Source organism: Conger conger, chromosome 7 (genome assembly GCF_963514075.1).
Source record: "Conger conger chromosome 7, fConCon1.1, whole genome shotgun sequence".
Lineage (NCBI taxonomy): Eukaryota > Metazoa > Chordata > Actinopteri > Anguilliformes > Congridae > Conger > Conger conger.
Genome location: NC_083766.1, coordinates 11,029,131 through 11,283,333, shown reverse-complemented (window position 1 = coordinate 11,283,333; position 254,203 = coordinate 11,029,131). Strand labels below are relative to the sequence as shown.

Genomic DNA, 254,203 nt, shown 5'->3' with positions numbered 1-254,203 from the left:
ACATGATCCTAATCAGAGAAGGCTTGATTTGGTTTGGCTGAATGCATATGCCTTTAATGAGGCGGAATTCATTGCTTAATCTTGTCACAACGTCACTGGGAATAAAAAAAGTGGGGAAAGCAATCGTTTCTGCATCTACTTGCGAATTTTAACTTTCGGCGTGATAAAATAAGTTTAACCACATTAGCAGGATTACAGAATTCTCATACACTCACTAATTATTTTTCACTTTATTAGGAACACCTGTACACCTACTTATCCATGCAATTATCTAATCAGCCAATCGTGTGGCAGCAGTGTAATGCATAAAATGTTGCAGATAAAGATCAAGAGTTTCAGTTAATATTCAACCATCAGGATGGGGAAAAATTCTTCTCATTGATTTCGTCCATGGCATGATTGTTGGTGCTAGACGGGCTGGTTTGCATATTTGTGTAACTGCTGATCTCCTGACATTTTCACGCACACCTCTCTAGTACTCAGAATGGTCGGAAAAATAAAAAACATCCATTCTGTGGACAGAAATGTCTTGTTGATGAGAGAGGTCAATGGAGAGTGGCCTGACTGTTTCGAGCTGACAGAAAGGCAATGGTAACACAGATAACCACTCTGCACAATTGTGGTGAGCAGAAAAGCGTCTCAGAATGTACAACATATCAAACCTTGAGATGGATGGGTTACAACAACAGAAAACCATGTTGAGTTCCACTTCTGTCAGTCAAGAATAGAAAGCTGAGGCTTCAGTGGGCACAGGCTCACCCAAACTGGACAGTTGAAGACAGGAAAAACATAGCCTGGTCTGATGAATCTCAATTTCTGTTGAGGTATACAGATGGTAGGATCAGAATTTGACTGATTTCATGAACATGACAATGATTTTAATGTTCTTCAGTGGCCTTCCCAGTCACCAGAGTCCAATAGAACACCTTTAGGGTGTGGTAGAACGGGAGATTCACAGCATGAATGTGCAGCTGACAAATCTGCAGAAATTGCATGATGCAATCATGTCAACATGGAACAGAATCTCAAAGGAATGTTTTCAACATCTTGCGGAATCCATCGCATGAAGAATTGAGGCTGTTTTTAGAGCAAAGGGAGGCCCTACCCAGTATTAGTATAGTGTTCCTAATAAAGTGCTTAGTGAGTGTATAATTTTCATATATGGTACAGTATTTATTCCATCAGTTTGGCATTCTATTGTAGCATTCATACAACCATTGAGGCTCTGTGGTATCTTACAGTTGTCATTGGAACAAAGAAACATTCAGCAGGGCTGTACCTTTATCCATAACTTGGTTTTATTATGGAATCAGAAACTAAAGTCATCTGAAGAGCAGGCAGAAAATGTTTTAAATGCATCCACCACTTTTATTTTATTGTCAGCAGCTAATACACAACCCATGCAATTGGGTGCGGTTTGAGCGTCACATGCAGCCTGTCAATATAAATCAATATAACACTTCTCAACAGACCAAGTGGTATTTGAAAGTAGTGTGCAAAATAAATGTTTGCTGGATTTTAGTTAAAAAAAATATTGAAATAGGAAAGGGCAGAACTTTACATTAACTTGATTTAGCACCTTCTGTAGAATTCACTTCTGTACAGCAAACGTGGTGAAAGATGGACAAACGGCATGTTTTAGATATAAACTGCTAGTACAGGTTGTTAGGGTGTTACATGTGTGTTACCAAACACCCGCACGAGGGGGAGCCCCACTTAACATACCTTTACACTCGATTCTGGTCTCTGCTGAACTACTGTCATGGTCATAGGCAAAAACAATAATGAGCTTTGGACAAAAATAGAGAGGTTTTTGCTTTACTGTTTCCTTCTCATGATCCTCACTATAGAGCATATCACACATGCAGTCTGGCTGTGGATACTTAATTTCCATTCCTGCCCACACTATTCTTCTAGTCTTCCTTCACCACAAAATCATCTGTATCTTTTCAGGAGAAAACAGATTTTCTTCCCATACAGTACACGCATTCTTCACAATAAGGGGAGAGGAACATTGGAACTAATACAAGTTGTCCTCACATATCACCCAAACATTTGTTCAACTTTAAACATGTTACTCTCATGAGTACCGGTATAAAAAGCTTATTTGCATTGGTTCAGTTTTTATTTCATGTGTTCTATGATATCTCTACATAATGTCTGATCCACCAAAGGCACAATGCCGGAATAAAAACAATGACTGCTAAAATATATATACTCCAATACTCCGAACAACAACAACAAACCTAAAAAGGACAAAGCATTGGAAAAATAAGCATTTTACATTTTGACAATAAACCAATAAGAGACAATGTCCTTTGAATCTTTGAGGAGTTTCACAGAGACGGCTCAGAATCCCACTCCAGAGCAATAGCATGTGTTGGAGTCAGGCAGAGGTTGCAATGCAGTGTCAAAGCAATAAAGAATAGGAGCTATGTTCAACTCTTAGCGTCCTCTTCAAAACAAGGACAATTTAAATACATTAGGAGCCCTTGTGGAAAATAAAGGCAGCTTGCAGTTTGCATTTGCAGAGGATTTTAGCAGTGAAGGAGAGGCGAGTTTCATGGTGCTCCTAAATGATCCTCCTTGGACTGGGCCTCAGTGGTGGGAGCCAGGGAGGACACAGAACGCAATCCTAACGTGTAGTCATGCTCTTCCTTCCCATAAACCTCATAACTGCAAAGTTATAGGTGGTGGCAATCACATAGACAAACTACAGAAAGACAAAGAGAGGGAGAGATGGACATCAGAAATTCCTGAGAAATTCCCACCAAAAATCTGATAAGGATTTGATTCAATAAATTCCTGTGAAGAAGGAATGTCTTTAATATCAATTGGACCATTTACTAAACAGAAAAAGTATTCATGTTCATCTTTAGCAAATATTTTGAGGCTAGAAACTAGTAGTCTCTGCAACCAAGGACAGTATTTTCAAAGGGCATCATTATCGTTAAATAGTTCACTTTCTGGATTTTTCTTTTCTTTTTTGTTATGCATTATTTCTGTTGTAGTGTATGTTTTCGATTGGCCTCTGACAGTTCTTACATCCAATAAAGGATATTGTATATAGAACTGTTTTGGAAGACCAGCCAGACTTACGATGGCTGGTATTTGGGCATTCAGGGGTGGTGGCCATCTGAAACCTTTGTATCTAAAATATTATTCTTTGCACATAAAACTGCCAGTCAAAAACATACATAAAAAAACAATATCAGAAAACTAAAGAAGGTGAACTATGCTTTTAAAAACCCAGAAAGTGAATAGCTAAAGTGTTTAGTTTGCCGAAAAGCTAAATAATACCTAACACCATATCAATCCTGGTTTGAAAACCCCCAGTGTTGCTGCTTCCACTACATGTCCACACAGTGGCCACTTTATGTGTGAAAAAATACTTCCTAATATCTGTGCGGAATTTATGCTTTGCCAATTTTCATTTATGCTAAGCTTAAAGAGATTACACTTCTTTACTCATAACTTTTATCTTGTGGAATCAATCTGGTTGCCCTTCTCTGAACCTTTTCCAGTGCCTCTTTATATATTGACATTAATAAGGTGATATTTCACACACAACCTCATCAGTCCTCTTGGTTTGCACCATTACTTACCAGAGCCAGGAGTGTGATCCCGGCACCAGCAAAAGCAGCTATGTAGAGGTCATATGTCAGGAAGAACTGCAAAAGGCACAAAGATACAGACACAAAGTCTTACTGAGTAACACTAATTTATATAGGTACATTCATAACTTGCAGTAGTGAGTGTTTGGGGTCCTCACCTGCTTAGTTTTGCAAATGGCCACCAGGGTCATTCCACACACTTTCCCTGGTGTTGCATTCCAGGGTAGCAGGCCTGAAAATAGAGAATTATACAAACCATATAGGTGCCTGTTATACTATTCCTGCCCTTATTACAGACTGAATATTTGACATGCAAGCTAATTATATATATATTTTTGCCAGACAGGCAAAACAGCTGTGCGACAAAAAGGGTAACTCACCATACTGTCTGGCATCAATACACACCCAACCATGTTGGGTGAGACTTGATGAAGTCTCAGCCAGCAGGTTTATTGTGTGGCAGGTGAATGACATATTGTAGAGGAAGTAGACTGGGACTGCTGTGAAGGCAAACACCACCAGCCAGATGAGAGTCAGGATGAATGTGGCCACCACAAACTGCAGAGGAAAACAATACAATGATTTACACCAAGTCACCATTTACAGAGATGCTTCATGGGCCTCAGATAAGAACTGCAACTGGAACTACACCAGAAACACATTTTTTATAAGGCCAGTGGAAAAAAGGTGCTCATGTAACAAGTTAGATAGTCCAAGGTGGGATTTGAACCCCAGCCTCTCTCTCATCCGAAGAAGTGCCAGATGAACACGTTACCAGTCAGCTAAAGGCAAACTCAGCCATTGACAAGGGCAACAATGCTCTTTTGAGAGTTACATCATCGGGGCGTTGTTGTGGTAACCTGCTCCTGGCCTTTGCCACACATCACACAGTGCCTACGGGCAAACTAGCCAAGCTAACCCTGTTACACTCACTGGGCCAAAACAATTACGGGAGTTAGCAATTAAAATTCCCTTCATTTTTAATTAGTGTAAAGATTCATTTTACATACGCAGTGTTGTAAAGAATGTTCTAATATACACTCAGTGAGCACTTTATTAGGTATGTATTTAGACTTAGTAAATCTCCTGCTGCTATAGCCTATCCACTTAGAGGTTTGACGCGGTGTATGTTCAAAGATGCTCTTCTGCAATACCACTGTTGTAATGTGTGATTATTTACTTTTCTGTCATCTACCGGTCAGCTTCGACCAGGCTGGTCCTTCTTCTCTGACATCTCTCATTAACAAAGTGTTTCTGCCCATCGAACTGCTGCTCACTGGATGTTTTTTTCGTTTTTTGCACCATTTTCTGCAATCTCTAGGGACTGTTGCACGTGAAAATCCCAAGAGATCAGCAGTTACAGAAATACTCAAACTAGCCTGTCTCTCACCAACAATCATTCCACGGTGAAAGTCTCTTAGATCACATTTGTTCCCCATTTAACTGAAGCTCCTAACCCGTATCTGCATGATTTTATGCAGTGCACAGTTGCCACATGATTGGCTGTTTAGATAATTGCACAAATAAGTAGGTGTACATGTTTTCCTAATGAAATGCTCAGTGAGTGTACGTTCTAAAGAAGCAGAAGAAACAACATAAATTTAGAGACTTCATAAACTTTACAAACGATACATTTGGAAGTTTCCATGATTCTATTCTTTGCCCCCTCTCACCGTCGTGCTGACACAGCGGCCACATCCAGTGCTCCTGAACTCCCCATAGGTCTGCTTCACTGCGCTAGTGGTGTAGAATCCCTCAGCCAGCAGCAAGATACAGTACAGGAAGAAGAAAGAGGCCAGGCCATAGATGACGTACTGGAAATACTGTACACTGGGATTAGAAGGATAGACAGTGATGCATTATCTGTAATGAATTACATACAGTACATACATACATATACACTGGCATTATGGCTTGATTGGCTCATTTGTTGTCTGTTTTTGACCCGCTTTTAAAGAGAAAGCCACTCACAAATCAGCCAGGGTGACGTAATCTTGATGATTGTGGGCAAAGTACATTTCCACAAGCTTCTCTGTCTCGGAGAGTGCCACATGCCCACAGCCGCAGAACAGTGCCACTCCCGTGAAGCACAGCAGAGTCGCCACCAGGGAGACATAAGGAATCCCCCCAAGGCAGCGGACACAGCAATCGTAACAACCTGGGACAGCGCAACAAACCAGAACAAATACTGCACATACCACTAAAAAACACATGCCACAACCTCAGCCCACGACATCTGTCTTCAAAGTTACAAAAAACAGAGCCTAAATAGATGTTCAACATCTAAAGAAAATATCCCTGCAAAACCAACCAAAGCTGCACTTTTAAGAAGCAAGATTGGCTGATGAAGCAGGGAGAACACATCTGTCAATAATTGCAAAAACAGGAGAACCAGCACCTGATGATCCGAGAAGCCAAGGCTGTTTGCTTGGAATCATTTCATAAACCTCTTGCGCCCCAAAAAAGACCACAGGCAACACAGGCTGGACTCGTATGGGTTCCCAATTAGATACCGCAGCGCTGGACTATGGATAAAACTGTGTCCTCGTGCTCATCGTGTCCCCTCAAGAACTCTCTGAGATGTTGAGACCGCCTCAGTGCCCATGCCCCGCCTCAACATCAGGCTCCGCGGTCCATTTGAGAAGGAGCCGCGGCTGGCCCATGCCAAGTCGAGAGCCAGCACAACAAGGGAGAGCGTGAAAGAAGAGGGGGTGGTGGGGGTTTACAGGGTCATAGAGAGAGGCTTTTTGTGACCTGAAAGACAATGGCCTTTTGTCTTCTTGCTGCGCAGTTAGTGCAGGGGAATGAAACAAAGGCCAGTGATGTCAGGTAAACAAAGGCCAGAGTCTCCTCCTATCCTCACTACGGATAACAAACTGCCTTTTGAGAACTGATGTAGGACCGATGTGGGTGGGGTAGCTCTGGCACTGTGAGCCGTGCCATAGGTCCCAACTATGCCCAGGGTGCAGACAGGCTCAGACTGGTACCACTTTATCTGGCAAGTAATGCCAAAAAGGGTGGAGTTCAGACTAAGGCTCTGCAAAGACAGACTGAAAAGAGAGATGGGTATATTGTACACATTTTAAAATTCAGGAGAGAACATAAAACTGTGAGCTAAGCATATGCTTTTGAAGTTTTAATGTTGAATAAGCTGTACTTAATATTCTTTGACACTTAAATTAAATCGATATGGTCTGGTGAGGTTCGATTAACCTTGTCTCTTGGTAAGTGAACACCTGCAGACCACAGTATCAGATTTATACATCATTATTTGTACAACAGTTATATCACTATATTTGCAGAATTATCATAATAATTCAAAGAATGAGTTTCCCAGTAAAATGGATTTTAAAAAATTGGGTTGACTTGGCATAAGAATTTAAATTTTTATGAGCATTCCCATGGTAAATCAACAATAAAAAATGTAAAGATTAAAATATATTCACGTAATCTAAAGTATATCTTAATGACGTACAGATGAAATGCCAATAAAAAAATCTTTGGTTTGCAGAATCTCAAATGACTTTTAATTCACTGCCTCCAATTTCAATTTTATTTTTAAAAATTGTTGTTTAAAAATATATTATTTATGATTTGCTCCATATTTCTTTCATTATTTTACATACACATATTCCAGTCTCCAGCAGAAGCAGAGTTTACCACAATGTTTAAAAATGAATGTGCATAAGTATATAAAAAGCATTTTATTAAAGGTAAGCAAATGATTGGGAATCCCACCCTGTTCCCTGCTTACTTGAAATTGACCAAAATAAAGATCAATATTCCAATAATGTTATAAATCAGTATAACTAACTTACACTTTTCCCGTGATGCCCAAAATAGTGGGCCCCAGGAAAATAGTAACTTAATTCAAAATACTGTCTCTGAGTCTACAAGCAATTAGTAGCAAAGGAATGTCACATTGATTACACTTGTAATTTGTATCAAACAGATGCATTCAAAAGAGTCTGGCAATATCATAAATGATCTGAATGCACAATCCACTTGTTAGAGGAAGTGATTACTTACCCATTCTAAGAAGAGGGATGCTATTCTAGTTTTTCTTGCTGCTCAGTCTCTGATACTATGATATGCGCAGTTTGTCGGCAACTCTTTTATTAATCTGACTCCCACTTCTGTTCCGCCAACAATGAACAGACCCTTTGCTCACAGAGAGATTAATCTTAAAGATACAATGTCTCTTTTCAAAAGAGAACAGTTATGGATTCAGGACAGTGAACAATGCAAGATCAAGGCCTTTAATACTTCAAAAAGCTTATTTAATGCTTTAGAAGTTACCTGCAGTGGAAGTGCATATCTAACTAGTTAAAACTTAATATCTGGAAATATTCATTTGAAAGAGTCATGGAATTCATAATAGTTAACCATTTTATTTTGCAATGCTCTGTGACCTTGCCATCATATTGAGGTCAAAATATTTGTATAGGTTGTACAATCACAAGTGAAATTCCACTGACAAGCAATAACAAATGTAATCCACCAATAATAAAATCAGATGCCAATATAGCATATGAGATATATACAAAAATAAGTGAGATTTGCATGCTTGTCGATGCAGGTAATATCGACAAGCATGTACAGGGAGGGAGGTACTTTAAAAATGAACGAGTTGAGCATAGTGTTGACCAAGAAATTGGGTTCCGGTTTTGGTTGAACTGTCTTGCTAAGCAACTTGCTAAGTAAATATTACAATTTGTTACACTCCTAGTGTTGTTCGCATTAAAAGATTACAATTTCCTCATGCTGAGTAGTCTTTTCTATGATTCACTGTGCAGTGTCAGTTTTTACATTCCAGATTTGTGGTCATTGGTTGGTCATTATATACTATAATAATTGAATTTAATATGAAAGTCATTCATTAAAAATCAGTGTTGCCACAGTGGTCTTTGTTCTAAAGTCAAGCATCATCTCGTTTCTGTAGTATTGAGAGACCATTGTTAGTGCTCCAGTGTGGTGTCAAAGAAAACAATAGAATTTAGACTCCTTCTAAATGCAGAACTGATCCTCCTCATGTAGTTTTTTCTCACCTATTTTTTGAGCAGATACAGATGCTTGTGGGTGGCCTTGGGGAAATTAAATTTCAGTAAAATGTTTTATTTATGTGCACACCACATTCTAGGGTTGGAGAACCACAGAATGCATTCAAGTAATGTGTACGGACAGGTCAAGGTAGCAAAAACCTCTCAATTAAAACCAAACACTTTAAAACGAAAACCGCTAGTGTGTACACATGGCAAGTCTAAAGACAGAGGTCAACTACCTTAAACAAAGAACATTACTGTTACGACCCGGTCTAGGGTCAGGCCGTGACAGGGTAAAGGATAGGGAGATGGAGTATAGAATGGGGAGGGGGAACGAGTCAAATACTGCAGACCGGCAAGTAACTCCGGTTCTGTCTGCCTAAACAAGCCTAAATAAACTTTGGCTAGTCTTCAAAAGCTTACCGGGCTTGAAGTGGCGTGTAGCCAACACCTAATGGAGATCAAGTCTCGTCCCAGGATCACCTTCAAAAATAATAAAGGAAAAATAACAAAGAAAAGTAACAAACAGTGTCCCGTTGGAAGGATGCAATCCAGCTGGAGACACTCTACCTTTACCGGAGTCACTGTACGGAGAGCAAAGGCACAGTCAGGGTGGGTGAACAGGGTTGAGCACGAGTGAGGCACTGGGGCAAACAGATCAAAAGGGGCTGGACAGGACTCTGGTCGTAAGGGAAGCATGGGTCAAAATCCAATCAGCAAACAAATCAAAACAGACTAGGCGAAAACAAACAAGGTAATGGTCATACACAGAATCCAACAGCAAAGCAAAAGGGCTAGGCAAGAGTCGCAAGTCGCAAGTCAAATACAAAAATGGTCATACACAAGTCAACAAAGTCAAATGATCCACAGTAACGAACGCAAATTGGTCGCAGAGCTAGTCTACCCCCATTAGTAGGATTGGCAGCCTTTCTTCAAAGAGATGAACCGGCAGCGGAATTTGCCAATCTGTGGCAAACTGGAAGTAAAATGAAGATAGCTGTGCATCCAGCAAAGATGCACAATCGCAAATACAAAAGCGTACGAGGTCATAACAGTTACAGACATGGACAGGTAACAGTCACAAAATAAATGAATGAAAGCAAATACTAAACCACAGCTCCCAAAATCATCCAAAGAAATCCAGGATCAAAAGCCAGAAGACACCCGAATATTCCAAAAAGTGCCAGGCCTAGATGCAAGACTATAAGTGCCAGTATACTCAAAACAGAACTTTTTGTTTGTTTTTTTAACAAGAGACAAACAGAAAGATGCAACATTTTGAGTTTGTGAGGACCCAGCACAAAATGTTTGCAAGCAGTTTGATAATTCGCAGACGTCCCGCTATCAACTAGTCCATCCAAATACAGTGGGCTCCAGGATTATAGGCATCCTTGACAAATATGCACAGGAAATACTGTCAATTAAAACATAATACAGTTATTGTCATAGAAGTAATGTGCCTCATTAATTGAGTCCTACCTGTCCAGTAGCTGGGCTAGTACAGTATCAGCCCCTCATCCCCTTATCGCAGGAGTTCCCCAGGGCTCAGTCCTCGGTCCCCTCCACTTCTCCATCTACACTAGATCCCTTGGCTCTGTTATTTCCACTCATGGTATACTATATCACTGTTTTCCTGATGACTCCCAACTCTTTCTCTCCTTTCCCCCTTCTGACACATAGTTCTCTGTCTGTATCTCCGCTTGCCTGAGAGACTTCCAGAGCTGGATAGACAACCTAATTCTAAAGCTCAACTCAGCAGGTAAAACGGAGCTCATCATTGTCCCTGCTCTAACCTCTCACTTCTCAGATTTTTCTCAGCATCTACTCGACCCAGCTCCTTGTCCAACCCAGCTCCACTGTCCTGCCTGGAATACTGCAACTCTCGGCTGGCTGGCCTTCTGGCATCTGCTGTCAGACCCCGACACCTCTAGAACCCCAGAGCTCGTCTGGTGTCACCAGACACTCTCACGTCAGCCCTCTGCTCATTGACCTCCACTGGCTGCCTGTTATAGCTTGCATCAAATGTAAAACATTGGTGCTTGCATACAAGGCAGTTAAGGGATCAGCCCCAGCATCCAAAAGCTCATCAGATCCTACACACTTGCCAGACCTCTCCATTCTGCAAACCTCTGGATGCCTGGCGCAAAGATAAATGGAGTTCATATTGATTATAGGCTACTGACAACAGTGTTCCATCTCACATTCATATGTGGTTTGTTTTCAAAAAGTTTGCACGTTGTTTTAAGTATACTGCAGATGCCAACTTCCAACTTTCTCACTTTCAACTTATAAAACTAAAAGAAGGCATCTCATTGCGGGCAGCTATTACTGACCACCCTGGAGACTGGCGGCTCTGAATTAGATACTGCCATTGATAGCAAGGAGGAGGAGGCTGGTTTATTGATTGATCGGGGGGGTCACCTCCACCATCTGAGGGGGGAAAGGAGAGTTTGACCTGGGAACCTCTGGTGGATGATTGGTCCGGCAAGGAGTTCTCCAACTGAGACCTTTTTGGGGAGATCACGCCCCTAGCTCCATCAGGTAGGGGGAGGAGAGAGTGATGGGAGTGCTTACCTTCCCGTTGCCGGCAAATGTTCCCCACGAGTACGCTGATTTAGTGTTCAGGAAACAGTTTTACTACCCCATCAGCCCTTGAACTTGGCATTCAAACGCCTTCAGGGGGCATCCATGTTCTCCAAACTAGACCTCTGCACTGCTTACAACCTGGTGCGCATCCGGGAGGGGTACAAGTGGAAGATGGCTTTTAACACCCACAGCCGTCACTACGAGTACCTTGTGATGCCAATTGGGCTCACTGACTCCCCTTCTGTCTTCCAGGCACTTGTAAATGATGTGCTCAGGGAGATGTTGGAAAAGTTTATCTTTGTATATCTCGACGATATACTGATCTTCTCCAAATCTCACACTGAGCACGTCAATCACGTCAGACAAGTCCTCAAGTGCCTGCTGGATGTGCACCTATTTGTGAAGGAGTAGAAGTGTATGTTCCACACTACTTGGTGGCACCCAGTTTACAACGTGGTTTTGGCATGCTTTTTGCTCCCTCCTTGGGGCTACGGCGAGCCTTTCCTCTCAGTTCCATGTCTCAGAGACCAATGGCCAGACTGAACGCACCAACCAGTCCTTTGAGAGCATGCTTCGGTGCTTGGCCTCTGCCCTCCTCCTGGAGTTGACAACTCACCTGGGCGGAGTATGTGCACAACACCTTGCGCAACGCATCCTCAGGTCCCTTGGTGCTCGTGGCCCAGTTTGGGTATCAACCGCCATTGTTCCCCAAACACAATGGAGACGCAGGGGTGTCATCTGCCATGTATTTCGTCCGGTGTTGTAGGGCCACCTGGAGGAGTGCACGAGCGGCTCTTCTGCATTCGTCTGCCCACCAGTAGACACTCGCTGATCGGCATCGCCACCTAGCGCCTTCCTACCGGGTTGGGCAACAGGTGTGGCTAGCAACCAGGGACTTGCTGTTGCGGGTACAGTCCCGGTAGCTCGCCCCCCGGTATATTGGGCCCTTTAAAATCACCCACTGGATCAACCCGGTCATGGTTCACCTTCAGCTACCACGCACCATGAAGGTGCACCCTACCTTCCATGTGTCCCGACTCAAGCGTTGGAAGGTGAAGGTGCTCACCAGTCTTTTGGCGTGGGTGCAGACACCACCACTGCCTCCTCGGATCGTGGAGGGCCAGCCAGCAAACACTGTGTGCCGCATTCTGGCCAGTCGTCAAGTCGGCAGGGGGGTTCAGTACCTCGTCGACTGGGAGGGGCATGGACCGGAAGAGCACTGTTGGGTTCCGTCCAGGAACATTATGGACCCAGAGCTCATAGAGAATTTCCATAGGCAGGGTTCTGAAGGATCTTCTGGGGCCGTTTCTTAAGGGGGGGTCATATCATGGTTTCTCCAGCCTACATATGGAAATTCCGGGTTTTACCTCCCTACACCTTGAGAGGGCAAATTACCTTCCACATGCAGAATGCGGGTGTAATCATTGCTGATTGCAGTCAGCTGCATAAGTCCCTTTCTGGCACTGCTCTGGGCTTTGGTGTTTCATTCTGACACGTACACTGAGCTGGTAAAGATGTAGTTGGAGGAGTGAATTGCTTTTAGTCAGGAAAGGCAGTCAGTAACCTCTTTAGAATTCATTAGAAGCTTAGGGACTAGTAGTTCCGCTTTGCTTTGGTTGGGTGATTCCCCTGGACCTTCCCTATTTTGGTTTCTTAAGCCCCCTTCAGTTTAGAGGAGCGAGCGGCGGAGTTCACCTCTGGGGTTTAGCCTTTTCAAGACTCCTCCATTGAGGAAACTCGTTTTTCCCTGACTGTTATCTCTCAGGTCATTTTCTGTTGGTGAAACGGCGGGGAGTTTTAGTTCCCTTTTCCAAACTTTCAAACTCCACCCTTGAACGCAGAGACTGGTTTATGGATGGCCACCCATCCAGGCGATCACGACACGCCCAGGAAATACGGTAAGATTAGCATACAACTACCACGGAACCTACCTTGGCGAGCCTGAGTGACAGCCCATCCATTTTACCTGAATACAAATAATTTTGCGATCTCAACAAATACATGCAGATACATACAATTAGTCACTTCTCAGAAGACCCCTATTTATCCTACCAAACTGTAAATACCAAATCTCTTTCTTTTATATGTTCTGCTCAGTGACACATTCCTCTACTGTTTTTGTTTTTTTACTTTAAAAAAATCTTCTTGCCAATGTCCAAAATAGAACAACTCACCACACTCAAAATGTATCGATTTCTGTACTCTTTTATTATAAAAGGTATTAAAAGACTTTGTATGTCACCTCACTAAAGAGGTGTGGTATTTTTCCCACATGCAGATACTATTATTTTGTTCTTGTCTCTTTTTTGCAATTTGCAAGCACAGTTAAATTAGTAAAGCAGAAAAAGACACAAAAACAGATAAAATAAATGCTGAGTTTAGCAGGGTTGATTTAGCAATAAACAATGTTACATGTGGTTTTAAAAAACTGAAAACATTTGCGAAAACTTCACACAAACAATTGACCAAAACATGCATATTTCTTTACTTGCAAAAAAAAAATATTAATTGTAAAATGAATAATTATGCTGCCTATCTTCAAGAATAAATAAGTTTGCTAATCGGAGCTGAAGGAAGTAAAACAGCACACATGAAAATTCAGGTGTCGCGTATTGTGACCTATTGTTGGAAAATACCAGGCCATTGAAACCATTCGTATTACTTACTGAATGGATTACAAAAACCTTGAACTATCTATTCATTTCCATAGTGACAGTTCATTATTCGATGAACTAACCTGCAATGTATTTGTGTAAGCATATAAACCCAGGATATAACAGTAAACAAACATCTGCTACTGTCACCTTTGGGGCAACTGAAGAGCCATGTAGCCTGTGCACAGTCATTATTTTACAGGTAGCAATATGCCACCACATCATAAATGCGGACTGACCAACTTTTTATAAATAATGTATCTATCTCAAAATGTGTCTTTGGCACTAGTTTATGTCAGATGTGGTTTTTATAATTTATTGAATTAATGCACTCCATATATTCCAGACACATCCTGCAACAAGCACTGCCATATGAAAACAAATAGTAACAAGAAAAAATAACTACAAAGTTAACGACATTGTTTGAATCAAGTCATTAAACTATAGTTGAAAATATCTTCTTTTATCAGATTAATTACTATTCATACATATGAGTAGCACATTGAATGGTTGGTACTTCAGTAGTGAAATTTCACCAATACACTGGCTGTAAAATTTCACCAATTACACTGGCTGTAAAATAAAATGTATTATTATTATTATTATTATACTGTTATTTGCTAATCAACTCTTTTAGTGTAGGACACATTTGCCTATATCCATTCGAGTTTGGGACTGATAATTGTTGTGGGATAGTTTCAGGTTGACTGCATTCAGCAATTTTTCTTTCCCGTTTGTCACAATGATCTTAACATTTCAATTTCTTATGTATTCTCAGCAAAGCAATAACACAATAATGCAGACAAAAAGGCACAAAAAGAAACAAATTCAGTTCACTAAACATGTCCTTTCCAGCACCACAAGGTCCAGACCAGCAGCCAAGTTCATTGCCTCAAGGTTGGCAGCAGAAGACTTGTTTCTACAGCAACAAGCTGTGGCTCCTTTCAATTATGCCAAGAAAAATGAAAATACCCTACAAATGAAAATGACAAGATGTCCATTTTAATAGACATTCATCTCATTTCATTTACACAATATCTGATATATTTCAGAATGATAAACTGGCCTCTCCAAAAATGTTCTGTTAACTATTTTTGATATATTTCCTGTACATTTTGACATTAGCTACCAGTACTGGAAAAACAAACACACATGACTACACGTGACAGTAAACAACATATTGATACAACACTTTCAGACTGTTACATTGAAAAAGAAAGATCTGCACACGTTAAGATAATGAACACAACACGCAAAAAAATTCCAACAACACACTCACCAGTAAAATGACTGTTGGTAAGATGTACCCCTAGATTTTAACACTCTCTGTTCCATACACGTTGTAGCCTTCTCGGTATGTGGCGAAGTTCTGGGTATTTGCAGGAGGGGTTGGTTTAAAGTTTTGTAAATGATTACAAAGTTTCACTCTCTTGGCTTCTGCTCGTGACTTGTAACAGAATTCTATCAAAGCCACTGTCATTGCCAGCCCCAGGCCGCCAACGAGAATATAGAAGACTCCGGCAACATTGCTCAGGCTGAGTGCGCTTGTCTTGTCCTAAAAAAGTGAAGAACACAGTCAGGGTGAAGCACAAGGTGGAGAAACAGGAAAGTCAAAACTTGTATATGTTTTCAGAGGTTCTGGTTGAAATCCTATCTCTGGCACACAAATGTATAGGCCTATTCTGTGCTTCTGTTAGAAGGCCTACTCAATAAGCTCAGAACCTCCTTGAAAAAATGGGCTGAAGCTACCAAGGGCATATTATAGTACATAAGGTGTAGGCACAATACTTGTCTATTGATATGCCATGCATTACATAAGCATTAACATGGTCTTGACTAGCCCTGAAAAATGACAGGTAGAGAATTCTAGTCCTGCTTGATTACATGAAAATGAAAGTTGAAATAAATACTGTATATCTTTAACTTAATTAGTGAAAAGGTATTTGGAAGGACTTTACTGTCTACACTACATTTTAAATGAATACAGAGATCAAGAATATATGCATATTTAATTGGAGGAAGAGACATGGAACACATACTAAATAACATATAAGGTCTGCTTTATACTATTCAAGCTGCTCTGTACATAAAGAAGGTAGAAATAATGTAGTTACTACCTTTGACAACTGGAGAGGAAAACAACTATGAAATATTTACCTTGAAAATATTTTGAAAAACAATGAATGAATACAAAGGATGTATTCATCTTTCATCTTTTAGCACAAATGTTGATGCATCCATAAAACATGATCATATAGTTATAGGAAATATAAATGAGGGGATATAAATAGGAGAATATCAGACTCTTGTTCCCTGATACCTTCAGTCAGTAATGTCTTATTCCTCCATCAGCCAAATAAGTGTTCCTGCTTTGATCTCACTTGCTCAACACAAGACAGAAAGGTTATACAGGGCCACACACAGGCCGGGACATGCAAACCTATGACAATAGCCTTGCCGATTACCCAGCACTATGGGACCGGTGATATCGAGGCTGACCTTGGAGTCGCCTCCCCCGCTGCCGCACTCTCCCTTGTCGTACCACCATTTGTTTTTCAATTTGTCCAGGAGACCCTGCTCATTCAGTTTTAAGACTGCCAGGTTAACTGCATTTCTTGAAATGATAAAAACATAACTTGTAAGAAAATGCACAGATCTGCGAGAAATCAAATGTAATCATAGCAATGATAAAAGTAATTATCAATCAATATCATATAATTAAAATTATCATTAAAAGGAGCAGGAAAGGACAAAATGGATAAGAACTTCACAGATGCAGAGAGAAGAAGCAATAAAATGCTAAATATTGGAAAAGTGGTGTCGAGTTTTACATAGCTGAGAATGCAGGTAAAACACCATGCAAATAATGTTCATCACAAGTGCCAGCAGAGCTTTTAAAGGGGCAGTTGACCCAAAATGAGGTATGTTTGCAATTACCCAGAGTAGTGTCTGTCCATCCAGATAGTTTCACTGAAATGTGACAAGTTAGTTTTCTACATGCTGCCTCTGAACTGGATAAAACAGACCTTGCGGGTACATAAAAGAAATTCATCCGCATCAATTACGCATGAAAATCCACAGAATTTATTATCTGCAAGGTTCCAGCAAATTTGTTTACTTCTACTGAGCTACTACTGTGTAGCTGGCAGGCAATTTATTATGACACTTCAGTGGTGGTGACAGGATGTGGCAGTATGCGACGTATTTTTTTCAGTATTGACGCAACTTTTTTGCATCTTATTTCATTAAAGCACACGGCAGCTTCAAAATTCATGGTTGAGACAGTAACAGGTGTAATGTCTATTACATAAATTGCCCCCATTAATATCTCAACCGTTAATTTCAAAGCTGCTCTATGTGTTTTAATGAAGTAAGTTGCTACTGCATATTGAAACTACGACACAGCATTCCACCATGGTCAGTCACCACCATTGAAGTTTCATACTAGTCCACCTGCCAGCTAGACAGTTGCTGTACTTTAATGGATCCTTGCATAAAATAAACTGAGGATATTCATGCGTAATCACAGGATTATATTTGGGAAGAGAAGTGACTATTAAACTTTTGGTGACTTGAAACCACAGGCCGATTGACTCGCAAGGTCCTTTTTATGTGCTGCAGCAAATATGTAGAAAACACACATCACATTTCAGCAAAAATATCTGGATGCTCCTGGTAAGTGGAAACATACCTTAATTTCATTTTTTGGTGAACTGCACCTTTAACAATGAAACAAAAATCCTTATCTATTCAATTCAATGGGGTGACAGTCAGGATGTATGACAAAGAGAGTATGAAATAGATGGATGGATTTTAAATGGATGGATTTAATTTAACAGAAAGTTATAATCTCATATTGTCTAAAAAGTACATGTATTAGTAAATATAACACATAAAAATGTAGAAGCCACATGAATAATTCAATTAGTCCATTTGTACAGTCGTAACAACTTGGGCACTCCTGGTCAAAAAGCCTTTTACAATCTTGAACAGAAACAAACCTGAACTGTAAATTCAATGTTCAATGTTATACGAATTAAACATTAAACTTTATTATTAAAATTAAACGAGACCTTTCTGCAAATTTTAAAGCAAGATTGCTTTTAATTTCTACTGTTTATGAATTCTAAAAAGTAAAAGGGCCCTGTGCAAAAGTTTGGGAACCCTTTTGGATAATTTTTTGTTTGTCTTTTGCCAGGAAGAATGGGGAAAAAATCCAAAAGCGAGAATTGGCTCCAGGAAGCGTTTGCAAGCTGTTACAGTTGTCTGAGGGACAGTTACAAAATACTAACTGAAAGGGATCCCAAACTTGCAAATAAAAAAGGGATGTAAAATTGAATTAAAATAAATATGAAATGCGAAGAAATGTCTCATGTTTAACTTTGCACCATTTAGAGGTCAGGTTCGCTTCTGTTCACCAAGATAGTAAAAGCCTTTTTGAACAGTGGTGCTAAAATTATTTGCATATGACTGCATAATGATAGCAAAACACACAAGACTGTTACCTTGTGATGGCCACCCAAAAAAGAGACGGAAGAGTAATTACAGATGGGACGTAACGCTAGGCGGAGTACCATCACAACATAGAGAACATTATTATGTTATTCCACCCACCCTAATGCTGAGCCCTTGGGGGTAGCCACACCATAGCCCTTTGAGTCCAGATTTCCGCCCACTTTCATCGTATCACACGGCTTCCGCTGCTCAATGTATTCATTCATGGTGGACTCAAGAAGAAAGGCGAACTTGCCCTTCGACTTGCGTACCCGAGCAACCCCTTCCGGCGTTGTCTTGGCAAACACAGAGGGTTCTGCAGATTTCATGTAAGACCACATTTTTTCATATACTGCAATTTTTGAACGCTGAAAAAAAAGAAACAAAAAAACAAGTTTAAAAATGGATATTAATAGGATCCTATGATTCACAATCACGTTATACTAGGATTGAGTCAGGGCCCTGAATAATATGAAGTATTATGAATTAACTATGAATAATATACCTTGAATTACTTTTAATTTTTTGAAAGGTCCACATTTACTGTCATCTGGAGCCTATATACCATATAAGCCTCCAACTTTGGAGTCCGTACATTTCTTAGCGAGTGAACTATAGCAACTGGCACATTTAATTGAGCTCGCCAGCTAGGTAATCACAAATTAGCAACATGATATGTTTCCACTTGATTAACTGCATACTTGTTCTATAATTTTTCCTATCCTTCGTTCTGTGACCTGTATTACTTTATGTCATTTTTATGTGTGGAGAGCACGTTGTAACATTTAGAATAGTTCTATACAAATAAAGTTTATTATTATTATTATTATTATTATTATTATTATTATTATTATTATCACAACAAAACAATGTTTTAAGTGGAGTGAAATGAAAGAAAATTAAATTGATCATTAAATTGCCAACATAAGCCTGCTCTCTATGTATTAAGAGTGACGGCAGAAGATCAAGACTGGCTGAGAATCCATGTAATCTTGTGAGGGCATTTGCATCATTAATTTCTCATAGCTATCAGAGTTGTATGTGACACATTTAATATGAGAGATCTTTATCACCATACTAGTATGAGTCAAGGGTACAAATTTTAATGTGACCCAATTGGCTCAAGAAAAATGTTCAATGATTCCAGGTCATATTACATTACATTATATTACATGGCATTTAGCAGACGCTCTTATCCAGAGCCACGTACAACGAAGTGCAGATCAAACACAAGTACAAGTGCGAAGAGGACCTGAGAGGACAGTACAGTTCTAGTCCTAGTGTAAATATACAGATAATCAGAACCCTTGAAGAATACAATCAACTTCCAAACTAGCATACCACAGTTGGCAGTTAGAATACCCTGAGTACAACAAAACAATATCGATACAAGTAACAATATCTATACAATCTATACATAAGTGCCATTACAGTCTATGGCATATATAAGGCTAATCATGGTGGTGAGTTAGGGAGGGAAAGGTGTAGCCTGAAGAGATGAGTCTTCAGTCTGCGCTTGAAGGAGGTCAGGTACTCTGCCGTTCTCACATCCACCGGGAGGTCATTCCACCACCATGGGACCAGGACAGACAGCAGTCGTGAGAGTGAAGTGCAGGTGTGGCGAGGGGGAGGGGCCAGACGGCACAAAGTGGCAGAACGGAGGGGTCTTGTTGGTGTATAGGTCTTGATAAGTGATTGAATATATACAGGGGCTGATCCCTTAACTGCCTGGTATGCAAGCACCAAAGTTTTAAATTTGATGCGAACCATAACAGGCAGCCAGTGGAGGTTGCTGAGCAGGGGGGTGACATGTGAATGTCTGGGAACATTGAATACCAGACGGGCTGCAGCATTCTGGGTCAGTTGTAGGGGTCTGATGGCAGATGCTGGAAGGCCATAAAGCAGAGAATTGCAATAGTCCAGGCGGGACAGGACCATTACTTGAACAAGGATTATATTAGACTCAGTTGGATTGAATCATGCCTCCAGTATCCTTGCTGCACCGCCAGAGCTGTTTATGATTCTTCTATATACACAGGGATGAGCTACATGAAAAAATCCCAGAAAGGAACTCACTCTAAAGAACTCTTTGGTGGAGCCAGAATCCAAGGTCCCGTAGGCGATTTCAGTTTGTTTTGCGAGATCTTCTGCACTTTCAATAGGAGAAACCATCCTTTCTACTGTGAGGAAGGCAGCCAGGTTGGCTGTGTAGGACGAGATAATGATGAGCGTGAAGAACCACCAGACGCCTCCCACTATTCTTCCCGACAAGGACCTGAAAAAGACAGACAAAGACAAAGAAGAGAGAGAGAGAGAGAGAGAGAGAGAGAGAGAGAGAGAGAGAGAGAGAGAGAGAGACAGAGAGAGAGAAAGAGAAAGAGTGACACAATAACAGAAGAGAGACAGTGAGAATGTGATAGCAAGACAGACAAAGGTGATGAGTGACAGAAGGCAGAAAAGAAAAAGAACAGGCAAGAGAAAATGGAAAAAAAGACAAAACAGTGCAAGGGAAAGATATGAGAGATATGGGAAAGAGAGAGGAACTGTGGTTACAGTTAATGATGCAAATATGATTTCATGCTGTCTTAATCCTGTAAAGTCAATTCTTTATGATGTCTTAACAGTGAGAACTCCTTTCACTGAGACATTTCTATTACTTTGAACTGCAGCCATCCTCTTCTACACTATGATAAACACCGCTAGCAGTCCAAGGCTAAAAATCTTTTCAGAATTCATTACATATTTTTATCAATATGATTACAAATATGAATGTTTTTTTTCATACTGGTATTCTAAGCAATGTTCTTATCAATGTAACTTTGGCCATTGCTCTGTTCAGGCCACCCTGTCTCAAAATGAACTAAACTACTGCATGATGCTTTTCCTTATGATTTTATGGATCAACACTTTTGGTTCATTCCTCAGTTCATAAGGACAAAATGATGTCCTTATGAAAGTCTTGATGAACATGCTCATGAGACTACAGCACCTGTGAATGGAATGCATCAAATATGCCAAAAAGATGACACCATGAATTAGTGAAATATGCATGAAACATGGATTACATCACATAGAAAATATTCTGAAAACCTCTAAGAAAACATGGTGGCTTGTCACTGCGGAAGCCATTGTGACATCCAGGTAAAGTGTTCCACAACTGCCATAAACGGGAAGGTGGAGGAAAACTGGGGAGGGAATAAAACCAGAACTCACTCGCACAAGTTAATTACACAATACAACCAGAGACAGCAGAGCTAGTAAAGGGCCCCACATTATGAATTATTAGCATGCTTCCCTGGTCCAGAATTGCAGCTTCCATAAATTGAATTTTACACTTGAACATTTGTTTAAAATAAAATGCTGCAAGATGTTGCCCAAGAATTTAAATGACCTTTCACAAAGAACCGATGGAATTAAATAATTGAACCCTTAATTCTGGAAAGTGGTACATTTTGTTGTTGTTTTCGCTCTGTACTCCAGCACATTGGATTTGAAATGACACAATAAAAATGAGGTTAAAGTACAGATTGTGAGGTTTAATATTGGGTGAATTATCAACCTTTTTATACATAGCCCCCCATTTGTAAGTTGTGCAAAAGTAATTGAAATACTGTTTCTTGGCCAGCTGTACATATTTGCATAATTAGTTAATGATCAAGAAAGATAACAAAAGGTCTATATTTTAGATGTGGAGGACCATGTTGTTTTCTGGCATTGACAGTTAGTGTTAATGGCCTGGTATGGCTGCCACTGCCTCACTTGTCTTCATTCATGATGTGACAGCAGCAGCATGAATTCGGATGTGTACAGAAATCAGATCTGCTCAGATCCAACCAAATTCCTCAAAGCTCAATTGACAGTGATTCACCTTGCAGCTGGACAATGACCCCAAATGTTCTTTACTTCAAGACGCAAGTACTATGATTCACTTATTTCAGATTGTGTTAATTTGTCTAATTGCATTTGCTCCCCAAAAATGGGGCAACTATATGTAAAAAGGGCTGCAATTCCTACACAGATCACTCAATATGAATGTAAATAATGTAAAGCTGCTATTTTAACTCATATTAATTGTTTTACTTCAAATCCAATGTACCGGAGTACATGAAAGATCAGAAGCATGCATTCACAGAACAATCCACTGAGGGGCAGTAGAGATCTCATTTTAACAAGACAGAGTTCTGATGAAACTGAATTAAAGACAGACATTAGTGTGGAAGATGAAGTGGAAGAGTGACCTATTTTCCAGTGATCTGTAAGTTATACAGCATAAAAGAACTTCACTGTCAGATGAAAATGAAAAAAGGGACCAAAGCACGAAGGAGGAAAACAGACAGAAGCGATCAGAGGAAAGAGTTACTATCAAACGGCTGTTTCTAAGGTGCTTCATTCGAGAGCTGCAACCAAAATGAGGCCTTTTAACAATGTTCCACTCTAAATATATTATATGCACCAAGCTGATGACCGTAAAATGGAATATGCAGCAAGAACACGGTAGCCCTCCAAGTGTTGTCAAGAAGGGAAAAAATCAAAATAAAATTACCTGTGCATTTTACAGTCCCCGGCATGGTGGATATAAGTTATTTTTTTGTGGAAGTGAGGAGTGACTGCAAGCACAGGGAAGGATAGAGGTGGAGGTGGTCAAAGCAAATATGATGTTGTTGAAGGAACTATAATAACATATATGCACCATGGCATCCGCTTTTCGACCATAAAATGCAAAGAGGTGATGATGAATGTTTATGAATTAACCAACCTTGGCGAAATATCGCATCCTTGCTGCATAAAGGCCCCCAGGGAAAACCAGAGACTATTAAAAATACCAAAGTCATTGGGTGGATCCGGAGGGGTCTGGGGGTCTTTGGCTTCATCCATGTCCTCCAGATGCCATTCATAGGGGCTAAAGCGACTGACCAGGAAGAGGACCACACTGACTCCGATATAGGCAAACACTATACACATCCAAATCTCATAGGCCAAGGGGTCCAGGAAGGAAAACACTCCGGGTTTGGACTTTTGAGGTTTCTTAATCATAATGGAGATTCCCAAACTCATAAATGGTTTAGAAAAGTCAATGACTTCTTCTCGCACCAGTGTTATAGTTAGAGGGGCAACCGCTATGTCAGCTCGCTGGAAATAAGAACACGTACAGCATATGTTAGTCAATAAAGGTTTGTTTTAAAACAAAACAAAACAGCTTAATTAAGTGATCTACAAGCTTATGAAATCTTTTTTTTTAATTGCTTGTACTGTTGTATAAACTGTTAGCAATAATATGGATATTGCTACACTTTCTGAAATATAAATATGGACCCTTTAAGAACAATGTTTTTGTAACCACTACACTTCTCTCATTTGAAGTCATTTAGGCTGACAAAACATAGAATGAATGATGACATAAATGATTAGTTATATATATACTTACTACTGAAACTGATTAATTGTTCATTTTGCTATTATTTTACTGATCTTCCCAAACTCCCCAATAGTTTTGTCTAAGTGATGACCAGATTTTTTATAAAATACAAAACATAGAACTGCCGTGACTGCCATTGCTTAATTAACAAAAAATACATTTTCCAGAAGTGACTGAATTGAAATAGAATTGACACCCACATTGCTAACAACAAGCAATACAAAACCCACAATCCAATTCATGATTGGAAAATAATTCAAATAATACCATGCATGTGTCCCCCACGTTCTGTTATAAAGCAAAAAGCACCTCTACTACTGTCTATACTGATCTCAAGACCCAATGTTGACAAACCCAGTTGACAAATGTTTCCTAGTTTCCCTTAATATCTCAGTTTCATTCAATCCTCAGTCCTTGTGCTTATACTTGGAGAAAACTACCTGAATGCAAAAAGAAAAAAGTACTTACCCCATACACAAGTTCACCCACCATCCCGTTCCATGTCTTGGTCTCAGGATCCCTGGCACCATATTTTCCATCCGATACAATGGAGAGTTTGTATTTTATCCCCACATGTTTTGAGATTTCAGAAGCTAAATCAACACAGTAGCCTTCATATTTCTCATTCCCCTCCAGATGCATGTAGTTTTTCTTGTACATCACATATGGTGCTTCCTGTTAATTAAACACACACTTGTTTATAGTTACACATGCCAAACCACAGCAGGCAGCAGCCCAGTAATAACTCTGAGGAATGGGGTAGCAGGTAGTCTCATAGGATCCCTCATGCTAACACGGTTCTATCTCTGAGGAATGGGGTAGCAGGTAGCCTCATATGATCCCTCATGCTAACACTGTTTTATCTCTGAAGAATGGGGTAGCAGGTAGCCTCATATGATCCCTCATGCTAACACTGTTTTATCTCTGAAGAATGGGGTAGCAGGTAGCCTCATAGTCATAGTCATAGTCAGCCACATGCTGACACTGTCACAACTGAGGAATGGAGGGAGGGATGGAGAAAACATTTGAATTGGCTCAGAAGACACTTTCTCAATTGATAAAGTAAATGGCAATGACTGGAGAATGATAAATCAGTGCTAGCAGTGTTTTGATAATCAAACCAATTAATATGCAAAATCCGAATACATCATATCCAAGATGCATCATAAGAAATTCACTTTTCTTTACACACACTTTGGTCGCCTTTGTGCACATTATCATGACCGAAAAAAAGGAATTGCTCATAGACAACATCCCAGTTGGAACCAGCAACAATAGGATGCCAGTGGATAAGAAATGGCTGCTTTCTTCTGCTCTGAATGTATCATTTGACCTCTTTGTTCAAGTGAAAGGGATCTCTCATGTGTAAACCAATGCTTTCCAAAAATAACATATTTTATCATCAAATGTATAAACTGGTTTTCAGAGACTTTCAGAGGGACACTGAACATAATAAACAGCATTACAGTCCCAGCTGTTGGTCTTCCCATTTCAGAAGTGTTCAGTGAATGTTACCAGAAGACCTAGGCTGACATTATTCTGTGTTTAAATCAAGCGAAAAAGGGGGCATTATCTATGCACTTGGGCAATGGTTCAAATGTAAAAAACAGCATTCCAATATGTCCAATTCAAAATGATAATAACTTCACAATTTGAACTATTAGCCCTATATATCATATACTTTAAAGCCAATATGGACATATACTGTAGGTCATACTTCAATGCAGAACTCCTCATAGACAATAGAAAATAGATTTGAGTAAGAGGATAAAAACTAAAAGCTATAGTACGTCAAATACTGGTTGTTTTACATAGCCAGGCAAAAAGCCAACTTTTTTAGTATTGGACTGCTTGTTTATCCATCCAATATGTCATCGACAATTTACTTGATGAGGAAGATACCGGTTTACTTACCTGTGCATGGTAAGTATGTTAAATGCCATGGTTACCATTACCCAAAGTTGTTATTGTGATGTCACTGCTAAAACAGGCCACTGAATTATGAAAATGTCAATGCTTTGTCACCCACACGGGTACAGCTGAAACACTCAGTTGACTGTTTCAGCATGTAGTGAGTGGATGGAAAGCAACACTAAAATATTTTCTACCCACCCAGGACAGAATGTATCAATCTTTGAATCAACACCTTGACCTTGAGTGGCAGAACTAGTGGAACATTAAAAACTGCATGGAAAGTGTACCATAATAGTAGTGACCACAATTGTTCGGTTGTCCGCAGAAGACGACTCGTTGGTGACCTGCTGATCCATAATATACACAAATCTTTCATATTCGTTCCAGTACCCGATCTGAAAGTGACACAAACATCATCATCATCAGTATTATCAGAAACATCACTGACCCCTGCCCACGCTCGCCGAACATAGAGACAGGTAGAAAGGGATTATTCAGGACTCTTCCATGGGGCTCAGTATTCACTTAAACAGCTTTCACATTCCATATGAAAAAAGGAAGAAAAATCAAAGTGCCAGTAAGTCATTTCACTGTTGTGAATGGGATAATTGCCATTGTCATAATGTTTCATGTTTCATAAAATTTCAAGATACTGTTGTCAGTATTTCTTCATTTTAGCATAGCATATTTGACCTGCTTAGCTACACGTTTAATGGGAAATGGGAAAATGATAACCAAGACTTTAATGGGAAAAACTTGGCTATAATAAAGATTTTATTCAATTTCTAATAGAAGAAAATGTGAACAAATTTGAACGGATTTAGCTTATGAGATTCATATTTTAGAGAAAAGTGACAGCCCAAGTCGGGCAAAAGAACATTTTGGTAGAAGCATCTGATTACGAGGCCTGCATCCATTTCCTCATCTACCACTGCAGTCATAGACTCGGTTGTTTTTACTATGCCCTGCGTAATGTGCATGGCTCTAAAGGGGAATAAAAAGAGGTAAATTGATTTGCTGTGAATTCATTCAGCTTGGAAACAGTATATATGATAATATACTCTGTTACATATTCATTGTAACTGATAATATATTCTGCATAATCCAGCTCATCTTCCATGTGCGCAGCACACTTTGAGCCATGCAGTTCTCGCCTCCGGTCATGAAAATAGCAACATTAAGTAGCCACGCCCCGTGCCCCGATACCCTATAACACTGACTGCGCCTATACACCATGTGACATTGATTCCGGAAAATAGAGCCCTAAGTAGGAACATTGATCATCATGCGAGCAACACTAACCTCAAATAGCCTGTTCTGTGCTTAGCACTTTCACTGTAATGATCCGTTAACAAATGTATGTTCTCAGATTCCACTAATAGGCTTTCAGATTTGGAGGTGTAAGAACCTTAAAGTGTGTGATTACTACTCATGCAGTTCCTGTTTCCCAGAAGGCCAAATCTGGGCTTGAGATGCAATTTCCATGCAAATGAAGCATTTTTACCTCACTTCCTGACATTCAAAATATCACGGAGGAAATGGCAATACAAAAATAACAATAACACTACAAAAACCTTTCTACAGAATTGTTTATGGTGGAAGAATAGGTTAGTAAATTGTTCTTTGTTTGCCAATAGCATTAAGGAACTTCAATTACAAGCAAGCACATCAAACTAGTCTGTAGCAGTTTGCATCTCCTTTCAAACAGTCTCAATAATCAAGGTAAGAATTGAATGAATAATGTTTTGCAGAAGAGCGAGCAGAGCAATTCAAAACAGGCTCCTCCTACTTACTTTTCGTGCCCCACCTGGTTTCATTTCATACACATCAATGGTGTAGTTAGATCTTCGACCAAAGGTGTCAAATTGGATATTTCCAGTCATACCTTGTACTTGCACCTGCCATAGAGTAACATAGACAAACCAACAAAAATCACCAGTTTTCCTTGATTTTTTAATTGTATCAAACTTAAAACCAGTAGTTCAAACGTCATTTTCATATTTAATATGATTTCCTCTATTATTGTATATTTGTCACCAGGGCTTGACATTAACACCCGCCCCTCACCAAATGCGAGTAGAATTTGGCAGTGGCGTGCAGCTTGTTCTCCCGGAAAATTGTCTTTTATTATTTTAAACTTTTGTACTAAACGGCGTTGCCGTCATACTAGCATGCCACCAACTGTAGTGTAGGCAATTTAGAGATTAAAACTAATTTTCCTACACACACACAGACACACACACACACCTAATTCAGGTCAGATAGCAGAGTTACATTCAGTTACATTGTCCAATTGCCTATATTTCTTTGATTGTTTATTTATTTCTTTGAGGTGGAATTTGGCTGGTGGAAATGCTCAGTGGCTTCTGACTTTGGAAAGCCACTAGCCACAGTGGTAGGTGAGGAAGAATCGGAATGTCAAAACCTGTTTGTCAGACTGGATATTTACAGATTTTTAGACAAATTGTAGTAGTAGACTGGCGAAAACTGAGTTAAACACAGTTAAACACAGAGTACATAACATTACTTTTTGTCTGAAGATGGCTGCCATGAAAACTGCAATCACTCCTACCATTTTGAGCGCTCTCTCAATGTCAATGCCTTGACTCCATGGTACAGCGGGGTTGGCTAAGCAGTCCCCAGCCCTGCCCCTCCGAGACACGTCCACCCTCTGCCTTCGCAGGTACCGGAAGGCCTCCGCAATAACCAAGACTGCATCGTGGGTCAGTGCAGAAGTATACTGAAATACAGAGCAGAGCAGGGTCGGTAGGGTCACACCTGCAGCAGCAGTTGGCATGATGTTGGCTGCACATTGAGTCATCACAAACATGCAGTCAGAATGCGTGCAGAATGCAAGGCGAGCTATCTGCACAGTGAGCCACAGTTAGTATGGAGCTACACTGAGGAAACTGTACGTAGTTATAGAATGTAATGTGATGTTGCAGTTGTCGTAGTGATGTTAGTAGCAAGTCTCCAGTTTTGAGACATAAGATCTTCGGGGTGTACCCTGCCAGATCCCACTACTTCTGTTAACCTCCCTCAGGTCCATCGTCTCCCGCATCACATGTGATTGTAATGACAGTAAACATGAGACACAGCTATTAGCAGAAACACATAACAATAGAGCCTGAGAGAACCAAACACATCGAGAATGAAAGTCGGGAATGAAAGTCTTCTGGAACACTGGGAGTGACATTGAAATACAGCAATTTTATTTGATTAAATATTTGCTTCAGTTATGTTTAAGCTGGATATACACTCAGTGACCAATAAGTCTAAAAAATAAGTCCAATAAATACATAATAAAGTTCTCACTGAGTGTACACTGTGCACCATTGGCTGTCTTGGCAAGTAATACATAAATTCCACCCCCTACCTCACCGCCACCAGTGCCCCCAAAACATTACCTGCCTTACAAGTGTCTGTCCCCAGCCTCCTATTCTTCCTGCTCTTCCTGCTTGCCCAAAAATAAAATAAAAAGAATCTGACCCCCTGTACCTTGCCCCCCTATGTACATCTGCCTAGAGAACTGAGTTTACAGCCCTGTGCACCAATCTCTTCCTAGCCCCAACAGGCCCCTGCCACCTACCACATTCAAAAACTAATTCCCAACAGAACACACCATGCACGTGTCCTCTGCAGTAACCCTGTGAAGGAGACAGGATGTGCAGCACAAATGCTGCATCAATCTGGACAATCGCATGCCAACCACCCCAGCCAGTCTCACTCACTGACCTCCATCCTCCTCCACTCCACAAGGTCACCCAATTCAGACCGCTGCACCGAACACAGCAGTCTGCACACTGACTGACGGCAGCAGCCTTATCGGCAGAAGAGGGTTGTCAAGAAGAGGCTCCTGCAGCACCCGCCCTCTGGGCAGGTGATGCTCCACTTGACAGTGAAAGTCAACACCCTCAAAACTAAATCATAAAACATGAATTATCTCTTCTGGGCTCAACAGAAACAGCTGGCAACCGTAGCTGACACTGCAGCCCTCATCAGGACAGCCCAGGCCAACAATATTGGTAAAATTCAGTCACAAGAAGTGCTCCATCGAAGACCAAACCTAGCAATTGACAGCATGTAGTATGCCAAAACAAACTTTAAAGAAATTAAAACGAACATACGGTAACTTTTTTTTTTTTGAACATGCTCTATTTTTAACCCTCCTATTATGTTAAGATTTTATGACCGCTTTTATGTTTGGGGTCTAATTGAGCGACACATTGTAATAGAAATATTTTGACACTTTGGTTGTTGCCTTCTTATTTCCAAAATGACTTGCCTTTTATCCATAAATATGAAAAATCTGTGAGAAACATCTCATTTTAGAGCCTAAGGTAAAGTAAGTGAGAGTTTAGCACCTGTAAGGGAAAGTGCCACCAGAATCATCCACAAAGAAATCTGAGAAAAATGGATGTATATTTTCTTAGATTTTATACAGTAACAGAGGGTCAAAAGAACCCCACACAACACATTTGTATGCAAAGTTGGTACAGGATTTAGCAGTATGTTTATTCCATGTTTCCATTTAATCCCACAGATCTCAAACACTAAATGGAGTGAAACTGACGACAAACATAATAGGGTGGTTAAACAGCGTTCTGCTGAATTAACAGCACGCAAAATGCTCTTTTTCCTATGATGGAACAAATGAATCCATTAAACGCACCAGCCTATCACTGCATTTTACTCATGGGCTATTTGTTTCTAGCAAATAGCCAAACAGTACAGCTGACTCGAAATGGGGCAGCCCTGCCTAATGCCCTTCCCAATAGGATAGACCTGCCAGGGATGCTGTATGATTGATCCCAGTGGTTCAGTGTCATGAATGCGGGAAAGAGGAACCAAGCCCAGACTCCATGCAGAACTTTTCAGAATCAGTAATATTCTCAGGAGACCCCCCTCTTCATTTCAGACCACAGGTTTTTCATGAGATTTAAGTCTGGAGACTGAGATGGTTATTGCTGGACAATCTACCTATGACCAAGTCTCAGCTTCTTGGCAGAGGCTACCAGATTTTCTGCCAAGAATTGGTGGTACATTTTTGAATTCATTGTGCCATCTTAAATAGAGCCCCTGGACCACTGGCAGCAAAACATCTCCAAAACATCAATGACCCACCGCCATATTTGACAGTCTGAGGTGCTTCTCCTTGTATGCATTCCATTTTGCCACCAAACATGTTGATGCTGTGTATGGCCAAAACATTCAATTTTGGTCACATCTGACCATAGCAATCTCTTCCAGTCATAATTACAATGTGGTATGGCAAACTCAACATGCTTGGTTTTGTTTATTGTGCTCAATATGGGCTGTCTTCGTGCTACCCTTCCAAAGAGTTTGTTGGTATGGAGGTGCCTGTCATGGGCAGGCAATCTGAAACCAAGCACAGACTCGCAAGACAGTCTTCGGGAATGTTGGATCATAGTTAATCATAGTTCGATTTAGTGTTGTCAACCGGAAAATATGGAATCATCACGATTCCTGTCATTTGAAAGTAAAATATATTCTATGTAACTAGCCTTTTAATTCACACAGACACGGTTGGTTCCGTAGCTTATCTTGAATGATTAGCTAGGTTTATAGTTCAGCCCCTGTTTTGAATATAATTAAATAATTCAGTTGTTGGCTAGACAGCTATCTGTAATAACAAACATGCTGTGAGACCATGCTATGTATTACATCAATCTAAATGTTAGTCACATGAATTATAGAAAATAGAATATCAGGTTGCTTATGCTAGGTTCACTACCTAGCATAAACAACCTGATATTCTGTATCAGAGACTCAGATGATCACACCTACATGGTCCGAGCTGTCCAGGCCTTAGTCCACATGCTAGCCTACCCAAGCTAAACATAATAAATAAATACAGGAACTAAAATTGTATTAAAAAAAAACAACAAGTTCCCCATCATGACAGCTTGCAACATGCCATGTGCTGGCTGGAAAATAGAGCCCATAGTGCTGGCTAAAGATGGTGAAAATACTCAAACTATGGCAGATGTTTGCATACTCTAGTGCTTACCTTCAGTGGAGTGTTTCTTACTTCTGGGAATTCTCTCTCATCCAACCGGTCCCAGCGTTGGAGAAACTGCTGCACAACGGGGTTTTCAGGGTTGATAATCTGAAAACCAGTGATGTTCGCTCCACCGAGGATAACCTTGTCTAGACTCACATTCGAGAAGCCCTGGAACAAAAAATGACCAGGGACCACATTATAATGTTCCGCTACTTTCTATTTCGCTTGCCATATTGGAGTGTATCAAAATGCAATACGCCAAATTAAATATTCCATTTTGCCAAAATGAAAAGACTTTCAAGAACAAAGGAATACTTTTTCCTGAAGATTTTGAATCTAGTAACACAATGAATTTTGATCCCACCAGGAAATCTCTTTTAGACATTTGTCCACATCATCACATCAGTCCACGCCATTTCCATAGGAAAGTTCTCCTCACTCACCAGATTGACCAGGATGTAGTGGTAGCCTCGGCTATTCTTCCCAAGTGTTACAACCTGCAGGAAAAAAAACATCTTCAGGAGAAAGGTTCATGCAGTTCTCAGAATAACAGCTCACACACTTCATATACCTTATTGAGAAAGATGTCAATCAATGGACCTTAATTAATATATTTGTATACAAGATGTTATTATTGTGATTTTTGTACTTATTTTTCTTCTTGACCTGTTGCTATCTGAGGAGATCACAAGAGGAGGGTGACAGGCTGGGGAAATCAAACACTTTTTTTTAAGGATAAAAAGTGTAGTATACAGTACTGTGCAAAAGTTTTAGAGGCAGGTGTGAAAAAATGCTGTAAAATAAGAATCCTTAAAATACAGTATTTTACACATAAGACCCATAATATCATTTAGTTTCCATTTGGAGTCTCTAAATGTCATTTTTGGAAAACTGCCAAGACATAGCTTAGACAAAACAATGCAGAATTCTCATTTTTGGTGATATCAAATTTCATAGGGGTTTTTCCAGTGTTTTGGCTATGGCTTCGGTGTGTTTCTGAACACAACATGCACTGCTACAATAATCTGTATCCACTCAAAAACAGAAAGTCTTTTCAGTGAGAAAAACATCTTCCACTTCCACTGTGTTTGAGCTTCTGTAACTTTAATTTTCTCTGTGAAGCACTTTGTAACGTTTGTTTGGATATGTGCTATATACATTTATTTATATATAATCATAAATTGTACTGAGGTGAAAAACGTTACTGGTCCAGAGGCATGGTAAAAAGACAATAATGAGCACATGGACTGTACCTGTTCCAGAAAGCCATTTATCCTCTCCACTTCACAATCTATCAGGAATCGTTTCTCCTGCCTCCTGTCCATCTCCTCAATGATGTGCCTGTAATCCCGAGTATCTGTGATGCTTCCCACTGACCGAACAGTCACCTGCCAGTTATTAGCTACTGCTGACTCCATGACGGCTTGCAGTATTGAGAATCCTGGTAGAAGAGCGAACAGGTAAAAACTGAGTGGTAACATGGTGGTGAAGTGATGAGAGATGGAATCAACACTTACACTCTCTTACTTTGCCTGGATACAAAGCTGAATTTTGTGATTGGACAAACATAGATGTTCAATAAAACACATTCTGTTTCTTCAGTTCTTCAGTTCAGTACTGGTTCTGAGTGGAGGGACTAAACAGAGAGAACCCCGCCCCCAATTCAAACAGGTTACATGAGGCACTGTTTACCTCTCTCTGTATCATAGAGATAGACAAACTTCTCCCACTTGTAATGAGACAGGACGCTCAGGATGCTGTCCCGCAGTTCTGGTCGCATCTGAATGACAAACTGCACGTCGCCATCTGCAGGGTAGCTGGGTGTAACAAAGGAGGTATGGAGGGCCCCACAGAAGGAGGTTAGGGTGTTCATGGACTTCATGTCGTAGAATCCAAAGACGGCATAAACTCCTCTGGAGAACTGGGAACAGACTGAAGGCACCATAGAGCTGACATTAGGATACTTATCTCACAAGCAGACAAAGAGCCAATCAAAGAGAATTGAAAAAACACACACGCAAACAAACACCACATACTGCCAGCAGGTATAGCTGGGAATTGTATAGCCCATATTGGTAAAAATACAAATGGTCCTGGTTTTCATGTAGTTTAATCCTGCATTTTCGTCCCCAAGCATCTGACATTATCAGTAAGTGATCATTCAAGTCCTGCCAGAGCATCTTTATCATCCTTTGATCCTTTCAGATGTGGATTTGCTTTTGTGTTTTAGATAATTGTATTGCTGCAAAACCTAATTACTCTTCACATTAACATTTTGAAGCGAGTGAAAAGCATCAATTCCATGAATAGAAAAACACACATGTAGAGCAGTTATAACCAAAAACAACAGTCAGCTTAAGTGCAATTATTTTTCAGGTGTACAAGAGGAGTATTGGGGTGGGGGGTGATCAGGAGGGAGGACTAAGGTACAGTCTGAAAAGCTATGTTTTCAAAACCTATGTTTTCAGTCTGTGTCTAAATATGGGGAGGGAGTTGATTCTGGGGCCATTCCACCACAGAGGAACAATAACAGAGAACAGGTGTGAACGTGCAGCTCTACCACCTGGGGACCACAAGCCGACTAGAGCTGTCAGACAGCCATGAGCTCACAGATAGATGATTGAACATTCTCCTAAATTATTTTCTGTTATTTGGCTCATTATGGCTTCCTTGAATTTCATGAGCACAACTCTGGCCCTCATGTTGACAAATGCCAATAACTGGCTCCAATGGAAATCAAGAGCCTAGAATCAGGACTAGATACTGAAAGCTTTCTTCTATCTGCACTAAGAAACTGATTGACTGTCCTCCATTTTTGGTCATCTAAATAACTGGGATGCAATTCTGAAACGGATCACCCAATTTGAATGTAAATACCCTAAAATGGATGAGAAGTTGAAATGTTTAGAGCAGACCTTGATGGTGAAATTCATATAAGATTACGACCAAGTAAGCCATTCAAATTGAATTCACTAAAACAGTTTAGTTGCTAGTTTGTTTCCAAATTCTAGATAGTTAGCAGGTGTGGCTGTATTATGTGAAGCTGTTATATCCTTTCAAATTTTCACAGTATTTTGATGACAGACTTATGACTCTTGTGGAAAGTGATGAAAGGGCACCCCTCAGTCACTTTATGTCCTTTGATAGGAGCGACATTCTGAACTACAACAGCCTAAATTATGGGGTATCAAGCTGCTATGCTCAAACTTGAATGAACCTGCTGCTTGAATAAATACAACACACCAACCAAACACATTAGTAAATCCTCAGATACCTGCTGTGACAGTGTCAAATTGCATTTTCATAATTTGTTTAAAAAGGTTTTGCCAGCTATTATGAATCATATTCAAATCAACTATTTATATTGATCAGGGGCAAGTGATTCATTTCAGATAGGTTTGACAGTGTGTACCCTTCACCTATCCTTGAACTACATTCATCTACTTGGTTCATCGACCATTTCTAATGCAAAAATAAGAGCATGCCCAACCCTGCTCTTGATGCACAAAATCCCCTCAAACCATGTATTGATGTACAGTCCAATGACCTGGATATCTTTTACACATAAATGTTAAACTCTAGGTTTTAGACAAGTCTGGAGTCTTCTAGTGGTTTAATTTGCAGGGTTCTCCCCATGAATATAACAGTGGTGGCACACCAGTGTGTGCCCTCACTTGTGCCACTATGTAACGAAAGTAATAGCCTGTTTCACCTGTATGTCATTACCGCTCAACCCACACGCAATCAGGGGAGAGATGCAGCTTCTGTGAAACAGCGGAAGCGGCCATGCACATCTAATGAGAAAAGCATCACCGCCTACTTTGTCAAGGCTGGGGAAAAAAATCCTCTTTCCTTCAGTCAGTCCCGAACTCTCAGTTCAGCACACTCTGCAAACTGATCAATTACAGTTAATAATAAATGAAAAGAAGATTTTATTTCACTTTTCTTTTCTGCTGCACTGAAAATGTACCGAACCGTGAAGTCAAAGTGGAAGAACATACTGAACAAAGGTTTTTGTGTACTATTACACTGCGACCAGTTACCCATTAAGAGTTTTTTTTAAGTCTCCCCCTTGAGGACAACCCCATTTTGGCATAAGCTAAGAATTTACCTGACCGTTGTTGTATTTGCAAGTTATAGTTCTCCAAACTGTAAATACTTCTCTTTCAGTACAGTGTACTCTACATTCAAATAATACTTTTTAATACATTTGCTGTCTACATGCACACTGAATTAAATAATGACAAGCAATGGGGGTGTGTGTCCCCACACATTGCATACTTGAAACTGCTGCCAAAGTGACCTCCCAGCTGCTCACCCATGCGATTCATTTTTGGGAATATGTATTGAAATCTGAGATGATATAATCATAACAGATAGAAACATAATAGTTTCAAAGGGTGTACTACAATGGAGTTGTGGTAGTGTGACCTTTTTTTATTTATTTCAAAATGATTTGTACATGCAAAACTGTTCATTCAGCACAATCACAAAGATACAATTCAGAAACATCATCCACACCAGTACCATCCATACTCAAATTGTGTTAAAAGTGTTAAATCTCAGAAACAGACACTTTTGGCCAAAGGAGAAGAGCTGACAGTAGGCTAAACTGCTATAGCGCTTGGAGCCAACACCCCCATGTTTACCATGAATGGTATACTAGATAAGCCTGAAAATCATGCCTTTTTATCCGAAAACCATCTTGTCCTCCAACAGTAATGACCATCAACTCCAGGTAGTTGTTAATTCCAGCACAGACTAGATCTATATCCCACTTTCGGATAAGCCATGCTATTGACATGTAGTGAGGAAAGGGAGTGGGGCTGCCTGTGTGGCCGACTCTTTTGACGGATATCCTTCGGGGCTGACAGAGGGCATTGTGTCTCTGTCTGAGTTAACAATGTCATGGCGCCAGCTCCACCACTCTGCTGGATTCTGCATGAGACATAGACAGGATAGCTGAGCTCTCTGCTGCCCAGCGAGCTACACTGATACCACTCTGCGACTGTCAACTTATTGATTGCTCCAGCTTTAGAACAGCCATAGCCAGAGGGGATGCAAGGATCATTAAATCCTGACCCACCCAGAGAAGGGCAAAATCACCCAACAAAACACCGGTCTTCACAGAAAAGCATTTTACGTTTATTCTACGACAGATTTGCCATTTAGATACATTTCAGTTGCATTTAAAAAACTGCTGGAATCTGACAAACTCTGTAATATAGCACCTCCTCCCCACTTCACTGACAATCTCATGTCAGGTGCATATCACAAGGTTTCTGTTATTGCTTTACAGGTAAACTTCTGTATATAAACACGCAATTAAAATAAAAGAAATGATATAAACATCACACTAGCCTAGATAGGCTATATTGGCTAAAACATCTGCCCATTGTTAAATATCCAACATGACATAACATGACTAAAGAAGTTAATACTCACATGCATGAGTGACAGAGAAGCTACTGGACGATTCGAGGTTATCAACATTGTAGTTCAGATGAAAAGGTTTCTCCGTTACGTTTTGATTGGTATTGTACAGCTGTAATGCGAATCTGAAGGCGCTGTGTTCCTGCACCGTAGAACGCATGAAAAGTCCCCCTGGAAGAGAAGGCGACTAATCTGATCCATCACATAGGTAAACTGACGTTTCACAAACTGAGCAGATGTCCGAAGAACAAAAATGCAGCATATCCATTAAAAATACCGAATGACAGCCATGGAAAATTGTCTCGGGTTAGCACTAGCGTAGTTAAACAACCCCTCTCATCCAAATTAGAATTTCAATGAACTGGAGTTCACTGAATGAAGCCAGCTTTACGCTTATGGCAATGTAGGCTATGCGGTAAGAAATAAAAAACTAATTCACTCGCCAAGCCTAAAGAGGGATATGAAGATATTTCTCAAATATGAAACTCATTTTACAATATTTCCATTATATGTCTTCTTTGTAAACGCCATTTTGGAAACACATGAATTTATTTTTCCCAAAACATTTACATTTATACATCGGCGCGACGATTTTGTTAAACTATTGAAGTAGTTGCGTAGGCCTATGGACTACAACTTGCTAGTGTGAATTTAATTGCATGCAAAAACTGTAAAACTTTAAAACAGAGAAAATAAAACAAAGTCATACTTATACTGTATGTCCTTTAGTAATCTGTATAATAAGTAACAGCTTCTTCCGTTTTAAAATCGACGCTTTCTTACTATACGCCTAGCCTATGTGCTGAAACAACACTAGACATTTTACATCATAGACCACATCGCAGAATGACTTCAATTTAAACTGATAATTTAGGCTACTTACCTATATTTATCTGGTTGGGAAAACCTGCGTGGCATTTATCAAGAAGCCATAATAAAAACACACAACGTACAACGCGATGTCCCATTTTCCGCAACCTTTAAATTCTGCTCATAAAACAAATCTGGAGAAGGAGAAGCATGAACGCAGTCGAAGACGCGGAGGACACCTGCTTCATAGGCAGGATACTCGAACGGTGCACAAAGCGAACTCATTGATTTGAAGGCGTTGTTGCAGAACACATTTTATGACACTGGAGGAAAAAAATGACTTATTCCAAATATGGTGGTGGAGAGCTTAAATTTTGAATAAGGTTCTTCCAAAAAGGCCAGCAGGGGTTTATTGATCTAATTTCATGTGACGTTGAATTATATTAGCATCACTTTACTACCCGCTACTGCAGAGTGCAGACCCATAGTGCAAAGCCCAAGTAGCCTGCCAACGATAACACAGCAGAGTAGGATAATCGATAAAATAGCACGCTAGCATCTATCACGCAGACGTCGATTTTGAATAGCCATTGATCGTTTTATTGCTAGAGACCTAATGTTTTACACCGCTCAGATGGCCTATTTGTAAGTCATGTCATACTGAACTTTAAAATTACCGTTCTGTAATCGCCTCCCCGTCTGTGCTAGTCAGAGGATGGTCCAATCTGACAATATGCTGACAGATGGTAAACACCAGAGGGACATAAATGCAAAAATACTGTGTAATGTGTAAATACTTTTTAAGTTTGTCCTATACAGTGCCGGCTCCACTCATATGCAAAAGTTTTGTAAATAAAATAATATATTGACTTGTACTATGTTTAGCGAAATTAAACATATAGGCTAGAAAACATTTATTTTTACGTGAGTATGGCTCCTTTTATATATAGTAGGGAGGACAACCGAAAATTTTATTTCCGGAAATCAACATGAATATTATGATTAATACCTCAGTTTAACCGTAAATGAACGTGTTGTGGACAATATATTATATATAATATAGTGACCTATTCGAAAGTAATGGGAATATCATTGTTATACCCATTTAGGTTCAGGATTATTGGCACCCTTAATACTGGAAACTAAAATGTAATACCGTTATTGATTCAAATTTCATTTTATTTTATTTATTTTCCAACAAGTGTAAAGTACTGTGCTTTATTAATGCGTCAATGGAATCAACAAAAGTCTTAAATATTTCAAATTAAAAAATATATTTCAACCAAGAACAGGTTTCAAAATTATTGGCATTTATTCAACTACTCTTGGTAAAGATGGCAGCCATGAATCTGGACCCCCCTCTTCAGGGATTTAAGACTGGAGATGGGATGGTCATTGCAGTGCATGGATGTTGTTTTTTATTTCGGTGTGGATTTTCATGTATGCTTGTAGTCATACAGCTATAGCAGAGGCAAACCTAGCAATGGCAAACAGATTTTCAGCCACAGTTTCCTGGTTCCTTGTCGAATTCATAATGCTATTGATCTGAAATAGTGGCCATGGACCACTAGCAGTAAACCAACCCCAAAACATCAATGACCCACATCCATATTTGACAGTATGAAGTGCTTCTCCTAGTATCCATTACACCTTGCCACCAGTAAATGGAGTATATGGCCAAGAAGTTGAATTTTGGTCTCATTTCACCATAGCACTTTCTCCCATTCATAATTCTAATAATATTTGGCAAACTCCAGATGCTTCAATTTGTTTTTTTTTTTTGTGCTCAGAAAGGGCTTTCTTCATGCCAACCTCAACAAAGAGTTTATTGGTGTAGAGATGGTGTCTTATGGTTGTTTTTTTCGATTTTGTGACCCTAAGATGCAACCAAATTTACAACCACTCCATATGTTAAATATATATATATTTTTATAATTTTTGATGGTTTTTTAAAAATTATTATTATTTATTATTGTCCTTACAGTGCTGAGTGGTATTTTTAACCTTTATGTTCTTTTTTTGTACACACCTGATATGTGATGGTCAATTACCGTCTCTGTCTTCTGAATTGACAGTTATTCTGCTTATCCCATGCTAATGGTTCACAAAGGGATTTTACATGCTTGTTACATAATTTTTATACTGTAGTGAAACAGGAAGTGATGTAATGACACAATATAGTTCTTGTAGACTGAGATTAACTAAAATAAGTAAAATAGTATTCCTATTATTATTCCTATAGCCAATTTCACTTTGTTTGATTTTATTTACAATAATTGTTAGGGGTGTCAATAATGTTACTCCTGTGGTTTTCAGAACAAAAACATTTGATTACTAAATAAAAAATATTGACACTTGAGAGTAAATGTATTGAAATAAAAGTATATAGTTTTCCCATATGTTTGAAGATAAAATGTTCATCCATGTTGTTTATTATATGCAGCCTTTTTTTCTATTTTTATTAATCATTCTGGAGCCCACAGTGTATGCACTCACCGAGAACTTTATTAGGTATTTATTAGACAGATTTTTTAGTCTTCTACTGCTGTAGCCTATCCACTTAGAGTTATGATGTGTTGTGTGTTCAGAGATGCTCTTCTGCATACCACTGTAATGTGTGGTTATTTGCGTTACTGTCACCTTACTGTCAGCTTTGACCAGTCTAGCCATTCTCTTCTGACGTCTCATTAACAAGGCGTTTCTGTCTGCAGAACTGCTTACAGTGACTTACTTTTCTGTGTCAAAACTTTAGGCCCACCGACTGGGTTTGACGGGTGATGTTGACAGAGTTAATCATTTCACGGTGGGACAATGAATTAATTAAATAGTGTAATAACATGATTTGTTGAATCTTGTTTTTATATTATGGATTTAATGAATTAATTGTGGTTTTAATTCATTTATTGTAATTTTAATGTATTATTTATTTGGCTATTTATTTATTTAATATTGGCAGTCCTTACCCTCCATAGGAGAGAAGGGAGTGTTGGTCATTTATTTTTTGTGGCATGTTATTGTAATCTCTGATCCACACTCCAGAGTAGAAGGCGGCTGTAATGCACCATAAAGTTGTATGGTGTAAAACAGCAAAAAAGAACTGTGATCATGGCAGAGACCCTCCACTAGGGGCTACAGTTTACGAAAGTGGAGAGACAGAGAATGAAGTAATATAACCGCCGTTAAACTAAAGAAGAAGAACGAAGTAACTCTCTAGAGTCCGAAAATATATCGCCATAAAACAATTAAATAAATAAAACACCGAAAGACTAGACGCATACCTCCCCCAGCGGTATACTGTTTGGCAGGCCGAGCGGATCGGAATTGTGACAGTGCAGTTGTGGCAGAACATACCATCAGGTTAATGGGGATGTTTCTCTAGCTAACTTCCGCCTAAAAGACGCAAAGACAAAATGGCGTGTGGTCTATGAGAAGGCCTTTGCTTTAGTCATAAGTACAATTATAATACGGATGCTTTAGCTAGAAGGTACGTAATTACATTTTCCTTCTAAGTCATATTTTCTGTTATTGATGGACCAGAATTACAAAATGATCTCTGCACTCTAACGAAATTAAAATCCACATTCGCGTCTGTAACCAGCTAACTGAGCAGTAGCAAGCAAGCGACGAAATGTTGACTAACTTAAGTGATTAAAGCATTATGGTTTTGCTGGAAAAAAACAGTAATTGCAAGATTGTAGAACTATTATGGATTTTCGCAGAGCAAGATAATCTGCTTTAATTCCCCATGCTCTTTCGCCTTGACAATTTGCAGCACACGCGATACAGTTGGCTTGCATCTTGGCTAACTTAGCTAAGTTTCAATAATATTATTTGGTTCACTGTCTGGAATTAAGCATTAATTATTCATTTTAATTGCACTGAGCGATGACGTTTCAAATTCAAGATCTGAAGAAACGGTGTTCTTTTAAATATTCAAGATAAGATTGTATGTATTGTATGTTAGGGATGCTGAGGTAAGTGATGTTTGTGGGAGGGGAACAGAATTTGTGGCACCTGGAAGCGTCAGTTACATTGTTTATTAATTATATGGCGGTAATGATAGGCCTGTGGACAAACCACAGCTGGTGAGGAGCAATAATTCATAAAATAATCTCTTCAGGGAAAACTGAAGCATACCGCAAACTATAAGTCCACTGTTCTGCAGTCTCCATGTTCATGAGTCCTGAGTTATAGCTGTAATTGTCCCAAGTCCTGCCTATGATTCAACTGGAAGTTGTACAGTTACAGCAAGACTGAAATGGAGCAAAATACAACCAAATTGCAAAAATCAACTGCAGTTCACATAGTGTATTAAGTCCTCAGAAGCCTAGACCTTTGGTTTAAAATACCAATTCCATGCTGGTTGTACAGTCTCATTGACCACAAATAAAGTCAGAGAGATTGTCACCGATATGTGGGTGACACCTTGTACCCAGTAACATATCATGTCTGAACTGAAATATTGGATTTGCTGCATAAAATAACTTGCGACTGTTCTTAAGGTTTGTTACAGTCATTGACAAGTTGTTTAAACAATATCTGGACATCTCTCCTTGGATAGTGCTGACGAAGTTCACAACTGGATTCAACATCCCTGTGCCGGCAGTGTTGGAATCGGCATGGAATCTGCAGATAAAAACGATGAGCAAATGAACAATGAGCAACCTGGGCCCTCCCAAAGCTCTCTGCCTTTAGAGACTGTTGATGATGCTTCACTCTCCCAGGATACTTCACTCTCCCAGGACTCTGGTGACAAACCGTCAAGTACATTGAATCTGTACGCTGCTCTTGGGCTGTCTCCTGAGGATGTGGTCGCTCTGGCACAGATCCCAGAAAGTGAGATAAGCATAGAAACCTTACCACACCTTATTATGCAGCTGAAGGCCAAGCAGGCTCAGTGTGGTGGGCAGACAGTGACCTCTCCACCAAAAGAGGAATTGCCCAATGACCAAGAGGCTGACAGCACTGATGGTCTACCGCAGAAATCAACAAGCAAAAATGAGAGCCCGGAGCAGTTGGGGCATGTACGGAGCAGGAGGGAGCCTCGTCATTACAAGTCTTCCAATGAGGGCAGTCCGCCAAAGTTTCCCATGTCCTATCAGACAGATGATTTTCGTGGAGTTCTGCCAAGATCTTTTCCACACACATGTTCTCTGTGCCATTGCATATTGTATTCTGCTGCAGTAAGTACTTTTAAAATTTGTTTCTTATTTGCAGTACTCCCTCTTAAAATATACATTGAATTTGTGCTTATAAGAGTCATTGTGTGCCACATATTCAAGGTTGGGGGTGGGGGTGTTTCAAATAATTTATTTTGTTGTGAAAGTGAACTTGTTGAACAAAATCATGCTTGTTGAACAAGATTCAGAATTGTGTCTGAAGAATTCTGTTTGTACCAAATTTTCTTTTTGCAAATTAGTCTGAATGAAAAGCCACTGAATACCAGGTTTCATGTAAACTTGATCTATGCTTCAAAAGATTAATGGCAAAAATCACTGCATTTAGAACACATTGTTCTTGCTTCGGTTTAATATGTACGCATAATGTCAGTATAATATGAGTATAATGCTTTATTGTCATGCTTGGCAACACCGGATGGCAATTATACAATTTCTGTGAAGCATTTTACCAACATCTAGACATCATCGTCAGACTGCAATGAACTATGGCAGCTAGATATTTTTTGCCAAAATAGCCGACTTGTACTGCAGTGCTGTCTGTCCGGCAGATAATGCTTGATCCATTGAGTCCCCTAACCCCTGCCACCTTCTGAGCTGTGCCCCGTTTTATGTCTGGTACGATCTTAGATTTTTCACTGTCTGAATAGAAAGAAAGAGGCTGGATTGTACACTAAATAAATATAAATGAAATTTAAAAAAAAAAGACATTAATTAATTAATTAATTAATAATATTAAAATAAATGTTAAAAGTTTGGAATTTGATATTGACATGTACATTGCTTAACAATGTCAGGTCTCGAGTGCAAATTGTAAAGATAATGACAAGTAGCTCAGAGCATGAATGCAGATGGGCATGTACTTTGCTCTAAAACAGGAGTGGTCTTTGTCATCATGAATTATCGGGAGTAATTTGTCCAAATTGTTTATTACTTAATTTATAAACTTTAGCAAGTACTTGAATAAATCTTTTGAAATATGTGAAGAGTCCAGACTGGGCTTAATGGGTAACCTGTAGGGATGTAACACAACTTTTGTTAATGTAAAGCTGCTTTTCATTTCTTATGAAACTAATCTTTTATAATTACTTGCTGAACAAAATGAACATTAACATCCACTCATCAGAGGGGGAACTTGCCGTTTTCAATTCCGTACCAAAAAAAGAAATGTGCAAACGTGCATTAAAACAAGACTAATTGATCACTTTGCAGACTGTGCCAAACCGAAATCCAGTACAGAAGGAAGGGATTTAGTTATTTCCGCTGTTCCACAGAAGCCAAGTCTCTTTCCCTGATTGCATCTAGGTGGAGCAGCAATGACATACAGAAAACACAGGCTACTGTTTTCATTACGCAGTGGTGCAGCCCCAATGTTACAATTTATTTAGCCTCACAGAATCCTAACCTCCCGGGGCACAACAACTGTCTACCATTTATAAAATCGAAGTACCAATTCCACTGGAGAATTACAGCGCTAAATGAGTGGCGTTTGCAGATGCGTGCTGTGTGCTTGATGGGTGTATTATCTTCCGGTAGAAAATATTTCTTTTGGTTTTATTTCTTGTTACTGTATGGCCTTCAATCTTTTCACAAATAATTTGAGTGTAAATTTCAGGTGTCCATTTTTACTTCATTCACATTAGAAAATGAATGCAAAATGCACTCCAAATGTCTTTCTCCACCTGTAGCAACTTGAAGCTGTATGCTTTTTGGTTTTGTCTGACATCTTGCACACTGATCAGATGAAAGCTATGAAGTAAATGGAAATGGTTGTTTTCTTTTTCTTTCCACACTTTAATGAAGCAGTATTCATCCCAAATGATTTGATATGTTGGCAAATGTGCAGTGTTTCTTGTTATCTGCTTCTAAAACTTTGTTTCTCATATTCAGACGTGGAATGACCACCTCAATGGATCACGCCATGAGGAAAGCCGCCGCAAACTCTTGCGAACGTGAGTCTAAATCTAAAACAGTGCCTGTAATTTAACTTTTGTCTACTGCCCTGGATTCATGCATATTCTTTTTAGAACTCAAGCCAGTAAAATACATTTCTAAGTTTCATTGAATGAGTAAAAGCAAGCTTTTTGGAGACCGCTATTTATAGCAGCTCTGCCTCAGCCGTTTTTTTGCTTTGCCTTGCAAACATATTCAATGCAAATAAAAAAGATATATACATTTCTGTTTTTGTGTTATTGTGTGATTGTGTAGCAACAGACTACTGTTATTTGAAAACCAACTTTCGAAAGCAACCGCACTAATGTAAACCGAAAGTTTTATTTTGGGGGGTTTTTTTGGTTGGGGGGGGGGGGGGGGGGGGGGTTGGGCGGTTGCGCTTGACGATGTATAAACGATTCTGTAATTTATGCATGGTGAAGTCAAAATGTATCAAAATGGCCTTTATTAAAAACTGACGATGTGCAATTTAACCACATTTAGGCAAATAAATTAATGATGGGTCATTGTACCAAATGTTACATACATTTCTGTAGCATCAACACACATCGGCATATTTTTACACTTTGTTGAATTTCTTGTTGATTTTTAACATTTTAAACAGACATCCAGACTGGCACCCACATGATACTCCTGGTAGAGGGTAAGTACAATTGTGTAGGTTATACTCTATTCTGATTGGATGCTGGGTGGTGATTAAATTTGTTTAATCCTTTCAGTTTTTGGCAGGTAGTCTAATCACAGCTCTAAATTCATACACTGCCTGAGGTTTGTCTTCGAATACAGATATTTGCATTTAAAAATTGTGAAATAGCATTTGATATAACTGACTGGTTTTGTGAAGTATAGTAACGTTACATTGAGATATCAATAGCCGTAAGCTCTCCGTTTTGCTAGTTTGCTAACGTTCATTTTTCACATCCTGAAACGGTTGTCTGTAAATGGACATTTCTGAATGAGCTAAAATCTTTTTCTTCAGTGGCTATCTGTCACCAACACAAAATGGGGAAGCTGGCTATGTTGGCTAAATTGGTGGTGTCATCATCTGTGGCCCAAGATGATTTCAGCCTTTAAATTCTTTTCTTTGAAATGGCAGTTGCAAAACCAGTGTACATTTTTTTAAGATGGACCGGAATTATGAATAAGAAATCAATTTAAGTCTTGTTTAAAACCTTGAAATTAGCCAAGATGAAAAATAATCTAAACGTAAAAAAATAATCTTCCCAGTATGCATGTCCTGATGCCAAAAGCCCCATGGTCAAACATGGCCGCTGCCGCCGCCTCCATGAATTGGCTTTTCGCAGCATTGAGCAACTCCCATAGGAGTCCATGAGACCGTAAAGTGAATGCTGTCTCCAGTTCTATATATATCTTCATGCTTAAAACCCTTTAAAGACCACCTCGTTGTGCATTATTCCTTACATATAGCCTTTTATTTTCAATATAGTGCCAAAAATATTACTTTTGTTTGAGCGTAGTTCACCAATAACATTATTTTAACAGACTGGACTCCCATTCCGGTGGGGATGCCCTTCCTGTCAGAAGGGACTCCAGATCATCCTCATCGCGTAGGAGACCATACCCCACAGATAGTGGCCCAGGTAATTAATTAATTACTTAATATTGTTTTATTAATTGAATGCACACACAGACTCTTGTGTCAGTGGCTATAGAGTCTTATGAGCTGGGTGTTGTCAATGGCACAATGCATGATTTTTGCGACGATGTTGTAGTGTTGCTTATATTTTCTTTTAGTTTAAAAATGACACTGGCCAGTCTTTTCAATATTTTAGTGGGTCTGCCACATTTATAAGATATGTATTGCTCCTGCAGCCAAACTACGAGGAGACGGAACAAACTAGGTTTCATTTGCACATTCAAACATGACTAAATCAAATACAGGGTTTGTAATTGTCACCATTCTTACATAGTTCAGCCTGTTAACAAGCACCCCCTGTCCATACTTAACATATAAAATGCTTACAAGAGTGAATGTTTACATGTTTAGGTATGTGTACCAGTGTCACATTTATTTGACATTATTTTTCAATGTGATATCAATGTTTCATCTTAAACCACCATAAGTTTTGTTTTTAGTTTTTAGGGCCCTTACTAAAGAGCTTTGTATCTGTACTGTTTATTTGTCTTTTTAGGCGAGCAGCACTTCCCTCCATCAGACAGAATCCTCCATCTTAAGCCCAAGGTAAACCACGGTTTATTTCTAGCCAATAACTGAGTAACCGAGTAGTATGTGTCTAATATGTGGGTCATTTTTCTCTGAACATTAACTCCTTTAGTTTCAGCTGCCCATTTCTGTAAGCAATTGGACACTCCAGTAGTTAATGACCCTAGAAATCAATGAAGTTATATGATCAGTTATTCATATAAGGTTTCTCATTATATCGTATTTCCTGTATTATATTGGCCAGGGTAATTATTTGTGCTATTAAGACTATACTTGTTGGATAACCTACCAATGTGTCTGAATGAAAGTTGCTAGTAGTTTGGCGAGGAAGAGTGGGCTAAAATTCCTTCACAGTGATTTGAAAGATTGATCTCAAATTATAGGAAGCATTGCTTGCAATTATTGCTGTCAAAGGTAGTTTAAGGGGCAATTACTTTTTCACATGGGTAATATGCATGTTTACATGTTCATAAAATAAATGAAATGGTGCTTTAAAAAATGTGTGTTGTTTACTCGGGATCCCTCAGTAATCTAATATTACATTTTGTCTGCAGATGTGAAACTGTTACACACTCTAGAGGGCACCGCACTAAGTTGTAGGTGTTTGGTTCTCTGCATCAGTTGTATGCTGTGTTGTTTTGAGTATAAGCAGGGTTTTTAAAGTAGCCTTATACACTAGTGTAATGCTAGCTAAGTTGCTTGCTGAAATGTTCATAGCCTTTGTATGAATTGAAAAATGACAGTTGGGTGATTGGTGTTTCCTTGTTTATTTTGCCTTTAGGCTGGTACAAAAGTGGTCGTGACCAAGTTTCCTCAAGGAACTGTTGGTGTACAGGATTTGCTCAGTCTGGCAAAGCCATTTGGCACGGTCGTTAAACATCTGATTTTCCCATGCAAGGTATGGCACAACGTGCTACTGAAGTGTACAAGCCATATTTTATTAAAACTTACCTATTTTTCTAATATAGGAACATATTTCAATGGCTTTTATTAATGCGATATAGAGGAGACTTTGTTTTATGTTACAACCAAACGGCAGTTACAGAAAACTGCTCCTATTGTCATATATATTCATAAAAGCGCTTTGGAAATCTTATTCTTATTGTTTCTCATGTAGTCCAAACGCTGTTCATATCTGAATGAATGTGTTGACACACAGCATACTGTGCACAGCAATACAGCTCCAACATCACAAGTATTTTGGGAAACATCTCAACTTGTCTTTGATTTTTAAAACATTACTGCACTAAAAGTTGTAACCCCGATTAGTGTAATAACCAGCAGTTATTAAGTTAAAGAGGACAAAGTTATCACATTAACTGTTTCATTACTTTATCTGTTGTAACACAGCCTGAAAACCAAAATGCTGCTCCATTTAGGGTGGTTACTCTCATCATCTTGTAAGAGCTCACCCTTACCAACTGCACATTGGCCAACCACGCAACACTAAAAACTCCACAAAACAAGAGCTCCATACGACACAAACTCCACAGAACACAAGACTCCTTCAGAGTCAGCTTGCAGACTCCTTTACCCAGTTATAGTTCTTTAATCTATGCAGGCAGCCCACTTTACCCCAGGACCATATCTTAAGGGTGCAAAACAAATACTCACTCCTGCCTGGCTACATTAGTTTCCACATTCCCAAACCATAGGAGCAGAGATGCGTTCCACTGTTTCTGGTAACATTGATAAGAAAACAAGATCTACCCCTGCAGCAGAATGTATGGTATTGGGAACCACAAGCCGACCAATGCCAGTTGACCTAGGTAATACGTAGGACTATAGGAAAGAGGAATGTACAGAGGTATGAAGGTGCAGGACCATGAGGAACTTTGATTGTTATGGCAGTAATGTATGAGTAGGTTTGGCATTATGCGAGTAGGTTTTCTGGCGTCCAAATAAGAGTTCAAGATCTTTTCATGGTAACGTGTGATATCAGCCCCATTTTTCAACTCTCCGCAGAATTTAATTTGCTTTTTATGGCTCTCACAATATCTGTCAACATTTTATCTTTCAGGGTTTCCTGGAATTTAGCTCAAACAAAGAAGCAGTCAATATGGTGTCTCATTATGCTACTAAACCGCCTTATGTGAAGGATAACAAGTTGGCCCTGTACTTGTCTCCAATGGTTGCGAGTATCCATGTAAGTTATTTCACCAGGTGTGCAAAGTGGTGTTTTTCTGTTATCATTTAAATGTATCCACTTGCACACATTTAAATTTTGTGGTTTTTCCTCAGACACCAAGGTTGGATAAAGCCGAGAAGCGTCCAAAACGGTCCAGTCATGGAGCCGTGTGTTTCTCACACCTTCCCTCTGATAAAGAAAGTGAGCCGGAACTCCTTGAAGTTGCCAAGATGTTTGGGGAAGTGCGATACTCTAAAGTTTATAAAAATGAGGTGAGCTATGCGGAAGCAAAGTGAAGTCATACATGTTTTCATTTTAAGCATTTTTCCACATTTAGCATTCAACTTATCATGGTTGACTTGTTACATTCTTGTTCAAGCAATCCATTTTTAAATAATAATTTAATATTTATTCTATATTTAATGGCAGATTTTGACAGTTGAATGACGTAAGATTACCAGAATTCCTCTTGTTTATTTTGCTATTCACTCTGCAGCATTTTCACCCTTGTTGTGGAATACCTTGGGACTATTTTTGACTATCTTGTTGCTATTGTGTAATGCATTTTTTTTGGTTATGAAGTGTTCATATTCATCTTTGACTTCATGCCCCCAGATAGAAGCTATTGTCCAATGGGTCACACTTGTTGAAAATGAGACTGGGAAGAGGGAGCTTGTTGTCATGGTAGCAACTAGTAATTGAACTGGAATACATTTGTTTCAATACATTTTCTTGCTCAATGTGTTACGCAGGTTGTTATTGAAATGGAAGATTGGTATGATGCTGAAGTCATGGTGAAGTACTATCATACCAATCCACTCAAGATTTTTGGGAAGAACATCAGGGTCAGCTTGTCACCCTTTCACAAGAAGTTGAGGTAAAATACAATTTCCTCACCTTGGTGAATGCTGCCTTTATAAAATCTCTACTTACGAAAGAAACAACTGGGACCCCTATGTTCTTGGCAATTACAGACAAATCACTAATCTCTTTTGTAAGTTGGATAAAGTGTGAAAAAAACAAAAAAACATCAGATAAAGTAGCTTTTAAACTGCTATATAGCTCCTAAACAACATTGCTTTCATGGTAATTGTTGTACTGAAACCACTTTAATTAAGGATATAAATTAAGTAATTGTGTGTTCATGCCAGCTATATCCCTGTTTCTGTCCTTTGAGATCTCGTCGATTAAATTTTTCCAGTTAAGCGAAAATACTTAAAATACCCATCCCTATTGATTTTTTATATTGTATGAATTTAATTTGTCAGCTTTGACAATTTTGTTTAAATTGCCATGGGCTAAAGTTAGAATTGTTTTTGTTTATTAGTTTCATTTGGCATGCCTGTACTGTGTTGATCCTATTTTAAATTAAGGTTTTTAAAGTTTACATGTAGAGATTTGGTTGTATTCCAATTGGAAAATGACAAACCTCAAAATCTTGAAGTGATTTCTTGCTTATGCTAATTGGGGAACTTGTTTTAATAGGTTAGGCTGTTTGTAAATATGTTCATAGTTTTATACATTTCATTCAGAATCACCTGTATTTTAGTATTAAAATGATTTATTTTTGCAAATGATGGACCATATTAATGATGTTGTTTCACAGCTATGACTAGATGACACAATCAGTGCATTAACAGGATGAAAGCAGTCTGCTCCCTGAGAAGCTCTCAGCCCATAACAATGTTTCCATTTTGCTTGTAACAATTTACTTGTAACAATTCATTTTAATTTTGTAGATTAAGTCCTGACCCATCCAGAAAAGGGGATTCAAGCAGAAGTTCCAGCAGTTTGCCCAAGAGCAAGGAAGCCTCCAGAAGCTCACATGTCAAAAGCAAAGAAGAATCGTCCTTGCAGAAAGATTTGACTGAGGAAAAATATGATGATGTGGGAGATGAGAGGGCCGTGGAGGAACATGAGCACATGGACGTGAGTTTAGACAGTGGTGCCGAAGATGAACAAGGCATGAAGGTAGAAGATGACCAGGTCAATTCAGAAGAGGATTTGGGGCAAGGTGATGCAGTAGATGAACAGATTCTCAAAGAGCCCTTAGTGGAGACTAACGCTAATGCTAATGCTAAAGGCTCGGAGGGCTTGGATGTGGAAATGGATCAGAACTTGGAGGAGATCACAGTTGAAGAAAAACCACCAATGAATTCACAAGAAAATCCAGATGAGGCCTCAACTTCTCCAGGTCCCGCTGAAGAACCAAAATCAGTTGACAATCCTGAGGAAATGGAGGAAATGGAGGAAAAAAAGGATGTAACCGAAGACAACGAAAATGATGAAGTAAGAATGTTTTGTTCTCACTTTACCATAAAACCGACACTGTTGTATTGTAAATGGATTATAAGTGAAGGTACAGTTTCAGTTTGAACTCTAGCAGTGTAATTGATTCTAACAGGTCATTTTTTCTACATAATTGATGCTTAATCCATTTTTTCCTCCTCAACAGGATGATATGGATTTCCCGGATAACATGGATGATTTTGTTACTTTGGATGAGCTTGATGATGATGCTGATGCTGGAGAGAAAGAAGGTGTGTGGGCCAGAATATATAGTTAAATGCAACAGTATTGGGACTGTGGCACATTTTTTGTTGTTTTGGGTCCATTTACTCCAGCACATTGAAATAAAACCGCAAATATGAGGTTGCAGACTGTCCGATTTACTTTGAGGTGCTATACATCCATTCCACTTTTTAGCCCTGGAAAAATTATTGATTTCTTTAGCAGTATGTTTGGCGTCATTGTCCAACTTGCCCCATCAGCCTATATTTACCTTGATTCAATATCAATGAAAAATAGCTGAGATAGGCTCTTTACGTGATGACATCAACTGAGAACTGTAGAATATTGTAGGCATGAGTCTTAATGTACATACATTTTCATTGGTATAGGTAGGCTTTAATCAATTAATACATTTAAAGACTGTGTCATATACCATTGGATTGCATTACTTTCTGTGAATTTTTAAAGCTATTAAGACTGGTAGGTGTTCCCCCCGCCTTGGTAGTTTTTAACCCGCCCACGGGGAAGGGAGATGAGAGAAAATATTTGAAACGATTGTAGACTTCATCGAAGAGTTATTGTGTGAATAAATTATGAAATTGTAATTTTGATATATTGAGGGTCACTTTGATCATCCAGCTCCGCAGACAGTCACACAAAATGGTTATTCCATCTTTGTGGTAGTGCCTCTTGTTTTGGCGAAATTAACCGTGTGACAACTTACCCATTTGACAACCTTTACTGCTCTCCCCTATGTCTATCTCATTTTGTAGCATTTTTGTTATAGCTTGTGCAAATGTGTCCATATCATTTTTTCTTTTGTGTGTGTTTTTGTTTCTTTTTGTGTGTGTTGCAGATTCAGAGGAGACATCCAAGGTTAGTATGTGTTAATGTGTCTTTTTTTTTTTAGATACACTTCTGTGTTCTTTTTCCGGTTTTAGGTAACTTACTCGTAATAGACCACACCTTCAAGGACTAACATTGTGGTTGAATGTGGCATAAAAGTTCACCCAAACTGTCTTGGCGTAGTACTGAGAACTGTCTATTAGCTATGATGTGCCCCCATTTTCTTATAGGCCAGCAGCGCAAACTGTGGGTCACGAGTTATAGGGGAGGGGTAAGGGGATGTGATGTACTTCTAGGACAACATTCTCAACTGGTTGAAAATACGACGATAAATTTAAAACACTTACTTCTCCAAAACTAAAGAATGGACATATTTAATACTTTCATCATATTCCTTCAATGCCCTCTTGTACGAATTGCATATAAAAACCTAGAAAGTGTGACCAACCACCATGTTACTCCTTTAATGCGAAGTCTGGATTTTTTTTCAGAAAGCCTTTTGGTTTAGAGCAGGACTGATCCAGCTGAAACATTCCACAAGTGTATTCTAAAAATATGTTTTACACTAATAAGAAATTCCTGTTCAAACTTACAAGGTAGAGACTGATATGTTAGTCAGTCCATGCCCAATCCTGTCTACAAAGGGAGGAAAGGTTGTTGCAGTGTGGCGTATCAGAAAGGGATACGGATTGGAGGACGCGCTTGTCAAACTTGCAGAACCTTTTGGGAGAGTCACAAACCATGCAATATCTTTTTACAGACAAGAGGTAAGCCTTGCCGCACATCATTTTCTTGTTTGTCGCATTTTGAAGTGATAAATGCACACTGTTTTGTTGCAGAGGGGTAACAAATTAAAGGAAAAACCTGAATAAACAAGTAATTGGTAGACCTGTTGTCCCCCATCCCCTTGCACTGTTGCCACTTCTGATTTATTTTGTGGAGGACAATTGGCCTAGTGACTTCTACTTAAACAATGAGTGCTGATGTACATTGTACATTCCTAACTGGGGAGAAAAGGGAAGTATGAAAAGCCATACCTCATTATAATGTCTGAAAATGTCACATTTCTGCTTTGGAATGAACTTTCATCAGATTGTGAGGGAAGCAGAAAAGTCTATTCAATTACCACTAATGGTTAGCTAAAGTAACTTCTCTGCATATGTTTTTTACAATTGGATATGTCAATCGAGCATTTTGGTAGAGCTATACTTACGACACGATTGCAGTAACTGCTAACTACAACTACTAACTATAACTAAATACAAACACAAGTAATGTCAGTTAAAGAGCTTGATAAATGGCTTGTGTGGAAAGTGACTACTAAATTCGATTTTTTACAAAACATTAGACCGCTGTTTTGTAAGTTTGTTGCAATCGCAGTGGCAGTTTGCAAATCTGTGAGACAAAGCTACCAACAGATTAATCTTTGGGTGTAAGTGGGGTTGAGAATGGGGACGTAGATGTGGGTAAACACTGGAGGGATGCAAGGAAATAAATCCTGCATAGTATGCCTTGAAGAAATCTTGAAGAAAATGTTATAATCTTAAAAGAAACCTGACTGATTCCTTTATATGGATTGCCAATGAAGTATTACAGTAAAATTATATCATTGTTTTTGGCTCTGCACCCCAGCACATTGGATTTTAGCGGGGTCGTCTTTAATTTGAGGGTGTTTACATCCATATTGGATAATCCATTTAGGAATGAAAGCCCTTTTTATACATCGTACCCCCCATTTCAGGGGAGCAAAAGTAATTGGCCAAATTAACATAATCTGAAATTGTCATATTTAGTACTTGGTTGCGAGTCATTTGTGTTCAATGGCTGCCTGATGTCTACAACCCATAGACATCACCAGACTCTTGGCATCACCCCCTGGTGATGCTCTGCCAGGCCTGAACTGCAGCCATCTTCAGTTCTGGTTCATTTCTAACGTTTTTAGCCTTCAGTGTTGTCTTAAGTGAATCATGTTAAGTTGGATTCAGGATGGGTGATTGACTTGGCCAGTATAGTACATTCCACTTCTGCTCCCTGAAAAGGTTTTGTATGTTTTTTGTGATTTTAGGCTTTGTTGGAGCTGGAAAGTAATGAAGCAGCAGATAGAATGGTTAAATTCTATCGAGGAAGCAAAAAAGCCACGATCTTTGGAAGACATGTATCTGTTAGTATGTGTCTCACATTGCAACAATTAGAGGTAAATTTGGAGTAACCTGGAATTAAGGAGTTTAAAATTCAATGTATCATTTATTTGTTAGAACTGGTATTAATTTTTCATTGGCTATTATGCATTTGTTGATTGATTTAAGAAGACACAATATGCTGCCAAAAGTTGTTTAATATAAAGAAATAATTAGATTTGTGTTGGTGATTTGTGGTTGGTCAGAGTGAGTTATTCCTTCAAGCTAGATTATTAAAATCCATGTTTCCGTTTGCTGACGTTGACAATTGGCAATTTTTACATTGGCTTTTTGGCCTGCAGCTTAATCCCCTTAAATTCCGTAGTAACTGACAGACCTTTTGACTGTGGACAGGTTTTTAGAAATAAATAATGCAATGGTGATGAAGTAGCTGAATGATGTGGTTGTAATAGTTTGCATTCTGCGCAAAAGTTTGAAAGTTGAGAAGTTGAAAAGTTGCTAGGTGTTTTCTTACATTTTCTTACAATTGAAATTGACCAGTGCTTATTACTCATAACAGGTTTAACAATATACCTGTACAGGGAGGGAGAAACTTTAAAAGTATATAAATGTTGTTGTTTTTTTTGCTGGCATGCTTTAGTCTTTGGTGTGATCAGATGAATTATTTGACTGTGGTGTTGTCCGTGTAGGGTCCAAGTGGAAGATCAATCTATATCGGCATGCTTCCACTGCAGAAGTACTCTGATATCTCCCTCTTGAGGCTTGCTCAACCTTTTGGAAAAATCAGTGCCTATCACTTAAACTGGCGTCATAGAAAGGTATGTTGTACAGACTGCATATTATAATTAAAAGTGCTGAATTGTTGTGAATCTGCAAAATGCAGAATACTTTCCCTCTCAGTGCTGCCATTTCCTTATTATAGACTGCATTTTCTAATTCAGGCTTTAAAAAATGCAACAATTTGCTGTTGTACAAGCCAGGTCCAGGCAACTACTTATTTAATTTTGCCTGGTTTTGCCATCTTTATTGGTTTTTATTCTTATTTTTTTATATGGCTTAATTGGAGTGCTTACCATTACAAGAGTGCTGCTTTTACCTATCCATATTTAAGAACTGATTAGAAATCCTAAGAATGTGTGCCAGACCACAGGCACAAGCAAGCATGACTGGTTACCAATATTTTTACCCTCAACAGTAGGTGGCAGACTTGTCAAAAGGGTAATCTTGCGTCTGCATGTTTGCTAATCAATCAGGGAAGAATACATTTTTTTAAAGCGAGCAGCCTCATATACTGAGGCTGGCTCCCAGCACATTTGGTGTTGTGGCGAGTGCAGTTGTCTCTCAGGCAGGAGACAAGGATTCAGGACTCACCTGTTCCTTTTTTCCCTCTTTTGTTTTGCTCACTTTACAAAAAAAAAATAGTCGTGAAATAAAAGAAAGGCTACAATAACAAATTATATTTTTCAACTCCATCCAGGGGGTTTGGGGAAAGGCAATCTTAACTGAAATAGGTCCATTGGAGGAGTTTAGAGGGTAGTTCAGTAGTAACATGGCCGTCTGCCCTCAGGGTGCTGTTCAGGGCCAAAAATGTGCACCACCTGAGCAGAAGTGGACCGATCGGTGTGAATGTGAGAAACCAGTATTGGGAATATGTGAGGGCCCTGTGAGTAAAAAGGGCATCAAGACGGTAGTTTAGTTTAATATTTCACATGCTTTATATTTGTGAAGATGAGGATGAATTTGTACAAATGATCATAGCTCTTCAATATTTTCAGTGTTTTATCCAAATGGAGAGTGCGGAAGCAGCAGAGAAAATGGTTGAGAAGTACTTGGAGCAGCCTCCTAAGTTTTATGGCTCCGTGTTACGGATTTGTTTGTGCAGGAAAGGAGATTCCCAGATACCTTGGTGAGTAATTGGGATGCATTACCTTGCTTCCTGGTGGTGTTCTGTGAACTATTATACAATGCTCTCTTTCTCCTTAAAATGCATGTATTTGACTTCTGCTGAATCAGTGGAGCGATGAACAAGAATGTTTGTTGCTTTAATTGGTTAACTGAAAAATGACAATGAACATGGGACAAATCAGGGTGGGAGTGTGATGTTTGGTGCAGTTCATATGGAGCCCAACTTTTGGGCTATATGAGAGTGCCCCTGTTGCCAGTGGGCGTTCAATACTAGAACTTTTAGGTGCCGGCCAAAGTATCAATTTGTTTCAGTTTGCAGGACCAATCTAAAAACTGGCAGCCATATATTTCTCATGCATATTTTGCTCATCAAACGCTCATCAAACACGTATGCTTGTATAGATCAATGATGACAAATGGGTTATATTGAAATGCGCCAAATGGCCTGACATGCCTTTATGAAACCAGCAGACTTTTTCCATCAAGTCTATAATGGCCTTCTTCAGCAAATGACTGCATTTGCACAAGCAAGGCCGACACTAATTCATATTTTGGCTTTGAAATATGCATTGCAATAAAATCGCAATTTACAACGGAAACCTGGATGAATGACCCATCACATTAAAACGTCACAACTTGTTTGGTTACTGGTGCAATTACACACAAAAAGAAAAAGATTGACCTCATTCACTCTTTCACATCGAAGCAAAGCAATTGGTTCCTTGCAGTCGAGTATGAAGCAGCACATTTTGTATTTTCTTTGGCGGAACCCCATTCATCACACATCAGTCAAACTATTTGGTACTGTCTATTTCATGTTTGCCAGAACATTTTAGGGTCAAAATGCATGGGGGCTATCGACTATTGAGCTGAGTATACTGCACTGTTCTGTGGTTTTGAAACCTCTTTGCCTGTTGTTCCTTTGATTAAACATTTGCAATGTTCTATCAATACAGGCAATTGCCTGTCAAGTATGAGCTGTGGTGTGAGCAGCAGAAGACGAGAAAAACCCTGAAGGACAAAGCGAAGGTGGAGGCGGAGGCACAGGCAGAGAACGGCCAATCCGCAGAAAGCCCTGCTGCAAAGAAGAGCGCCACTGACGATGTAGGAGTGATTTTGATCAGATTTGATAATATTTGATAATAATGTCTGTTTGATAACTCTTTAATCACTATAAAGGCATCAGTGTCAATGTTTGTAATTTGTAACATTATTCAGTGATAATACTTAGGAGACCAGTCATGACCATGCAGCCATTTTAATGATGCTAGCAGCTTTGATCTTATGTGTGTCACTTCCTCCCATTTTTACGCTGATAGTGGTCTGGTTGTATTTATTTGACTTTTGTTACGTCTCAGGTAGAATTGAATAAGCTTGTGCTTCTCTTGAAGGGTGCCCAGAGTACTGTCTCAGACAGTGAGGGAGCTGTCAGTGGCTCTGACAGAACAGATGGGCAGAACAAAGAGGAGGAAGTGGAACAAAGATCTGATGAGGTCCCAGTCCCTCTGGGGCCATACAAACCCAACAATCCAGTAGGTAAGAAATGGCCTGCTGTACCAACCCAACAATCCAGTAGATAAGAAAGGGCCTGCTATACCAACCCAACAATCCAGTGGGTAAGAAAGGGACTGCTATACCAACCCAACAATCCAGTAGATAAAAAAGGGCCTGTTGTACCAACCCAACAATCCAGTAGATAATAAAGGGCCTGTTGTACCAACCCAACAATCCAGTAGTTAGGAAAGGGACTGCTGTGAATTAAAAAACACATCATAAAAAACTTTTTTGAGCTGCGGATTCTTGCTCAAGCTGAGTGAGGTGTAACATAAAATGATTCTTCACCATAACAACCAGAAATGTATCTTTTCTTTCAGGGATAGACTACATTGTCCAAAGAACTGGTTTCTTCTGCAAGCTCTGTAAGGTCTTCTACACCAATGAAAAAACAGCTAAATCTCTCCACTGCAGCAGCCTGGCGCATTATCAGAAACTAAAGGTGACTGCGACCTGTCTAACATTATGAACAATTTACATTATTGACATTATTGAAGTGTTTATATGGCACTGTAGCAAACTCCCTAGTTTTCCCAGATGGTGCTCTGCTGACCTGAATTACTTCAGTAAATATCCAGGCAAAAATATGGAGTATATGAAACGGAATTTAAATTTATTTAGTTTATTTGTAAGAAACCAATTTTTTTAGCCAGCACAAATCGTGTCCTGGTTAAATTTCCAACCTGGCTCTTTTAACCTGACACCTGATCATCCCCTGATTCAATTGGCAAAAACATTGTTCTCTCCCTTTCCACCTCACCTGTGTGGTGAGCGTTCTAGCACAAAATGACAGCCATGCCTACACATTGGTGGCAGTTGAGGCGAGTTTTCCCCTCATCACTGTAAGAGTGTTTAGAAAAGTGCTATATAAAAGTCTATCTATTATGTGAAATTATCTATCTATCCTGCATATCAAAAACATGCCATTAACTTTTTTTTTCATTATTATCAAAATCACATTGAGTTTTGATTTGGATTGTGACTCATGTCACTTCTTGCCATAAGGGATTATGGAAAGAATTTGTTAATTTGAAGGATGATTTGATTAGATCAGGGATGCCGGTCCTGGAGGGCCAATCTGCAAGCTGGTTTTTGTTCCAACCAATGACCTTCATTTATTTTTCTGGCAGCTCTAGAAATAATGTTGGTTCACTCCTGTACTTGAGCGCAGTACAATCTTTAGGATACACTAGCCATCTGCAGCTGTAACTGGTGCATACACAAATGTCAGATCAATACATTATTTATCTATTGAAATTATTAAGAGCAGAAGTTGGCACAAAATCCTGAAGCGGATCGGTCTTTGCTGTGCACCCCTGGTTTAGATTCATATTAATGTGCTTTTATATCTTTGATTTTCAGATGACGCTGGCAGAAGATCATCCAAATGAATGAGTTTTGCATTTGTGCAGCTGGAGGATCTCTTTGTCAAATGAGTTTCTGTTCTGTTTAAAATTTAAACATTCCAGTCTTTATCTCGTTCACAGTGATTTCATTTAATAGGAAATATGCTTTGTTGTAGGTTTTCTGTTTACGGCAGTACATGTGTGAGTTCACACATTGCAGCTGCTTGTCAAATAAACATTTATCTGAAGACATGTTTGAATTTAATTTCAATGATCAGCCAACCCCAGAAATGATTTTTTTTGACTTGGGTATGTAAAATCACCATACCTATAGGTCAGCACACTCTGTGAATTTAGTCTCCATTTAACTGTTTAAATTGCAATGCTGATTTCTGCCTAGATTATTTTGTAAACCAGGCATGTGCACATTGAAATTGGCATACAGTTTAAATCTTTGTATGTTCGGTCATAACCTCCCAAGCGCTGTTTATTACCACTAATTTCCTTTCCACTGATGCATATTTGAATATATTTTAACCATGTGTGTGTATTTCAGTGTATTCAGAGCTTTATTCAGATAATTATCTGTGTACCTTGTTTTGATTATGGTATATGGGAGGGAGATTGTGTATGTGGGGTTATTTCTTCATGGCCTTCACAATATTATATCTTTACAAAATGGCCTGGTCTACAAACTAAAACTCTGCATTTGAATGGATCTCTGGGGATTGGGGGTTGGGACTAGATTCAGCTGTAAATTATGCGGATGCAGTATGGAACACATTTGTTGGCTAAATGGTTTTAAGTCATCAAGGTATCAAAGGGGCCTATCAAAGGGTCTGAAGTATCAAATGAGCCTCAAAGCACTGTGCTGCTGTCAGATATGCAGTAGATACTACAAGAATGGTTTCTCCTGAATATTTTTTCCATTGAGTTCAACAGGAAAATTCTTGTAGTATCTACTACATATCTGGCAGCAGCATGATGGTTTGAGGCTCATTTGATACTTCAGACCCTTTGATAGGCCCCTTGGACCCTTGATGACTTAAAGCCATTTAGCCAACAAATGTGTTCCATACTGTATTAGCATAACCACTATAGAGTATAGGACAACCTGAAAATAAGATATCCAGACTCTGATGTTGATGGGTCACAGACATCAGGAAGTCATGGCATGCAAAGGACATGCAAACAAATACAAAACATGACTTACATTGGACATTGTTAATTTGTCTCAAACATTGAAATGGGGGATATAAAAGAGTGCTGTAATAACTACACAAAAACTACACCACAATGTATAAAAAATAAAAAATAAACCTTTAATAAAAGCTCTGAGTATGCACTTTGACCATGTATGAATTGTTTGATTACAGAGAAATTAAAATATTAAATCAGAAAAAGTAGAAAAAGACAAGGTGACCCCAAACTCTTAACGGTAGTATAGATTTATTTTGTCTCCTTCAAAAGAAGCTTTAGCAATGACCCATTTGATAATGGTGCTTAGTTGGTTTTTCAGCAATTTAGTGCTCCCTTTTATGCAAAGTAGCTATACCTTAACCATACCTTAGAGCACTGATGGGGTCAGATTTGCATATTGTGGAAAATGACATTTCCCTTGCAATGTTGATTATGAAGGAGTTAACAATGGAGTTTATTGTTGCAATGAATTGCAATAACTTTAATCCTTAAAAAAACTGTCTTAAATTCTGTAAGTAAATTCTTTGTAGAAGTATTTTCCTTCTTTCCCAAGCATACCTTGCAGAAGGGCAACCTGCAGTAAGGGGATAATTAATTGGCAATGGCTGATTCACAGATTCAGTATGTACCAGGCTTCAGGGAAAGCATGGTGTTCATTTCTCCCTTTGCAGCTATCCAACTGTGCTAAATTCCTCTAAAGGAGCTCAATCTTATCGATAAATGTCTTTTGAAATGGCATGAGAATTAAAATACTCTCAATTTTTAGTTTTATTTTATTTATCACTGCATACAGAATGCCAGATTGATTAACAAAATACTGCAGACCACATGACAAGTTCAGTAGTTATAGATTGTTTGACATTTGCGCTCTATGAGGATAATGAAAAGTTTGTCATGCACTAGTAATAAAGCAATGGATGGACCACTGGCTTTTTTTTGGTTGGCGTTTATATAGCACCTTTATCCAAAGCACTGTACAATTGATGCTTCTCATTCACCCATTCATACACACACTCACCAACAGCAATTGGCTGCCAAGGCACCAACCAGCTCATCAGGAGCATTTGGGGGGTTAGGTGTCTTGCTCAGGGACACTTCGACACAACCCGGGCGGGGGATCAAACCAGCAACCCTCCGACTGCCAGACGACTGCTCTTACTGCCTGAGCCATTTCACCCCGTACAACAATCTTTTCCATAATTTAGGCCTCCTCATGCAGATGTCATGTTTTGGGTGCAAAAACCCTTTGAACTTTTAACTGATGTAATAAATTAGCAGTTTTTTTATAAGATTAAATGCTGCTGTTTTTTATTGTATTTATTGATGCAGTAATCATCAGAGGTGGGTAGTACAATACGGATGGGCCTGTTAAAAATCTGGGTTTGCAATTATGTTTGGAACCAGCTCACACGGGGGGCTCCCAGGAAACGAATTTGAAAACCACTGTTCTTGGTAGTAGAAATAGCTTCACCCACACTCCAGTTCAGAAGGTGGCGGTAATGCACTATAATAGTGTTAAGAAACCGCCACAAAACACAAGAAGAACACTAAAAGCGGTTCAGCTACATAAACATTTAGCTACGTTTCTGTGGACGAGTGGAATTATTTGTGTCCAAAATGGCAGAAGAAGAAGACGATGCTGGGGTATGTTTAAGCATCCGATACAGTTCTTCCAAACGGTAGCTACAGCTAGTGGGTAGTTTAATTCAAGGAAAAGTGACGTTAGCAAGCAACATGGCTAGCTAGCTACGCTAAACAAAATGTTTGGAAACGTTAAGCTGAGAGTTTAGCCGTACGCCCTGTATTTACCAGCTAACGGCAACATATAGAAAGTTAATTTACTAACGTTACAATAAGAACGTGCTGCATGTGTGATACAATTCACGTTTTATTACCATTGGCATTAGCAACACATAATGAATTGTCGTGAACATGTATCAAGCCTACTTGGGGATATACCGTACGTGGGGATATACGTAGGCATGCTACTGTCTTCAGGGCCAGGAGAAAAACAAATGTTATAGCCTATCGTATATTGATTGTGGATGAGTATCAGTATAATTTGGCTAAAAGCAACCCACACTGAACCTACAATGCATTGCGCCGATGTCATCATTTCCTCCATATGCTTCGGACTTTTTAGAAATAGTTTTCACTCCAAAAAGATCCGTACCAGGGTCCGAATGAAGAGGACCAAGAACACAGATTCTTTTTATTATTATTTGTATAGACCTTTTGCTTTTTTTTTGGTCCACAGTCCACATGTGTTCACACTAGCGAATAGTTGGTGTGAAAGCGCCGTCAATCAACCAATTACTACAATTTAATTGGAGCAAATCTGGAAGGGTGTTGAGCTGTGGCTCCGCATTGTGCTTTCATAGGCTTATAGTACACTGCTGTGGCCAGTGGCTCGTAGTGTTGTTGCATGAACCTGTTCGAATGCCACAGAAAGGTTATACTGGCTGTTTGGACATTGCACCTACGTTTTGAGTTGAAATTACTATAATTGTAAAATTTCATCTGTTTAAACATTTGTTGATGCATGTTTACCCCCCTAGTTTGAAGATGATGTTGACGATGGTGGAAATGGAGCAGATGGAGGCCATGGAAAAAGAAAGAGGCTTTTTTCCAAAGAGCGTGAGTCCCTTAAAACACAAAGCTACCTTTTGCTCAGCAGAAGACACCTTTTGGAATGTATATCCAAAATCATTAGTGTCCAAATCTTTGATTGTTGATGCACACTAGGCCAGATAGCCAAAGGTACACATTTGCCTGATGGCTAGCTAGCAAACATTCTGTTTGAAGATCTGATTTCAGATTACATGGCAATCCACTTATCTCAGTGTTATGTATTCAAACTACTCATGTAGCAATGTGGGTGAGGACAAACACCCACTCCAGGTTCAGTTGAGGAGGAATAAGAACTCAATGACAATTTAGTAAGGAAAATTTGGAAATTGCTGGCATTTATTTTCAACAAAGCACATTCCCTTTTTCTTTAAAGCAGGTAAAGAGGTAAATATAACTGCCAGAAATAACCAAAAATAATTCCAAACAAAGGTTGGTTTGCTTAGAAAATGTAAGTGCTCTCTTTCTTGTTCTTACATAATTAAGCAGACGGGCAAGCACGCCTTCAGCTAACTTAAGCTTGTAAAGTTCCGGAAGTAAGCTTGTTGAGTGCAAAACATTTGAGGTCCCTTTGAAGTAAATGGGGAATATCACACTTTAAGACAAAATAAAACTTCCCTGATGGTATTTTGAAATTTAGGATTAAATCTAAGGATTGTTACGTTTCATATGAATAGCAGATTGTGAAAATATGTAATGTTTTACAAAATATGTAAATTAAGGGATAGTCCAGCTTTTTTGGAGATAATTATGGGATAAGATCCATACCAATTTCATCCCTTTACATCCAATACAAAAAATATTAGATTGTCTATGGAATGCGTGCTAACTGTGCTTCATCTATGAATGGCTGCAGACAGAAGATGTGTAAGAAGTGAAGTTGAAAACCAGCATGGTTTACACGTTTACTATTATTTCCACGTAGTACATTTATGAAAACGTGTATAGCAACAGACAACGATAAACACATTTATTGTTAATTGACACACTTTGAGACAAGTTTATTATTGATGGGATGATCTAGACTAGGAAACCCTTTTGACTGGATACACAAATCAACTGCTTGTGTTTTATTCATATAAACATTAATCTGACGCTGTTGTCCACAAAGCAGACTATATTGTAAGATACAAGGTTTTTGTGGGGTTTATTCTGCTTTGGGCAGGACAACATTGTAGCCATTAAGAAATTGTAACATAAGATGAATTGATCCATAAGGCTGAAGTGAAATATAAGGATGAGAAAAACATAGTGATAGGAAAAAATACTAGATCACACTAAAAATGAAATGAATTCATAAAGGTTGATTACACATTTATTAACAATCCAAATGTGTATTCAGCATTGCCTTTTGCAAATGGCTCTATGCCATTATAATTATAACATACATGTTTGAAATTGATAAGATCCACATTTATATTAGCTAAATAATATCAAATGCATAAAACACATGTTTCTAAGGCCAATCATTGAAACCTTTTGTGCTGCTGATAAATGTTGAATTTAGATTTGCCTGACTGATGAATACGTTTTTGATTCGACTTTGAATAATCTTTCTTTTTGCATTCACTCCCACAACAGTTCGATGCATGATGTATGGATTTGGTGATGATCAAAACCCATACACTGAATCTGTGGATATTTTGGAGGACCTTGTGATTGAATTTATCACAGAAATGGTATGACTTAATTTTGTAACACATTTTATCTGTTTGTATATTCAGAACATTTAACAAATCTGTTGTCGATTTACAATCTTAAAATACAACAAATTTTTCAGAAAGACCTGCATATTTGGACCCTTTAAATGGCAATAAAAGTGGTATATGTTATTTATGAACAATTATTATTACACTGTTTTTAACAGGAGATTTTGGTACATTTTATCTCAAAGCTGAAACTTGAATTATCACTGGTTCAGCTTTACCATTTGAGCAGTTATTCTCTAGTGGTTGTTCTTTAGAAAGTTATTCTTACTAATTGTTCTTTAGCATGTATTGTCCTCCAGATTAGGGATCTTAATTAGCAAGTTTAATATCTTCTGCTTACCCTTTAAATAGTAATTGTTCCCATACTACAAACGTTAGCCATCTAGTTGCATTTGCACTAATGTTACATAAATAAACCCATTGAACATTCGTGTTAGCTATCTTCTTACTGCAACAAAGTGCATTATGCGGGGACTCGGCAGAAGAGATAAGTGACTGATTAAAAACTATTTGCCTGTTGAATGAAATGCATTCTTGCCTTCCCTTTATAAAACTGGGATACTGAAAAATCACTAGTAGGCTACACTCTGGCCATATCTTAAAGTACTGTGGCTGGCAATTATTCTGAATAACTGCATTTCTTCATCCACTGCTATATTGCTACTGCTCTGATATTAAACCCTTGCAGTCACTCTAGGTATGATATTGTTTAGTGAAAGAAAATTAACAAATGGTGTAGGTGCTGCAATTAATTTGAAATTTCCTTTTTACAGACGCACAAGGCTATGTCAATTGGACGACAGGGTCGTGTTCAAGTGGAAGACATTGTTTTTCTAATCCGTAAAGACCCCAGGAAGTTTGCCAGAGTAAAGGATCTTCTAACAATGAACGAAGAACTAAAGCGAGCCCGCAAAGCATTTGATGAAGCGAATTATGGATCGTAGTACAGTTGTCTTCATTCGTGTTTTTTTATTATGTTAGGTATTTCTTATGCTTATACTTATTAAAGTGTTCTGACAATGTACTGCTGTTTGTGTATCATATACCCTGTACCCTGTTGTTTGTAGAGGTTTAATGCAGGCTTTCCATGTTGTCTTTCACCATGCTGTCATATCATCCCTTGTTTCCGAGTCCCCTGTCCTATATACTATAGCTCCCACAAGTCACTTGTAATGGTCCTGGTAATACCTTTACACAACCAAATGAAGTCTGTGGACGCAATGTGTTGCTGAGGGTTTATATACTGGGTTTGCGCTCTCTTCTTTTTCTGAGATTTTCTTGCTATTTGAGCACCTTTCTTACCACTCCCTGTGATCTTGATCCTTCATTCTATATACTTCCTCAAGTATATAGAAAGCATATGGAACCATATGTCCTCCTAGAGTCCAGAATGGATGGCAATATTTAACATGGCAATTACAAAAATCCATACCTTTTTCATTTTTTAAAATATATTTACTTCCAATTATTTCAAATAAAATATTACAAGGCTTTCCTTACTGTACGTTTAACAACAAATTCCGCCTAAGTGTACAGCATGACAAGAAATATCAGGCAATTTAGGGGTGGTCACGATGTCAGTTGAGAAATGCAAACCAAATAAATGAGCCATTGATTGTTTGTGACACAAGCCCTGTAAAACACATGGTATGCATGTCTTGCCTAATACATGTTGGTTGCCTAGCTATTTTGTATGGTGGACCCCTTCTCTGCCAATTGTTAAGCAATCTGCGCCTCCACCATTTTTTATGAAGAAATGAAGTTGTCTGAAATCAGCCCCACTCAAATCAGAACTATACATAATCAAATTTTAAAAAAGAAATAATTTCCAAGACAATGCACAATTTTTATTTCTAGACTGACAGATTTTATGGTAATGTCAAAACTGATCTTTTATACGTTATGTGGGAGACCTTCTACAGTTTTAGAAGGCCCAGTGGTCTCTCCATCGTCATCTTCCTCACTGGAGATCTCTGTGCTGTTGACCACAGTGGCACTTAGAGCTTGCAGGTCATGCAGAACAGACATCATTTCTGGAGGGAGAAAGGAAAGCAGGAATACAGTCCCATAAATGCATTAGGTCATGATTAGAAGGGAAATATCACAAACTGCAATCCTGGTTTAAAAAATAAAATCTCATTATTCACCTCGATTGAGTGGCTTAGCTTTGGATTGGAACTGCATGACCTTTCCTGAGGGTGTTCTCTGGTGCTGCGTATCCAGGTCTCTGGAGGTGGAAAGTGCTGCGGTCCTTGCTCTTTTCCATTGGTCCAAGAATCCATTTTCATGTACGATTGCCTAAGGTTATGAGCAGTCAGTTAAGCCAAGTACACAATTCATTATACTGGTGTACGTACAGAGTGGAGACAAATTAAAGGAAAAACCAACATGAACAGCTTCAATGTGCCTTGGCATATATTCTGCAAGTCTCTCATTTGGTTTTGCTGAGCATGGTGGAGAGCACCATCTAAAATCTCCCATAGGTGTTCTATTGAGCTGGTGAAGGTGAAGGCCATAGCATATTCTTCACATCGTTTTAGTGGTTTTTTATTTTTTATTTAGAAAAATCTGAATACAAAGACACCCTCTGGGCTATGGAACATAATTAAGAAAATATACAAATCAAATGAAATTATAATAAAAACTTAACTTTAGCTGCTGCTGACAACCAAGCATCACATTATTTAGTTAGTTCTATGATTCCGAGCAATTGTTTTTGTGTAAATAATTTGGAGAAAACCATTTACCTAATGAAACCTGGACAATGGCTGTCATCTTTGTGCAGGCAATCTTTTTAGATGCAGGAATTCATTTGAATTTCATCATTACTAGTGGATATATTTTTATCCAAAATTGATGATAAAAATCATCATTGATTGGCAAAGTGAAGATGGGTACTTCTGAGAGGGGAAATGAATACACGGCAAAAACATTTTCACAGATAATTTTTAACGATTCACGTGGGTCATTGATTTGAGTCTGAATATAAGGATTTCCATCTTCAGACTGAAGAATCACACCCATGATATTTTTACAACAGATCCCAGTTTGTGTTTCATGGGTCAAGGGGCCACTTGCACCTCGACAGCGAGACTTACTAAAAGAATGTTTCTGTCCTTATCCATTTCCTGGAGCTGCTTCTGTAATTCCTGCATTTCCCTCTGGATCTGTTCATCCTGTAGGAGATGTACCTCCCTCAATCGCTCCCGGTCTCTCTCCATCTGCCTCTCTGACTGCCTTAGAGTCAACACTGCAAGGACGACAAAGTCAAAAGAACAAATATCTGGAGATTTCCAGCATTTACATAATGCATACCAAGTCACCATGACCTGTTAAATCTAATCAAAATTTTTTTTTTTCTTCCTATGAAACAACACAAAAGCATACTTCATTTAATTTTAGTGACTGCTAAATTGTAATTCCATGCAAAGAAATATGGAATGAACACAAAATTACTGTATAAGGCAAAATTCACTCAAAAACATAAAAATATATTTTTACTATCAGCATATGATAATGCAAACAATTTAGGGTTTCATACATGCAATACACTAATGAAAAGATGCCATTATCCCAAAAGTGGCCATTGGCCATAACTGTGATTGTCTAATTTGGATCAATATTATTATCAACCATTATTTTTTATATTTTTTTATAAGAAATATGCAATAATATTATAGTAGAACCTCAGAGATCCGAAACTCAAAAAACAGCCGGTCAACAGAACAGGGTATGTATTCGTAAGTATAACATTAATTCGAAATGACTGCAAAATGCTAATGAGGAACACAAACAAAATTTCATCAAAATTAGGAAGTGAGCTTAAGGTCGGTGACTAAAAAGTAGCCTACGAGGAAATACCGTAGCCTTTTGTCATCAAAAAGGACCAGGACAAATGTTGCTATTTGATGGAAGTGAAGTCTATCAAACAGCGTCAAATAAAGAAACTAGCAAATGCCAAGATGGAGCTCTCAGATGTTGATGAAATACTTGATGCAAATTCTATTAGAATGCTACATTAAAAATGAAATGAAAAATCTGGTTTTGCTGAGCATGACAGAATTGCCAAAAATAAAAATATTTTTTTACTTCTGAAAAGTAATGAACCAACATTTGGACTCCAACCGTCACAAACATGAATAACAATAATCAGACTGAATGAAGTGAAATTCATTATTTTTTCATAGCACATCTGCGGGCATAGTCTGTCCCTTTGAAACATACCTGCCTTAGTGTGCTCTCGTCTTGCCGTGTTCAGCAGAAACTCCAGTTCCGTCCGCTGTTGCGCAAAGCGAGTTTCTGTCTCGGACACCTTCTCTCGTAGTGCTGGTGAAAAACAAACAGAAATAAGAAAGATATTCCAATTGGTGCATCCATTGACCCCTGTTTGCACATATTTTTTGCAGTGTTCCACTATATAACTTGTAAGGGTCATTTTCTTAATTGATTCTTAATTGACAATGTGTGTTAGCATAAAGACAATCGCATGATTAAAAATAAGCTTTTATTTTTAATCCTTATTACCATTAGACAACTTTCTGAATTAAATGCTTACTGGGAGTCTTTCTCTGTCTCTCTCCCAGCAGAGACAGCCTTTGACCTTAATGTCTCTGCTTCTCCTGGAAGGGGGTAGCTAGCACATTCCGTCTTACAGTAAGGTCAACAAGGGCTAATCAGAAGACAAAATACTGATAAATGTTAGTGGCCAGCTTCATATCTTTTTGTTTTGGTAAAGCCCCCCCTTCTGGGTCAGAGTACTGAAAAATGTATATTAGTCTTACTATGTCTGATTGAAATCAGAGAGCTCTCTCACTTTCTGTTATTTATTCGCAAATCCGAAAGTTAAACTGAAGTATAGCTATCATTGTTTTACTGGGCTTCGTTTCATCAGACGATGCTCACCTGTAAAATGTTAAAAAGGGAATTTTTCCCCTCACATACTACACAAGAATTCCTCTTGTATTTCTTTTTGCTTTATCTTGTTGCTATGACAAAATAAATTGTTGGTGGTGAAATGTTTGTATGGATCCTTGAGTTGATGCTCCTAGATAAACGCTATTGTCCAATGTGTCACGCAAGTTGCAGATGAGACTGGGCTGAGGGTACTTCTTAACTGGCCAAACTCCACAGCAACGGTGGCACTTCGAAAATCCATATATGATTTAGTTGTCATGTTTCGCTTACTAATGAAATGGAACACAGACTTTGTTTCTTCCTCTGATAGATTAGTTGTAGGAGCACTGACTTTACTCTTTACTCCTTACCTCTCTCACTCTGCTCCTGCTGGTTGACCAGCTCATCCTGAAGCTGCTTGAGAGTCTTTGTTTGCTCCTCCAGATCTGTGTGGGCTTCCTGCAGCTTCTGTTGTGTCTGAGTGTGGCCTGCCTCAGCCATAAGGGCCTTCTCTGTACTCTGCAGCAGGGCCTGCTTCAACTCCTTCAGTTCAGACTCAACTGCGTGGGTTAAAAGATGATTTAGTGAGTTATTAGCCCCGCTGAAAAGTTTGGAATCAAACAATTCACATATAGTCAAAGCTCAGATTCAGAGCTTTTATTTAAGGGTTATTTTAAACATTTTTGTTTCACCATGTAGTAATTACAGCACTTTTGTTGTTTGAGACAATTTAGCAATGCCAAATATAATAGTCATGTTTTGTATTTGGTTGCATATCCTGATGTCTGTGACCTATCCACATCATCAGAGTCTAGATATCTGCTTTTAGGTTGTCCTACAAGCGATACTAAAACTCTTTGGGAGGCAGCCTGTTGCTTAGTGGCTAAGACTGGGACCTGGAAGGTGGGTGGTTCAAGCCCCTGTGTAGCCAAGATGAGATACACACAGCTGTTGGGCCACTGAGCAAGGCCCTTAACCCCATATTGCTCCTGGGCGGATTGTCCCCAACTAAGCTTAATCAACTATAAGTAACCTTGGATAAAAGCTACTTAAAAATAAAAAATAAAAAAAATAACAAATTATTATTATAAATTTATTTATTATCTTTGTATTTGAATAGATCTCTACGGGTGGTGGGTGGGACTGGATTCAGCTGTAAATTATGCAGATACAGTATAGATTGCATTTGTTGGCTAAATAGCTTCAAGTCATCAAGTGTCCAAGGTATCAAATGAGCCTCAAACCATCACGCTGCTGCCAAATATGTAGTAGATACTACAAGAATCGTTTCTTCGCACTAACTCTCCTAGTTAACTCAATGGACAAAATATTCAGGAGAAACAACTACCTGTACTGCATATCTGGCAGCAGCATCATGACTTGATGACTTAAAGCCATTTAGCCAACCAATGTTGGTACAAAAGCCAATGATACAAGCAGAAAATCATAATTTTTTTAAAACAAGAACTAATAAACAACACATAATATAGATAACGTGTACTAAAGAAATGAGGAGGAACATACACCGCTGCTGTGCCTCTGAGAGAGCCTTCGCTATGAGATCTGGGGTACGCTTCAGTTCTTGCACAAGGTGGTCCCTTTCCTCACACACTAGTGCCAACTCCTTGTGATGGCTAGGAAAGAGAGGGGGTGAGACGAACTGCGAATTAATAACCGACAGACTCAGAGGGAGGGAGTGATGGAGTGAGATGGAAATAACAAACCAAAAATCAAGTTTGCTTCATTATCACTAGTCTTCAAAGAGAACAGGAAAAGCCACATTTTGCTGATACTTTCACAACAGTGTGAAAGCTGCCTTTTCCTAAGCCTGGATAGAGGAATACTGCAGTTTCTGAGGTGGGATTTGTGCAGCAGGAGAACAGTAAAGGTAGACTCAGCTGCAGCACTGTGATACACAGTGAAGGTGGCTGGCTACTAAACCAAACCACAAAAATTATTATTTGTAATATTATCCAGTAGGCTTATTGTGATTATGCATTATTTGCTCATTCATTGTGCAAATTAAAGAAGTGTTGATAAGACAAATGTGATGTCATTCAATGCAGCACATTCCTGTCTTTAATAAAATTGCAGATAAAAAAATAAATGAAAAAGTATTTTTATTGTGAACTGCAAGTTAAACAGTAACAAGACGGACCCTGATGTAGCTAAGGGGGAGTATGTGTGGCAGAATCCATATGGTTGACCCCGACCTGAAGAGGAACTGGACCCTCTCTTACTTTTTTATTAATAATAAAAATATATAACATTATATAGGTGATACAACTCTCCCATGAAACCAGAAACAATGTCAACTACTCCCATTTTTCTCATAGGCTACATTTACTTCCTTCACTGAGGCACTTCCATCTCTAGGCTACTTATATTACTACACAATGCGTTTTGTGGCTTTAAGAGCTTTTGGTTGTCGAGTAGCTTTGGGATTGCCACTACATCACTTTGAATGTATTGACTCCATTAGCTAAATTGGGAATACCGTGAAAACAAATGAGCCAGCAAATAAATGCCATCTGCTTTATGAAATCAACACTGTTTGTCTCTTCATTCACTTAATTCCGCTGCATTAATAACTTCACATTTTATTTGTGAAGTTACCTCAGAATTTGGCTAGGCATCTCTGAACCTTGAGTTTTTAAGTCAGTTGAAACTTCCCCGAAGCTGACTACAATCAAAAAAAGGTAACACGATATAGGGACATTTGTAGGCTACTGAATATACAATCAGTGAGCATTATTAGTCTTCTGCTGCTGTAGCCTATCCACTAAGAGGTTTGATGCATTATGTGATCCGAGATGCTTGAGTGCATACCACTGATCTACTTAGTTCAACTCAGTCCTGCACCAGAATGAATGTGTTCTTTGTAATTAACTGTACAATTTTAACATGCGAGGCGCTTAAGAAAGGAGTGGCATGGAGACTGCATTCAGTTACTGTACCATTCAGAGGCAGGGTCTGGCTGTTTGGAAGCTTGTTGCACTTTCCATAGGGCTTCTTTTCTCATCACTAGTCCTGTAAGACAAGAGACGACATCGCTAAGGTCAAATGGCACTGAATGATTAGCTACTGTAAAAGCACATAAACAGCAGCAATGACTGCAGTGTAACCCCGATGTGAACTTTGATAAAGTGAAGGAAAATGACCAATTCTCACCTTGGATTGTGTCAACTCTTCCCTTAGCGAAAGTAAGCCTCTGGCTCAATCCATGAAGATGTCTTTGAGCTGCTTGTACCGCAGTAAGCTTATCCTCAAACATCAGAGCGAATCTGCGGAGGAAGTTATGGTTTGCATGCTTAGGAACGTCAACAGAAAACTGACAGATGCACCCTGCATTATTCCTTCATTCTGTTCTGATTTCATAGGAGCAAGGGTTGAGAAAACTGATGATTCGATCAAATCAGAACCTGCACCACGCTGTAAGATCCAATCAGCTGTAATGTTCAATATAAAATGCACATAATAGCGTCATCTGCTTATACTGATACTGATTCTGTTATATACAGTGAAGTTTATAGCTATTTGGACAGTGGCACAATTTTCTTTGTTAAAATCTTTGTCTCTGTACTCCAGCACATTGGAGTTAAAGTGCAGACTGTCAGCATTTCCGGAATTAACATACTTATCGGTTGAACCATGATGGAGCAGCAACCCATAGTAAGGACCAAGATACTCATTAGACTGGACTCCATCAGTCTTGTGTTTTCTTTTTATTGCAGAACCAAGCCGTCTAGAACTTGCAGCATTTCAGCAGCAGTTCTAGCTAGGTAGCAGAGTGCCTAATATTACTGCCTAACCTAGGCAGTAGCTGACTATGCTACCCCATTTAACTGATAAAGCTAGCTATAGCCTACCCAGGTAACATGGAATCCAAACTAGCGAACTACAGCTAGTAGATAAAGATCAGGTTAAATTAAATGTTTTCTCACATAAAACCTAATAAGCAAACTAGCTTGCTAAGGTTTGCAACAGCAAACTCAATGGATTTCCTTTAGTAGGATTTCAGATTGAGCAGAAATTATCCAATGTAAGGCAACTTACCTTTGTACTGCCTCAGACATGGTCTTCATGGCAGAGCCTGTCATCTGGCTCAATCCTTTCAGCTTCTCATTTCCAGCCAGGGCCTGAGCCAGCTCCCGCTCAGCGGTCTGAAACAGTAAACACTGTTACCGCCATGGCTGCCCAGTTCTCCCTACATTACTCAGCAAGACGATCAATGACTAACTATTAAGGCCAAAAAAAAAAAAAAAAAACTATTAAGGCCAGTTTTTCGTAATGTTTACATTATCTGATTGCAAAAATACAAACAAAAAACCGAATAAGCGTTAGATTGAATGTCTGGTTCTACTATTGTACTTAAAAAAAAAAGAAGAAAAATACATACAAGCCCACACATTCAGTGAATGTGGCACACAATGAGGGGAACCAGCAGAATCTGACTCACTGGGGTAACTAACACACCATACAAATTATCAAATGGACTGTCATCTGCTTGTGAGATCATGATACTGATTCTGTTGTATAAAGTGCAGTTTATAGGTATTTGGAAACAATTTGGGCTTTTTCCCTCTGTAGTCAAAAAGGTAAAAGTGCAGACTGTCAGTTTTAATTTCCAGGAATGTTCAAACATATCAGTTGAACCATATTGGAATTGCAAGGTCAATGATATTTATTGGACTCCATCAGTCTTGTGTTTTCTTCTGTTTGCCGAGCCAAGCTGTGTAGAACTAGCAGCTACCTGTTTTAGCAGCAGTTCTAGCTTGGTAGTGGAGTGCCTAATATTACGACCTAAGCTAGGTAGTAGCCAACTATGCTACCCAGTTTAAATTTAGCTAGCTATAGCACACCCAGGTAACATGGAATCCAAACTAACAAACTATAGCTAGAAGATAAAGATCAGGTTATATTAAATAATTTCTCACATAAAACCTAAGAAGCAAGCTAAGCTTGTTAAGGTTTGCAACAACAAACTCAAATAACAGCAAGGAAATATTTCCACATCTGTTCCACACTGGGGTAACACACCATACAATTTTCAAATGTAGTGTCATCTGTTTGTAAGACCATGATACTAATTTTGTTATATAATGTGCAGTTTATAGGCATTTGGACACAATTTGGGGATTTACTCCAGTGCATTGAAGTTGAAATGAAACCATGAACCAGAGGTTAAAGTGCAGATTGTCAGCTTTAATTTTTGGGAATGTTCATCCATATCGGTGTAAGGCGGAAATTATAAATCTGGTGTCGTCACTCATTGCACTGGTCAGCTTGCTGACATCCTCTGATATGGTGGCAATATGGGGCTGTAAAGTAATTTAACTCTCCCCCCAGGAGCATACATCTTTAGCCCCCACTTTCGCGGCACCCATACAGGCGGGAGCCTGTGGGGGGAAAAACTCCATTGTTCCCAAAACAGATGTCTTCCTGAACCCCCTGTAAATCACCCCTTCCTCTCATATTCCTTTCGGGGTTTGAGCGCTGAAATGGTGCATATGGCATAAAGATGTTTCATGACAATCCCAGATCAGAACATAGTAATGTTTGGTATTATTCTGATTGTTTCAGAGCAACTGGTGCAATGGTCTGATTTCCACAACAGTATACCTCGGACATCATAACCATCCAGGAACCTAGGGAATACTGTGCAGAAATCTGTCCCTGTGAAAGCCATTGGCCTCACCCCCTGACCTGGCCTGGCTCTAAATTCCAAATGGTTATGAACGCCAGATGGTTCATTGTGGACCCAGTTAAGATCAAAGGCCTAATTTTGGATTTAAAGAGACTCAACCAAGCAATCTGGGAAGATCGTAACCAACTTCTCACACCGTGAATATTCTGTGTCTGTGTGTAGCTGAAGCAGGCTGGGTAAGTTTATTTACTCTGAATTTATATTCTCTACTCTATTTCTGTATGTTGTAATTGACTGTTGAATTCTAAGCTAATGACCTACCTGCCTGTTAATAAATTCTTCTGATTTGAATTTGCGTGATCTCTATGACTCTAATCCATTTTATACCATCTTCAGCCTAAATTATGACTGAATACTCAGGGGAACAATTTTGACCAAGAACCGTGAACCGTGACCAAGAACTGAACAGTGGCTTGGTACTTTAGTGGAGTCCCCAAGTTGGGAAAGGCAGTCAAGTTCGGCCAGCAAAATGGGATTGGTGGTGCATGGTTCTGGTGATTTCATGTAAAGAGAACACATGGACGTTCTATGTCGGTTCTTGTCAAATTAGCCTCAAGGAGCCCTCTGAATGCACGCTGACCTGGGCTCACAACCATCTATGTAAAATATAATGCATGTATTGTGTTGACTAGACCCCCAACCTCTATGTTCTCCAATGAACTGAGATTCAGCAATAGTGCTAATCCCGGGAGCATACATTGAGTAATGGTGGCACACAAGGTAGAGTCGGGTGTAACCACACACTACGACAGATCGGATATATCCATGATGACAACATGGCCCCGTTTGCGAATGGAAAATATTAAGAATCTTACTGATCCGTTTCAGACCTGCCTTAAGCAGCATATGGAGCAGCGTAATTCATATCTGACTCGTTTGCATCAACAACCAATAAGAAAAACACGTTTCTCCTTCCCCTCCAGCTATTCCCTCATTGGTCTAGCTGTGCGGGTTCTACGTCGGTTTAGCCATGTCAGAATGGCAACCCATAGTACCCCCATTATACTACATGAATGGCATTTACTACATGAAAAACCCATTCAATTGTCAAACAGAATGCTATCCAGGACATAGGCATAGATGTGTCAAAGACTACCATAAAGAGAAGACTATACCAGCATAACCTTTAATGCATCCACTTGACTCACTGAAAGATGCAAACCACTGGTTAGCCCCAAGAACAGAACAGCCAGGTTAGAGTAGCTGTTCTGTAGTGTTTCTGGAGCAAATTCTCATGGACAGATGAGATGAGTATTAACCAGTACCTGTAGGAACTGCTCATGCTGCAAACCCCCCTCATCTTTGAAACATGTTGTAGGTAGTGTTATGACTTTGGGGATACATGCCTGCTGCTAGAACTGGCTCACTTGTCTTTATTGAGGGCAGCAGCAGGATGAGTAGAGACAAAAGAACAGAAATCATACCACTGTCCAAAAACCTACTCACTGCACTGTATGTAGATTAATCACAACTCTGAGAAGGAAACTGAATGCAAGAGAATAATAGAATATTCAAGAAGTGCTTATAATGCAAATATAATTCAGATCCACAGAGAAATATTCAGTGTCATTAAAACAGTCAAGGAAGTCCCTCGGTTCCCCAGTAACTCACCTCTCTTTTCACCCTCTCCAGGTCAAGCTCAGCAATCCTGTCTTGTAAGCTGTGCTGGGACATGCGGGCCTGATTCATCAGCCCTTTCACCTCCTGTTCCATTGCGGAAATCTGAACACACAAAATGCATGTTTTAAAATATCTGATATGAGCATGCAACCGTGACCGCTTATCAGCTGAAACTGGAGGGGATAGAATTCTTACCTTTAGACCAACTATTTTTGTGCTGACTTAAAGTCAGGTATACAGTACATTCTGAAAATGGGGGACAACAGCAGAATCACTGTGGCCCACTACATTCACTGCACAACTTCGGAATTGTGAAAAGCAATATTTAGAATATACACATATAGTATATGCCATATATCTGGCATAAACACAACCGCAAACAGAAAATATAATGTTTCAACAAAACTGAAGGTACAGTATCCATCAGCAATCAAACCCACCTCTTCCCTTATTTGGATGTAAAAAAATAAATAAATAAAAAAAAGTCTGTTTAAATGTTTTCTAGCGATTTCAAATATGGAATGTAGCAGAACACTGTTGGCACCATCAACTCTGCTGTAACTCTATGGACTGGTCCAGTTGAAAGGCCTGCAAAATGCTGATATCACAGTATGCTGATATAAAAATCTTAAATCCATGGCAGGCACCCTCTTTGGATTGCTTATACACACCTTATCCTGGTCTATGCTAATCCTAACCAGAAGGAAGAGTGCCCAGGTAACTGAACCAGGTGAATTATTTGTATGAAAGTACCAGATAATGCTAAATCTGTTATTCTACACAAATAATGCATGGCATATGGAATGTATAGTGCAGAGTACCCAGCTGCATAAACTGTTTGTAAAGACAGCAATCTGCATAAGTGGGTCTGGATAATAGCATCGGCCAAATGCCTAAAATGTAAATGTAATTAATATCCCAACATTAGCCACCACTAATGTACTGTATATAGAATTCAGGAATTAACTGACATTTCCTTTCAGTGTTAATTTGCCTTGTTATTCTGCATTAACATCTCAGAAACAGTTAATAACAAAATAAAAACAAAATGGTTCAATTTCTGCTGCAAGTACATTTGGTGCAATAGATCTTTATGTATATTTGTTTAGGAGATGCATCATGCATTTTGCAGAGGGAATTCAAATTAAAAATGTTAAAAACAGCCCAGCTGTGCCATAAAACCTACAACGCCCTTTCGGCTCTGTGTTCTATACTGTATGTCACACGTTTCATCATACCTCAGAGATTAATTGCATTGCATTTGAATTTTGTTTCAACAACTTACTGTAGAGAGAAGTTTAACTCTCTCTCCTCGTTGCTCAATGTCCTTTGAGCGAAGCTGCACCAGAAGGACAAACACTTTCTCCCTCCAGCACCGGAGCACTCGACTGGCTTTTGAACCAACTTTCAGAAGTGGATCTGATAGAACCTGAAGCAGAAAGGGATATTAATCGACAACTGACAAGTGGCAAGTTGCATCTGGGGTGGTCGTGTGAAAAATAAACAAGGAATGTGTTGACTGGATGTATCAAACTGCATCTTCCTGGTTAATCCAGGATAAATTATGATATAAATTTCAGAGAATCAGACTGGTATCCTTGTTTCAACTAGCATTTTAAAAACAGCATGTAAAAAAAAAAAAAAAAAAACAGAACAAAAAAAAAAAGGTGAATATCATCAAAGTTCATATCATCAAACCTTGTCTCCCATTTCCTTCTCCTGTATGGCCAGTATATCAACCAGAGAGTTCAGTCTTATCGTCAAAAGCTCTGCGGTCACTTGCAAAGCCTCTTTCTCCTTCTCCAGTTTCTATTAAAAGGAACAAGTTGTACGTGAGTCAGGGATATGTGCATGTGTATGGTAATTCTGGATTATTTTATTAGAAAGCAGGTATCTACCTGAATCATGTCACTCTGTTTAGCTTCTTCCTGTCTCTCTGGAACAAGCTGTCCAACATAATTCCTTAGTCTCTGCAGTGTAGTTGACTGAGTCTCATATGCTTTTCCTACTTGACTGCAAAGGATGATTGAAAACATCACACATTGACTTGATTGAGAACACATTTCTAGAATGGGAAAACCAAGAATAGATACACACAAACTGCCTGAAGCAATAACGTGCAAATTTCATACTTTGCAAAAAGAGGGATTTTTTTTTTTTTTCTGGATGGCCAGAATTTCCAAATGTTTAAACATTCAAAAATAAATATGCACAATAATGGAAATATGGACAGCAAGGAACAAAAACTACTGAATATTTAAATATTTTTATGGTATTTGGAAGTAAAATGCCATATGAAAGACAGGTACAATCAAACCTCAATGTTAAGAATAAGAATACTTTGGGAATGGGGGCTTTATGAATCTAGTAAAATGTGGTAAATCATGGTAACTGCTTGTGCTGCAAATCCAGCACATAATCATATCCTGAGGATCCGAGGGGCGACATGGCTCAGGCAGTAAGAGCAGTCGTCTGGCAGTCGGAGGGTTGCCAGTTCGATCCCCCGCCCGGGCTGTGTCGAAGTGTCCCTGAGCAAGACACCTAACCCCCAAATGCTCCTGACGAGCATGGCAGCCAATCGCCGTCGGTGTGTGAGTGTGTGTGTATGAATGGGTGAATGAGAAGCATCAATTGTACAGTGCTTTGGATAAAGGCGCTATATAAATGCCAACCATTTACCATCCATCCCTGTTTCCCAAAACCAAACAGCACATTTCTCTCGAAAAACAAGACAAAATTTTTACCATAAGATGGCATCCATATTTCATGAAATCAGTTAAAAGTATACTGCAATTGGAATAATTGATACAAGTATAGAGTATTTAATTTTTTTCTTTTCCCAGAGTTGTTAGCAAGCCCACTGTACTCTAGTACAGAAAACTATCAACAGATATTCTATTATGAAATCATATTCAATAAATAGTAGAAATGTACCTTAATTCTTCTGTGAGTTGGTCTCTCTCTTCAGACACTTGCTGAAGACGCCTCTCTAGATTGGAAATCTCTTCTGTGGCATAGTGCAATCTGTCCTGCACGTCAGCGCTGGTTTGTCCAAGAGCTGCCACTTCTGCATGGTGCTTTATGGAAAGCTGCTGCAACTGCGGACACAGATGCTTTAAAATACATTTCTAAACACTCAATGATTATGAAACGTAAAGGAACATACATTTGGTGGCCACCTATTCAGTGCACCTCCTTGAAACGCAAATGGTCTGCTCTTCCAAACAGCAAACCATGGCTGCAATTTGGTATATGTTTAGCCTACCTAAGATTTATTACTGAGGTGAGCTGTCAATCACAACAGCATTAATCTCTCATTTAATTTGCTTTTGGACCAAAGTGTTTTTTCTATTAATTAAAACCGGATGGCTCTACAGGGGGTGATCAATTTATTTAGTGCATTAAACATGGCAATTCCTAAACAGGAACAATCACAACTTGATTTACCAGAATGTAACTTCAATCAAACTATATTTTTAGGTGTGCCAAATACTACTTTGACATACGCTCTGCAATCCAAATGCAGAGAACATTCTGATCAAAGGGTTCACCACACCTCGGCCTGATGTTTCATTTGAGTCTCCATAAGCTCCTCCTTGAGTTTCAGGATTTCCACCTTGCAAGACTCCTCAAATGTCTCCTTTCGGCAAAGCTCAGACTCTGTCCTCTGAGCCTCCAGCCTGTCTCTCTCCACCCCCATCTTCTTCAATTTCTCGAGCTACAGATTCAAAATATACGTACATACCTAGATGAAAACTGTGAAATGGATAAACTCAACATAAAACCATTTCCAGAAGGGTGGATTTCTTTGCTGACCTCAACACAAAGCTGCTCTTGCTCAGCTCTATTCCGCCCCAACTCTGATCTGGTGTCTCCGAGGTCCGTCTTGGTTTGACACAATTCAGCCCGCAACTCTTCCAGTTCTTCACTCTTCCTACCATGATGGGTCAGAGACAAGTCTTCCTGAATACATTTTTAATTAGTTATTGCTTTGCCTAGAATTATTATATGGCAGTTAGTTCCGGTCAAGAAAATGGATTGGACATTAAGAGGCATTATAATGTATGACTGCTCATTTACAACAGCACTGTTCACTTACTGCAACATATCACTCTGCTTTATTCGTATTGATTGTTGGGGGGAAAAAAACTGTATTTTTTAAAAAGGAATCCTAAAGGAACTATATTGGTTGGTGGAGCCAAATCATAATCCACCAACAAAAAAAGCCAAATAATAAATCAGTTGATTAACAAATCATAATCTGTTGTTGCAATGTCATACTAGGTCATACTGTATATCAGTACAGCTGTGAGGCAGTTACAGGCACGAGACCGACTGAATCACAGCCGTGCTTATACACAAAGCACAGCTGCACTCCCTCTCTTGTGATATTGCTTAATTATTAAATGATTCAAAAACATGCCCAGCACAGTGTACCTGTTAAGGGAATGGTCTCTCTTTTTAATATCATCCCTCTGTCTACCTATGGCTTCCTTTAATGCATCCACTTGGCCTCTTAATTTCTCCACTTCAGCCCTCAGTCTCTCTGCTTCCAGCTTCCGCTCTGCATCAATCCAGCAGTTGCCTGGCGGGTCACTTCTCTCTGCAGGACTGTGAATGTAGTGAAAACACTGGCAATTTTTTCTTATTCATTTTCAATAATACTGTTACATATGATTTCACAAAATTAATTAGATTAAAAACATCGGTCATTGCGATTCCCCGAAATCAGGAAGTGAATTCCAAGTATCTTCCAAAACAACTAATGGAAAATGTTATAGACATGCACAGGTCAGCACAGTGAATATCTTTAAACATGACCAGGTAAATCAATAGGAACCTGGTAGGTGTAACATATGATCCAGGGTCCAGACACTGCTGAGATTAGGCTGTGCCTGAAAAATGAGAAGCTAGGTAAGGACTAATGTGGTTTGCCAACAGCGGGTTTGATACAAACACCACTAGAGCTTGAGGAAGGCAAAGTTACATCTCTATCATTCTTCGTTTGAATATAAGACTGCTTATCTCTCAAAGATCTCATATCTCTTAAATAATATTCAATTCAGATCATATTTATGCTACACTACATAGCTAGCCATTGTAAATATTGGTGTCAGATGGTTATCAGCGTCTGATATACACATTTCTCCTACACCCGATTATTCACAGAACAATAATAAAGGTTTTATTTCTTAACAGCCCTCAACTTATCCATGAACGCGCAAAATGATACGCCAGCCCAGGCAAAATGGTATGGTATAATAAACATCCATGAAATGTGAAAAAAAGAAATATGAAAATGCATATAACCACGAAGTAGGGAGGCAACCTGAAGCAGCTTTCTTCAGCTGAAAATTGCTGTCAGTTAATGAAACATATGACATATGACACCAACCTCAATTTCAATAAAAATATTATAACTGGTCAAAAGTCATTATTGTGCGAAAAAGGTGAGATATGAGCCACAATGCAGTCACAGGTTATCACTCAATTAATCAATTAAATAATACCTCATCTCGGAAGTGATCTCTTGGTGTGGACCAAGTGTCCGCACTCTTGAACTATTCCCATGCAGCTCCATCAGTCTCTGGTTTGTTTTACGTAGTTCCACAATTTCTTGTTGTGCTTGAGCAACAGCTAACCATGGGTTACCATTCTCAATGCCCAAAGGAGCTGCTTGTACAGGCATACGCCAAGTCATTGGAGATCCCCTTCCAATTGCTGGTCCTGGCATTGCCACCGTTGTGGAAGGTTGGAGGCAGGAAGTGAAATGGGATGGTGGTATTAAGTTGGTGTGGGCTGCCTCTGCAAATGGAAAGATGCAACAATGTGAACAACAGCAGTGAGCTAACCAACTTGCAAGATACTAATGTACGTTTTCATTATCGACCAATATACTATTACTATCACGAACATTGTAGCTTGGTTAGCGAGTCAACTGAATGGCTAACGGTATAACCAGTGATAGAGAACACAGGACAACAAACCGTAACCACCTATCGACGTACCCATTTCTCGCTTATTTCTCAAATCTGATGCTACAAAATCAGCAGGGGCGCTCAACTTTTCGTCCACATTCCGCCTTTCCATACTGGCTACTTAACGTTAAATACAGGCAAAGGGTTCCCTTCATTGATCGTCAAACTCTACAAACATTTGATAGCATAATGCCCTAGTTGAAAAATAATTCTGTCGCGCTTTATATTTTGGACGGTTGATCCTACGGGTAGTCATGTATTTCCGCTTCGGGTATCCAATCAAAACTGGGCCTGAACCACAGAAGTGGTCACACTATTTGTTTTTGCCTTTGATGAGTGTACAGCTGTGACTGGTAGCCAATCAAAATGATACTGGAGTGCCGTTTGTCATTTTTCAGCCAATTAAAACTACTATGGGGCGGGGCTTACAGTGTTACTCCGGTGTAGCCCCGCCCCATGCTCTAGGCTTCAGCGAAGGGGACTTGGACGAAAGCAGTCACAGAAAATGAAGTAACCATCAAGACCCCGAAAATACACAAGACAAAAAATTACTATAAAAAACACCGAAAGACTAGACGCACATCTTCCCTCAGCGGTATACTGTTTGGCAGGCCAAGCGGATCGGAATTGTGAAAGTGTGTAAACACATCACCAGGTAAATGAGGATGTTTCTCTAACTTCCGCCTAAAAGACGCAAAAAAGAAAATGGCGTGTGTTCAATGAGAAGGCCTTTGCATTTGGCTAAAGTAACAATTATAATACGGATGCTTTAGCTAGAATGCAGTTACTTAATTAGATTGTTGTTCAGCTCAGCAATAGTTTAACGTTAAGTCATTGATTAACCAGAATAAATAAATAGTCTGCACCATAAAGATATCTCCAGAGTCGCATTTGTTTGTAACCGGTGTTGATCAGCTAACATTTAACTTAGTTTACCACCAGAAAGCAACGAAATATTGAAAAGCTAGCGAACTTAAATGATCTTGCATTATGGCTTTGCTGATAACCTTACTAGTGGGGGAAAAAAACAACCCGAATTTATTTTCTAGAAGCAAAATAATAATAGCCCGATCCTTATCGAGAATGACTGAAAGAAGTATTGTGGAGCTCTTGTGGATTTTTGCAGAGCAAGAGAATCTGCTGTGATTTCCCCATGCTCTTTCACTGATGCACACGCGATAGAGTTGGCATGCGTGTTCCTTCGTTCATTCCTCATCTGATTGGAAACATTTTGTCTGAAGAGAGGGGATGAAATAATTTATGCTGAATCCTCGTTATTTCATTATAAGGTATGACAACAAATTTAGGGTTGATTATTTGATTTGCGGTCTGAACCACAGACCGCCTAAAATTCGGATCGCTCCTCATTGGCCAACCTGCAAAACCAACAGCCAAAATAAGAGTTCGCCGTATAAGGACTCCTGGCTGATTAATATAATTTATTATAATTATTTTCTGGTGTATTGTAGGTGTCAAATAATCCAAAACTATGTTTAGGTGCAGTTGTTGCTGTTTATTTCAGCTTAGGCTATTCAGTTAGCCCAGATGATACAGGTGTTAAACTAGGCATGTATAACGTTCATAAATGAAATGAGTTAATAACAGTCCAATACATGCCTTGATTGTCTAAACAAAGCTGTATAAGCTTATAGCTTATAGCTTATATATATATTCTCATAATTCACTTTGCTAATGCAATCAAATATTGGTTGCCTGTAGCTTCGGATTAAGATGGCTAGTTAGTGATATAGGCTAGTATATTATTTTAACGTTAGCTGCGTGCGTTAATTAGCCTAATGTGTATTGTGGAACGTATTACCGATAAACTTGTTCCCAACCCTAAGTGGCCAGCAAGACGTCCCCACGCACCAGTTGGGGATACCAGAGTTATGGCCTACTTGGGGATACTCAATTACAACGCAACAGGGGGATTTAGGATTTAATCCACTAAACCGTGGTTGTGTAGATGATGAAATATAAATGTTTTTTTTGTTTTTTTAAATATAGGCTATGTTTATTGCATCAACACCACTGGAAAATGTGTTTTTAAGTAACGTTTTATTTAGCATTACATTTTCAGGGCTTGGGTATCTAGACCAGCAATTTGTAATGAAAGTTTCAACGTTAGACATTTTCGTTGATGGAATGGAGAGCTATGTTCTGTACTAGGGTTCAACTTCGAAAAGTTTACCCATACTTTCTGAATGCTCTGTATACCGTATACTAATAAGGGTGTTTTGTGGCCTCTGGTTGCCTTCCTTGGCAACTGCTTTTTCATATCATTTATGTATAACAATATATAGTCTTCTCCAAAAGTATTGGAACAACAAGGTCAATTCCTTTGTTTTTGCTGTACACTGAAGACAGTTGAGTTTGAGGTCAAAAGATGCACATGAGATAACGGATCCAAATTTCAGCCTTATTACCGTAGAACTCATCTCCTTTTGTATCAGACCACACAGTTTTTAGGTGAACAAAAGTATTGGAACATGTGACTGACAGGTGTTTCTTGTTGCCCAGATGTGTCCTGCTAGATTAATTGGTTAAACAATACATAGTTCTCAATGTCTACTCATTGGATTTTGTCTGTGAAGACTGTTACAAAACATGAAGACTAGAGAGCTGTCTTTTGGAGAAAAGCAAGCCATTTTGAAGACAGGAAATCGATCAGAGCCATTGCGCAGGAATTGGGGATAGCTTGTACAACAACTTGGAATGTCATAAAAAAGAAAGAAACCACTGGCATACTAAGCAACAGACATTGAACAGGTCGACCAAGGAAAACAACAGCAGTTCATGACAAACAGTGCGAGAGCTGTGAAGAAAACCCCCAAAACATCAGTCCGTGACATCAATCTCCTCAGGGTTTCTCTTCCTAACGGTACCTTAATCAACCATTTGAAAAAGACTTGGAGAGCAGCAATATAGAGGCTATACCAGAAGATGCAAATCACTCATCAGTATTAAAGGTACAATAGGTAATTTCGGACTTCTAACGGTCAAGAGAGGAATAGCAGCAACAAACGCCTTCAAACCACAACACTGTTTATCCCTCCCCCTTCTCTGTGAACGTGCTGAAGTTGAAACGCCATTGGCTGTAGCAGTTAGAACTAATTTTCAACCAATGAGCTTGAATTATTGTACAGTTATACAATGTTTTGGTACAGTGTGTCAGGCCGTCAACTATATTTTGAAACACGAATTTAAGGACTATGAATACAGCCAGAGAGTGAGTCAATATGTCTGGCAACTTATGGAGAAATGCATCCAAACTATTTTGGAGAAACATCTTGCAGCAAGACAATGACCCAAAACATGCTGCCAACACAACAAAGCACTTCATTAGGGAGAAAAAGTGGAAGGTTTTAGACTGGCCATGTCAATCACCAGACCTTAACCCAATTCAGCATGCATTTCACTTCCCAAAGAGGAGCGTGAAGGGGAAAAACCCCCTGAAACAACAACTGAAAGAGGCTGCAGTAAAAGCCTAGAAAAGCATCACAAAAGAAGAATGCAACAATTTGGTGATGACAATGGGTTTAATTTAATTATACTCTTTGTCACAATACTTCTGCTCTCCTAAAAATAGGTTGATCTGATACCAAAGGTGTGCTATGTTCTAAGTAATTTAACACATCTAGGTGTAAATGCCAGGAAATAAAAGCTGAAATTCTGGACTCTTGTTTCGTGTTCCTTTTTGATATCTCAAGTCCAAATGTAGTCAGTGTATTGCAAAAACAAAGGAATTGGCCTTGCTGTTCAAATAACTTCTGGAGGGGACTATATAAAACATGCCATACTGGAAAATCCTACTTTAAACCGTCAGCATCACAAAATGATCCAGGAGATGTGTAATGTGTTTTGTAGCAATAGCCTTTAGGTGCACTGATGTATGAATTGTGCTGTATTCTAGCAAAGAGATGCGCACATCTGAATTATTCTAGAATTATTAGTAATAAATAGTCTGTGTGCCTTTGCTGTGTTGTTCATTAGCCAATAAACGTTAGCCACAGGACCTCTTAAATGGTTGACTAGAATGTGCTCCTATTTAGTTATAACACGAACCTTGTCTGGGGTCTCGGGAAACAGGGGTCGATCCCCCGAAAGCATTGTTGTTTAACGTCACCTGAAATACACCTGGAATTTATTTTTTTTAGGAATTTGAAAACAGTGGGGAACTCTTATTTTGGCTGACGGGTTGGCAGGTTGGCCAATGAGGAGCGATCAGCATTTTAGGCCCGCCCAGACCGCAAATCAAATAATCAACTGTACATTTGGTTTTATGCCTAAGAATTAAATATCGAGAATTCAGGCTGAATTCTTTCATCCCCTCTCTTGGACAAAAAGTTCTCGTTTCTGCATTTTTCCTCAATCAATCAGATGAGGAATGGACAAATGATATATGGACTGTGCATGTTAGCCACAGTGCAATTATTTCGTTCACTGTCTGGAATGGATCATCACTTATTTTATTAATTTTAAAATGGGTGATGTTTAAAATACAAGACCTGAAGAAACTATATTCTTTGAAATATTCAATATCTGATCTGATTTGTATTTGGCTAGAAATGCTGAGGTAAGTAATGTTTGTGAGGGAAAGAGTGAGTTGCATGGTTTATTAATTCTGTGTAGGCAAAGATAGGCCTGTTGACAAACCACAGCTGGTAAGGAGCAGGAATTCATAAAGTAATCTTCAGGGAAAACTGAAGCATACCGCAAACTATAAGTCCACTGTTCTGCAGTCTCCAGTATGTTCCTGCTTCCTGAGTTATATCATTAATTGTCCCAAGTCCTGCCTGTGATTCAACTGGAGGTTGTACAGTTACAGCAAGACTGAAATGGAGCAAAATACAACCAAATTGCAAAACAAAAAAAATGCAATACACATAGTGTGTTAAGTCCACAGAAGCCTAGACCTTTGGTTTGAAATACCAATTCCATGCTGGTAGTACAGTCTCATTGGCTACAAATTAAGTCAGAGAGATTGTCACCGATACGTATGTGGCACCTTGAACCAAGTAACACAACATGTCTGAACTGAAATATTGGATTTGGCGCATAAAATAACTTGCGACTGTTCTTGAGGTTTGTTACAGTCAATGACAAGTTGTTTAAACAATATCTGGGCATCTCTCCTTGGATAGTGCTGACGAAGTTCACAACTGGATTCAACATCCCTGTGCCGGCAGTGTTGGAATCGGCATGGAATCTGCAGATAAAAACGATGAGCAAATGAACAATGAGCAACCTGGGCCCTCCCAAAGCTCTCTGCCTTTAGAGACTGTTGATGAAAGCCAGGATGCTTCACTCTCCCAGGACTCTGGTGACAAACCGTCAAGTACACTGAATCTGTACGCTGCTCTTGGGCTGTCTCCTGAGGATGTGGTCGCTCTGGCACAGATCCCAGAAAGTGAGATAAGCATAGAAACCTTACCACACCTTATTATGCAGCTGAAGGCCAAGCAGGCTCAGTGTGGTGGGCCGACAGTGACCTCTCCACCAAAAGAGGAATTGCCCAATGACCAAGAGGCTGACAGCACTGATGGTCTACCCCAGAAATCAACAAGCAAAAATGAGAGCCCGGAGCGGTTGGGGCATGTACGGAGCAGGAGGGAGCCTCGTCATTACAAGTCTTCCAATGAGGGCAGTCCGCCAAAGTTTCCCATGTCTTATATGACGGGTGATTTTCACGGAGTTCTGCCAAGAATTTTTCCACACACATGTTCTCTGTGCCATTGCATATTGTACTCTCCTGCGGTAAGTATTTTAAAAAAATTGTTTCTTACTTCGTGTTTGCAATACTCTCAATCCTCTTGAATTATATATATCTTGAATTCTGTGCCACGCATTCAAGGTTGGGGTGTTTCCAATAATTTTAGGGGTGTGAAAGCCTACTCGTTGGAACACAATCTTGTTTGTTGAACAAAATATTTTTCTCAAGTGTTTGAGTGATTCTGCGTGTAGCAAAACTAGTATGAATGATGAGGTGCTGGATACCAGGTTTCATGTAAACTTGAGCTATGCTTCAAAAGTTAAGGGAAAGATTCACTGCGTTTAGTTAAACATTGTTGCTGGGCCATTCCATGCCAACTTCTGGAGGTTGCGCCACAGCACTCTTTTTCTGTGTGTAGGAGATATTTGGCCCTAAACGGTGACTTATTTACAAATAAAATGACGCTAACAGTATGTTGACTTTTGGAGATAATACTGCCCCAAATTGGAATTCTACTTACAAAATTATCTCTGGATACAATTTTACAAGATTTAGGGCTTGTCTTTACTCTTTACCATTAAATTTCACATTTTGTGCCACAATGCGTTTTTCATTGTGACACCTGGCAAACTTTAATGGCTCTCGCGGGATATTGAATATGGAGTATGAAGCTCTAGTTTTCAGGAATTCTATATCTCTTAATTGTCTACCAACACACTGTTTAATATATAAGCATGTCAGTATAATATGAGTATAATGTTCGATTGTCATACTAGGCAAAATTGGTCTTCTGTTTGGCAATTGGCATTAAGCATCTTACCAACATCTAGGCATAATCAGACTGCAATGAACTGGATTCTGTATTCAAAGGAAGTGCGCTGATGGCTTTTTGTATTTGCTTTCAAAATAGTTTTAAAGAAAAAATTATTTCTATACTGTGGTGCAGTCCGTCGGGCAGCTGACTCTCAATCCATAATATATGAGTCTTCAAACACATGGCACCATCTGAGCTGTGCCCTGTTTTCTATCTGGTACCGTCTTAGATTTCTCCCTGTCTGAATACAGCAAAAAAGAAAAAAAAAAAGAGGCCAGTGATCAAAGTAATCTGAAATTAATTACAAACAGCTATGTTTTAAATGAAATGTTTGCATTTGCTGATCATCCCTAACCCAAACATCAGCTTGCTGATGACACATCAAAGTGTATCAGCACTGATCTCTGACCACTGCTACAGCCATGTATCATGGCTACTGTACATCAAACAACATGTGCTCACCACTGTGCAGATTGGTTAAGATTCAAACCTCTCAAAGAATTCATAATCTTCTTTCAACATAGCTTGCCCAGTATGTGTGTGTCAGTATGTGGCATGCAATATTTAAACAAGTGTGGTTAATTGATACATCCTCCATTAAAGTCTATATTGCTATGATCTCAATCATATAGACCTACTGTATATCCTTCTGGATCAAAGTGTAGATGTGGATATATAGGCTACAGTATGTACGTTTTGGGCCTATACGTAATTATTAATATTTGTCCAAAAGTAATTGACCAGTTAAACAAAGTCATGGCTAACTACTGTGCATTCACAGTCACTCAATGCTTGTATTGTCCACAAATCCCTGATTCTCACTGTGGCAATACATATTATAATGTTGTATGTAATATTCAAAATGTATTTTGAATAAAAATGTTGCCGTGTTAATGCTATGCAAGTAATTGGGTATAAATGAGTCTTGTTCTGCACAGACCAAATATAAACTACAGGTCTGTAGCATGTTGTCAAAGATCTGTGCTGATACACCTTGATGGAGAGCAGGTTGTTGTTAGGGTTGATCAATTTCATTTCCTGTCTTTTGAGGCTTTCAGCAAATGCAAACATCTCACTTAAAACACAGTATTTAGTGATTCATTTCCTTGGTTTTTACTCCAAGAGGTTCATTCAATACTTAATGGGTCATTATGAATATGCATTAAAAATAAAACCTTTGGCTGAGAACTTTGCTTACATTAAATAATCTATCTACTTAATAGTGCAACCACTTGCCTACATTTTCCAAGATCGTCTAGTTTAGCTATTTCTGAAATAAAGTAGAACTGTTCGCATAGGCTTAAAGAAAAATCCATAGTTGGCTAGTGTCATTATCTATTGAATATTGAAAGCGAAAATTCCCTTAAATTGACCACTTTAATCGTGTCACCACAATGATTGCCCTGCGACATATAGCCTATGCTAGAATCAAATGCATTGGCAAAGTTTAGCTGTTACATAGATTTTACACTTTAATTTGCCAATTAGACTTTTATTGGACTTACAATGTTGAAACTTGAATAGAACTATTTAAGACGGACCAAAATAAAGTTAGAAAAAAATTTTTTTTAGGGGTATCCATAACTCAGAAATGGTGTAAAGAAATAAAAATAAAAAAGTTGCTATCGCAAAATCAGTAGTTGCTGTTCAAATTTTACTATTTTCAATGGAAGAACCAACCAATGCAAATGTAAGTGCTACCATGCTCACTATAATGTAATTGTCTCTGAACTGGTAAGATAAAGGACAAAGCAAAGGAAACAAGCCTATATTAATAAATAAAAAATACTGTATGAAATCATTTTAAATATTGTGTGAAGATTCCAGACTGGGCTTAATGGGTAGCCAGAACAAAAATCTTTGTTCATTACGTACCTTCGTTTTAACTTCACAGTTTGGTAAATTCTCTTTAGAGCAGAAAAAATAAAAAACTATTTTTTTGCTTTTGATGAAAATGCAATATGTGGCCAACTGCCCATAGTTTCTTGCTGAGCAAAATTAGGCGCTTTACGGGCAAGTCATCAATTTCAGTTCCGTACCCAAAAAGAAAAAATGTACAGACGCACATTAGAACAAGACTGTAATTGTTCAGTTTGCAGCATATGCTGAACAGAAAGTCCAGTACTGAAGGAAAGGATTCTTTCCTTCAGTACAAACATCTCTCCTCTGATTGTATGTAGGTAGAGCGGCAAAACGGGCTACTATTTTACACAGTGACGCCATAGACCCCATTATTACATTCAGAAATGGTTATTTTCTTGCTCTTTTCACACTTAAATGATACAATGTCCACCCCAGATACTTTGATGTGTTGGCAAACATACAGCATTTCATGTTATCTGCTTCAAAGACTTTGTTTTTCTCATTCAGACATGGAAAGACCATCTCAATGGATCCCGCCATGAGAAAAGCAGACGCGAATTCTTGCGAACGTGAGTCTAAATCCCAGCAATGCCTGTAATTTAACTTTCGTGTTTTGTGTGGCTGACTAACTGAAACTGAGTGAAAAGTGCGCAGCCTTTGGCTCGTGCACTTGGGTCACTGAAGGAATGCCTTCTGTGTAAGGCAGCCATTTAATAGCAGCCATGCCTCTGCCTCAGCAAATTCTCTTGTTTTACCTTAGCTGCAGGCATTTTCAATAGTAGTAGTCGAGAGATTTATTTTGGCAGATGTGATTGAAGTAGATTTAATTTATCATTGAATTTTTTAAATAAATGTTTTTTTGTAAAATTAGGATAATTTTGTTTATTTTCCGTAGTGTCGCATACATTTCTATTTAGCATCAACACGCATCAGCATATGTTTACTGTTTGTGAAATTTGATTTTGACATTTTCTATTTTAAACAGACATCCAGACTGGGACCCAAATGATGCTCCTTGTAGAACGTAAGTACATTTGTAACATATAACATTTTATTTTCAATATAGTGGCTAAATATTACTTTGTTTGAGCATAGTTCACCAATAAAATTATTTTAACAGGCTAGACTCCCATTCCGGTGGAGGGAAGGACTTCAGATCATCCTCATCGCGTAGGAGACCATACCCCACAGATGGTGGCCCAGGTAACAGGGCCATGCACATTAATTCAGTGTCCACAGTGTCTGTGGCTATGGAGTCTTATGCAAAATGTGTCAAGTCCAAAAACTAAATGTAGCAATCATGTTACCGGGTAGCTTTGATAGCATGTTCTTGTTAGTTTAAAAAAAGGCAAGGGCCTTTTTTTCCGATATTTGTGTGATTCTGCCACATTTTTAAGAACATAATTGAGATGTTGGCTGGATTATTGCTCTTCAGCAGTCCTACAGACTGCATTTATTCCTTTGAAATGTTCTATATTTTAGTGGGTCTGTCACATTTATAAGCTTTATAAGAAATGTGTTGTTAATGAGAGAGGTCTGAGGAGAAGGGCTGGCAGGAAGGTGACGCAAATAACCTTGCATTACAACAGTGGTATGCAGAATAACATCTGTGAGGATAGGATACAGCAGCAGGAAACTTGAGGCTAATAATTGTCTAATACCTAATAAGGTGTGCTCACTGAGTGTATATTATATATATTTTTATGCTTAGTGCTTTTAATTTGCCCTTACTCTGCTTTACTGAGCCTGCCTTTGATAAAGTCTGGAGCTAATGGAAGAAGTTACTACCTGTCGATTAAAATGTCATTAACCATTTTAGATGTACCAGAGGCAGGTTCTGTTGGAAACAGTTTTTAGTTCCATTATTGAAAAGCTTTGTTTATGTACTGTTTTTCTTTGTTTGTCTTTTTAGGAGAGCGGCACTTCCCTCCATCTGACAGACACCTCCATCTTAAGCCCAAGGTAAACCACCACTTGTTTCTAGCCAATACCTGAGTGAGAGAGTGTGTGTCTGTGTCTTTAACATGCAGAATCTCCTTCAGTTTCAACAGCCCATTTATGTAAGACATTGGAGACTCCAATGTTTAGCTTGAAAATATTATAAAACAACCATGCTCAGTCATTACTATGATGCACTGGCAACCTGTGTGTGTTCACTTTGCTTCGCTATGTACATTTCTTATTCTAAAAATAATTTAGGATTAGGGTTGTCACAATTCACCGATTCAAATCGATGCACTGGGCTGAATGTTTATGATACGGCTACATCATTGTGTCACTCAATATGGATTACATTTGAGTCAAATTAATTATTAAAAGAAATGTATGTTTTAGTACAAGCCCTTACAAATTTGTGACAAACTAATCAAACGTACAAAAGCAAGTTTAGGTAGCAAATGGCAATGCTGAAGCAATTTACATAGCAATTTACATTCATATTACACTGCCTCACTGACAGGGGGTGAGATAAATGAATAACGATTCTGAAAAAATATGACTTAAGGATTTAGATCGGCCCTATAGTGGGACCATTTATGGATGGTGCAACAAACATTTTTGGTGCCGTTGGCCGTAACCTAATACTTTCATTTTTATTATTTGACTGACCAAGTACTGTTCAACCGCAAATGGGTTAGTGCTTTTGGTTTGTGTTAGTGACATCATGCTAATCTCAAACGGGGATTCTTCTTGTCTTCTGTTTTATCTCCACTGCTGTGAAGTTAAAAAATGTGAATGAGAAATGTATATGAACTTATCTCGGTATTTAGCAATTCATTTTCCTCAAGAAAAATAGCAGGTTAGAGCACATTAGTTAACTTGGGAAGGAGCCGTGCTGCAATGCTGCACGGTTAAGGCATTAGACTTTGGTTGATGCAGGTGCCCACCCAGGACTGGGATTTATGGGTTTGAGGACCCAATTGGCAACTGAATTGGGAGAAAAATGGTTGCCAAGCCTGCTACCCCAATCTGCTGAAGGGGAATGGCAGGCCCCCGTGTAGCTAGCTATCTATGCTGTCGAGGAGACATTTGCTGCAATAGACACAAAGTTAGACTATGTAAAGCCGCAAAAAAATATTTAAAAATAAAAGCAATAATTAATTTGGTGTTTCTCAGTGCCTTTCTTACATAATTACATAATTAATAATATTTAGTTTTTAAGTGAGCTTCGTCATCTTGGGTGTAGGAATGGGAGCGTAGACGTTTTTTAAATTATAAACGTAGGAGGTGTTCCTTCTCTGCATCAGATGTGCTGGGTGTGTTTTGAGTATGAGTATTTAAAACTGCCTTATACACTACTAATGCTAGCCAAGTAGCTTGCTGTAATGTTAATATGTTATTAGCCTATGTATGATTTGAAAATTACCCTTCTCACCGTAGCTCTTGTTTAAAATATTTTCTGTTATATTATTGCAGTGTTCAGTTTTGTTTTTGGAACAATCCTACCGATTCATTCTGCATCAACTGCATGTATATGGGCTGTATGAGTGTTGAGTGCTTGATGAAATTTTAGAATTCACTCCAAAATGCACTCCTGTATTTGTACAACACAATTGTAGAGCATATATGCATGTCTGTGTGTTGAAGGTTAAGTGATTGTTTTTCCCTTGATTATTTGCCTAGGCTGGTACAAAAGTGGTCGTGACCAAGTTTCATCGAGGTGTTGGTCTGGAGGATTTGCTTGAGCTGGCCAAGCCATTTGGCACAGTGGTTAAACATCTGGTTTTCCCCTGCAAGGTATGGCTGATGCACAGATGTGCTGCTGAAGCATGCAAGTCATATTCTATTAATACTCCCCTGTTTTAAACAATTTTTATTCTACATTTGTATAGTGTAGGAGCATATTTCCTTAGAGTTTATTAATGCTATATAAAGGAGTTATTTTTCTTTCTACTTCTCAGCAGATATACAAAACTCTTTAAACTATTTATCATGGCCAGTATCCACTGTCCGCTTAATTCACTTTTCTTTTTTTTTCTTCTTTTTTTGGCTCTCACAATGCCTATCAACATTTTACCTTTCAGGGTTTCCTGGAATTTAGCTCAAACAAAGAAGCAGTCAATATGGTGTCTCATTATGCTACTAAACCGCCTTATGTGAAGGATAACAAGTTGGCCCTGTACTTGTCTCCAATGGTTGCGAGTATCCATGTAAGTTATTTCACCAGGTGTTCAAAGTGGTGTTTTTCCGTTATCATTTAAATTTATCCACTTGCACACATTTAAATTTGGTGGTTTTTCCTCAGACACCAAGGTTGGATAAAGCCGAGAAGCGCCCAAAATGGTCCAGTCATGGAGCCGTGTGTTTCTCACACCTTCCCCCTGATAAAGAAAGTGAGCCGGAACTCCTTGAGGTTGCCAAGATGTTTGGGGAAGTGCGATGCTCTAAAGTTTATAACAATGAGGTGAGCTATCCGGAAGCAAAGTGAACCCATTATATTTAGCATTCAACTTATCAAGGTTGACATGTACAGCTTATATTCTCAGTACATGCGAGGTCTCTCCAAATGCTTTGGCTACCAGTTACAACTCTGTGAATGAGGTTCTCACACGGAGAATTGACTACAGTGTGACTGTATATTCCCAAATGGAAATGTCGTTTTGAATATGCAAAGGTGCCAAGGTGGACCCTATTTTGAAATGTGTTACGTTAGATTCGCAGAAAACTAACTTCATAGTTGAAGAAGGTGTGAAGTCCAGTGCTGCATATACTATTTACTGTGAGAATGTTTTATGTCTGAAACCATCGTATGCTTGCTTGTCAACATGTCTGAGCAAACATACATCTTTGGTCTGTGGCCATCCTCAACATGCAAAGTTCTGAAAAGAAGTGGAGTGTTTCTATGACGACGTAGCATGTCTGAAAAGCCGTCATCATTCTTACTCACTAGTTTTACGCATATTAGTTCATGCAAAGAAAGGGTAGGAAAAGGTCTTCTAGATAAAAGTTTTTTATTTTTATTTTTCCACTACAGTGGTCTTACATGGTCTGCTATAATTTGCTATGGGGGGGGGGGGGTAATACTGAATTCTGGTATACTGCTAAATGCTATGCTAGCATCATCGATGGCATCATTGTCTTGCTTGCTTTTGTTTCCCAGGTCTTTATTGAAATGGAAGATTGGAATGATGCTGAAATCATGGTGAAGTACTATCATACCAATCCGCTCAAGATTTTTGGGAAGAACATCAGGGTCAGCATGTCATCCTCTTACAAGCATCTAAGGTAAAAAATCAATTTCCACTCCTAGTTGAAAACTGCCATTGTAAAACCTCTACTTACCATGAACCATGTTGTAATGGTATCATTCTGCTACTAAATACATTGAATCTGAAGTGATTTTTAATGTTTTGTATTTAATTTGTGAAATAGAATTGATTGTACTTGATGTATCAACTTGTTTAAATTGCCATTGCTGAAGTTAAACTAACAAACTAAGAATTTTTGCATGCGATTCATCATTCGATGCCTGTGCCATGTTGATACCATTTTAAAATGTAGCCTATAAATGGGAGCTGTATTTAACATTGTGTCTCATTCAGTTAAGAACTTGGGGCAGGTTTCATGGGAGAGCAGTTTTATCATCGATAATATAATAATAATAATAATAATAATAATAATAATAATAGTATGTCATATACAGGTCCACGTTGTTTTGTTGCCACATCAAAAACAAACTTAACTGGCCATGAGGGGGAGCCAGTGAGTCAGTCACTCGTCACACCGAAGTAACGTTGTCTGCAACCAAAATAATGAGAGCAGGTCCAGTTCTAATTCTATGTAGTGCGTCCTGTAAACAGTTTCACAGCAGTGCTGATGACACTCCGCTGTAAATCAGTGCATTAACAGGATGAAAGCAGTCTGCTCACTAAGAAGCTCTCAGCCCATAACAATGTTTCCATTTTGCTTGGAACAAAAGTTTTCATTTTCATTTTGTAGATTAAGTCCTGACTCATCCAGAAAAGGAGATTCAAGCAGAAGTTCCAGCAGTTTGCCCAAGAGCAAGGGAGCCTCCAGAAGCTCACATGTCAAAAGCAAAGAAGAAACGTCCTTGCAGAAAGAATTGACTGAGGAAAAAAATGATGATGTGAGAGATGAGAGGGCCCTGGAGGAACATGAGCACATGGACGTGAGTTTAGACAGTGGTGCCGAAGATGAACAAGGCATGAAGGTAGAAGATGACCAGGTCAATTCGGAAGAGGATTTGGGGCAAGGTGATGCAGTAGATGAACAGATTCTCAAAGAGCCCTTAGTGGAGACTAGTGCTAGTGCTAATGCTAAAGGCTCGGAGGGCTTGGATGTGGAAATTGATCAGAACTTGGAGATCATCACACTTGAAGAAAAAACACCAATGAATGCAGAAGAAAACACAGATGAGGTCTCAACTTCTCCAGTTCCAGCCGAAGAACAAAATCCTGAGGTTAAAATGGAGGAAACAAAGGACATAACGGAAGAAGAAAATGATGAAGTAAGAACGTTTTGCTGTTCTCACTTTGCCCTAAAACGGCTGCTGTTGTACTGTAAATGGATGATAAGTGACAGTACAGTTTCTCCCTAGAGATCAGTTGGAACTTTTGCTGGGTAGTTCAGGTCAAACTGTTTCTTCATATTTCATACATGTCATACTAGGCCGTAGCAGTACTAATAACAATGTTTCCAATTTACTTTAAAATGCAGGAGATGAATCACTCCTTTAAAGCATTTATTTTGTATTATTTCTTTTGTGACAAAATAAACAGATCCATTTTTTCCTCCTCAACAGGATGATATGGATTTCCCAGATAACATGGACGATTTTGTTACTTTGGATGAGCTTGATGATGCTGGAGAGAAATGTGGTAAGTTCTGAAAGAAGGTGTGTGGGCCAAAATATACAGTGAAATGCAACCGTATTGGGACAGTGACACTCTTTGTTGTTTTGGTTTGGCTTACCCCCTACACATTTTGTGCATTTCACCCTCACAGTATAATTACAAGATTCAAGGAATCTGTTCAAATCTAGATGATAGATAGATAAATAGATACTTTATTAATCCCAAGGGAATTTTTAATCTAGGTGTGGAAAGTGCAAGGCCGAAAACCACTTCTGATTGTGTGTGATCTCCGATCGTTCAGACGTCACCGTCTTAAAAATTGTCATGCATCTGTAATGGATATCATGACATTGACACGGGCTCTGAATACTTCAATAAACTTTAGTCAACACCATTGGCCGCTGCATCTACAGATGCAAGTTAAGGCTTTACTATGCAAAGCAGAAGCCATACATCAACACTGTCCAGAAGCTCCGCTGACCTCTCTGAGCTCAATCTGCTCTTAGATGGACAGTAGCAATGTGGAATCATGTTTTGTGGTCCAACGAGTCAACATTTCAAATAGTTTTTGGACAAAAGCCAGCGTCCGTCATGGTATGGGTGTTCTGTCAGTGCCAGTGGCATTGCTGACTTGCACATCTGTGTGGACACCATTAATGCAAAAAGATATGTACAAATCTTGGAGCAACATATGCTGTTATAAAGACGTCGTCTTCTCCAGGGACATCCCTGCATTTTCCAGGATGACAACGGCAAACCACATTCTGCCCAGATTTCAAGTGCATGGCTGCGTCAGCAAAGAGTGCGGGTGCTAGATAGCCTGCCTGCAGTCTTGATTGAGAATGTGTGGTCCATTATGAAGTGCAAAATGAAGGCCCTTTTTGCGCAGCTGAAGAACTGCATAATAGAAGAATGGGGGGGAAATCCTGCTTGCTAAAATTCACCAACTAGTGTCTTCACCGCCCAAACTCTGAATAAGTGTTATTAAAAGAAATGGTGATGTTACACAGTGGTAAACACTCTACTGTCCCAACATTTAGCGTGTTGCAGTTGTCAGATTAGAAGTGTGTTGTTTTTTGTTCTTGTTTTTTTAAACTTGAGATAATGTGTTATTGTAGTGTTTTCAATATGGTGAATAGAATTTACAAATCACTCATTTTTGTTTTCATTATCATTTTCCTTACTTTCCTTCATTTTTTGGAATTGGGCTTGTAGTATGGACCAGGAGATGGAGATGTTTTATGTATGTATGTTACATCTCCATTTGTGGCATTTTTGTTATAGCTTGTGCAAGTATGTGTTCATTTGATTTTTTATTTGATTTTTTGTGTGTTGCAGATTCAGAGGAGTCTTCCAAGGTTAGTATGTGTTAATGTTATAATTTTATAATAAGTTATAAATGTACTTTTGGTGTACTTTTATCCGTTTTAGGTATTTGGGTTTTTTAAATGTTTTTGGATCCTGATCCTGATTTGGATCCAAGAGAAACATTCAACAAGTGCATTATAAAGTATGTTTTCAACTGAATGAATAAGAAATTCCCGTTCAAACTTACGAGGTTGACTCTGAGCAATTCCTTTTTTTTTCTTCTCTACAAAGGGAGGAAAAGTCGTTGCAGTGTGGCCCATCAGAAAGGGATACGGATTGGAAGATGCGCTTGTCAAACTTGCAGAACCTTTTGGGAGAGTCAAAGATCATGCAATATCTTTTATAAAACAAGAGGTAAGCATAGTCTTGTTTGTAGCATTTTGATTAACTAGTGCCACAGTTTTAGGAGATTTAATTCATATATACATTACATTTATCAGACTCTTTTATCCAAAGCAACATACAAAAAGGTGCATAACAAGGTCATATAGCAAACTGCAGAACATGTTGGATAAGGTAAAATTCACAAGTTCTGTTGAAAACATTGACAATAGATTTGGGGACTCCTGCAGACGAGTCAAGGTACCGCGTGAAGAGATGAGTCTTCTCACTGCGGTGAAAAATGGGCAGCAACCACTGGGGAGCTGGGGTGGAGAAGCAGTCGGGACAAGCGAGAGCCATTCACGCGACTAGCAGGATGTGCAAGTTGGCCTGTGGCAGCAGAGCAGAGTGTTGCATAGGGTACAGATTTACAGATTGGCGACAAATAAACCTGAATAAATGAGTGGAGAAACATGACAAATGGCCGTGCTTCTATACAGGTGTACTGCATGATACAATTAAGAAATTGACATATCATGCTCTGTGGCATGTATAATCAGGCACATGTGCAGATAGGGCCCAAGGGGGGCCTGAGCCCCTGCCCTTTTCAAAAAGTGCCCTTTTTTGGCTGATGTTGGTGAATTGGCCTTACTGTTCCAATACAGGCCCAATTGATCTCGGTTTTTGATCAAGATGGCAAGAGGAAGTGACCTAAGTGACTTTGGCAGACCGCAGTCACAAAGACTTCTCAACTGGCTAGTATTTCAAAAGGAACAGTGACGTGACATTTGCATTTAAATCTATTGGAAAAATAGGGCTAGAAATTTTTGTTGAAAGCGCACATTTGATGACTGTGATGCATTAGTGCAGTTTGTAAGGAAAAACAGAACAACTCTTCCTCAGGTGACTGAAAATGTGAAGTGAACAAGAACATTATGTCGACAACAATATAGAGAGTGATATTGTCGTCGAGTTGCAGTGCATAAATGCAAGTTAATCTTTCATTACCAAGATTTTTGAACAATGTTCAAAAGCAATAGCGAAGTCTAGAATCAAGACGAGATGTCAGCAATTCTTTTTTTTTTTTTTTTTGAAAGTCTTATCAGTATTTTAATTGATATGGAACCATTTAGATTTAATTACATTTCATTTGTCTCTGAGCATGCATGTGATAGTGATTGATGTCTTTTTTTCATTTAGTATGATTGGCTAAATGGCTAAATATTTTCAGTATGTGCAAACACACTTAAAAGCATACTTGAGGGCTGCTGAGCGGCTCATCCTGTTAAGGCACTGCCAGAGCAGACCGGCCGGTAGCCCTCCAGGGCAACATGCAATTGAGAGGGTATCGGTGTGCTCTCCTGAATTATACTTAAACGATGAGTGCTGACGTACATGATTGTGCATGCCAAACTGGGGAGAATAAGGAAGCGTGACATGGCATACCTCATTATACTGTATCATGAATTATGATTATGAATTCCATTTGTTCCCTCAGATGTACCATCTGTTCTCTGTAGCCTTGTAACCATGATGCACTAAAAGCTGCATATTCTAGTAGTGTCAACTGTGGTCACCAAGCTGATCGAGAGGCACCCAACCCTGAACACAACGTCATGTTGTGTGAAATAGATTTAGAACTTTATTTCGTCTGGTAACATAATGTGTTTGAATATGGAAATAAATGTTGTCTTAAAAGAAGCCTGTCTGATTCATGTATATGGAATGCCAATGAGGTTATGCAGTTAAGTGACATTTCTTTGGCTCTGTGCTCCAGCACATCAGATGTTAAATAAAACCATGAATATGAATGAGGTTTAAATGCAGCTATCAGCTTTAATTTGAGGTCATTCACATTCAAATTGGGTAATCTGTGTTGGAATTAACTCCCTAACCTCCTTTTCTCCCCTCTCTGACGCCGACACACTGAAACTCCTTACTTCCCACCGCCCAACCACCTGTCCTCTTGACCCCATCCCCTCTCCCCTCCTACAATCTATATCTGATGACATTCTCCCTTTTCTCTCCTCTCTAATCAACACCTCCCTCTCTTCCGGCACCATGCCCTCTTCCCTGAAGAGGGCCAGAGTCACTCCCCTCCTCAAAAAACCTACTCTTGACCCCTCTGCCCTGAACAACTACCGGCCTGTCTCTCTTCTTCCCTTTCTCGCTAAAACTCTGGAACGGGCGGTCTGCTCCCAACTGTCCACTTATCTTCTCCAGAACAATCTCCATGACCCCAACCAGTCTGGCTTCAAGAGTGGCCACTCCACTGAAACCGCCCTGCTCGCGGTCACTGAGGCACTCCACTCTGCTAAAGCAAAATCCCTCTCCTCTGTCCTCATCTTCCTCGACCTGTCAGCCGCCTTCGATACAGTCAACCATGAGATTCTGTTCTCATCGCTGTCTGGGATGGGTGTCGCAGGTTCTGCACTCGCTTGGTTTTCCTCCTACCTCTCTGGTCGCTCCTACCAGGTGACTTGGAGGGGCGCAGTCTCCGACCCTCAACCCCTACGAACTGGAGTCCCGCAGGGCTCGGTTCTTGGGCCTCTCCTCTTCTCGCTATACACCATGTCTCTTGGTTCTGTTATCTCTTCCCACGGCTTTTCTTATCATTCCTACGCTGATGACACCCAACTCTTCATTTCCTTCCCCCCCGACACCCAAATCACCACACAGATCTCTGCCTGCTTGGCTGATATCTCTGCGTGGATGACTTCCCATCACCTGAAGCTCAGCCTTGCCAAAACTGAGCTTCTCTACATCCCTGCTAAGTCCTCTCCGTCAATCGACCTCTCATTGACTGTTGAGGACTTTGTAGTTTCCTCCTCCCGTACGGCAAAGAATCTTGGGGTGACTCTTGATAACTGCCTCACCCTGGCTCCACAAATATCCTCCACTGCCAGAACCTGCAGGTTCTTTCTGTATAATATACGCTGTATCCGTCATCTCCTGACTGAGAAAGCCACCCAGCTCCTAGTCCAGGCGCTCGTCATTTCCCGCCTGGATTACTGCAACTCCCTCCTAGCCGGTCTCCCAGCGTGTGCCATCAAGCTCCTCCAGCTGGTCCAGAATGCTGCAGCCCGCCTGATCACCAGTCAGCCCAGGTCGGCTCATGTCACCCCGCTTCTCATTGGCCTCCACTGGCTTCCCATTGCCGCACGCATCCGTTTCAAGGCCCTAGTGTTGGCATTTCAGGCTGCTAAGGGGACTGCCCCACCTTACATACAATCCCTGATCACTCCCTACTCCCCAGCTAGACCACTCCGGTCTGCCAGCTCTGGTCGCCTTACGGTTCCCTCTCTACGTGCACCTGGCGGTCGAGCTGCACGTTCACGCGTGTTTTCCGTTCTGGTTCCTCAGTGGTGGAATGACTTGCCTACCACTGTCAGAACAGCAGAATCCCTCCCCCTATTTCGACGCAGACTCAAAACCCACCTTTTCAAACTCTACCTTAGTCCTCCCTCCTGATTTCCCCTGCCTCCTTTCTGATATCCCTATCCTTGTCTAACCCCCCCCCCCCCCCCCAAAAAAAAAAAAATGCACTTCTGATGACAACTATGTTTAGAACAGCATTTCCTGTGTATTTTGCTAGTTTCTGGATGTGATGCTCTGACTTATGGTAGAACCTATGCACTTGTAAGTCGCTTTGGATTAAAAGCGTCTGCCAAATGACTAAAATGTAAAATGTAAATGTAAAGCCCTTTTATACAGCGTCTCAGGGGGGCTTCTTCAGTTCTGGTTTGTTTCTGGTGTTTTTTGCCTTCAGTCTCGTCTTCAGCGACTAACTTACATGTTAGTTGAACTTTTTTAAAATGTTTTTTGTGATTTTAGGCATTGTTGGAGCTGGAAAGTCATGAAGCAGCAGATAGAATGGCTAAATTCTATCGAGGAAGCAAAAAAGCACAGCTCTTTGGAAGACATGTGTCTGTTAGTATGTGTCTCACGTTGCAACAGTTAGAGGTAAGTCGGGAGTTTAAAAAGGAATGTGTCATTCATTTGTTGGAATAACAACTCCCCTGGAGTAAATCTTTCATTGGCTGTTATGCATTTCTTTGTTGTTTTAAGAAAACGCCATACTCTGCCTAAAGCTGTTTAACCCTTCTGTATACTCCCATTGTCCTAAGGGTAAAAAATGACCCGCCTTCACTAAATTCCTAAAATAGCAGCTTAATTAAATTTTAAACCCCAAATCTATTTTGCATGAAGAAACAACCTGTCACTCATCGCAAACTTTGTCATCAAATTTCAAGTTGAAAAGAGATCATTTCGGGGGTTTTCTCTGCTGTTAAAAATAGTGGCGGGTCATTTTTTACCCTCAAGACAACACGAGGGTTAATATAAAGCATCATATTTGTGGCAGGTGGTTGTCTTGGTGAGACTTTTATCCCCCTCTTCCCACTCATTGGGGAATTTCAGGTTAACGTATTTCATAAACGGTCACTGAGTTCCATATGTATGGGGAGGATGGTAATCTATGCATGGCGGGCACAGCCGGTGTGTCTTAAAGATTATCCATGTGAAAGGACTGGGGAATCCTCCCCATACATATGGAATATGTAGGGTGCAGAGATGGTCTCTTCACTCTTCACCATGGTTATACCCATAACCACAACATTCTTCCTTAAAGCTAGATTATTAAAATCCATAGTAACTGACAGTCAGCTTGTTTTATTGACTGTTTACAGGTTCTAAGAAATAAATAATGCGATGGTGATTCAGCTGTCGTTATTCTAGTTTGGTTTGCATTATCCCAAAGGTGAAAAGGTGGAACAACCTTGATGGGTGTAAAGTTTTATTGGAGTCTAAATTGAGCAGTCTGAACTGCTCATTACACACCCCAATATACCAATATACCAGCAATATACCTGTACATGGAGGAGGGAAATAATTTCATTCAAGTTTATGAAATTATTATTATAATATAGATTTTTGGAGTGATGCTTTAGTCTTTGGTGTGATCAGATGAAGTATTTGACTGTGGTGTTGTCCGTGTAGGGTCCAAGTGGAAGATCAATCTATATCGGCATGCTTCCACTGCAGAAGTACTCTGATATCTCCCTCTTGAGGCTTGCTCAACCTTTTGGAAAAATTAGTGCCTATCACTTAAACTGGCGTCATAGAAAGGTATGTTGTACAGACTACACATTTTAATTCACTTAGAAACTCAGTGCTGCCATTACCTTATTATAATGGATTCCATTGAGACTGAATTTTTATTTTCAGTTCTTACTTGATCATTCAAAGAAAACAAACAATTTTGCAGTTGTTCAAGCTAGGTCATACTACTTTAGCTAAATACCATTGGCAGTATTTTCATTTTTATTAGTTTTTTTTCTTATTGTTCAGATGGCTTTTGAACAACTCATTAGAATGGTTACCATTACAAGAGTACTGCTTATTCCTTTACTTATCCATATTTAAGAACTGGTTAGGAATCCTAAGACCACAGGCACACACAGACTTGACCGGGTGATGCTTGTGCACCACCTGAGCAGAAGTGGACCGATCGGTGTAAATGTGAGAAATCAGTATTGGGAATATGTGAGGGCCCTGTGAGTAAAAAGGGCATCAAGACGGTAGTTTAATTTAATATTTCACATGCTTTATATTTGTGATGTTGAGGAAGAATTTATGTACAACTTACCGTAGCTCTTCAATCTTTTCAGTGTTATCTCCAAATGGAGAGTGTGGAAGCAGCAGAGAAAATGCTTGAGACTTACATGCAGAGGCCTCCTAAGTTTTATGGCTCAATTTTACGGATTAGTTTGTGCAGGAAAGGAGATTCCCAGATACCTTGGTGAGTAATTTGGATGCATTACCTTGCTTCCTGGTGGTGTTCTGTGAACTATTATACAATGATGTCATTCTCCTTATATTTATATGGAAAATTCACCAATAGGCTTACATGCCTCTATGAAACCAGCAGGCTTAATATGGGCCATTCCATGCCAACTCCAGGAGGTTGCAGTGTGTTGTTAGATAATGATGAGATATAGAATGCCTGAAAATTAGGTCCATAACTTTGTAAGGAAAAGCCATAAATCTTTGATCATTTGTATCTAGAGGTAATTCTGTATGTAGAATTCATATCTTTGTCAGAAAACTGATCTGATCTGCCTTCGTTTAGGGTATATTTACACTTTTTTTTTACAGTCATTTTATTTGTAAATGAGTCATCTGACAGAACATTCTCACTGGGTAAAGATAAATGCATTACTAATAACATTAGCTGCGATGCGACCCATGGAAAAATCTAGTTGAGCACATGTAGACACGTCTGGAAACCAGTGTCACAAATTTCACCCAACCTACAAAACTCACAACTGTCTAAGCACCATATATCTTGATATACCTGTAACAGCCCTGTAATCCTATGGAATCTGTTAATTGGGTTTTATTGTTTTGGCATCACTCCAACTGCTTCTTCACACACATTACAAAATTACCAATTATTCTATAGGTCATGTAACTTTGTCAATTAAATTAATTTCAATGGATGATTAGAAATGACATTTGTGCACACATCAATCCATTAAATTATAATTATATAAGGTATTATAATTTGTATCTATATATATGTTATAAATGTATTTAGAAATGTGTAATGAAGAAAATAAGTGCAGGAAGTGCAGTTGTGAAGAGGGGGAGGTGCTAGGGCGTTCTGGAGGAGTTGTAGTGGTCTAATGGCAGATGCCAGAAGGCCAACCACAAGAGAATTGCAGTAGATCTGACTGGACAGTACCATTGCTTGGGCCAGGAGCTGCCTTGAGTAGGTGATGAGGAATGTACAGGAAAAATCTACATGGACGGGTTGCCCCTGCTATGTTCTCTGAGAGGGACTGCCTGTTGTCCATCACCACTCCAAGGTTCCTTATTCTGGGGGATGAGGTCACCGGGGTGTTGCCTAGCGAATTTGAGTAACCAGAGAAGGGGAGAGGTTTGAGCTGGAATGAAGATTAGCTCCGTCCTGAAGATCCTTTGATTAACCGTATTTGTCTGAAATGTATCCGTCCAGGAAAGTGCCTGTTAAGTATGAGCTGTGGTGTGCGCAGCAGAAGATGAGAAAAGACCGAAAGGACAAACTGGAGGCGGAGGCGGAGGCACAGGCAGTGGATGACCAGGCGGCAGAAAGCCCTGCTGTAAAGAAGAGCACCAGCGAGGAAGTAAGAGTGATTGTTTTTCTTGGTAGTACCCCAGATGCATACTGCACAGGTGTAATGCACCTTTGGCGAGCAGGAAGTGAGGCTGCCTTCAGGCGCATTCTCCTACAAAATACAATATGTCAATCAACCGTCCATTATCTAATTTGCATCTTTTCAATCAAGGTCGTGGGAGTTGCTGAAGCACACATTCCACTCACTCACAGTTGCACCTAGGGGCAATTTAGACTCCCCAGTTAACCTTGACATTCAAACTGGTTACATCTTATTACAAGATCGGGGATACCAAAATATTGTATTGTATACATACATTTACTGCTGCAGAACCTATATTAATTTAAAACAATTTGTTCATCTGTATGTAGATTAGTTTACACACAGATGTGTTTTATGACAGCAGGATTTACTTTGTCCTGTCCTTGCAGTGTTTAGTCTGCAGCTTCAGAACCAAAGCTTTGAACTCCAATCATTCTGAAGGCATCAGTGTCAATCTCCTCCATTGGTAATATGATTCAGTCATTATACATATGACACTAGTCATGACCATGCAACCATCTTCTGGTTTGGCACCTGAGCAATGATGCTAGCAGCTTTGATCTTATGTGTGTCGCTTCCTCCCCTTTTTGTTTCCGACAGTGTTCCAGTTGTATTTATTTGACTTTTGTTACGTCTCAGGTAGAATTGAATAAGCTTGTGTTTCTCTTGCAGGGTGCCCAGAGTACTGTCTCAGACAGTGAGGGAGCTGTCAGTGGCTCTGACAGAACAGATGGGCAGAACAAAGAGGAGGAAGTGGAACAAAGATCTGATGAGGTCCCAGTCCCTCTGGGGCCATACAAACCCAACAATCCAGTAGGTAAGAAATGGCCTGCTGTACCAACCCAACAATCCAGTAGATAAGAAAGGGCCTGCTATACCAACCCAACAATCCAGTAGGTAAGAAAGGGACTGCTATACCAACCCAACAATCCAGTAGATAAAAAAGGGCCTGTTGTACCAACCCAACAATCCAGTAGATAATAAAGGGCCTGTTGTACCAACCCAACAATCCAGTAGTTAGGAAAGGGACTGCTGTGAATTAAAAAACACATCATAAAAAACTTTTTTGAGCTGCGGATTCTTGCTCAAGCTGAGTGAGGTGTAACATAAAATGATTCTTCACCATAACAACCAGAAATGTATCTTTTCTTTCAGGGATAGACTACATTGTCCAAAGAACTGGTTTCTTCTGCAAGCTCTGTAAGGTCTTCTACACCAATGAAAAAACAGCTAAATCTCTCCACTGCAGCAGCCTGGCGCATTATCAGAAACTAAAGGTGACTGCATCCTGTCTAATATTATAAACAATTAACATCTGAAAGTTTCATCCTTGAATGAATAAAATTGACATTATTGAAGGATTTATATGGCACTGTAGCAAACTGAGCTAGCACATCCAAGGTTATAGGTTTGATTCCCAGGTGGGGCACAGCTGATGTAGCTACCAGGGTACTTGACCTGAATTTACTTCAGTAAATATCCTGCCTAAAGTATAGATGGTATGCAACTGAATGTATTCATGAATTTATTGAATATATTTGTAAGAATGCACATTACCAAAACTCCTTTCACAACAAAGGGACAGGTCGTGAAAATTATTTTTTGATAGGAATCACATTTGAGGTTTGATTTTGATTGTGACTCATGTCATAGCTTGCCACAAGGGATTATGGAAATCATTTGTTCATTTGAAGGATGATTTGATTAATATTAATGTGCTTTTATATCTTTGATTTTCAGATGACGCTGGCAGAAGATCATCCAAATGAATGAGTTTTCCCATTTGTGCAGCTGGAGGATCTCTTTGTCAAATGAAATGAGTCTCTGTTCTGTTTAAAATTTAAACATTCCAGTCTTTATCTTGTTCACAGTGATTTCACTTAATAGGAAATATGCTTTGTAGGTTTTTTGTTTACGGCAGTACTCGAGTGTGCGTGTGCGCACATACGTATGTGAGTTCATACATTGCAGCTGCTTGTCAAATAAACATTTATCTGAAGACATGTTTGAATTTAATTTGAATGATAATCCAACCCCAAACATGATGTTTCATAAGGTAAATGACTGGGACCCGCAAGGTCGGTGGTTCGATCCCCGGTGTAGCCACAATAAGATCCACACAGCTGTTGGGCCCTTGAGCAAGGCCCTTAACCCTGCATTGCTCCAGGGGAGGATTGTATCCTGCTTAGTCTAAATCAACTGTAAGTCGCTTTGGATGAACGCATCACCCAAATGACATGTAATCTAAATGGTTGGAATTTATATAGCGTCTTTATCCAAAGCGGTGTACAATTGATGCTTCTCATTCACCCATTCAGACACACACTCGCATACAAATGGTGATTGGCTGCCATGCAAGGCAGCAACCAGCTTGTCAGGAGCATTTAGGGATTAGGTGTCTTGCTTGGGGACACTTCGACACAACTAATGCGGGATCGAACCGGCAACCCTCCGACTGCCAGACAACTACTCTTACCTGAGCCAATGTCGCCAAAATAACCATACTTATAATATGTGGTACACACTGCATGATTTTAGTCTCCGTTTTTCTGTTTTAATTGGCCAGCAGATTTCTTCCCAGATTTTGTAAACAAGGCGTCCACACTTAAATTAGCATACAGTTTAATGTTACTTTGTATGCTTTGTCATAACCTCCAAGCGCTGTGATTACCTTTCCACTGATTAATTAAATGTTTAAATTGAGTTTAAACCATGTGTCTGTATATTTCAGTGTATTCAGAGCTTTTGAAGCTTTTTAATTATTTGTGATATGCCTAGTTTTTGATTACGCGATATGGGAGAGGTACAGCGTTTTTTTATGGCCTTGACAATATTCCATCTTTACAAAATGGTGTGATTTCCTAAGCCTGGTCAACACCAACATTTTTGGTATCTCTTATCCTAGTTTATTTATTCTCTGAAGGAACACAAGAGTACTTCAATGCCGCAGGCCCAAGTTGGCATGACCCACCTCGCCACCCCTCTCCATAGCACATCACAGGGGTGGACTTGACCCTTTAATTGTGTCGAAACATCTGTTGTTAAAAGCAGCAATACATTCACCATTTTGTGAGAGGTATTCAATCAGTAACTTGAAGTGGAGTGAGTTAATGGGGTGAGGCAGCTGAAAAGCCTAAGGGTAGGAAAGATAGTTCAGTGGTAGTAGAGCTTAATGGTGAGCTGCCATGTTGAATGTTTCACTGGAGAAAATCATAAAGTGGGCACAAAGGAGTGTGAAATAAGATGGAAAGTGAGAGTTCAGAGCACAGGGTCATGTGTGTCATGCGGAGGCAACAAAAGAAAGTGAGGAAAGAACAACTGGGACAGTGGAAAAAGGAAATGGGGGACAAGGCCTATGGACAGAAGAAGGCTGATAGCATGTAATGCAATAATGGTCATAGTGAGATTGTAACGAGATCGAAGAGGATCAGGATGGTGGTGGACTCAGCTAGAGAAATTTGGGGTATAAATCATATGAAGGGAGACAGACGCCAGGGACAGAATGCGCGTTTAGTGACGGGAGGATTTTTAAAAATAAATAAATGACGTAGTAATTCAGTAGGTGGCAGTAATCCCGTAAACCCTGCCCGAACAGTAAAGGAAGAAGAAGAGCACACCGGATATGAGTTTGAACGATTGCGCTATGGAAGGTAGTGTGTCGGACTTGGAAGTGTGCAATTTAGCATTTACTGGCCAATTTGACCAGCTAAAAAAATGCATTTTAGCTGATAAATCATTGGCCTCCAAAACAGACCAGGTAAGAGGAATGCATATATCCTGAAGGGACTTAGATTGGTAGCAAGCCAGTCACTGTCGGTGCTTACTGGTTTTATATGCCCGACCGCTTATGCAACAGCATCAGTTATGTCTGTAACGCTATTTGATTATCTGCACACTGTTTCTTCGCTAGAAAAGTATCCAGTTTGGCTGATGTGATGGCCGCGTTTTCAGTTCAAACTCGTTCAAATTAATGTATGTGCTTTTTATTTTACAGGTTCACAGAACTGCTCTGCATTGGGCATGTTCGGCCGGTCACAGTGACATAGTAGAATTTCTGCTGGACCTTGGAGTTGAGGTTAACCTTAAAGATGATGTGAGTGTAAATGTGGACATCAAGCTAATAGGGAGGTAAAGCGGATGTTTTGGGAACGATACTTCCGGTATACCGCTCCCTATTATAGAGCGGCGAAAGATAAATATGGGCGAACTACGTAGCGCTGAAGTCTTGAGTTCAAAGTATGTGTTTTATTATTTAAATACGTAGCTATATGTTGAATACTATGGGATTACCATTGGTAAAAAGTCCTGTTTTGCGTATTTACATCGCCGAGATAAACTAAAACTCAGTCTCCCATATTTATTTCCCCTTCACTGTGACAAAATTTACGCCATCCCAATGCCCGTGAGACTGGCCAGCAGAGAATAGATAACTTAATCTTTGTTGTTGTGTTTGGTACAGTCAATCAAATTATACCAGTAACAGTATACGGTATATTAAATATAAAATGCAAGTGATGACTTCATTCATAACAGTAACTGTACAATAATGATAAATACCAGTGCTAGTTCAGTTGTTTTGCTGTACAAATCAATAACTTAGACAGAGATAACCATAAATGAGTTATTTCAAAGATAGTTTGGTCCCCCGACAATTTTTAAAAATATATACAGGTCCTTAACTTTATAAGGAAAAGCCTACACCTGTGCAAATGTTTATTTATAGGTCATTTTTCCTATAGACTTCCTATTCAGCCTCAGAAAACATGCATTTACTTTCGTTTATGAGATGTTATAAAAATTCATTTTTTAAATTTTTATGTTTTACGGGACACCAATTTGAGTAGTTATATCTCCAAAAGTAAGTATTTTTAGTGTCATTTTATTTCTAAATAAGAGTGACTGATAGAACTTCCTTATTGGGTAAACAAACATGATACTGATAACATTAGCTGAGATATAATTTACATTACATTACATTACATTATTGGCATTTGGCAGATGCTCTTATCCAGAGCGACGTACAGTCGATTAGACTAAGCAGGAGACAATCCCCCCCTTCCCAGCTCAGCCCTAAATGACTTTGGCTGAGCCCCAAATGTATTTAAACCTTGGTGACACCTCTGATGGTTATACAAATATGTCTTTCAATCCAATTTACTATCATCAGGCTCTTTGTTTATTACAATTATACAAATACTGATGAACATTATAGCAGTTTAACCTGTAAGGGTAGAATGCGTGGAATGCCCCTTCCCAGCTCAGCCCCAAAGGTATTTAAACCTTGGTGATACCCCTGCATTATAAAACATTCATATGTTGCAAGTATAAACATCAATCATTCATCATTTATTTATTTATAACTCATTTTATAAATATGTTAGTTAGGGTAGTTTAAATGTTATATGAACAAAACCCACTGAGTACCAAAGCTAATTCTTAATTCTAGAAAAGTTGATTAAGGATGTCATTTGCATAACAACCTTAATCAACTCGATCAACATATCCGAAATAGAGAGTAGGGTGAAATTTCTGACTCTGATTTCCAGGCAGGTCTAAATGTGCCTGTTTTGATCAGTTCAAACAGGACCTCGATTTTTGGCACGATTCTGCAGAAAATGTCCAAATCGTATAAGAGCCCAAATCACCTTGGATCTCTGTGTGACATATTCACAAAATCATGCAATATGTCTGCTGCTACAACCACAGTCAATGGATGTCTAATAACAAACCAGGAGCATCATAATATAATAATGAATGAATGTACACAATACACATAGCACTCTAACCACAATGAATACATTGTTATTTCAAGTGTCACTAAAATATGACTTGCATGTGGATACAGTTACCTTGGCTAATTAAGTGCACTGTTAAAATGGTATGACTTTTGCTACTCTCAAACAGTTTTGCATGCTGAATAAATAGCCAAAGTTGAGACCCTTCAGTAATAATGTAGCTAACATCCAAAAGGAAGACAAGAAAAGAAACCGTGTTTCGAGTGACTTTTTCTGGGCAAAAAAAATGGAGGGAAGTAGGGTGAAACTGAAGTACAATTAGATGCCATGCATTTTTAAATATGGCGGGTGGACTTTATTTTTTTTCCAATATAAAAAATTCTACAGGTCCTGGAGTCCTGTTAAGAGGGATGTGATCATGAACACCAGTATGTACCAGCAATATATAAATAACAAAACAATGCACCCCCCTCCCTCCCAATAAACTTACAAGATTTCCAAACTTTTGAATGCAATTCACTTATGATTATCTGCTTATATAAGTACACATATCATATTATGAAATATGAAGTGTTTATAGACAAGTTCATACAGTTTAAAGCATTTTAATCATGAAGAAACTGGTTTAAGCAGGTGGTTAAGCATTATGCTTTATCATTTAGTTGTGAAGGCAAGCAAAATGATTTGGCCTTCTTCTGGACAAGCAGGTAGTCCAGCCATTTCATGGCAGCTAATCTAAATAAATGAATATTTAAACATGTAATGGATGACTTACCATTACATGCTAGGCCTGTGCGTTTATACACCTGGGCTCTCAGTATTGTGTGACTTAAATGTTTTGTTTAATTGTGAGTAATTTCCTTCACTTTCTGTTTTTCTTTGTTACAAAAGGCACGCTGGAGGCCCATACACATTGCAGCTTCTGCTGGCAGAGATGATATAGTCAAAGCCTTGATTACCAAGGGGGCCAAACTTAATTCTGTCAACCACAACGGCTGTACTCCTCTGCACTATGCTGCTTCCAAAGACCGATATGAGGTACTACAATCTACAATCTAACATGTGACTGAATAATGTGACTGTAAAGTGGCTGGTAGTGGAAATAACCATTAATCTTCACAGAGGGATGTTTCCACTACAAATCCACCAAATGTCTATTCAAATGTAAATAAATGTAAATAACTGTAATAACACATTTCAAGTCCGACATAAAATCTGTATTGAGAACAATGTCAGGGCCTGGTCTGTACTGTCTCACCATCCACCTCCCTCCTCAACCCCCTCCAAAATGTACCACCCACATGTAAATTGTATTGGAGAAGGAAGAAGACTGGGAGAGGGATATGGTTGGTACAGTGATAAAGCTGAAAAATAGCAAAATTAAAACTTTTCGATTTGAACCCTGGATGTTCTCTACTGCACATCTACATAGCTCATCACAAATCTCTTGATGAAAATCTCTACATACAAATCTCATGAAACTATGGGAGGAGATATGCAATGAGACTAAAACATTTATTGGCCATTAGGTCAGGTTGATGACATTTCTTGATGTCAGGTAATAAATTGAACTCCATCCATTTTATCCCCACATAGGAATAGATGGAAATATTTAGACTGAAATAAATCGATATTGTAGTGGATTTGATTTCCTAATTTTGCTGATGCTTAATACATGCCATAATAACCACGTACAATGTAATCTGAATCCATTAATGGATTTACCTTTCCAGTCACTTTAAATATTTTTCATGGTAGTGCGTGTAGACACTACAATTTAACTGCATTATACACTCACTGAGAACTTTATTAGGAACACCTGTACACCTACTTATTCATTATTTGATCAGCTAATTGTGTGGCAGCAGTGCAATACATACGGTCATGCAGTTACGGGTCAGGAGCTTTTGTTAATGTCTGAGAATGGCCAGACTGGTCAAAGCTGACAGGAAGGTGACTGTAACACAAATAACCACACATTACAACAGTGGTATGCAGAAGAGCATCTCTGAACACACAACGCGTCAAACCTCCAAACCAAGTGGATAGGCTGCAGCAGCTGAAGACTTAAACTAAAAACATTTTTATTTTATTTTTTTAAGTCTAGTAAACACCTAATAAAGTGTTCAGTGAGTGTATATTTTACATGACACACTTTAGCATTTTTTCCCCCTGAAAAAAGGTGAATAATATGTAAAATAAGTCCAATGTTGTAACCGGTAACTAAGCTCTTGTTCTTTCCCCAACAGATAGCTCTAATGTTGTTGGAAAATGGAGCAGATCCCAACATTACAGATAAATTAGAGTCCACTCCTTTACACAGAGCTTCTGCAAAGGGTAACTACCGATTGATTCAACTTCTCCTGAGCCAGAGTGCTTCCACTAACATCCAGGATTCAGAAGGAAACACTGCCCTGTAAGTTCCCATGAAGCAACTATTACAAATTATTTTGCAAGTGGTTCTTTTTGAAATAAGTTATCTTTGAAAGGTCATCCCCTTTAGTGCAGTATAGTTTAGTGAGTCTCTATGAATTTGCAAAGGTTTTGAATGTCCTCCCTCAGTCCTCTTTGGTGGAAATAATTTTTAAAGTTGATAGTACTATTGTGCGCACTTCTGCACTTTTTTTTTTTTTTACTATTAGTAAACTAATTTATTTGATTTTAATGGATATGGAAGAGGACCAGTATGTGCCATTTGCAGTTTCTGAATTGAACATTGGCTCTTAAGCATGCTTATCCCTTTTAATAACAATAAAGAATGTGTAAAGATATGAAAATGATTTAAAAACGAATTCTGGCCACTTTTATATTTCTTGACCTCTAATGTTGTGCAAGCGAATAACAAGACCCTGGAACATTTTACTGTGTAATACAAAAAATAATTTTACCCCAGAGAAGAACATGGGATGAAATGGACTCATAATAGACCAGGACAGAAAGCTTTTGACTTTTTAATTTTCTGCAGTCTGTGTAATACTTTGCCATACTGTCAATGCTCCCATAGTCACCTGGCGTGTGATGAAGAGCGTGTGGAGGCAGCAAAGCTTCTAGTGGAGCATGGTGCCAGCATCTACATAGAGAACAAAGAGAAGAAGACACCCCTACAGATTGCTAAAGCGGGCCTTGGGTCTTTATTGAGGAGAATAGTAGAAGGCTGAACTGTACGTTGTATGAAGAATATGGCTGGAGTACTGTAACAAACATAGCAGTAATGGCTTCATGAAGGCTTAGCTAGTATGTTTTGTAATGTAGTTCTACAGAAATTCTCCTTCGGAATTGTTGTGAATGTTTGAATGTTCAGTTTAAATGGGATGAAAAGGAATGGAAATTTTCATTCTTTCAAGAAATGTCTTTTGACCATTTTCCACAGTATTTTGTTTTTGTGTATCAAAATGGCTTCTGAAGAGTGGTGTCAAAATGAATGGAATATTAGTGTAAGGTTCTGCTTTAAAATGCAGATAAATACAGAAAGTTAAAATATGAAACCCATTTTTTGCATGAATTAATTGAGGCTGTAGGTGCAGTTGTAACCATATCCAAAATAAGATTTCGAATTCTTGTTTAAAACCAGAGAACAACAGTGGATTGTGTTCCTCACACTGAGATGACATGCAAATAATATGAAAGTTAGTACGTGACTGATTATCCTGCACGCTGTATATATTGTATATAGTTGAAGGTTGCAGAACTAGATTCGCCAAAATCTAAACCCTTTAATGTATACCCGATTATGCAAATACAGATAGATATCCACACAATCTTGTAACCAGTAATTATAACAAAATGTGACTGCAGTAGTCATATTCTTTATTAATAAATGTCACATCAGTAATGATGCTGCAACAAGGCATTTGCACAAATTAAAAATTAAAACTTGTTAAAATAAAAAGGAATAAAAAAAATTTAATCTCTATGTCAGTGATATTGGCAATGCACCACAGGCAGAACTGTCAAGGCAAATGATCAAACACAAAAGTAAAAAGTCATTTTCCTACATGGCATTTAAGTATTTACACTTGATAGTTTAAGTACAATTATTGCCAAAAATACATTCATTCATGAAATACAGGTGTAGTTTAGGTGTACGTTTTTCTGAAAGAAAAACTAAACTGGCTTCCTTGACCAATGAAAATGTTTATCAGCTCAGATGGATTTTTGGATGTAGTAACACTTTAAAGTGTGAATTTAACAAATCTACCCCTTCCCCAGATAAGCACTTTAAAAGCTTGAGTTCTCCATTTCCATTGAGAAATACTTTTGACATGATGGTCACTTCAGGGCTGGAACTACGGTTTGCCAATGTCTGCAGTGACATTTATGTATAGTTTTGGCTTTTCCAAAGAGAGCATTTTGTAGGAGCAGGAATTCAGCCCATCCGTCTTCCATACTTTTGGTGCCTGTCGCAGCAAGCGCATCCTGGAAATTCAGAAATCCAAAAATCAGCTTGAAATGTGTCAAAGTAGAAAGTTGCACCACATGCATCATCATACAATGACCTGTACACAAATATACCTAGACAAAATACTGAAAGTACAAGACGTACTTGGCCCTCATAATACCACCTTGCCGATTCCATCGGAACTCTAGTACTTAGTGTGACAACGCATTGGCCGGTTCATACAGATTAATTACCATGATAGTAGTGCAAAAGCAACCTATTGGCACATTTTTAAATGTTTATTTATTACAATCAAACTCAGCTGTTTCACCCATTAAAACTAACAACCAAACCAAAGTTTATATGCTTTCATGGATTAGCATGTTGTTTTTATATTTTTGACCAGAACTGTTAATAGTTCATTGCAGTGGAGTGTACATTGCCAGCAAGAACAGACTATTGTGGGACAGACATGTATACACGTGAGTTTTTACAAGAGTAAATAGGTCTACGTCGGCTCTTCAGCTTTTCTCAGTGGGCTGTCTAGGTCCCCCGGCTCTGTAATTTGAACACGGTATATATACTGCATTGTACTTGCTCCATTGACAGGGCACTTTGTAATAACATCCAAAAATGGTGTAGAACAGGCCTTTTCAATTATTTCCTCTTAACTTATGTTTTCCTTAACATGAAACCTGTTTTAATATCACTTCACACCTCAATTAGACTATCAAAATTAATTTAAGGCTCCAAATAAAAATATTGAAATTACACTTTCATTACGAGTAATGAAATGTCATCACTTGCGAGTAATGAAACCGTGTACACGAAAGCAACCATTTGAATATTTTGATTCATCCCTAATCCTGAACACAACATACGTCATACATTTTGAAGACAATTCAAATACTATACAATTCATTACCTGTCTTTGTTGATTTCATTGCCACTGTCTCTGTTATGGAAGACCATGGTGTAACGGGCCACGTCAGGGGGAGGTCGCAAAATTTTCATTTTTTGAAGCTCGACCCTAATACGCAACAGAGCAATTTCAATGACAATAGATCAATATTTTGATTATAGCATCAGCAGTAGCTAGCACAAGTAGTATCTCTAATTTCAGAATGTCAATTTTTTTTTTTTTATGTGTGTCAGTTACATGCTCAGTTTTCTACTCTGAATGATAAAATACTTCATTCCTGCCCCTGTAGTGTTGACTGATGGCATGCATACATTCAATGAAGTTGAAAGGAAGTTCAATAATAAGTATAACAGGAACATCTCGATTCCCAAAATAGTTCATATTTTGTGGTCAAACTATTAAACAACCAAATTCTAACACTTTAGGAGGTTCTCACCGGACACGAAGATCATCATCTTCTCCACCCCATCCCCAGTAAGTGTTGGAAAAGCCATTCACTTTTGAAAACTGCTCCTTTGTCATGGCTGTTACTCCCCCGAAGTAGCCTTTGTATCGCAACCTGGAAGAATACAAATTCAATACATAGTTAATTCTGCTTTACCAGTACTCCAGTCTCTTCATCAAGAAAGGAAGAAAATATATTTTCCTGGTTAAGAATACAAAAGCCATTTCAATTCTATGTTGAAGAATTAAATGTATTGCTGCACTTCTGTATTTCTGTAAAAAATTTAAATGAACGGGTAAATATAAATGTAAATGAGAACTATTCAGATGGCATCTTGGTTCCCTCCTATCCCCACCCCTTACTACTTTCACCTTTAGCATTCACTCAAGTTATGATAAGTTTCTTCTCATTTTATTTAATTTTTAAGATATTTTTTAGGCCTTTTTCAGCTTTATTGGACAGTATATAGAGACGGAAGAATGAGGGCGAGAGAGAGGGAAAGACATGCGACAAATTGTCAGACGGTCGGATTCGAACCGTTGACGTCGCGGCTCACAATGAGCATGCGGTCAGTGCTCTGCAGGCTGCGCCACCGAGACACCCGTTTCTTCTCATTTTAAATCGTGTAAACCACGCACTGTCAAATTAAATGTGACAGTCTACTCTGCACTTTAATCACATTCATTCTTTCATTTCCAATGTGCTGGAGTATAAAGGAAAAATAACTGTCCAAATAGCACATACAGAGAGGTATGTACATATTTGAGTAATTAACCTTGAACAATATCTACTCGGATCATTAGAAGCGTCTACACTCAGTGAGCACTTTATTAGGTAGACCTGCACACCAGCTTGTTCATGCAAATATTTAATCAGGTAATCATGTGGTAGCAATTAAATGCATAGAATTTAATGCAAACATGGTCAAGAGGTTCAGCTATTTCAGAACAAATGGAAGAAAAGTGACTTTGACCGTGAAATGATTGTTGGTGCCAGACAGGGTGGTTTTATTATCTCAGAAACTGCTGATCTCCTGGGATTTCACAAACAACAGTCTCTAGTGTTTGCAGAGAATGGTGTGAAAAACAAAAAAACATCCAGTGATCAGCAGTTCTGCGGGCGAAAAATGCTTTGTTAATGAGAGAGGTCAGAGGAGAAGGGCCAGACTGATCAAAGCTGATAGGAAGGTGACAGGAACGCAAATAACCACACGTTACAACAGTGGTATGCTGAACAGCATCTCTGAACACACAACACATCAAAACTCTAAGTGGATAGGCTACAGTAGTAAAAGACCAGTAAGTCTAAAACATAAGTCTAATTAACACCTAACAAAATGCTCAGCGAGTGATAATTGGCAGGGTGCTCAAAATAGTGCTGCTAGATTTAAGTTAGACTAAGCACAATTATAAGAATAAAAACATAATAAAAATAAGGAGAGAATAATAAAAGCAGTGTTGCTAGATAGAAGCAAGATTAAAAATGTAGGTTTTAGGGGCATAATAATTAAAAGCGGCATCCTTAATTTTATTTTGTGAACCATGGGGAACAATGAATAAGCCAGCTACATATGACCTGAGGGCTCGTGAAGGGACATAAAACAACAGAGTCTGAAATGTGAGGAGGAGCTAAACCATTCTAAAAGATACAGGGAGCCAAATGCAGTGCAGCTAAAACAGGATTAATATGCTCGCTTCCTTGTTTTTCTTAAGTCTCACAGCACAGTTCTGAATTAATTGTAATCTTTCTATTTACTTTTTTGGAAAAACAGCATTGCAAAAGTCCAGCCTACTTGAAATAAAAGCATGGACTAACTTTTCAGAATCCTGTCTTGATAAAAAATGGCTGTACCATGGTAATATTTCTCAGGTGGAAGAAAGCAGTCTTGGTCACCTTCTTCATGTGTGGTTTAAAACCTTTATCAGAGTCTAAAATTATATCCAGGCTTGTTACTTTGATTTAACCTGGGGAGCCATATTCCCTACCTGTTAAAAGGTGTCTCTCTTTTGGCTTTGGAGCCAACTAAAAGTTTCTCTGTCTTATCTTCGTTTAACTTTAAAATAATTGTTGCTCATCCACTGATTAATTCCAGGCAGACAGGTAGTCAGGGAACATACTGTATTAGGATCATTTGGCTCAACTGCAATGCTTAGTTATCAGCATAGCTATGGAAATGAACATTGTGTTCTCTGATGACATGACCTAAGGGAAGCATATATAATGAAAAAATTAGGGGACCAAGGCAGTTCCCTTGTGTAACACCAAAAGATGTCCTATTTTTCTGATGTGATCTCCAAGATTAATATGAAATTGTCTCCCTGTCATATATGTTTAGAACCAGTTATGAGCGCATCCAGAGAAACCAACCCAGTTTTCAAGACGATTAATTAGAATATAGTGGTCAATTGTGTCAAAAGCTGCACTCAAATCTAAAAGCAGTCTCTGTACTGTGATTAGGTCTAAAATGTGACTGGAACTTCTCTAAAGTACTATTTTCATTCAGAAAGATGGTAAGTTGATTAAAAACTACCCTTTAAAGTATCTTGCGCATGAACGGTAATTAATTGATATATGTCTGTAGTTGCTTAGGACACTAGAATCAAAATTTGATTTCTAAAAAAAAAAGTTTTAAAAGCCTTGGAAAAATTCTAGTCTCCAGAAATGTGTTGACTATCTTTAGAGCAGTTGTGGAGACACTCTTAAAAATATTCCCCTTGACTGGGATGACAATGACTGTGCAAATATGTAATTACACAACCAACCAATAAATAATAAGACAAGACAAACAGGTTGGGACCTTTCCCCTGTGCCTCCCTCGAGTGGGGTGACACTGATTGTTCAGAATGACAAGACAAGACCAACACTTTGGGGCCCTTCGCCTCTGCCTTGCCATCAAACAAAGGTTATCATGTTTCTCTGGCACGAATCCAAGACGAATGTAAAATCTCATTCCTGTAATACATGTTCAAAACCAGTTTAGAACGAAGAGAGTCCAACCCAGCTCTCAAGACCATTTAATAGGCTTAGTGTTAAACGCCGCTATTAAATCCAGAAGAGCCAGAATTAAAACTTCATTTGCATCAGTACAGATCAACGCCTTTTTCAAGCCGCATCGTCGTACTGGGTGCCTTGTTGGTATGTGGCGGCAGCCCAATTATGCCACTCCCTCGCACGTAGGCCATACTCGGCTTTGGCAACCGGGGCGTGAATCCCCATTCCTCGGTGTGCAACTGCAACGAACTGATATCTGCGAGGTCGTGATGCCATAGCCGTGTGACACGACCATAACAATTTCATCTTTTGAGCAGCTCATATCACATGGATCAAAAGAACTTACAATCTCAGGCAACTCACTTTCTGCAGCAGCATTTACGAACCAATTTTGAACCGTAAACTAGTTTCGGTTTCAACTTCAAAGAACACAATGATCAGAAATAAGAATGAGACACAACAGTGAACCCCTTTGACACTACCGGGTCAAGGCTGTTCCCATGCTGATGGATGGCCTCAGTGACAGAGTAACAGAGTTTGAAGTACATTCATGAATTCCATAGGCTTAGTCTGCATTGTTAATATGGATGTGCAAATCCCCAATTAAAATGATTCTGTCATATTTGGTGATTAATATAATGATGTGTACAATAAGGATGAAGTAATAAGACAAGACAAACAGGGCCCTTTCCCCGAGCCTCCCTCGAGTGGGATGCAAATATGAAAATACACAACCTAATAAATAGTCTAGTAAATACCTATTAAAGTGCTCGCTGAGGATATTAACGAAATGTAGAACAGTTCTTTTAATTATTTGTTGGGACACATATATTGAAACAGGCAGGTGTGAAAGCTATCCAAGACTTTTATACATGTGCTGCACTATCGGCACAAGATATTTTAAGATACTCACTGATATCCTGTGACATTCCTTCCCACCACAAGGTGTTTTGGATCTTGTTCACACATATAGAGATTGTAGTCATTCTCCGGAACCAGGTCCACGTCGTGAAAAATGAAGCAGTTCCAGTTGTAGTCCTTCAGAGCCTCCAGGAACCCCACGTTCAGCAGCTTGGCTCGGTTGAATGTTGCATTTCCAGTCTTTCACAGAGAAAAAACACCATCAAACAGTAGTTTGGAACATAGTCATGTGCTCCTGGTGAGTTTTGTCAAATGGGTGCCCTTTCTTCAGCTCATTCTCACACAGGTACAAGTCGTGATGGAAACAAGAGGCACACAAACCAATTCTAATTTTAAATATTAACAAATAAGAGTTCAGATAAAATAAATCCAAGTTGGAACCAACTAAACAAGGCTACCACTGCAACCCACCAAAAATGCATGGAATCTATCATTCAAATTTCCAACACATTATGTGACACATCACATCAGCAATAAAACATTGCATTGACAGCTTGTCTTGATTGGAATGTACTGGAGCCATTTTGACTGTATCTGCAAGACATTTAAAAGTCATTAGCACGCTCAGAGCTATTTGTGCGTCTATTTTCAGAAATACAGCCCATCGACAAAACACAGCATGAAACTACTGCAGTCCACAAAATTATCAGAACGTGTGGAAGCGAGGCAAGAGGAACAATTCCACTTACACTCTGACTGTAAACACCTTCATTTGAAAGAAATGTGGTGCACTCGACTCCATATTGTTTTCTACAACTTCCGTTCCTCTGAATAACAGTTTCCTACTTCACAGTCCAGAGCAACTGTATTTCTTCAGCCTACACCACTCATTTTTACAACAAAACACATATAATAGATTTATTTCCTTTAATATACGTGTGGTGTTAATCATTGATTAGACTTAGGATGTCATAACTTGAAAGCAGACTCAAGTTATGACATTCTTTAAAATGATTCATAAGACAATCATCTTTATACCCTGAAGGTGTACCGCTCAAATAAAATTTAAATTAAAAAAAAATATTTAACATTTTCTATTGGGATGGTCACTCAAAGAGTCATCAAATGTCATGCAGGGAGTTTTCACTGCCATTTACCTCAGGTATTTTTGACCCTGAGGACAACAAAGGTTAAACACAGCTCGCTAACCATTGCATTACATAGAAAAACCAAGCAGGTAGTGTTGCAAAAGAATGGTACCTGGTGAATTACGTAGATACCATAATGTAATTGCTGTCTCTGCAGGAAAGGATGCAAGTGATGTAGGAGATAGAGAAGATGTTTCTCCCGGTTGCGATGGGGAATGAGAATGGCCACGCTCTGCTGGGCTATGCACTCCGCGGGTTGGTACTGACCTTCCACCACTTTGCTATTCTCCCCCTCCACCTCCTTGAGTGTTAAGGAGGAGTCGAAGGAGAGCTTCAGGGCACCCTCTGCATAAAAACATTTCATAAATTAAGGGATTGAATGAGCCCACTGATCACCCTTAGTGGAGGAGCCACACTCACTGCACTACTGTGCAACATGGCAGTGCCCGTAAACTTGATTTCTGTGGCTTCAAAACGTTTTTCACTAGCCCGTGGACAGTCAGTGGAACTCGGTCCACAACACCTTCCCTGAAGACACTACCACAACCGAATGTTTCTCCGCTAGAAATTAATCTCAGCAAATACAGATACAAAATTGCCTCTCTGAGCACCCATAACAGGAGTGAACTTTTTGCACTATATTGTTATTTTTCAGAATTAGTTGTTAGAAAGATAGTTGTTAAAAGAATACAAAGAAACATTTGTTAACTAAAGCTAGAGAACTCCCTGGCTTGAGTCAAGATACTGCACTCCATGGCACATCCTTTGCAGACCGCTACTTAGACAATCTCTTCCCAAAGTGCACATAATAGGAGTTGACAGGAGTTGAATGATAAATCAGATTTATCTGCGGTCATCAATCATCATTCCAATGTGACTGGCCCATCAGATGACAGTAAATGTATTAGAGATTACATAGAATACTTACGAAGTAATCTGGATGGCAATGGACAGTGCCGTCGAGGTGAAGAGAAAGTGACAGGATGGGAGCTACCATGAGATGTAGCTGCCTTGGAGGTCTTTTCTTTGAGGACAATATGCTGGACATTTGACTGGGTCTCAGATGGCCATAGTGCATCCTGCACCGTTTCACTGCCAGAAATAGCAATCCATGCCAAAACAGACAATCCCAGCAGTACAAGCAGCAAGTATTTAGCCTTTCTGAAGAACTTACACAATGTCACGCACATCTTCATTGCCAGGTCTTTTCAAGAATATTAATAAAAGGGTAACAAGGAGCACATAACCTCAGCTGGTGGCATGTGAATATTATCCAAACAATAAATAAATAAAGGTCCAAACAAGACATGCAGAGCAAGATCACTGTTGTGGGCTTATTAATCAGTCACCCAGTAATCCATACAAATGACGTGAATAAAAGTCTGTTTTCTTGATGCACTGACAGGTTTGCCAGCAAACATAGTACAGGACGAATTTTGCTTTGGGTAGACTTCTGTGAAAAGGATGAATAAGCCTCTGGAATGTAAAACGCCACAATCTGCAAAAAATTAAAGCAACGAATTAACTCACCTCACATATGATTATATAGATAATTACACCACTACCTTACCACCTGCTCGCTCATAACAACGACCTTATATACATAGTGTCAACATATCAATGCAGAAATAACAAAACCAAGAAACGTGACACCATGCCCCTGCTGTGACAATGTAGAATGTGCCGGGAGGTTCCTTACATTTCCTCACTCGGTATATTCTTCAATTTCAGGCTGACACGTCATACAAAGAATCGTGTTACATCTTCCAAAGAAAGCTCCGATTCAGTAATAAATACCTGGACATTTATAAAGAATATTTAGATTTAATTTTTCAAATCACATAACTTCTTATTGACCCATCGGCGTATAACGTTAAACAGAAAATGTTTCCAAGAGCACCACTCGCTTTCATGACCAATAAATAAGAAATTACTTCCAAATGAGCTTTGGTTTTCGTGTATATGTTAAGTAAGATTCTTTCATTAAAAAAAAAACTTGGTACGAGTCACATACGCAATCCATTTCAGCATACAGTGACATGGTAATGGTGCTCCCCTGTGACAGTATGATGGGGAAGCTGTTGCTAACGAGAAACCGTTATCTAATCTAATGTTAGATTAGATAAGAGTTTTGCCTGCATCACAGAGTGCAAAACTGTAACATCAGTAGTTGTGGATTGGGTGCTGTTCGGAACATCGTGAACTAATGTACAGGCAAGTTGTGTGGTTATTTGTAGTTCTCTGTAAATATTGGTCCAATTCACATGAATCCAAGTGTTTTAGTAAATGGTAGCCAATAAGCAATCATAAACCACATTCCTCAACAGAAAACTACAATTGAACGGATGTTAAGTTATGGTGGAGGCGACGCTTCCCCGTGTTCTGTTCGGAATAGTGAGTTTACGTTACGCCAAAGATTTTCAACTTTTCGACTAAGTTAGCTTGAATATTATACAACACAGTACTAGACTAATTCACAGATAGACTACGCTTTATCGAAGCTAGCTAGCTAGTTAGCTAGCTTGCTAACTTGCCCATCTGCATAAAAATGATCAAGATAACCATGTGAAATAACAGTTAAGTAATCATGCAATACCTGCAGATATCTTACCTTTCGATCATACACAATTTCGCTGTAGCCTAGGTCTAGATAGCATAACATTTTCAGCATGTGTTTTGCCTATATAGGCGGCTGAAACAGCTAGTTAAATTTCAATTGCCCATAGCTAGCGAGGTTCGGTAAAAACAAACGTTAATTTGCTAAATAATGATATAATGATACATTCATACTTTACTTTAGCAATTCCTGCCAAATAACAATGGTAAGAAAATGTTACGACACATGCTAAATTGTGACAAGAAAAATAAGGACGCTAGACTTAACTATAAATAAAATATTAACGGTGGACACATCACCTACTGTTTTACCTTGCAATAAACCGGTCCTTGGAGACCGTCTCCCGTGAGAGGCGATGTGGAGTTTTCTGTATTCTTTTCTTTCTCTTTGGTTTTGTTGACCTAAACGACTACAGCGGATACGCCCACAAAAACGTCATAATCTCTCCAGGCTCAACCACCGAGGGGGGAAAGTCGGCAGAAACTATTGGAAATGACAGAAGCGGTCGGCTACACGTCTTTAATAAGCACAGAATGTGGTAATATATTAATATCGATTTTCTAAATACCAGAAAGTTGCCATGTGGCTTACCGCGCAGAAAGCGTGTTTAAAACGCGGATTTGCACTTTTATTTAACTGATCATTTAAATAAGCCCGTGGCTAACTAAATAATGCTAGGCTAAAACGATTAGCCTAGAAAATGAAATCGTTTATATACAACTTAACGCAAAACCTACTATGATCAACTGAGTAGTCTGGGTAGTTAGTCTACTATTCATTGCTATTATGTATCATACATGTAATTGATGTGGGATTTAATAAAACAGAAAGACAAGATGCCCCTCATGATTGAGTTGGATCAACTGCCTACTATGTAACAGCATAAGGACAGCACCAGAGTGCTTTCCGTTATTTTTTCTTTCTTTCTTTTTTTTTCCCAAAATACCTCTGCTGGTATTTAAAGATAACGTTTGAATGCAATTTGCTGAGATTATTATTTATTAAAATAGTAAAATGGCAATTATCTACGATATCTACCTATTCAGACGCAAGTTTGCTTTCTCCCTCAGAAGAGGAGTCATACATGCCTATGAAGCGTTGCCGACTCCATCTATGTGTAAGGTGCATACACCGCCACCTACTGTGCTGGAGTATTATTTCTCATCTCCATATACTGTATGTCTTTAAAGAACTTCCATTCCAAAACTTACTCTTTTCCCTCTCTATTTCCACATTCTAGGTATATTTCCCTGGCGTCTGACATCCTCCAAACCCTTTCGCCAAAATGCCCTGAATTTCATCCCCTTTCCGTCTTCCATCTCTCACACTGCATTGCTCAGGCTTCATGCTTTCTCCCACAGTGAAAACATATTGGCTGGTCTTTTCTTTTTTTGCACTCCTCAGAACTAGAAGGGAAAGAACTCAGTCTTTCCCTTCTACATCTGTGAACCATTTTCCTGCTGCCACATGCCCATAGTTCCGACACCAATAACACCTCAGTGGAATCCTCTGAAGTTTTCTGTCTTTTTTCCCATGTCTTGTAGAAACATCACAACCATAGGTAGACTATGAATGTTATCAAAGTATCTCTGGCTGTTTTCATTTGGTTTTTCTGAAGCTTGCCAAAAAAGATGGTGTTTTGAGGAACCAGAGCGGCTTTCTCTGGTGTGTAAATGTACTTTTAGAATGAAGATTTATTTGTAATTTTGATTGTAACTTGGAATGCAATTCATGACTTTTTTATTTGATGTCATTCGTTTGTAGCAGGGAGCTTGTATGTATATACAGAGGCTTCAGAAAGTATTCTGATCTCTTGAGTTTTTTTGTTGTAGATTTAATTTTAAATGGATAAAATTGGCATTTTTGCCAATCAATCTACACTCAATAACTCATAATAACAAAGTAAAAACTGTGCAAAGTGCAAATTTATTACAAATCATTTATGTAAGTATTCAGATCGATAATTCAGTACTTAGAAAAAGGCCCTTTGGCAGCAATTACAGCTTCAAGTCTTCTTTGGCAAGTCTCTACAAGCTTTGCACACCTGAATGTGGGCAGTTTATCCCATTCTTCCTGGCATGATTTGGGTCACCGCTTCGTCACGGAAGTTAGCCTGCTTATGTTACTAGTGGATGCGTCTAGGTGACAGTGTTACGTTTAATTTAGATATTACAAATAACAAAACGCATAACGTTACTATTAAGCGTAGGCTATGATATTTGGTGTACCAGGCAGACGTAATAGTTCAAATAAAACAAACCATTAAAATGACATTTTTATTTTACAACGTAGCTAAATATATATATTTAATCGATACATGCAATATATATTTACATACATATATATTTAATCTTAATTTTCCACCCTTTATCGGCGGCTGGCACCCTTGTCCAGCCCACTTTGCTGAGGGGCGCTAATGCTGTGCACAAATTAAAAATTCAATAGAAAAGGAAACAGGATGAGAACGATAACCGATTTACTTATTGCCTACTTGGACGCGCTTGCGACATGCATTTGAGGCTTGTAATTGCGATTTCTTCGAGAAACGCTCCAAAAAGTGCAGGAGAAATCTGTAGCATCTCGCAGATCTTAGCTCGCACGTCGCAACTTTCGTCAAACGAGCCCCTGGTGGTTCCAAACTTCTTCCATTTCACATTTATTGAGGCCACTGCGCTCCTGGGAACACTCAAAGTTTTCAAAATGGTTTTATAGCCTTGCCCGGATCTATGCCATGGCACAATTTTATCGCGTGAGTCCATTAGACTTCATGGCTTGGTTTTTGTCCTGACATGCAGTTTACCTAACCACAATTTGAAGTGGCACAGCAAAGGGTCACTGAAAAGTAAAAAAAAAAAAATTAACTAAGCAGTTCAGTCCCTTAAAAAAAAATATTGGAACAGTAAGGTCAAGTCCTTTGTTTTTTCTATACACTGAAGACAATTGGGTTTGAGGTCAAAGGATGTACATGAGATGACAGATCTGAATATCTGCTTTTATTTCCTGGTATTTTTATCTTTATTTGTTAAACAACTTTCAACATATCAACTTTTGTATCGGACCACCTAATTTTTAGGTGGGCAAAAGTATTGGAACATTTGACTGACAGGTGTTTCCTGGTCCCCAGATGTGTCCAGTTACATTGATTGGTTAAACAATAAATAGTTCTGAATGTCTACTCTTGGTTTTGCCTGTGAAGACTGCATTTGTGTTAGAAAAGATATGAAGACCAGATAGCTGTTTTTAGGAGAACAGCAAGCCATTTTTAAGCTTAGAAAAGAGGGGAGATTGCTCAGAGCCATTGCACAAGCATTGGGGATAGCTTGTACAACAACTTGGAATGTCCTGACAAAGAAAGAAACCACTGGCATACTGAGCAACACACATTAAACAGGTTGACCAAAGAAAACAACAGCAGTTGATGACAGAAACATTGTGAGAGCTGTGAAGAAAAACCCCAAAACATCAGTGAGTGACATCATAAACAATCTCCACATGGAACGGGTGAAGGTATTGGTCCGGCACTCTGTACCAAAACATTGTACAGCTGTACAATTGGTTGAAAATTGGTGCTAATTGCCACAGCCAATGGCATTTCAACGTCAGCACATTCACAGAGAAGGGGTGGGATAAACTGTTTTGTGGTTTGGTAGTGGCTGCAATTCCTCTCTTGACCATTAGAAGTCCGAAATTACCTATTGTACCTTTAAACAAACATAAAACTGAAGTATGAAACTGTATGAAATGTTTTGAACTTTTGTTTTTGTTTCTATTATGTTTTGTTTTTGTATAGCCTAAACCTAGTAGTGAAAGGGTTGACTATTAGAATATGTTATCTAAAAATAATAATAAGCTAAAGTTTCAGCCAGCAGCTTGGTCAATATTGTTTTTAATTATTTCTATGTGCAAATGTTAACACAGACCAAAATAAATTGCTACTACTACTACTACTACTACTACTACTACTACTACTACTACTACTACTACTACTACTACTACTACTACTACTACTACTACTACTACTACTACTACTACTACTACTACTACTACTACTACTACTACTACTACTACTACTACTACTACAGGCTTGATGCAGTTATTGAAAGCAAGGGATATGCTACCAAATATGAAGTGTTATTTACTTTCATTTACTGAAATATTCTTTGTTCCAATACCTTTTCTCACCTAAAAATCAGGTGGTCTGATACCAAAGGTGCTATGTTCTAAGTAGTTTAACACATAATTCCCATCTTTCTATTTCAACCCAAAATGTATTCAGTGTATTGCAAAAACAAAGGAATTGGCCTTGCTGTTCCAATACTTTTTAAGGGGACTGTATATAAAATATACTGGGTTAAAAACAACAATGCTGACATTATCATCTTTTCCATCAAACAATGTGCTTTATTCTGTACATTTCTCACTGAATATAAGCAAGTGATACACATACAAAAATGGCTAGAAAATGAGTCCAGTTAGAAATCTTTAAAACTTGGTTATGTTCAGACCAATAACATATTGAACCATAATGGCTAGGTATGAAAAACAAAATCAGCAATTTTAATATAGAAATAATATTCCTTGATTCCTCAATGTAATAACATCTTTGCCAAAAAACAAAAATGTACACATTGTTTTTTGCATTTCTGGCATGTGCATCCATATCTAGTCAAATTTATTTCACTTAAAAACCTAAATAAGTTAAGAACAGTCATAAAAACATGTATCGAATGAAAAACCAAAGATAAAACTCTCAATTATACATTAAATTATCCTTTATAAAAACTTTTACATTTTGGAGTGGTTTGGTCATATTTCACACATATTTCACCTTTCACCAATTTCATGATCAAGAATACAATGTGCCTATGAAGGAGCAAAACTATGAAATGTCCTGATCGTCACATCATAATAATATAGGTGAGATCTGTATAAGGGATGCAAATTCACATTCTAATAACTTATGGTCATGTTGCACCCTGGTGTAATGGTAAGTCAAACTAGCAAATTAAATTATATTACAAGTGACCTAGGACAATGTTTTTGTACACTGTTTTCAAATGGAATGTTACTTTTATATGATCATAATGTTACAGTGCAACCTTGTAAAAATAAAAATGTAAGTAAGCATCTGCTAATTAACTAAAGTTGCAAACCCAAAAGAGATTACTTGCTGTAGAACAGCAGCTACTGGATTTCAGGATTTAGCCTTGTGGTTGGGGAAAGTACATTGTTATTCTGGCCTAATTCTAAAAATCCATCTTTAAAAGAAGAAATTAAAACATGGTCATTATAAAGCAGCATAAAAATATAAATTTGGTTTCAAATCTAATTTTCCAATCCTGTTTTGAACATATCTGAATACTGCTGCACTTAATTTATGTGAAACACAGGTTTGTAAATGTAATATAAAAGTATCATCATCACATTGGAACAAATTATGGTTTTTATGAGCTTACATTTACTTACTTATTGAAAGACAAATTAATGTGAAGAACATTTGCGCCACTAAGATTATAAACTGTAAAATAATGCTTACTGGCATTACACGTAAATTGCAGTATGAATTTGGCAACATCCTTATATCACCTTATTAGTGTTGGAGGACCAGCACTGCAGACAAAAGAGCCATCCTCTCCCCAACAGGAGTTTTAGCACCGAGGACTGTGTTTTACCAGACCATTTATTTTCTTATCTCAAAAAGAAAAGATTTATTTTGTGGCAACCTGGTAAAATGCTCAGATATGCTGGTTCTACTGTCGCTGACATCATACAGGAAGACAGTTTAGGTATCGCCTCCCAATTCAGTCAGGTTCTGCAGAATCTCCCTCCCCTCAATAGACCTACGGGCAGAGGGCTGCTGGTGGTGGTTGTTTCCGTGGTCCTTTATGGACAGTGTGAAGTGGCTAGCTTCCCTCTCCCAGGAGTGGTGCAGCAGTCAGGGGGTCAAACAGGGCTATACACCTGAGAGCTGAGACGGCCTCAATGCAGGCAAGTCCAGCAATGCCTGGACCGTCATACCAACCCTCACCACCCCTCGCTCCTCTAAGATGTGATGGGGCAGGCACAACTTGTCCTGCAGTAGGAGAAAGTAAAGGTCTACTGCATGGCCTAAATTCGTATTCAAATGAAGAATTACCGTATTTATTACAGATGTGGGAGGGGGCATGACAAGCAAAACTGTGAACAAACTACTTAATTTTTAGGACAGTCTTATATGTTTATGATTATTTTTCTTGGCATGCTTACCTGAGGCACACCCAGCTTCTTACATGCATCCAGAAAGTTTTCCACATTTCGCCGGCACTTGGCCATGCTCAGTTTTGGCTGTAGAATAGAAGCAGTAATACCTGGGTTGGATATGAAGCCCTCTTTCATACAGACACGGTGAAGACATTTTCAGAACATGCCAGACTTGAATCTTACAATTTCAGAAATATAGAAATTAATTGATATTACAACGTAACACAGTTGAAGAATATGAAACCATTGTATTTTGGCTTTGACTGACTGAAATAAGTTCTTATATTGTTCATTATCCATTTCACGGTTCATTCGGGACACAAATGAAAACATTTCATTTGTCTTTAACTTTGATTAAAAAGTAATAGTGTGTGTATGTTTCCTTAACCAAAAGATCCAATTAATTGAAAACACTGGATTAATGTAACCCAATTTATAAGTCAAAAACAAATGTGTATGTCTTCCTAAATCCCAAAATATTTTAATGAAACATCTTCATCTAATAAGTACTTCAGTGTAATTTTAGGTTCTTAAGACAGCAGTAGGAATTAGTGAAATATTTGCTTGGCCCAAAAAACCCTCCTTTTGAAGTGTTTAGTTTGACAGAAAAAGCACCCACCAAGTGGGTGGCGCACACAGCTCGAGAGAACCTGGTACGTACATTTAACATATACCCTGAATTGTAGTACTTCAAAAGAACAAACCCCAATAACACAGGGAGCAAAAGATGGAACATTTTACAGGATGAACCTGAAAAGAAAGGAAGTGACCTTACCACTGCCGGGGAGGGCACATGAATGCTGGCCACAGAGCGAGGCCGAATGTGGTTGGCCAGGTGGCACAGGACTACACCATCCATGAGAGCGGCACCCACGTCATCTGGGAGCAGCACCTTTAGCCTAGACTCCAGGTTCTGCAGCAGGATTTGAACGGATTTGGTTTGAATGACTTTATTCTGGATGTGGTTGAACCCTTCACCATGGTTATACAAACCAGATTTGTTTGTGTGATTCTGATACCGTGCAATTACGGTGACATACTATATATATGGAATTGGGACTAAAGCAGTCAGATAAAAATGGAACAAAACATGGAAAAATAAACTGGTTGCTTCCCAAACTATGCATGTTTTATCTCCCACAAATACTCTTTCTTTTTTCCACACAAGGCATGGGTAGGTAGCATCATCGGTAGCCTAAACATGGGAGTATAACAGGAACAGATACATGCTTACAATGACACTGAGATGGAATACTTTCTCCTGGAAAAAAAGTTTGGTATAAAAAAAATATAAATGTGAAGACTTCCCATTGCTTTCATTCTAAATCTATACACAAGCATACACAAACCAGATTTGGGTTTCATTACTGTACATGACCCATATTGAAATCTAATATTTCATAATGTTTGGGTCAAAGATTATGTCTTGATTTGCCACAATTCTACATTTCGCATCACACAATTAACATGTACTTAAAGTGTACATTCTCAGGTTTTATTAAAGGATATTTTATACACTTCATGAACAGAAATACAGAGGCTACACTGCAAGATGCAAACCACTGGGTAGCTGCAGAAACAGGATGGCCAGGGCCTCTCTGTGTGGAGTTTGCATGTTCTCCCCGTGTTCGCGTGGGTTTGAAGAGAGATTGGAGAGTCTAAATTGCCCGTAGGTATGAGTGTGTGAGTGAATGGTGTGTGTGTGCCCTGCGAAAGACTGGCGACCTGTCCAGGGTGTATTCCTGCCTTTCACCCAATGTATGCTGGGATAGGCTCCAGCCCCCTGCGACCCTGTTCAGGATAAGTGGGTTCAGAAAATGGATGGATGGATGTATGCCAAATGCTAGTTGCTGGTCACAAGGGGAAATCTGTTGTTTTGGTGCTGGTGGTTGTGACTGTCTGCAATGCCAGGTTTCGCATGCTCCCTCACCTGCCGAAGAAGTCCAATCTGTTCCATCTCCTCTCTTAGATGCTCCATTTTCCTGCGTATAGTAAAGCTGGGATCAGTGGAACTGTAGTCCTGATTACTTCCCCGGGAAAATGCTGCAATTACATCAGGAACAAGGCATCAGAGTCTAACCTGAGAACACACAAAATTGCCCATCATAGGACATTTTAAATAGATCCTCACTGCCTTTGCAACTGTTCACCAAAAGAAAAGGTAACAGGTGGACAACTAGTCTGAAACCACATAGTAAATGTAAAAACACTTTGGTTCCTGGTGTCAGTGGTACAAGATACAAATGTCTGCCAACAGGAATCTTGGGCACCAGCCACTGCTGGTATTCAGAAACGAAGAAGTTTACACTTCATTGGTCTTGGATGATTTGAAAACATTGAAAAGCTGAGTGTATCAAATTCCCACACCGATTTTGAATGAGCAATCATCTGAATCCACTTTACACACCACAGACTGTAGCTAAGCTTGCATAGAGTGGAGTCGGAGGAGGACCTTTCATAGGTGACTTTGGCTGCAATCTACGGAAGTCTGATCAACCAGCGGGGGTTGCTAGATAGCAATGTATGTTGAACCCTATCCGACTGAACCCTCCAATTCCCTGGGTGAGGCAATTGCCAATTGCATGTTTGCCCGATGGAGCTTGCAACCACAGTCAAATCCAAGGCAGTGATTGTAATGTACTGCACTTAAAAACATTTCAATATAATTCTTTAAATGTTTATCTAATTAATGTTTGAGTCATGCTGCCTTTACATGCAATATATTGAATATTTTGAATATATTGAAGAGATATTGGGACAACAGTGAAATGGCTAGATTTGCCTGTTGGCACCCTTTTATTTTATTTATATAACTCACATTTTATTTTGTGAGTTCGCTTTGGAACTTTCCATAGAACACACCTCACATACATCTAACACAGTTATTGAAAATAGCCACCTTGATTCACAATTTGCCATGGACTTTTACAGAGTAGGGTTTCAAAATTCATTCAAATTCAATTTAGTTTAAAACTGTGAGACCCAGACATAGGGGAAAGTGGGGTATATTGTCACTTGTCATTGTGAACATTTTTTCTTTTTCATTTAAAACTCAAAACCAAATATATATTATATATATATATATATAAATCTGTTGTTCAACAACAGCAGAACACTGTGGCATGTGGCAGTTGTAGTCTACTGTATATCCATGCGGTGGCAGGACCTGAAAACAGCATTTCATGCTTGAAGATTTGTCTTTATTAAAGCAGTTCTGCAAAGAGGAGTGGGCTAAAATTCCTACTAAAAGTGTCATGATATACTGTAAAAGCTGATATGCCTGTACATTTGGCTAATATTCATGTTTTGATTTCAAATCCAAATTCCTTAAGTACATAATAAAAACAATACATTTCACTATAGTGTTCCCGTACCTTTGGAGAGCACTGTGGCTTCTCTTATTTTCTCTCCTCATGTTTTCATTATTTTGAGCTTATCTGATATTTTATTTTGTTGTTTGTGTTTGTGTTTTAGAATGAAAACAACAGTACAAAGGACGTGGCCATAAAATGTCACAACCAGTCAGATAAAAATCTTGGCAGCGTGACCTTCCAAACTTGCCAAATCATATTCAAATGTTTTTGAGCAAAAGTGGAAGTGAACGTCGAAGTAAATGTGGAACGTGAGGACAAGCTGAAAACACCAGCAGAATGACACTGCTTTAGACCTTGCTGGCTAAAACTAAGGATAACCCTGATTTGCCCAACATGGCAAAGCAAGGTATCAGCACACCTGGAATTTGTGCTCTGCGTGCATGGTGATACAGGGTGGCGGCTTAATTGCGAGAAATCTGACATGACTGACATGATGGTTAAAATGATAAAGCAAGGGAGGAAAAAACACATTCTTACCTGACCTTGGCTTCAAACCAAACACTGTTAAGGTGGTGCTGAGATCGGCTGACCGCACTCCTTCCTGGGAGTGGCAAGAAAAGGGAACTTAGACTGTTCAGATATTTACGGTTTAGACTAACTGTTCTGTAACAGATTGAATTACATTACATTTAATTTAGCATATTCTCTCATTAACAAGGCGTTTCTGTCTGCAGAAGTTCTGCTCACTGGATTTTGTTTTGTTTTTTTCCACCATTCTTTGCAAACTCTAGAGACTAGTGGGTGTGAAAATCCCAGGAGATCAGTAGTTTATGAGATACTCAAACCACCCTGTCTGCCACCAACAATCATTCCAAAGTCACTTAGATCACATTTTTTCTTATGGTTGATGTGAGCATTAACTGAAGCTCCTGATCCATATCTACATGATTGCACGCATTGCACTGCTGCCACACAATTGGCTGATTAGATAATTGAATGAATAAGTAGGTGTAATAAAGTAAAAATGTTCCTAATAAAGTGCTTGTTGAGTATGTCAAGTACACAAGATAGATAGGCCAAGTCTGTAAGTACTATACCAAGACAACTACAATTACACAACTACAAATTAACTACAGATATCATCAAGCCTTCTCTTTTGCACCTTCCCAAGAGTTCAAATGGACAAATTCCATAATATACCCCATGTAATCCACAAAAATGCTTCTGCAAATGTATAAGTGCTCCTAAAATTCCGGCAGTAAGGTGAAGGTATTACCGAAAGGTGAAGGGAACACTGTAAAAGTGAAAGCAGAACCCACAGAACTGCACATTACATGAATGAGACACAGAAATCCAAAACACACACTAAACCCACAGTGAACCTCAAATTACAGGGGAAATGTGATCTTGTGGGAATCATAACTTCGGTAATAATTAGCCAGGTAGCTTTTCCATCCAGGACCAATATATCTGCATGCCAGATGGGCAAGTTACTCATACTCTACCAAAATGGGGAAGCATTGCTGCAGAGCTACACTCAAATAAAGTGACAGTGGAGGTACATTTTCATTCTTCAAGGATGAAATTTGCCAAATGTACCCTGAAAGCGCAGTTCTCTTTGGGTAAAAATGAGCAAGTTTTCCAAGAAACAAAGGTACAAATTACATGCATCTACAGGGTACCGCCCCAGCGACATGAATTTACCTTTTTAGGCACTTTTAGTACTGTTTCTGAGATTGTATGTAGCATCTCGTTCCCTTCTTCAGGAAACCAAGGTTACATACGTACCATTAAGGTTACTTTTCATTTGCTTTCTTAAGCTTCTTTGGTAAGCTTGCATCATGGTGTACAGAACTGAAACTGCTTGGCTGTTACATACAACCTTTCAGTCAGCGAAGCTGTGAACCTACATGGTTTCGAGGGTACTGTTTGTTTTACTATCCATGGAGAGGCAGATGAAGGCAGGAATATACTAACTACAGTCTTAGAGAGAAAGAGAGGGGGGTCATTCTTTCACCATTTCCTCTGACTGGTTAATGGTAGAGGTTAATGGTATAAAAGAAATATGGCTCACTCTACGACTCAAAATATATGCATATACACTCACTGAGCACCTATTTATTAATGCAATTATCGAATCCGCCAATCGTTTGGCAGCAATGCAATGCATAAAATCATGCAGATATGGGTCAGGAGCTTCAGTTAATGTTCACATTAACCATCAGGATGGGGAAGAAATGGGATTCAAGTGACTTTGACTGTGGAATCATTGTTGGTGTCAGAAATGGTTCTGTGAGCAGAAACGACTTGTTAATGAGAGAGGTCAGAGGAGAAAGGCCAGACTAGTCAAAGCTGATAGGAAGGTGACAGTAACACAAATAACCATACAATACAACAGTGGTATGCAGAAGAGAAACAGAAACAGACACACATAGCATCTCTCAAGGAGAAGCACAGAAACCTGCTGATGTTTACTCTAAATACATTAATATACCTGCCTGTCATCAAACCCATGTTTGTACATACAAGCACAAACAACAGGCCAGAACACACACGCACACACACACACGCACACACCAATGGCCCGATTTCACTCTCACCTCATGCTCGTTGCCACTGGAGTTTCTTCGTGCACTCTGACCCTTGAACTGTAAGATGGAAGATAATGGTTGCATGAAATTGAAAAAAAAAAATGAAAAAAAAGATTTTTTTATACATCTTAATAAAATATAGCATGTAAACATCTATATATATAAAGTTCGGAATCACCTTGCCTTTTTCTGATTTAATATATTATTTTCTGTTTGTAATCACACAGGTCACACATGGTCAAAGCGGAGACTCAGCGGAGCTTTTATTAAAGGGCATTTTTATACATTTCACCATGTAGTAATTACTGCACTTATATGCAGTCCTCCATTTCAGTGTTTGAGCCAAATTAACATAATATAAAATAAAAGAGTCATGCTTTGTATTTGGTTGCATATCCTTTTCATGCCATGACTTCCTGATGTCTTTGACTTATCAACATCATGAGAGACAATATACATTTTAATTTCCACAACACAGAAAATTGTGGAGAATCGCTGTCCATCCACTGCCATAGTCTAAATTGACATGTTTGATGGAAAGAAAACCAAAAGGCAGGCTGAAATAAAAAGTAGCTCACAATGTTTTGAACAGTAAGAGGAAACCAAAGTGCCCGGAGGAAACATATGTGAACACAGGAAGTACATGCAAAGGCCACGCAGAAAGGGTGCCTTCCTGTTATGATCCATCTATTTAATCTGTTTAGTTTCCAGAAATTACTGTGTGAATCTGCACCCTATCAGGTTTATTCTGGACCTGGATGCGTGGGATAGACCGATGCAAGCATACCTTCAGATAGTCTTTTCTTAAATATTTACTCCGCCTTCGCTCCTCTCCCTGGTTCAGTATTGGAGGCACTTCAGGCCACTTGTGCTCAGGGTCTGTTGTCTCCAGGCTTTGAGTCCCGTCAAAGGACACTGAGGAGGTAGGCTAAAAAAACAAACAATAAAGAAGCTGACAAGTCTTTACCACAGCCATGGCATAGAGATGGTGAGCATTCATAGCCCTGAGAAACCTGGTCACTAAAAAGTCTGAAGAAGGGTCAAAGAGAGCAAGCAATTCACATTTGATTAAATTGCAGATTCTCATTAACTTTCGATACATTTTGGTCTCGCTATGTAGCAATTTTTATATAGTCCTCCCCCATTTCATGGCACCATAATGTTTGGGCGATTAATCAGGTGTGTTCAATTTCTTCCCCAGTGCAGTTATAGGAACTTTCAGTGTCTACTCTTCCCTCGAGGTTTTTGATTGCCTTTGGAGTGTGTTATTGGCAACATGAGGACCAGAGTTGTGCCAATGAAAAGTCAAGGAAGCCATTACAAGGCTGAGACATGTGCTGTTGTGTGAGGTCTTCTGTTATCAGCAGTTACATTATCAATACAGGGAACTGAGCCAGTGCCTGTGGCAGACATACATACCCAAACACCCCCACCACCATGCTTCACAGATGAAAGGGGGGGGGTACGCTTTGGTTTTTGGGTAGTTCCATTTAGCTCTTGCTATCACTCTGATACAAGTCAATCTTGGCCTACATACTACTTAGCAAACATGTAATCTTAACCATCCTGTTTTTGCAGCCAATAATAAAAGATTAGCGGCATCTTGCAGTGTAGGCTCTGTCAATCTGTTTGTGAGGTATTCGGTGGAGAGTGATTATTGACCCATTCATGCCTGTCTCCTGAATAGTGTTTCTGATCTGACAGGTGTTAGGGGTCTATGTTTATCTATGTTTTGTACAGCTATGAGGTTCTCTGACTAGTATCATTAAAACAGTCACTATGTATACACTGCCCTCTCTGTGTACAAGCAACTATATAATATCATTTTGATGGGCATTCAACCAGCAAGGATTATGGTATTACAGTGACTACTGCAGGTAATGAAAGTATGTTTCCAAGTGTGTACATTTATTTAGGCTTGCATAAAACAGCAAATATTTTGCCTGCATAGGTAAACCATAACTTTTCCAACTATGCACACTGAGACAGTTATACACCGGCAAAAGCAGTTGTTCAGCCTTTGTGCCTAAATCAGTTGATGTTTTACTACAAAAAAATATTTTCAATGCCTACTGTAAGTCTAAATAGAAATCTCGGAAGAAATTAATCAACTGAGTTAATATTTCTGAGGACAGTGAAATGCCTTTGACTTCATATTAGAGATAATTTTCAGTATCATTCAGTATGCAGGCCTGCTTTTGAATGATAAATGGCATGTGAAATTGTGGGATGTTTGACCTGTTGATGGAGTTTGGAAATTTGACAAAAACTTGAATCAATGGGACCTCAATTAATATATTAGATGTAATTATTGAACTTATTTTAGTTATTTTTTATAATCTTATGGACCTGCTGCTGCCAGAGAGGAGAACAAGGAGAGGAAGGTTGAGAGGTACAGGAAGGGAGACAGGCAGGAGGGGAATGAGATCACTTTTTTTCAGGTGTATTTCAGGAAATTTCTTCCAAGGATAATTTAGTAGTAATAATAATAATAATAATAATAATAATAATAATAATAACTAGAGATGTGCATTTACTAAAGAGAATGCGCCAAATCGGTGGACTGTCGCTATTACTTCTAATACTATGGTGTTTAAATATATGCATTTACAAGCTAGTGTACAGGTGTACCTAAAAGTGGTCACTGAGTGTATATGAACTCAAAGGCTAATGTGACATCACAGGCTTCTATGAGCACACAGCTCATTTGCGTATCAATAGCAGATTGGCTGAATTGCAGAATGTAGGTTAGAGTGAGACTAGAGTGAGACTAGAGTGAGAAGAAAGCTGTTCACAAACAAATGTTCATAATTCAAAAAGTACCACCCAAAAGTTAGTTGTTAACATTGTGAGAATACATATATTATATCTATGTAGTTTAAAAATGGAGAGAGTAAGGGCAGTTAAAAGTATAAAATTTTACTGAAACTGAATATTCTGCCAATCCTTTGGGACCTTAAATATCTTGGAAATTAATGGGAAAATCAAAAAGCTGTGAACAAGCACAACATTCAGCATTCTGCCAGACATTTTCAAGCTGGTTTGGTGACAATAGACAAACTGTGGGAGGAGTAGGCCATCAAAGAATAAAAGTTTGTTGCTTTGCAATCACACTAATAATATAATAATAATAATGAGCTTTATTTATATAGTATACAATATATAGTATTTTACACCTTACAACACCCACAATATAAATTAGCTAACAAGTGTCCTTTTGGAGTCTCCAACTGGCCTTTATGGAAACCTGTACCTCTAATGTCACATTAGCCTCTGCCCTCTAGCAGAGTTCATATATGACACAAACTGGCTACCTTGTCATTATTGATGGCCTGACTGCTGACGGTAGCAGCAACTATACATGCTGAAGCCATAACACTACCTCCACCATGTTTAAAAAATGTGGGGTGCTTTGGATTATGAGCTGTTCCTTTCTTTCTCTACACTTTTCTCTTTCCATCATTTTGGTAGAGGTTAATAACCATCTCCTCTGTCCATAAGGCTTTGCAAATACCATACCTAGAAGCAACACTAAACTTTTTGTTTGTTTTCTTGTCCATGAACTAATGACACAAAGCTGGCCAAGAAACAGCTGAGCAGCCAACTGTCGGATTACTTTTGGTCTCCCAAAACAGAGGAAAAGTATAAGTATGCAACTCCTACATGGTTTGATATGGATGTAAATACCCATTTACATACCCAAATTGTGTCACTGTCCAAATACCACTGGCTGCGCAATAAATTTTCTTGTCTTCTGTCATATAATATTTTTGTCAAGATTTTCATTTTGAATGTACTAACAAGCTGAAGCTGTTCAACAGGTGATGGCTGGGGACTTGTGCGGGACTTGTGGGGAGTTGCAGCCTACCTGTGCACTGAGAACCGTCCCTGTCAAGCTTCCCTCCTCCACAAAAGAGCTGAGAGAGAAAGGAAAAATCCCCCTCACGCACCTGTCACCAAAGGCCAACACATTCTATCCACAAGAACACAAGCAAAAAAAACATATATTGCTAAATTATGAAATGTACCTTTCCTGTGAGTTTAGTAATCACACAGTTCTCAAAAGTACAGAAACACCCATCTGTTCTACATACACAGAATCAAGTCTTAACTGTTTTTGTGTGAAATTACTGTACAAGGCAGTGTGATATACTGGAACCAGTACAAGTGGAATAGACAGACCCAGCGGGCAACCAGGACATACCTCCTGATGGTTTGAGCAGAGCATCTCTGTTTGCTGTTAGCACTGCTGCTTGAATGACTGAGTAACCTGAAAATGTAAAAAATATATTTTGGTATAAAACCACATAGGTTTAATGTATAATATATAAGAGGCATCATTTTCCAGAAATTAAAGTTCAAAGTAAGAATGCTGCACTTTGTCAAAAAAATACATAAATTCCAGGATGAATGGTCTTTCTATACTGTAGGGGTGGGTTAACTTCTGTTATTCTGTGACTAATGCATGTACCACTTTAAATAAGGTTCACCCTGAAGTTAATTCCTTTGCATTTTGTAGTCACTTTCTCTCTCTCAAACATACATGAACACATACACACACCCATTCTCCATCTCACACACACTCGCACATACACGGCTAATGTGTCTATCTCTACAGTGTCATAATATGTCACTGTTCCACACTCTGGCAGACTATCATTCTCTCTACCTGTGTGCTCGGCCCACCACCCTCCGTCGATGGATAAGGCTCTCTGCCCTACAAATTAAGGACCGGCGTCTTGTTCCCGTGCCAGGCGCACATCAGTTAGAGAGCGAGAGCAGGAAAATTGAAAGGTGCCAAGGAGGTGAAGAACATAAGAGGATAGTGAAAAGAGGGCAGTAAGATTAGTTTGGACAGGAATCAATAGAATGATGCAGGTACAAGAACAAATTCTAAGCAATGAAACAGGAGGTTAATAAGACGGCAGCAACAGGATTACAAAAGCGATATGAAAAGGATTGGCAATTAGTCTGCAATGTTGGCAAGTAATGAAATGATGTGCATTCTCAGCATGCAAGGGGACAATAAGATTCGCGATTGAAATGTCAGCAGTGTGTGTATGAAGTAGGTGTCTCAGTTGTGTAGCCTGTAGAAGACTATCTGCATGCTCATTTGCAAGCCACAACGTCACCGGTTCGAATCCGGCCGCCCGACATTTGTTGAAGGTCTTTCCCTCTCTTTCGCTCCCATTCTTCCTGTCTCTCTATACTATACTGTCCAATAAAGCTGAAAATATCCTTTTAAAAAATGTGTGTATGAAACACACACAAATTTCTCAGGAAATTTAATATAATAGCTTGACACCGGGAATGGAAGTTGATTCGATTAGGAGAGAGAGAGAACAAGATCACTGTGATTGAGATGGTGGCAGGTTGGGAGAGAGGCAAGTCAGTCATACCTGTTCTGCTGCTCTTGCTGGAGGAGCTGGGAGGCAATCTTCCTCAGGTCGATGACCTCTTTGAGCTCATCCTCCACCTCTTCCATCAGCTGCTCTTTTTCTAAACTGAGTGGTGAGACAGAAGAGACAAATCTGCCACACCTGTGGTAGACACTTAAGGTATGGTTCTGGCATAATGCCAGGAAAGGACTGTGCTAAACTGCAAGATTTTAAGGAATGTGCTTAGGCTATTAGGCAATTGATAACCTCACTGAGTGCCTTATCTACAGTGCCCTGGGAAAGTGCTTGTCCCTTTCCTGGTTTCCTCTATTATTGCATATTTGTCTCACTGTATATTTTCAGATCTTTAGCGAAAATGTAATATTAGACAAAGGGAACCTGAGAAAACACAAAACACATTGTTAAATAATCATTTAATTTATTTAATGAAAAAAGCTATCAAAAACCTGTATCACCCAAAATGTAATCGCCCCTTAAACGTAATAACTGGTTGCACCACCTTTACCAGCAATAAGTACAACCAACACTTTCTATAATTCTATATCACTATATTCACATCACTGTGGAAGTATTTTGGCCCACTCTTCTTTGCAGAGCTGCGGTAAATTCAGACAAATTGTTAGGTTTTCAAACATAAACTGATTTTTTCACTATATTATTAGTTAGTGTGGTCCACCTTGATTCATTCATATCCAATCAAATGAACTATTTTCATTACCATTTTTTGTTAGAATTTATGTATGCATGCACTTGTGTTTAATGTGCATAAACTACAAAATATTTTAAATGTATTGCTATTGCTTTGTATAATTCTCCTATATGTATAAAATGTAGTTACCACAGTTCTCACCTGGACTCTTTCTCCTTGTCTATGCTGTGGTGTGACTTAAGAACCTTCTCAAATTCCTGAAAAAAAGCACAGAAAGGAATCAATTCCAGCATACTACATCACTATTTCAAAAACGCTTGTGCCATTCGATCCGTTGGAGAAAAAGATTTCACCACAGTATGAGGCCAAGACCAGGGGCACACGCTAAGAGAGAGTGAGTCTGTTTGTCAGGCCACTCAGACAAAGTGAAAAAAAACTGGCCAACTGAAAAGTTGGTCAGCTGAGACGAGCGGAGAGCTGAAAGGCTTCCACTGTGTTCGGTTTTGCTTTCTTTTGTCATTCTTTCATAGTTTGTTTTGCCTGGAACCCCAGAGAGGTAAGGGTGAAGGTGTTTATTTGTTTTTATGGTGGTGTGAGTGTGCTCTTTCCATGTGAAAAATTATGGTGAAAACCTGGAACTGCAGCTCCCCTCTAGATTTTTCCCAGTTTGAACACAGACATATGGGCTAGTGGAGCAAATTCACCACTATCCTTCTTAATGAGTAGATTGCTATCAATTAAGGACTGGCTGGAAAAGCTTAACTTAAGGCTTAATAAACTGCTTAGCTTTATCTGATGCCTTTTTACTTTCAAAAACTTCCAATGGCTTTAGAAGCAGTTATAAATAATCAGGTCTAAAAGTGTCAGCTAAATAATGACCATAAGAGAGAGGAAATGAACGCTCCTCCTCTAAAGGATTTCTAAAGTTTCCTACCTTTAAACATGAAACATAAGCGGTGTTCTGTTGCACAGCCCCCTCTGTCGGCATTGCATCTTCCTCTGGGTTTGGGTCAATATAGTCGTAAGGCTCTTGATCTACAAAGAAAGCATAAGGTTAACTGCCCAGCAAAAACTTTAACCCTATCCACTTGTCTTCAAATTATTGATGAGTTCATATTTATAGAAAACAAAAAACTACCACATAATAAAACCCCTTGCCACCATCATGGTTTACAACCCTGACCTCACCAATGTCATCTTGAACTGCTTCTTGGTGTTGCATAAATGCATTGTTAGGTCATTGCAGTACCAGACTAGTCTAAAACATGGTAAGCTTCTTGTATGGGGTTTCCTACCTAAGGTATAATGTGTCATATTCAGGCGACGGACAGTTTAGGAATATCACTGCATTCGCATAGCAGAATGAATAAGCAGACGTGCATAACATGCAACTTGCCACAGATAAACCTGTAACAGTAATTGTACTGGCTAACAGGGCTCTTTTGAAATATAGTTCAATTTTAAATGTGATGCAGCTTGGTTAGAAAGCATTAGGGTGAGTACTCATTTTTGGAAAGCTTTGGGCATGTTTAATAAAAACATACTCATATATGTGAATAAAACAAACATGAATCTTCGTTACAAAAATAAGTTTTTCTGATCATTCATGTTTCTGGATAAAAAGATATGCAGATGTTTTGTATTTGGAGAGATTTGGGCACAATTGAAAACATCTGGGTGCAGTTTTGGGAAAACTCATGTGGAATTTGAATATCTTTACCAAATTTTGTACACAAGTTTGCATCATGTTCTTGCAAAAATATAAAGTAGTTCTGGGTTGGCCCTTGACATAGAAATTGAGATATTCAGTATTCAGACATATGTATTCATCTGACACCATTCTCTGTAGCCTGTCTGTCTCTGTGGCAGCAAGGGATATAGCACATTCTTTCGCATAGGTTCGCATAGAAATGCAAACAGTACAACAATATATGTGTATTCATTTAACAATGTTTTCTGTAGCTTACCTATCTAGGTGTAAATGCCCTGTCGGTAGCTAGGGATATAGCACATTCTAAAAAAAAGGCTCATCAGAGGTTCCCATGTAAATGCAAACAAGCCACAACACATCCCTTTCATATGTATGACCGTGAAGTGTATTTCAACAGACTACACACACCAGTTGGGAAGAGATATTCTCAGAACAGTCTGTGTTAGTCTCTCCCTTGCGCATTGAATTAAACATGAAAACTCTTAAGAGAAGTTGTCCACATGTTCTTCATCATCCTGCATTTGATTCCACGGAGGAGGGCAAAATATCCGAACAGAAATTTAGGATCTTTTGTGTACACTGTATGTACATGGTCTGAGATAAATCTTTCTGTCTCAAATTTCTGAATGGAACAAGCCTCTAATGTAAGTCTTCAACCATGTGTGCAGTACATAGTTTTTGAGACATTTAAACTTTTATAGGTCTAGTACAAAATAGGGGAAATTGCTCTCTAGGGGGGCAAAGTGGAAAGGGTTAAATTACTACCAAATGTTTCAATTCTAAATATAAAAAGGTTCTTTATGAATCAAATAAAAATCCACAAGGTTTATACTATGAAATAAGAACAGCCTAAGCACTTAGTGGTTTAAATGTCTGTTACAATGAATCTGTACGTGATCGAAAGCAACCTGAACTCTAAATGGTACAGAGTTAAACATGAAACCTTTCTGCAAATTTTAAAATAATAAAATTTTTATTTTTAGTTTATAAATTATTTAAAAAAAGGAAAGGGGCCCTGTGCAAAAGTTTGGGAACCCTTTCGGATTATTATTTTTTACTTTTTAAAAAGAGTAAAAGACCAGACCCAGGTGATTTACTTGTTAGGGCTTCAATGAGTCAGGTGAGCATAATTCCATGGCTAAACTTTTTGTACTGAAGTACCTCCATGCCTTTTAAATTATCCAACTGCAGTGGCTGTTCTGTCTGGTGTTAACAACCATGCATTCCTCCAAACAGTTGTCCAAGGATTTCAGAATGACGATGGTTAATTTCCACCAGGCTACAAAAAACTATTTCAATGTTTCAAACAATCTATTTCCACTGTCAGAAACATTATTAGAAAATGGAAGATAACAGTTGACATAAAGGCAAGGCCTGGAACACCAAGAAAGATTTCAGATAGAATGGATATGTTTGGAGAAAAAAGGGTAAGAGAAGAACACCTTGCCAACTGGAGGCGGATTCATTATGCTTTGGGCTTGTGTGGCAGCTGAGGGCACAGGAAATATTGTGCGAGTGGAAGGAAGAATGGATTCCACCGAATTCTAGAGGCTAATTTCGAAGGTCAGTCCAGACATTGAATTTGAAGGGAGGTTGGGTATTCCAGCAAGACAATGATCCAAAGCATGCCATCAACCATAAAGTTCCTCCAGGAGAGAAGGATGAATGTTTTGGAATGGCAACCACAGTTCCCCAGATTTTAATATTATTGAAAAATCAGTGGAGACATCTCAAACATACTGTACATGCAAGGAGGCTAAAGATTATTTCTGAGCTAACGGTGTTCTGCCAGGGTGAATGGGGAAAAATTCAAAAAGTGAGAACTGAAAGACTCTTAGCTGGTTACGGGAAGTATTTACAAGCTGTTACAGTTGCTCGAGGAGGAGTTACACAAAGTATTAACTGAAAGGGTTCCCAAACTTTTGCAGAGGGCCTTTTTCCTTTTTTTTGTATTTTGAAACTGTAATTTAAAAAAAATAGCAAGTCATCTTGCTTTAAAATGTGAAGATGAACCATTTAGAGGTCTGGTTCACTTAAATATTAATTGTAAAATACTTTTTGACCAGGGGTGGCAAAATTCTTGCACACCACTGTAAATAGAGCAGAACCAGGGTCTAATAAGAAGTTTTGGTCACTTATGGCCATTTGTGGAGCAGAGGCATGCCTCATGCCTTCTCATTTGCTGTGGTGGACATTAGTACTGTGATGGATGTGCCTCTGGTACCTTTGTTGGAGCCCAGCTTGGAGAGCAGTGGATGGGTGTCTACTCGACCTTGGTCCCGCGTGGTCTCTGACACCTGCGAATGGAGGCTGATGGTGTCATCGTCTGAGGGCTGTGGCAAGGGCAGGCAGAAGAACAAGAGGGACAGGTCACTTGATGTGTGTTGGGGTACAACTCCTTGTGCTTTTCTACCTCGAGAATTAGCTAGCTTTCATTTTTATCAAGACTCTCACGCATCATGTGCTTACTTTGGATTTTTTAGAGGTTGTGTAGTGATTGGTAATTTTTTGTGAACCCTAGTGGATGCATGTTTCATCCCTTTATTTAGGCTTAAATAGCTGCCTAAACATTAAAATAACCATTAAATGAAAATATTGGGGAAAAAATCTGAAAAAACCCTGTCATTTAGAGAATAAAGGATAGTCTATGTAAGCACTCTGCTCAATGTGTGGCAAGCCTGTATATCTGTTAAACGAACCGGACAATTGAATGTTTAGGCCCTAGATTCTGACTGCAGACTGGCTGAAGTACAGCATGCCTGCATATACAGACCTCTGTTGTAGACAACCTCTTATCGCCATTGTCACTCCCAATGCCTGAATCAGGCCCATGGTTCTTGCTCGGGTAGAAATCCTCCATGCTAAAAAAGACAGAGAAAATAAAGATTTTCTATGTAATCTTATAAACGTAAGCCACACAGAACACGTGCAAGAACACAGGTAAGTATGGTAGGTCAATTCTGCAAGTTGAAACAGAATTATTTTTAATTTAATTTTCCCTTCCAAATAAGAGGTTTAGATAAACTGGACTTGATTAACCTGTATCTTGATTTGTCATCGTTGATAAGCCACTGACATGGAGAAAAAAAATGCTAAAAGACCAAAAACCTTGACGCGGGGAGGTAAAATACTATCAAAACCGATAGGAATGATGGAAAATGTGGGCGCTTCAAAATTCCAAACATGCTCTTAAATGCAACAAATACCACGATAACCAAGATCCTTGGCAACCGTTCGAAACCTATACTTGCTAAGGAGCTAAATGCTACTTTATAAAAGCGTAAGTATGTTGGCCCCAATTCCATTAGCTCCCCAGAAGAGATGACACCTTAATTTCACTTTATTGGCACCATCTCAAATGAAGCAGAACACCACGGAGTGTATTTTTTTCAGTTGGAGAAAGAAGGTGTATATGTTTTTGAAAAAAATAATCCAAACTGGAGAACAACAAATCACACCTGTCTGTCAGGGGCTGTGGAAGGCAACGCTTGGCCAGAGATAGGAGGTCTGGGGAGTCGGGCTTCTTGTCCATTCTGCAAGCTTGGATGTTCAGATATTTGAATATATGCACTTTACCCTTTAGGCAAATCTGAAGGGTGACAGAGAGAAACATTTGTCAACTCAAACAATACATGAAAATATTTGTTTGTTCATGTACTGCCCAACATGAAGAATCCACACTAGCTGTGAGAACAAATCCTTCCTCTAGATGACACTATTTCTCTAGTTGTGTCAAAACAGGATTACTGGGAATTCCCTTCCTCTAAAATAAAAATAAAAATAATTGCCTGCTCTCTGTTTTAGAGTACACTGAAGACAGAGTACAGGACACACCTGAGCTGGTGGTGATTGCATGGGGTTGTTGTCCAGGACAATAAGCTGCAGCTGCCTCATCCCGCAGTAAATGGGTGGGATCTCTGTGATCTTGTTGCAGGAGAAGTCAAGTCTGACAAGTGGCAGATCAGCTAGCTCTGTGAGGAAAAACAGAAGGTGTGAAGCTTGTTCAGTAAGGTGGGGTGGAGTGAGTGAGAAAGTAGGGAGAATTAGGGTAAGGAGATAATTAGCAAGGTCTGGACTGTGAGAAAGTCAGATGGGGACAAGCGCTAGAAGAATGGAAAGGACTGAGTTGAGCAAGAGAAGAGGGAGAGGGCAGGCCGAGAGGGGGCACAGGACTACGAGTTGGATGCGGGGTGCAGTACTCACCCTCAGGCAACATCTGCAGGCAGTTTCGCCTCATGTTGAGTTCCCGTAGGGCATGTAGCTTTCCAATCTGAGAAGGCAGGACCTGGATCTCATTGCAGCTGATATCCTGAGGATAGTAAGCATCAGGAGCTCAGACCATGGCCTAATTCTGTCACACAGCTCATAGATACAGTATCATAGTGAGCACGGTAGCTATATGTTTGCATTGGTTGGCTCTTCCATTGAAAAAAACTCCATTTTAACCTCAATATCTCACTAGTTTTAACTGGTACAATGGAAACGGGCTCACCAACTACTGACTTTGGTATAGCTACGTGGCGCCATTTCTGTGTTATGGATACCCCTAAAAAATGTGCTTAATTTTTTTTCCTTCACAAAAATGACTCAATTTAAATCCAATGAATCCCAACACAAGACCACTCATTCAGTCGGCAATTAAGAGACACATGTGCACTTTCTAATTTCATGACTGCACATTTTATTAAATTTGAATTCGATCTCAAAATTCTAAATTTGAACAATGAATTTTCCATATACTTAATGCTAACATGAATGAGGCTAATGTTAAGTTCTAAACATTATCGTGTGCAGGTTGTAGCTAAATGACATTACATAGTACACAGCCCCACTGACTGTCTAAAGTGGCAAGCACTCAATTTGTGAAAACGTGTCTGATACAGTAAAGCGAGGGTGGCAATATATCAAATTAATTTTGTATCTGTTGAATTTATCACAATAACAATAACAAAGCACGGCAGTAGCAAGATGTGTGCTGATACCTTGATGGAAAGCAGGCTGACGTTAGTGTTAGGGCTGATCAATTTAAGCTTTCAGCAAATGCAAGCATTTAACTTAAAATGTACTTTTAAACATAGTGATTAATATACACACACACACAAACACACACACATGCATGCACACTCACACACATAAAAATAAACAGCACACCTGACCTCACATTGAAAATCAGTGCTAATATACACTCAATGAGCATTTTATTAGGTATTTATTAGACATTTTTTAGGCTGATCTTCTGCTACTGTAGCCTATCCATCCTGCATACCACTGATGATTAGCTGATTAAAAATAAGTGGTGAGTGGACATATATAAAGAAAAATAGCAACTGACGAATATAGTGCTACGTGGATAAATTCACGTAAATAGCCTTGACATTCCTTATAGAAAAAATTAAGAAAATTCATATGACTTCCCATGTCAGCTGTACTCTGAGGACACAGTACACATAAATAGTCTAACGGCTCGATTTTCTGGCAGGTACATGGTGCGTTGCGACAATGGCAGAAGTATACTCCACAACAGGTACACAATACACAGACTGTGCTCAATTTCTCTCTGCACTCACCAATTCCATGAGGTCCTTGGCTTTGCCAATTTCTTCAGGGATTGAGACCAGTTTGTTGTTGCTCACAACCAGCACTTTAAGTGGAAGACTGAACAAGTACTTTGGCAGTATTGAAAGAAGATTCCGACTACAAAGAAAGAGTAAACAAGGGTAACTGGATAGGTAATGGACTATGGACTATGATGACTATGTATGACTATGATGAGCATGACAATAACTTTTCCATTAGAATACTATCAGAAGTTCCAGGCCTCTTCTCTGCTTCATGCCACACTGGAATCAGCATCCATGGCTTAAAGCTGACAAACTTACAACAGGCTGAAATGTACAGGTTCCTGCAGGGATATATGACTAGTATGATATTTTACTTGATGCAGTCACATGGCACCTCACCCTACAAGCCAACATAGTGAACAATTTTTATTCTATTTAAAATGTACTTTTTGAGAAATAATTTAAGCCCAGCAAAAAAAACAAGAAGATACTGATAACTGACTATTACATTTCAGTTCATAAGACTTCAGTTTCATAATATGCAGAACTCCCAAACATATGTTCATCCTCACCAATGAAAATGCAAAAAAACAAGATGCTACTCAAGTCGGGAGTGAACAGTCATGAACCCAAACGGGTCAACCTATCACATTATTTTGTTTTATAGAGCAAGGCCATGCTAGCCAGGAGGGGAGAGTACAGGTAGCTTCACCGACACTGTGCTGTCAATTGCAAGTTTGAAAGGACCAATAAAATGTTATGTGTTAGCTCCACTCATCATGAAGCCTCCTTCTCCCATCACTAGAGCTACTGCCCCACTGACCTGATGTTCAGGTAGGTTAACATCTGAAGGTTGATGATGCCCTCTGGGATGCATTTTATACAGTTGTGGTACAGGCTTAACGTCTCCAAAGGGGCAAAGAGGCAGACTTCTGGGGGTATTTCTGTGAAACTGTTCCTTGAGAGATCTGCAAGACAAAAAGAGAGTCAGAGGTGAGGTTCATCCATGCACAGTACACATTAGACCCAAAACATGTTGAGCCATTATGTGCTATTATTGTCTCACTGACAACTGTACCACAGTATTTTTCTCAGGAGATCAAGAGCACATGGTAGTTCCACTCAGTGAGGAGTTAATTTAATGTCACAGTTTCTGCATACCAATTTGCAAACTTAAATCCTCCTGTGCCCTGTGAGCTTGACACTGTAAAAATGGAGTGATTCTGAGTACATACTAAATATGGTATGAGAATCATGGTATGAGAATCACATTTCAAATTTCTTTCTCACTGCCAAAGATGGAGGATAAGTTATTCTGTAGGATCTTTAACCCCCGAAAAGGTTGACATTTTACAACAACAAAAAATATTTTGCAATGTCCACGTCTAAATAGAGGACTTCCTTAGGAGTTCCAAGGAATCTCTCATCTGAGTGAATATTTCTGAGGAAGACAGTGAAAAAACCGTTTACAACACAATAGAGGGCATTTTCAGTGATGTTTTTTTCAGTGACCTATTTTATATCGGTGATCTAAATCCATTCTCAAAATATAGCATTATGCTTATTAATAAAGAGCTAGCCTGTTTTTTTAATAATAAATAGCATGTGAAATTATGGCATGTGTTTAACCTGTTGATGGGGGTTGGGTATTTGAAAAAACATCAATCAATGGACCTAAATTAATAATGAGTATACAAGATGGCATTATTTTTATGATCTTCTCCACCTGTTGCTGTCTGAGGATAGCTGCAAGGAGAAGGACGTAAGGACAGACAGGTGGGGGGGAGGGTGACAGGTGTGGGGAAGTGCAAACATTTTTTTTCAGGATAAAAAGTGTCGTGTAATTTAGTAAGCAAAATGCAGTATTTTACACCTCATAAGACCCATCACATCACTTTGTCTTAATGTGTCCTTTTGGAGTGTCCAAATGTCCTTTTAGAAAAATTGTCTAAACATAGATTAGAAAAAACTAAGCAGAATGCTCATTTTTGGTGATATTGCCCTCAAATTTGAAAGGGGTTTTGTTCAGTTTTGTGACTTGGCTCCATTGTGTTTCTAAATGCACAGCCACATCTACAATAATCTGTATCCAGTCAAAAAAAGAAAATCTTTTCAGTAAGAAAAAAACGGAAGAGAGAAGATACCAGAAAATTCTGGAGCCCACTGTATTATGCACTAAGGAAGCGACACCTGACTAATCTGAAACACGTGTGATTTGTCCCAAATGTTATGGCACCCTGACAATCTGCACTTTAATTTCACATCAATTACAAATCTAAAATTGTGGAGTACAGAGCTAAATCAATGAAAAATATGACGGTATGTAACAACCACAGTTTTCAAACAAAATGCAAGACATAGCCTATAGAGAAAGAAATACTTGTAATACAGCATCTAAACTTCACATCTGATGGAAGGGAACAGGAATAGGAATGCATCACTATGCTCACCCACCTCCTCACACACATATAGTGGGCTCCAGAATGATTGGCACCCTTAAGAAAAAAGGCTACATAAAATAAACAACATAGATAATAATATATATGCTCTGCTCAAACATAAAACGATATACTTTTATTTTAATACATTTCTCTCATGTTTCAATGTTTCTTTTATTAAGTAATTTACTTTTTTCAGAAAACCATAGGATTTGCATGTTGTCCGACAGGTAGGAAGATGGTGAGGGAGGCCATAAAGAACCCAGGGTCACAGTTTAAGAATTGCAGATATTGGCTGTCCCAATATCTGCAAGTCCCAAAAAGAACCATAAAATGGCACCTCCACACCAACAAACCTTTTGGTAGTGGAGGCAGTGGATCTCAGCATATGACACAGCTAAGACGGATGACAGAGCAAGCAAACCACCAAACACTGGAAAGTGGCAGGTCCAGAAGGGAGCTCGTAATTTTCAATAAGCTTTCTCACAGAGTTGGCAGGACATGACAACCTTCATCCCACCCTGCTCCAGCCTGCTTTACACTACAGATGAGGATCTGTTCCTGGCTCTCTCACACATTTGGGCAGAGAACCAGGACTCGCTGACAGAGCACCTCATGTGCAAGCGGTACAATACTGAAACTGAAACCAAGATTCACCCCCACATGATCATAAAGACTAGTCCCTGCATTCAAAGGACCACCATACTTTTATGTGTTGCCAAAAGCCCCAAGAGGCATGATAACTTCTCTCTGCTATCATCACAACTCCATCTTATTGGTCTCAGCCAGTCTTGTGGGCCAATACCAGCTGGGGCCTAACATTGTTCCTCAGGTATGTGAAGCAGCAACATTCAATGCAACTCTTGAGGGTGCATGCACACATCCCTGATACAGGCCCATTGGTTCACAATGCCTCTTTGAGAAAGTGGGGCCAATAACACCACACAGAACTGCGGCTAGCATGCATCCTCCTGACGTGAGCTTTGTTTTGATGCTGCTCAAAATAACTTGGCTACTAGTATGCAAGGCCTCTGTCAGACTCAGTTTAAACACTGTTAAGTTAAAACTACATAGGCTTCCAGGTCGGAGTTTAAGGGAACTCCCGCTAAATCAGTGCTCCTATTGGAAATGTGAACTAATCTATGAGGAGGATCAGTATGCATTTGTACACCATCAGCCCCTGGTATGTTCCCTTTGCCTCAACAAACCATCTGCATTACAACATGGCACAGACTTTTCTCCATCTGTCAATGCCTCCAGCACCCTAGAAGGGGCAGACCACCACCAACAGACTCTTCATAAGGGTAGAGCCAGGAGGGTTTCTCACTAAAGAAGTGTTCAGAAGTTTGGATATTTAAAGTGATACTGTCAAGAAAACAGTTGATTTCTGCATGATATGAAGTGAAAATCATATTATCACCACTTGCCCCCAGCATTTGCCTTTGTCTTTATTTAGTCAGCCTGGAATGATCTACCAAGTTCCAAACTTTAAAATGATAATAGATTTTCTATTTCTATTTCATTATAGGTTTTGCCTTTACATAAATACACTCTGTCTCGTATACAAGGGTTCCTGTGGCCTGCAGGGAAGTACATACTGCAGGAAGTGGTTTGGGTGGGCCAAGAGAGGACTATCTTCCTTCTGCGCATACAGCAATGCCCCAGTGCAGCGATGGGTGTGCTGAAGGAGCAAGCGTTTTTCTCATGATGTTAAATTCCTAACTCAATAAAGATCAATAAAGATCCCTTGTGGTCATAAAAGATCCCATGACACGTATCGCAAAGAGCAGGGGGTTCCCCAGTCTGCTTGCCAAATTCTCAACCTGCCACCTAATCATCCCCCAGTTTAATTGACAAAAAAAGTGTTCTTGCCCTCTCCAACTCTTGTGTTGTGAGTATCCAGGGGCGCTTAATAAATATTTCCCAAACAGTGCCGCGGTGGTGCACAGCTAAAGCAACAGACCTTGATGCAGGCATCAGTTCATTGCCGTTGCACACAGAGGACCAGGGTTCACGGCCCGGTCCTGCCAAAGCCGAGCCGGCACACGTGGAGTGGCATAATTGCCTCGCCGCTCCAAGGGTTGGGGAAAGGACTCGGCAGGGGCTGTAGGATCGCCGTACAATAGAGCCCTGATTGTACTCATCTCAGAGTCATGGCCATATATCAGTCGTATTTACTGGAAATCTCAACGCAGCAAAACCTAATGACAAATCCTCCTTGCCAGAACTATGGAATAGGTCCTCACGTTGAGAGACAGACTCTGAATGCAGATAGATCATAAAATCATCTCTAGACCTTTTGCTGGCTATTTTGTGCCAATTGTCCAATTACTTTTGGTCCCCTAAAATGGGGGGACTATGTATAACAACAGCTACAATTCCAACACTGCTCACCTAATATTGTAAATTATGTATGTCTATTTAAAAAAATTAGTGAGCGTTAGTCAGAGCCCCATGACTATTACCCCAGGTTATTACTCACAGCGTTTCTCCCTGCCATGGAAGCTGTGATACTGAAAACATATCACTGGTGTGAGAGCAAATGACTAAACAAAATGGTTCACAGCCTGCAGGGAAGGTCATACATCACAGCCAGGCTTTTTAGACAGTTGCTACCATACTCCCGCAAATCTACAGTATAGAAAGGTTATGCAAACCTGCAGCAAGACAACAATGATATCACATCCTGTTTAAGTGCAAAGAAACCAGAGATTTAATAAGAGCTTTTAAAGACAAACAGTTCCTGCTTTAAGCACTGTAACTCACCCTGAGTCACAACAGTATAAATAGCAAAATAACTTCCTGTCATGACAACTTCTCGTGACTTCTCTAGTTTAGCGCCGTATAACTGAAGTTGCCTTTCTCTACTACCCAAAATGGACTATGATACAAGTATAAAAAACAGCAATTCTTGTTCAATGGTAATTTAAATGTTAACACATACATCATTTGTTCAAATATGCAACCACAAACAAACTACAGTGAACTCTAGAATTAATGGCAACAAACATGTATAAAATAAACAATAAACATAACGGTTCAAATTTACTGCTCAAACATTTGGGGGAAAGTATGTACTTTAATTCTAATAATAATTGATTGGCAACCCTAAAGAATATTTTTTAATAAACCAGCGTCTGTGATGAAAATAGTATTTTTTTATTGATCTCAGTCTCCAGAAACTGAATTGCTGAATTTAACAGATATAAAAATACATTAACATTCAATTTACGTTACAATTGAAAATACCACCAGGCACAGCCAGGGCAATTATCAAACAGTTTCAGAAGTCGCATGCACATATTGCATCAGAGGACGCATGCACCTATTGCCAATGCACAGTGAGAAAGATGGTGAGGGAGAAAAAGAACCCAAGAATCACAGTCTTGCAATATCAAGTACAAAATCTGTTACACACCATATCCATGTTAACAAGCTGTTTGGAAAGATTGCACAAAAGAAGCCCTGACTGAGAGCAACCCATACATTGAAGCAACAAAATTTTGCCAAACATCTTTGGAACGATTGGAATTGTGTGTTGCAGTCAGATGAGACCAAAATCAAACTTTGTGGTCATGCAAACCATTGGCATATTTGGCAACAAAAGACTGCAAACAAGGAAAATCACCTGACACCGACAGTAAAATATGGTGGTGGATCATGTGAAGCTTTCGGGCCATCTTGTTGCTTGTTGTCCTGGGACCCATGTTAAGACCAATGGCATAATGAATTCCACCAGGATATTTTAGCCAAAAAAGATGTTGATACTTCACTGTAGACGGACCTCAATAAAAGAATGGGAAAGAACATTTTTGTATTGTTATAAAAGCTATTTTGTCAGAAGGGCTTGTACAAGTGTGCCACTTCGGATTCAACAAAAACTTATAATTTCATAAAACTGTCCTAAATTTATAATAAAGCATATAGGGTATGTAGGTGGGTTCTGTCAGATAGGTGCCCAATGGGACTAACAAGAACAAGAGGTGTCTCACATAATCGGTACCTGACTGGGTAGACTGCGTTTTTTATATAACAGTATGGGGGACCATTCATAAACTTTCTCTTATTCCTCCTAAACAGTCCACTACACCTCTGAAAACATTAACATTAGAAATAAGAAATGCAGTAGCTGCATCTTGATTCACATTTGATCTGCAGCAGCAAGTTTGAAAGTTTGATCCAAGGTTCTGCGCTGCAAGCCTCTCCATAGGAAATGAATGGAATGCATTGTTTACATGATTCATATGACAGGTCAGGACCACTCGTAAATGTTGTTCCTACTTAAAAAAAATATGAATACGAGAATATTGGCGAATACGTCAAGTTCTCGTTAATCCCTTGCACAATTAATTTCCACACTGTAAAACAAAAAAGTATAGAAAAAATAATCCACACTTTAGCTACATGTGGATTGTTGAGTACAGAGGAAAATCGAGAAGAAAAAAAAAAAAAAAAACTTGTCTTTGTCCCAAACATTATGGAGCTCACTGTAAGTATGACACCTAAGACAACACAAAAACATTTTGTACTAAAATAAGAAGCATGCACACTGACTTAATACAAATTAACCAGAGACATGCATGTAGGCCAGGGGTCGGCAACCCTGGTCCTGGAGAGCCGCAGGGTGTGCTGGCTTTCGTCTCCACCTTTAAATAAGCAACCAATTCAGACCCAAGAAACCAGGTGAGGTGAGTTAACTGTGTAATCAACGGCTTTCATTGATCAATTAATGCCAAGTAACAACGAAAGCCAGCACACCCTGCGGCTCTCCAGGACCATTACATTACATTACATTATTGGCATTTGGCAGACGCTCTTATCCAGAGCGACGTACAACAAAGTGCATACCCATAACCAGGGATAAGTTCGCTGAAAGACCCTAGAGGTAAGTACAATTTCAGGGGTTGCCGACCCCTGATGTAGGCCCTACTCTGCACTTACTTCAATACTTCTTCAACCTCCTGTTTCATTCTAACTCTGTCTCTCTCTTTCTAAACTACTCAGTTTGGCTCTTCCCCATATGTGGACTTCCTGATAGTCTGGAACTGTCTCGGTTCTAAACTGAAATGTGGCATGCTTGCCATGGCCATGCCAACCATGCACGAGTGACCCTGGCTCAACTAACAACAACCCCTGCCTGAGTAGTAAATAGAGAGAGTAGTTCATGACATAATTGCTGGCAATGAGAATGTCAGTTGAGAGGTAAACCCTGTATGCTCCCCCAGTTTCCATTTTAATTCTGTAAGGGTAAAAATCATTGAGTATGGTCCTAAAAATACAGTAACATGTCTGTGGCAGTTCACATCACACTGCTTGTTCCTCATCCTGCTTCCATTTGTTCTATGCTTCTGCTTTTCATGAGGATAAATAAACACTCTTTAAAAACAGTGTATATTTGGACACTATTTTGGGACAAATGTTTCTGGGAGAGAAAATACTGAACTTGCAATAATGGCAACATAGTGGGGAAATAAAGAGAATTTCTTAATCAAAGAATAAGCATGCTCAGACTGAACATATACAATATTAAGGCAAGTTCTCTGCAGCATTAACATTACACTTTGTATTTGTCGATAGGAGGTTCCATAACTGTCAAATATATGGCCTAGGGAGGAGAAATAAAGATCTATTTGGTCTACATAGCTGGTACAGTAGCTTACATTAGGCTAGTGACAAACACTGACATTACTGACAAACTGTGTCAATAAAATAAGCGATAGTTCAGCACTGAAAAGGAAGCGCCGACTTTAAGACGTGGAAATTTACCCTTTCTTAACCCTGGTGTTCGTGTCCCTGTTATTCACCCACTGTTCACAGGTCTGTTGGACCCACAACATTATTGTGTTTTTTAAACAATACAGCCATAACATTTTATGCAAAAATACTTAACAGATGTTGACTTTATCTCAATTACAAGCAATATAGCCATTTACCTCTGCTAGATCATATGTATCAATAAAAGTGCTTGTTTTTTTGTGATAAAATGTGATTTTTGAAATTATAATAAGGCATGGTTGGAAGAAATCATGTTTATCTTGAACAAATATAAATGAAATAAGGTTTTCATCAGTACTGATGTTCATTGCTCTGAACAGAACCAATTGTACATACAATATTTTATCAAAATGATAATGAAGCCCCATTGAACACAAATTCATGCTGGCCTACACACCACGGGAGGGACAGAGATTTACTGTGTGTGTATTGCAATTGTATTTCCTGCACTTGACATAGTATGTGTACTGTGTTTTTCTCTCCTTCTTGGGTCCACACACATTGCAGCGCTTGTTGCTACTGGCTACAACCTAAGATGATGAAAACCCTTCAGGAATTTTATGAACACCTCTCTCTTTCTCACTCACTCTCACTGATGCTCCTGACCCACCCCTATGCAGCATACTCATGAGTACCACATTTTTGCTTTTCCGTGTCGGCCATGAACACAAACTTAGATGTTATGTGTAGTCAACAGCTGAGGTGGGAGCTCTGGCATGTTTTTGCACAGTGTTCTCCCATCACTGGATTCCTTCTCCTGCCCCAGCTTGCGTGAAGTAAAAAAGTTTTTGCATGTGATGATTTAGCCACGGAGAACCTGATGGGACAGCTGCTGATGGGCTGATCCTGGAACTGGCTGAGGGTCAGTCTCATCCTCTTCTTCAAACTCACTATCAGGCTTCTGAATTTATCCTCGTACTCATAAAATTCCACGTTGGAAGAGGCTCCTTCCACACTAGCTTCTCTCTCTTCTAAAATGATTTCTAATTCCCTCTGAGCAGAGATTATTTTTGCCATACTGATTGATTGTGCTAAAGAGCCACACACGCACATTTATTTGTTGTGTCCCTCCCCAAATTTGGGCTAGGGTAGAGTGTGAGAAAATATTGAATGTTTGTAATGTTTTGAAATAACATCACGCAGGTTCTCGCAAGACATTGTGAAGTTTCTCACACTACAGAGGATAAAGAGTGTGGGAGCAGACAGGTTCCAGGTGCTATGTTGAAACCACACATAGGTAGGAGGAAGACAGAGTGAACGTATACAGCAAACCTTTTTGTTACATTTTTACCACGTTTACTTATTTTCACCAACAATTTACACACTTTTATTACTCTTGAGTCCAGTGGACCAAACACTACATACGTGAGATAAATGTCTAGGGGGGTGCACAGTGCGCACTGAATGAAATTGTGAAATATTTGAATGAGCCAAGGCCAATTGAGTCTCAGGTTTAAAAAATGTTTCATTGTATTATTTTTCTATTAGCAAACATGGAAAACGGATCCAAGCAGCACACGAGGGTTAATGCAGCAAAAACCTAAGAACATTTGCAAGCAATTAACAGATAATGCAACTTATTCTAAATCCTTTTTTTTTCCAAGAAGTCAAAGCTTTGGATATTCCAATGTAAGGTTGCCACGTGCAATTGATTTGTTGTTCATCTTCTGGTGACACTTCCACTTGAATAAATGATAAGGCGATTTGCCGTTTAATATTTTCAGGTGTCTAAAATAAAACACAAATGACACAGTATGTTTTAAAAAAATATTTCACTCAGATGACGATTACAACGAGTTCTTTAAAGAACAAAGAGCTGGCACCTCAACTGATAAGCTTTGGCTATTTCGCAAACTGACGACTGCACAGTTCAACAGACTGGTGCTAATATGAGACACCTTTTGTCTTCAGAGGCTGGAGAATAAAATGGAATGGAATGTTAATTGCAATGGAATGTAAATATCAAATTGGCATTTAACGTTCGTCTGATATAGTTAGGATTAATATATAAATGTTTATCCCTCGAGGTACAGTAGGGTTAGTCTACTGTAGTCTACCACGCCAGCAATGAATGGCGGTCAATACAAATTGATGCGCTAACCGTTTTCATTCATGCGATTGTCCTCACTATATGAGAACGTGCAGTAGCCAAAAGAAGACCAAAACAACACTACGGGTGGCCTACCTGTATTCACACAGGCTGTCTGACTAACGATTTGCATTTTACATATCACTTTTAGTGAACAGAAACGGTTGTAAGTAAATAATCTGATCGATATTGGCTCATTTGTTTAAAAGAAGAAAGAAAACTGCGGAACCTGAACCTGGCATGAAATGTAGCCTTGTTCTTGTGTCCTATCCATCTTCAACTTAGTCCAATTTAGTCCTGAAAATTGCAGCATATCACTGCAGTATTCAGAAACTCACCTGCATGTGTTGTATCAGTAAGATCGTAGCTCATTCCGGGGTAATCCCTCAGTTTCCTCCCACTAAGATTCAATATTCCCGAGCACACAGCATCCTCCAAAGCGCGGTCCAGGCTGCGAGCCTTGTGCAGGTGATTCTGATGCTGAAGTATCCCGGGGTTCCAGTGAGGTCCATTCGGGTAATGATGGCTATGCAGACCCGTTATTGCTCCTCCGCCTCCCTGACTCGCCGCCATTTTCATGTGTGAAGTTTTTTTCTTGCAACAACAGAGCCAGACACTACGCCCATGCGCGCAGCCTGACTAAAAAGAAGACTATATTACTGCTACTACTACCATTATCAGGGTTCCAAGAACCAAAGTTTCGAAGGCACCCTATTGGTATTACTGTTTTTAATTTGGAGGACAAATAAAATGCGAATGCCCCATACTTGGTGTTATTATTCCCCCAACTATTGGTGGTGTTATTATTATTTTTATCATTTATTTATTTATTTATTATTATTATGATTATTATTCATTACTATTAAGTGCGAAGGAACTTAATTGTTATTGTTGGTTTTATTATAATTATTTTTTATTTGTATTATTATTATTCCGCAATAGGAGTCTATGGCAGCACCTAAAACAGATTGGTCGCTTATTATGAAACTTTTCACGATGGTCGAGGATTATGCCAAAAAGCCATAACAATAATTTTACATCGATTGCACAAAGAGGGGCGGTATAACAATCGAGCTAGAGCCATGGAACTTGACATGGTGTCTTGTCATGATAAAGAAGTTTGCCATTTGGACCCTCAAGTTCCGCCTCCTTTTCCATCATTTAATTTTTTTTTTAAAACACTAAAAATGCTACTCCAAATATTGGTCAAATCAAGGAAAAGGGGGGTACTAATTACCTGTTTAATTACCTCTATTATCTCTCTCTCTCTCTCTCTCTCTCTCTCTCTCTCTCTCTCTCTCTCTCTCCCTATAATTTATTAAATAGCTTCAGCTAAGTGTTTTGTGCCTTTCTGTTTTTTTGTTTTTTACACTTTGACTTTGGAATTTGGTTTTTGGTTTGGTGGCATTTTTAGTTTAGGTTATGCCCCATTGTCTTGCCCAAATAACACCACCTCTGTATTTGATGGTAGGTATGCATTCCTCTTGTCACTTTGGGTCCCCAAGATACAACCAATATGTGTAATTCTTAAACTGATCTCTGGATTCTTTATGGCCTCCCTCCCCATCTTCCTCACTATCCGTGGGGACAACGTGTACTTCCTAGCAAGTTTGTAACAAGCCCATAGTGGTAGGTGGTATTTTTTTCCTTTTTATCCAACCAGACTTGTGATAAATTGTCATCTGTCTCTTGTATCGACAGTACTTTGGATTTACCCATGCTAATGGATGACCAAAGCATTTTACATGCTACTTGCCTTATTTATTTAACTCTAGTGAAACAGGAAGTGATGGATTATCATTCTGATACTAAATTTAGACAGACTATCTGAATTAAGTAAAATTATATTGCCAGTTTAATTTTGGATTTTATTTACAATAATTGTTAGGGGTGACAATAATTCTGACACTGTTCCCATATGTCTGAACATAAAATATTGATTATTGTATGTGTGGTTTATATATAGCCGATATTCTTAATTTTTATAAGAGTGCCAATATTTCTGGAACCCACTGAATTTCTGCATGTCCAGAACCAACATCTCTGGTGAAAAAACAGATGTACGAATATGAAAACAGATAACTCCTTATCTTTTACAGTGCACCCATAACTGTATTGGTGTGGCTCATTGGAACAGCAATGGCAGAGATAGGCCAAGAAAGGGGTTACAAAATGTGAGCACTTTATTAGGTATTTGTTATTATTAGGTACTTATTTTTTAGACCCAAGTCTTCTGCTGCTGTAGCCTATCCATTTAGAGGTTTGATTCATTATGTGTTCAGATGCTCTTTTGCATACCACTGTTGTAATGTGTGGTTATTTAAGTTACTGTCACCTTCCTGTCAGCTTTGACCAGTCTGGTAATTCTCCTCTGTCTCTTAACAAGGCTTTTCTGTCTGCAGAACTGCTGCTCACTGGATGTTTTTTTGTTCGCACCATTCTCTGCACTAGAGACTGTTGTGCATGAAAACCCAAGGAGATCGGCCGTTTCTGAACCACCCTGTCTGGCACCAACAATCATTTCACGGTCAAAGTCACTTGGATCACATTTCTTGCCCATTCTGATGGGTGATATGAACATTAACTGAAGCCCCTGACTCTTATCTACATGGTTGTATGCATTGCACTGCTGCCACACAATTGGCTGACTAGATAACTGCATGAATAAGGAGGTGTAATAAAGTGCTCAGAGTATGTATATAAAGATTTTTACAGGAGCGGATAGACCAGACCTACCCTCCTTGTAATATTTGCTTTTATTCAGATAGGTAAGTAGAGAGGGTAAGATGACACCAGATGGAGAAGGGATGATTGCTCGGGTGCTATGGCAGGGATCAATACCCCATGCAGGAGAATTCACATATGATTTGAGTTAGCTTTATGGACTGCAAAACATTTCCCCTTAATACCCATCCTTAACATTAAAACCATCAAAACCATCAGTTCAATGTTTTGAACAAGTATTCCTTTTTTCTTCATAAGCACAATTTGGCAAGTTCCATAATCCTCAGACTTATCCTCAGAATTTATAGGCGCTTTGATTAATTAATTCCAGCTTGGTCAGAGCTGAATTTATTTTTCAGAAACCGATCAGTTCCATTTAAATGTTCTTTTAACATTTAACGTCTCAAATGGCTGCTCTCTAAAGTAAAATACATGTTCCTCTTTCACATGTGGTATCAGTTTTCTTAAAGGGCATCTCACACAACTGTCCAAATGACCTTTGAGGTCAAAGACAGATACAGTGGGTATACTAAATATTCACTGCTTTGCATCAAAGTGATTTTTTTGAATGCTTTATTTTGATTAACAGAAAAAAACTGAAAAATACATTTTCTTTTATCCCTCTTTCAAACTCTCAACTAGCTGTGAATAAATATACATTGTTTAATTGTGCTTGAGAATTTCATCAAATTAATGCATCGTTTAAAAAGAGAATAAAAATTCAACAAAAATAAATTGGGACTGTAGCATAGTGGTTAAGGTAAATGACTGGGACACCCAAGGTCGGTGGTTCTAATCCCATGTGTAGCCACAATAAGATCCACACAGCCATTGGGCCCTTGAGCAAGGCCCTTAACCCTGCATTGCTCCAGGGGAGGATTGTCTCCTGCTTAGTCTAATCAACTGTATGTCGCTCTGGATAAGAGTGTCTGCCAAATGCCAATAATGTAATGTAATGGCTCTTGAATAAAATCAGAGAGGTAAGAACCTGTATTTAGAACAAATCAGGTTGCCCTTTAGATAATCCTCTGTGGAAAACTGAGCTACAGCATGTGCACTAACACATTCCACTTCAGTTTCACCATGGCAAAAGACAGGTGTTCTAACAGGATAAGCAAAAGATAATATCTTTCCTTTGACTTATTTATAGTTCTAGATTTCATAATTGCTTCAAATTGTTAAATATGTATTGCAATTACAAACACCTAAATAATATATATAACTTTTATATAACTGGAAATGTTATTCAGAATGATTTATTTTAAACAAATAATCAATACAATAGCTGTCATGAGATTGTGAACTTATTGGAGATGACTGACCATTACTCCATGCAGAATCTTTCAAGATCTTTCATATCTTTTGGACTGTGCTTATAAACTGCCCTCTTTGATTCAAACCGCATTTTGCCAACCGCCAACAGTATTTCTTAATATTAGGTATGCCACCCTGAGATCATTGCCTTGAGGAAAGATCAATTTGAAGACAGTTTTGGGCTTCCTGGCCATACACAACCTGATGTTGGTGTGTGTGACCAAAAGCCTACAATCTTCAGCATTTAAACATTAATAGGAACCAAATGTTATGGTCAGGTAAGACTAAAGTTGAGCTTTTGAAAGAGTATCTGCATGCGCCAGTGGAAAACATACAATAGAACAAATAATATCAAAAACCCCAGAACGTAATCTATCCCTTTAAAGGCATCTACTTCCTGGAAAACAAGATTTTAGCAGATTTTACATCATCGTGTGCCAGCATTCACATTTCTGTGAATTTGCCATTCCCCTCCAAATGAAAATATCCTTTTCACGCAGCGATGTGAATCTTCATTTAATGTCCCCCTCCTCATTCAACAGCGTTTAAATCTCCCCCCGAAAAATCTGTTTCACTCATGTATACTGCATGTCATATCACTTATGTTACAGCTGTTCTTTAAAGGTCCATGGAACTGAATTCAAACTGTAGTTATATTCCCCAAAAGTGACAGTTGGTTGTGTTCTTCGTATTTATTTCATGTTTTTAACCAACTTATAACCATTAAATTGTAATAAGTACTATTACGTTCTTAACCTGTTCAGCAGACCAGACCCAGATGCTTATTGCTTTCTTTTAATCCAGAGGGGGCACTATGCTTAGGCTTCTATTTAGCTTGTCTGCACAAAATTGGCAAGAGCATCATTTACATCATATTTCAAGTAGAAAGGATTTCATGGGTTTTAGTGACCTAGATTGTACCCAGATCACACCCACTGAAACTTTGATGTTTAGCCTAGGGGGAAAACAAGTCAAACTCTCCACAGGTGTTTCCTTTTTCTTTGCAAGAATCATTAAAAAATATTTTGTGGCGATTTGCAAATGTATAAACACAAGTATTAAAACATATCAGCAAATAATTGGCAGATTTCAGTTCCCTAGACCTTTAACTTATACACTGGAAAATGGCGCCTTCTGTAGGTTTCATTTTAGATGTCACTTCACCAAATAAGTTTTCCCAAACAAGTTTTGTGCAGAGAAGATAACTTTCAGAGATCATTTGCCCTAACCAGTTAACTAATAACCTTGGCAACATAGTCTCACATCAACAGGCTTCATTATATGACAGCGTGTTTTATTTTAATGTCATGCAAGAACAAATACTTTGCGTTGCCTTTTAGTTGATGGTTTACTTTTTACAATGTGTGCCTCCATGGGTGCAGCCATTGTTATTGTATAATATATTACAGTTCAGATTTGCCCCAAGTAGGAAGTTCCCCGAGTTCACAAGTAGGAAGTCTGAGTGACTTTGAATAACATTCTGACCTCCTGAGTTGAGGTCATGCGTTTCCAATGTGTTTATGATCCAGGAAGAGAGAGACTAGTGGTATTATAAGAAGAAAAATCAAAGGGTAGTATTCATCATTTATCTGATGATAGTTTCATCAAGCAAATTACTTATTAGGCTCTCTAATAATTATCGGCGAATTGCTATTTCGATGCTGCGGAAAGCATTTCCATTTTCACTCTGTAAAACCTGGTTTTAAGTTTTATTTTTATTTTAAGATGGTAAATGTGCCTATTTACAGTCAGCACTTCATTGGACAGTGACACATTTTTTGTTATATTGGTTCCGCAAAGGATACACTGACAGTGAGGTTGATCAGCTTTAATTTGTGGGTCTTTTCATCCATATTTTACCAAACATAAATATGCTAGGATGTATATGAATAATTGTGGAATTCAGCCAGTAGTGTAATTTCTACCTTTGGATAAGGCCAGTTATTCCATGCTGACCTCTGCCTGTTGGCAGGCCTCAACAGCCATTATATACAATTAATAATTTCAACTGAATCTCACAGATTGGCATTCAAATTTAAAATACAAAAGCAACATTAGATATCCGACATTGGTATTGGTATTGCTGTAAAACTGGAAACTTTCTGACTGCTGTCATTTATTAGCTAATGCTACCATTTTTCTGAAACTATCCTTGTTACCACTGCTGCGGTTAAAACGGTCATGGGTTTCAAAATGAAGCTTGGATGGAGAAAAGCAGCTCATATCCCTCCCCAACCATTGTACACCCCCATAGGGGTGCTAAGAATGTCCATGCCCCCACCCCCAACTGGCCTGCCCTTCAATGCTCAGCCTCGAGAGCGGTTCAGAAATGACTTCACTAAGCCCTGGGGCAGGTTTGCAAGTGTGTGCATGTTTAATTTAATGCTTGGTGTCATTTTGGGTCATTTTGGAGGTTAGCACAGCTGATGAAGGAAGTTCATGAAGTGGTGATACACTTTCAAAGGAAATAATGACAGGAAGTTGGTGAGGCCTGTAACTAAAACTTGGGCCTGAGTTTCCATAAATAGCTACAGGAAGAACCAAATGTACATCTTCTCGAAAGTTTCATTTATTCTTTGAAGAATTTATCAACCCTTTGTGCATGTTGTTGCAGTAACACAGGAGAAGTATGTCATCTTAAAATAGTTGGGAGAATGGTTTTGGTGATTCTATACTTGGTGTAATGATAATTTTGGGTGAGAGATGGGGTGGGTGGTCTGGTCTTTATAATTTTATCAACAGCAGAGCTCTACTCTCTGAATTATTGTATCATATTATATTATTTTGCAAATATGTATCATTACTAGTTTGCTATGATAATTATTTCAATGCTATATATCCTGCGGTGTACCTGTAAACTATAAATACTCACTTTCTTTACATTGTCACAGTTTGACTTGACTTCACGAACAGACTGTCCAAAGCCATAGTCAAAGTGGCTATCCCAACAGAAAGGTACACATTCTATCCATTCTTACTACGATAGCTACTACAGTGGACCAGCCATTCTCACAGCACAGAATTCTAGAGGAGGGAGGCCCCTGTATTCAGATTTTATCTGCGTGATGCAGGAAGTGCCCCAGTCCTATGAGCAATGCCTGCAGATCAGTTTCCTGGTGACTGAACTTTGTCCCCTGACCTTTTCCCATGTAGATGCATTGTGATTTTTACAGCATAGTGCACTGAGCTGAGGTGGCAGTGCTTACAAGTATCAACACAAAAACTGAAAATGTGGACTGTTCAAAATGATCAGCATACAGTACCATGAAAAACTATTTGCCCCCTTCCTGATTTCATCTATTCCATATTTGTCACATTTAATGGTTTCAGATATTTAGACAAAATCTAATATTGGACAAAGAGAAACTAAACACAAAACACATTTCTGTATGTATATCATTTATTTCATGAAAAAAATAATACCCATATCACAAAGATGTTAGATGCTCACCACTGCTGCAGACACCAGTGGATTTGTGTCTGCTCTAGCCTGCCTGGAATTAATTCTGTAACAGTCCATACTCACAAATGTATCAATTCATTGTTTTATTATTTTATTCTTATCTCAAGTCTTCTGAAAGACCAGGAGTCTTCTGGATTTAGGCATGAGCTCCCTGCCCAGGAGAGGAAATATGCTGGTAGCATCTCTCAAAAATATAAGCAGAAGTACTGTACAGTGGGACCCAGCTATCATGACCAGGCAGCTGACGTATGAAACTGAATTTATTTTTCTAATAATGGCAGCTACCTCCTAATGTAATATTATCGAATGCTAGCCAGCCATTCATCTAATGGTTAGCCACCAAAGAAAACCCAGATCACCATGGTAATAACAAATCCATATAGGTCTCCTTTGGGCAGAATTGAACACAGGTTGCCAATGTATCAAAATAATGACAGAGCATGTTTGTTTTATAATATTTTAATGGTGAAAGGGCCATCTGCCCAGAAAATTCTACCTGATTCAGCTGCAGAATATCTTCCTGGGCCTCACTAAGGCTGGGGAGGTGTTCAAGAGGCCAGAAGTGCACTCAGATTCCCCTCGTCTCTCAGCCATGGATATATCACATACATTTGTTGCCTTAATTTGTGTTCTCTGCCACCTATAAGCAGGCATCTGGTATTGCATTGACAGTGTTCCCCTGGGCAACTCACTGGATGACAATGACAGTGTTCCACCGGGCACCTCACTGGATGACATTGACAGTGTTCCCCTGGGCAACTCACTGGATGACATTGACAGTGTTCCCCTGGGCAACTCACTGGATGACATTGACGGAATGCCGAGTAGGTTGCATTTGAAACGTTGGAATAAAGAAATTATGCAAATTCTATGTTTTGGGAGCACAAATGGTAGCTCAGCAACTATTTTCAATTTTTCTTGCTCAATTTTCTTCAGTGGAGGAAGGCGCTGAGAAGGACAAAACCATTCCTCACTCAAGTGGCTCTTTCCAAATGGGAAAGGGTTGATGCTGCTGAAGTTCTGCCCCAAGGTAAAACAAACCTCTGTCATTTCAGACATGCAACATTCAGTTATGTCTTGCTGGATGCAAGCACATGCTTTCACATTGTAACAAGAACTTTGTGCTTATCACATATAATAATGTAAATCAGTGGTTCCCAAACCTGGTCCTGGAGTACCCCTGTGTATGCTGGTTTCTGTTCCAAGCCCAATTACCATGGAATAATTTTAACAAGCTGCTACTCTTTCTTGATTAGGTGCTATTAATCTTAGGATGACCTTAAACCACATTATGCCAGAAATAGCTTTGTAATTGCATGAAGAGTAAAATGACCAAAGACCAGGTTCATATTGTGCTTATTGCACCATCTTGCAAGCAATTACAATCAAAGTAACACATAAAAGACTGAGGTGAACTAATAGGCTCATAATTAGGTAGTTGAATTAGGTAGTAGTCATTTTATTTGTAATCTTTTTCCTCAAGCGTATCAAAACGATGCAGGTCTACCTTGTTATCAATTCTCTATTATCTTCCAAATGGTCAGTTCCAGTGGCCAGGTGTCAACACTTTTACCAATTAGGATTCACTATAGTCTTTCATTTGATCAGTTAAAAACAATTGACCACTTTTCAAGCTATTTTTCTGCAGAATTTATGCATTAAGCACAATATCACCATGGACATTTTTTTCTTTATGGTAGGGTGTGTATAGCTATCGGACAAAATGTGGTTTAAGCAATCCCTCCAAACATGAAAAGCACCTAATATAAAAAAAAAAAAACAGCTTGTTGAGATTCATGGATTGCAATTGTGGTTGGAAAGAAAATCAGCATACACAGGGTTTCTGGGATGCAAAATGCCCTCTGTATCTTTCTTTTTGTACTTTCCTTCATCAGCAAATGCTGAATCAAAATGGGATGTGCTAGAAGAGCAAAATCTGGAGGAGGAGGTGAATGTCGGGTACATTCCCTCTCCCTTTTACCCTCAAAATCATTTGCTAAAATACAGGCTAGTGGTTTTCTGAGTGTTTAATACTTCTGAGCTTATTCTTTACATTTGTATTCTGTGGACCAAGCTGCGTGAGCTTGAGGCAAGCCCACATAATCCTCATTGACTCGCTACCCAATCCCACTACCTAAATCTGGTTCCCTTTTTAATAGGTCAATGTGATGAAATTTCAGGATGAGCTCGAGTCTGGGAAAAGACCTCGGAAGTGAGGAACGAGTTTCCAGCAGCAAGTGGGACACTATCAGACTAAGTTGCTACAGAAGGTAGGTGGGTATAGCAAGTCACTGGTAACTTAAATTTCCACTCATGCACTGTTGGTAGGACAACTAAATACATTTTTGGCATTATTTCAGAGTGAGTATTTCAGGTTTGTGGCTGAAAAGAGTTGAGAAGTTGCCAACACAGATGCTTGTGCTCTGTATTTACACTGTATGTGTTCCTGCTCTTTCAGGAGTTCGATAAAAACGATCGGAACAGGAAGGAAAAGTCCACACAAAAGAGAGAGTAAAGAAAGATGAGAGGAGGGACAGGATCGGGATGGAAACCAAGCCTGGAGCAAAGATTCAGATGAGGAGAAGGTTCTGGTGTGTACACAATGCCACAGAGGAGGCAGCTCTACCTCCCTCTACAGGTAAGTCCTGTCGTATACCTTTCTACACTCTTCAGCTGCTGCACATAGTGGTTTTACACAGCCACTGCCACTATGTCCTAGAAATGGATAATCTCTTCATCTGAATATCCTCTAATTCCAGTTTACAGGTACTCTGTTTAGTACTGAAATTGTTTTACTTCACTGGGTACGCTGCTGAACTGTTGGCCTGTCTTTATCGTTCTCTATCTTCATCTTGTCTTTATCCTTCGGCGTTTGCTCGGAAAAAACACAAAGTCTACGAAGGAGTCCAAGCAATTTCGGTCGCCATCTCCCGGCAGAAGGTCAAGTTTGGGGTCACCTCATCGTTCTCACCAAAAAATTGAAAAGGGCAAACACTAACACACCCCCACACCCCCCTTTCTCAAGCATCCAACATACAGTGCAAACACACACAAAGACTGGTGTCTGGTGTAGCTCTCGTACCTTTTTTGTAACTCTGAGTATGTGCTAGGACTGCTTGAGTCAAGGTTTGGTCCATTTTTGTGAAATGGAAGTCTAAATATTATTTGTACAATTATTTTGTTTTTATTGACTTGTATATTTTCTTGTATATTTTTGTTTTGTACATTTGTTTAAATCTATTGCAAAAATTGTACAGTAATAATTGAACAGTTGTTAGTCGTCTCGCCTGCCTTCACAGCCAAGAACTGTGTCAATGCTATTCTGCTAACCTGCTAACCTGACAATGACACAGGGGTACTGGACAAAGTGACCTTCAATAACAAAGCCATGAATAGCCAGACTTTATTTTTCTAGGATGACAAACAAAAATATATTAATCCATTTAGTTTTCAAATAATTCACAACACAAAGTGCCATAAATGAAATGACAGTGTGTCCCAGAGAACATTCTCAAAAAGTGTTTGGAGAATCTGACCCTGCTGGTCAATTTGGTGTAAACTCTTCTCCACTGACCTGATAAGAGTGACTGTAGACAGCAGTGCTTTGAGCAGGTTTTCCTCATGCTGTAAATCATACAATTTATTTCAGAACAATCCCAGATCATAATCACAAATGTGCACTCCTCATTTGCTTGTACAGTATCTTTTTGAGCCCTTAGGGACACTAAATGCTAACAAGAACAGACCACAGTGTCCCAACTTCAAAAGATTCCTTCAGGGTACTTGAATCGCAAGCCATAATATCAAGATATACTCTGAAGAGGAGTGCAGGCTTGAGAGGGCTCCGGTGGCAGTTAGGGTTGGTTGAGTTCAGTACTTTTTCACATTGATGAAGACTTTGATGGCACCAGTGAAGTCTGCTGAGATCAGTACTTCTGTGTGATCTGATTTCAGGGCACCTTTGAGAACAAAAAAAAAAAATAATTAAGTCAACTAACTTAACCATTTTCTTTATTTGGAGGACAAGACTGCACAACAAAGATTCCACTTTGCATGTCCTTACTGTACCTGATGGGATGGTATCGGAGTCTGCAGAGTCTGTGCTCTTACACTCTGCATCCAGTTTTTCCAGGCCAGCTTCAGATGGAACGATTGCACTTGGGTTGGGTGCAAAGATGGCTGACGTAACAACGGCATTGTGGGCTAGAGAACCGGGAAGAAATGGACAAGCAATTTATCGCTCGATTACAAAACCTTCTGATTGCCATCACAGTTCTGCTTCCGGGTCCATTCCGGCCTGTGTCGCACTAAAGGTTTTCGGACCTATCCGCTGCTCTTTATGCAGTTCTCTCTCGGTGTAGGATTAATGCTATAGACATTAATCCTACATTGTGACTATAGACTTGCGATACATTGCGTATAAACCTTAGAATCCATTCCATGGAGGATGGGAGCACTTAAGTCAAAGCTGGAGGTAATGTGTTCCAGTAGGATGATCCCTTAAGGCAGGGATTCTTGAAAAACTCAAGCCCATAGTAATTGTTTACTACAGAATTCTCAGTGAAAAGGATTACCTACTTAATTACTGTTAAATCCTTCCTAGAAGGTACTGCAGTCTTGTTAGTCGGAGGGAAATTTGCTCAGGTTTCATTCCAGACTTTCATTCCAACAAAACCGGTGAAAACAAATGTGTGGTAGACCATGTAAAGAATGTGTTCTGTGAGTTTCAATCCATAATTCTTTCATATTGTGGAAGCGCATGTATCATCATACTTACTACTTACAGTCTTGGATCATTACCTGACCTTAGCTCCCTTATGTGTTGTGATTGATGGCTAACAATAAAACCTATAAAATGTAACCACCTGCTGACACTGTCTTAAACATTAGGTTTCATATGTTGCTCAATATTACTATGTTGGACAACACTGCTGACTGTCCTGGCTTACACCCCAGGAAACCATGCCGCTTTGGGGTTGTAGCATAGTTTTGAATGGAACTCTGGAATTTGGAGTATGAAAACAAACCATTGTGACTACCAGTGATTAGAGATGAGGACAAATCCACCAAAACTGAAATTACAGATAAGACACTTTAAAGTTTGTTTCAGTTGAACCTACATGACAACCTGGTACATTTTCTAATGGCATAGTTCCGAGGTAATGTAGAATTTCATGCAGTGGTCAGTGGAGAACTTACCTTTAATTCCTTCCCAGAAATCATTGCGGTCTCGCCGGACAGAGGTGAATTTGCTCAAGTCATGGTAGGTGCTCCAGATGTAAACAAATTTGTCCTCTGAACCACTCACAATAAATGAGCAATCATGACTGCAAAATAAGCATATATCTTAGCAAATGTTTAACCTGGATAAATGACAACTAGCAAACAACTAGGGGAAAGTTTAGAGAAGTAACCTTACCTGAAACTCGCTTTGATTTGACTACAGCTGCTAACAAAACCTTTGTATTTCATAGACAAAGACAGATCTCTTAAGTCGTATAAACGGATCCTTGAATCATTGGAAGTCACCAGAATCTACAAAGAAATTAAGGATAGTGAGGTGAGATATATAACAAACAAGTAGACGTGTAGTCCAGACCTGGGTTGAAATTAACCAAGTTTGCCTGGAACAAATGAAATGTTTCCAAGAGTGTAAACCCCTGCCATCTGCTCCTCCTTGCAGGCTCAAATGCACCAGGCAATATCAATAGAGCACAGAAAAGTATTTGAATCCAAAACAAATATTATTTCAACCCAGGTCTGGTGTAGACAAACACTATAAATGCATGCGGTTTCATGTACATCGCCTGTACCTAAATCCTACTAAAAAGTTAACATGTTAACATGTGAATGTGGTTTAATGTACCATTGGATTGAAATGTTTTTACACTTTTCTAAAGGATCACTACTGTAATACACATTCTGCATGGCTATGCTGTAGCCTTTCCGAGTCTTACAATATTTACCTTGAAAATACTATAAATATGAACATACTCAGGCATGTTGATGATGCACTGCAAATCTCACAAATTTGTGCTCCTTTACCTCTATTTGTTATTCTAAAATGCGTTTGCAAACTTTCTGAGAGTGGCACTCTTCTGTATGCAGAGGGGCGGGTGCGTATATAGATTGTATGGGATTTCTAGCATTTGTAGCTAGCTAGCAACTGCAATGGCAGAGGTGAAGAAGCAAAAGTACAGCAAAATGACAAGCTGTCGTCGGCTTGTTGAAACATCAGTCAACCTTAGAATTGCTTTTCCTCACTGGTGACAGCTATGGAAAAGCAGAGATATACAGATAAAAAGTTATCTGCAGCATATGAAGCACTGAATTTCACAAAGCACTCAGCTAGATTCACCAGCTTGGTGCCCCTATGACATAAGATTCATTGTTGACATCCTCTCAAGAGGAAACTTGTTGGAAATGCATTTGTTTGTTTGGTACAATCCATCTGAAGTTTGTGTATTTCATGGCATTTGAGATTTTGTCATTGAGAAGAGAAATTTGTGTGTGTGTTTCTCTCTGTGCAGAAGGCAGTGGGACTAGAGATCATTTCAAGTCCACTTTCTTCTCCCAAGACAGTGCAGTAAAAGAGTAATAGGCATTCCCGTAACCTTGTTCTCTCTAGATAGCGGCTCAATCCCAGTGATCTTGCGGCCAATTCGGTTCCTGCCTCTGGTAGATCTCACATGGATTTGGGTGTGGTATTTAAGGTGCTGAAAGAGCAAAATGGATCAGTGAGACTACCACATACTTTATCTTTACTGCAACTGCGGGCAGTTGGGAAAGTGATAGAAATAGGAAACGTAGCATCCCTGAAGGGAGGGTCACAGCACCTCCGTGTCGTAGAAGATGCAGCGCCCGTCATACGTGCCGATGACCGCGTACTTCCCGTTCTGGCAGAAGTTGGCGGCGGTGATGAGGCGCGTCTGCCCGTCCACCTCATTCCACAGCGCCACCTTCTTGTCAGGAATGTTCCAGAGCCGCAGCTTCCCATCCAGAGAGCCACTGAGGAAATACCGGTCATCCTGACAGAAGGGAGGAAGTTACCATGGACCATACTATAATGCTGACTCAAAGGCGTGGAAGTCATTAATGCCGTCTTCTGCAGGGACACACTTACTCTGGGGTGGAAAGCAATGGCCGTGACAAAGTCTATGTGCTGGAAGCAGCACAGACACTCTCTCCTTGATACGTGCCACAGCCTGACCGTCTTGTCCATTGACGATGAGAGAAGGAAGTAGTTCTGCGGACAGAGTAGCAATATTGGAATCATCAGCAGCTGGAACTCAATGGAAATAAATCAGTGCAGACACAGGGGAAAGATAGTTAAATGTCTCAGTTTAGGGTCTGTGACTTCTCACCTTAGACCAGGACAGGTCCAGCAGGTCAGCTGTGTGCCCTTTGTACTTGCAGAAGGGGACCTGCCGGAAGGGGGCGTTACTGTCTTCGGTGTCAGGGTCCTCCGGGGTGCTACTAATCTGGAGACAATTAAATCACCTTCTCACTGATGCGCAGAATCATGGATAGCTTAAAATCTTACATTCCTCTGGCTTGGTGACATAGTTTGACAATAATATAATGGGACAGAATTGTTGAAGTTGACATTCCATGTAGTTCAGGATAACTTTCTGTGATTATATTCTCATTTTTAGGATTTAATTTGAACTGAACAGGAGCAGGCATTTAATAAGAGCACACCAACTGAACCAGAAGGTGGCTGTTTTCTGTGAAAGGGGCAGGAATAACCATATATTAATTTACCATTGAACCGTGGTCAGATACTTACAGTTAAACAGACCTGAGAAAGGACAATTGCAGCATTATCTATCTATCCCAACTGCACAGCCTACGATTTATGTGACAGAGAAGCAATGCTTTTTTGATAGTGCTAAAGTGTGTAAAACTGGCATGTTAACATGTTTTGTGCTGTATATGATTTTATATCTTTAAGCACGACTCTTTAGCTGCTTACCCCACCATCTGCGTCAGATTTTGAAGAACACAAGCTTTCCTGAGAAGGGGATGGTGAAACTCGACCTAAAGAAGGAAGGTGCACACCAGTGAAGGACAGCCTGCATATGTCCTGCTAATCACATGCGTGGACTCTGCACTTGCTAATGTGCTGCTAATTTAAGCGTTTATTAATTATTCACATTCCATTAGAGTAAATTATTCAGAAACTTATAATACTGTAATATTTAAGAGTATCTGGCTGCAGCCACTTCAGATCTCCATAGCCAGGAACTTCCCCAGTCAAGACCCAATACTTCAGGGTCATCACTGAGGAGATGGTCGTGATGATTATTTCCCATGTTTTTATTGGTTGGCAGAAGCTTTCAGTTTAGGTTGGCAAAGTTGTTAAGCCGGAAGTACGGCAGAAAATGTCATGTTGCTTGTCTTATCAGTTGTGTAGTGGCACTGTCTTGTTTTTCAAGCAACATTAGCTAGGGAAACCGAATCATGTGTTGTTTTGTAAAAATAAGCGGAAAGCACATGTTGCTGGATTAACTTTTGCAGTGGCACGGTCTCTTGCATTATTATGTGCTTGTTTTTCAAGCATTATACAGCTAGCTACCTATTTGCATGCTTTTGTTTAAATTACACTTTTTATATGACTGGTTTTCCCACATTTCAGTTGTGGATAATATGGAAAAACTAGTCATATTAAAAGTGTCACTTAAACACTTAAAATTCTATCATCAGGAAAAATAATAACCGAATCGTTAACAAGTCAATGTTTAATTTATGTTTAGCTATGTGAATGTGCAGTGAATATTATATATATGATTCTGCTCATACGGAACAGGAGTAGTATTATACCATTTGTCGATTTCTTTATTAACTCCTTGAGCTTTTGTGGATCATCAAAAAATCCAATAAACATTAATACAAAGTGTTCTTACAAGCTTCCTCTACACAGCAAACCATTTACATTACATTTCAACCTCTGTCACGTGATTTTCAGGAAACTTCACTTCTATATTATCATCCACATGGCTGTTATTATAATCCATTTCTCTTTTAACGGTTAACAGTCATGCACTCCACTATAGACAAACACATACAATTAGAGTTACATACAATTTAAAATAACTAAGTTATAACACTAACCCCACCGCCTGGAGCACCCCTAACTCCTGATGGAAGGAAATATACATAATTCCCATCTCTGCAGTCAGGAACCCGACCTAATGGGTCCTCAATGGGAGGTTGCTGGCTGTAGAGATCTGATTTGGCTGTTGCCACAGCTTTCTAGTTGTATGTGGACATTATTTCTCTTATGTTCAAATCATACTATATTCCCCACATTGTCACAAATAAATTCATGTCATTATTAAATGCTATATTATGCCACTCTGATTCTTTTTCATAATTGTTATTAAAACCTCTATTAATTATTGTCTAACAAATTGCAGCAGTTTAATTTTGGCAGCTGCACAAATTGAATTAATTGAATGAACTGGATGGGCTACCTTCTGTGTTGTACTTCATCCGCATGTTGTAGAAGAAGTCGAAGGCATTCTTCAGGACCCAGATACGCACAATGGTGTCTTGTCCAGCAGTGGCCAGCAGTCTTCCGCAGTGAGAGAACTTCATTGTCCACACAGCACCCTGAAACAGAGCATGGCATGGCCCAACACTAAAGGTCATACAGTAGTCTGAACCAGTGGTTCTCAGTCTCGGTCCTGGGGGGGTCATTGTGCATGCTGGTTTTCGTATGAACCACAATTGCTCTCTCTGAATTTTGAGAAGCTTACCAAGTTCCTACACAAGCATGTGATCATAACACCCCCTCAACTGAGGAAACATCAACAGGCTTTGACACAAACCAGCCAGCAAATCATCTTAAAGCATGCACTGAAAAATGTATTTAAAAATGGATCAATAATGAACTAACATTGCTCTCATCGCCACAGTTATATTTCTGCTTTATTTGGGTAAAGTTCTGGTTTTCGTACTTTAAGCTAAACACACAAATAATTGCCATTTTTAGTTTTAAATCAGATCTGATTTATTACATGTTCAATGATAATGGCAAACTACTGAACTACCTAGAGCTGGAGGCAAACTTGGATGGCAGCAGTAACTTAGCAGCTGAAAAGAACAAGGTAAGCAGAACCTGCAGGAGACATCACACACTCTCACCGTGTGCTCCCCACTCAGGTCTTGGACAACTTTTATCTGGTTGAAATCAAAAGGGCCCTTGAAGCTGTGAGCAGCTTTGAATCTGAGTGGTCTGGTGTAGGGCATTCCCTCATCATCACTGGAGGAGGGGTCATCCTGGTCCATGTGGAACACTGAGGGAAAACCAAGGTCCAGGAATTTGAATATCCTCTCACATTTACTGCTTTACCAGTGCCAATACTACATCTACGTCAAATGCCCTAGATCAGTGTTTCTCAACTCAAGTCCTTGGGGGCTACTTGCCATAATGTTTTTGTGGTAACCAGGACCTCACACACCTGATTTAATGACTGAACCAATCAAACAATCAAAAACGCCCTTGATTAGTTAAATCAGGGGTGTGAGTTTCTGGTTACAACAAAAACCTTCTGTCAAGTGGGCCCCAAGGACTGGAGCTGAGAGACACTCGACCATAGGTTAAAAAATGTATCATGTCTGCAATATCGACAAAGCAGGTAAAGAGAAATAGAGGGATGTACTCCAAAATGTCAAAGTTCACAAATAAATACTTAATGCCAATCTTTCCAAAGATTTTAAGAAATTTCTTTCCATTTAAGAAATACATTATTTCCTTTGTTCAATTACTCAATTCAATTATTAGATTTCAGCATCCACTAATTTCTCTTTACTGAAACTGAGGGAGTACCTTCATCACGGACACTCTTCACTTTGTTGACAGCCTTCTCACCATATTCTTCTGCGAAGTGTTTGGCCCTCTTAACAGATTTACCGAAAAACTTCTTAAATTGTGTTCTGTGAACACGAAATCACAGAGTTATCACAGCCAAAGACTAGGGAAAGAAGCAGTGCTTGAGTATGCGGTGTCACGTCCATAGTCTCACGTTCTGTGTTTGAGCTTTCCTCCGTCTGTCTCAGGCAACTGGGATTGGGGCTTCTCTTCATCATCTGACTGCACATCATCGTTCCTGGTAGAGAAACAGGCTTCACAGATATTAAACATGAATGCCTACAGCATAATCATTTATTGACATTAAGCGAATGCATATCAACGATGAATAGAGAGATTGCACATATACAGTAGCTCTCCTATTCTGTTCTGTAACGGAAGCACACAGAACATTATAGAAACTTGGAGTTTTTTATTTAAAAAATGCATGCTTATTTCAAGACTATGTGGTCCACTATTGGCTAAGATCTTTAGCAATCTCTGTAAAGCAAAATGCACAGATAAGCACCAAAACTGCAGTTCCAAGTATACACATTCCTTAGACAGTTAAGGTGTATGACATATTTTACAGAACGGGGATGTTTTCCTCTTTACATGATGTACTCTTTGGTCCTCCTCATTATATGGAGTGTGAGTGGGTTGACTCCATTGGGCAGTTTCTCCTCTGCCTGGTTCAACGGGATCTCCTCCCCGGTGTCCAAGTTCTTAATAATCACACTTGCCAGTATCTCCTGTTTCAGAAAAACAAAAAGACAAAACCCCACAGTCAGCCAGCCGATTCCTAACAGCTATTCCTGCTCCACTTCAGACAGCTGAGGAAGAACAAGTGAGCATGAACACAGCGGCGCGATCTTACCTCATCTGTCAGTTCACGTCCAGAGTCGGAGCGTGGTCGGTGGGGTCCAGCTGCCTCAGTGCCAATGGAGGGGGAGCTTTGGCTCTCCTGTTCCTGAGAACCACACCCGCACACATACAAATATAACCAAGACCCAAGATCTGCAGTTCATGCCCAAAAACCTATCAATTTGTCTGAATTAAAGCAGTTATGCAAAGAAGAGTGAGCTAAAATCCCTCCACAACAATGTGAAAGATTTATAGCAAATTATAGGAAGAATTTGGTCGCAATGATTTCTGCTGAAGGGTGCAACCAGTTATTCACTTTATTTGAGCATTGTCTTTACAGGGGTGATTAAAACAATCGATTACAGTAACGTTACGACACTTACTTGAGTGATTACCAATTTGTCCCCAGTGGTTGCACTGGCCAAGTCCAAAGAATGCTGCAGTTCCGTGGTGATATGTTCAACTGTAGTACTGGGAGACATCAAGCCACTAGGCTCCTCTGGCTTTGAGGATACTAGGCACAAACAGGGTGGTTAGCTATGCGCTGCATACATCTGAAGCACCCAGTTATTGCTTGTGATCCATTCCTAAATCATTATGTAAGCACAGAGATGGAATAATATCTGTAATGCATAATAATTTGCCATCAACAGGTTAGCATACCATACAGGTTAGCATACCAGAAAACAGGCATTTTACTTTCAGTGCACAAGCCAGCTTCTACAGTGAGAAATTGGTGCTAATGCTGGGACAAACACATCATATCATGTGTGTTTACTTTTTTATTCAGTTTCTTTATGCATTATATAAACATATCTTCTATGTCTCTAATCATTTTGTGTCTTTATATTTATACTTTATAATCACCCATAAAGGGGAATGTAGCCAGCATAAGAAGGCAATTATTCTGTGTGTGATGTCTCATCTTTCAGTTGAATCACTTGAGTCTTTAGAATAGCTAAAACTTGAACTTTACTCTGATTCAGTTCTAATTCCTAAACGCTAGGGCATATGTACACAGAAGGTTTATTCTTCTGGTACTGAGAGTAGAGTGGGGGAGTATTTAGTGTAAACAAAACATATGATCTTGTGACATCCTTGGCCTAGTTACTGTAGGTCAAGTTGCCTGGTTACGAGCTCTGGTTGCTCAGCAATGGGAAACCTTTCCCTCCCCCTCAACTCCTATAAACAAAGTTGTGTCTCGTAACATGATAGACACTATTCTTAGTTCATCAATACACTATTACCAAATAACTGACAATTCTCCACATTCCTCCTCATTTGTGCACTAGTATAAATGTTTGCATCAAGTGCTTTTGAGAACCCTCAGTTAGTGTGTATAGAGATGTATATGTTGCTTCTCCCAGCACAGTTTCATTTCATTTTCTTCTTTAATGAAATTTACCTTTTCTCAGCTTGGTTTGGACATCGATTTATCTAGACAATTGTACATTAGAATTTTTTCCTTTAATTAGGAGTGTTTTTCCATACCTGAATCAGTAAATCCTTTAATTGTTGTTTCCGTTGAAGCTAAAATTCATGTTTGTTCGTAAATGCAATACATCTGAGGAGGAAATATAAAATACCTTTTACCTAGTTCTGATGACTGCAGCAGCTCCTGGGTCCTTGTACAGGATAGGGGTAGAGGACGGACTGGGGGAGGGGGTCGGCGTGGAGGAGTGCCACTAGGAAGTGGTGGCCTTATGGGTGGGGACTTCTTAGTGCTGGCTACAATATCTGGCTCATTGGAGAACTGCATTGGGGGCTTAGCGGGGATGGAGAAGGCAGTGAGAGGGACCTCTTCCAAAATGTCAGCTGCCTTCTGTTCCTGCTCTGCAGACACCTGGCTTTGCCGATTGTGGATGAGGGTGCTTGTGACATCTGGGACTCTTGCGGTTGATTGGAAGTGTTTCTCTGGACCTCCGGTTTTGGGAGTGGCCCCCATGTCCTTCTGCTCAATGGCAGTAGATAACCTACAAGAGCCTGCTAAGTTATCACAAGTGACCCGTTGCTCCACAGCCATGACCCCTGGGACCATAGGCACCCCAGGTACCTCATTCTTAATTTCCAAAACATCCTCTGTATGTGGCACCTCCTTTGAAGTGCTCTCCCTCTGGCTCTCCTCAATTATGCTGTCAATGATCTAGTGAAATGGACATATAATTTACATACTGTATCACAATCAGAATGGGGTCAAATATGCTTTTGTATACTAGATTCAATACTAGGTGCAAGTAAAACCTCTTATCATATTAAATTATTTTTGAATGTTGGTGAAAAAATATACTACTGTTGAAAAGTTTGGGTCACCTTTTTTGGATTTAATATTTTATTTTGTCTGTTTGTAATCAAACAATTCATATGTGGTCATGACCAAAATAGCTTCTCCTGAGTATTTTTCCATTGATTAATGGAAAATGTTTGATGGTTTGATGGTCTGAGGATCATTTGATACCTTGGGCCCTTGATAACTCAGAGCCATTTAGCCAACAAATGTGTTCCATACAGTATCAGCATAATTTACAGCCGAACGTGAAAATAAAATATCCAGACTCTGATGATGTTGATGGCAAGACATGACATTATGTTAATTTGTCTCAAACACTGAAATGTAACTACATATAAAAAGTGCTGTAATTACTACATGGTGACACCAAAATGTGTAAAAAATAAAATAAAATAATATAAAGCTCAGAGTCTGCTCTTTGACCATATATGAATTGTTTGATTACAAAGAGAGAAAATAAAATATAACATGGTGACCCCAAACCTTTGAAAAGTAGTGTATGTATGTTTCTCTTATAATTGTCAATAATCAGCAGGGAGTTTACCCCTGTCTACATTATTACAAAAGGTATCTGACAAAGGGCTGATGGTCACGTCCAACTTACATGCCATTTGGCTCACCCAAAGAATGTAATATCCGTAACTTCAAAAATTAAGTACCATCCAATGAATATATATGGTCCAAACCATACACTTCCATTATTTTAAGGTTAGAAAAGTCAAAATATGCATAAAACTGATTAATGTTCTAGCATATCATTAACATGTAAAACATGCTAAGATGATTCACGTGGATCTCAGTGACCCAGACATCCTAATTCCTGGCTGCAACACTCATGGGCAGGGATCCAATCCCTCAATCACAGAGAGAACAGGCTTAGTCTTAGTTCAAAATATGAAAGATGGGTTGAGAGATACGGAAATGCATTAGCACAAAGCCTTGGTCACTGCCAGTCCAGGAAACACTCAAACATATGAGTTACCAGGGGAACTGAAGTCACATTAACGGCCCACACGCATCAGATTTCTCTTCCTGGCTTTAGTCTAAAACGTTCCCACAAAACGTTTGCAAAGTGCAGTGACTTTTTGAAAAGTCCCTAACCCTGCCCCCACAGCCTAATTCCCCCTCCCCCTTCCGCCTCCTTCTCTAAAACTCTCTTTTAGCAACGTCATCTGATTATTGGGCAAAATCATAAGTCAGGTGAGAAAGGCAGCTCTGAAAAATATCAGTTTGACCCTAAATTATGCACACTTCGACCTAAAATACCAAATTGTTTTACTTCAGTATGGAACACAAATTGAAAGTTCCAGGATGATATGAAAAGCTTAAAGCTTAAGGCCTTTAATACTGAATTTCAGACAACACTGCTGGAGTGAAGCCCAGAACATATCATTTTGTTCTTGAAAATAGGAAGATTATAGTTTTTTTTTTTTTTAATGTACAATGGAAAAAAACATCCGTGCCTCAATTTATTCTCGGTTGATAAAGACCAAATGTGTAACTACCAATGTCCAACACACCAAAACATGTGAGCATGACCTTGTTGGCTGTTATAATATATGACCAGGAATAGATTTATTTAGGAATTTGAAATGGCATCCATGGATGTGACTGTTTCCATTGCCTGTACCATACTCTGTTTCAATAAACAGATTTGAAGAATAGGAGTTAGAGCAGGGCTAGGTTTTTTTTTTAAGATGGAAAATTGGGAATACAGAAGTCTGTGCTGCCATTAGCAGTAGCAAAAACAAGGAGAGGATAGATGCACCTGGAGGGAGTCTTCATTGCAGGGCTCCTGTGGTGCCACCACTGTAGGACGTTCCTCACTCCCCTGCAATCAACAACAAGCACAGACATAAAATGGCTGTGGCCAATCAATAAGAAATGCCAGATTCATCCCAATACGTAAAAATATTACACTGCAATATTAAGACCCAGCCAACAAATGAAATGTTGCCTCCACAGACTAGACAAGCACGTGAATACAGTACTTAATAAAAAATAGTCTACATCTTTTTTGAGTCAGCATTTGAGTCATTCATCATTTCAAGAGGTATTTAGGAAATGCCACCCCTTTAATCTCATAGGGAAAACAACTACACATCATTTAACAGAAACTATGCCTAGCAAAATAATGGTCAACAGTTTAATTACTTTTATAATTATTTATTTATATTTGACAGCGATTGAAATTTGAATTCCTAGTCATATCATTGTGAAATTATAAGTAGTATCATTGTGAGTCATACCTTTGTTAAGGGAAGGACACTCTTTCCAGGTGACCTAAAGAAAGAAGAGAAATGTGGATTTTATATTGTTACATCTAATTCCATCAAAATGCCCAATTTCATAGTAGGCAAGACAACATTTCAGAGTATCTAATATTCACTATTATTTTTGAGACATAATGCATTTCACTCATTCCATAGAAGTCAGGAAAGTGTGGATATGTCCAATTAGAAGCATTTCAGAAAAGTTATCTGAATAGCTTTGTATGAATAACAGTCTCATATCACAAAATGTATTGCTAAAATCATAGCATTGGATTTCTTAAAGCTATTTTCCTACTAGGTGCGGTGAAAACAAATAGAATCGAATTAGTTATCTAACATTCATAGAATTTTTCATTTAAACACAGGATCTACCATTCTAAGGTAGCCCATTGTTGTATGATTGATACTAAGCCTACGTTTCAATAGGGACAGGGGATCATGATATCCATCAAACTTAGATGTAACTGGTATTAAGAAGACACCCTACAAGAAAGGCTGTGTAGCCAAGAGAAAATAAATTCTCAGAAATACAGCTTGCAAAAAGTCGTTGTAAATCAACCAACAATTAAGGTAAGCAAAAGAATCAGCCAACCACTATTTTTTCTTGCAACTCTGTACTTTGGACCGTACACAACTTGCGGCAACAAAGGAATCTGCTGACTGCTGAATTTTCTTCACCATTGATTGAGGACTGTCACAGATCTCATTCTTTAACATTAAATTCAACAGCCATACCAAACGTACAAGTTCGTAGTCAGATATTATTGGATTGGGCCATTGGTTCGTCCAAACAGCGATATATTTATCTCATTAGCTGTTATGCACATGTAAGAGCATTGTATAGGCAATACATTGAACATTCCATGGCGAGAACAAATAAAGCCTCGGTTCACCACGAACGGTCATCGAACAATAAGTCAAGACAAGAGACATGCCGAGACATGAGCTTATCGCCACATTAGATATAATTTGTGTTCGTTTGTGAGCTATTGCCAAACAATGCTACGATACAGATTCAGAAACAAATTTAAATGTGGAATTACACTACATACGACATCATGGCTATACAGTACAACAGCTTAATTGTAAGTCCGGTTAAAAAGAATAACAGCACAAGTCAGTATAGTTGTACTCCCTACCTATTCACATACCTCTGTTCTAATACTAGGTGGGGAAAAGGTTTTTGTTGGAAAATTAATTTAGTCTTGACAAGATTGCAGCATCAGCGATTTGCTGACAGCTGGTATCTGGCTACAATGTTAACGACGACGATACAATACATCTCCACATTGCCTATGTCCAAATACTTACGCATTAATGGAAATAATCAAACCGACATCTTCCGTCGTATCGTAGAATTCTTCTGAACCACTTGTGTCCGAATCCATTTGGTTAACTTAGCTAGCTGTAGTGAACATAATTGCTAGTAAGGAACGATTCAGTGAGTCAGCTGTCAGCTAGTTACAATGCAGGGATGGGTGATGGCACTCACCTGTATGCTGGCTATTGAGCTAGCATAGTCAGCTACAAAAAACTAACCAGCGGAAGATAGCATAATATCCAGAGACCTGTTCCTTTATAGCTAATAGAATAACTAGCAGCTGACTTCATCCTACCAACACTTTGTTTATTTCAATAGTTTTGAAAGAGACACGAAAAGGGGAAATGCCAGCGTTCCTTATTTTAAAATAAATAAATCAGATCAGGAAATGTCGCGAGAGTTACAAGCAACGACTGGAGAGGAGACAGAATATAGAAATAGGCCGACTGGCCGGTGTAAAAGATGACTGAGTAATGTAAATAGGCTAATGGGATAACTATGAAAGTAAACCATGTTGTTGAGGTTGCTAAAAAAGCTTCTTTGCTTGAAAATATCACATGTGATGAGCGATGCGAAGTGCGCACATGGAGTGTAACCGAGTAACGCATGAATTATCCTATATTCACAAGCTATGTTTTGGAAGTCAATTTGTAGTAAAAACAAAAATCAATTCAATACAATTTTTCAATGCATTTAAAAAAGAATGGTATCGATCTAACTGCATTTAAATCTCGAAAATAAGATGTTTTACACTATAGTTAATTACCTTTCATTTTTAAATAATTGCTAAGTAACTTGTATTTACGGTTGTTTTGATTCAATTTTGTGTCATAATGATGACATGTACAGTAGAAAACCATTTGTAACATCAGATATATTTTATTTCAGCCTCAGATCTTGATTACATAATTAGTTTCGTATTCAAATACATGCTGAATTAGGTTTGCATATATTCTGTGCTTTAACTTTTTCCACTCTGCCCCATTAGAGGGCTATTCGCACCTATTTTGTACTAGTCCTATAAAAGTGTCAATATCTACTGCACACACGGTTGAAGACTTAAATGAAAGAATAGACTTATACCATTCAGAAATTTGAGACAGAACTCATTTATGTCAGAGCATGTATATACAATGTGCACAAAAGCTACATTAAAATACAAAATGGAACTACTTTATATGTGTGTACAAACTTGATGTGTACAACATTTAGTAAAGATATCGACAAGCCCTGTCTGAGACCAACAGTCATTCCCCAGTCTGATGTTTGGTCTGAACAACAACTGAACCTCTTGACCATGTCTGCATGCTTTTACTTGTTGAGTTGCAGCCACATGATTGGCATTAACAAGCTTGTGTACAGGTCTACCTAATAAAGTGCTCACTGAGTGCATGTTGTAATTGATACTTATGTGTTTATCCAGTCTCATTTTTTCCAAACTAGCTAAAAGGTTTACAAATAGCAAAGTTGTATGATCAAGAAGTGGGGATGCAAAAGCACATGTCTGCACCCCCAAGTTTAATAGTGGGGGTGCACCTGCTCCGCTTGCACCTGTGCTACTTCACTGCAGCATCTTAAATTTGATTCTTAAACTAGATTTTCAAACGACTTATTGATAAGTGAACTGTGTCAGTGGAGTGGCCTACACTTAAAGAATGTTGCTGCGTGTAACTAGGGTAGGGTTGTTTCCAGTTGGCCACAATGGCACACCTGCATTTAATATTCATCTTCTCATAGGTGTTTGAGCTTGAAATGTTTTCACCCTTTAAACCCATATAGTAATATCAGCCTACATAAAAATATTAGTCTGTCAATATTATCAAATTACCTGCAGGATAGAGACATTACACTCACCAAGCACTTTATTAGGAACATATTTACTTTATCACACGTACTTATTCATGCGATTATCTAATCAGCCAATTGTGTGGCAGCGGTGCAATGCATACATTCATGTAGCTACGGGTCAGGAGCTTCAGTTAATGTTCACATCAACCGTCAGACTGGGGAAAAATGTGATCAAAGTGACTTTGACTGTAGAATGATTGTTAGTGGCAGACAGGGTGGTTTGAGTATCTTGGAAACTGCTGATCTCCTGGGATTTTCACAACTGTAGTCTCTAGAGTTTGCAAAAAATTATGTTAATATATATATTTTTTTTAAGTCTAATAAATACCTAATAAAGTGCGTGTATATCATAGAGTGTATCATAGAGTTCAGTGGTATATATAGGCAAGTAGGTCTACTGCAGCCTCATCTATCTTCTGCATGGTTCTACTTTGGAGATCATTAGGGTACAGTATTTTCCCTTAATTATTTCATCTTGGAGTTTATGTTGCACAACCTATTTCTTTTTTATTTTATTTTCCACCACCAATTTCATAGCCATAGTTGTTCCCATGTCTAATAGCCTAAATAATTTGACACCACATCTAGATAAGCAACATATAAACCTATATGAACTGAATTAATTCGATTTTTCTTCTTATTTGTTGTACAGGAAAACTTCATACTATGATATTCCAAACATGCGCATTAGATTTTTTTTTAACGGAAGTTTCGGTCGGTGTACAGTATCTCCGATGGTCATTAGATTGTGCCTTTGACTGCTGCTGGAGTTTCCTTATGGCATTACAACGCTAAAAACAGACGGGGCGGACCTAATGATATCCATGAGTGTAAAGGGAGGACTGGCAATAAGAGGGAAATAAGAGCAGCTCCGATAGTGACAGGTATGAAATGTAACAATTTTAATGTGATCTTGACAAAATCTTAATAGCCGCAGTTAGAGTTCACCCGATAGAGTTCAGAAATTCCATATTTTCACAAAGAGTGGTTAGCAAGTGTAAACATGTTCTGTAGTCTTAACGAACGTCTGTAGCTAGTTAGCTAACGTTAGCTAACGTTATGTTTTGTGATTTCAACAAATCCATTCACTGGGCGAAGTCGATGCAATTTCACATGCTAGTTCACAACTAGCTCTATGGAAATTTGATGTTGTAGCTGAACTCTTATAGCATTACCGTTAGGCTATGTTGCATGATATATTTAGGTAGCTAACTTACCTAGCTCGTTAGTTAAATGTTGTTCTGAAACGAAGACACTGACATAACATTGATAACTTAGATGGTAACGAAGGGAAACAACCGTAGTCATGCAAAGGACTGCTTTAGCCGGCTGGCTAGTCTTTATCCTACAGGCTAGCTAGTATGATAGGTCGGCAAGTCAGCCAACTTTGAGAAGTTTCACGTAACATTAGTAAGCTATTTGCGAATGTGTTGGTAAGCAAACCTTTGCAGCCTTTTAATTTATTGCAGTGGTTTCTTGAAAACGCACCGATTTCGTATTAATCAAACGTTAACGTTAGCTAGCTAGCTCTAGCTATATGTGTAGGCTACTGTTGAGCTAACTTGCTAACCTGAGCTACTGTGGATGCCCAGTTGCCAAACTGGCTTACTGTGGGCTTTGGTGGAACTGCATTGAAGCTTGGTCGCCTAGCTTGATGGTTTACATAAACAACAAGAAAACGGGTGATTTTTTTTGTGACCGATTGTATTGTTAGGTGCTGGAACAAAGATATGAGCTAGATAATCTCACATACTATGGAACGTTTTGTAGAGATCGTAGCTAGGTGCTAAACTAATGCTATCTCGTTACTTCTTGATTTGCTGTTTTATCATGTTCCATGCACGAATCCATAACTTGCAGAGTTCACACGGGTAGTTTGACAAGTGAAGTTTGCTAGTTTATTTAGTTTAACTTCGCTGCTGATTGAGGACTGACATTAGGTTAATTCTAAGTAGTGTAATAGATATTTAATAGTTTGCTAATTTGCGTCGCATGTTAATGTAGGTTAACGTTACTCATTTGACATTTTCAAGGTGGTGTTTAGTACTACGAGATTTGTTTTATTGTATTGCTGGATTAGGCCTAACTAATCCTTCTAGACATCACAAATGTTTCTGTAGAATAAATAGTCTATGGGATTTCGGTTGTATTTGTTTTGCATCCATTAGTCTGAACAAAGAACAAGTTGGCTAAGTTACACGTTTGGCAGAAATGTCGTATAACGTTACGCGCCCCTATTCTGAGAAATAATCTCAAGGTATTGGTAGAAATTTGAACTGGGTTCCATTTTCATTTTTTTCCATCTAAAATTATATTAACTTGCAGATTAAATCAAGAAAAATTGGGAAGTTTCAAATCACATTGATTAAACAGCTAGTGTCTAGTGAACCATACGGACTGCCTTCAGTGCTTTCGTCCCAACGTATGAATGCATATTCCTAGGTTTAGACTGCTTGATTTAGGCATATGTAATGGAACTTTTAATAAATTACCAGGTTTTAATGGTTGTGTGGTTTGTTTCAGTTACATTAAAGGTGTAATAAAAAAGGAATTGCTGTTCTTGACTTCAAACTTTGCTTGGATGCCATTTACTTTTTGGTTTCTATACTTTTTTTCCCTTCAACCCTCAACGTGACCATTGTTTCTCTCTGCACTCCCACTTTGGGATCCACTGCCTAAGATACAGAGCGAGTATTCAGCAACTAGTTTAACAAATATGGTGCACAGCTGCCAAGTGCAAGTTTACAATTTAGAATGTACTTTTAGGCATGTCTGGACTGTGGTGGTTTTGCCACATAGACATTTCTGATAAGTACAGCAAGTAATCTAGATTTTGATATAGATTAGCGGCAGCAAATAAAATCTGTAATCTTGGCTCAGGGTGGCAATTTGCTAGTTTTCACCATGTCTATTATTTTAGTTTCTGATTGCTTCTATGTTTGCATCTTTTTATCTGGACATAGGCTAACGTTAATAATTACATTGTGGTTTGTATTAGCAGTCCTGTTGGGTGCATTTATCATTTCGGTCTTGGAAGCATTTAATGAGATCACGCTTTGACAGAATTAAATGCATTGTGCAAAATCCTCACTCTAAAAGATCCGCTTATGCTGAAATAGGCCTACAAATGCTGAAAAGTGAAAATATTTAAGCTTACCCTAATTAATTTATGCAGGTGAATGACAGTAATTAAGTGCACTATTTGTTTTCTGTGTGTGCTTGTCTGTCTTAATTACTTTGACCACCTTGTGTCTTACAGTGGGCTGGAGCTTTGGTGAGGGTATGGAACACCCTGCATTTAGAGGGGAGACGATATCCACTGGACTGCGTGACAGGTACTACAACATGTCAATGTATGTCCAACTTTTTACTTCTTCATTTAGCCTAGTCTGAGCTTTGAGTTTTATTGGTTCTGTTATTATGTGGTACCTTAATTCATCTGGAAGATCAAATTATTCATGCTGATTCACAGAGCAGTAAAGTTACCATTAGAGTGCTGAGAAAGCAAATGAACATGAACTATGGACCCTGTAGCGTACAACTGTCTAAAAGGCTGCCGGGCCATCCAATACCAGTTCAGCACAAAATTGAATCCATGGTAATATGCAAACCTGTATATGAGTATTAAAATTGGGCTGCCACAGCCTTGGATCGAATTCGGATCACACCAGCCCGTAGACATGCAATTGGGACTTCTGCTTCAGATTGAATTCTGCATGCATCACTACCCAGTGACCCCAACTGCAGGCATACTGTTTGAAAAGTATTTTTCCAATTTGCTCTCTATGAAATTTTTTGTATGCTGTGGTGTGCAATGAAGCAGCTGGCAACAGCATGTGTTTTGGAGGAGAACCATGGATCTCTTCACTCTTCCAAGTCTGCAGTGGGGTTCATGCATGTACTATACAGCTGAAGTTGCACACTGTCCACCATTCCAAATTTGTGTGGGAATTGTATGTGCTCCGCCCTTGTTGGGTGCCAGATATGTTTATTTATTTATTTATTTATTTATTTATGTTTAATGGGCTGGGCTAGCCAAAGATAAACTAAACATTTCTGGGGCAAAACTGAACCTGGCAAACGTTAGGTACAGTAGATATGAGTCCTCGTAAGGTGTCAGAAGGTCAAATATGACTCCTCCATGCTGATGAAGCCATGGACCTCTTCCCAGCATGGGCAGTGACACATTGGCTGAAAAGTCTTTTTGTGGATGGACATCTGATAGAACAGTTCAGGACATGGAAGAGAATAAATTGTAAGGGGTTAAAACAGATGTACACAAAGGAGTGAAAGCAGATAAGTGCACCTAAGGACAGAGAAGACCGTTTGTGCTATGTAGTTCTGCATGAGAGGTAGTTGGATTGTGTTGGCGTGAAGCCCAGCCAGGAGGGAGTAGCTGTATTCCGTTTGGGATGCATGTTGCAACATGGCCTAGACCAGTAGCTGAGTGATCTATATTTAATGTTCCTGTAGGCACAGTGTAGCCCAGACACTGGATTTGTTTTTGAAGGCTTAAACTATTGTTCTATATGTTGTACACATGCCTGGTTGTGGCTGAATTTGTGTCCTTTGTGATGGTAATAATGTTTTTGATAAACCTATACCTTGGTTACCTGTCATAAAATGTAGCCTCTTTTCACCAAAAATAATATTCAACAAAATGTGTTCATGGCTTGTGTGCAAATCAGACTATCTCTGAGTTCGCTCCTTGCTTTGACCATAGATATTAATAACGTATCTATCAGATGTGCTCTTGCTTGTGACCTGAAGAAGCTTTTATGTGAATCACAGAACTTTAAACTAGTGAAAACTCAGGCAACGGGGATAAAAAAAATGTTTTCATTTGAGGATGATTTCCATCCTGTTGCTGCACAACCTTATCATAACTAACTTTGATTTGCTTTTGTTGCAAATAGGAATTCAATATTTGGCACATACAAGGCCAAAATTCCAAATTAGCTGTAAGACCAAGAATACAAGACCATGTGCACACCAAGCACCAAGAAACATCAGACCAAAATTAGTATTGTTCCAATGCAAACATTTTGACTTTGATACTGATACCAGCATTGGTACCTCCGTTCTGATACCATGACAAATCATGATAACAAAGGATTTCACAAAATTAAATGTAAAATGTCAAATATTTATTAACAAAATATCTGACACAAAATTGATAAAAAAGGGTGTAGTTCCTACACGGATTACCTGATCTGGATGTAAATACCCTCAGATTAAAGGTAACAGTATTGATTTTCATTGAATTGCAGATCAAATATGCAATTAATTGTGATTAATATGCAAATAATTGATTTAAATTATTTATTTTAAAATTAAATATTTTTTGAATGAATAGTCAGTCAAGGCCTTGGGAACATATCGATTCATCAACCAATCAGCAACTTAAAAGAATCACAGGTCCCAAAATGCACCTAAAGTCAGCAGACACTGGCACTCCAGGACTGAATCAAACATATAAAAGCATGTTGTACCCAAATGCAGCAATAGTCTTCCTCAGCACCTCAGCTAGTTTTGAGTTGGCCTCATCTCCATCCTTCACAGTGTAAAGGGTAGGGTTGAAGTTTATATTTCCCTCCCAAGTGTTGGTTTGGCACCACAGACACTTGCCTCTGAAAAGCCTGAAGGATTCAGAACCCTACAAGGTACTACACATGATGGTCTTGACGGAATTTGTGGGGGAATTTGTGTTGCTATTCATTTTTTAAAAACACAGCATTTAATATTTTAAGGCTTTTACTGTAATGGAGCGAGGCCCCCACCCCCACAGGTGTCCCAATAACCTCACGAGTGGCTGAATCTGCATTCAGCTGTGACTCCCTTCTCCCACACAAAAGCAGACTTTGCCTTTTCTGTAAAAACACCATACAATGCAGCTTTTCAATATGCTGTTTTGTACCATTTTGTTACAGTAAAAGTTATTTTTTCTGCTAATAATGAAGATAAAGTACTTGTCCTTTCTTGCTATATAAATGCAATCACTTGTGGAATTTACCATATGGTTCAGTGAATGGGTTTTTAAAAAAGGTTTCCTGACACGAAAGCTGTTTGACTTTCATACTGCACATTGGTGTTAGATCTAGAAAATCATGTCATCCGGCATGTCAGAAACCATATTGTAGTGCTCTGCTTTAGGCTCCAAAATAAAACACAAAACACCATTGTGCTTCACTCTTATTTTAATATCCATTTACCTTTGAATAATGTTACCTTTGAGATTAGTTATCCTTTTTATAACCAAACATTTAATACGCGGGTGATTTATGCATTATAAGCAGCAGCTGGCCTGTGTATATATGTAAATAGTAGCAGATAACAATCAGTGTAGATGTGTCTACATAGAGATGCTTGGTGCCAGAGGTATTGATAGAGAACGATAAAAATGTGGGATATTCGCATTCACTCCCAGCAGTGCCCTCCATCCAGTTAGTTAAGCAGCAGGCTTTATGGAGAAGTGAATCATTATAGTGTGCCTTCAGGTATGTTTCATGGTCTCCTGGTATCTGCTAGCAGTAAAACCGGTGCCAGAAAATGCTACCTGTTGTCAAAGTTATGGTGGGTATGGCATTTTTAAAAGCTAGGCCATGGAGAGACTATGTGCTTGTGACTTCTGCAGCACTCTGTGCTTCAGTAACTCCTCTTGGAGGGAGGGCAGCTTTCATCATCCAGGGGTTTTGACATGTTTTTACTGAAATTCTGCTGCTAGATTTTCCACCTCTTGGGGTTCTCTCCTAAGCCCTTTGACAGGCTATTCCAAGCACTTTGAAAAGTGACAAATGCGGATTAATTGAAGACCTCAAATCTTGCATTTAATCCAAATATTCAAATATGTTCTTCTAACTCAGTTTTTACTTTTTAATCATGCTATTTGTTGATATTGATTGGAGAGGAGGAGGCCCGTCTTTTAACAAATACATGTTTACATTAAAATCATTAGTAGTGCAGTCTGTAAGTATTTGGATTGTAACATATTTTTTGGTTATTTTGGCTCTGTACTCTAGCACATTGAATTTGAAATGAAACAATGAATATCAGATTACTGACTGTCAGCATTAATTTAACCACATTTACATCTATATCCGGGAAATGAGGAATTATGGTCCTGTTTATACACCCCCCCCACCCTAGGGGACCGGAAGTAATTGGACTCATTAACATAACCTTACGTCTTAGAGATTGTGATGCACATATATTTTTTAACAAATAATGTATTTTACAATTTGACCATTTGTATAGAAATTCCATCAGATGGTATTTTCTGATCCCTTGTTTGCCCCAGATGTTGAACATTCATATGTGCACATTTGTAAAGCCTCCAATAGTACAGAGCATTAGAGATGTCTAATTAAAATGATTAAACACCAATTTAGCACCGCACCAAATGTTTTTACCGACTTACTCCCAATTGCACAACCCGAGACATGTTGATGTAAATGGCTTCATTGTTGACCATGACAATAGATATTATATCATAATATGATATATAAATATTCAATTAGCTGAGGATAAAGTTAGCAATTCCACTAAGGCCCATCACCATACACCTTTCAAGTACTGGCCCTCTGTCGTCATAGAATCATTGAGGGAATTAATTGAGAATTCAATGTTGAGTCGCCTACAAGCCGTTTCCATACAGTGGCTTCAGAAAGTTTTCAGACCCCTTCACTTTTTGCACCCTGTATTGCATTGTTGATTCTACATTTTGAATGGATAAAATTGCCATTTTGCTTTTGCCATTTGCCATTGCTGAATTACCCATAATGATAAAGTGAAAACATTTTAAATAGATTAAAAATCCAGAACTCAAGTCATTTATATAAGTAATCCGACTGAAAGAAGCGCTGCTTGGATTTAGGTATGACAGGTGCTCATTGTTACGGCAGGTAGGTAAACATGGTGGACAGGTGGACTCCAATCAAGTTCTAGACACATCTCAAGTATAATTAAAGCAGGATGCACCTGACCACAATTTTGAGTGCCATGGCAAATGGTCTGAATACTTATGTAAATTAGTGATTTAAGTTTTTGTTTTTTTAAATAAATTAGCTAAATTAAAAGAAAAAACATGTTTTCACTTTGTCATTATCGGTTATTGAGCGTAGCTCGATGGGCAAAATGTGAAGGGGTCTGAATACTTTCTGAAGCCACTGTATACATTTGATATGCTGGGACAAAGGTTTTAATTTTACAAAAACATTCATACATTGTGCTGCAAAGCTGTAGCAGTGCAACAGGTGTTTAATTAATCCCTGATAGGCACATAAAAGCCAGCCAATAGTGATGCCATGTCTATATCTGGTGTGTTTGTACTTTCATTGTTCTTTTATGGAGGAAAATTATGTTGTGCAGTTAAGATTTCATGGCCCTTTATATATTTGCATTGTATTTGTGTATGGACCCAGGAAAAGTAGTTCAGCTGAGATTAACTAATGCATTACTAAATAATCACAGACCAAGAAACAATTGAATTAACTAATTAACAGCAGTGCTGTGTCCCTTAAGGACTTCTAGGACTCTGAGTGGGTGTGCACTTCCTTTTGTGTCCAGCAGATGGCAGTTGTTTCTATGCCTAGGCATTCTCCTTATCAGATAGTTTTCACTGGAGCGTGATACTACGCTATGAACTAGGAATACTCAAATCACAAAAGCTTTTCACTGCAGGGGTTCTGGTATCCGCTGCTTAAGCAGCAGATGCCCTAGTTCTTTGATTTTTGCTTTAACCGGGCCTGAATCACATTGTAACAGAAGCAGACCTTTGCTTCTTGCCTTCAATGAACAGGAACTCAGAGATACAAAAAAAGGAGGCTGTGTTTGAAAATAAATTGTCCAGCACTGAACTGCTGAATGAGAGCATCTTGCCAGGTTTGGGCACTCAAGGTTGTGTAGCCAATTTTCTACATTCTGTCTTGGCTGACTATTCAGACTCGGGTCTAAGAAATGAATGGGGAAGCTCCTGTTTAGGCCTGTCTATCCTTGTTTAGTAAAAACTGTTGTGGAACCTGCCATCGAAAATGCGAAATACTGGATTGATATATTTCTTTTTTGTTTGAAAACAATTTAGTTAGTTTCGAAATTATTGACATATTTACTCATGGACTTGTGATAAAATATAAATGATCTAATTTATAATGGCCTATAATTTGTTATATAGCAGTGTAGGGACTGAATAAGTTATGACTAGATTCTAAGATTTATAGGAGTACTCTCTGGTGACTGAATATTTATTTTTATATGGTAATTACTGTATCCTTCAAGCAGATGTGTTGTCCTGATGAAAGCTGCTCTACAGTCAGTCAGTCTTTGGAGAGTGGTTGTGTTCCCTGCATGGATTTGCGATGATAGGATTATGGACCGCAAACAGTAACTGAAAATTCATCACGGGGTTGTTGCAGCTGCTGCTCTTTTTATTTTAATTTTTTCATCATTTGGTGGTTCAAGGGTGACCCCAGGGGACAAGCACTGAGCCTGTCAGTGGTTAGAGGTTTCAGGGTTGTAAAAGGGACAGCTGAGCAATTCAGCTACCGAAACTGCCAAAATGTAAAAAAGGTTTAAAAAAACCTCTGGGGAAGATGTTCAGAAAATATAAATAGATTTAATCAGCTCCTGATTTGCTCTGCAGTCAAATAACCTGTCGACCTGCTGTAATTACAAATGAAATTAAGTGTAGATGCTGTCCAAGTGGCAACGGGCAGTGAAACCATTAGAGGACATCAATCAGATCCTGATGAAAGATGTCTTGTAATGACTAGAATTCTTGAAACGAGAGAATGTTGAGATTTGAGCTTTTTTTTGGAATAAAAAGGGTATCGTTCAGCTGCCTGTTGAAACAGAAACTATACTTTTAAAAATATTTACTCATGTTTCAGTTTAGTTAATCTCAGCCAATGGGAACTATATTGTGTCAATCCTTCACTTGTTTCACTAGAGTATAAAAATGAAAAATACAAAATCCCTTTTTTAATGTAATGCATAGGAAAAGCTGAGGACACTTAGCACTGTAAGGGCAATTGTAAAAACATTATTGAATGGTTGCAAACTTGCCAGGAAGAGGATACAAGGGCACCCTGTCCACACAGATGGTGAGAGAGGCCCTAAAGAACACAAGGATCATGGTTTAAGAAGTGCGGCGTTTGGTTGCATCTTGGGGTCACCAAGTCTAAAAAGGACCATAAATGGACTGTAAATACTAATGAACTGGAAGGGAACAGGAAAGGGGTCACAATGACAGCCCTTACTGAGCACAAAAACCCCTCCCTCAAACCTTATTGCTAATTATAGGCTGTCATCTTTGCCAGGGGTGTTTGCGCAAACTATTATACCAGGGGTGCCAGTAATTGTGAAACCTGTTTTTTGTGGGAAAATATATTTTATTATTTGAAAAATGTATGTACTTTGGTTGATTCTATTGAATCATTAATAAAGAAAATTATATTATATCAATAACTGTATTATTTTTTTAGTTTATTGTTTATATAGTTTTTTTGTCCATATTTAGGATGCCAATAATTGTGGAGCCCACTGTATGTCTTTTGTTTATTTTTGGTTCTCATTTGCAGCTCTAAACTCAACTAGTGATTTTTCCAGTTGCTGCTCTGTGGCCTGCAAAGCTTTCTGTCCCACTAATTTGACTGTTCTGGACAATGTACGGGAATTGGCAAACTTTGTGGAAAAGGCAGCTGACTGACTGTTGTTATGAAAATAAACAGCAGTGCATGCATTTCCATATGGTCCTGGCTGTGCTGTGAGAGGTTGTGCAACTGCGCAACCAAATGGCCGTAAATATACCATACATCCGTATATGTGTAGTGGTTTAGCTGTAATATGCTGTAAATGACTTGCCTCAAAAGGGGAGAGAAATGTGAAAGTCTGTCTTTTAAAGAAACATGTTATATGAGTATTTCATAAAGGAAGATAAACAGCAGTTTCCTACTGTTTCTCGTTGAGAACTAAAAGTATGCGCAAATGGAGTGGACATCCTGGAGTGTATAGTGATGGATTATATGAAGGTTATTGTGAGCAGATTTCTGCTGTGCGTTATATTGGACTTAATAGAAAAGTTTAGCGAAAGGAGGTAGCCCTGAAAGTGACCTTAACTAATTTGACATGTTGAGCAAAAGTTTTAGATGGACTGAGATTTTCAGGCCTTAGGAATGTAGGTAATTATAGGCTCTGTGGCAGATTGCCTTGTCATAGTTGAAGGTATTTTCCATAAAATGTAGTACCACTCTTTCATATTGAGTACTATTATATATTGCCTAGGTTAAAGGGGCAGTTTACACAAAAAATCAATTAAGGTATGTTTCTACTTACCCAGAGTACATCCAGATAGTTTTGTTGAGATGTGATCGACATTCTAGATTTGATTACTTTATTTAGACTCAGTTTGCCGTAATATAATGGACCTCAATGAATCTCCTTTTTTGGGTAATGAATCTGCTGATAACCTACGTTTGAAAAACTCAACACCAACGTCTCGTTCCAAATATAATGCCTCAATTACTCTCGGACATCAACAGAGCTCAAAAATGCACATTTTAACCCAAAACTATTTCTTCTACTTTGGGAATTCACTAACTGCATCCGCGCCGGCAGAAGTTTCCGCTGAAGCAGTATTGTGGTGAACTGCCCCTTTACAATGATTTATCCTGGACATTTTGACTATTTTTGGCTTAACATGCCTACAGTATAGCAAATTGCAATCACAATGGTCTCATCATTGGAATTACTCCAATAGAATTAACAAGTGAATGAATTTGTATTAATGTATGGTTGTTTTTGTCAGTTATGTGAATTTAAAATATAATATTTAGAATATAAATTCTCCAGTGTAAGCACTAGTAAGTTTGCAGGAGAGGGCAACAACATTGAGAGGACATTGTCAGAGCCAGGCCCCTGGTGCTCTGCATAAGCAGAGGACAGGAGATCTGCCCTGCCTCGCGTCGATAAGGAGTTATCTGAGCACACACCCTTGTGGCTACCTGGTCTTTAAAAAACTGAAAAATGGATGATGTCGCATGTAGTGTACCGCGGAATTCTGATAAGGGTTGTATCGACCGAGGGAAGGTAATCGCTCCCTCAGATCAAAGTATTGCCTGCAGGTCTGCGCCTCTGCACTGGCTCTACAGAATTTCAGCTGCACATCTTTATGGAGATTTTGCAAATCCTCCTTGACTCGAATGCATTAATATAGCTCAGCAGTGCATTTTAAATAACCTTAATCTTTTTGGAATGGATTATAGCTAATGATGTTCCTTGCAGCATTGCTAAAACCAGGAGCATAGCCGTACGTTAAAGCTTATTGTAATCATTGTAGCATGTGCTTATCTCTAACAGAGGGACATGAACTACCAGGCGAATACTTTTTCCAAGTTCTTGAACACTCACTTGAGCCCGAGTTCTGCATGTTCTCGTGCATTGCAAACTTGTCCGTATCCAGTAAAATCGATTGGCCTACATGCCATTGATCTTCTAGAACTGCAGTGGAGTTTTCAATGTTTTTCAGTCAACAAAATAAGAGCAAATTCAAGCTTTCAGTGCCAATGGGTTGCCTTTGAATAAATCTGTTGGCTTGAAAGTGTTGCCACTTTATTAATCATGAAATCTATATTTTTGATAAGTGCACGTTCCTCTTGTGGCAGTGGATGTTCATTTTTGTCTTAGTTGCCTTTTCAGTGGCCTCCTCCATGGCATTGCAAAGATCAGGTCTACTACATCAAGTGCTACTTTGGGGCTGGTGTGTATAAGCTGATGGTGATGGGTTGTGTGGCACAGCACTGGTGGTGGCCACTGTGCACGTGATGGACAGGCATACTCTGAATTATTTTATTAACAAAAACAATCAGACAATCAACCAATAACCCAAAAAGGGGAAATAGGAAGCAATCCACATCCACAACCCCAAAACTAGAAGGCTATCCAACAAACCATTCCTTCCACCTCACCTGTCCCCAAAACATCTCTCCCCAACTGAAAAACCCAGGCCTCTTTGTCGCCCTCATAACGATGTAATTGGCCACAGCTACCATGATTGCAATGAATTAAATATGAAAGTTAAATATAGTTAAATATAAAACTGAGGTATGATTATTATTGTGTATGAAACGTTTTGAACTTTTGTATTTGTTTCGGTTTTGTTTTGTTTTTGTATAGCCTAAACCTAGTAGTGAAAGGGTTGAATATGTGAATATAGTATGTAAAATAGTAGTAGGTATAATAAGCTAAAGCCTACACCTTAAGCCTACTCCTTTTTGGTCAATATTGTTATTCATTGTTTCTATGTGCATTCATTCTGTAAAATTAAAATAAATTACCACTACCACTACCACTACCACTACTATCTGCATGAAGGGCCAGTGCTGCCGCCTGGTGGACACTACTTTCCCTTCCTAGCACCACAGTTGCCAGTTGCCTTGTTTTGAAGGTCGCCATGCAAGCAGCTGTAGCTTGAGGTGCACCTGCACATTTTCCAGGCACACCACTAGGTCCTCTTCCATCTGCACTGTGTGCATCACAACCTGTACATCCACAGCCATAGCACTGGAGCTGGGGGCAGGGTGCATAGGAACAGCACTGGAGCTGCGGGCAGGGTACATAGGAACAGCACTGGAGCTGCGGGCAGGGTACATAGGAACAGCACTGGAGCTGCGGGCAGGGTGCATAGGAACAGCACTGGAGCTGCGGGCAGGGTGCATAGGAACAGCACTGGAGCTGGGGGCAGGGTGCATAGGAACAGCACTGGAGCTGCGGGCAGGGTACATAGGAACAGCACTGGAGCTGGGGGCAGGGTACATAGGAACAGCACTGGAGTTGGGGGCAGGGTGCATAGGAACAGCACTGGAGCTGGGGGCAGGGTGCATAGGAACAGCACTGGAGCTGCGGGCAGGGTGCATAGGAACAGCACTGGAGCTGCGGGCAGGGTACATAGGAACAGCACTGGAGCTGGGGGCAGGGTACATAGGAACAGCACTGGAGTTGGGGGTAGGGTGCATAGGAACAGCACTGGAGTTGGGGGCAGGGTGCATAGGAACAGCACTTGAGCTGGGGGCAGGGTGCATAGGAACCAGCACGGGTTCTTGTCATCATAAAAACACACTGCCTGTGCCAAAGTCATTATTGTCCCCTTGCGCGTAATGAGAGAATGCAGCGTCTTGGTAGGTGGTTCACCGCATGTCAATCGGAGAGGAGCCAACACCTTATAGGCTCCATGTTAAACAATGCTTTTTTTAGATGCACTCCGTTTTGAGGGCGTTGATATGTTTGAGGCATGAATATTGAATCTTTTGTTGTTTTTTTATTTTATTTTTTATTTTGGTGCAGATCCTGCCCCCTTAACTGGAATATTTTTGCACCTTCTGAGAACAATGCTACAGTGTAAAACTAGCTCAAGCTTTCATTTGGAGATTAAATGAATTTCTGTTTTCTTAAGCTTGGAGTAGCGAAAGTATTTTGTTACACCATATTTTGTCATGGATTTTAGTCCCCGCCAAAATTATGATATGCAAGAGCCATGAAATATAGTGTATAGGTACAATATATAAAGTATAATATTTATTTGTTAAAGGAGAGGACCACAGCACAGTTAGTGTCCACTTTTGCATTGCCCACCAATTGACATGGACAATGTCACAGTGTCTCAGTTTTACATTGGTTTAGGTTTAAAGGCAGGTGGCACTCTCAAAACTGGAAATATAAATATGCATGACAAAAAAGATGACGATGACAGTGATGGGAAGAAAAAGAACAGCAATAATAGTAATATTCATAATATCTGAGTTGCACAATATGCACCATAAACTATTCTATCTCTGCTGATGATTTTGAATGTGCAGTTCACATGATTTTGAATGTGCAGTTCACATGATTTTGAATGTGCAGTTCACATGATTTTGAATGCGCAGCTCATATGATTATGAATTTGCAGTTCATATGATTTTGAATGGCAGTTCACATGATTTTGAATGTGCGGTTCATATGATTTTGAATGGCAGTTCACATGATTTTGAACACGCAGTTCATATGATACTGAACGTGCCGTTCATATGATTTTGAATGTGCAGTTCACATGATTCTGAATGGGCAGTTCACATGATTTTGAATATGCAGTTCATATGATTTTGAATGGCAGTTCATTGGGCGTGGTTGCTGTTCCTGTTCATGACACGCCACGCACACGTCTCCTCTCTCCTGAAGGGGGAGCGGGTACAGGAGAGTGGGGGATGGTTAGGGGTTTTTCACGGTTCAGCTGTTCTGGCACTGCTTCTACCTCCTAGACTCCCCCCGCCCCCCCCGCCCCCCCCTTCCCCATTACACTGCTTGAAGAAAGGCGGAATGACTGTTAGGCCCACTCCATTAGATTAGCTCCCTGCAGGAGCTCTGGACGTTGGCTGGCCTCTGACACGGCTTCCCAGCTGCCGCCGGCCGGTGCGTCCGCCCCAGGCCAAGGGGAGCCGGGCACGATCCTGCCTCCGTAGGCGGCGTGCTGGAAGATGCATGAGGGATATATTTTTCATCGCACATGAAGGCGGGGGGGGGGGGGGCTTCAAACAGCAATTTCAATCAGACAGTCCAGGGGAAAATGTGGAGCGGGGTTGGAGAAGGCTGCACGGCCGTTCAGTGCCTTCACCTCACGTTTGGACAGGGAGGGTAATCGCGCAAACGAGCTACTGCTCACCGTGGCGTTAATGTGTAGAGACGGAGCCGGACTGGGGGGGTCAAGAAATTTACTTTTTGATCCTGTTCTGCCCCTCAGCCCAAGGCAACGCTGTGGTGGATATCCCACTTCCATTGTTGAGCCGATGGGAAGTGTATTTTGAGCGCGTGCATCTCAAATCCGCGCTACTGACCTGTGCTTTTGAATTGGATTTATCGACCCCCCCCCCCCCCCCCTTACTCCCCCAGGAAATTGAATTGGTATAACATGTCCCTGCACCTTTTTATCCCCTATGATAAAAATCCCAGTTAAGCTTAATAACAGTTACTCAATCCCCTGCACTCCGTTTCTATTTAGGATTGTTTGAATAGTACACAAAGCTGCATTATGCTTCCGTTTGCCTCCGTTTGCCGAGTCTCCAACCCCACAACCCCCCCCCACCCCCACCCCACCCCTCCCCAGGTCCCTCCCTTCTTATTTTTTAACCCCCTTAACACGTACAGTACTGCAGTCGGCGGTCCTCTAACAAGGTGGCAGTGTTGTTGAGCCAGTCGGATAGATTCATCGTAGCACTTGAGGGGGACAGAGCAGAGGTTTTTCTTTTTTTTCTTCTTTTTTTTCTTTTTTTTTTCCTTCTTTTTTTTTTTTTTTGAGAAGGAGATGCCTCACAGCTCTGTTTCAGCCAGCCGGCGGAGCGGAATCAGTAGCTTCACGGCATTGGCGGAATCACTAGCCTGTCTTTAGCTGAAGCCATCCTCCCCTTCACTGGCAGTGTGGGATGGGAGCCCTAGCTGGAAGCCTGCTATGGAAATGCTCTTTGCTCTTATTATCGTAGTACTGTGGTGACAACATGCCGTTGAAATGGAAAAGCGGTTCTCCCGTCAGCTGGAAATTCCCAGTCCCCGTGCTTAAAACGTCGAGGTCTTCTCCACTCTCGCCTGCGTACATGTAAGTATAAATAAGAAAAGAACGTTGTGTGTTTGTGTTTTTTTTTTTTTTTTTCTCGCCATGTGTTCTCTTGAGCCGAAATGAACAGGATTAAATATGACCGTGGGCTTGTTTCTGCCGTAGCCGGTTGATTTGCTCATTCGCCTGTCGCCGTGCGGATCCAGCGGACGTTGCCTCCCACCCGTGGCCGTTCCCCTGCTTTTATCCGACCGGGCACGCTCCTAACCTTCTGTCACGGGCTCCGTTTACCCTGCCCAGCGGAGCTGGTCTTTTGTGGGGCGGGTCTCTTGCCCTGGTTTTGAAGCTATTGTCATCTGTCACTGATGTGGGGAGGGGGGTGGAGGGGGGGGAGAGGGCGAAGGGGGAAGGGGGAAGGGTGTCACAAGCCCCGGCTTCTCTCTCAGGCTCCAGAGGAAATGTTCCCTCAACACGTTTAAGACCCCCTATCGCCTGGGAGACCGCGTTTCTACGGAGGGGCACCTTGCCAGCACGCGAAAACAGTGCTTCAGCCAGACTCTTCAGAGACCAGCGCTCGTGAGGGAGTGATTCGAAAAAAACCTAGAGGGACAAATTAAGTTTCAGCTGGCGTTCAGGCTGTTTTATTTGCGCTGAAGCCCGTGTGAGGTTAATCATCAGAAAACGGCGAATGCAAATAAAGCAGTTTTGATTACGGTGCAATAAGCAATGAAGCATAATTGCACGTTTGTGCATACAAATGTCTGTGCGCTTCAGGGTTTGTCTCACCGCAGGAGTGCCCTAATTAAGGCATTTTGATCTTTGTTGTTGCTCTAGAAGTTTATATATATATCATCCCATTTATTGTTTCAATGTGTACACCTTTTTTCAGATTGTAATGCAAGAAGACTAAAACATTTCTGAAGCGATGTGGCCATTTACGATCCTGTCAGGCTACTTCATTCTTGTTTTCAGGGGTTTAAGTTGACATTAGACTTTTCCATAATTTTTATTTTTTAAAAATATTATTTTGAGTATTTTGTCTTGCACATTAGCCGTCCCCTGAACAGTTGGTTTCTAAATCTGCTTTATGTTTGTGAGTATATTACATTTTATGGGAGCGTTTCTGAGAGGCCTGCTAGAAACCTGGTGAAAGCCTTTCACAATGAAAAAATAAATAAAAGATCTAAATGGTAACCCTGCCCTGTCGCTATATTTATGCCTCTCATATTATGGTTGTTGTTTTTTTATTTTAGCTTTTTATGTTGTCCCTCTGATTACAGGCTAGTTGTGGTCAGAAGGGGAAAACACAACTTTGAGAATGGTGCTGTTATGTTTAGCTTGTGTCCCTGAGCTGCTCGGCTCTGTGCTGTTCTGACCGTCATAGTGTGAAACACAGCATGTGGGGAAGACATATTGCTGAAAGACTGCAGAAGTGTTGGAATGGACACTGTGCTTGTGCCTTGGTGGAACATTACTGTGTGTGTGTGTGTGTGTGTGTGTGTGTGTGTGTGTGTACACTGTGTGTGTGTGCATGCATGCATGCATGTGTGTTGCCAGCCATGCACCACTCAAGTCTAAATATAACTACTGCCTCTGGTGCAGATTTCATGCTTGGGAAATGGCAAAGGTGTGCTGGCCAGAAGATGCAGGGAATGACAGAAGGTTCATGCTAAAGCCGTAGCTTTTAATTCAATGCAAGACCTTTGGGCTTACAGTAGACGCAGTAAATATGCTCTGCTGAATTCTGTACATTGGTGGAATCTAGTTTATTCATATATGTTATGGATACATTAAGGTAATTATCCTTTGTCCTCAAAGAATAACTTCCCTGAATAATGGCATCAAAGCTCTGAGCAGAACAAACTGATGATATTAATACTATGGGTATTATGCTTCTGCTCGTCATACATAACACATGATCATTTCCGGTAACATGTCTTCCTTAGAAATGGGCAGTTCTCTTCTTGGTTTAAATGTGTTGGTTAATGACTTTCCATTATAGCCAGTGGTGTTTTATAACACCCCTTCGCCGCTGTTCAGTTGTCTTCTGTTTAGTTGCCTGGCTGGGTGAGATTTGTGCTGTTTGGTGAGTTGTAGCAATCTGTTGGTTTTGTTGCAGACCAATCCATAGGCCCTCCCCCAAAATTTTTGATCCATGTAAATGGGTACAGAATATGACAATCATTGATTAATGAATTGGCAGTAATGGGTTTCGGTGTGGACCTCTGGCTGTGTGAAGCCCTCGCGCTTGCGCTAACCTTGAATTGTGTGTGTGTGTGTGTGTGTGTGTGTGGGCGCGTGCATGGTTTCCTAACTGCTTTCTTCATTTTTTAATAACTTACAGTGTCATACTAGATACAGTGGGCTCTTTTTTTGTGATGCTAGGGCGCGGCTAAACCATGTATGAATGACTGTTCTATTCAGTTGTATACATCAATGTAAATATATTCACTGCCATGTAAATGTAGTTCTCTGTAACGCTGTCGTGGGAACTACATCGCTGGTGGGGGACGACATGTTTACTGTGCGCGTGTGTTTGTTAGTTTTTGAAATGTAATTTCTTAAGCTCAGTCTCCAATTTATTTTCACTTTGTCTCCAATGAACGGAGGAAGATTTTCATAGATATTTTGGGAGATATTTCCAAAAGTCTATTTTGGCTATATGCAAGTTGGTTTCTTTTCGGAAAGTGCTTTTCGGCTACTGTATTGTGTGTCTATGCCAAGTAATTCATAAAGGCTTTTAGTGACGAACTTGTTTGCTTGCTGGGATTGCTAGCCAGTCAAAAGTGCAGACACACCCCAGGCAAATTAAACCTAAAGGGGTGTTGCGGCCAGTGATAGAAAGTACAGGTAGTACTTACAGCAGATGACAGAATATAGCAGGTGTAAGCTAGAGTGGTTTAAATGGACTCCATTATGACGTTTCGTAGTGGAGTAACATTGTGGTTGAATGTGACGCCAGTTTTCTTTAGGCAACAAACAAAAAAAAATATTCAGTCATTTAATTGTATTTTAAAACTGATTTTCCCCACTATAAAAGTTAGAAAAGACACCCAAACTGTCTGGGCGTTGTAATAAGAACTGTCAATTAGCTATGATTGACAGACCGTGCTCCCACTTTCCACACATTGTTGTTTGTTACCATAGCGACCTCCATGATGCGCACTCATCTTGGGAGACTGAATTTTCACAAGCTAGCTGACTTAGTATTTCAACTATTGATAGCTAAGGACGCTGACTTATCCAATGATCATTTTTGCTGGCTGGCTAGCCAAGTGAAGATAAAAGCGCAACTATAACATCCTTATGAAAGCAAACTAGCTAGATAACGTTATCGATAACGTCACCTTATTAAAACAAACTAGCTAGCTAACATTAGTAAATTAATATAACCGGGAATAGTCTTAATATTCCTTAAAAGGCACTCTAATTTAAATTAACCTAACGTTAGTCAAATTAAATATTTGCATTGTCTTGCCTGGAGGACAGCGGCACAAACTATGGGTCATGAGTTATAGGGGAGGGATAATCGTGGTTATCCTCGTGTGACGCACTACTTCTCCAAAACTAAAGAACGGACATATTTAATACTTTTATTGTGTTTCTTCAATGCCCTCGTGTGCAAATTGCATATACAAACCTAGAAAGTGTCACCAACCACTATCTTACTCCTTTAAGCATCTAGGTTTCATTAAAGACGCATTGGAAGGTGGAGCCAATAAAAACTAATGAACAAAAAGATTGTGAAAAACCCTTGAATACTAAGGAAGTACATTTATTAGTCTTAAACCACAACCACAAGGCAAATAAATTCCCTTTAGAGCATTTTCTCCTACAGCTAGGATATGTTTATTTGACATAATCCTAATTTAATGTATTGTGTTTTTTATTTATAGTTTATGTATTATATTTATTTATTATATTTATGGATGTGTGTCTAGTGCAACGTTTAGAAGTAGGCAAAAGGAGTGCAGAGAAACAACTTCTTGCATTTAAACCTCCCCCCTGTTCGATTGGCATTAATGAGGATTGAGGGCATAGGCACCCAAAATGCATTACCTCATTCTTTTTTGTTGGAAATACCTTTTTCGTTCTCACTATTTCGATTTGATAACCAAATTTGAAGGATCCATCGGCTGATAGCTACATATTGTTTTTATTCCCAAATATTGACATCGGTATCAAACCCAAAAACCCAGCACTGGTCCGAAAAATCAAGCCTCAGTTGGACTCTACATTATAGGATATAGGATATAGGATATGGCTATGGGTATTAGCATGCCACTTGTTTAGAATATTTCCAAAATGGCAACGGCGACAGCCGTTCAAGGAAATAAAATAAAATCTGATTCACTATACAAAGCTACGGAACTGTTCTATATACTATATAGGGAACTTTGTATCATACATATTTTTTCATTTTAATTTCATACTAATGTAAAAATGCTCAGAATAGCTGAACCATTTGCACGGTTGTCAATGCATTAATCAAAATAGCAGTCTCATGGAATGTATTGCGACCAATCAAGATAACAGGAAGAAATTGTAATTTATTGTATAATCTGCCATTTTATGCTGTAGAGGATGTGTATGATGTATTGTCTGTCTCCTACCGCCATAAGGCCTTGTTTAATGGAACAGCAGAGATCATGCAACTAGGTCCTTTTTTTTAAATGAACTGTTTTATTGATGCAAATACTGACTTTCTATGGTAAACTCAAAATTAATACATTGGATCCTCTGATGTGGACATTCTTATTCTTATTTTGCTTAGTTTTTGATACCAAATGATTTTGATACATAATATTGAAATCCTTTCAAATACTTTGAGGCTTCATTGAGCCTGGTCTGCCAAATGGGTGGGTGTGTACTTGATTTATGACTGGTTCCACTTTATCAGGCCAGCTCATTCAAGAACATTGAATGTTCTGAAATAGAAAAAATATGACGTTCCCAAGAATCGATAGTGTATTGTTGCTACCTATAATGTGCACATTTACTTATAAAATCACCTCCCTTGATTATTGCGCACCATGTTTCAGCTTTAAGATGGATGTATATGCGATATCGGGGTGTGCCCTAAAAAAATGTTTCTTGGCATACTACTCCATGCGCATTCCGAGAATTTGACGACAAGGTTAGAAAGAGGCATTTCACGGGAAGGGCATGAATCAAGAGATTTTCTGTTTTGCAAAGTGCACTGTGGCAGCAGATAACAGCCACATATACATCCAGAGTCAAACCTAATCTCTCTTCGGAAGCACACCAACAGACGTCATGCCCTTTTAAGACGATGCCAGGCCTCAGGGTTTGTTTAAATCACATCCTTGATCCAGTTACCAATCGAACATTTGCTTTGGGGTTTTGTACAGTAGTCATTTTTATGATGCGCGATAGCAATATTTTGCCCTTATAATGCAATAAAATGGCACCAGCAGCAACCAGCTGTAATTTATGATTGGCGGGTGGGTCACAGCTTTGATGTCATTTCAGTGTGATGGAGGCCTGAACGAGGCTGCAGCATTGTGTCACTTTCCCAGCGAGGCGGAGGGAAATCAAAGAGCCGGTGTTAAACGCCTTTATACACGGCAAAATGGCTCATCTTCTAATATGTCTTCAGCAGCCAAGTGGAAAGAGGGCCTCGGCAGATGTTTTGTCATGCTCTCCTCATTTCCTTCTCCTTTTTTCCCCCTCTTCCTCTCCCTTGACACTGGCATTTTATCTTGTACCAATGGGAGGCAACCAAAGTGTTCAGTTTCGTCTAAGAGTAATAATAACCCGGACTGGGCTTCCAGCAAAGTGACGGAGAGGGAGCAGCTATGCCAACCGTTCGTTTTAGTCCAATGAGCGTTGCCAAAGATTGCGGCCCCATTAACTGATGAAGACAAGCGGAAGTATTTTTGTCAAATTATAGAATTTTTCGTTCTTATTTTTATTTGCGACATTCATTTCATTTATGCCGGAAATGGCTAACGGCACATGGCAAATTTGTTTAAATTGTTTAAATAAGTTTTGGCTCTTTGTCTGGAATCCAGATTTTATATTTAGTACTGCAGCATTAATAGTTTACAAACATATAAACGGTTACATTTGGCAGTTATTCCTGTCTGGATTGCATATAATGCCACTGTGCTCATGCTCTCTTAAGTGGTTTCTGCTAAATAGGTAAATAAATCTACAAATGTAACAGTGTAATTGTCTTTTAATTATCATTAATAGGCAAAATGGGTCTTTTCTGAAATGGCTGTTTTCTGCAAGATTTATAAAGAGGCAAAAATTGGGCCAAAGAAAGTTGCATAATCATAGCCTAGAATGTGTGAAGGTCGGTTTCTCCCCGTCCCTAATTCTGAAACGGACATTATTCACACCGTGCAGTCGTGTCACCTCTGTTCATTTTTAAAATGTTGAAACAAAGTAGTTGTCTGCGGTTACTAATTGTAGTGATACTCCTACTAAATATCGCTATTGATTTTTTCATAGTGGCCTGAAGGTATTGATTCTCCTCCCGAGTGTACTGTCATTGCACAGTGGAGAACGGCGTAGACCGATGAGCAGGCACTCGGATCAAATTAATCACGGCTCACCTACTGTATATGTACGCTGCCTGCATTTCTCTCTGTTAATTAATGTTGTGAGGAAAACAGGACGTCTCTTGAACTTGATGAACAAGGTTTTTGTGCCAATATCGGCTGTGGCAAATCACACAAGTTACACTTTGGATTCAGCAAATTCCCATTTCACAATTTGGACTGAAACACAAACCGAAACACAAACCTTTCCAGTAACTACTTTTTATGTATTTTCTAAGCCTACACCAGGAGTGATACAAAACACAGATTAGAAAGGATGCAATTTTGTCACACCTATCAATTGGCCATAGTGTAATTCTCTATACCAACAGGGCTGCCACAGTTTAGATTTGAGAATTTTAAGAATATATATTTTTGAGGTCAGTCATGCCACCTTCTAGCATTATCATCCCAAACAGCTGCTGCTTAGCGTGCATGTGCCTGATGATAAGAACATGAACTGGGAACCACATTGAAAAACAAAGTGCTGTCAGGATGCAGCCCTCCTTCCTGACCAACACAATCATGTTCCTGTGTGGTGGTGGGGGCAGCGAGGTGCTGCATTTCGGTCACGAAACCAAGCCTCTAACTAACTGCGGTCATTAAAGCTCCCATAGCAAACATTGAAAGAGTTGGGTTGTTAACCCTGATGTCCTGGCCTTTTTTTTCCAATTTAACTCTCCCCATCTGGCCACATTATAACCTCCTCCTACTCTGGCCGTTAATGGGCCATGTAATTCTTTGAATTCCATGCTTGTAAGGAGCTAGTACTAGTGCACCCTGGAGAAGGCTGCAGGAAGGCCCCCCACTATCCTCTGGAGTGCTCTCGCCAGCGCAGCCCGTCATGCCAAAAGAAGGGCCGCTGAAATCGCTGTAAATTCTGTTAGAGAAAAACATACCCCCACTTTATGGGCTTCAGAGACCGATAAAATGCGAGAGATGATGGATGTTCTACGGCGATGTCCCAATTGTATCCCAGAACGAGGGAACAACTACAAAGGTGGGGTTCATGTTATTGGGTTTGTTGATACATTTCACAGTTATACAATTATTTTCAGAATGTTCTGTGTGGGTACAAATGTGGCACTCCCAACATTGGTTGTTTTTATTTTGCTGATTTATTATTTTTGGGTTGTGTTAATCTTCCCTGTGTCTTAATGGGAGGTTTTTTGAGGTGTATATCTGAACACGTCAAGTGGGGGATGTGTAGTGTTTTGTATATGAACTACTTGAGATTAAAAGTTTCACTGAGCATTAATAATGAACACCATCATGCTTGCAAAACAAAGTAAGACACATCACAAGGCAACCGGGTTCACTTAGACCAGTGTGCCATTAATTATTCCTTAATTTATTCCCAAGAAATTGTGCTAATGTATTTGTTGATTAAAGCTGAAGAATGTCATGTGGTATTGCAGATGAAAATCCCTTTCATAAAATGAGGCCAGCCGCCGTTGTAGAACAAATTATTGCCATTGGTTTCACACTGTTCCAGTTTTTCAGTGCAATTTCCTAAATAGACTTGGATATTTTATATCCATTTCAAAGTTGTCAGTTCATACATGTGCACGTATTTCATCAGCGTGCCTAGAACTAGAACCAGGGGAAGGAAATGTAACACATACACACGCATGCACGCACGCACACACACACACACACCTAAGTGCAGCATGTCTCTATGAACCTATCGATGTATTATTATTGATGGCTATCATTTGTTCACAACCTTCTGTGTGAAATTTGCCTACAAGTGACCACCTACCATCGTTCCTAATGAATACCATGATGTGACAGTCTGGCAGTACAGGCTGAAAATACGAAATAGTTTCACCAGGTTGCGCCTCCTCCCTTTTTACCAGTCTGTTAGCTCTTGGCAACAAACACAGGAATATCCACCTTTTTTTGTCTTAAATCTCACATGGTGTGTGAAAGCAACTTGTCTGCGGCAGCCCGTCTCGCTTGCTTTGCGCTGCCAGCAGCACATAAATTATGGTGGTTCACTGTTTAATTAATGAGAGATGAGACATTTTGAAATGCATACTGAGTACAGCCTGTAATTCATAGCTACAGTAGACAAAAACACAGAAGGAGATTTCAGGAGCTCCTCTCTCTATATCACCTAGAAATGGAGATTGGGAAAAGGAACTGCGGTGCAATTGTTAAAATGGAGTGTAGCAAATACTAAATCAATTAGAGAAACAGGGGAAAAGAAAAGAGGCGGGGGAAAATAAGTCTCCATTTTACTGTCTCCCAGTGAACTGCTCGTCTGTGACCCCTGCACTAATTAGCAAATACATGATCATGAAGAAGGGTTAAAAAATATCATGTTCAGTAAGACATTCACTCAGTGACCACTTTATTAGGTAGACCTGTACACTAGTTAATACAAATATTTAATTAGCCAATCATGTGGCAGCAACTAAATGCATAAAAGCATGCAGATGTGGTCAAGAGGTTCAGCTGTTTTTCAGACCAAATTTCAGGATGGGGAAGAAATGTGATCTAGGTGACTTTGACTGTGGAATGATTGTTGGTGCCAGACAGGGTGGTTTGAGTATCTCAGAATCTGCTGGTGTCCTTGGATTTTCACGCACAACAGTGTTTGCAGAGAATGGTGCGAAAAACAAAAACTATCCAGTGAGCAAAAACGTGTTGTTAATGAGAGAGGTCAGAGGAGAAGGGCCAGCCTGATCGAAGCTGAAAGGAAGTTGACAGTAATGCAAATAACCACACATTACAACAGTTGTATGCAGAACTGCATCTCTAAACACACAACACGTCAATCCTCTAAGTGGATAGGGTACAGCAGCAGAAGACTTAAGTCAAAAAAATGAGTCTAATAAATACCTAATAAAGTGCTCACTGAGTGCATGTTCTGATTTAAAACCTGTGTTATTGAATTGCGTCATTCATAATATATGTACTGCGAGGTTCGGACTGCACAGGAACATCCCTGGCTCAAAATATCACTCTGCTGCTGTGTCTGGGATAAAACGCTGATTAGCACCCGCTTCCTCTTCAATATCAGCCCGTATTAAAGTAAAGCAGGTTTACCTAGCTCAGAGTGCTACAGTAGGATCATTTTAAGGATCCAGCTTTGTCTAATCCCCTCAAAGTTCTGTCATTCTGTTGGACCTGTCAGGCAGTCTTGTGGGGTTTTTTTTTTCGCCCGAAAACTGTCGACCTCTGCAGCTGCGCGCTGTATGACGGCTTTGGCTCCCGAGAGCCTGGAATAGCATCCGCTGATTAGATGTAAACCACTGCTTTCCCCCTTTCTTTAAATCATCATTGAAAGCGGCTTAACCGCTGTGCCAGTCCCGCTATTCTTATCCGGTTTCTTCTCGTGTGAGATGGAGGGTGAGGGCAGCGGCTGAGGTAGGAAGCGTTGTCATTGCAATCAGCTCGCAGCGACCCCTTTAGATTTCAGAGGTTTCGGGGGTTTGGAAGAAGAGAGAGCTTTCCTGTTGTTGCAGTGAGTGTTTGAGGTTTGAAATGCTATTGGCTTTCGTCTCCCGTCATCAGCACAAACCTGGCTCTTTCGTACCTTCACCTGGTTAAAGGTGTAGTGTATAAGCCCATTTCAATATGTTCTTATTACTCTACTCGCACACAGTGTGCGATCAGATAAGTAATGCAAAAGTAGGCCTTTATTCAAGTACATGTGTTGTCATTGGCTGGTCTACTGCCATTGATGGAATGGCCTCTTTGGCTGAACCTTAAGAGAGCATGGCAGAGCAGAGCAAGTGCAAAACGAACAGAAATTGGAAAATGTTATGAGTAATATATGATCTAATATATCTGCTATTCGTCATCTGCTGTTATTTTGGCTGAGTCACTGTAAACAGGGAATACACCTGAGACACAGTGTCTTTTCATAATTTCTATTTATTTTTGGTATTTCGTTACTTTTGTATAATAGCAAGTGTTTACAGAAGATAACAATCGTACACAGTGTATATTTAACATGCCTTTCCATGTAACTCTTTACCGTTTATTAAGCGTGTGCGTGCGTGAGCGTCAAATCTGTTAGTCATTAATGCAGCAACATCGGCCATCTGCCTCTGTTTGTTTTCTCCGTAGGGTGGGAGAAGCCGAGTTATGAAAAGGCATTTTTTTTTGGTACAGTACTATTTTCCCGTCATTTCTCCGCGGTGCGTATTGCTCACTCTGTTCTGGCAGGGCGAACGGACACGAGCCCGTGCGTCAGTCCTGTCTCTTCCTCCCTGCACAAGCAGTCCTCAGGACCGAGCCGCCCGCCCTGCACGCTCATCGATCCGTGTGTCACCTGCCCTCAGTCTGAACTCCTTCACTGTGGTACACCGTATACACTCACCCAGCACTTTATTAGGTATTTATTAGACTTCTACTGCTGTAGCCTATCCAGTTAGAGTTTTGTATGTTCAAAGATGCTCTTCTGCATAGCACTGTTGTAATGTGTGGTTATTTCCTTGACTGTCACCTTCCTGTCGGCTTTGACCAGTCTGGCCATTCTCCTCTGACGCCTCTCGTTAACAAGGCGTTTCTGTCTGCAGAACTGCTGCTCACTGGATTTTATTATTTTTATTATTATATTATTTTTTATTTATTTATTTATTTATTTATTTATTTATTTATTTATTTATTTATTTATTTATTTATATTTATTTAGCATTCTTTGCTAACTCTAGAGACTAGTGTGTGTGAAAATCCCAGGAGCTTCTGAGATACTCAAAGCACCCTGTCTGTCACCAACAATCATTCCACGGTCAAAGTCACTTAGATCACATTTTTTCACCATTCTGATGGTTGATGTGAATATTAACTGAAGCTCCTGACCCGTATCTACATGACTGTATCCATTGCCCTGCTGCCACGCAGTTGGATGATTTGATAATCGCATGAATGAGTACATGTAATAAAGTAAAAATGTTCCTAATAAAGTGCTCGGTGAGTGTACAGTCAACCTGGGAGCCCATTTTAAGTACATAATCAAATGTTCAAATGTTGAGCATTTTGAAACGCCACATTATAGATTTTGTGTCGGGACATTTGGAACATTTTGCATATGTGGGTTGGCATTATGACACATTGACATTTTTGTTCTCTCTATTCATTTCTCACATCTCCTCATGCAGTCCGCATTATGTACAAGCATCTGTCATCATCGCCAATGCACTAGACTGTTTAATAAGCATATTATTCAAGCTGTTCTAGTTTGTGTTTCCCAGTGACAGTACTTAATTTGTGATACAAGGTCTTACCCCGTTGGGCAGCAGGAAAAAGTGTGGGGCGGAGGTTAGGGAATTGGGGATAGACCCATCTGGTTCAAATCACGTGAGATATTGCTGCTGTGCATTTCAGCGAGATGTAAGCTGTATTTATGTATCCAATACCCAACTGTGTGCGTTTATAACATTTTAGCGGTGTTAAATTGCCATGGATACTTTCTTTTTTTTTTTTTTTTTTTTTTTTTTTTTTACATCTGCCTATCTACACTGTGTTTGTGCACTTCGCACAAGGTGCATCTGATGGTATTGGAGAATGAAGGAATGCATGCTTGAATTTCTCAAACTACAGTTGTCTGCAGCTTCAGTCTTGGTTGACAGGCTTCATTTGCGGCAGAAGAGTTGGGGAGGGAACAGTTAAGTGTCTGATGTCATCGCATTTATTGGTGTTAATGAGATTTAAACTATTTCTTTAATGAAATTTAACAAGGTGAAAAATACTATCACTTAACAAGATAAATGGTTGACCCGCAATTTTAAATGAAATGCTGATTAGACTTTTTAATAGCGTCTTTGATGTTTTTGTGAGAAAAATGGTGGCTTTGTATGCCATGTTAGATTAGCTTTTTGTTTCTTGTCTTTGTGCAGATACTGTGTTTTCATGGTCTTTCTGGAAGTGTACTTTACTGTACTTTAGCTAATGTATCCGTTCCCAAATTATAGCTAGCTCTATGAGCTCCATATATTGTGTTCCTGAGGGATTTATGAGGGAGATGCTGTGTAGGGGAGAAGAATGTTATGTTGGTATGTGGGTCTGGAGAGGTTGTGTGGGGAAGCTTTAGGGGGCTAGTTCAGGTCCGGGTTTGGGTTGTAAACAGAAGCTGGTGGGTGAAGAACTAGTTTTGTGAAGCGGTTGGGTTAGCTGTGAGCCGTATTTGGCAGGGAATAAAACCGGGCCAGTTGTCTAGCAAGGCAAGCACTGTGTTTTCAGTCTCAGTTATTTGGCCATTAGCTGCTACCACTTGCCACAATATCTTGCATTGCTACTTTTCTGTTATTAATAAAATGTATTGTAGCCCTTTAACGACTATAAACAAAGCATCATTTATGAAATTTAGGTTGCAAACCTAATCGCAGTGTACTAATTTATCGTTGCAATAAAGGAATTGCATGCCTGGTATCAGTGTAATGTTAATATTTGTAAACAAGATCATATTAACATTCCGAAATGTATATGTATGAAGTTTAAATTTTTATTTAGACTGTTTATTGTGTGTATTTTTACGGGACTTTTTAATGGGTAACCGCATTCACATCTCTTTAATAAAGTGAAATAGGAACACTAGTGTCTGAGGTGGTTGTTACACGTCCCCCCTAGTCTATAGGTGCTCGAACGCTAACTTCCACATTTGAGGAAATAGGTCTTGTTGTGTCTCGTCTGTGTGAGAACAATTTCTGATGGTTTCTGATTCCTTTATCGGCTTATTTACATATGTCTATGTTTTGTTGTGTAATATATTAGATCTGTTGGTCAGAGTTGTAGATATGCTTTTATTTAAGACCATTTTTCCCTTTGGGAAAGAGCTGGTCTGCTGTTTGAGTTGCAGGCTTTCTGTTTCTCTTGTCTTTTGTGTTTGTCTCCCTATAAAGAAAAGCTGAATGAAAATGTATTTATCTCTTTGTGTATATTGCAATATCCTCCATATCTGCCATCAAAAGCCTCTTGCTATCAACGGTAATTTTAATTAATTGATCTTTTCACTTTATCCAAGAAACCCATGCTCCCAAAACTGAAACTTATTCAGTGTTTCAAGGGATAATGATCATGGAGATCTCATATGAAATTTAAGTGATTTTTTTTCATGGAAGCATGTGTATTATGTACTACAAACATCAGGCGTCAAGCTAATTTGGACAACATGACGGAATTTTCTTGTTTTGCATTATTCTATTAACCCTATATAGTGTATGACGCCTCCAGGGTTTCTACATGGTGAAAAGCATGGTGAAGAAGAAGAAAACATACCCTTTAATACAATCTGAGAATGTGTACTTTAACCACATGTTAATTGAATGATTCCAAATCTAAAATTGTTGCAAATCAGAGACAATTCAAGACTCAATGTTTGTCCCAAACATTATGGAGGGCACTGTATATTGTGATGTGTTGGGTTCATGTTGGGTGAAGGGAGATACGAGACTTTGAGTTTGGACAGTTATGTTTCCTCATCTAAAATATGTGCACGTGTTCTGGTCTGGGAACGCTCTGTAACTGGGCTTCTGCTGCTTTGTCATTTCGGTTTAAGCTGTCTCCAATAAAGCATTAATTATAAGATGTGAACTATTCTTAGATTCCTGAGATGTTCTGCTGATGAACTGGTGCAAGTTTTATGGTGCTTTGAGAATACAAGGTCTGGGTGCCAATTAATTCTCTCCATTAAGAGATTCTGCTTACTTAACCGGTTTGGAAGCTACACAGCTGTATTGTATTCACTTTAAATGATCTCTCGGTGTGTAGGTGTCAGGAGCAGGCGTTTTGTGGATAAAAGGAGGCTAATGTCAGCAGTTCATCCAGTTTACAAGCCAATCGTTGTGGTTCCATGAATAATGATACAAAATGGCTGAATGACTCTCAGCAATATTTGAAATTATTTATTTAGCAAATGCTTATTTGAAAGATGGAATACCTTTTTCTTCAGTCATCCTATTTAAAGGCCTATTATGCAGTGTGTATGTTGTCTCATTTCAGCAGAGAAGATGGTAACCTCTTTGAAAAGCATGATCTGCCAGTTGATGTACAGAATTGAATGTAGTTAGCTGCAGCTACCTACTGTAATGTTACCAAACGTTAGCCAGCCACTTGCTTAATGGTTACCCACCAAGACTAATCTCTTGCAAACCCAGCTCACCGTTGTAGTAGCCAATCCATACATGTATCCTCTTGCCCTCCTCCTATTGGATCATAGAGTATGGAGTTCAGTTCAATGCTTTTCAGGTACAATACTAAAATAAAAAAGGCCCTCACCCAGAAGTGGCCCAAGGGGTTTTCAGAATAACAAATACAAGTCGACAAGCAGGGTATTGGGCATGTTTGTTTTACGATATATTAAAGGTGAAAGTCCTGCAAAATAATACAAAATGTGCTTTTGAGAAATTTGCTATTTCATGATGTTATCACACACCGGTTTTCGTAGATACTGTAAACTTCACGAATGACCTTGGGCTCTCTCATTGCGCAGTGTTAGAAGAGTTTTCATTTCATGTTTTTCTTAAGGCCACCCATGTCATTCTGCAACTGATACGCATAGGAGTCACTCTTCGCAAGAGCTCGGATGTCGTCTCTTTGATAAGATCTGACCTGAACTCTCTGTCTCTGTAGATCCCTAGTAGAAGATGATGACCCTCACATGAAAGTGTCCCTGGGGAACGATGTGGGTGTCTCTGCCCACCTACAGGCTTCGAAGACATGCAACACCCGCGCTTTCACGAGCAACACCCAGAGTTCTGTCGTCCTCCAGGTGAGCACCGCTGGTAACTGGAGAACTCCTGTAGCAGCCTGTAGCCTAGTGGCTAAGGTACATGACTGGGACCTGGAAGATTGGTTGATAAGATCTGCGTAGCCGTTGGGCCCTTGAGCAAGGTCCTTAACCCTGCATTGCTCCGGGAAGGATTGTCCTCTGCTTAGTCTAGTCAACTGTATGTTGCTTTGGATAAAAGAGTTGGTTAAATAGCTGTAATGTAACAGAGGGAGGAGAAAGGGAGGCAGATGGGCTTGAGTGATGGCCAGTGGGATATTAATGCTATAAACTTTATTAATGCTATAAGGCTCTGCATTCAAAACAGAAATGCATAAATGTCAGTAACCAATCGATGCCCACCTTTTATCAACAAGGTACTGGGGTTGCCATTTCAGGTGGATTTGGAGTTTGGTAGGATTGCTTCATCAAATTATTCACATTGACTATTTACAGTGGTTTCGTGTTTCATTTGAGAAAAGAATGCTGCCAGCCAGGAAAAGATATTTGGCAGGTTCCGACTGTAAAGTTAGGTTTCAGATCCTGCAGAAAGGTATACAGACCAGTGGTTTCCAACCTCAATATGTATGTTGGATCATGTTATGCTTGCTATGCTATATTGCAAAAAGAGGTAGCAATTATTTAACTGATACGATTAAAGACTGTAGTGAAAGTTGTTCATTGATGAACAAGGGGACACATGACCACTGAAACAAACCATTTGGTAGTGAAGAATTAAAAAGTAGGCTAAAGCCAATGATAATGTAACAAACCTGTATTGTGTCAATCGGTTTACTTAAAAAAACCCAAAATGGATGAATAGAAACATGTTAAACAACTGAGAGCAGCCTATTGATTTACTGATCCATTTAAATATGTGTGAGGTTGAGGAGGTGCGGAGAGCCAGGTGCGACTAAGGGGGTGACCCCTTGTAAGCGGACCCACAAACGAGCCCGCCACTAAGACCCCGGGGGGGGTAGAGGAGACAGCACTGTACACGGAGACAACTCCGCACAAATAAAAGAAAGAGCCCCAAATAACGGCTCAGGAAATAAAAACTACCCTCCAAAACCAGGGCGAAAATCACAAACGAAAAATGAGTGCGTAAAGGCTAGCACTACTGCCCGGACCGGGGAAAACCCAAAATAAAAGTACAACCCAGTATAAAAGACTGGGCTAACGAAAATAAAGACTCAGGAGTCGCAGCTCCGAAAAAACACACAAACCAAAATACAAAATACCGGGGACAACGTCCCTCACCCACGGACTCACACGAGCCGAAAACAAAACGAAACAAAGAACCAAAGAACCTTTAGGAAGGCGTCTGCTTGTGCACACTGCACTAACGAGCTGAGCGCCTTCCTTACCTTTTTCTTTAAATAGAGAAACGAAACCACACCAGCACGATACCTGACTCATTTGGTTACCGAGTCTACCGTGTGCTTTACCAGCTTTGAGCCAGAGCGAACAGTGGACACCAAAGCGGAGACTGAGGGGAAATGAGGGCTTTAAATACCTTCAGGAGGTAGACATCAAGTAGGCACTAACGACCACCAGGTGAAAGTAATAAGCCCCCCTGGTGGCCACCATCAGTACTACCTCCAACCCTGACAGGACCCCCCTTCTAAGGAGCGGCCCCAGACGCTCCTTCAGCCCCCCGCCTGCGGAACTCATGGATGAGTTCTGGATCCAGAATGTTCCTAGTGGGAACCCAACAGCGCTCCTCAGGACCATAGCCCTCCCAGTCCACAAGGTACTGTCTACCCCTGCCCACGCGACGCTCAGCCAGGATGCGGCGCACCGTGTAGGCCGTACCCCCGTCAACTAACCGTGGAGGCGGTGGAGGAACCTCCGCCGGGGCCAGCACGCTGGTGAGCACCGGTTTAAGGCGTGAGATGTGGAAGGTGGGGTGGATCCTCATGGACCGGGGCAGTTGGAGTCTCATAGTAACTGGGTTGATCCTTTTAACAATACGGAATGGACCCACGTAGCGGGGGGCGAGCTTCCGCGACTCCACTCGCAATGGCAGATCGCGAGTGGACAGCCACACCCTCTGCCCTACCCTGTAGGCAGGGACCGACCGGCGATGTCTGTCGGCCAGTCGCTTCTGGGTAGCAGTAGCCCGTAGGAGTGCCGCCCGTACTTTTATCCAGGTGCCTCGGCACCGCCGAACAAAAGCCTCCGCGGAGGGCACCTCGGCCCCCTTCTCCAGTTCCGGGAACAATGGCGGCACGTACCCAAATTGAGCCTCGAAGGGTGAGAACCCGGTGGAGGCGTTGCGCAGAGTGTTGTGTGCGTACTCGGCCCACGCGAGCTGACGACTCCAGGACGTGGGGTTGGCCGCGGCTAAGCATCGCAATGTGTTCTCAAGCGTCTGGTTAGTGCGCTCCGTCTGCCCGTTGGTCTCAGGATGAAAGCCCGAGGACAGACTTACTGAGGCCCCTAACAAGGCGCAGAACACACGCCAAAACCTAGATGCGAACTGGGGTCCGCGGTCGGACACCACGTCCTGGGGCAGACCATGTAGTCTGAAGACGTGGTCGACTACTAACCTTGCGGTCCCCGCCGCCGACGGTAGTTTCGGTAGTGCCACAAAATGAGCCGCCTTAGAAAATCGGTCAACCACTACCAAGATCACCTTATTGCCATCAGATGACGGCAACCCCGTAATAAAGTCAAGGGCCACGTGACTCCACGGACGTCTCGGGACCGGTAAGGGACGTAATAGCCCTGAGGGAGGTTGGTGCGATCCCTTACTACGGGCACAGACTGGACACGCGGCCACAAACTCCCGAACGTCCTTTTCCATCCCGGGCCACCAGAACCGCCTTGACAAGAAGTCCTTAGTGCGGTGAACCCCGGGATGCCCTGCCAGCCGTGAGGCATGTCCCCACTGCAGTACCTGAGACCGAACCCCCGCGGGCACGAAAAGGCAATGAGGTGGACCCCCTCCTGGATCCGGCTCGAGGCGCAACGCTCCTCGCACCGCCGCCTCCACCCCCCAAACCACTGGCGCCGCTATTTGCTCCTCAGGGATGATAGGTTGAGGAGTGTGCTCCCTGTCAGTGTTATCAAACACCCTGGAGAGGGCGTCGGGTTTTGTGTTTTTGGAACCGGGACGGTAGGTCAGGGTAAATGAAAAGCGTGCAAAAAATAGGGCCCAGCGGGCCTGCCGCGAGTTCCGTGTCTTGGCCGTCTGTATGTACTCTAAATTTTTGTGGTCAGTCCATACAGTGAACGGGTGTTCCGCCCCCTCCAGCCAGTGACGCCACTCCTCCAGAGCTAACTTGACCGCCAGCAGTTCCCTGTCTCCCACGTCGTAATTTCTCTCGGTCTGGGACAAGGACCGAGAAAAAAACGCACAGGGATGCACTTTTTGGTCTAGGGGAGACCGTTGGGAAAGAACGGCGCCCACCCCCAGCTCGGAGGCATCCACCTCCACAATAAATGGGCGCGAAGGATCTGGGGTTATTAAGATGGGTTCCGTGCAAAACCTCTCTTTTAACTCCGCGAACGCCGCTTCCGCACGAGAGTTCCACACAAAGCGCGCTGGCACCGTCTTCTTGGTAAGCGCAGTGATGGGCGCAACCACCGTGCTAAAACCTCTGATAAAACGGCGATAAAAATTTGCAAACCCTAAAAACCTTTGAACCTGCTTTATTGACGCAGGAGTAGGCCAGTTCTTAACAGCCGCTACCTTAGTTGGGTCCATTTCGATTCTCCCCTCAGACACAATAAACCCAAGAAAAGACACGGTATTCGCGTGAAAAATGCATTTCTCCGCCTTGACAAATAGGCGAGCCTCCAAAAGACGTGTGAGGACCTGGGTCACGTGCTGAATGTGTTCGGTGAGATTGTTGGAGAATATTAAAATATCGTCCAGGTAGACGAACACAAATTTCTCCAACATCTCCCTGAGCACATCATTCACCAGCGCCTGAAATACTGCGGGGGCGTTAGTGAGACCGAACGGCATGACTAGATATTCGTAATGCCCTGTGTGGGTATTAAACGCCGTTTTCCACTCATCGCCCTCGCGTATGCGTACAAGATTGTACGCATTACGGAGGTCGAGTTTAGTAAAGACCGATGCAGATTGCAGGCGCTCAAACGCGGAGTTCATTAGCGGTAGGGGATACCTATTTTTACGGGTTATCGTATTCAACCCTCTATAATCTATGCAGGGTCTCAGGCTCCCGTCCTTTTTCTTCACAAAAAAGAACCCGGCCCCCGCTGGTGACGTAGATGGTCTAATAAACCCGTTAGCTAATGCCTCGCGAATGTATTCGTTCATAGCTTTGCTCTCCGGTGCCGACAACGAATACAACGACCCCCTAGGTGGAGATGTTCCAGGGAATAACTCAATGGCACAGTCATAGGGTCGGTGCGGTGGTAACGTAGTGGCTCGCTGTTTGCTAAACACCTCCGCTACCTCCCTATATTCCCTGGGAACGTTCTGCGGGCGAGGAAACGCAATCGCCCCTATCATCCGCCCCTCATCTCCACTGTCAGAGCCCTGCACGGATCTCTCAGAGTCCCAGTCGGTGACGTCACTGACCTCCCCCTCGTCCACGGGGGGACTCCAGTCACAGACGGAGTCCCATTCCAGACTCTCCGCCTGCTCATCCGATACCTGAGGACTAGCCTGAACGCTGGGGAACTCCCTAGCCTCCCCCTCGTCCCCCTCGGAGTCTATATCGGTCTCTACGGGTGGAGCTGCGGGAGTGTGCGTCTGCTCAGAGTGATTAGCGCACTGCGGGCCCCACCGGGACACCGGATTGCTCCGGTCTCCCCAGTTTATTTGGGGTTGATGTTTTATTAACCACACGTGACCTAGTACAATCGGGTACGCCGGAGACTCCACCAAAAAAAAATAAATGCGCTCCCGGTGCCCCAGAAACGGAATCCGCATTACCACCCGCTCAGTCATCTGACGCACAACCCCGGACCCCAACGGACGACCGTCCAGCGCCGTGATGGATTGGGGCTGTGGCAACGACCGAACCGGCAGTCTGTGGTGTTTCGCCCACTGTCGGTCGATAAAATTGTCAACTGCCCCGGAATCAATAAAGGCGTCTGCCCTAACTCCACCCCCCTTCCACGTCAAGTTGATGGGGAGAAACGTGCGAAAGCTGATACCTCTCACCAGTCCCACTAGTGCCTTTCGCTCCACTAGTGGGACTGCGCTTTTCCCTTCCGGTCGGGGCAGTTTCTAACTAGGTGCCCAGGCCGCCTACAAAAGAAACACAATCCCTCTTTCCAGGGACGTTTCTTAGGGCGCACCAGATTAGCGCTGTCCACCTGCATAGGTTCCTCCCCCGTGTGTGTGTCTTGTCCCCCCACCGTACTGACAGCCTTGCCTGGAGAGGACGGAATAGGCCAGTTGAACTGACCTCCCTTGCCCGCTCTCTCCCTCGCCCGTTCACGAACCCGGTTGTCAATGCGGATAGCCGCGGATATTAGCGCGCCTAAACTCCCCGGTGGCTCCATGGTGGCCAGGGCATCCCGGACTGGGTCAGATAACGCGCTAGTGAACAAGGTTATGAGCGGGTCGTCTGCCCACCCCGTCTCACCTGCCAGAGCCTGAAACTCAACGGAAAACTCGGCAACACTCCGGGCACCCTGCTTTATCCATGTTAACCGAGATGCCGCCTCTCTACCCGTGATGTCGTGGTCAAAGACACGCGTCATCTCCTGCATTAGGAGCTGGGAGTCATTCATGAGGGGAGCCTGACCACGAATCAGCGGGTCTGCCCAGGCCAGAGCCGTCCCCGTCAACAGCGATAGAATGAACGCTACCCGAGCATCCTCCGTGGTAAAACGTGAGGGTTGAGATTTAAAAAAAATGAGGCACTGGGAGAGGAACCCCCTACATTTCCCTGCCTCGCCACCATACCGTAAAGGGAGCTGGAGCTTGGGCTCCCTAACCACCGGTGTAATGGGTTGGTAAGTAGGAGTGGTTACTTGGGGGGGAAGGGACGATTGGGAGGTGTCAGAGATGGGTGCGGGTGTTGGAGAAGACCGAAACTCGCTGGCTAATTGCCGGAACGTCTCGGCGAGTCCGAACAATACCTCCTGCTGTTGGTCTAACCTAGTTAATATCTCATCCTGCCGTTGAAATACCCGGGTTTGCTGCTCGGCAGTGGCAGTTTGTTGTGCACGCAACATCAATAATTCCTGCTCCTGCCTAACCAGAGCAGCCTGCTGGGCGGCTACAACCGCCTCCAGAGGAGAATCCCCTCCCACACTAGTCGCTGGCCTCTCCATGGTGGCTTTGGTGTTCTGTGAGGTTGAGGAGGTGCGGAGAGCCAGGTGCGACTAAGGGGGTGACCCCTTGTAAGCGGACCCACAAACGAGCCCGCCACTAAGACCCCGGGGGGGGTAGAGGAGACAGCACTGTACACGGAGACAACTCCGCACAAATAAAAGAAAGAGCCCCAAATAACGGCTCAGGAAATAAAAACTACCCTCCAAAACCAGGGCGAAAATCACAAACGAAAAATGAGTGCGTAAAGGCTAGCACTACTGCCCGGACCGGGGAAAACCCAAAATAAAAGTACAACCCAGTATAAAAGACTGGGCTAACGAAAATAAAGACTCAGGAGTCGCAGCTCCGAAAAAACACACAAACCAAAATACAAAATACCGGGGACAACGTCCCTCACCCACGGACTCACACGAGCCGAAAACAAAACGAAACAAAGAACCAAAGAACCTTTAGGAAGGCGTCTGCTTGTGCACACTGCACTAACGAGCTGAGCGCCTTCCTTACCTTTTTCTTTAAATAGAGAAACGAAACCACACCAGCACGATACCTGACTCATTTGGTTACCGAGTCTACCGTGTGCTTTACCAGCTTTGAGCCAGAGCGAACAGTGGACACCAAAGCGGAGACTGAGGGGAAATGAGGGCTTTAAATACCTTCAGGAGGTAGACATCAAGTAGGCACTAACGACCACCAGGTGAAAGTAATAAGCCCCCCTGGTGGCCACCATCAGTACTACCTCCAACCCTGACAAATATGTTGTTACCTTTTTTATGTAGGGTAATTGTTTGCAATATAGCACAATAAGCACAATGTGAAAATAGGATTTGTATTCTTCATGCCATGCATAGCTAACTATTTCTCACATAATTTGGCTTAAGAGGGGAAATAATTCCTCTAAACATGAATCTAATTAAGAAAAAATAACAGCTAAAAAAATATCAGCTTACTCTAGGATTGCGATTCTGCTTGGAGCACAGGCAGTCCCCCGTGCACGTGGTCATAAAAAATACTTTATGAAAACAGTATATGGAAAATATATCTAGAATAGCAGGGCAAAAGCGCTGAACCCCAAACCCACTCATTTAATTACATGTAATTTGGCTGACACTTTTATCCAAAGCTACTTAGTTGTAGTTCTTATTGTGGCTACACCGGGGATCAAACCGCCAACCCTGCGGGTCCCAGGCCTGGACCTTAACCACTACGCTACAGGCCGCCCCTTCACCCCCCTTCACCCCCCTTAACCCAGCGGCACACAAATGAATGCCAGTCCCAATAGGCTACTTAATTGCCCAATGAAATACCCAAGTGCTCACTTTTGCCACCTTGTGGTGGTTGTGCAAACAACCAGTAGCTTCCATGGAAAAAAAAACAAAAAATATATGCAAATTTGCCGCTGCCCGGAGGGAGTGCCAGATGATAAACCACTGCACTGGCTGAGAGGCTGAACCTGTTCTCCGGTTGAAGTGGCCTATATAAGCAAGGCTCGCACAGGAGGACTGCGTGTCCTGCCTTGAAGTGGTCTCTGTTCACCATTTCACAAAAATGTACCTCCACCCCCCACCCCCCTGGCTGAAACACTCTGGGAGGATGTGTAAATGTCAAACTTGTGCCTTCTGTCTCCAAAAAATGAAAATGGGACTGCGCCACTCTCCACCTCAGTTTGCATGAACCAATTTGCGAAACGAGGCCGGTGCTTTTCATTTGAGTTCATTTGAAGTAAGAGTATTTGCATTTGAAGGCGGACCATATGAAAAGATTGCGCTATTTGTTCCTTGGCTATAACTCCCCCCCCACCACCTTCCCTAGCCAGAGATAGTGATTTGAAGAGCCTTTTCCCCCCGCTTAAGTGCTGTAATTAAGCGATGCTGTCAGTAGAAGCCAGCTCTGCCATCTGCACCGGCTTGTTTCCAGTGCAAGAAGTCAAGGTCAAATGAGCAAAGCTGTCAGGCGAAGCTCTGCTGACACTGTGGCACAAACCTGCCGTCATTAGTATCCCCGTCCCACTCTATACAAGCTCTCTTTCACCATTAGCTCTGCCGTGTGGAAATGGTTTCAAACTGTAATGCAAGTTGAGATGGGTTTTTTTTTTTTGCAGTGTACTCTAATGTATTGGCTTGTACGTCAGTTCCCAAAAAACGTGTCCTGAGTCAACTCCAGAGGCGGTATTTCAGACCATCCTCTCCGTTATAAATAATACATTATATTATGGTTTTAGTGTAAAGACATTTCTGGTGTATTCTGTTAGTGCTGACCAGATGTTGCTGCCTGTTTTGTAATAAAGCCAGCTAAAACCAAATTATTTGAATGCACATAATGTAATATAACGCCACTATGCAGTAAACCTTACTAGTACAGATCTAGTGAATGTGTGTTGAATATGATGTGTAAATTTAGGTTGCAAATTTATACTTGTATGAAAAATGAAAATGCTTTGTGTTTTTAGAAGCAATGCAGAGTATGTGGAAGAATTTCAATAAATTTTAAATAAAGTTTAATGACAACCATATAGAGTTACTTAAGGCTATGTGGAGAATTACAAATTGCACTTTGTTCCGGATGCACAGGTAAAATAGAATAGAATGGAATGAGAATGAGGGAAAAACCTAAAAAGGTGTGGAACGGTAAATGTCAAGCTTTGGCAGGGATTTGGTAACTTGTGCCAAAACTTACCGATATGTAAGTGATGGAGCTCTCAAATGTGCAGTAATAATTTCGCCATCTGTTGTAATTTTTAAAAACCATAATGGCAGTTAATTAAATTAATCATTTCAAGCCTGGGGTGGATGAAATCGAGCTGAAATGTGAGCTTCGGATATTTGCGTTCATGTGGGTGGGCTGAGTGCACGGCATGTATGTTTGCGCGTCATAAATATTTTGTGCGTATGTGTCATGAATGTTGTTTTTTTTTGTGCGTGTGTGAGAGATTGCGCGTGACTGCAGGTCCGTGGGCATGCAGGTGGGCGTATAGGGCTGTTTGTCAAGGATTGAAATGTCCACACACCGAGCCCTATAAAAATGATTTACTTGTAGCTCAACTCATTGTCAGACAGTGAGCGTGGTGCCAAGTGCTAAGTGTTTCTCATTTCTAGCTCAATTGCAAACCTTTTCTAACTGAAAATATATACTATGCGTTTCAGGTAGTTTATCCACAGCTAGGCGATCAAAAAATGTTTAATACAGTGGTATTAAACATATTTAAGACTATAGGTTTAAAAGTAGAGTTAAATTGATTTAAAAAATCAAGGCTAATTTTAATGATTCTTTTTTTTTAATCCCGTCCCAGCAAAGTTTCCCAAAGCTGGGATGTAGAGGAACGTAACGTGGCAGTTGGCTGATGCCAGCCTGCATGTTAAATGAGCGTGCCGCCCGGTGATTGCCTTTCAGATGAAAGCGATAATGATTTGCTGTATTTTCTATCACAAACTCACAATTACTGCGGTGGCTCAGGCCTCCGCTCTGGACCTTTTACGCGTGTCATTACTGAATTGCTTTTGAACTCTCCTTTATAACCTATTGGCTGAAATTCAAAGCGCAATCCACTCCTGTTAATAATGTCGGCTTTATTTTATACGTGCCGAAATTCGTTATGACCTAGATAACGGCATTAATCAAATTCAAGGTATTGATTGGCAATTACTCTCTAATTAACTTGTATGCCCGTGGAGGCATTTTTCAGTTAGGGATATAAAGTTTGCCAACAGAATTACGCCATTTTACAAGGTAGCATGATGAAATATTGTAATAGGTAGCCTCATCTTGATTAAAAGATTAATTGAGTATGGATCTTCTGTCAATGGAATTATGGAAAATCCTTTGATGTACACCTCTGCTTTTGGTGTGTGGCCCAATCCACATTTTAACTACAGTATCAGTCCTGCTATTTTACTCCCACTGGCTGTATGCTGAATTGATTGGCAAAGAGAAATTAAGAGCGTATCTCTATGCATGTAGTTCAATTGGTGCAATAGTAGTGTTGTCGACTGGCCACTTCTAAGGTCACCATTGGAATGTGAAAACCAGTGCTTTATCGATCACAATCCCAACATGTGCACATTTCTGTTCAAAGCTGGGATGAAAAGGTTTCTTGCTTGTTTTTCTTTTTCCTTTTACATGAAACGAATTCCTCTGTAAGAAAAATCTATATCACAATAATACTTATCACTAAACAGACTCTTTAACTTTTTAATTATTATTAGGTTCTCAAGTGTTACACCAGAAAGACTGCTATCAACACATACATAGCTAGACCCTCAATGTATGCTGTTATCATAGAGCTACAGGAGACAAAGGACTGAATGCATTTACCTTTGATGGTGTTGCCTTGGATAGACCCCTGGACTGGGTGGTGCTAGCCTAGCGTATCCAAGTACCGATGATCTCAAGGTGATTATTTCAGGACATCCACTCATCAACAAACTCAACTTATTTCCTGGTAAAAACCAAAGCCTTTTCTGACCAATCACCTTGATATGTTTGCATTCTAATTTACCAGTGCGCTGGCTTGTGGTCAGGTTAAGGTGTGTTTTGACTCAGGGAGGGGCAGTAGGGTCCAAGTGTGTGCATTGTGGGGGCAAATGGAGTGAAGACAGGAGATGGGATTAATTTGTGACCAGTATAAAATTGTCTTTGGTTAAATCACTTCTCCCCCCCCCCTCCATTATTTCAAAATATGGCTTCCTTTCGTAAGGCATAACCATTAATAGTGTAAATAATTTTCTGAATGAGAATGCTAGATCCTCAAATGCTTTTCACAGGGTACCTGCAGAGTTATCGAACACTTCAAAATCAATACAGCTGAAAAATCTTCAGTTCAGTGAGTCTTGTTTCACCCGTGTTGCTATATTTTTTAGTCCCGCTCTGAATGTGTTAATGGAGCTGCAGAGCAGCATAAATTACACCCAGTGAACATGGCATACAGGAGCCCTTTGACTCATGCACGGCAATGGTTCATTTCAGCACACCCAACCAGCAGGGAAACTTGTCTTCCAGAGACAACTCCCAGACTTTGTGTCGACGTACATATAGCCTAATGTACAATTACGCATGTCATACTACACACTAGACCGAGTATCTGTGAAGCAAAGAAGCTTAAGCATTCGTGGTGTGAACCACACAGGAATAATGTGTTTCTTTATGCGTTTCTTATTCATTGGCTGCTTCCTCTCTTAATGCACTTTTATTCATGGTATTGAGACTTCTGTAAAAAATATTCCAGTTTTTTGATGGAAATGGAGGTGTTCAGCATTGGTTTTGGTGTCATTTTCGATAAATGCTGCCCACTCATAATCCCATCAATATACATGGTGTAGTATTAGTCTGTTTCCAGCATTAAATTATGCCATTATTAATCTGTTATTCCAATAATAAAAGGACCAAAACTGTAAGATGGTTAATTTTATATATTTATAATTTGTAAGAATGAGAATCTGTGCAGGAAGCCCCCCCCCTGATAGGTGAGGAGTTTTATTTCAGATCCTCCAAGTCCATCAAAGAAAAGCAGCAGGACACAAACCATGAAACCATGGTTATGGTTCCATCAGTACATGGGGCACAGTTGGACCGCAACCTAAAAAGTCCAGAATCACATTACAAAAAAAAAACACTTCACAAAAGAATCAAAAAAGAAGAAAACCGTAAACAAAACCAGCACAAAATCACACAGCTGAAACTATAAAACAAACACACCAGTCTAAAACACAACAGGTCTTTAAAAGGCACCTTCAAAACTGACTCTTTCAAGCCCCTTCCAAAAAAAAAAAAAGGCTCTCTCGTCTCAACTGTAGAAACTTCCATCCTTTTATCCTTTTCTGCAGCTGAACACAATTACCAATAAATTAGGCAATTAATAGGCTGCACATGAAGGAGCCTGCCACATACATGCAGGGGGATGTAACAAAATGGCCTTGCCCTTTTTTGTTAACAATTCATTGAGCAGTGTGGGGAAACAAATGTGTGTGTGTCTATTTTCATTCTGACTGATACTTTGTACTGATGGAACCAGAACCACTGATTTGTGTGTGTCTGCTTTTCTTTGATGGACTTGGAGGATCTGAAATAAAGCTCCTCTCCTATCAGGAGAGGGGTGAACCACAGTGCTTCCTGCCCAGATCCCGGGAAGGGTCTGAGTGCCTTCGATTCCCTGGGCTTTCCGTAGCGGAAGTCGCATTCAGAGCTCAAACAGAGAGCCATTTAGGAGTGCACCTATCCTTCATTTTGTTCATGATTGCTCGATCAATTTTTCACATAATCAATTATTCTATAAAACATTTTGTCTTCCCAACACCAATTTATTGATTCAATTATTTGAACAAGTATTTGAGTAATACTCTGACCACCTTTCCCGCCTCACAAACCGTTTCTAAATTGGCTCTCATAATGAAGTTCATTCTGCTGGATGCCCACCAACCCACAGAACATTGGAATTAGTCATTGTTTTGAGAAAGGAGCGCATTTATCTGCAACAGCCCTTCCGGTCCTGCCGTTTTCCCAAAGCAATCGCGAGCGCTTCTTCAACGACGGGCACCTGGGGGAAAGGATGCGGATCTAAAAGTGCGCCAATTAATCGGCGCATCAAACCTTATGTCAATTCTTTTTTTGATTGATTAGTTGAATTCGTTCCTGTAGCCCTAATTTGTATGCCGATAATGCGTTTGAAATCTCTGTCACGTTCTTGCCAAAGACCACGTCAACAACCTTTTTAGACAAAGTTAACAGCGTAAGTGGCTAATGGGCTGTGGCGGACTTCACTGTACCTCCTGATGGCTGTCACGTGCCCCGCACGAGACCATCTGTCAGGCTGGTGAGGCCCAGCTTGATGTTGCTGAAACCAAGCCCACGGGGCAGTTAGTAGATGCCCATCTATCCTCAGTTAACTGATAAGCTGGCACTGGCAGTCTGCAGCTTAGCTGGAGTAAGTAGAACCACACGCCGGGCTGCCAGGCCTCAGAAACTGTGTCATGTCTCTATTCATCTCACAGGGCCATTAAACTGTCTCCAATAGTCACGGGGTAAATTGTTTACAAGTAATGCCTCGTTGTCTTAACCATTATATGAGTTTAGCGATGATTTGTGAATAGCGCGATGCGTTGAAAATGTGACGCGTCATTGATTTTTGTTTCCATTCAGCGCCATTCGTGAGTGCATTACTGTGTGAGCGCTGCAGCAAAACAAAAGCGTCGATGCCGCTTGCTCGGAATTATATATTAATGGTGAGCAGAGTTTGCCTGTTAAGGTCCTGACTGTATCAGGCATTGTGCTGTGGGAAATGCCAGCTTGAAATAATTGTTGTTAATGCACATAGTACTGCCTTCTATTAATTTGTGGAAGATGACTTGCATTTTAATAGGATGTGTACCAATCTGCCACTTGTCAGAGTAAACTGTGACCTTCTTTATTGTGCTTTATTGTCAATTAGCATATTAAAACAATGCAAACTTGATTATTGTTTCTGCCAACACCTATGTGGAGAAGTTGAATGGTTTCAACATACACTACAATAACTTCAAATGACATTGCATTAAATTCATTTAACAGACGCCCACATCCTGAGAAAAAGACATATAGCCTATAGTACAAAACATTTTAGTGGTAGTAGACAAGTTGAGATGAAAATGTAGAAACCTGATTATACAGTGAAATTGCTTTGAATTATTTTAAAGAAATGTAACTGCGCATTTTCAAAAATGAATCTTCTATGAGCCTGGAAATGCAAAATGGCAATCACTGCAATGCAGCTTCTGCACAGTAAAGTGGCCACTTCCGTAATGGGGAATTTATGTGGGGAAATAAGTTACAGGTTGATATGTAAACTCTTCCTATGGGTTTGCAACTTGGGGTTTTCAGTGTGATTTCTTTTTTTTTTGGTTTCTCATCAATTCGGTTATTCAAATTTTTTGTGGGTTTCAAAGCTCCTGTGAGAGACGCTGCTGCCCTCTCCCAGGACTGCACTGCTTCTGCCTAAACATGTTTTGTTTTGTGCTTCTCAGGGATTTGACCAGCTGAGGACAGAGGGCTTACTCTGTGACGTCACTCTCTTGGCGGGAGACGGAGACGAAGCCTTCCCAGTTCACCGGGCGATGATGGCCTCCTCCAGTGACTACTTCAAGGCAATGTTTACAGGTAAACAGGCCGCTGCCCAACCCCCACTCACACCGCAGGGGCAGCCCGGAAAACCTAGATTTAACGGCAGGAGGGGTCAGCCTGGGGTTTTTGTTTTAACCCTCAGAAATATCTGTGCACCGCAGGAAAGGCTGTTGGTGTGCCCACAGTGGCATTCCAGAGACAGTCTGTGAGGTTCTGTGTGTTAACTACCGACAGGAAAATCCTGAGCCTATTATGTGTGGTGGAAGTAAATGTTATTTGCTTGTCAGTCTCCTTAAAGAGGCTTTTTGCTGAACCGTGCTTCGGAGACACAGCATGGCCTCTCGGGGATTTAATTCCAGCTGAGTCTTCTCTGTATTTACATCCCTTTAAATTATAATGGCTCCCCTCAATGTGTTATTATATCTCTTTACATTCAGATTTTTTCTCAAAGTGAATTGACGATAATGAAATTAAAAGCCCTTTGAAATGGAATCAGATTGTACATCCTGCCATTGAGTACTTTATATTCTAAAGTTCACTACCCTTTCACTGTATTTTCCACCCCATTTTTCTTTAGATTTACAGAGTGGTAAAGGTAAGATAGAATGCCAGCCAGAGAGGATGCATCACAGTAGAGCGAGATGGATAAATGTTTCCCATTTGTACATCTTACTATACAGTCATCCATCCTCTCTGGCCGGCATTGATGTAGTGAAAGGGAAAAGTGAACCACAGCCCGAGAGGATGATAAATACTATATTTACATTGTGCTGAAGAGGAAAAGGATGTGCAGTTGCAATCCATCACACTATAACCAAGAAGGTTAAAGGGGCTTGAGGCTGCATTTTTGTCATTGTTACCAATTATATACCAGAATAGTGTTTTTTAGGCACCATTTAAAGCATAGAACTCACCTTCTTTGACTAAATCAAAGCAATTTGCTTTGCTTTTAGTTTATTCAAACATTTCACCTTTAACGGAATATGTAAGTGCAGTTCATGCATCTTGTGTCTGTGCTTGCGTCTTGGCTGTAGGTGGAATGAAGGAGCAGGACTTATTGTGCATCAAGCTTCATGGTGTTAACCGGACAGGCCTGAAAAAGATCATCGATTTCATATACACAGCCAGGCTCTCCCTGAACATGGAGAACCTTCAGGACACGCTCGAAGCGGCCAGCTTCCTCCAGATCCTCCCCGTTCTGGACTTCTGTAAAGTCTTTCTGATATCAGGGGTAAGACCTGCAAACTGCCTCCAGTTCCCAAACTCAGCACTTGTTCAATCCCCCCCCCGTCTCATCCACGCTCCCCTACCAAGCAGTGGAAACGATTGTCCAGACCACCAGTTGGCAGTGCATATCTTTCTCGCTAAACAATTTGAGTGACTGTACCAGGGCTGACCAACCATGTTCCTGGAGGTCTATCATCCTGCAGGTTTTCATATTAACCCCAGTTTGGCACACCTGATTCTACTCTAGCTCAACAAAGTCTCTAGCTGTTGAATGAGGTGTGCTTTGGTAGCTCTCCAGGAACAGGGTTGAGCAGCCATAGACATTAATTGCAGGTGAATGTATTCAATATTTGTTATTCTCAAAACAGATTTTCTTTTGTGAAATCTTGATCAGTGGCATAATTTGTCATTTATTTTGTGTTTCTGTTCAGACCATAAAATATGTCACAGTAAAAATCGTTTTCATGGCAATAAAACCCTATGCTTGGGCTTCCCTATGCACATGTGTGTGGATTCAGAAACTATTGATTCGTATTATGAAATGCGTTCATGTTTACTATATGCACACCATAACTTTTATTGTGTTCTTCCACGAGGCTACCCATCTTCAGTCTTCTTAATTTTGTATGTCTGTGCCTGTGAAGGGAGTAAAATCGCTTTTCAGTGTACAGTAAGACGTTCCTTACCACTTTCTTAAGGTCTCCCTGGACAACTGCGTGGAGGTGGGCCGCATCGCCAACACGTACAACCTCACGGAGGTGGACAAGTTCGTCAACGACTTCATCCTGAAGAACTTCCCCTCGCTCCTGGCCACGGGGGAGTTCGTCAAGCTGCCCTTCGAGCGGCTGGCCTTCGTGCTCTCCAGCAACAGCCTGAAGCTCTGCGGCGAGCTGGACCTGTTCAAGGCCGCCTGCCGCTGGCTGCGGCACGACGACGGCCGCATGGAGCACGCGGCCAAGCTGATGAAGAACATCCGCTTCCCCCTCATGAGCCCGCAGGAGCTCATCAACCACGTGCAGACGGTGGACTTCATGCGCACCAACAACACCTGCGTCAACCTCCTCCTGGAGGCCAGCAACTACCAGATGATGCCGTACATGCAGCCCGTCATGCAGTCGGAGCGGACGGCGATACGGTCGGACAGTGCGCACCTGGTGACGCTGGGCGGCGTGCTGAGGCAGCAGCTGGTGGTCAGCAAGGAGCTGCGTCTGTTCGACGAGAAGGCCCACGAGTGGAAGGCGCTGGCGCCCATGGACGCGCCGCGCTACCAGCACGGCATCGCCGTCATCGGCAACTTCCTGTACGTGGTGGGCGGCCAGAGCAACTACGACACCAAAGGCAAGACGGCGGTGGACACGGTGTTCCGCTACGACCCGCGCTGCAACAAGTGGATGCAGGTCTCCTGCCTGAACGAGAAGCGCACCTTCTTCCACCTCAGCGCGCTCAAGGGGCACCTCTACGCCGTGGGCGGCCGAAACGCCGCGGGAGAGCTGGGTGAGTGGGCTTCGCGGGCCGCGTGTGGTGTATGCTGGAAACCTTGTAGAGGTTTGTAGCCAAGGCAAGGCAAGTGTATATAGCACGTTTCATATACTAAGATACTTCCAACTGCTTTACGTAGGCGTGAAAAGACAATAAGATTTTTTAAAGGTACAATAGGTAAGATATTTGTGTTAAAACATTGTTACAAGACCATTGTAAATCCCTTCCAATCATTGATAAAAGCTCATTGACATGCTGATTCACCCTCTGCCTGTGTTTATAGTCCTTCGAAATAGACAGTTGACGGACCAACACGCTCATTGGTTGAAAATTGGTACTAATTGCCACACCCAATGGTATGGGGTGGGTTTCAACGTCAGCGCATTCACAGAGAAAGGGAACGGATAAACAGTGTTTTGAGGGTGCTTGTTGCTGCAATTCCTGTCTTGACCATTAGAAGTCCGAAATAACCTATTGTACCTTTAAGAGGGCACGTAGCTCGAACCTGACCGGGGTGAGAAAGCGGAGCGCCGCTACGGAACCCCTGCAGATCTTCCCCGGCCCTGCTGCCCTACTCCAGCACCTTCACCGACATTAGTTGATTCGTGCTTATCTTATTTCTCAATAGAGCAGTTTGAATGAGAGGCCAAAGGGCGTTTTCTCCGTTGAAAACGGGGTCGCGTATCTGCGGAAACGTCTGTATCGGGGAGATGTACTGTGCTGTGTGGGTTCAGGTGCTTAGTGCAGAACTGTGCTGGAGGAGCGAAGTGCATTAGTATACGGTTTTGTAGGTTAATTGGTACTCTGACACTCACTTGTTATTTCTTGTTTGGCGGAAAGCACTGGCAAATCGAGTGGAATTTATTGTGAAACTGATCAGTCAGACATTACGTGATCCGTCTGACTTGAGTTCTCGGGCAGTAGCCATTAGTCTTTGAAAACCGCGCACGAAAGCCTCAGCTTGTGTTTTGGCCTACATTTTCCCTGTCAATATATTGTTTTCAGGCGACATGTGGACTGATGTATTGGTCCCTGCCTGCTGTGAAGGAGTTGTTATGGCCGAATAAAAGGCTCTAAAAGATGTGGATCTGACAGAAACTGCACGACAGAGCCCTCCTCATCCCTCGCCTTGATCACTGCAGCATTCATCGCACTTTCTCCAGAGATCGCTGGAAGTTCCATGTTGTGGCGCTAGCGTCGTTTGCGTTGCGAGAAGTCGCATGACTTTGACACAGATTCCGGGGGGCTTTGCTTCATTTTACTGTATAGGGGGGGTCCCAGAAGCAGGAAGCGGAAGGTTGTGAATGTAGGTCAGGTGTTAGGGGTTGTGGTGGACACAGGAATGTGTGTAATTTTGGTTGCTGGCAGGCACCCTGTAGCCCCCAAAGGAAGGCTTTTGTATTTATATAGCAAACCCCCTAGCCTCTGCTCTACCCCACCGCTGTTCTCAAAAGCACCCAAATGGCATATCATTACCTTACCATTATCATATGCGTAACCATATAGTGGCTGAGCTGATACAGTGGTTTTATTTATTATCTATTCACTCATTTGCATTCATTAATTCAGTCTTTTGTTCATTATTTATACATAATCATTACATCATTTAAAAACTACAATGTTCTGTTTCCAGAAGACATTTGAAGGAATTTAAAAAATGTAGCCTACTGTAGATATTTAAGAAATATTTTGGCCCAGAATGGGTGAGAAGACGCATGCCTCTCTCGCTTGTTAGACTATCCTCGTTTCTGGTCTTCTACCCCGACTGCTTAATGATGCGAATAGCTCTTGAGGTAGGCGTTCGGGTGTCTATGATCGTCACAGGTTGAAGCGGAGTGCTTTTCATTAAAACATCGTACCTTAGATCTTTTACCTCGAGGCCGAGTTCACCTCAGTTTTACGGGCACCTGAGAGAACACGGTGTTCAGATCGGCTTCAAATGCGCACGCTGACACTAATACAAATAAGGGCTCTGCCACTTTTGGCGTAGAATCCCTTTTGAATCATTTTTACACTGACATAAAAGGGGGTGGGAGTGTGTTGTACGTGCTGTGTGAAAAACTTTGATTTGCAGATGGTGCTTTGGCAGTAGGCTTATTTTCTCTTGTTTGTAGCACGACTAAGGACAGCCTCATTGTGTTTACCAGAGACCGTACTGATGGTACTCAGCAGGAGATCCACGCAGTCCACCTGGGCATTTTTTTTTTGGTCTTTTTCAACACAATGGCTTTTTTTAATACGGGCATGTTTTGAAAGCCATACTTTCTGGATCAGACTGGATCATGTGGAGGCAGCTAATTGGCTGTTTGTAATATTGTTTGATGCAAGATATTGTGCGAAAGAGGCATATGAATAATAACCACCTCAACAATTGCCTATAAAACGTAATGTAAAATAGAAATGATTCTCTTTGGAAGCTGCTGTAGTGTGTATGTAAGAGGGTAAATAATATAATTTAGTGATTGACAGGGAGCAGTGTTGCTTTTGCTCTGAAGTCGAGTGGCCTTTTTCCACAGTCATTTTGTAATGAAATCTTGGGCCACCCACTCCCCACCCTCACACCTCCTGCTTGGAGGCCCTGGCAAACAGGAGCGATCGCTACGGTGCACTTTAGCCATGTTTTATTCTTCTCGCAAAGAAACCTGCAGGACCTCATTTGTGGCTATTCCTGTTTTTTTTTTTTTTCCCCACCTGGCCTACTTTCTGTTAATGCTGCCCTCCATTTCTTTGTCCTCCCTTCTTCTCTTTCGTTTCGTCCTCTAACAGCGACGGTGGAGTGCTACAACCCGAGGACAAACGAGTGGACGTACGTGGCCAAGATGAGCGAGCCTCACTACGGTCACGCGGGCACAGTGTACGGGGGCTTCATGTACATTTCAGGTGGGTTCCCGCGACGACCCCTATAGAAAACTCTGGTAAAACTCAGGGAGTTTTTAATCTCCGTTGATTTCATTGCCTTACCACTAACATTGACATCTATCTTACATTACATTACAGGCATTTAGCAGACGCTCTTATCCGACGTACAATGTAGTGCAAACTAACTATGTGTGGTTCTCTGATAGAGAACTTGATGACGATCGCACAAATTGGCCTTGGTGAGACTGCTTGTTCTCGTAACATTTGCTTTTTAACAACATATGGATGTCCTAGCCTCACTGACGTTTATCATTCATCTACTATAGGGATGAGCATAAGGGATGTGTATCTCATATCATATGTTGCCGGGACAGTAGCTGACTAATTTTCTATTTTCAGATGGAATGCATCATTTCCTATTGCTTCACTCGCATTACAGTCCAATTAAACACTCACTAAGACTGAGTAATGACTAAATAAGCCTTAGTTCAGATATTTCCAGCCGCCCGTAATAGATTAATACTGCTGGAACAGCTATTTGGAAGTGCCACGTTTGTCATTCCACCACAAGCAGGATGTTACAGAACTGAGTTTTTAATTGCATCCCTTAACCCTGCTAAGGTCTTAAGGCCATGCTTTTGTTTTGTTTGTTGTTTTCTGAGTGAATAATTAAAAGGGCAGGGGCACACTCTATACCAGGGAATCGCGGTCCTCAAGGTCCGAGAACTGCTGGTTCTCCACCCTCCCTTTACCTGGGAGTCAGGTGTGAAGACAGGCTGGCCAACAGGTAGCACTAATTGTTCAGCTAATTACCTATGAGAAAATAAAATAAAACCAGGGCTGGATTTGGATTCGAGGTCCAGATTTGACGATTCCTATTCTATACTAACCAATTTCAGAACTTCAGCTGCTTCTCCCATGTATGTCTCACTGTGTGGTACCTTCTGTCTCCTGTATCTAGAACACGAGTCTGTATGCCTTGTTGAGATTCTTGTGTGCACGCACACAGAGCATGAGTAACAGAGACTGTCACAGTTTTGCGTTTGTGTGTAATACAGATTTGATGCGAGGCTGAGAAAGAGGTGTGTGTAGGTGGTGTTGCCGTGTTACTCAGACCAGTAGGAAGAGTGGCTTCAATTCACTAGGCAGAGCTCCTTATCTCTACTGTGTTCAGTTGTCAAACCCCCAGACTTCAGCCATTTAAAACTCTGCCGTAGACTCCACATCATCACGCACAGTCTATTATTAAACTAAATAGGGTTTCACGATAGATCGAAAGAGCAGAGCGTAATGTGTGGAAAAGGAAGTGGGCTCCTAATGAACGAGGTTGCGGGTTTCCTTCCATAGTAGAGAAATGCCATTGGGTCCTTCAGCAAAGTGACTTCACCTGAGTTCCCTCTGTAAAAATATGGTTGTATGAATGAATATAAAAAGAGCCTTGCGAGTATCCATGGGTAATAGAATCTGCCGAGCACGGTCAGACAGCGGTGGAGCTGATGATGTGGTCAGACTGCATGCTCCGGGATGTTTGTGCTTATCCTCAGTTCTATGTAGAATGGCTTACCTGATGAGCGCACTTGCCCACATAAAAACATAAAGGTTAATGAAATTGACTGTTCAGCGTGTCTGGACTCGTCTCGCTTACAGTGCAGAATGTAGCCAGCACTCTTGAACACTCCAAAGCCACATATTACTGAGGCCTGGCAAGCTGTATTACTATTTCTTTATGTGGGGGGAAAAACAGGTCATGCAATTGAACTCAAATGAAAAGTAAAATATACATAGATACTGTATTTATGTACCCATGCTTATGTATACACATGCACACGTACATACAACCATAAGTGTATGATATATAGGACCAGTGCGTACCTGTGACTATGCGGCAGAATTGCTGAGATGGGAACAGAGATGATACTGAAACTAGGCCTTAGCATTTTAGGACTGTGGGAATTAAACCTGCACATGGCAACTGGCACAGCTAATATAAACCACAAGGTCTCCGATTGAGGGAGATTGCTTGTCTGGTTCCGCCGAACCAGTTCAGTCCACTTCGGAGTAGTCCAGATCTGCAGACTGAACAGTGAACAACTCGCAGAGTCAGTCTGCCAGTGGAGTGAGTTGGTGCAGCGTTGCCTTAAACTGTGGCAAATGGTGTGGAAAGGCGTTTTCGGTTGGTTAAACAAATTCAGTAGAAAGGAAAGACGTGTGCTTTTGTTTTTGACAAAAATATTAATTAATTCCACAGGATTAACTCCCAATAGATCTTTTCTGTTAAATGATTTTCGGTTTTCAGTCATTGTCCCTCTTGATCAGTGTGTGCAATAATTTTGCCAAGTTTTACCTTTGGACCAGTGTGTGAATACTTGAAATATAGCATTGATGCACATCTGGCTTTCTCTTTTGTTTGTGCCCGTCATTTTTTGGAGGATCATGTTGTTCTCTTTTGTGATTTTTTTTTTTTTTTTATTTTTTTTTTTTTACTACAAATCTGCATAACAGTGCTTTCTTAATGGCACATTAATAGTCCCTGTAGCCTAGAATTGTTTTAACCAGACAGCTTAAACGCAGTTTATAATCATTGTTCAGTAGAGCATAGTTTATTCACATATTTTTTTCCCCTCTCGACGTGAATAATCGTACGCGTTTCCCGACGCGGTTAAACCGACCCATCTTCATTTGCGTCCTGCCGACGTTTGACGTGCCAGCTTGTGAGGCGTAGCGGAAACAGACCTGCTCTATCAGGCTGACCATTAAAAATGCTCCTGTGTATATTTGCAGAGATTAATGAGAGGTGGCCTGCGCCCCGACTCCTCCGCACGCACTGCGGATCCTCTCTGAACGTGCCCCCCTGCTCCGCGGGGTGGGCTCCCTCCCTCCCAGATGCATGCTGGGATTTTATTCCTCTTTATTTCCAGCCTTCCCTGTGGACTTGTCCTGGTTTTTCCTTGCTTTTAGCATTGTATCCCGTCTTTTTTTTTTTTCTGTGCCAGCCGCTATACGCTAGACAGTTTTGTGCGGCGTCGTTCATGCATTTGCAAGTATGAATATGTAAACTGCGATTGAATATTGTATGACTATGAAGAGGCTGTGTTTGTGTATTGAATGTTTTTTTTTTTTTCTGTGCTCGCTAGGGCTTAATGCTTAACTGGTATTGGGCGTAGATTTCCTCTTATCTGCAACAAGGGTTAAGAGAAGTGTATGTGAGGCTAGCTAGAGGGGATGGTGGCTGGCACGGAGTTTGAGATTTTTCCAGTGCAGGTACTGGGATTGTAAAGGAATGAGTTTATTGCTACAGCTGCAAAGAAGCAAACTGCTGTGCATGTTAGTGACAGGAGGCTTCTGTGTATTATGTGTATACCAGCCCTGAGCTAATCAGTCATACACACTGAGCTCCATTAGTCTAGGGACAAAGATTTGTTAAATTTTTTTCTTGATTTAGCTGTACTCCATAATTTTAGATTTGTGATCAAACGGATGTTTCAAACCGTTTCTTTCGGTAGACCTATTTTCGGCCTGTAGGAATTTGGTTCTTTGTAAAGTAAAACTTGTACTTCTAAAATTTAGGTCAATAACAATTTTTAACAAAGCAAAAGTTGAAACATACTGGGTAAAAACAAGGCAGGGCAATTCCCCCTTTGTTTGTAACTCTTACTTGATTGGTGTAAGGTTGATTGTATGAGATGGCCATCCAAGAACACTCAAGCAGATATAGTATTTTTCCCTACAGGCCGATGTCTCTGACTGTTTATTTTTCATAATGGCTTCCTTGACCTTCATTGGATGAAGTGGTCCTCATGTTGACAGACACCAGTAAGAGCCTAAGAGCAGAAAAACTGCACTGAACCATGTATCTTTAACCAATTGTTTGATTACAAATCACAAATTGTGGAGTAAATGGTAAATGGTTGGAATTTATATAGCGCCTTTATCCACAGCGCTGTACAATTGATGCTTCTCATTCACCCATTCATACACTCACTCACACACCGACGGCGATTGGCTGCCATGCAAGGGGCCGACCAGCTCGTCAGGAGCATTTGGGGGTTAGGTGTCTTGCTCAGGGACACTTCGACACAGCCCGGGCGGGGGATTGAACCGGCAACCCTCCGACTGCCAGACGACCGCTCTTACTGCCTGAGCCATGTCGCCCCACAGAGTACAGAGCCAGATCAAGAAAATTCAAGTAAAATCAAGTATTTGTCCCAAGACTTATAAAGCTCACTGTATATGAGAGGGCGCTTGTACATTAGAGGTGAATTCCAACATCAGTTTATAAACCAGTGAGCAAATTCAGATCATGCATTGTTTTAAATATTAACTAATTTAAACTGCAACTCCTATCGTTTATTTTTTGTTTAGTCACGCAAATAAGATGAATAATTTTGTGTGCATACATTTACTTTACATTTCAGGTGGAATCACACACGACACTTTCCAAAAGGAGCTGATGTGCTTTGACCCGGAAGCGGACAAATGGACTCAGAAAGCCCCCATGACCACGGTGCGGGGGCTGCACTGCATGTGCACGGTGGCGGACAGACTCTACGTGATCGGGGGGAACCACTTCCGGGGCACCAGCGACTACGACGACGTGCTGAGCTGCGAGTACTACTCGCCGGCGCTGGACCTGTGGACGCCCATCGCCGCCATGCTGCGCGGACAGAGCGACGTGGGCGTGGCCGTCTTCCAGAACAAGATCTACGTGGTGGGCGGCTACTCCTGGAACAACCGCTGCATGGTGGAGATCGTGCAGAAGTACGACCCGGAGATGGACGAGTGGCACAAGGTCTTCGACCTGCCCGAGTCGCTCGGCGGCATCAGGGCCTGCACGCTCACGGTCTTTCCCCCCGAGGACCTGAGCGGGTCGCCCTCCAGAGAGGGTCCGCTCTCCGCCCCTTGAGAGAGGAGGGGGGGGCTTAACCCCCCCCCTTCCCCCCTTCCCCCCTTCCCACTGACCTCCCCTCCTTTCTCTCCCTCCCGTCCCCAAAATACTGTTTGCACTTCCGTTTCGGACTACGCCTGTGCACCCCCACAATCCCTTGCTTAGTAGACTGTTTATACATGGCTGTTAGGCTGGCCTTCAGTTCGTACTCATTTGATGACAACTACTGACACTTTCAGAAAACCTTTATGGTAAAAGGAACAACATGGATGCAGTTTCACTTAATTGCATTTTTTGGCAGGAATACTTAATGCCATTGAAAACCAACTTGGCAATTACATTTTTTTACCTGATGTCTTTAGAGTTTATGCCCAGTGTCCTTTGAGGTTTTATTTGTTAATTGGGGATTGGGTGGATAGTGACAATATCAGTTCTTCGTACAAAGGTAGATTTCTTTACACTACAACAGGGGTTAAGGCTATTAACCCACGGAAAGGGATGAAAGGTTTAATCTCAGGGGATGGCCGGCACCCCAGTTCCTCCAAAAAGTTTTTTTTCTGCAGGTGGTATTAACCATTAATAAAATGGTATTTTCTAAATTTTCTAAGATTTTGGAGAAAAAAATCTTTTTTTCAATGTTCAGTGACTTAATGCCAGAAAATTCTAATGTTTCCTTGTTGACTCAACCATGTGTTAAAAAAGAAAAACCTTTCTCTGTCCTCCCAAGGTGCAAAGTAACAGTTCACCCAGATTGACATGTGACAATCTCATTGTGAGAATGTAACAATTTTACTGGGCAATGAATAAAGATGCACTGGCAGCAGTTTGCACAGTACTTTTACTTTTTGATCTCTCCACCATGCAGGAAATATAACAGTTCAAACCCCTATATCTGAGATGTTTCTACTTTGTAAAATCTTAGGGTGAAGAGTGTCGGGGGAAGAGAGGTTTAAGTGTAATAGGTTTATTTTCTGAATCCATCGGTTCCGACAAACAATATCCTTGTTAAGATGTTCAGCACTCTGAATACTGAACACAAGTGGTATCTTGTGCTAGAATCCCTCACTTAACCTACATATAAAATATATTTTCTGTGATGTAAATCAATAATTATTATGAAGAATGACAATTATCAATTAAATTGTTGTATTATTGGATAGGTCAGTCTACAGGAAACTGGTGGAATCAACCAACAAGTCAAAACAAACTATTGGATTTCAAGATTAAATGAATTAATGAAGAAGGAGATGATTAGAATTCTTTATTGAATGTAGGCTCACTACTTCTAATTTACAAAACAGGAGACATTAGACAAGACATTAAACTGCAAATACCAGAAGAGGTAAAACCAGACCGTGCCAGAGTTTTACCCCAGGAACCAGCACCAAAATAAAAAGGAAAATCCTTCTCCTCCAAAGATCCAAATTCACACAAACTTCTCCTGCGGCCATCTTAAATACCTTAGCCGGGCTACCCATCGATGCTTGCCCTGATTGGGAGATACTGAGTTAAGGTGTGGATGGAAGGGGGGTATCATACTTCTTTATAGCAAGAACTAGCACATGTAAGAGGACAATGCACTTATTAATTAATTTGATCTTATATTGTTGAAAGCAGGGCTAAGCACTATTATATTATTATGAAAAGAGTGGTTAGTAGTTTCTTTTTAATGAGACCAAACATGAATATGAACAGTTATATTTACTTCTGCTTCCGACAACAGAGGTCATATTTTCTGATTTCTGATTAGACAGATTCTGTCGCTTCCTTGGTACAGGTATAAGGGGTTTTTCGTATAGTGTTGATTCTAGGCTTTTGATTGCTTTTGGAGTCTGTTATTGACATTTGTCAAAATGAGGATAAAAATTTTCCCAATGACAGTCCAGGGAGTCATTACTGAAAGGCATAAACAGAGACATTGGCCAAGCATTACGCTAAGGAAAATGAACTATTTGGAACATGATTTAGAAGACAGAGAGCACTGGTGTCCTCCGTAATTTCAAAGGGGTTGGTCTGGCAATCAAAAGCCTAGAAAAAGGACTACATACTGAAAGCTTTCTTATACCTGCACCAAGGAAGTGATTGAATACACCTGACTAATCAGAAACAGCAGAGAAGCCAACTGTCCAATAACTTTTGTTCCTCTACAATGAAGGGACTATGTGTAAAAAGGTATGTAATTTCAATACCAATCACCCAATCCGGATGTCTTTTAAAATGCAATCTGTACAGAGCCGAAAGATTGTATCACTGTCCAAATACTTATGGACCTCACTGTAAATTTGGTCATACGTTGTGAAGTATTGCAGTATCTTTTGTGAACATGATAATATATTTCATGCCAGTACATTGGCATTATATCACATTTTTAGTTAGGGAAAATTCTACAACAATGAGCATTTATAGCTTCAAACAACAGACCTAATAAGGTTCTTTATTTTTCTGTTTATGAATTTGATGTTTCTGGCACAACACTCTGGCCACCTGTGCCAGTACTTAAGCAGTCTTTAATGGCACCTTATGGTTTTCAGTTTGAAAAATCAATTACATGTGGCAGAGGGGAAAGCAGATGCTTTGTTTCAGATCTTGTGTGGCTCAAAACTTAATTTAATTAACCAAAGATCCTCAGTCTGAGACTGCCGTGTATGGCGTGTCTTGTTTTTCTTGCTGTCCGTAGCCGTATCTCCTACCCTTGGTAAAGGGAAATAATTGCTCTAGCATGCCTAATTTTCTTTTTCCATATTGAATATTGACTATCATTAGTTTAGGTGACTGAAGGGACTCGCTATGAAAAATCAATCAAATCAGCTAGGCCTGAAACGTCATTTATATGTGTTCAGAATATGGATGCTCTCACAACAATAGAAAGCAATCATTCTATTATTAGTAGTATACAGCATTATGTCATCCCATAGCTTGTTCATTGTTAACTTTCTTAACAAAACACCTGAAAAAGGTGTTTGCAGTGTGTTTGTAAGCTGTGATCTTTGCTACTCTGAAAGTGTTTAAGCTGTGCGCAAAGAAATGTGAGAATTAAATTGGCCCCTCAATGGCAGAGTGTATGTGAGAAAGGGTGGGGTGTCAGTTGAGTCACATGCTGATGTAAATTTTTTTGCGCAGACACCCCGTCTGCTGCGAGGACAACCCTGTGTCACTGCTTCACACTAAAGGAGATAATTGGGAAGGTAGTGTCGGGCCCCCACCCTCTCACTCTTGCACTCAGATGTGATCCTCAAATCAACCTCGCATTCCCTTCTTTTCTTCAAAGGAAATCAGAGGGCTGTAATGAGCCCTTCTGGCGCATTTTTTAACTAATTGTCTCTGTCCTGACTAACCTAGTCCGCCTGGCCTGATTGACCTAATTAGAGTCTGAGCAGCGCTTGAGGCACTGCCTGTTGGCCGGGACGCCGTCTACAGCTCTGCGATCCTGTCTCTTATCTTTTTAAAACTCTCATCTGGATCAGCTGATGCTCCTGTCCCCTGTCCCTCCTCAACACCTGGCCATCTGCTCAGTCATCTGTCTCCCTCCACACGGATGAGGTTGGATGGCTTGGGTGGGGGAGGGGGGGGGATGCCAAAAATACTCTGAGGTTGAAGGAGAAAGTTGACTGCTGCAGCTGAGGGTGATGGTGACTGGAAGCCAAGGCTGCGAGTGAAAGTGAAGGAGAAGGTCGACTGGGAGCGAAGCCTGAAGGTGACTGTTCAAGTTTTCTGAAAAATAAATAAATAAATAAATGTTTTTTCATTCAGTGATATCAGATGGAACTACAGTACAACACACACACATTTTAGACATCACAGAGGATGAAATGCCTTATGAATGTACTTGGACTTGACAACACACTGTATAATGCCCCATTGATTTTAAACTTCAGTTTCTTTTGGACCACAATTAGTCTATTTGGCAGTGTCTTCATTTATTTTTTGAAGAGGATTACAGTTCAGGGAAGGTGTAAGTGACATAATTTTCAATGTCAAATCATACAGGCTAGGCTAGCTGTAGCCTAGCTATGTAGCCATAAGTGTTATTCCATTTCATTGTGCTGAATTTTGTATCTTTTTGACTAGTGTTTTCCATTTGTTTGAGACAAAGTATGCAGATAGCACACATTTTACGAATCAGATAATTTAGCCAACATGTTGGACTTCACAGTGCAATTTGTTTTTCCACATTAATGTTAGCAAATAGGCTGAAAGTGAAAATTACGCACACACTAGTCTCTAAACTCTGCAAAGAATGGTGCAAAAAAACTAAAAATCCAGTTAGCAGCAGATCTGCAGACAGTCAGAGGAGATTGGCCAGACTGGTCAAAGCTGACAGGAAGACGACAGTAACACAAATAACCACACATTACAAGAGTGGTATGCAGAAGAGCATCTCTGAACATACAACGCATCATAACTCTTAAGTGGATTGGCTACAGCAGTAGAAGTCTAAAAAATAAGTCTAATAGATACATAATAAAGTGCTCAATGAGTGTATTAGCCAACGCATTGCTGTGACACATTTAATAACAATGTATTTTAGCCTGATGTTTCACTTTACCATTAAGACAATGTGTGTACGTTGGAGGTACAATAGGTCATTTCGGACTTAACGGTCAAGAGAGGAATTGCAGCAACAAACACGCTCAAACCACAACACTCTTTATCCCACCCCTTCTCTGTGAACGCGCTGACGTTGAAATGCCATTGGCTGTGGCAATTGGAACCAATTTTCATCCAATGAGCTCAAATTATTGTACAGCTTTTGGTAGAGTGCCCGCCCGTCAACTGCATATTTAGAATGTTGGCCCATTGGCACAGATGCCATATTTAGCCAATCCTTTCCTATTTATGCATTATTCTATTTCAAGTTCTACTTCATATTTTTCAGACCATCAGCACAGTTGAGAATATTGATATCCCTCATGCTCAGTCAGTGACGTGACTGCGTAGGCTGACATGCCCCTGCACCCCGCCTGTCAGTTAACACTCTGCCCCTTACCTTCTGAGAGTTTTCTGCTCTGCAGCATCTGATGTTCAGACTGCTAACTTGCAGGTCTAGATCAGGAAGTGCCAGTGTCATTTACCTGTTGGTCGGAGTGCAAAATTACCTTTCAAGGTTAAGAAGGTTTTCTCCATCCCTGTCTGTTTTTGTTTGTATAAGAGAATAATTTTGTTATTGTTACGACCCAGTCTAGGTGAAACTATTACAGGATAAAGGATAGGGAAATTGGCTGGGGAATAGGCAATAGAATGAAAACTGCAGACCAATGAGTAACTCTGGTCCCAACAGAAACTAACTAAACTTGGCTATTCCTCAAATCCTTGAACACTGAACTTCTTAGCACTTCATCTGCAGGATGCAATCAAGTCTGAATAGTGTATCCCCAACGGAGATTTATATTTCCACCCAGAGTCACCTTCAAAAAAGATAAAGGAAAAATAACAAAGCAAAATAACAAAATATTGTCCCGAAGGAAGGAAGTGTGATTCAGCAGGGAACACTGTAACTAACCGGCGTCAATACATCGAGCAGATTAGAGGGGCAAAACAAAAGTCAAAGTTGGGGTGAGCGAATTAGGGTCAAACACAAGAAATTCACTGGGGCAAACAGAGCAAAAGGCTAAGGCAAGAAGCAGAGTCAAATAAAACAGGTCAATGGTCAAACACAAAATCCAAGCGGCAAACAAATCAAAAGGGGCCAGTCAAGAACTGAAAGTCAAACAAACACAAAGTCAACGATTTAGGGGAGAGCAGGGCATATTGTCACACTTTTTACTCTTGTTCTACTGCTAGGGGGTAAACTGCTGCTTTTGTTACTTCAGAGGTTTCATGACTTGTATACAGCAGTAGTGGGAGAAAGTGAGTTCCATCCATCCGAGACTGTAAACTTTATGTTGCCAGTAACTCATCATTGGAGGACCCCAATGAACCCAGATTCATTCTCACTCTGGGACTGCACAGAGAGCACTATTCTGCTGAAAGAATCCACCTTTAGTCACACCAAAATATTCAGTTTAAACCCCCTTGTCCTTTTCAGTGTTGCTTTTTTCCCTTTATTCTTAATTTTATTTTATGGGTTAGGAATTTTTACTTAAGCCTCATAAAGATGACTAATGTGGGTTGTGGGTTAAGTTGGCCAAGGTGAATAAGTATAGCACAGTTATCCGCAGAATGCTTTGGTATTCTCTATGGATGTTGATATGGTTTTTAGTTTTAATTGATAAAAACATGCTGCCAGCTGAGAGACTGTGTCATGCGTTTTGTAGTGAGAGGCACTGTTGTGGATTAGTAAAAAGTGTTGTTAATTTATTTATTCATTTTTGCTGTCCATGATACCTAATGCAGAGTTGGCAAAGTAGAATTCATTCAAGTAAATTAGGGTGAATACAAATTAAACCAGTATAATTTTTCTGTTTAAAATCTCTCCCTCCCTTACTCTTTTCCATATGCATGTAGCACTTGACCTTGTGATGTATGACTGAGGACTGTCATAGACAGTGAAAGACAGTGGGTTTTGTTGTCTTCTAAATCCACTACAAAGATATGTTTCACTAAATATTATTACTATGAAGTTTGTGATATTAAGTGTCTGGAGGGGAGGTAAAGGACTTGGAGCTGTGGTGATTTTATTGTTATTCTATTCATCTCTTATTTCAGGAATCTCTTGTGCTAATCCCGTTTTAAATCTCTAAGCTACCAGCCACTGAATAAGTTTCAGCTGATATAAGTATGCTCTGATGGAAACTAACTTTGTCCCAGATGATACCATACCTAGGCTGCTCTGGCCCATCCATCTGCTGGTGGAATCATGGTGTTGGAGAACTCCTACCCCTCCTCCAGCTCTTACTCTCGTTTTATTTTCTTTTTTTTAAAGATTTTTTTCCCCATTTTCTCCCAATTTGGTAGCCAATTGTACCCTATGTATTCCAATCACCCATGTTACAATGTACCGTCACTCGGCAGCCCAGGAGGTTCAGGATATTAGAGAGCAGTAAAAGAGGAGCATGATGTGACTCCCTGTAGTGTCGTGGCTAAGGTACATCACTGGGAGCCTGAAGGTTGGTGATTAGATCCCCAGTGTAGCCACGATAACATCTGTACAGCTGTTGGTCCCTTGAGCAAGGCCCTTAACCTTGCATTGTTCCGGTGGGGCTTAGTCTAATCAACTGTAAATCACTCTGGATAAAAGTGTCAGCTAAATAATAAGTTATTCATTTTATATATTTATCATGCCCTTTTTCAGTTAGAGGGGAGCTTCCTTGCTTGCCGCAGGTTTGGAACAATGCTGCCAATGTACCACACACATTGTTCTGTCCGAGAACATAACATCAGCGGTGACCCGGTTATGCAGGTTCTTCCTCTACAACATCCGGAGAATCTGCCCCTTTCTCACCCCCAACTCAACCCAGCTCCTGGTCCAAGCGATGGTTTTGTCCCACCTGGACTACTGCAACTCATCCCAGCATCTGCCATCAGACCCCTCCATCTTATCCAGAATGCAGCATCTCGTCTGGTCTTCAACCTTCCAAAACACTCTCATGTTCTCATGTCCCCCTGCTTACTTCCCTCCACTGGTTGCCTGTCATGGCTCGCATCAAATTCTAAAACATTGGTGCTAGCTTTCCAAGCAGTTAAGGGGTCAGCCCCAGCTTACCTCCAAAAGATCATCAGACCATACACGCCTGCCAGACCTCTTCGTTCGGCCACCACAGGATGCCTGGCGCCTCCCCTTCTCCACACTTCCACCTCCCGCTCACGACTACTGTCTGTTCTGGCTCCACGGTGGTGGAACAAACTCCCTGTGGAGGTCTGAACAGCAGAATCTCTTACCACCTTCAAGCGCTGACTGAAGACACACCTCTTCAAGCCCCACCTCTCCCCGCCCCTCCCTACCACCCTGTAAAGCTTAACTGTTCTCTTTACTTGTGTTATTACGCTAGGATGATACCTTTGCTAGTTTTGTTAGGCTAGGTAAACTGTTTATTCATAAATTTGAGTAATACCCTAGTCCTTACCTTTGCCATACAGCTAGCAGTTGAAATTGTAGGGTCTTTCAGCGCTCTTATCCCTGGTTATGGGTATGCACTTTGCACTTTTTTGTATGTTGCTCTGGATAAGAGCGTCTGCCAAATTCCCTGAGCTGGTTGATTGAGTGTGTAGATATCAAACTGCATCGCAGTTT

General features: G+C 40.0%; 11 protein-coding genes and 2 long non-coding RNA genes across 28 annotated transcripts; 7 read left to right on the top strand and 6 right to left on the bottom strand.

Moving 5' to 3' along the window:
* Positions 1–1,276: 1,276 nt before the first annotated feature.
* Positions 1,277–7,759, bottom strand: LOC133133933 (myelin proteolipid protein-like). Of its 2 annotated transcripts, none has more exons than XM_061250238.1 (7): positions 7,644–7,759; positions 5,586–5,772; positions 5,288–5,444; positions 3,995–4,172; positions 3,773–3,846; positions 3,606–3,671; positions 1,277–2,713 (listed from the first exon to the last, which is right to left on the bottom strand). In XM_061250238.1, the coding sequence occupies exons 1-7, from the start codon at positions 7,645–7,647 to the stop codon at positions 2,636–2,638; spliced, it is 744 nt and encodes a 247-aa protein (XP_061106222.1). In that variant the 5' UTR covers positions 7,648–7,759; the 3' UTR covers positions 1,277–2,635. The 2 variants fall into 2 exon arrangements, with proteins under 2 accessions (XP_061106222.1, XP_061106221.1); XM_061250237.1 differs by lacking the exon at positions 7,644–7,759 and adding an exon at positions 6,013–6,609.
* Positions 7,760–13,431: 5,672 nt separating this feature from the next.
* Positions 13,432–38,158, bottom strand: LOC133132268 (glutamate receptor 3-like). Its single transcript, XM_061247601.1, has 16 exons — positions 38,062–38,158; positions 37,191–37,349; positions 33,438–33,677; positions 32,999–33,186; positions 32,189–32,242; positions 31,752–31,913; positions 28,293–28,460; positions 27,514–27,618; positions 26,008–26,115; positions 24,275–24,481; positions 23,147–23,520; positions 20,467–20,665; positions 18,511–18,758; positions 16,396–16,510; positions 15,176–15,451; positions 13,432–14,869 (listed from the first exon to the last, which is right to left on the bottom strand). The coding sequence occupies exons 1-15, from the start codon at positions 38,144–38,146 to the stop codon at positions 15,206–15,208; spliced, it is 2,658 nt and encodes an 885-aa protein (XP_061103585.1). The 5' UTR covers positions 38,147–38,158; the 3' UTR covers positions 13,432–14,869; positions 15,176–15,205.
* Positions 38,159–41,143: 2,985 nt separating this feature from the next.
* Positions 41,144–59,979, top strand: LOC133133806 (matrin-3-like). 3 transcript variants are annotated; one of them, XM_061250035.1, is made up of 21 exons: positions 41,144–41,472; positions 42,550–43,171; positions 45,056–45,117; positions 45,723–45,761; positions 46,622–46,719; positions 47,272–47,321; positions 48,085–48,201; positions 49,324–49,449; positions 49,545–49,703; positions 50,184–50,308; positions 51,171–51,720; positions 51,887–51,971; positions 52,799–52,818; positions 53,433–53,555; positions 54,854–54,982; positions 55,616–55,744; positions 56,702–56,832; positions 57,788–57,935; positions 58,223–58,367; positions 58,706–58,827; positions 59,748–59,979. In XM_061250035.1, exons 2-21 carry the CDS (start codon positions 42,608–42,610, stop codon positions 59,778–59,780), a joined length of 2,955 nt encoding a protein of 984 aa, XP_061106019.1. In that variant the 5' UTR covers positions 41,144–41,472; positions 42,550–42,607; the 3' UTR covers positions 59,781–59,979. The 3 variants fall into 3 exon arrangements, with proteins under 3 accessions (XP_061106019.1, XP_061106017.1, XP_061106018.1); XM_061250033.1 differs by having other exon boundaries at positions 53,385–53,555; XM_061250034.1 differs by having other exon boundaries at positions 42,491–43,171; positions 53,385–53,555.
* A 2,437-nt stretch (positions 59,980–62,416) lies between these two features.
* On the top strand, positions 62,417–66,292 carry taf13 (TATA-box binding protein associated factor 13). Its single transcript, XM_061247235.1, has 4 exons — positions 62,417–62,575; positions 63,490–63,568; positions 65,141–65,238; positions 66,042–66,292. The coding sequence occupies exons 1-4, from the start codon at positions 62,549–62,551 to the stop codon at positions 66,210–66,212; spliced, it is 375 nt and encodes a 124-aa protein (XP_061103219.1). The 5' UTR covers positions 62,417–62,548; the 3' UTR covers positions 66,213–66,292.
* Positions 66,293–66,737: 445 nt separating this feature from the next.
* cchcr1 (coiled-coil alpha-helical rod protein 1) lies at positions 66,738–83,744 on the bottom strand. The gene is made up of 19 exons (XM_061247234.1): positions 83,497–83,744; positions 82,999–83,293; positions 81,926–82,099; positions 81,305–81,422; positions 81,045–81,206; positions 80,423–80,586; positions 79,387–79,501; positions 79,187–79,297; positions 78,774–78,917; positions 77,480–77,590; positions 74,218–74,324; positions 73,333–73,445; positions 73,119–73,191; positions 71,686–71,795; positions 70,533–70,721; positions 69,493–69,594; positions 68,367–68,518; positions 67,416–67,566; positions 66,738–67,301 (listed from the first exon to the last, which is right to left on the bottom strand). Exons 1-19 carry the CDS (start codon positions 83,576–83,578, stop codon positions 67,162–67,164), a joined length of 2,613 nt encoding a protein of 870 aa, XP_061103218.1. The 5' UTR covers positions 83,579–83,744; the 3' UTR covers positions 66,738–67,161.
* A 176-nt stretch (positions 83,745–83,920) lies between these two features.
* Positions 83,921–109,555, top strand: LOC133133855 (matrin-3-like). Its single transcript, XM_061250107.1, has 21 exons — positions 83,921–84,121; positions 88,611–89,223; positions 92,364–92,425; positions 92,842–92,880; positions 92,977–93,059; positions 93,769–93,818; positions 95,478–95,591; positions 95,879–96,004; positions 96,100–96,258; positions 96,955–97,079; positions 97,794–98,322; positions 98,617–98,692; positions 100,007–100,026; positions 100,268–100,390; positions 104,192–104,320; positions 105,356–105,484; positions 106,027–106,157; positions 107,376–107,523; positions 108,229–108,373; positions 108,712–108,833; positions 109,297–109,555. Exons 2-21 carry the CDS (start codon positions 88,669–88,671, stop codon positions 109,327–109,329), a joined length of 2,898 nt encoding a protein of 965 aa, XP_061106091.1. The 5' UTR covers positions 83,921–84,121; positions 88,611–88,668; the 3' UTR covers positions 109,330–109,555.
* Positions 109,556–111,127: 1,572 nt separating this feature from the next.
* On the top strand, positions 111,128–119,357 carry psmd10 (proteasome 26S subunit, non-ATPase 10). Its single transcript, XM_061248322.1, has 5 exons — positions 111,128–111,313; positions 111,551–111,649; positions 114,183–114,329; positions 115,541–115,707; positions 116,296–119,357. Exons 1-5 carry the CDS (start codon positions 111,179–111,181, stop codon positions 116,447–116,449), a joined length of 702 nt encoding a protein of 233 aa, XP_061104306.1. The 5' UTR covers positions 111,128–111,178; the 3' UTR covers positions 116,450–119,357.
* Positions 117,082–127,212, bottom strand: b4galt4 (UDP-Gal:betaGlcNAc beta 1,4- galactosyltransferase, polypeptide 4). Of its 2 annotated transcripts, none has more exons than XM_061248320.1 (7): positions 126,965–127,212; positions 124,965–125,534; positions 124,149–124,381; positions 122,941–123,128; positions 119,028–119,150; positions 118,595–118,699; positions 117,082–117,707 (listed from the first exon to the last, which is right to left on the bottom strand). In XM_061248320.1, the coding sequence occupies exons 2-7, from the start codon at positions 125,230–125,232 to the stop codon at positions 117,578–117,580; spliced, it is 1,047 nt and encodes a 348-aa protein (XP_061104304.1). In that variant the 5' UTR covers positions 125,233–125,534; positions 126,965–127,212; the 3' UTR covers positions 117,082–117,577. The 2 variants fall into 2 exon arrangements, with proteins under 2 accessions (XP_061104304.1, XP_061104305.1); XM_061248321.1 differs by lacking the exon at positions 126,965–127,212 and adding an exon at positions 126,648–126,666.
* Positions 127,118–128,883, top strand: LOC133132687 (uncharacterized). Of its 2 annotated transcripts, none has more exons than XR_009709163.1 (3): positions 127,118–127,191; positions 127,724–127,775; positions 127,894–128,883. It is a non-coding gene; the product is annotated as an uncharacterized LOC133132687 (long non-coding RNA). The 2 variants fall into 2 exon arrangements; XR_009709162.1 differs by having other exon boundaries at positions 127,119–127,191; positions 127,700–127,775.
* A 2,142-nt stretch (positions 128,884–131,025) lies between these two features.
* LOC133134090 (leucine-rich repeat and calponin homology domain-containing protein 2-like) lies at positions 131,026–163,000 on the bottom strand. Of its 2 annotated transcripts, XM_061250504.1 has the most exons (20): positions 162,759–163,000; positions 152,942–153,086; positions 152,125–152,251; positions 150,761–150,866; positions 150,392–150,528; positions 150,016–150,146; positions 149,331–149,418; positions 148,782–148,890; positions 145,781–145,881; positions 145,048–145,103; positions 144,198–144,302; positions 143,003–143,068; positions 142,667–142,715; positions 139,586–139,726; positions 138,808–138,855; positions 136,745–136,808; positions 134,824–134,936; positions 133,669–133,806; positions 132,900–132,977; positions 131,026–132,726 (listed from the first exon to the last, which is right to left on the bottom strand). In XM_061250504.1, exons 1-20 carry the CDS (start codon positions 162,997–162,999, stop codon positions 132,607–132,609), a joined length of 2,163 nt encoding a protein of 720 aa, XP_061106488.1. In that variant the 5' UTR covers position 163,000; the 3' UTR covers positions 131,026–132,606. The 2 variants fall into 2 exon arrangements, with proteins under 2 accessions (XP_061106488.1, XP_061106489.1); XM_061250505.1 differs by lacking the exons at positions 131,026–132,726; positions 132,900–132,977; positions 133,669–133,806 and having other exon boundaries at positions 134,885–134,973.
* Positions 163,001–171,746: 8,746 nt separating this feature from the next.
* Positions 171,747–178,020, top strand: LOC133132630 (uncharacterized). Of its 2 annotated transcripts, none has more exons than XR_009709153.1 (4): positions 171,747–171,869; positions 172,081–172,191; positions 172,380–172,559; positions 177,876–178,020. It is a non-coding gene; the product is annotated as an uncharacterized LOC133132630 (long non-coding RNA). The 2 variants fall into 2 exon arrangements; XR_009709152.1 differs by having other exon boundaries at positions 171,760–171,880.
* Positions 173,309–190,642, bottom strand: LOC133132627 (WD repeat-containing protein 44-like). 3 transcript variants are annotated; one of them, XM_061248169.1, is made up of 21 exons: positions 187,693–187,857; positions 187,512–187,605; positions 186,177–186,210; positions 185,696–185,758; positions 183,234–183,783; positions 182,024–182,154; positions 181,654–181,746; positions 181,392–181,528; positions 180,952–181,035; positions 180,756–180,862; positions 180,071–180,222; positions 179,398–179,536; positions 177,897–177,961; positions 177,286–177,402; positions 177,045–177,167; positions 176,758–176,949; positions 176,536–176,637; positions 175,341–175,456; positions 175,121–175,248; positions 173,990–174,124; positions 173,309–173,880 (listed from the first exon to the last, which is right to left on the bottom strand). In XM_061248169.1, exons 2-21 carry the CDS (start codon positions 187,586–187,588, stop codon positions 173,792–173,794), a joined length of 2,634 nt encoding a protein of 877 aa, XP_061104153.1. In that variant the 5' UTR covers positions 187,589–187,605; positions 187,693–187,857; the 3' UTR covers positions 173,309–173,791. The 3 variants fall into 3 exon arrangements, with proteins under 3 accessions (XP_061104153.1, XP_061104155.1, XP_061104154.1); XM_061248171.1 differs by lacking the exons at positions 187,512–187,605; positions 187,693–187,857 and adding an exon at positions 190,587–190,642; XM_061248170.1 differs by having other exon boundaries at positions 181,392–181,483; positions 187,512–187,857.
* Positions 190,120–246,856, top strand: LOC133132628 (kelch-like protein 13). 7 transcript variants are annotated; one of them, XM_061248178.1, is made up of 8 exons: positions 190,120–190,253; positions 192,629–192,704; positions 221,095–221,233; positions 235,487–235,619; positions 236,618–236,814; positions 237,509–238,304; positions 241,056–241,169; positions 245,564–246,856. In XM_061248178.1, the coding sequence occupies exons 2-8, from the start codon at positions 192,652–192,654 to the stop codon at positions 246,049–246,051; spliced, it is 1,920 nt and encodes a 639-aa protein (XP_061104162.1). In that variant the 5' UTR covers positions 190,120–190,253; positions 192,629–192,651; the 3' UTR covers positions 246,052–246,856. The 7 variants fall into 7 exon arrangements, with proteins under 7 accessions (XP_061104162.1, XP_061104160.1, XP_061104163.1 ...); XM_061248176.1 differs by having other exon boundaries at positions 192,629–192,722; XM_061248179.1 differs by lacking the exon at positions 190,120–190,253 and adding an exon at positions 190,672–190,802.
* The last annotated feature ends 7,347 nt before the right edge of the window (positions 246,857–254,203 follow it).

Bases quoted from the DNA above. Each gene is read 5' to 3' on its own strand.
- LOC133133933 (XM_061250237.1), bottom strand. From the start codon at position 6,052: ATGATTCCAAGCAAACAGCCTTGGCTTCTCGGATCATCAG. The intron at 5,445-5,585 runs GTGAGTGGCTTT...TTCTAATCCCAG, and splicing joins TACGTCACCCTGGCTGATTT to TGTACAGTATTTCCAGTACG. The intron at 3,672-3,772 runs GTGAGGACCCCA...TGCCTTTTGCAG, and splicing joins CCATTTGCAAAACTAAGCAG to TTCTTCCTGACATATGACCT.
- LOC133132268 (XM_061247601.1), bottom strand. From the start codon at position 38,146: ATGGGACATCGCGTTGTACGTTGTGTGTTTTTATTATGGCTTCTTGAT. The intron at 31,914-32,188 runs GTGAGTGAGGAG...TTTTTGTTCCAG, and splicing joins ACTACATCCTGGTCAATCTG to GGCTTCTCGAATGTGAGTCT. The intron at 15,452-16,395 runs GTCAGCCTCGAT...TCACTTTTTTAG, and splicing joins GCGGGGGAGGCGACTCCAAG to GACAAGACAAGCGCACTCAG.
- LOC133133806 (XM_061250033.1), top strand. From the start codon at position 42,608: ATGGAATCTGCAGATAAAAACGATGAGCAAATGAACAATGAGCAACCT. The intron at 45,118-45,722 runs GTGAGTCTAAAT...CATTTTAAACAG, and splicing joins CGCCGCAAACTCTTGCGAAC to ACATCCAGACTGGCACCCAC. The intron at 47,322-48,084 runs GTAAACCACGGT...TTTTGCCTTTAG, and splicing joins TCCTCCATCTTAAGCCCAAG to GCTGGTACAAAAGTGGTCGT.
- taf13 (XM_061247235.1), top strand. From the start codon at position 62,549: ATGGCAGAAGAAGAAGACGATGCTGGG. The intron at 63,569-65,140 runs GTGAGTCCCTTA...CTCCCACAACAG, and splicing joins GAGGCTTTTTTCCAAAGAGC to TTCGATGCATGATGTATGGA. The intron at 65,239-66,041 runs GTATGACTTAAT...TCCTTTTTACAG, and splicing joins TTGAATTTATCACAGAAATG to ACGCACAAGGCTATGTCAAT.
- cchcr1 (XM_061247234.1), bottom strand. From the start codon at position 83,578: ATGGAAAGGCGGAATGTGGACGAAAAGTTGAGCGCCCCTGCTGATTTT. The intron at 79,502-80,422 runs GTACATTTCTAC...CATCCTTTGCAG, and splicing joins CAACTCACAGAAGAATTAAG to TCAAGTAGGAAAAGCATATG. The intron at 77,591-78,773 runs GTAAGTTGTTGA...TTGTGTGTTCAG, and splicing joins GAGTTAAACTTCTCTCTACA to ATTTCCGCAATGGAACAGGA.
- LOC133133855 (XM_061250107.1), top strand. From the start codon at position 88,669: ATGGAATCTGCAGATAAAAACGATGAGCAAATGAACAATGAGCAACCT. The intron at 92,881-92,976 runs GTAAGTACATTT...TTATTTTAACAG, and splicing joins AATGATGCTCCTTGTAGAAC to GCTAGACTCCCATTCCGGTG. The intron at 96,259-96,954 runs GTGAGCTATCCG...TTTGTTTCCCAG, and splicing joins CTAAAGTTTATAACAATGAG to GTCTTTATTGAAATGGAAGA.
- psmd10 (XM_061248322.1), top strand. From the start codon at position 111,179: ATGAGTTTGAACGATTGCGCTATGGAAGGTAGTGTGTCGGACTTGGAA. The intron at 111,650-114,182 runs GTGAGTGTAAAT...TTGTTACAAAAG, and splicing joins AGGTTAACCTTAAAGATGAT to GCACGCTGGAGGCCCATACA. The intron at 114,330-115,540 runs GTACTACAATCT...TTTCCCCAACAG, and splicing joins CTTCCAAAGACCGATATGAG to ATAGCTCTAATGTTGTTGGA.
- b4galt4 (XM_061248320.1), bottom strand. From the start codon at position 125,232: ATGAAGATGTGCGTGACATTGTGTAAGTTCTTCAGAAAGGCTAAATAC. The intron at 124,382-124,964 runs GTAAGTATTCTA...GTTTTTATGCAG, and splicing joins ATTGCCATCCAGATTACTTC to AGGGTGCCCTGAAGCTCTCC. The intron at 118,700-119,027 runs GTGAGAACCTCC...GTTGCGTATTAG, and splicing joins GATGATGATCTTCGTGTCCG to GGTCGAGCTTCAAAAAATGA.
- LOC133134090 (XM_061250504.1), bottom strand. From the start codon at position 162,999: ATGAAAATGGCGGCGAGTCAGGGAGGCGGAGGAGCAATAACGGGTCTG. The intron at 139,727-142,666 runs GTAGGCTGCAAC...TTGTTTTTTTAG, and splicing joins GGACGGTTCTCAGTGCACAG to CCTACCTCCTCAGTGTCCTT. The intron at 132,727-132,899 runs GTAAGCATGCCA...CTCCTACTGCAG, and splicing joins AGAAGCTGGGTGTGCCTCAG to GACAAGTTGTGCCTGCCCCA.
- LOC133132627 (XM_061248169.1), bottom strand. From the start codon at position 187,588: ATGGATTCGGACACAAGTGGTTCAGAAGAATTCTACGATACGACGGAA. The intron at 181,529-181,653 runs GTAAGATCGCGC...TTTCTGAAACAG, and splicing joins GACGTGAACTGACAGATGAG to GAGATACTGGCAAGTGTGAT. The intron at 177,962-179,397 runs GTAGCCCATCCA...TTCCTTCTTTAG, and splicing joins GATGAAGTACAACACAGAAG to GTCGAGTTTCACCATCCCCT.
- LOC133132628 (XM_061248172.1), top strand. From the start codon at position 191,024: ATGGTTTACATAAACAACAAGAAAACGG. The intron at 235,620-236,617 runs GTAAACAGGCCG...TCTTGGCTGTAG, and splicing joins CTTCAAGGCAATGTTTACAG to GTGGAATGAAGGAGCAGGAC. The intron at 238,305-241,055 runs GTGAGTGGGCTT...GTCCTCTAACAG, and splicing joins AAACGCCGCGGGAGAGCTGG to CGACGGTGGAGTGCTACAAC.